Genomic DNA, 264,788 nt, shown 5'->3' with positions numbered 1-264,788 from the left:
TATTAAATGACTGGATGATGTCTTCATAATTAAGATTTTTCTGCTATATTTAGAGAGCTGTTCCTACAATCATACGTGTGTCATTTCTTGACACAATGTACCAGTGTTATAGTTTCCTGAGGCCATCATGAAGAGTTGTTGACACTCAGAATTCAAAAGGTAGTGTTGATTGGAAGATCAATGACATTTTCTTTCCGGAGAAATTAAAGCACTAAATATAATCACAACTATTCATTACCTGAACCTGGATAATGATACTTGTCAACATGAGAAGCATGGAGAAGCAGTAAAATACCGCTGATTGTAGAAATGTCACAGGTATAAATATATATGTAGTAATTTGAATTCCATTTCATCTAGAACAACATAATGAAAGCCTTTATGCTACTTTGTCCATTTAGATGGAAGCAATCTCATCTTCAAAATATGTTCATATTGAGATTTTTCTATTTATCTAACCATTGTTTAGCACTACAGTTGACTGTACTGCATTGGTCTTGATCATCAACTAATTAAAAAGATAAATATCTAGGGATCTAATTTACTGGGTATGGGGGGAAATTCTTTATAGTGTTGTTTGCATTTTGCAGACAGTCAAGGTCATTTGGACTTAGAATATGAAAATTAATTAAGGGATTAAACACCTTTCTTGATTTTATGGATTAATTCCATTAAGGTTTTGTAAAGTCACATATCCCATTTTACTCCTTTGTAGGTTACATCCTCTTATCAATCAACCGATGGTTTTTAATGTATTTAACTTTCTAAAGAGAACATTTTGTTCATCCCATATACATGTGTGTACTATCAGAGTTTCTTAGTCTAACTCATTGTCCCTCCAAATTTAATGAAGTCCTTTGTAATCTCATTTTATCTTCACTCACACATCTGTTTTAATTAGTTGACTGGGAATATCCACCTACGCCTCTGAAATTCAGGGCTAGCGTAATTTTTAGGGTTCTACAGGTGAGCTGTTCATGGATTGCTTCACTCCCACTGTCATCCTTGATCATTTTCTTAACTCCTTCCTTTTGCGCAAAACTTCACCAATGAGTGGAGAGAGAGAAAAAGAGTACAAGGCAAGTGAAATGTGTTGATTTTGTCCCCTCACAATTGCCAATGATTGCATTATTTGAAAGTGGCTTGATTGTTGATTGGAATACTATACAGACATACAATGCCAGTGCTACAAGAATGTCACTGGGTGCCAATACACTTCTTGGGGAGTTTCCCGCCTCCTCGGCAGGTGATCCTATTGATGCTCTGGTCTCTCTCTGGAATGGAGAGATGACTAGGGCAACAGACACGATCGCTCTGGAGCGTCCCCTCTTGAGTAACCGAGCTAAACCACCTCCTTGGTTCACTGAGGAGCTGGCAGCGATGAAGCGAAAGAAGAGAGAACTAGAGTGCGTGTGGCGATCAGAGTACACGACTATGTTCCTATCTTAGGACATATGCAGCTGCAATCAAAGCCGCAAGGAGAGTTTACCTTGCGGCCAACACTGTGTCCACAAAGAACCGTCCAGCAGCACTGTTCCAAGTTATCAGAGGGTTGTTAACTCCCATCACTCAAGGTGGGATACCTGATAACTCGCAGCCCACTGTGAAGCATTTGCTTGGTTCTTTGCGGACAAAGTCATTCTGATCCGCTCCGACTTTGATGCCATATTAACGGCAGTCTCTAAGGATGTAACAAGAGCGCCTGCTTGTCCAGTTTTGATGGATTCATTTCAATTGGTTGAGCTTGAGGATGTGGACAAGATTCTTGGAGAGGCGAGACCGACCACATGCATCTTGGACCCCTGCCCATCCTAGCTGGTGAGAGAAGCCAGAGGGGGATTGGCCTCTGAGTCCCCTATTGGGTGAGAAGGGCGGGATACAAGTACTGTAATAATAATAATAATTGTCCGAATTCAAGAGGCTTGTTGTGATGACACTTAAACAGCTTGGATCCTTGATACCTGGGGAAGTGGTATCTTCTGGGTCCCATCAGCAAGACCAACACGCTGTATGAAGATATGTGAAGGGGACTTCTTTCATACCACAAAAAGTAATAGTAAATAAAGTTGCAAATCCAACTTTAGAAGGGCTTGATTCTGAAATGATATGCACAGACCAGTGGTTCCCAACTTTTGGTGTTCCATGTTTTTAGGCCTTCGGCTCCCACAATTCCTAACACTTGGTTAGTTGGCTTGGATTTCTGGGAGTTGAAGTCCAAAAGCAACTGGAAGACCAAAGATTGAGAATCACTGGTATCATCACCAAAATCTCCCTTTCCCACAATATTTCTTAATTATTATTAGCATCATTATAATTACTATATTATTCTTAGTGCAGAGAGGATTCCATATAAGTCCTAGAGCTTCTCATTATTAAAAAACGTCAGCCAAGCATATATTGTACACTGGTAATTACCAGTATTGGAGCCCTCGGTGGTGCAGCGGATTAAACTGCTGAGCTGTTGAACTTGCTGACCGAAAGGTTGGCGGTTCGAATCCAAGGAGTGGAGTGAGCTCCCACTATTAGACCCATCTTCTGCCAACCTAGCAGTTCGAAAACATGCAAATGTGAGATCAATATGTACCGCTCCAGCAAGAAGGTAACGGTGCCCCACGCACTCATGCTGGCCACATGACCTTGGAGGTGTCTATGGACAACACCGGCTCCTCGGCTTAGAAATGGAGATGAGCACCAACCCCCAGAGTTGGACACGACTGGACTTAATGTCAGGGGAAACCTTTACCTTTACTAATTACCAGTATTAGTTAATGGAAGAAACCCAGTAAAGATGCATTTGTAAAATTTCCCTTATTTCTTTGTTGAACTACATTTCCCATGTGTTAAAATACATGCATACAAAAGTGTTAGAAAAAGACTAAAGCTCTGTGCTAATTGGTTCAAAGCAGATCATGGAAAATGTTCATTGGTTGAACTACACCTCCAATACAGGCATGCCTTGCTAACATAGTAAGCAGGTTATGTTCCAGACAATCATCATAAAGTGAATATCACCATAAAGAAAATCGCATCTGTAATCAAAGACCCTCAACCCCACCCATAATAAAAAATAGACATAGTTCAGTCCCCACAGGAATTATAGTTTACCAAGGTTGCAAGTCCACATGAATGGAAACGGCCACCGTCCCCACAGCCTCCCTTGAGCCTCCCAGGACCAGCAGCACTCCGACCTCATAGCCTCCAAACTCCCCACATGGCCCCTGGCTCAGCTATTCAGCCTGAGCCTGTCCACAGCAGCAAAACTCGGGAGCCTCTCTGGAGATTGCCTCATGGTATTTCTCCCTCGCTTTTCCTCCAGCCAAGTTACAGTCCAGGCAGCCACAATGTATCAAAAGCACTCCCATTTCCAAACCCCTCCTACATTGTATCTCTCTATATTTCTTTTATTTTTTTTTTCCTCCTATGCAAATATGCGCATGAGCAGAGGGGATAAATTACAAACAGATAAAGCAAATAGCCTTTCCCACATTACACAAGGGCAAGACTGCCTCTCTTCACCCCCCTTTCCCTCTACAAGTGGTTCTCAACTTGTGGGTCCCCAGATGTTTCAGCCTTCAACTCTCAGAAAACCTAACAGCTAATATACTGGCTAGGATTTCTGGGAGTTGTAGGGCAAAACAACTGGGGACCCACAGGTTGAGAACCACTGATCTATAAGCCTATACCAAGAACACCACATGAACTCTCTTTTCTATTTTTCCTAATTATTATTGAACTCTATTATTATTATTATTATTTTATTATATGACACAGCAAACAAGATAGATATGCTGGATTTCGTTTCACAAAATCACAAGTCGAACACTTCCCATTATTATTATTATTATATCTATTAGTAAACATGTCCTAAATGTTTGATTTATATATTTAAATTTCTAATGTTATTTTTGAGTTGTTCTATAAGTACACATGATTATGTTTATTTTATTGTTTATGATTTGATCTGTTTGTTATGTTTTCACATGTATGTTTGGCATTGAATTTTGCCATTATGTTGTAAACCACTTTGAGTCTCCCCAGGGGTGAGAAAAGTGGTATATAAATGCAGCAAATAAATCATGATCATAATCTATTGATTTTTATCCTGCTTTTCTCCCATTGGTGGAACTCAAAGTGGCAAATTTATGTGAACTCATGAAATACAGTAACCTCTCAAACAACCTCTTGAGCAATTCCAGATACCCATTCCATGCCCTGTGTGGGAACCGGAGATGGAACATAATCTATAGAACAAAGATCTTTCTAGATCTCAGGAGGAGTCCATTTCGCCCGCTGCCCAGAACTTCTCTTTTTGGGGATTTCAGTTATCCACAGGACAAAAGTCTAGAATAAAACTTTGATTGCAATCCCATCAGCAACAGACATCTCTGGGACTCTTTTTGTTTTCCTAGCATGTCTGAAAAAACAGCTCTTTTTGTCTCCTCCAACAGGACCCAGTACCTGTATAATCTTGTCAAATAATCTTTTGGACTTTTCTTTGTCTACAACATTCAATTTCTACATACCCAAGGGTTGGCATAACCCCCTGGAGACCTCTCCTCTCCTGAGACCGCCTCTGCCAGCCCACTGGAAGCCCCAGGGCCTCCCTGCCCAGCTGGGAAGAGATCCCCAGCTGCATCACGGCTGCCTCCTCCAATCAGGGCATGCACAAGCCAGGACCCGCCTCCTGACTAATCAGAGGCCTGGAAAATGCCAGCTGGCTTCTTGGTGCTGTCCAATCAGGGGAAAAGGAGGGAGTTTCAAAACATAGCAATGTTAATGCATGAGAACTCTTGTGTATAAAAATGTCTGTTTAGGATTATGCTTTTACACTTGTACCATTTGAGTATCTGTCGCTACGCAAGTGTCCCTTTTGCACAAATTGAATAAAGTCTATATCATTTGCCTTCAACCTGGTGAGATTTCTGATTCCTGAAGCGAAACATCCGCAGTTAGCGAAGCTTGCCAGGCCTCCTTTGGTATCCACGGGACTTAGAAAAACTTCACATTTCCAGCATCACATCTTCTTTTTTCATTTTACCAGTGCATATAAATACCTAAAAACATACTAAGTACACAAAAGTGCTAGGCTTTTTTAAAAAAACCTATTTGGAAGAAAAAAATAAGTTTTATTTGTTTGTTTTTAAACCAGAATTTGACATCAAGAGACAAATGATTAATGCACAAATGCCGAGTCCAGGTGACAAAATACTGCTGTAGTGCATAATTGAAAAGTGTCATCTTAGGAAAGCACTCTAATGCAAAGTATCATAAAACAAGGTACACCTGCTGTTAAATGTGTTTTTCCTGCTCAGTCCAGAGTCTGGAAAATTTACATTTCCAGCCAGCTGTTGTTGTTGTTGTTGTTGTTGCTAGACTGCATTTTTTAAAATGATACCTACTGAGCAACTCTGGCTGATATACCATGCTTAATGATGTCATTAGAGGCTTCAGGCCTTGACCCTGAAATTTCAGGTCCTGACATGTTCCTGACCTGGCAACACCAGTTTGCATAATTATTTTATTTCACAACTAGTTTCTGCAAGTGAAGCTCCTTTTTACAGCTGGCAGTTTTAGTATTGAGTTACAGCAGCCTGTTTGCAGTAAACCATTCAATAAAGCTTAATCTGGGGAAATGAGATTCTATTTTAAGTAATCCTGCTGTAGGTGTGAACGATTACGTACAATATGTAAGGTAAACAGCTACCTCCAAAATAACTTATGAGCAGGTATGAAGAACAAAATAGAAAGATGAAGGCGATTAGCCTTTCTCACAAGCTATCCAGGCATATTGATGAAAAATTCATGTGCAAGTTTTGCCATCAAAATAAAAATCATAACAAAGGTGGAGGCCCTTAAAAGAAAAAAAAATAGCAGAATGATTTTGGAAGTAACTTTCATGCCATCTCTAGAAGATGCCAAGACATAGAAAAAAAGAAAAGATTAACATTAAGAGAATCATGGGAGGAGGAATTAGGAACAAAGATAACAGAAAAAGAATGGGAGGAGATATGGAAAACAAGACAATTAAAAAACATGTCAATTAGAATAAAAGAAAATTATTATAAACTAATTTGGAAGTGGTATTTAACACCAAGAAGGTTAAATATTATGAATAATAATGAAAAATGCTGGTGAGGGTGCCAGGAAATTGGAACCTACATGCATATGTGGTGGGATTGTAAACATGTAAAAGGTTTTTGGGAATTGGTCATAAGGGAAATAGAAAATATTATGAATATAAAAATTATAAGGAATCCAGTGGAAATATTACTTTTAATTAAAAAAGAGGACGAGAAAGATAAGAGGGAAAAAATTTAATAGATATGCTATTAACAGCAGCTAGATTACTAAATGCAAAATATTGGAAAGGAGAAATGAAAATACAAATTAATGAATGGTATAAAGAAGTTTGGCGAATGGCACTGAATGACAAGCTAACATGAAATTTAAAAGTAAAGAAGGGATTATGGGGAAAAATGATTTTGAAAGTATTTGGAGAAAATTTCTAGAAAAATTATTGGAAAAAGAAGATGGGAATTTACCTCCAAATGAAGAATTGAACTTTTGGTGGGACTACAGAGGAAGAGATGGCTCTGGGGAAGGGGAGCACAGGGGTGAATGTAAATAAAAGAGGGGGAAATGTATAGAATATGTTTATATAATTGTAACTTTTTCTCAAATAATAATAACAATAAAAAAGAAAAAAAGAATTTTAAAAAAATAGATTCAAAATGTTTTTCTTGACTTATGTAAGTCTTATCTGACCTAGTTGTTTTATTTCACAAGTGCATTTCACAACACTAGTTTTGAATTGAAGTTTTGCTGAAACATGTTGAACTGTTCATCTTTTTTCTTATGATGTAGAAACCCACCCCTATTTCTTTCCATAATATTTCTACTTCTGGTACCAAAGTTTCTGTTAAAGAAACTCCAGAAGACAGGAGCAACATTCAAAACAATCTTAACAGACTAGAGAGATGGGCCGAAACTAACAGAATGAAGTTCAAAAGGGAGAAATACAAGATGCCCCACTTCAGCAGAAAAAATTGAATGCAAAGATACAGAATGGGGGATGCCTGGCTCGACAGCAGTACATGTGAAAAAGACTGTGGAGTCCTCGTGGACAACAAGTTAAACATGAGCCAACAAATGTGATGCGGCAGCTAAAAAAGCCAATGGGATTTTGGCCTATATCAATAGGAGTATAGTGTCTAGATCCAGGGAAGTCATGCTACCTCATATTCTGCCTTGGTCAGACCACACCTGGAATCACACTGTGTCCAATTCTGGGCACCGCAATTGAAGGGAGATGTTGACAAGCTGGAATGTGTCCAGAGAAGAGTGACTAAAATGATCAAGGGTCTGGAGAACAAGCCCTATGAGGAGCGGCTTAAAGAGCTGGGCATGTTTAGCTTGCAGAAGAGAAGGCTGAGAGGAGACATGATAGCCATGTGAGGGGAAGTCATAGGGAGGAGGGAACAAGCTTGTTTTCTGCTGCCCTGGAGACTAGGACCCGGAACAATGGCTTTAAACTACAGGAAAGGAGATTCCACCTGAACATTAGGAAGTTCCTCAATGTGAGAGCTGTTTGGCAGTGGAATTCTCTCTCCCTGACAGTGGTGAAGGGTCCTTCTTTGGAGGCTTTTAAGCAGAGACTGGATGGCCATCTGTCGGGGGTGCCTTGAATGCGATTTCCTGCTTCTTGGCAGGGGGTTGGTCTGGATGGACACAAGGTCTCTTCCAACTCTATGATTCTATGGAGGAAACCCAGGAACATATCTTCTTCATTAAAGTATACTTGTATTGTAGGGAACGAGGTACATAAAATAGCCCACAACATCAAGTGGCCGGCAAACTATTATATATTTATTAACTTACTTACTTAATGGGGAACATGAGAGAAGCCTCCTCACAAGGTAGTAACACATCCAGGCATCCCCTAGGTAACGTTTTATAGACGGCTGATTCTCTCACACCAGAAGCGACTTGCAGCATGCAACTAAACATTCTCAATTCTCTTCTGACACGATAAATAAATAAATACTTACTTACTTAATGTATAGCCTGCTTCTCTCCCCTTGAGGACTCAAGGCAGTAAATAATCTCAGACTTTGGTCACATTTTTTTAAGCGAATACAAAAATTAATAAATTAATAAATAATATAGAGTGGATTTAGGTTAAAATACAATTAAAATATAATAAATATACTTTGAAGACCAAAATATTTTTGGAACTTTTATTTTGAAAAGGCAGCCAATAAAACAATGAATAGTACCATCTTCCATGACATCAATGTTATCCAAAAAAGTCCATACTTGTTACTCCCAATGACACAATGAGATTTATGTTAGAATCGGTTTACCATTGGGCAGGTGGGCCTATTTTAGCTGGACCTAGTCACTGAATATCATGCTTAATCTTCAGGCGGTAATGCTACATACATGTACTGGAATATAATTCTAGTTAGCACAGTGTCACTTACTGGTGAGTATACATTCACAGGACTGCACTGGTAGCGGACATCCAGACATCTGCTTCACTGCTTGAAACTCACTCCCTGGGCCCTTCCAGATAGGCCCTATATCCCAGGATCTGATTCCAGGTTTTCTTTTTAACCCTGATTATCTGACAGTGGGAATCACATAATCCAGTGTAAAGTAGAAAACCTGGGACCAGATCCTGGGATATAGAGCCTCTCTGGAGGGGCCCCCTGATGTCAGGTGATCAGACAGAATCTATCTGATAAATGCTAAAGAGGATGGTGTTCCTATATCTTTAAAACATGTGCAAGAGCAGTATCTGACAGGTGAACAAATCATGTACTTCTTAAAATATGGTCCTCTACATATTACTGGACTGAAATTCTCAGCAGCTCCAGCCAACGTAGCCCATGGTGAGGAATATTGCGCCAAATTGCAATGTGTGTGTGTGTGTAAAGAAATCCTTGCAAAGTTGGTTTGCAAAAGATCTCTGCAAAAGAGCTCAGGCTTTTTGCAGAGGCAAAGCCATGCCTAAAACAATGTATCTGTTTGCTGGCAGATGGCTGAGATTGTCAGTTGGAAATCTGGGCTTCAAGAGAGAGCACAGAAAAAGACAGTCTCTCTCTAGCTACGGTCAAGTAGCATTTTGAATATGCTATGCTGTATATATTGAATACTGATTGATTGGTTATTGATCTTATGCAACTACATGGACATTGTATGATTGCAGAACTGTTTTATATTTCAACTCAACAAGCAAGAGTAAAGTTCCTTTGTTCTTTTAAATTCCTCTGCCTGGTCTGAGTCTTTTGCACATGGTGTTAACTGGACGTTGCTGGTTCTGCTATGCACTCACCTGGTAACAAGGAATGCTAGGAGCTCCAGTATAATAAAAATATCCAGTAAGCACTTTTTTTCTTGTAAAGTCAGGAGCCCACTCCTCATTGCATTAATCTCCTCACCCTTTTTGGACACCTATGAGGGGATTATTTTCTGTTATATAATGTCTCCTACCCAGTTCAGAATTAAGAACTTGACTGAAGTAGGTTTTCCCCTGATTCCCAGTAATTGCTGAAAAAACAAATAAAACAATGTTTTTAGATTCTTCTTTATAGCTTCTCAGCTATCAAATACAAGGACAACTAGTACTTTTTGGTAGGTCACATTAATCTAACCAATCATTGTTAATTGCTGTTAGTTTTAGGACTTTGGTAGAACAAAACATTTCTGCCTCAATTACTTTGATCTTTTATTATGTGTCTGCTCCAATAAAATTGTTCTTGTTTTTAATTTGCGGTGTCTGGTGGAAAAAATGAAAATAAGAGTAGCTATTTAATAAAGGAATGCTCAATTGCTCTGACTGTTTTAGAGAACAGGACATGCATCGGACTAGAATGGGAGCGTCACAATTATCTCATTAAAGAACAAAGAAGCTGACTATTACAACACAAAAATGGTATTGCATGATAAATATGTATGACTACCAGGACAGAGACTGAGACCACAGGGCCAAATTCAGTCCTCCTGAGGTCTCTGTTGGACCGTGAAATCTTCTCCAAATAGCCAGCTTCATTCCCCATTCTAAAATGTTGAAATGCCTTCACAATAGTTTAGTTACTGCAAGGAAGAACATTACGTTAAAAAGAAGCCTCCATCTTTGTACTAAAAGTAGGGACACCATGGCAAACTAACAAAGAGACAGTGGACTAGAAGATAATGCTTGTTGTTTATTTATTGACTTTTATAATTTTGAAAGGAGACCATTATGGTATGGTGAATATTTTTGTTCTTTAGGTCAAATTTACTCAATACATTGCTTTGTCCAAACTGTGACCCGTCCTGAGTCCCCTTGGGGAGATGGGGAGAAATATAAACAGTTGCTATTATTATTATTATTATTATTATTATTATTATTATTATTATTATTATTATTTTAAAATAGAAGTCCTATGAGCTAAAGCCCATTGCATTCAATGGATCTTATTATCAAATAACTGTACATAGAATTGCAACTTCAGTTAAAACATTTAAGGTTGGATGAATGTAATAGTTTTTAAAATGTAGATTGAGGAAATGTGGGCCTATCTAGCCTGTATATCTGCACTGTGAAACATTGCATAGTTTGGTGACTGCCAACCAGTGGCAGTTGATGCTCACTAAAGCTGGGAAGGAGAGAAGTAGAAGAGATCCAGGACCTCATCACATGGGCTTTCAGCCCCCTCCTAGGACGCTGACGAGACACAGCCAGGATGGAGCTTGCCAGAGCCCATCTCATGATGCAGGGCTACTTCCATGGGGCTCTGTCTTGGCTCTATGCATGCTGCATCTTGGCAACATGCTAAGAAGCTGCCATGAGAACATGGGTGACTACCTGTGTAAATCGGGAACAGTATGGGACCAAGCCAGACACAAACAGAAAACTATGAGTGATGGTAAGGGGTCGATGTGGGACACTGCCCCACAGATCCCCCTACTGTTCTCTGGCTTAAGGACCTCCATGTGATGAGGTCTCCAGTGTGCCAAATTGATGGCACCAGAGTTCGAAGGCATATCCCGAGAATTTTAGAGCCAATCCATTCCTGTTCTCTCCCACACAAAACCTTGCTTTGCAGACTCCATTCTCATACAGTTCTTTCTCAGTCACACAAGCTGTGCAGATCCCCTCCAGTCTACCTATTCACATCATTTTCTGACTCACTATTCATTCATTCTTTCATGTACACAAAATTATTTCTCATCTACCAGTCACACACTCCACACCATTCTTACATTCTCCATTCTCAATACCCTTTCTCTCCCCCCGCCCTCTCTCTCACACACATACACATGCCTAAGTGATGAGGATAATCTTCATCCCCACCATGCTTCATTGAGGATAAAGGCTTAGATTTCAGAGAGGTCGAATTTGTAACTGACTTGGGATGGTGACAGAACTAAATGAGAATAAAAAGCAAAATAATCTTCTCATCTTCGGTGAAGCCCCAGTATCTCCAGTGTTGACTATGCAACAGCTCTTCTGGGTTCAGTGACTGGCAGTAATAGAGGTTTCCCTGTTCACTTAAGTGGAGAACAGGCGTGATGAAATTCCCTGCCGTTGCATCTTCAGTGTGCCTAAGTATGTAGGGGGATCTTGTGTGTGGAAGCTGCTGTCACCTACACACTTCTCACCTAGCACCTTCTTGTGATGAAACAGGAAGACCTTAAGTTTCCTTGCCCAAAAGAGGACCTTACTCTTCATGTTGTAATTCACAGGCAGCTCATGGTCCTGGAAGTGGACCTCATTCCTCCATTTTGGAGCCAAGTTTCCCACCCCACTCATGAAATCCCTCTGCCATTATTGTTACATTTATTCCATGCCCTTTGGTGTAGGGCTCTGTCAAACATCCTTTGAAAAGCCTCGGTTCAACCCACAGAATTTTATTTCTGGTCACTACTATTTATCTGAGTTCCTCTCATGTAGGTAAGATAAAGCACCTGACATAGAAAATATAAAGTCTCAATGTTCTCCTTTCAAAGGGAGTTAAACAAATGACTCTCCATCTGGTAGGCTGCACTGACTAAATTATTCCAATCTCAATCTGACAATGTGCCAGGATCTGTTTTAATTCTAGAACAGATCTAGCAGTTCCTGATACAACTGGTGTATGATTATTTGTGATATATTCAGAAAAACAAACCAAGACAACAGTGGTGTGCAACAGGCTTGGAATTAAACCCAGACCTTCTCTGTTTCTAACAGTTTTAGTCACATTTTGAGTATTCTTAGGTCCTTTCTACACTGCCCTGTATCCCAGGATCAGATCCCAGATTATCTGCTTTAAACTGGATTATATGAGTCCTCACTACCAGATATTCTGGGATAAAAAGATAATCTGAGATCAGATACCGGACTATAGGGACAGTGTGGAATGGGTCTTAGATAATACGGTGCCCAAACCCAAAAGAGCCCAGGACCCCTCAGCCTTTAGTGCTTATCTTATGTGAAATCTCCTCTTTTGCACAAATGTTAAGTATAGGAATCCTGCAATTGTTTGCATCTGCCAACCTCGTTAAATAATATAGACACTAAAATAGGAAAACATGAAGTGGAATACTGGTATGTTTATTAGCTTCCTTGTGTGGAGTTTCATTTAAAAAGATTAAGTCCCACTAAACATAGCATCCAATTATTGTATGATCCCTATATTTATTGTATTTTATTTTATTTATTTCCAACATTTATATCCCACCCTTCTCACCCGAAGGAACTCAGGGCGGCGTACACAATTGGCAACAATTCGATGCCTACACATAATTAAAACATAGCAATGAAAATCCAATTAAAACAATTAAAAAACTATAAAAATATAAAACATATGATTAAAAATCCTTTCATCCAAAATCCCTGTGCTGTAGCTGTAAATCAGTCCGGGTCTTCTTTATCATTTAATCTTCAAAAGCCTGGGCACATAGCCATGTTTTCAGGGCTTTTCTAAAACTCAGAAGGGTTGGGGGCTTGTCGTATATCTCTGGGAAGGGTGTTCCACAACCGAGGAGCCACGACCGAAAAGGCCCTGTCCCTCGTCCCTGCCAGTCGTGCTTGTGAGGTAGGCGGGACCGAGAGCAGGGCCTCACCAGATGACCTTAGGGATCTTCCTGGCTCATAGGAGGAGATACGTTCGGACAAGTAGATTGGGCCAAAACCGTTTAGGGCTTTATAGATCAAAACCAGCACTTTGAATTGGGCTCGGTAGCATATCGGCAGCCAGTGGAGCTGGCTAAGTAGGGGGGTGGTACGCTCCCTGTAAGCAGAGCCAGCCCTAGGTATTTTTCAAGTGTAGGCAAACAGAATTTTGGCGCCCCCCCCCAAAAAAACCAATCACTGAAAAATAAAAGCGTTGGATAAGCAAAAATGTTGGATAATAAGGAGGGATTAAGGAAAAGCCTATTAAACATCAAATTACATTAAGATTTTACAAATTAAGCACCAAAACATCATGTTTTACAACAAATCAATAGAAAAAGCAGTCTCGACTGCGCCCCCATATGTTTTGCGCCCCAAGCGACCGCTTAATTCACCTCATTGTTGGACCGGCTCTGCCTGTAAGCCACCCCAGTTATTAATCTGGCCGTTGTACTAGTTGGAACTTCCGGGTCATCTTCAAAGGCAACCCCACGTAGAGAGCGTTGCAGTAGTCCAAAAAGGATGTAACCAGAGCGTGGACCACCATGGCCAAGTCAGATTTCCCAAGGAACGGGTGCAGCTGGCGCACAAGTCTGAGTTGTGCGAAGGCTCCCCTGGCCACCACCGAGACCTGGGGTTCCAGGCTCAGTGATGAGTCCAGGATCACACCCAGACTGCAAACCTGTGTCTTCAGGAGGAGTGCGACCCCATCCAACACAGACTGTAACCCTATTCCCTGTTTGACCCTACGACTGACCAGGAGGACCTCCATCTTGTCTGGATTCAATTTCAATTTGTTCGCCCTCATCCAGTCCGACACAGCGGCCAGACACCAGTTCAGGACCTGGGCAGCCTCCTTAGTGACAGGTGGGAAGGAGTGAAAGAGTTGAATATCATCTGCGTACAGATGACACTGCACCCCGAAACTCCAGATGATCTCTCCCACTGGCTTCATGTATATGTTGAACAACATGGGGGACAGTACTGAACCCTGTGGGACCCCACAAGACAATGGGGGCAGGTGTCCCCCAGTGACACCATCTGGGAACGACCCTCCAGAAAGGACCAGAGCTACTGCAAAACAGTACCCCTGAGCCCCATTCCGGGGGTACCGCAGTTTCATCTACCCGTGTCCAACAGAAATACTGTATCTCCTTTCTAGGAATTTTCTAGTGATTCCTCCAAGTCATTATATGGTATAGCTCTGCCAGAAGTTACCATAGAGGCACCTTATGTAACTGATTACTTTTCACATTTCAAAAGTAACTACATACAGTAGAGTCTCGCTTATCCAACTTTCACTCATCTTACGTTCTGTATTATCCAACGCAGTCTGCCTTTTATTAGTCAATGTTTTTGTAGTCCATGTTTGCAAGACATTGCGATGTTTTGGTGCTAAATTTGTAAGTACAGTAATTATTTATTGCAATGATTTAGTGGTTTATTGCAGCTGGCTACTAACCAACTGCGTCGGGCTGTGGCGTAGCTGGTTAGTAGCCAGGTGCAATAAATCACTACTGATCGAGAGGTCATGAGTTCGAAGCCCAGGTCGGATTAAGTGCCTGACCATTAAATAGCCCCAGCTTGTTGTTTACCTAAGCAACCTGAAAGACAGTTGCATCGGTCAAGTGGGAAATTTAGGGACCGCTTATGCAGGGAGGCTAACTTAATTAATTTACGTTACCATAAAAATGTCCAACAGCCGAGGTTACAAGTTGTAATACATTTGAAAACACACAAAAAACTTGGCATTATACTAAACATCCTTTGGCCAGCTGGGGGGCCTGTGTCTGGAGTAGGAAGATCCTGTTGAACACTGTTGCAAATTTCTCTATAAAGTTCTTCTTCCTTTAGCTTCTCATTGACTTCTGGTGTTGCTATAAGAAGGTTCTCCATTGTGCATGTGGCAGGGCTCCAATGGCATTGTAATAGGTGGTCTGTGGTTTGCTCTTCTCCACACTTGCATGCCGTGGACTTCACTTTGTGGCCCCATTTCTTAAGGTTGGCTCTGCATCTTGTGGTGCCAGAGCTCAATCTGTTCAGCACTTTCCAAGTTGCCCAGTCTTCTGTGTGCCCAGGAGGGAGTCTCTCATCCAGCGTCAACCACTAATTGACAACCTGGGTGTTAGCCTTCCACTTTTGGACTCTTGCTTGTTGAAGTGTTCCTGCGAGAATCTCTGTAGATCTGAGAAAACTATTTTTTGATTTAAGGCAGAGTGCTGGCTGATACCTGAACAGAGGGTGGGCTGGCGATGTCACTGCCTTGGACTTTTCATTACTGGCTGCTACTTCCCGGTGGATGTCAGGTGGAGCAATGCTGTCTAAACCATATAATTTCTCCAGTGGTATGGGGCATAGACATCCTGTGATAATGCAGCATGTCTCATTAAGAGCCACATCCACTGTTTTAATGTGATGAGATGTATTCCACACTGGGCATGCATATTCAGCAGCAGAGTAGCAAAGCGCAAGATCAGATCAAAATAAATAAAATAAAATTGCCCTTTAAAACCACATACTCTTTAACATCTGCATTTAAATGTTAAACAAGAGGGAATGTTTTAGCTTCAAATTGAAGCATATCGTTGTAGGAGTGATCTAATATTATATAACAGGTGTTATCCATTAAACCAAGATTATGACAACCAGACTGATTGATAAATGGCAAATAGAGGGAGAAAACGTGGAGACTGCAACCAGGAATTCAGAAGACATTTACTTCTTGGTAGGAGAGCAATGACCAATCCTGATAAAATAGTGAAGAACAGAGACATCACACTGAAAACAAAGGACCACATAGTTAAAGCAATGGTATTCCATAGTAACCTATGGATGCGGGAGCTAGACCGTAAGGTAGGCTGAGCAAAGGAAGATAGACGCTTTTGAACTGTGGTGCTGGAGGAAAATTCTGAGAATGCCTTGGACCGCAACAAGATCCAACCAGTCCATACTCCAGAAAATAATGCCTGGCTGCTCACTGGAGGGAATGATATTAGAGGCAAAGATTAAGTTCTTTGGCCACATAATGAAAAGACAGGAAAGTCTGGAGAAGATCATGATGCTGGGGAAAATGGAAGGAAAAAGGAAGAGGGGCCAACCAAGGGCAAGATGGATGGATGTTATCCTTGAAGTGACTGGCTTGACCTTGAAGGAGCTGGGAGGGGTGATGGCTGACAGGGAGCTCTGGCGTGGGCTGGTCCATGAGGTCACAAAGAGTCAGAAGCGACTGAATGAATAAACCACAATAACAACAATCTATTATTATATAGCAGAGGGAACATTTATATAGAGCTCACCTTGAAAGTCCGGAAGAGTATCTGAAACCCCACATTTTGTTATTGTCCAAATAAATGTTATTTTGAAGATCCACATAAAAGTTTTCTTCATTCTGAAGTATGGTGTGAAAATTAAAATATTGTGAAACAAATGCTGGGTGAATGTAAACCACCATGCCTACTTCTCATGGTGGTTTACATTCACCCAGCATTTTCTGAAATAAAATGTATGTCCATTTGGTTGTCTGTCGGTACTGTGTTGAAACCAGCTACAATGACTACTGCTAGTAAATATAGGACTTTTGTGAAAGCTGATTCCATTCCAATAAATAAATAAAACTGTGTTCTGCCATTCAGGTTTTCCTTTAACTGTAGTTTTATGAATGAGCCTTTTTAGAAGTAGAAGACTATGATAACAATTTATGCAGATTTGGTGCCCCCTGCTGTCCTTAAACCATCCAAGTGTTGACTGAAACAAAGTGAGCACTCAAGATTTTAAAACTGCATAGAACATGGGTTGGAAATATTTACAAAATTATAGGAATAAATTGTCGCCAACAATGTCACTTGCTGCTCTGTTTTCTCAACATCCTTTATTTAAAAATTGTCACAAAAGTTAAAAAATCTGTCTGTTTTTAATTAGAAGGGTTTCCGAATAAAGGCTTATAAAGTTGCCATTGTGTAGGTACTTTAACTTTTCCTCATCAATGAATTTTCTGACACACACAAAAACCAGGCGCTGAAAATGTTAAATTTTGGATGATCCAAGAATCCTTCAGCCAGACAACCGGAGGTCCCTTTCATTTCTGACATTCACTGAATATGATCCAGACCTGATCATACATCAAGAAGGCTCACTGAAATCACTGCCACATAAATCTATGGGGCTATCTGAAAACCCATACCAGTTTCAGATCAATAATTTGGAAAATATGCCTAGAGAGCTCTTCCAATCTGATCAGAAAGCCTTTGCACATACACTGAGTTATATTTCACCTCCTCAAATCTGTGTCCTTAATTTACATATTATGTAAATGAATTTTCACTCTAGTTATACAACTGCAGTACATTAATTGCTGCACTTATTTGTTTCACAATATTTTAATTTTCATACCATTTGCACATTACAACTGATTTGAAAGAAAATAATATTTTCTGTGCTGGGCTTAGAACAGACAGTCTCAATTTCAAATCTCCACCCAGGTCCCATCTACACTGATCATTTAATGAAGTTTGAAACTAGCTTCTAACTGAGGCAGCCAGACAACAAATTCCCACAAAAGCAGGCAAATAAATACCTTTAAGACATATCCGTAGTTTGTGTAATCACCATTTGGGCCTCAAACTGGTTCTATGTAATCATCTGCACAGTGAAACCACTTTCTTTATTATTGGTTTGAGACTGTATTAAGTGGTCACCATACATGTGCCCTAAGCCATGAAATGTGTTTTATATCATCACTACCTCTGTCAAACCTACCAAAAAGCCCTCTTGCTTCATATCCTCTGTTGCATGCACCACTCATTCTCCATTCATTTCTCCTCTCTTCCTTCTCCTGTTTCCTTGTGTGTGTGTGTGTGTGTCTCCTTTGCTTCTTGCATTCTACCGCTGACACCACTCATGCTTCCTTCCATCCTGTTCTTTCACTTGCCTCACTTTGTTCCTTGCAATAATACCCCTTTCTTACACTTCTTTTAAAAAGTTTGTAGCTAAAATAAACTATGGCCCTTGAGACCGCAGGTTTTATTTATTTATTTATTTACAGTATTTATATTCCGCCCTTCTCACCCCAAAGGGGACTCAGGGCGGATCACATTATAACACACATAGGGCAAACATTCAATGCCCATAAACACATCAAACAGAGACTGAGAGACACACGCAGAGGCAAGTTAACCTTCTTCTGAGGGGATGTTCGATTCTGGCCACAGGGGGGAGCAGCTGCTTCATCATCCACACTGACGGCACTTCCTCATACCAGGTCGTAAATTAGTTAATCTTGCCTCCCCACTTTATAAGTGGTACCTTATCTCCTACTTGATAGATGCAACTATCTTTCGGGTTGCTAGGTCAGCAACGAGCAGGGGCTATTTTTTTTTATTTTTAATTGACGGGTGCTCACCCCGCCACGGGCTGGCCTCGAACTCATGACCTCATGGTCAGAGTGATTTAAGGCAGCTGCTCAACAGCTGCGCCACAGCCCGGCCCCTCCCACATCTGGCAACTAAGCATGATGGACAGTACTCATTGGACAACATCTGGCGAGTCAGCAGTTCCCCACTCTTGGGCCAGGCTGAAGGTCTGAAAGAGCTTCCACAACATGTCCTGCTTCCTTTATATGAGTATGTATATGCAATATATGCAATATTGAAAAGTACACATCAACATCATCTGGCCTCACTTTTTGTATCCAGTACAAGAGAGGCCGAGAGACTTTCCACAAAGATGTACAAAATCCACATTGAACTGCATTATATGGCAGTGTGGACTCCGATAATCCAGTTCAAATCAGATATTGTGAATTATCTGCCTTGATATTCTGGGTTATATACCGTATTTTTCGCTTTATAAGACGCACCTGATGATAAGACGCACCTAGTTTTCAGAGGAGGAAAATGGGGAAAAATAATTTGAACTAAAAGATGACCTAGATCGCCATTCTCCCTTCCTGGACGCAGATCGCCAGGGCGATCTGTGTCCAGGAAGGGAGAATGGGGCGATCTGTGCTGTGCGCGTGCGCACAGCTCAGATCGCCCAATTCTCCCTTAGTTCTTTGACGCAGGCGCAGATCGCCCAGGCGATCTGCGCCTGCGTCCAGGAACTAAGGGCAAAATGGGACGATCTGTCCTGTGTGCGCACGCGCACAGCACAGATCGCCCCATTCTCCCTTCCTGGACACAGATCGCCCTGGCGATCTGCGGACGCATCCAGGAAGGGAGAATGGGGCGATCTGTGCCGTACGCGCGTGCGGACGGCAGAGATCGCCCCATTCTCCCTTCCTGGACACAGATTGCGTTTATAAGACTTTTACCCTCTATTTTGGGGGGGGGGGGAGTGCGTCTTATAAAGCGAAAAATACGGTAGTTGTGTGGAAGGGCCCTGAGTTCACACAAGGACTAATCCCAGCTCCATTGAGTTTTACCCTGCCTCGGTTTGACCTTATTAGTGTCACATTCATCCATTTTAATCCAAATCGGTCTAGAAAGTCACACCTTTCTGGCATGTTCATCTGTTCACTGTATCAAGTTATTTTGGGTCATACAATCATAATGGCTTCAGAGCTTTTTTAAAATTCCTGGAATAAATAAACCTATTAACCAATAGCCTTTCTTGTCTTCCTGCCATTCTTGCCACCCACCTTACACTTCCACTGGATGTTCAATCCCCTGCATGAGATCTTGAAATGTTATCATCTAAGCTGAATAAAATGGATGCCCTTTGGAACTCTTTCCACACTTAACTTTGCCCACTGTTACCTGCACATACAAGGAGACCTGCTAGCCTTCAATTATTCAAATATGCACTTAACTTTTTAAAAAGGTTAATTACTTACTTAGGCAATCCCTCATTGTCAGAGTATGAAGTGTAGCGTCTTGACGGTGGGTACGTAGGTGACTGCAGAGCCCCATTCTTGACGCACATGCTCTCTCACAGTGAGGACACTGGTTTTCAGGCGGAAGGAGATCCCAGTCAGAGTTGGCTTGACACACTTTCCTCTTGGCACGTTTCTCCCTTTTTCTTCCATTTGTGCCTCTTCAAATTCCACAGCACTGCTGGTCACAGCTGACCTCCAGCTAGAGCACTAAAGGGCCAGGGCTTCCCAGTTCTCGATATCTATGCCACAGTTTTTAGGGTTAGCTTTAAGCCCATCTCTAAATCTCTTTTCCTGTCCACCCACATTCCATTTCCTTTCTTGAGTTGGAAGTATAGTAACTGCTTTTGGAGACGGTGCTCAGGCTTTCGGACAACGTGGCCAGTCCAGCGGAGCTGATGGTGTAGGAGCATCCCTTCAATGCTAGTGGTTTTTGCTTCTTGTTGGATCTAAATAGCAACCCACTGAACTGTTCCACCCTCTAACCACCCCACCTCAGATTTCACCTGGAGTCTGATCAAGGGCAAAAACCCCTTTGTTTTTTCCTAGGAAATCCAGAGTTGAAAGGTGTTTTTTTTAATCACATTAAAAGTCTATAAGAAATGCTTTCACTCTGAAAATGGAAGATCATTGTATATTCTAACAACATAAGGACAAGGACAAATTATTTTGCAGGTGTGAATTCAAGTCAGAGTACTTCCAGGAATTTAGTTCTGCTTAGAGAGGGTGGTAACTTGAACAGGATTTCTAATGCAATGCACAGGAAATTCAATTATAACAATTGTTACAAATCACAATACCTTGACATAGTACTTACTGTAACAATACATTCATATTGGAGAAGGCTCAAAAGCGTGGAAGGCCTTTTTAGGCTGCATATTGTATTGTAAGCAAGCTGTAGATACAAAAGTCTCCACTTTACATTTCGCAGACAAAAGTATTATATACTTAAATCCCCCAAATCCATTGTTAAGCATATTTGCTGTTAACAGATATTAAATAGTTGTATCTTTCTATCCTCCAGGCTTCTGAATGTGCTCAAGTGCATTTGTCATTCCAGCATAATAGTCCCTTTTCATCAATACAAAGAAAGCACACAGATATACGAATAGAAAACTAAAACACATATCTTAAGCCATCTCTTACAGCTGGCTTGGAGAAATCTCATGCAGCCTTTCACACAAGAGAGACACGAGATGCATCCACACTGTAGAATTAATGCAACTTGACATCACTTTAACTGCCATGATTTAATATATGGAATTCAAGAATTTGTAGTTCAGTGCGGCACCAGTCCACATTGGCAGAGAGGGCTAAAGACTTTTTAAAACCACAATTCCCATGACCCCATAGTATTGGGTCATGGTAGTTACAGTAGTGTCAAATTATACTAATTCTACAGTGTTGATGTACTGGAGAGATTCTTCTTCTTTTTTGAAAGTCCCAGTGTTGTAGCCTGGTCAGATTCTGAGAGTTCAGATGAGGAGGAAGGGGATGCTGGGAGAGATTCAGAGGAACCAGAGAAGAATAGAAGTGGCCCAGAAAGAGTTGTTTTGAAATCTCCTCCTGGAAGTTCCCAAGACACTGGAGAAAGTGAAATCCATTCCCATGTGAACTTTGTCTTTGGATATCTCTGTGGAGACTTTCTTTGAATTGATTTTTGGATTCTCAGCTTTTATGGAAATAACTTTGATTTTGAATTTGGTTGCTTTTTATATACTCTGCTTTCAATAAACTTTTACTTATGGGATCACTTGGACAGTGTGTGGTTTGTGTTGAAAAGAGGCCTCAGGACCCTAGTGCAACATCCAGGTAAAACAAGACTGAGCCTCCCATTGCCCTTCCAGTGAATGACACAGAGTAGAAACAGAAAGCCTTTGGGCTGAATTTAGTCCATGGATGATAAGCTGTCCTTTAAAATTCTCCATAATATTCCTGACATAAATCAGATCACTGTGGGAACGCTACTATGTAAGCTGGTGTTCAGGAACTCACCAACAGAGGAAAGGGACCAATGCTCATTATTTCCAAACATACTCCGCAACCTGGGAGTAAACTTTTTGAGGGAGTTACTTCAGCATGATCAGGAGTACTGGTAGTCCCTGAGTTACAAACATCTGACTTACAAATGACTCATAGTTAAGAATGGGGGCGACACAACAGGAAGTCTGAGAAATCTACCCCTAGAAAGGAAATTCACTCCTGAAAGAGTTAACATGGGGGAAAGGTGTTGCCACTGAAACTTTAGCACCAATCCTTGTTTCCACAACAAGCCAATTTTTTCAAAATCCTATGATCACAGGGACAGAAAGTGCGGTGAAATCTTCTGAACAGGAGCACAGATAGCAAACACCACAGGGGTGTTAACGTTTTCCTGTGCTATCCAAAGCTTTGCTGGAGTCACACTTTTAAAATGTAGCAGTTCCAACTTACAAACAAATTCAACTTAAGAATAAACCTACAGAACCTATCATGTTCGTAACTTGGGGACTGCCCATAGGGAGATTAGGCAAGCACCTACCCTCTCAGTCTTTAGGAAAAGCCTTAAAACTTGGCTTTACCAGCAGGCCTTTAAAGAGTGAATGCCCATCCAGGTCAGGTTCCTGTTCCAATGTCCATTACCATTTTTGATGCACTTTATTTTATTCCCACAGTTAGAAATAATCTCAACGTCCACCTCATCCCAAGTCTCCTATTTATTGCAGCACTTTGGCTTCTGTTCCATTCTCTAGTTTACATCCTCCACTCCATGCACTTTGGCCCAGATCATTTTTATAACTTTCACCCAGGTTTTTAGATTATGTCCAGCTGATGGCTGTGTTTTTAATGTTTAATGTGTAAATTGTATTTTATATGATGTGTTTTTATTTTCTACTGAGTGTTATTGTCCGGGCTTGGCCCCTTGTAAACCGCCCCGAGTCTCCTTGGGGAGATGGAGGCGAGGTATAAAAATAAAGTTGTTGTTGTTGTTGTTGTTGTTGTTGTTGTTGTTATTGAGAAAAAACTGGCTTGCAATACTCTTACTCATTACAATCACACAAACTATATTTATTTCACATAAAACATGTTTTCAATTGTTGCTCATACATTTCTATAATTCAAATCTGTATTGAAATAGCACATTCAGTTCTGGAAATGAGTTAGACAATAATATTCGAAGTAGGTCCACAAGGTTTCATAATTTATGCATTATTAACACCTTATAGTGTACTCAGAGGTTGGAAAGTTAGCCTTGAACACTGTTGTTAAATGTTGGTAATTAGGTAGGAAAGAATTCAAAATTGATATTGCTAACATTAGTCAGGGGATACTTAGTCCATTTGCTATTAACTAGTCATCTATTCAGTTGGTAATGTTCTTTTTTTCAGATCATAGTATTTACAGAAAACGGTAGGTTTAGTTGTCACTGTTGTCCTCTAGTGGCACATTTTATTATCAGCTCCTTTGAAAAATCACATTTAGTTGTTTCCAATTTGTCTTCCTAAACTGTCAGGGGAAGCTAAACTACAACTCCGGTGATCCCATAATATTGAACAGTTGGCAGAGGGTCTTAATGCAGGCAAAGGCCATTCTCCTTCTTGGCTATGTAAGAACTGTTAAATCCTTCCAGACCAACTTAACAACATCAGAAAAATGTAGACCTCTGACTCCGGCATGGCCACTTTTATTTTCTTTGGTAAAATATTTAAACATATTTATTTTCTAGAGCTTCTGGAGTATATGAGTCCACACTGCCAAATAATCCAATTCAAAGCCGATAATCTGGATTTTATAGGGCAGTGTACATGGGGCTATGGTCCCAATTTTGACAGATCCATATTTCTCACTCTCTGACTCCAGTTTTCCTGCATACTAGTCCTTTTAAAATCCCATCAAACATTCAGGATGGATCTACACTGGATCTACAAAATCCAGATTATCTGTTTTGAATTTGATAATAGTGAAGACTCATATAATCCAATTCAAAGCAGATGTGGATTATCTGTTTAGACCAGGGGTCCTCAAACTTTTAAAGCAGAGGGCCGATCCACAATCCTTCAGACTGTGGAGAGGCCAAATTATCATTTGGAAAAAAACCCGAATAAATTCCTATGCACACTGCACATGTCTTATTTGTAGTGCAAAACAACAACAACAATGAAAGAACAATACAATATTTAAAAATGAAAACAATTGTAACCAAAATAAACCTATCAGGATTTCAATGGGAAGTGTGGGCCTGCTTCTGGCCAATGAGATAGTCAGGTTAATTAGGATTGTTGTTGTTGTGTGCCTTCAAGTCATTTCAGACTTTGGGCGAGCCTAAGTCTAAAATTATTTATTTATTCATTTACTACATTTATTTATTACATTTATATCCCACCCTTCTCACCCCGAAGGGGACTCAGAGCAGCTGTATGTACATACAATATATTATATTATTAGCATATATTACTATATTGAACTATACCACTATACTGTAATATTATATGTAATATATCATATAATTAATATTATTATATGGTATTATTAGTATTATATTGTATAACATTATAATATTATTATCAATATTATATGTATATAAAATATATTATATTATTTAAAATGATATAAAAATATTATATTATAAAACTGAGGGCAGGGGCCAGGTAAATGACCTTGGAGGGCCGCATCCAGCCTCCAGGCCTTAGTTTGGGGACCCCTGGTTTAGACAATCTGGATTATATGGCAGTGTAGATCCAGCCTCAGACAATCATCAGTCACTCCCAGTAATCCATACATTCACCACTCCCAACAGGTTATTATCTTATTAAGCATACAGCCATTTGTAACCATATTTTACCTTAATTTCTGTAGGAAACAGACTTTTTTTTACAAAAGTCCTTAACATCACAATGTAGATCATTTTTATTACTGGATAACAGCATTTTCTGACTCACATAAAATCTAGAACCATAGTATCCGAAGAGCAATGCTAGAGGTTGTTTTCTATGCCAAAGCCAGGGACCCCAAATTTAATCCCCACCACCCCCAGTACATTCTCACCATTTTCCTCCCCCCGACACTAGATAATTTTAATTATTTTCAAGCATTGGCTTCATCAGAAGTGCTTTTAGCTTCTCTTAAAGTACTAATTATGTGTATTCTGTAAATGACTGGCATGTCATCTGTGTGCCAGAGACTAACAATGTGATCTACTGAAAATGTCTATCTGAAAGAAAGATAGATGCTTTAAAAGTGGTTTGTTTTTACGCATTAAAAGTAATGGACTCTCAATGTACTTTACACTATAATAAAAATAGATCAAAAAATGCCCTCTGCCCTCTTTTGTACAATCTAAGAGACATGTTGCAAAATGGAAAAAGGGTGGGGTATGAAAAAGAATTTAAAAAGCTCGTACAGTTCTTGAAGCGAACACTCAGATTGAAACTCTTGGAAAAGTAGCAGTTGGAGTGGCCTTGCTCTCCTCTCTCTCTCTCTCTCTCTCTCTCTCTCTCTCTCTCTCTCTCTCTCTCTCTCTCTCTCTCTCTCTCTCTCTCTCCTCTAATGGAAATGCTATTGTTTAATGACAGCTGAGTGAAAGCAGGTTTAATAGAACAGTCCAGCTTCGCATACATTTAAAAAACTTGGATGTACTATGTTTTGGTCAACAAAGAATGTATTTTTATTCAAGCAATAAAATTGATAAAATCCAGATTATCAAAGCAGATAATCCACATTGAACTGGATTACATGAGTCTACACTGTCATATAATCCAATTCAAAGCAGGTAATCTGGAATTTATTGGGCCAGCTGCAGCACAGCTGGTTAATAGCCAGCAGTAATAAATCACTACTGTCAGTGAAATCATTGGTTTGAAGCCCAGGTTGGGATTAAGCTCACAACTGTTAATAGCCTAGCTTGCTGCCCACCTGAGCAGCTCAAAAACAGTTGCGGTTATGAGTAATCTAGGTCCTGCTTTATGCGGGGAGGCTAATTTAACTTAATTTACAATACCATAAAGCTGCCGGCATGTAAAGAACAATGTTCCTCATTGTTCTTTACATGCCGGCAGCTTTATGGTAGCACTATAAATGCCGGCAGCACTACCATAAAAAAGAACTCGGTGTCACAGTGGATGATGAAGCAGCAGCTCCCCCTGTGGCCAGAATCAAGCATACCCTTATGAAGCCGGAAGTTGGAAAATGTTAAATTGCCTCTATTGTCTGTCTGTACGTTCTATGTCTAATAATGGCATTGAATGTTTGCCATGTATATGTACATTGTAATCTGCCCCAAGTCCCCTTCGGGGTGAGAAGGGAGGAATATAAATGCTGTAAATAAATAAATAAATAAATAAATAAAATTTATATGTCAATGTAGAAGGGGGCTCCCAAGCCACTCACTATTTATTTGTTAATGTATATATTTGGTAACCTGTATTATGTATGTTGATTTGACTTTTCAGTGCGGGCAGAGTTATAGACATGTGATTATACAGAGCATGTGCAGACTCAAGACGATTTTGTATTCAGCATCTATTTAGATTTCAATGGGAGCAGATGTCTTGCATCAGACCTCAGAGGAGGTGAATGCATACTAGTTGCTGTTTGTACTCCAGTGGAGAAATCAGTTTAGAAACTTCAATATTTGCTCTCCATAATTCAGAAATTGGGTTTCTGAGTGCCTCTACTGTTTAGTTAGGTGTGCACAAAGTTATGTCATGTTACATCACATAAAATGTCATATAGGAGTTTGGTGCAGATATCCAAAATCTTCCTATTTTCTCTCTGTGTGTGTCCAACTGAAATTAAATGCTAAAGTGAGGCCCTGCTCTCGGTCCCACCACCGTCACAGGTAGGGTTGGCGGGGACGAGAGACAGGGCTTTTTTGGTGGTAGCTCTGCAGCTGTGGAACTCCTTGCCAAGGGAGATTAGGGAAGCCCCCTCACTCATGTCTTTTAGGAAGCAGCTGAAGACCTGGATTTGGGCCCAAGCTTTTGACCCATCCTAGGATATGGGTTATATGACCTGATGGATTTGTTGGATTAATGTGAGGTTGAACATGGACTGGCTCGGACTTTTAGCTCAATTCTACTGGCCCTGTTGTAACAGTCACACGGTGTTTTACTGATATTGGTTTTTAAGTGTGTTCTATAATTGTTGGCTTTAACTACATTTTATATTATACTAGCTGTGCCCAGCCACGCGTTGCTGTGGCAAAGTATGGTGGTATGGGAAATAAAGTATTGAGGAATTGGTGGTAGTTAAGATAAAGATGATGGGTTGTGTTGTCAAATTTCAAGGTTGGGGGGCCTGTATTTTTGTTGTTTTGTCGGTCGCCGTGATGCCATCACTCAATTATATATATAGATGTACCATTTAATTTTGCCTTTGTGTAAGACCGCTCTGGGTCCCCATTGGGGAGAAAAGTGGTATATAAATAAAATACATAAATAAATAAATAAATAAATAAACAAATAAAACAAAGAGTTGCTGGACAACTGCTACATACATACATAGCAACAACCCTTATAGCATTTATTCAGCTAAATAGTAATACAAAACTGCTACTTGCTCATCCCTAGATGCCATTTTTCTATTACATGAAAATCTGGCTGTTTTATGTATTTGCATATGGTCACACAGTCAAAACTTCTAACACCCTGAGGACAAAAACACGTCACTCAGAGAAGGAGATGTTTCTGTTCTTCATAAGAGTTAAAGTACAGTATGCTACTTACATTGATCCATTGATAAGTTGATCCAGGTTTTATGGCTTGCTTTTTGGATTAAAATGTATAGACTTATATGAGTATATGCAGTAATAACACAACAAACAGACAAGAAGTTGATGGTGCGTGGGTGCTTAAGTTTAGTTGGAGGTTTGTGCCATGATTCTTACCACTGTGTCATTTGATGACTCATTTTGAACTCCCCTGCACTTATTTACTTAGTTATACATTTATTTTTGAATTGCTTTTCTGCCCACCAGAGGCCACAAAATAACATGAAATAAAATCACAGTATTAAACAGAATTGGAAACAAAACATTTTAAAAGGTTAAATACAAATTTAAAAGTCAACAGGCTGACCAAATACCCACCCACACACACTCTTTTAATGATTGCTTAGCAGCAAAGTACTAAAGATGGACTTACTCTGGCTTTTCCTGGGAGGAAAATCCACAACTGAACAATCAAATTAATTTTTCTATTCTTCATTTCACCCACACCCCACTTCAGCATTATCCAGTTCTTAGCTTACATGAAAGTGTAGTAAAATCAGGGCAAGAATTATAATATTTAGAAGTACATAGTGCCAAAAATAATTTTAAGTATGTCAAAAATTTTAAAAAATTATTTGCCACCCCTTTTTCTTATTTTTAGATTATAAATGTTTTAAGGGCTTTCATACTAGCTTTGTGAAATATATGTAACTTACCAAAACCTGTTTATTGTTGTGTGCTTTTTAAGTCATTCTAACTTATAGTTTGTTTATTTCTTTATTGTGTCAGAAGCAAATTGAGAATACAGTTATAATGTATAAAAAAACATAAAAGTTAAAAACTTGACATTATGCTAAATTTCCTTTGGCCAGAAGCTGGCCACTTCAAGTGCCTCTGGTGACTTATAATGACCATAAGGAAAACATATCACAGGGTTTTCTTGGCAAGATTTGTTCATATTGCCCCTTCCACACAGCTGAATAAAATCCCACATTATCTGCTTTGAGCTGAGATATATGGCAGTGTGAACTCAGATAATTCAGTTTAAAGCAGATATTGTGGGATTTTCTGCCTTGATATTTTGGATTATATAACCATGTAGAACAGCCCTGAGACAAAAAAAGGTGAACAGTTCTACCTTTTGTCTGTCCCTTTTAAAGATGTTTCCATCTTCTCTACAGAGTGGCCCCATCATATCGTTGTGTGTTTTATTCTTCTACACTGCTATATTATCCATATTAATAAAGCAGATAATCCATATTAGCTGCTTTGAACTGGATTATATGAGTCTACACTGGCATATAATCCAAATCAAAGCAGATTATCTGGAGTTTATATGGCAGTATAGAAGAAGCCTAGCTTCCTCCCTACATGTGCTGCCTGTTTGAAATTGTGTCTTCAGTATCTCACTTTTGAGAAACCCCCATTCATCAGAAACTACCTTCCCTTTCAGACCACTGTTTTGCTTTATACAGAAATGGGCAACTGACAGCCATATGTGACCTCCAGACATCTTCAATGGGCCGCCTAATGTTTCCTGTCACTACAACAAGAGAAAGACTAGTCAACAGATATACCTCACCACTTTCAGCTGCTGAGCTCCACTGCTTCACTCGTAAAATTGAAAGAAAAAGACAAGCAGGGAGTGAAGCATTTGTTGTTGTTGTCTATCTAGCTAAAAGAAGAAAGGGAATAAATCTCTGAATGTATGAATACATAGGAAGAGAGCAGAATGATTGTTTGTGAGGAACAGTAAAAATGTATTACCAACAAGCCTGAAAGAGACAATAGTTAGACCAATCTTGAAAAAGCCCTCCCTAGACCACTCATTGATGAATAGCTAGTGTCAAACCTCCCCTTTCTGGGCAAGGTTCTGGAGCACATGGTGGCCTCACAACTCCAGGGGTTCCTGGATGAAATGGATTAAACCCATCTCAGTCTGAGTTCTGCCTTGGTAGATGATGTACGCAAAGAGCTAAATGGGGGAGTGTGTTCCTACTGGTTCTCTTAGACCTCTCAGCAGCTTTTGATACCAGTGGCCATGGTATCCTCTTGGACCGCCTCGGGGAAATAGGACTAGGAGGTACTGTTCTGCAGTGGCTCCGGTCCTTCCTAGAAGATCGGGTCCAGAAGGTGGTGCTGGGAGACTCCTGCTCAACTCCATGGCCTTTGTCCTGTGGGGACACGCAGGGTTCAGTACTGTCCCCCATGTTATTTAACATCTACATGAAACCGCTGGGAGAGATCATTCAGGGTTTTGGGGTTCGGTGCCATCTGTATACAGATGACACCCAACTCTACTATTCTTTTTCACCCTAATGCTAGGGATGCCATCCAGACCCTGAACTGGTGTCTGACAGCTGTGATGGTCTGGATGAGGATGAACAAATTGAAACCGAATCCTGACAAAACAGAGGTACTCCTGGTCAGTCATAGGGCCGATCAGGGTATAGGGTTGCAACCTGTGCTGGATGGGATCACACTCCCTCTGAAGTCACAGGTCCACAGTTTGGGGGCCCTCCTGGACTCAGTGTTGACCCTGTCGGTGGTGGCCAGGAGGACCTTTGCACAGCTAAAGCTCATTTCCCAGCTGCACCCGTACCTTGAAAAGCCGGATCTGGCCATGCTGGTACATGCCTTGGTTACTTCCAGATTAGATTACTGTAACACACTCTACATGGGGCTGCCCCAGAAAAGCATTTGGAAATTCCAATTAGTTCAAAGGTCAGCAGCCAGGTCGCTTACAGGAGCTGGAGATAGGGAACGCACCACCCCCGATAAAACAACTGCACTGGCTACCAGTCTGTTTCTGGGCACAATTCAAGATGTTATCTTTGACCTATAAAGCCCTAAATGGTTTGGGCCCAGCCTACTTAACAAACCACATCTTCTCTTATGAACCCACACGAGCCCTACTCGTCCCACCACTGTCCCAAGTGTGACTGGTGGAAACAAGAAAGAGGACCTTTTCAGTGATTGCCCCGCGGCTCTGGAACTCCCTTCCTAAAAAGGTTAGAATGGCTCCTTCCTGTTATCATTCAGGAACCAAATAAAACTTTCCTGTGGAAACAGGCCTTCCCTGAAGAAAAATGAATGCTAGACCTATTGTGTGCAATATTTGAATTAAACTGGAATTTCAGCAATGGATCTTACTACAGGCTAAGTGAATTAATAACTAGATGAGGTTTTTTAACCTATTGAAGGTTTTAACCATGTTTAATTGTGTTTTTGTTTAGATTTTAATTATATTTGATATGGGTTTTACAATTTGATTAGATGTAAATGTGTTTATGATGGGATTGTTGGAGCCCCCAGATGACGTAGGGGACTAAGTGACTTGAAGGTTGGGTTGCTGACCTGAAAGCTGCCAGGTTCGAATCCCACCTGGGGAGAGTGCGGATGAGCTCCCTCTATCAGCTCCAGCTCCATGCGGGGACATGAGAGAAGCCTCCCACAAGGATGGTAAAAACATTTAAAAAAAAAAAACATCCGGGCATCCCCTAGGCAACATCCTTGCAGACGGCCAATTCTCTCACTCCAGAAGTGACACAAGTTGCTCCTGACACTGAAAAAAAGGGGATTGTTTATTGTCATTGTATGTGATGTGCTTTTTATGTGTTGTTCTCCGCTTTGAGTCCCAATGCAGGAGAAAAGAGTAATATAAATAAATAATAGACTGTGCATTCCTAAGTGGGAGAAAGCAGTGGACAAGCTGGGCATTGCAAGCTCAACCATGTAGTCCCTGGACAACTAACCACAAGAGAATGTAACCTTGGAGATAAAACGTTTGCCCACAAAGTGTCTTAGGCTTGGCTATGCAGTTCTGGTTCAGATCCAAGCAGTCACATTTCTCCAGTTTGTTGCAAGATCTGCAAACTCAACATTATCATCCTGATCTAGTCACTTTGCAGCGATAACAGCATCAAGACAAGTGTTTGAAAGGTGTTCAGATACTGTTACTAAATTAAATCACATATAACTTTGTTCTTATGTGTGCATGTATAAAATTAGCATCAAACCTACATGGTTTTCTATCTCTTTTATTATCTACTGTACTGTTTATTTTGTGTCTGCTTTGATAATAAATGTGTCATCTCCTTGAATCTTAAAAGCAACTATAATTCAAAACCAAATGTAAATATAAGTAACCAGAGTATTAGGATTATTATAATGCCAGGGCAGGTCAATCCGGTTATGATTGGATCTAATTAATACCCTTATAAGTTGCAGCATGAATGAGTAATGCATGTATCATTGCAAAAGGGTGAGGCATACATCCGTATCTCTGCAAACATCTTTAAATACTGTGATTATTTTCTTTCTAAGCAACTTTTCTGCTTCAGTGTACACCATAAACAAATGGTAACTAAAACTATACAACATTTTACACAATGCTGTTGTGTGTTTACCAGGCTGTATGGCCATGTTCCAAAAGTATTCTCTCCTGACATTTTGCCCACATCTATGACAGGCATCCTCAGATGATGCCTGGCACAGATGTGAGTGAAACGTTAGGAGAGAATGCTTTTGGAACATGGCCATACTGCCCAGAAAACACACAACAACCCTGTGATTCCGGCCATGAAAACCTTCAACAACACATTTTACACAATACAGCTAAGAACTATATTCTACTTTAACTACCACGTCAACGTTCTAGGGAATCCTGGGATTTATAGTTGATGGAAATGGGTATTTAGACATCTTAGCCAGTGCCTTATAAAACACACCCCAGGATAACACAGGATGCAATCACGACAATTAAAGTCAGATCACAATGCTATAATTGTACAATGTGAAAGGATTTGTGGAGAAGTCATAGTTATTGTGTTTAATTTTTGTCTGTTGGAGTGTGTATTTGTGTTTTAGTTAACAGTAGCCATTTTGGAACATGAGTAAAGCAGCGGACATTTTGTTTCATTTCACAGTGGTTGGGTTGCCATGGAGATGAAGCTGGTTAGCTCATGAGAGAGAAGTGGGCGGAGCCAAGGAAAGGAGAGCAGTTTTTAAAAAAAGAAGAGAAGCCAGTTCAGTTGGGAGTTGAGAGTTGGGAGTTGAGAGTTGGGAGTTGAGAGAGAAGAGTGTGTGGGAGAGAAGGAGAGGGTGTGTGTGTGCATGGCTGTAGGCTTGTTCAGTCAGAAAGTACTGAAAAGATAGGCCTGGCACAGAAACCTTTAGTCAGGACAGACTAAAGGGAATCTAGTAAGATCTCTAGTGGGGAAAAATCTAGGGATCTGAGATTTGATCGGTATTGGATCAAATTATTAGTCTTATTGTAGTGGGGACATTGTCCACGAAGGAACTCGACTGTGGTTAGGGTTCGCTACAATTTGGTAACATCAGTAAGAAAGTGGAAGAAGATTTACACCAAAGTCTACGGTTATAGAGTTATTAAGCCACTTGTCTATTTAGAGTTATATAAGTTAATCAACCAAACCCGCAACTAAGCTTTGTACAAATAAATTTGTTGTTATTTGTTAACATCTGTCTCATCTCATTCCATTTGCGTCTGTGGAGGCAAGTTTCATCAGTATTAATTCAAAAAAAAAAAAACCTCACATTGGTGGCAGTTAATTGAATAAATCACACACACAGTATATAATTGGTGGCAGCGTATAGAGATTTAGTGTAACACTTAAGTTTAGTTTACATCATTTCAAATTGGTGATAGGGGTGGGATCTGAAAGGATTCCCCTCTGTCTGACACCCCTTTTTTTTTCACAGATTCCCATTCTTAAAGGAAAGTTTGACTCTGTTTCATTAACAAATACACAATACTGGGTGATTTAAAAAAAGATTGGGAGAAATATTCACTCTAAATTTTTATGTTTAAAAGGCAAAAAAAATCCTTAAACGGAATAGTTTAACTTATATTGTTTGGATGGCAGCAATTAGCATGGTTAGAGACTTAACAGATATTGTCATAAATACATAGTGACTTAAGCAAACATTCTGAATGTACTTTCATTTGTGGTAATGACATAAAATTTCAGTCACTTGAGTAAATATTGTTGTTTCCCAGAATATCTTCTTAGTTTGTTTTTTTAAAACTGGGAAGTGCTTTCTACAAAAAACCTAGACTCAAATTAGAACATAAGTAGAGTAAATAAATGGGCTTTTTAAACCACATCCTCCTTTCCACATCTAGTTAAGACATAGATTGTCATTTACAACAGTGGAACTCTTTGTCCTTTTTTTCATTCTGTCTCCAACAAATAGATCATCAGAGTTGTTTCAGGTGGTTGGGGAGCTCCTTCACACACCCCCCACCCCACCCCCCACCCCCCGGGAGTGGAGGGGATCCCCGAGGACTCAGCAACTCGGTGCAGCGAGTTCATGCACCCCACCCCACCCCCCACCCCCCGGGAGTGGAGGGGATCCCCGAGGACTCAGCAACTCGGTGCAGCGAGTTCATGCACCATTTTGAAGATAAATTCGCTTGGATATCCTCCGATTTGGACACCAGTTTAAGTACAATGCCAGGTGAGGTAACCAAGGCACCTGTCTGTCAGATTTTGTGGGATTCGTTCCAGCTTGTTCGTCCTGATGACGTGGACGGGATCCTTGGAGCTGTGAGGGCGACCGCCTGCGCTCTGGGCCCTTGCCCTAGTTAAACCAGGAAGTTGATTCCTGGGCTAGTTGATTGGTTTGTGACCATCATAAACACCTCACTGGTCCAAGGGAAATTTCCAACTTGCCTTATGTAGGCCATAGTAAAACCTACATTGAAAAAGACCTCCCTTGATTCTTCTGTCTTAAACATCTACAGACCAATCTCTAACCTTCCGGCTTTGGGCAAGGTGCTAGAGTGGGTGGTCGGCTCGCAGCTCTAGGGGTTGCTAGATGACACCAATTTTCTGGACCAGTCACAGTCTGGCTTCAGGCCTGGGCACAGTACCAAGACAGCTTTGGTAACCTTGGTGGATGACCTCCACAGGGAACTGGACAGGGGGAGTGTGACCCTACTGGTTCTCTTGGATATCTCAGTGGCTTTCGATCCCACCAACCATGGTATCCTTCTGGGATGGCTCTCTGGGATGGGCCTTGGGGGTACTGCTTTGCAGTGGCTCCAGTCCTTCCTGGAGAGTCATACCCAGATGGTGAAGCTGGGGGACACCTGCTCAGACCCCTGGCCATTGTCCTGTGGGGTCCCACAAGGTTCCATTCTCTCCACCCATGCTTTTCAATATCTACATGAAACCGCTGGGAGAGGTCATCCGGAGTTTTGGAGTTCGGTGCCATCTCTATGGAGATGACACTCAACTCTACTACCCCTTTCCACCTAACTCCAAGGAAGCCCCTCGGATTCTGACCAGTGCCTGGCCGCTGTGCTGGGCTGGATGAGGATGAACAAGCTGAAACTTAATCCTGACAAAGACAGTGGTACTCCAGGTCAGTCATTCGGCCGATCGGGGCATAGGGTAGCAACCAGTGCTCGACGGGGTTGCACTCCCCCTGAGGACACAGGTCTGCAGTTTGGGGTCCTTCTGGACTCAATGCTGACACTTGATGCTCAGGTGTGGGCAGTGGCCTGGAGGGCCTTTACACAATTAAAACTTGTGCGCCAACTGCGAACATACCTCATGAAGTCTGACTTGGCCATGGTGGTCCACGCATTAGTTACCTTCAGAATGGATTGTTGCAATGCACTCTACATGGGGCTGCCCTTGAAGACGGCCCAGAAATTACAACTAGTCCAACGATTGGCAGCCAGATTGCTAACTGGAGCAACTTACAGGGAGAGGTCCACCCCCTTGTTTAAGGAGATCCATTGGCTGCCGTTCACCTCCTGGTCCCAATTCAAGGTGCAAGTAATCACCTATAAAGCCCTACATGGTTTGGGACCCACCTACCTTCGTGTGATGACTCATGGGCCATGTAGTCCCGTTCCTAGCGCTGTTGTGACAGATGAAGAGGAAAACTTGGGTTTTCCACTGTTTCAGCCAGAATTGGAACTTTCCCAGCCTGATTTGGAGCCCTTGCACCTGCAAGAGGTTTGTCTTCCAGAAATCTGCCAAACAAGCCCTGAGTCAAAATCTCCCCCATTTTCTCGCCGTAATTATTATCAACAACAAAAAGGAGTTCAACAGGCTAATCGCAGAAGCCTGAGAATCGCAGCCAGGCATTCAGCTGATTAAGACTGCTTTCATGAGAAACTTTAGGGAGTCATGCATCTGGACACAGAGATTGACTTTCGGTTCTGGTTCCCCAGAGAAGTGTTCTTTGGTGGGAAAACGAGACCCTATTTAGGTTCTTTGCCCTGAAGGAATTTTGCGGAGTCAATTCGTCAGCTACTGGAGTAGGTTGTGTGTGGACAGCGCTACTCCCGTTTCCAAGCCTCGTTCCCGTTTCCAAGCCTTCGTTCACGTTTCCAGCCTTGTTTTGCTTCACGGACCTTGCCTTGCTTCCTAGGACTCAGCCTTGCCTTCCAGGACCTTGCCAAGTATTTACCACGGATCTTGTCCTTGTTCCTCGTTCCTTGTTGCCTTGTATCAAGCCTTGTGTTCCAAGAATCAAGTTTACTTCCTAGCATCACATCAAGTTCCTTGGATTAAGAACCTTGTCATCTCCCCTCACTTTGCTTGGCAAAGTGGGTGTTTCGGTTACTGGATTACAACTTTGGACCTTAATATTTTATATTGGACATTGTTTTCCTGGACTATAATTGACCTTTCCTGAAAGGTCTTCTTCTGAACTATATTCTACACTTATTTTTATTGCCTTTACTTATTTCCTTAATAAAGATATTAGATAGATTCTGGCCTCCGTGTATGGTTATTGGTGCTCTGCAGCCTGGGTCGTGACAGTTTGACTCCGCCACCCTAAGCACCAATTAACCTAGGCCAGAATGTCTACCGGAGCCGGACCGGGTGGCCAGCCACTCAGCTACACCATCGACAAGGACGAAGTGGACCGCATCCGAGATAAGCTCAATGCGCAGGAGGGGGAAATAAGGGGATTGAAGGAACGCGGAATCCGTCTCCCGGCCCTGGCGTTGCCAACCAAGTTTTCTGGAGAAGCTTCTAAGGTTCATGTTTTCCGTCGCCAATGCCAGGCTTATATAGAGGCCCGTAATGCCGAGTTTCCCCAAGAAGACATCAAGGTGGCGTGGATTTACAGTCTCCTAGACGGGCCAGCGGCCAACTGGGCGACGGCACTGTTCGACCAAGGCTCCCCACATCTGAGATCAGCGCAACACTTCTTGGATCACCTTAAGGCGACTTGGGGGATCGAGGACAATTTGGAGGCGGCCGGCCACAAACTCCGGCGCCTCTCCCAAGGGGACAGACCCTTGTCCCAGTACATAGCCGAGTTCCGAGTGCTGGCCCATAACACCGGCTGGAACGACATAGCCCTCAGAGGACAATTTCGGGAGGGTCTCAACATCGAGATGCTGGAGGAAATCTCCAAGGTGGATCCTCCACACTCTCTTGAAGGACTCATTGATCAATGTTTACGAGCTGAAGTCATGCTGGCCAACAGAAAACAATGGATCCGAGGCCAGAGCGGTAGGACTGGAGCGAAACCTCCCGCTCCCACTGGCATCCAGCTGCGTCCAGTGTGGAGACCCCCGCCACCAGCCCCATACCCCAGAGGAAGCGAGGAGGTGCCGATGCAGCTGGGTAATGTGCGTCCCAGGTTAGATACTGCCGAGAAGGCCCGCCGCCAACGCCTGAATCTCTGTTGGTACTGCAGAAACGGGGGCCACTTTGCCAGAGAGTGTCCAGCCAAAGGAAAGCCCGCCGCCCGTCTGGCGGCGGCGTCCTCCACGGAGACGAAGACGTCTGAGGCGGCTGGCGCGAAGCCGGCGGGGGAAGCCAGCGACCGGGCGTAGAAAGGCTCGCCAACCCGGTCAAAAACCCCACTCAAGAGCCGCCAACCGGGGTCCTATTTCTCCTAGTGGTCACCTTGTGGTCAGCGAAAAAAGGACCCGTCATGATCCATGCCATGATAGACTCAGGAGCCACAAACAATTTCATTGATAGAGAGTATGCCGACTCTCTGGGATTACAATATCACGACTTCAAGAATGCCCTGGTGGTGCAGGCCATAGATGGTCGTCCCCTCAAGACAGGTCCAGTAAGCCAATGGTCAGAACCCACCAGAATGTGGATACGGGAACACATGGAAGAGATTTCCTTCTTTTTTACCGAGGTTCCCCACTTCCCTGTGATTTTGGGAATTCCATGGCTGACACTCCACGACCCAAACATCTCCTGGTCCAATAGAGAACTGCAGTTTGCTTCAAAATATTGCCAAAACCATTGTCTTGTAGCCAAGGTCTGCCATGCCACAGACGCTGAACCCATCATCACCTTGCCCAAGAAATATTCAGACTTTTGGGATGTATTCAATGAAAAAGAAGCCGAGAAACTACCCCCGCATAGACCTTATGACTGTGCCATTGACTTGGTCGAGGGGGCCCCGATCCCGCGAGGGCACCTCTACTCCCTGACTGAACCGGAGCAAGAAGCTCTCAGGGAGTTCTTAGAGACAAACCTCCGCAAGGGGTTTATCAGACCCTCTTAATCCCCAGCCACTTCCCCAGTGATGTTTGTGAAAAAGAAGTCAGGGGACCTACGCTTGGTGGTGGACTATAGGGCATTGAACAATATCACTAAGCAAAACCGATATCCACTGCCTTTGATCTCGGACCTCTTAGACCGGCTTCGAGGGGCCAAGGTTTACACCAAATTGGATCTTCGAGGAGCTTATAATCTAGTTCGCATCAGGGAAGGGGACGAGTGGAAGACCGCTTTCCAGACTAAATTCGGTTTATTCGAGTCCCTGGTCATGAATTTCGGTTTATGTGGAGCTCCCGCAACGTTCCAGCATTTTGTCAATGATATCTTTCAGGATTATCTAGACCGGTTCTTGATTATCTACTTGGACGATTTTTTGGTGTTTTCTAGATCACAATCAGAACATGAGAACCACGTCAGAATGGTGTTACAACGATTGCGGGATCATGGACTTTATGCCAAGCTGGAAAAATGCGCTTTTGATCTACAAGAGGTAGATTTCCTGGGATACCGTGTCTCGCCACTAGGGCTCACCATGGACCCGGCAAAGGTTTCGGCAGTATTGGAATGGCGGGCGCCAACCAACAAGAAAGAGGTGCAACGCTTCTTGGGGTTCGTGAACTACTACCGCAAGTTCATTCCAGACTTTGCCCGCTGGTCTGATCCAATCACCAGCTGCATCCGTGGGAAACAGCCTTTCCGCTGGACAGAGCAAGCAGAGAAAGGATTCCAGCAACTAAAGAAATTATTCACGTCTCAGCCAATCCTCCAGCACCCAGATCCTGAAACCCCTTTTGTCGTGCAGGCGGACGCCTCCGATGTGGCAATTGGGGCTGTACTCTTACAACCAGTGGGAGATCATCTTCACCCTTGTGCCTTTTACTCCCGTCAACTGACCGCACCAGAGAGAAATTACACTATTTGGGAAAAGGAACTTTTGGCCATAAAGGCAGCCTTTGAAACTTGGAGACATTGGTTAGAAGGGGCCAAATTTCCCATTGAGGTCCATACTGATCATCGGAATCTGGAGCATCTAAGAACTGCCCGCAAGCTAAATCAGAGGCAACAACGCTGGGCTTTATTCTTTGAGCGTTTTAACTTCCAAATCCATTATGTAACCCCAGCCCAGACCAAGCAAGCAGATGCTTTGTCACGGAAACCGGAATATGCTGCAGGGCGCAAGGAGACCTTTGAGTCCCAACTACTGCAGCCCGAGAACTTTGCCACGCTCACAGTGGAAAACACCAAATCCACTCTAATTGAATCAACTCCCTCTACTCCAGGGCCCCTTTGTGCTCAGGAAATCAGGGCCAGTCAACAAGCAGATGCCTGGGCTCAGGACCAACTTCGCCAAGGACTACATTTCCCCTTCTCGCTTAAGGATGGGTTACTTTGCTATAGAAATCATGTCTACATCCCTCCAGGACCGGGCAGGGAAAAGGCACTTCGTCTGTGTCATGATTGCAAGCCAGCAGGGCATTTCGGACTATTTAAAACCATGCATTTGATCCTAAGAGATTTCTGGTGGCCCAAGATCCGCAAGGATGTGGAAAAATATGTCAATACCTGCCCAGTATGCCAGCGCTCCAAGACAAGAAGAGAGAAGCCCTCAGGGCTTCTGCATCCCCTTCCTACCCCATCTCGCCCATGGGAAATAATCTCTGCGGATTTTATCACTGATCTACCACCTTCCTGTGGATTTACCACGATCCTAGTGGTGGTGGACCTTTTTACCAAATTAGCCCATTTCATTCCCTGCGATGGCCTCCCCACGGCCAAAGAGACTGCAGATTTATTCCTTCAGCATGTTTTCAGATTGCATGGTTTGCCCAAGAGTTTGGTCACAGACCGTGGGTCCCAATTCACCTCTCGCTTCTGGAAAGCACTACAGGAACTATTGGGCATAGACTCTCGTTTATCTTCGGCTCATCATCCCCAAACGGATGGGCAGACAGAGCGCACCAATGCCACTCTGGAACAATACCTTCGCTGTTATGTAAACTACCAGCAGGACAATTGGGCTTCCCTGTTACCGCTGTCGGAGTTTGCCTATAACAATGGTGTCCAGGCTTCAACTAAAGAAACCTCGTTCTTTGCAAACTACGGCTTTCATCCACGCTTCTTTCCTTCTATTGTTGAAACCTCAGAAGTTCCCGCAGCAGAGGACTGGCTGCAGGAACTCACAGCGGCGCAACAACTTTTGCTCCAGCAACTAGACCAAGCCAAGGAGGACTATAAACGCCACGCTGACAAACATCGCCAGCCGGGCCCCGAAATCAAGGTAGGAGACCGGGTTCTTCTGTCCACTCGCTTTTTGCCCTCCCATCGCCCTTGCCGGAAGTTAGATGCCCGCTTCATTGGCCCCTATCCAGTGGTGGCGCAACTTAACCCCGTGACTTTCAAACTTCAACTCCCGCGCTCTATGCGCATTCATCCAGTGTTTCATCGCTATCTGCTCCTTCCGGCAGATGGTGTGCGCCCTGATGTAGACCGGCCGGCCCCCCACTCCTGTTTTGGTGGATGGGGAGGAGGAATTCGAGGTTCAGGACATTTTGGATTCTCGCTTTCACCGCCGCCGCCTTCAATATCTCATTGACTGGGTGGGTTTTGGCCCCGAAGAACGCTCTTGGGAAGACGCTTCCACAGTCCATGCCCCCGATTTAACCCGCCGCTTCCATCAGACCTACCCTGCCAAGCCGCGGCCTCGCGCCTCGGGGAGAGAGCCCTATTTTGGGAGGGGGCTTGAGGAGGGGGATAGTGTGATGACTCATGGGCCATGTAGTCCCGTTCCTAGCGCTGTTGTGACAGATGAAGAGGAAAACTTGGGTTTTCCACTGTTTCAGCCAGAATTGGAACTTTCCCAGCCTGATTTGGAGCCCTTGCACCTGCAAGAGGTTTGTCTTCCAGAAATCTGCCAAACAAGCCCTGTGTCACGACCCAGGCTGCAGAGCACCAATAACCATACACAGAGGCCAGAATCTATCTAATATCTTTATTGTAGGAATATATAAAGTTAATAAAAACAAGTGTAGGAAATAGTCCAGAATTAGACCTTTCAGGAAAGGTCAGAATTAGTCCAAAAAAGCAATGTCCAATAAGAAATATTAAGGTCCAAAGTTATAATCCAATAACCGAAACACTCACTTTGCCAAGCAAAGTGAGGGGAGATGACAAAGGTCCTTTAGTCCATGAAACTTGAGCGAGGCTAGGAAATAACTTGATACTTGAAACAAGGCTTGAACGTGGAACAAGGTAACTAAGAACAAGAACAAGGTCCGTGGAATAACTTGATAAAATCCGTGGAACAAGGCAAGGATTGATCCTGGGAAACAAGGCAAAGTCCGTAGATAAACAAAGGCTGGGAAGCAAGGCGAAGGCTGGATAGCAAGACAAGGCTTGAGCAGGAGCGAGGCTTGAATCGGAGCGCGCTGTCCAGACACAACCCGCTCCGTCGGCTGACGAATTGACTCCGCGAAGTTACTACGCGGGTAAAACACCTAAATAGAGTCTAACTTTCCCGCCGAAGCAGTTCTCTGGGAATCAGAACCGAAAGCTAAACTCTGAGACCAGATGTGAGACTCCCCAAAGATTCTCACGAGAAGCAGTCTTAATTGGCCACATTCTTAGCTGCAATCCTCGCACTCCTGCGCGAAGCTGATTCCAAACTTCTCTGTTGTTTACAAAACTCCCGGCGCAAGAACACGGGAGAAGTAGGCTCTGGGCTTGTTTGACATACTTCTGGGAGACAACTTTCTTGCAGGTGCAAGGTTCCCAGATCTGCCTGGGAAAGATCTGGCTGAGAGGAATCCAGTTCAGACTGGGAAGGTAAAAAACCCAAGTTTTCATCTTCATCAGGAATTACAATGTCCTGAGCAGGACTACAAGGCCCATGGGTCATCACACTATCCCCCTCCTCAAGGCCCCTCCCAAACTGGGGCCCTCTCCCCGAGGCGCGAGGTCGTGGTTTGGTGGGATAGGTCTGATGAAAGCGACGGGTTAGATCAGGAGCATGGACTGTGGAGGCGTCTTCCCAAGAGCGTTCCTCAGGGCCAAAACCCACCCAGTCAATGAGATATTGTAGGCGGCGGCGGTGAAAGCGAGAATCCAAAATGTCCTCAACCTCGAACTCCTCCTCCCCATTCATCAAAACAGGAGGGGGGGCCGGTTGGTCTGTATCAGGTCGCACACCATCCGCCGGAAGGAGCAGGGAACGGTGAAACACTGGGTGAATGCGCATTGAACGCGGAAGTTGGAGTTTGAAAGTCACGGGGTTTAATTGCGCCACCACTGGATAGGGACCAATGAAACGGGCATCTAACTTCCGGCAAGGGCGGTGGGAGGGCAGAAAGCGAGTGGACAGGAAAACCCGATCTCCTACCTTGATTTCGGGGCCCGACTGGCGATGTTTGTCAGCGTGGCGTTTATAGTCCTCCTTGGCTTGGTCCAGTTGCTGGAGCAAAAGTTGTTGCACCGCTGTGAGTTCCTGCAGCCAATCCTCTGCTGCGGGAACTTCTGAAGTTTCAATGACAGGGGGGAAGAAACGTGGATGGAAGCCGTAGTTTGCAAAGAACGGCGTTTCTTTTGTAGAAGCTTGAACTCCATTGTTGTAGGCAAACTCAGACAGTGGTAACAGAGAAGCCCAATTGTCCTGTTGATAGTTTACATAACAGCGAAGATACTGCTCCAAAGTGGCATTGGTGCGCTCCGTTTGCCCATCTGTTTGGGGATGATGAGCTGAAGATAAGCGAGAGTCTATGCCCAATAGTTTTTGTAGTGCCTTCCAAAAACGAGAGGTGAATTGAGATCCACGGTCTGTGACTAAACTCTTGGGCAATCCATGTAGTCTGAAAACATGTTGAAGAAATAGATCCGCAGTTTCCTTGGCCGTGGGGAGGCCTTCGCAGGGAATGAAATGGGCTAACTTGGTGAAAAGGTCCACCACCACTAAGATCGTGGTGTATCCACAGGAAGGTGGTAGGTCAGTGATGAAATCCGCGGAAATTATTTCCCATGGGCGAGATGGGGTAGGAAGGGGGTGTAAAAGCCCTGAGGGCTTCTCCCTTCGTATCTTGGAGCGCTGGCATACTGGGCAGGTGTTGACATATTTTTCCACATCCTTGCGGATCTTGGGCCACCAAAAATCCCTTAGGATCAAATGCATAGTTTTAAATAGTCCGAAGTGTCCTGCTGGTTTGCAGTCATGACACAGACGAAGCGCTTTTTCCCTGCCCGGTCCGGGTGGGATATAAACATGATTTCTATAGCAGAGCAGCCCATCTTTAAGCGAAAAGGGAAAATGCAGACCTTGGCGAAGTTGGTCCTGCGCCCAGGCATCTGCTTGCTGACTAGCCCTGATTTCTTGAGCACAGATGGGTCCTGGAGTAGGGGAAGTTGAACCAATGGGAATGGATTTGGTGTTCCCCACCGTGAGCGTGGCAAAGTTCTCAGGTTGTAGCAGTTGGGATTCAAAGGTCTCCTTGCGTCCTGCAGCGTATTCCGGTTTACGTGACAGGGCGTCTGCTTGCTTGGTTTGGGCTGGGGTCACATAATGGATCTGGAAGTTGAAACGTTCAAAGAATAAAGCCCAACGTTGCTGCCTCTGATTTAGTTTGCGGGCAGTTCTTAGATGTTCTAGATTACGATGATCAGTGTGGACTTCAATGGGAAATTTGGCCCCTTCTAGCCAATGTCTCCAAGTTTCAAAGGCTGCCTTTATGGCCAGTAGTTCTTTTTCCCAAATGGTGTAATTTCTCTCTGGTGTGGTTAGTTGACGAGAATAAAAGGCACAGGGGTGGAGGTGATCTCCCACCGGTTGTAAGAGTACAGCCCCAATTGCCACATCAGAGGCGTCCGCTTGCACCACAAAAGGGGTCCCAGGATTTGGGTGCTGTAGAATTGGCTGGGAGGTGAATAGTTTCTTTAGTTGCTGGAACCCTTTCTCTGCTTGATCAGTCCAGCGGAAAGGCTGCTTTCCACGGATGCAGCTAGTGATGGGGTCGGACCAGCGGGCAAAATCTGGAATGAACTTGCGGTAATAGTTCGCGAACCCCAAGAAACGCTGCACCTCTTTCTTGTTAGTTGGCGCCCGCCATTCCAATACTGCTGAAACTTTGGCTGGATCCATGGAAAGCCCTAGAGGCGAGATGCGGTAACCAAGGAAATCTACCTCTTGTAGATCAAAGGCGCATTTTTCCAGCTTGGCATAAAGTCCATGATCCCGCAATCGTTGTAACACCATTTTGACGTGGTTCTCATGTTCTGATTGTGATCTGGAAAACACCAAAAAATCGTCCAGGTAGATTATCAAGAACCTGTCTAGATAGTCCTGAAAAATGTCATTGACAAAATGCTGGAACGTTGCGGGGGCTCCGCATAAACCGAAATTCATAACTCGGGACTCAAATAATCCGAATTTGGTCTGGAAGGCGGTCTTCCACTCGTCCCCTTCCCTGATGCGAACTAAGTTGTAAGCCCCCCGAAGATCCAGCTTGGTGTAAACCTTGGCTCCTCGAAGCCGATCCAGTAGATCCGAGATTAAGGGCAGGGGATAGCTGTTCCGCTTGGTGATATTGTTCAATGCTCTGTAGTCCACCACCAAGCGTAGTTCCCCTGACTTCTTCTTCACAAACATCACTGGGGAGGCGGCTGGGGATTGAGAGGGTCTGATGAATCCCTTGCGAAGGTTTGTCTCTAGGAATTCCCTGAGAGCTTCTTGCTCTGGTTCAGTCAGGGAGTAGAGATGCCCTCGCGGGATCGGGGCCCCCTCCACCAAGTCAATGGCACAGTCATAAGGTCTATGTGGGGGTAATTTTTCGGCTTCTTTCTCATTGAATACATCCCAATACTCGGAGTACTTCTTTGGCAAGGTGATGATGGGCTCGGTGTCTGTGGCATGGCATACCTTGGCTACGAGGCAATGGTTTTGGCAGTACGGTGACGCAAACTGCAGTTCTCTGTTGGACCAGGAGATGTTAGGGTCGTGGAGAGTCAGCCATGGAATTCCCAAAATCACAGGGAAATGGGGGACCTCGGTAACAAAGAAGGAAATCTCTTCCATATGTTCCCTTATCCACATCCTGGTGGGTTCCGACCACTGACTTACGGGGCCCGTCTTGAGGGGACGGCCGTCTATGGCTTGCACCACACGGGCATTCTTGAAATCATGATATTGTAATCCCAGAGAGTCGGCATACTCTCTATCGATGAAATTGTTGGTAGCTCCAGAGTCTATCATGGCGTGGATCATGACGGGTCCCCTTTTTGCTGACCATAATGTGACCACGAGAAGGAACAGGACCCCGGTTGGCGGCTCTTGGATGGATTTTTTGACCGGGTTGGCGAGCCTCTCTACACCCGGTCGTTGGCTTCCCCCGTCGGCTGTGTGCCAGTCGGCTCAGACGCCTTCGTCTCCGTGGAGGACGCCGCCGCAAGACGGGCGGCAGGCTTCCCTTTGGCTGGGCACTCTCTGGCGAAGTGGCCCCCGTTCCCGCAGTACCAGCAGAGGTTTAAGCGTTGACGACGGGCCTTCTCGGCAGCATCTAGTCTGGGACGCACATTGCCCAACTGCATCGGCACCTCCTCGCCTCCTCTGGGGTATGGGGTTGGCGGTGGGGGTCTCCACACCGGACGTGGCTGAACGCTGGCGGGAGCGGGGGGTTTTGCCCCGGCTCTACTGCCCTGGCCTCGAACCCACTGTTTCCTGTTGGCAATCATGACTTCAGCCCGTAAACATTGATCAATGAGTGCCTCGAGGGTCTGGGGAGGATCCACCTTGGAGATTTCTTCCAGCATTTCAATGTTGAGACCCTCCCGGAATTGTCCCCTGAGGGCTACATCGTTCCAGCCGGTGTTGTGGGCCAGCACTCGGAACTCGGCTATATACTGAGACATAGGTCTGTCTCCTTGGAAAAGACGACGGAGTTTGTGACCGGCTGCCTCCAAATTGTCCTCGATTCCCCAAGTCTCCTTGAGGTGGTCCAAGAAGTGTTGCGCTGGTCTTAGGTGTGGAGAGGCTTGGTCGAACAGTGCCGTCGCCCAGCTGGCCGCTGGCCCGTCTAGAAGACTGTAAACCCATGCCACTTTGATGTCTTCTTGGGGAAACTCGGCAGCACGGGCCTCTAGATAAGCTTGACATTGGCGACGGAAGACATGAACCTTAGAAGCTTCTCCAGTAAACTTGGTTGGCAACGCCATGGCCGGAAGACGAACTCCGCGTTCCTTCAAACCCCTTATTTCTCCATCCTGTGCATTGAGCTTATCACGGATTCGGTCCACCTCTTCCTTGTCGATGGTGTAGGTAATCGGCTGGCCGCTCGGCCCAGGTACGACTCCGGTAGACATTCTGGCCGAGGTTAATTGGTGCTTAGGGTGGCGGAGTCAAACTGTCACGACCCAGGCTGCAGAGCACCAATAACCATACACAGAGGCCAGAATCTATCTAATATCTTTATTGTAGGAATATATAAAGTTAATAAAAACAAGTGTAGGAAATAGTCCAGAATTAGACCTTTCAGGAAAGGTCAGAATTAGTCCAAAAAAGCAATGTCCAATAAGAAATATTAAGGTCCAAAGTTATAATCCAATAACCGAAACACTCACTTTGCCAAGCAAAGTGAGGGGAGATGACAAAGGTCCTTTAGTCCATGAAACTTGAGCGAGGCTAGGAAATAACTTGATACTTGAAACAAGGCTTGAACGTGGAACAAGGTAACTAAGAACAAGAACAAGGTCCGTGGAATAACTTGATAAAATCCGTGGAACAAGGCAAGGATTGATCCTGGGAAACAAGGCAAAGTCCGTAGATAAACAAAGGCTGGGAAGCAAGGCGAAGGCTGGATAGCAAGACAAGGCTTGAGCAGGAGCGAGGCTTGAATCGGAGCGCGCTGTCCAGACACAACCCGCTCCGTCGGCTGACGAATTGACTCCGCGAAGTTACTACGCGGGTAAAACACCTAAATAGAGTCTAACTTTCCCGCCGAAGCAGTTCTCTGGGAATCAGAACCGAAAGCTAAACTCTGAGACCAGATGTGAGACTCCCCAAAGATTCTCACGAGAAGCAGTCTTAATTGGCCACATTCTTAGCTGCAATCCTCGCACTCCTGCGCGAAGCTGATTCCAAACTTCTCTGTTGTTTACAAAACTCCCGGCGCAAGAACACGGGAGAAGTAGGCTCTGGGCTTGTTTGACATACTTCTGGGAGACAACTTTCTTGCAGGTGCAAGGTTCCCAGATCTGCCTGGGAAAGATCTGGCTGAGAGGAATCCAGTTCAGACTGGGAAGGTAAAAAACCCAAGTTTTCATCTTCATCAGGAATTACAATGTCCTGAGCAGGACTACAAGGCCCATGGGTCATCACACCCTGAGTCAAAATCTCCCCCATTTTCTCGCCGTAATTATTATCAACAACAAAAAGGAGTTCAACAGGCTAATCGCAGAAGCCTGAGAATCGCAGCCAGGCATTCAGCTGATTAAGACTGCTTTCATGAGAAACTTTAGGGAGTCATGCATCTGGACACAGAGATTGACTTTCGGTTCTGGTTCCCCAGAGAAGTGTTCTTTGGTGGGAAAACGAGACCCTATTTAGGTTCTTTGCCCTGAAGGAATTTTGCGGAGTCAATTCGTCAGCTACTGGAGTAGGTTGTGTGTGGACAGCGCTACTCCCGTTTCCAAGCCTCGTTCCCGTTTCCAAGCCTTCGTTCACGTTTCCAGCCTTGTTTTGCTTCACGGACCTTGCCTTGCTTCCTAGGACTCAGCCTTGCCTTCCAGGACCTTGCCAAGTATTTACCACGGATCTTGTCCTTGTTCCTCGTTCCTTGTTGCCTTGTATCAAGCCTTGTGTTCCAAGAATCAAGTTTACTTCCTAGCATCACATCAAGTTCCTTGGATTAAGAACCTTGTCATCTCCCCTCACTTTGCTTGGCAAAGTGGGTGTTTCGGTTACTGGATTACAACTTTGGACCTTAATATTTTATATTGGACATTGTTTTCCTGGACTATAATTGACCTTTCCTGAAAGGTCTTCTTCTGAACTATATTCTACACTTATTTTTATTGCCTTTACTTATTTCCTTAATAAAGATATTAGATAGATTCTGGCCTCCGTGTATGGTTATTGGTGCTCTGCAGCCTGGGTCGTGACACTTCGTGACCGCCTTTCCCCCTATGAGCCCGCATGATCTCTTCGATCGGGAGGCTCTCCTCTCGTTCCCTCCATTATCACAGGTTCGGTTGGTGGGGATGAGGGAGAGAGCCTTCTCTGTTGTGGCCCCTCGGCTCTGGAACCCCTCCCCAGGGAGATTAAACTGGCCCCAACCCTGTCTGCTTTCATTAAACAACTTAAGACTTGGCTCTTTCAGCACGCTTTTGATTAAACAAAAACTATAGACCCTTTGACAACCATGCTGCCATCCTGCACTTTATCTCTGGACCCACCCCGTCCTACCCCTAACGTTATCTTGGAAATTTTTTTGAATACTCGGTCAGGTACTTTATAGAATAACCCAGTTACTACACACTTTACTTTGACTCCCTTTTATTCCTTTGTCTCTTGGTGGTGAAATTGATATGGTTTTAAAACTTATATGTATAATTGTGCTTGAATTCATTTTTGAATATTATTCTGCTTGTTATTTTATTGTTTGGCTTTATATTTTAACTTGTTTATACTTTGTCCTTTCTGGGCTTGGACCCATGTTAACTCCTTTGGGGAGATGGTGGTGAGATACAAAATAAAGTATTATTATTATTATTATTATTATTATTATTATTATTATTATTATTATTTAATTATCTGGTGAATGTAAGATTTTGTATACTCTCCTAAACAGAACAAACAATCCTCCTAAGAAAAAGTTTTACTCTTGATGAAGACTAGTTCTCAAATAGTAAGCAATACAGATGAAAACAGAAATTTCAGAAAACAGAGGAATTCCAGACATGAATCAATCAGGGCCAGCTGACACCTCCCAACAAAGGATTCCAGCAGGCAGTAAACAGCCAGACTGTGAAACTGAATAGGCTAATCAATGCTAATCAAGGTGATTAATTGCAACATTCATACTTGCCTCCAATAGACAAGAGTTCTTTCTCCCACCCTGGACCTTCTACAGATATATAAACCTCCCTTGCCTACTTTCCAATATACCTCACAACTTCTGAGGATGCCTGCCATAGATATGGGTGAAACGTTAGGAGAAAATGCTTATGGAACATGGCCATACAGCCCAGAAAACTCACAGCACCCAGTAATTCCGGCCATGAAAGTCTTTGACAACACATTAATAGAGATGAAATCAGTATATAAGCAAATGATTTGTGGAATATTGTGGTCAACCAGTGGCCATCTGCATTCAACCTAATCTGACCTGCAGCAGGGAGTTCCACAGATCCACCGGAACCATGCTGGAATTGATTAACGAATGGAATGTATGCTCCAGTGGCAGCTTAAGACCTATCTTTTCCTATCCACCTCTGACAATGTATCAAACTCCAAAATAAAAAGTATCACTTCTTTTAACTCAACTTTCTCATAGTGGTTAATTTGTTTCCTTTCCTTGGCTCTCTGCATGAAAACCTCTCTCCATTTCCCTTCTAATCACAACCACCATTTAAACTTCGGCTGGAAAAGCCTCCTGGGCTTCTCCAGCCATTGATTAACATGGCGGGCACACATTTTGAGGCATAACTCTCCCAAAACTGCATGAAGCATGCCTATCTTCTATTTTCTTAACTTTTCTGAGCCCCTGGTTCCAGGACAACCAACGGCGCCAAAATTGAATAAGTTTAAAACGCAAGAACAGCTGATTGTCAAACCGGGGATTTCCTCGCTGCGCTCTGTTTTTCTCAATGAAATCCAACCCGCTGAGGATCGGACTACATGCAGGCACGGAGAGGGTCATCCATGAGCCCTCTTGTGCCTCGAGCCATCTGCCCCCACCTCAGAGACCTTTCCCTGCTGACCTTTGACCATATGACCCCACTGTGGATATCCATTCAAAGCCTATATTTCTTTTAATTTCATATTTCTCTGCAAGGATAATGAACTGAACTTATGGCTGTGCAGTGGGCTGGTGATCTGATCCCATTAATTACCCTGTATATCCTGCATGTCTTTTTTCCCCTTCCTATTATAAAATATAAGTTATATTATGAATTATAGAGTGACCAAGGTTTTACCCTTGCTACGCGGACTGGATGAGCTGGGCATCCTGCCCTGAAGGGATTTTCAGATACTTATCTTGCATGGACAAATAAATCGGGTTATTTCTCTCTTGACTTCGGAGCAGGGCCATCAAGTGAGAGATTGCCCACCTTTGTTGACATTTCATTTACACATCGGACAGGAAGGCCCAGATTATTCAGACGGACAGCTCTCCTTTTGTCAATGGACTGGACTCATTCCAAAAGTAAAGTTTGCGCAACAGCTTTCCAGTGCCTGACATTCCTGTCAGACACATATGTAGATTGCGCCCATTCAGAAGCGCCTTGAGGGCTCAACCGGGCTCTCGATGTACACATTGACTCATTTACCCATACATAATCTGCTTAGCCATCTATTGTCTGCGGCTTAGCCTGTCCCCTCATCTCTGATTGGCTGAGATGCCGGACCATAGGAAGCCCTCTGATTGGACAAGGTTCCGCGCTGTCTGATCGAGAGCCAATCAGCGCAAGGCAGGGAGGAGGGAGGCGGGCAGGAAATTTAAATCTCTCCACCTGTCTTTTTGCTTATAAAAACTGCTGTATGGTACTGGGGGCTATGTCATTTCGGCGAATGATTGCGTTTTGACACCTGCGTCAGCTGACTCGAATAAATATCAACTCGGTCATCTCTCTTCACGGCTCTAGGGTGAGATTATTTGGGGGAACGGGGCAAATTGATCTGTAGCGCCTCCTGCTTGCCAGGATTTTCGAACCTGCAACCGGAAGGCATTGAGTCTCCCTAATTCAGAGGAGAACCCCTAAATTTTGGCTCGATAATAATATGATATATGGAATAAGGATTGATGAGATACATTCTTGGTTCTTGTTATGTGCGAGTGTTACCAAACAGGAACCACAATGCCACCTACTCCACATTTCACAAACAAGAGCCAAATGGACTGACCATTTGGCTCTCTGATTCTATGATTCTATGACCATTAACCGTTATTTCCACACTGACAATTGGATAATTTGGTTCACCATGCCTGAAGAAACCACCATTGGAGGGACAAGACAGGTTGTGTGGCATGCACTCTAAGAGAGGGAAATAGCCAGAGAGTTCAAGAGGAACAGCAAGGATGCTGCTATGGCCATGGACACTTCCACAGCCACTGCCACCACTTGTAATAACCAGCTTCTGCATATTTATGTTGCTGCTACCTTCCAGCTTGTTATGCAGTTATCTCTCCAACACGCCGCCACCAGAGAGTAGCTGCAGTTGAACATTTGCTGCCACCATTGAGTCTGTATCAGTAATCTAATCTCAGCACAACAATCTCCAAAAAGCATGGGTATATACACAAAATTTAACAGAAGATAATGAAAATATTCACAACTACCTTGTGTTCAAATATATGCAGTTGTTGTTATTAATTTATACTCTGCCTTTCCCACAAAACTGGGACCCAAGATAACTATAATATCAAGTTTTAGCTTAGTAGTTACAGTTACCTTAGTTAGAAAGTGTATCTCTCTTTATAAGCCAGCATGACCTCGAAGATCTTGAGAGAAATGTCTTCTCCCGAACTCTACTACCTTCACAGGCACATTTGGTCTGTACAAGGTAAAGGGCCTTCTTGATGGATGCTCATAGACACCTCTAGCAACAGACATGCCTGACTTGTGGACCTTAATTTTGCAAATGCACTTCTGGCCAGTGCAGAAGCCTGAATTTCCAGAATTAAGACTAAATCTAGGAGTACATCTGAAATTTCAGTGAAAGGGTAACCCATCCACTGCAGGGTCAATTCTCGTTCCCTAATCTACCTTACAGCTGACCAGAAGCATCTTTGTCTTGCTTGGGTTAAGTTTAAAATTACTTCCCTCTTTCATTCCATTACTGACAATAGCCACTTGGCTTGGAACAAAACAGCTACCCTGCATTGAAATAGAAAAACTATTAGACCTGGATGTCACCTGCATATTGATGGCATCAGACTCTGAAACCCTAGGCAACTTTCCCCAGCACTTCCATGGTTTTCTTCAATATCAAAGAGATCAGAATTTAACCCCATGAAACCACACAGGCCAAGAGGCAAACAACAGTCCTCCAGCATCAACATTGAATTCATCCTCCCAAAAAGGGACAGAGCTACTGTAAAACAGTGTTTTCAAGTCAGATCCCAGCAGGTATTGATACCATGGTGAATGGTCCTAAAAGCCACTGAGAGCACAGAACCAATCAACTAGATCAGCAGAAGCTGGTTTTAAAACAGATTGAGATTGATCTAGCCAACTCTTCTAATCCAGGAATATCTTAAAATGGGAATCCATCATGTGTTTCAGTATTTTGTATAAGATGATATTAGATATGAGCTGGTAATTGTAGATGGTAACACCAAACTAGAGTATGGTAGTAATAAATAGAAATCATAGCAGCATTCTTTTCCCATCATTCGTTTGGGTAGCTAGAAACCTACAACTTCAGTCTATCATAAACCCTTGCCAAGCAACCATCAATCGTCTCCTTTGGCTTCAATTTCTCATGACAACCAATGCTGGTTCTGAAGAAAACCCACAGGAACTAGAACTCTTATCAACACTTCCAGTTTGTAATATATTGCTATTTGGAGTGATTGAAAGGAACTTGAAAAACAAAGGTTGTTGTGTTAGTCAAAGCAAAATAAACCAATAAAAAGAAATGTATCTGCAACAACATTTCTGGACAATATACAGAATAATTGTCATTTTTAAGAACAATATAGAGATTATATACATGAATTAGGAAAAAACACACAAACATAACTTATCCTCTAGACAGGCCCTTAAGTTAATAGCAGATCATGTTTGCATTTCTATGTATTCTTATGTGGAAATAGATTTTATTAAACTCACTTACTTTTGAAAAAAAGATGTATAAGAACACTTTGTGCATTATTATCATTATAGCTAAAACATTAAGATAATAAATATGGGTAGACAGTATGAGGTCTTTAAAAAGTTTGGGAACAATTGCTTCTTTCACAAGATCATTTCAACAATTGATGAAGCTACCAAGATCTTTTTATGTTCTTTGGCTTTACTCAAATGGATTGGCAGCGAGAAGCTAATTTCATCAACCTGTCAAATTATGTTTAAAATGTGTCCCTCATGCTGAGCATGGAAGTTGCGAATACATTTTGGTGGCATTTTAGATTTATAACAGTACACTTAATCAGGGTATATCATAGAGTTAAACACCTAAGAATAACCACTTTGCAGCAGGTTGCGCCAACACAAAACAGATTCCCAAAGCAGGGCACCAACTAGAGATATAACAATCCTTCTTTCAGACTCTCTGTGTTATGTTTACTATGCACAGATGACAGTATGTATTGATCCAGTAAACCAGCAATGTGCCCAAAATAGCAACTAAAAAGGTATTCAGCATCTGCTTCTCTTCTATTTAGCAGAATTTGATAAACTTTATTTGGAATTAAGGGTAGCTGAAGGATCCCATTGTAATATACATATGAATATTACAGCGGAACCAGAGTGGGCACTAGATCACTTCCTTTGGGCCTCCAGATGTTTAAGACTACAGCTACCACAATAATTTACTATTGGCCATGCTGAGTAGGCTAAAGCACTTGCACAGTTCATATTCTTCCAACCTTGTTTTAGAGAAACTGTATTATCCCTTTTTGAAAAATATCTGGTTAGTTACTCAAAGTAGTTAACTGGGCTGGATGGCCCTTGTGGTCTCTTCTAGCTCTATGATGCTATAAATTCTAGATGCAACCATGTGCTGATGATGAGTATTGACATATCTCTATATATTCACAAAAAACAAAGGTCTCTCTCTTTCTATGTATTTAGGAAAAAACAATATTCATCTTAACATGATTGCCAGGAGCCTCCAATGGCCTAGGGGATAAAAGCCTTGTGACTTGAAGGTTGGGTTGCTGACCTGAAGGCTGCCAGGTTTGAATCCCACCCGGGAAGAGCGCGGATGAGCTCCCTCTATCAGCTCCAGCTCCATGCGGGGACATGAGAGAAGCCTCCCACAAAATATCAAAAACATCCGGGCGTCCCCTGGGCAACGTCCTTGCAGACGGCCAATTCTCTCACTCCAAAAGCAACTCCGGTTGCTCCTGACATGAAAAAAAAAAACATGATTGCCGCAATTTTATTTCACTTTTCATTCTATTACCTCAGCACTGTTCTATCCTCAAAACAATGGTAAGAAAACTCTAAGAGTGAACTCTATGTGGGACAACTAAATCTAGTCTGACCTATTGTGCACTAGATTCATACATCTTGAATGTGATATTGTTATGCAGGATAATCCCAAGAGTTGAAGAATAGCTATATCAAACTACACAAACTGCTTATGCAGATAAAGTCAGTCTGTAATTCATATCTTTTCACTATTTCACCAAGGACAATATATCACCTTATTATGTTAACTGAGCCATACAGAAATAATAAAAAGAAATTGGGTTTTTAACAGCATCTGACACATTGTTGATACTCAGAACTTGAAGATAACATGTTACTTGCAATAAGTGACTTTGGGAATGGATTATTGTGAGTACTTGGGAGCTGGGCATAGAGGAAGAGATGAGCAAGTCACTATCTTTGTGCACTCACCTATACTATCTGTGCATGGTATGCCCCTTTTGCAGGCGCGATATGGAGCAGGATTCAGAATTATGATCTGATGGTGGTGGAATTGGAGAATATTTCCCTGCATTTTTCAAAGCTGTAATAGTACCACTGATAGCAATGTGTTCATAATAAATATTCCATCGTGATATTTTCTGGATTACAGTAACAATATCAAGTGACTGCCTATTCGATGATGAGATTAAAGAGAACTATAACTTTTTCCAAAATGTTGAAAAAGTACTAAATTTTACCCAAGTAAGAAATGGCATCAGAGAGAGCAGCAGTCAACAGACAAATGAATACACTACAGCTCTTCATTATATATGTTGATGTGGATGTTTATTTGTGGCATCAGATGTTTGTGGGTTCAATAATTATCCCATTTTGATTGAGTGTATCACAATTATTTATTTATTTATTTATTTATTTATTTATAGTATTTATATTCCGTCCTTCTCACCCCGAAGGGGACTCAGGGCTGATCACAATATACATATACATGGCAAACATTCAATGCCATTAGGTATACGACACACAGACAAAGACAGAGACAAAAGACAAAGGCAATTTAACACTTCCAGCTTCCGACTTCATGAGGGTATGCTCGATTCTGGCCATAGGGGAAGCTGCTGCTTCATCATCCACTGTGACACCGAGTCCTTGATGGAGTACTTCCTCATTCTTCCGCACACTGCTGGACGATTTTATGGTGTCATAAATTAGTTAAATTAGTCTCCCCACATACCTAAATTTACTACTTGATAGATGCTACTATCTTTCAGGTTGCTTAGTTCAACAACGAGCTAAGCTATTTTAAAGGTCGAGCGCTCAATCCGACCCGGGCTGGCTTGAACTCATGACCTCAGTAGTGATTTATTGCAGCTGGCTACTAAAAAGCTGTGCCATAGCCCAGCCCATATTCATTTAGTATTAGAAAAAACTTGGTTATTTCTAGATGTAGGTGTTCTTTTAAATTAAATTCTTCTGATGTGAAATTTAGTGGTCAGCTTCATTTGATCCTGTGTGCTTTTACTGTTTAAAAAAGACTTATATTTCAAGGATGGAAAGGTAAACATTCACCATCCATTTTTCATGACTCTTGTTGCTCTATATATGACTGTACATTTTATAGTTGTCACTTGAACAAATTTACTTTTGGAAATATGGCCTATATTAATGTGTATACCTAGCTCTTGTTCATAGCCCACATATTTCCCCTTCAGCACTTTTGGGGTCTTTTTTTCCTCTGAATATTTTTGGTTTCTTCTTTTGCAATCATATTTTAAAATACATTAAAGGAAACTACTTCAGTAATTTTTCCAACAAAATATAATGTTATGACTGTTGAAAAAAGTGAGTTAAATATCTACCAATACATAGATTTGCTTTTAAAAGATATTTTTCATTACTTCTGTACACAGTGACAGAAGCAGTGAAAAAGAGCTGCTATCTCACATCCGCAGAGAACATCAACTATTGGGCAAAACAGGAATAAATATATACATAAATGTAGAGAGACTTGCTAGAGGCATTTTGAAGACACTCATGTCTCATCATGCAGGCAGCACGTGGATTATGTTTATTGCTACCTACTGACATAACACAACAATATAATCACAGGAAGTGAGAAAGCATATTGTTTTTTGTTGAAGGTGGTGGTATTACTTAGGTAGGTTGCCAGTATAATTACATTGTATAAAACTGCATTAGACAGCGCATAAGGGATAACACCTGTCTCTTGTAAAAAGTATTATGGGATCTTCATTGAAAAGAATTAGTTCAATTGAACGTGCCTTCAAAATGACTGTAGCTGAACAAAACTCACTCTACGTAATTAGCCTCATATCATGGAACTGTAGTCCCTGAGTTACAAACATCCAACTTAAAAATTACTCATAGTTAAGAACGGGAGTGAGACAACAGGAAGTCAGAGAAATTTACCTTTAGGACAGGAAATTAACTCCAGAAAGTGTTATCATGGGAAAAAGATATCTCATCTGAAGCTTTATCACCAATTCTTGTTTCTAAAACAAGCCAATTTTTTCAAAATCCAATTATCACAGGGATAAAAAGTGAGGTGAAATCTTCTGAACAGGGATACAGACAGCAAAACAAACATCACAGAGGTGTGTTGACTCTTACCTATGCTAGTTAAAGCTAATTATATATACAGTATGTGTGTGTACATGTATATATACGATGTGTGTGTGTGTGTGTGTGTGTATGTGTATGTATATATATATATATATATATATATATATATATATTTGTGTGTGACAAATGTCAGTGTGCTGGAAGAAGCGAAGACGATGTGGGAGAAGCGATGTGAATGTCATCAACTCCGCTGGACTGGCTACGTTTATTTATTTATTTCCATCATTTCTATCCCGCCCTTCTCACCCGAAGGGACTCAGGGCGGCTTACAAAACTGGCAGAATTCGATGCCAATATACAACAATACAAAAGAATAAAACATAAGCAATTAAAACAGGTTTAAAATAATACAAAATACTTGAGCCATTCATCCACAAAACCTTGTACAAAAATCTTAGTCCAGACCGAGTCGAAGCCAACAAAACTTATTATTTGAACGCTTGCTCGCATAGCCAGATCTTCACTTTCTTCCTAAAACTCAAAAGGGATGGAGCCTGCCGGATGTCACTAGGGAGGGAGTTCCACAGCCAAGGAGCCACCACTAAGAAAGCCCTGTCTCTCGTCCCCGCCAGCCGCACCTGTGAGGCTGGTGGGACCGAGAGCAGGGCCTCCCCTGAAGATCTTAAATTATGTGGTAGGTCATAGTGCGAGACATGTTCGGATAAGTAAGCTGGGCTGGAACCGTTTAGAGCTTTATAGGCTAAAGCCAGCACTTTGAATTGTGCTCGGTAGCTAATCGGCAGCCAGTGGAGCTGACGTAACAGAGGAGTAGTGCGCTCCCTGTACGCCGCTCCAGTTAACAACCTGGCTGCCTCCCGTTGGACTAATTGAAGCTTCCAAACAGTCTTCAAAAGCAGCCCCACGTAGAGTGCATTGCAGTAGTCTAATCGGGATGTAACAAGAGCACTGTCTCTGCCCGATTATCATCTCCAAAAGCAGTTGCTATACTCCCAATTCAAGAACATGTGGATCAAGGATAGGTCTCCCCAGCCACCTCCTTACCCACCTCCAAGACACTACACTTGGAGGGCCATCATACTCGGACAATGAGGGATCGCATACACACACACACACGGCTGAAGTTACCCTTAAAATGTACCTGTTCCGACTTAACATACAAAATCAACTTAAGAATCTTGCTGGGATAAAGTACCAGGCAGTAGGAATAATGATGGCCCTTCTACTATACAAAACTGCTGTGTCCGTTTGAATTTAGCTGTAATTTCCATACTAGCAGGATACGGGTAGGGACAACTTTAACCAGGAGCAATTTTTTTTGTGAATCATTCCTTTTGGAATGCAAAATAGTTGGGAGTGGCTAAAGGTTCATCTACACTGCCACATAATGCAGTGTAGAGTCGCATTAGCCCATGTGCATCCACACATTATATGTCCCTGTACAAGGGACACCTACAATTCAGGCCCAGTACTTAAAAAAAAACAAAACAAAAAAAAAAAAAACAATTCCAAGTAAAATTTAAAACAGCTGGATCTAGTTTGTTGATATAGTTCCACACAATCCTCTGGAGAGGAGGGTGGGTTTCAGAAGATCATGTGTGGCTGCACCTCAGCATTTACCATTACACAACTAGATATTTATACCATAGATATGCCATACCGTACACTCCAAGTTTATTTATTTCTCGTGTCAGAAGCAAACCGTGGGTACAAGTTGTAATGGATTTCCAAAAATAGAGATTTTTTTAAGAAAAAAGAAAGAAAACTTGGCATTAAGTTCTCCAAGTTCACAAGATAAGAATTACAAGGACACAAGAACAGAAAATATATTGCGGTTGCTGATGTACAAACATAATGTTATTAATTGCTAATTATAAAATTACCTCCCACAACCTGTTGTTCCCTCATTTGTGGCTACTCTGGGGATAATGAAGTTGTAGTCCAATAACCGGCTGAGCAACTTGATGGGGAAGGTTATGTAGGTCAAAGTTTGGTGAATTCAATAAAAAGGAGGGAATGAGACCCAGGAAGAATGGTAAAACAATATATAGTTGCTTCAGTTACATGTTCAGATTGGTATGCTAATCTTTTGCCCTTCTTCCTTTAAGGAAGAGAGATGGTTACAATGGCACCGATATAACCTGGACTCTGGGAAATTCCTGTATTTGACATAAGGGCCAAGATCCTGCATTGAGTTGCTAAGCATAAATGACCTCATGGAAAATTACGCATGAATTGTGCTATGCAACCCTTGGCTGAATGGTAAAATTGTGCCACTGAATCTAGACACAAAATGTGAAATGAGCTATAAAGCATCCATACGCAACGTGAATCCACAGCACATGCATTAATATACAATGTGCATATGATATGCTACTTCAGTTCTGAAAATCTAGTCTGCAAACAGCCATGCAACGTAGGAGAAAAATGTCCAACTTTTTCTGCAGAATTTACAAATGTGCAAGATACTAACAGGATTCAGTCAGGGCATTTGCAATATAGATATGAGCTGCCTGGTATCATTATTTCTTATAGGCTCAGGGTGCATCTATACTGTAGAATTAATGCAGTTTGACACCACTTTAACTATCATGACTAAATGCTATGATACATTGGGAGCTGAAGGTTTACAAGGTCTTTATCCTTCTCTGCGAAAGCGTTCTGGTGCCTCAACAAACTATAGCTCCCATGATTCGATAGTGTGGAGCCATGGCAGTTAAAGTAGTGTCAAACTGCATTAATTCTACTGTATAGATGCACCCAAAGTTGCTCTGTTTATGCTATCTTATGACAGTATTATTTTGCCTTAGAAATACATTTTATTTTTTTAATGCATGACAACCCTTTTTGCAATAACATTAGACAAATTCGTGGAACATGAGGTTGGCAATGGGTATGAGTCATGGCAGCTATATATTACCTCTAGTATCAAAAACAGTATCCTTTTCAGTACCAGTTGCTGGGGAAAATAAATTAGAGGGTGATATTTTGCTTAAGTATTGCTGGTGGATCTCCCAAATATCGCATCACAGTGTTCCCTCACTTATCACAGGGGTTAGGTTCCAGGACCACCCACAATAAGTGAAAATCCGAGAAGTAGGGACGCTAAATTTATTTTAATATTTATACATTATTTTAGTAGTTATACATTATCTTAAGTCTTTATCGACCAATCGTGTATTGATAAATCGCCTCCTTCTCCTCCCGTTGCCGCTTGGACTCCTTTTCTCTCCCTTTGGCTTCTCTTTCCTCTCTTCCTTAGACTGTAAATTGTAATTTTTTATGATTTATAATAGTCTTTTTTAAGTTTACTGAAAAACCGCGAAACAGCGAATCCGCGAAAAGTGAACCACTAAGTAGTGAGGAAACATTGTATAGGAAATGCCATTATAGGAAAATAAACCTTGACTAGATATCCCTTTGTTTGGATCCAGGACAACCAGAGCCACATTTTCATAGGGTGCACCTACACTGATGAATGCAGTCTGATACCACTTTAACTGCCATGGTTCAATGCTATGGAATCATGGAAGCTGTTGTTTGGGGAGGCAACACTCTTTGGCAAAGAAGGCTGGAGACCTTGTAAAACTACAACTCTCCGGATTCCAAATCATTGAGTCATGACAGTTAAAGTGGTGTCAAACTGCATTAATTCTATGGTGTAGCTGTACCCATAGGCCCTGGGCACTCTTGTATTCAACTCCCTTAATTTCCCTAATGTATCATGAAGAACAGATGGCTATAATTCCAAAAACTGTTCCATCGCATTGGACCATGGCAATTCAACTGGTGTCAAACTACATTCATTCTACAGTGTAGATACAAAGACCAGCACATTATGTTTTAGGAGGCTCTGTTGTTCAGAACAGGAAGAATTTGGCCCTTAAAAAGGGACACCATGTAGAACAAAACAGATGTTGGTGTTTCAAACAGGACACAGCTGGCCGACAAATGCCAACATTCCTGCTTGTTGAAATGATGTCCCATTGAGAAGGGGGAAAGACTATGACACAGAACAATGGATTCAAATTGCTGGGCAAGAGATTAGGAAGAACTTCCTGATGGTAAAAGCTGTTCGAACATGGAATATTCTGCCTCTGGATGTTTTTAAGCAGAGGCTGGATGGCCATCAAGGGTGCTTTGATTGTGTATTCCTGCATAGCATGCTGTTGGACTGAATGGCCCTGGTGATGTCTCCCAACTCTATGATTCTATGGTTATTTTTTACATGTGCCATCATTTTAAAAAACATTTAAAAGGCTCCCAGGTAGAGAAAGGGAGGCACTGATGTTGGCATATCCTTCCAGCTCTTCCCTACATGAGCATCTGAGATAAGCAAGGTGAGATAACAACCGGTCAGCCCAACAAACATATATACATACACAGCACATTAAAATAAAATAAAAAGGGTGCAATGAGGGTGTATCTACACTTTAGAATGAATGCAGTTTGATACCACTTTAACTGCCATGGCTCTGTGCTATTGACACTGCAGGCCTTCCTTTAACATCTTCAGTATGAGATCCTGGGAAATATAGTTTGGTGAGGCACGCACATTCATGGGAAGACCCTGAAAAAACTACAACTCCAGTGACCTCATAGAATGGCATTTAAAGTAGAGTCACACTGCATTAATTCCAGTGTAGAAGCACCCCAAGTAGAACCAAAACAATTTTTTTGGTGTTTCAAATCGGATATACCTGGCTGACAACTACAACATTCCTGGTTGTTGAAATCATGCCCCATTTGGGGGGGGGGGGGGAGGAAACTTGTTTTCTTTAAGTTCCTTTAGGTCTTCCTATTTAAAAAAAATTTAATTAAAAAAGGCTCCAGGGAATGAAGAGGAAGAGGATCCTGGTGGAACCTCCTTCTCTGGAGGTTTGTAAGCAGAGGCTGGATGGTCATCTGTCGGGGGTGCTTTGATTGTGCATTCTGGCATGGTAGGATGGGGTTGGACTGGATGGCCCTTGAAGTTTCTTTGAAATCTATTATCAAAAGGGGGAGCCTGGATCATTCAGATGTAACCTCCTTCTCTGAAGATTTGTAAGCAGAGGTGGATGGCCAACTGCTGAGGGTGCTTTGATTGTGCATTCTGGCATGGCAGAACGAGGTTGGACTGGATGGCCCTTGGGGTCTCTTCCAATTCTATAACCAAAACGGGGAGCCAGGATCACTCAGATGCAACCTCCTTCTCTGGAGGTTTGTAAGCAGAGACTGGATGGCCAACTGTCGGGGGTGCTTTGATTGTGCATTCCCGCATGGAAAATGGGGTTGGACCGGATGAACCTTGATGTTTTTTCCAATTCTATGCTCTAAGGGGGGAGCCAGGATGATACAGAGGAACTTCTTTCTCTGGAGGTTTGTAAGCAGAGGCTGAATGGCCATCTGTTGGGAGTGCTTTGCTTGTGCATTTCCGCATGGGAGTATGGAGTTGGACATTCTGACATGGTAGAATGGGGTTGGACTGGATGGCCCTTGGGGGTCTCTTCCAATTCTGTGATGCCAAGTGGGGAGCCAGAATCATACAGGTGGCACGTCTTTCTCTGGAGGTTTGTAAGCAGAGGCTGGATGGCCATCTGTTGGGAGTGCTTTGCTTGTGCATTTCTGCATAGGGAAATGGGGTTGGACATTCTGGCATGGCAGAATGGTGTTGGACTGGATGGCCCTTGGGGGTCTCTTCCAATTCTGTGATGCAAAGAGTGGAGCCAGAATCAAACAGGTGGCACCTCCTTCTCTGGTGGTTTGTAAGCAGGGGCTGGATGGCCATCTGCTGGGAGTGCTTTGATTGTGCAGAATGGGGATGGGCTGGATGGCCTTTCCGACTCTCCGAGGGCCCTAGGCCCGACCCCTCGGTCTCTCCCCTCCCCAGCTGAGGAGCCCCAGGCCGGGCCTGGCGCCGTCAGAGGCGGCCTTTGTGAGGCGGCGTGCGTGCCCGGCCGGCAGGAGGCGCTGCGGAGGCCCTCCCTCGCTCCCTCCCTGGACTGCCCCAAACGGAAGTGAGTGTAGGGGGCAGTATAGGAATTTCCTGTGACGTCCCGGGCCCGGACTCCATTAGGCTGCAGCTCGGCAGAGAAGCCACAACACTGAGCAGAAGCGAGCGGAGAGGGAGGCGGAGGAGGAGGCGGAGGAGTAGGCCAGGCGCGGCGCCTGTCTTCCGGCGCGGATCCCGGGGTGTCCACGAGGGAGGGCCCCCGCCAGCCTTCCCCTCGCCCCTCTCCCCCGCCCCGCTCCCCCCCTCGCCCGACCCCTCCCTCCTCCTCCCCCACCACCACGGCCGCTCTCGGCGAGGAAACTCTGGCCTCCGCGTCCTCCTCCTCCGACTCGGACACCGGCGGAGCCTCCCCGCCACCGCGGAAGAAAGCGCGGCCTTCCCCGGCGGAGGCGGCGGCGGAGGCGGCGGAGGCAGCAGGAGAGCCCGGGGCTTCCGCGGGGAGAGCAGGCCTCGCTTCTTCGTCCCCTCAGGCCGCGGCTGCCCGTCCCCTCAGAGCCCTCTCTGGCGGCACGACTAGCAGCATCAGCGCCGCGGCCATGCAGGCCAACGGGGCGGGAGCCGGGCAACAGCAGCAACAACAACAACAACAGCCACCGCCGTCGTCTTCGTCGCCTCCTCCGCCTCCTCCTCCGCCGCCTCCAGGCCCCGAACTGGGCTGCCTCAGCGCCCAAAACGGCGAGGCCTCCTCGGGCTCTGCGCCCGGGGAGCAGCAGCAGCAACTGGCCCACGCCAACGGGCTCCTCCCGGCGGCCAATAACAACAACAACGGAGGCGGCGGGCCTAGTGTCAACAACGGGGTCTCGGCTCCCGGGGGGTCTACGGCCGAAATGGGGGGAGGAGGAGGAGGAGGAGGCCTGAAGAAGAAGAAGAGGCTCTCGCAGTCCGACGAGGACGTGATCCGGCTCATCGGGCAGCACCTCCACGGCCTGGGCCTCAAGTAAGTGGGGCGAGGGGGACATGGGAAGGGGGCCTGTTTCGCCCCCACGACACATACTCCAACCATGGGGTCACCCACCTTGTTTTTCTGAAAATGCCCCCTCCCTTCTAAGGGCCTTTCCACAGTCATATAACCCAGGATATCAAGGCAAGAAAATCCCAGATCATCTGCTTTGAACTGAGATATTTTGAGCCCACACTGCCATAGTTCAAAGCAGATATTCTGGGATTTTCTGCCTTTTGATTCAGGGTTATATGGCTGTGTGGAAGAGCCCCCCCTCAATATAATCTGAGGGGGTCGACGCCCCTTGGTGAGATCGCCCACCTTTCCCCTGAAATTCCCCTTCCTTCTAGGCCAGGCATGGGCAAACTTGGGCCCTCCAGGTATTTTGGACTTCAACTCCTACAATTCCTAGGAATTGAGGGAGCTGAAGTCCAAAACACCTGGAGGGCCCAAGTTTGTTCATGCCTGTTCTAGGCCATAGAAATTTAAGGCAGGCCTGTTTTTGGGAAGCATTTTATTTGCTCGGATGAAAAATTGTTTACATCGGGGAAAGGCTAACAAATATTACATGCATCTGCTGTTTCGTGGCCTATTCTCACCTAATGTTTTCCCAGCTTTCCCTTTCTCTGCCCCCTCCGTTCTGAAATTTAGGGCAGGCCTCCATTTCTATAGGGAGCGGTGGGGGACATTTTCTTAGCCTGTTATTGCAAAAACACAACATTGACGTGCGGGGAAGAGGCGCAGGGAGGGCCCTCGGTTTTTGCCACTATGTGAAGAGAGAGGATATTTCCAGGCCTCTAGGGCCCCATCTACATCCACCATTTGATGTAGTTTCAAACTGGCCTAGAAAAGAAAGTGGTTTCTCTGTGTGGTATTGCAGCCCAAATGCACAGCGTTGACGTGGGGGGAAGAGGATCTTGGGGGGGGGGGGCTCGGTTTCTGCCACTAATGTGAAGGGAGAGGATATTTTCAGGCCTCTAGGGCCCCATCTACATCTACCATTTGATGTAGTTTCAAACCGGCCTTGAAAAAAAAAGTGGTTTCTCTGTATGGATGTTTACCTAGGAAATTCTGGAACCAGTTTGAGGCCCGGATGGTGATTACAGAAACCAGGGAGCACTGATGCGTATTAAGGGCTTGTTAACCTTTAGTTGTCTGCTCCCCTCCCCGCACAATTCAAACTGCATTAAATGGTCAGTGTAAACAGGGCCCAGGTTTCTGCTGTTGAGAATAATAGCCCAGGCTGACTTGTTTATTTTAGGACCTATTGAATGCCCAAAGGAGGGAAGCCAACAATTTTGAGTGTGATGTGGATGTTGATCCACATTTTGCTATGGGAGGAGCCATTCCTGTCAAGGATTATGCTGTCATAGCTTAATATCAGAGAGAGAGAGAGAGCGTGGCAGGCAGAGATAAATCCAGGAAAAAGGACGTGAAACCACAGGGCCAATTTTTTCAGGCCTAGTCTAGTCTTAACTTCCTACTGAGAAAACAGGTAGATCTTCAGTCATCCATGACAGTATGGAGGCCGAGCAGCATATTATTAAAGCTGAATTGATGGAACTGATAAAAATTGGCCTTTGAGCACAATAGTGTGTGGAAATCTTTGTCTAGTGAGCCCAAAACATCAGTACATTTGATGAAAGAAAATAATAATAAATCAACATATAGAGAGGCCTGTATTTATCTGGTTTGTAAAGTCTGTATTTGGGCAATCTGGATTGACAGTACAGTATGCTGAAATGTAGTCTGGTTATTTCTGAGAGCATACAAATATACTGTGTACTTAAAAAATTAATGTCAGATGCGTTGACTCCTTGGTAGCTTGCAGCACTGCAGTACTCTGAGCTGAGTAATCAGCACGCAGCTGGGGTGGGGGAGGAGAAAAGCAAATAAATACAGGACATCAGTAATTGGAGTTAGCAAAACAAACCTGACATAATGCAATGTAATGGTACCTGCATGAATACTGAGATTTTACGATGGGTCTCTGTACATATATAGTGTGTCCTTGGAAAACTAAGGCCCCTTGTGCTATAGTTGAGAGCTTGTGTCATGATGAGAATGGATTGGTTTTAATTAACTTAGGACACAAAATAAGCACACCAGTGACACAAGGCAAGTTTATAGCAGCAGCAGGCAACGGCTCGTGACTTTTCATAGAGCACACCATAGTAAATGTTCTATTTTTAGTTGTAAAAACTAGTGGGGGGTGTTGTAGGTTTTATAGATTGGCTTGCTTATTTTATTAAGTATTCAACCTAATAGGCTATTAACACGAAGGCAGGAGAATGTATTGGTAAGGAATAACCCAGCGATCAACACATCAGCTGATTAACTCCATAAATTCCAAAAATAGACCTATTTGTGAGCTACTGTTTTTTTTAAAAAAAAATGAGCAAAACACAAAACAGCTGCTAAAACAGTTGTTTTTATAGAACAAATATTTTCTTTGATTATCAAAATAATTGAGGAAATATATTGTCTTTGTAGAATTTATAGTCCATATGTAACTTGTGGATTTCAGGGCATGAATTTGGACATGTCTATATCCTGAGTTGCTGAGATTTATTATTAAATGTTAGATATTTAATTTTTTTCTTAAGATGAAACAACGTTTTTCACATATTTTAATCTGTGGCTACTATGGATGATGACTTCACCATAAGAATAAGATTGGTCAGTTATTTTTTTCATACTGTACCTCTCTCCTGCAGCCAGACTGTTGATCTTCTCATGCAAGAGTCAGGATGTCGTTTAGAACATCCTTCTGCCACCAAGTTCCGCAATCATGTCATGGAAGGAGAATGGGATAAGGTAATTGAAGAGATACAGGACTGCCTAATTATATCTAGGGTTATGGTCTTATGCACTATTGTTTGAGAATAAACCCATTGAATTCAGCAAGCCTTAATTCTGACTAAACTTACAGGTCTGAGGTACATTTTTGTAGATTATGTGGTCTATTTTGTGTGGTGTGTTTTGCAATCTTTAGCTTATCTTTTCCTCCCCTCTTTTTGTTTTTAAAAACTGCTGCTTATAGGCTGAGAACGACCTGAATGAACTTAAGCCTTTAGTACACTCTCCTCATGCAATTGTGGTAAGAAACTTTTCAACTAATTCAACTAAAATCACTATAGCAATGTGTGTGTTTGTGTCTTTGTTTATTTTAGTTTGGTTATGCATGTTATAGAAGTGGTTATGTTTGAAATAATGATAATGCATGTTGCTGTGAAATAATTGAACTAAAAAACCTAAAAATATCAATATAAGTGGAGTGTTATATGGTTTCTGGGCTGTATGGCCATGTTCTGGCAGCATTTTCTCCTGATGTAGCGCTTGCATCTATGGCGGGCATCTCCAGATGATCTGATGGTCTGATGATCCTCTGAAGATGACAGCCACCGATGTAAAGGAAACGTCAAGAGAAAATGCTTTTAGAACATGACTATACAACCACACAACACTCCAGTGATTCCGGCTGTGAAAGCCTTCGACAATACATCATTATAAGTGCTTCGCACTGGGAATACCTATGTCTGAACATCCTACTGTGACCAGTACAGGCTTTTATAGGACCAACGTCCTTATTGTAAATTGAGAACATATATGTATATGTGTTATACTGTTTAACATGCAGCCAAGACAAGTTTATTGTTTTTAGTTTAATTTATTCTTAAACAAAATCATTCTACCTTTGTTTGTGGGAGTGCAAACAATAATACTTCTATAGTTTCAGTACAGGTATATCAAACGTAGGTCCCTCTTAGTAATTTTCAATTTTAAGCAGATCTGTCTTGTGGCAAGTTGAGATCTTGTAATTCAGGGGTCCCCAAACTAAGGCCCGGGGGCCACATGCGGCCCATCGAAGCCATTTATCCAGCCCCTGCGACGGCAGCTCCCTCCTCTGCCAAGGAAGGTGCGTGCGGCTCAGGGTAGGAGGAAAAGGCGCGCACCTTTCCTGTCTCCTCCTTCGCCTGGTGTGTGCCTTCCAAAACTTTGCTCGTTTATAATGGTATTTTAATTATTATTTCATTAATATTAATTATTAAGGGTTGCACTGCTTTGCTAGTGCTTTTGGTGCACAAAGGCAGAAGGAGGTTGGACTAAATGGCCCAAGGGGTCTCTTCCAACCCTCTTTATTATTTTTATTATGATTATGATTAACATTGAGGCTGTATTTATGCCTGTTTTGTTTTGTTTTTGTTTTTTTACTTCAAAATAAGATACAGTAGAGTCTCACTTATCCAAGCTAAACGGGCCGGCAGAAGCTTGAATGAGCGAATATCTTGGATAATAAGGAGAGATTAAGGAAAAGCCTATTAAACATCAAATTAGGTTATGATTTTACAAATTAAGCACCAAAACATGTTTTACAACAAATTTGACAGAAAAAGCAGTTCAATACGCAGTAATGTTATGTAGTAATTACTGTATTTACGAATTTAGCACCAAAATATCATGATATATTGAAAACATTGACTACAAAAATGGCTTGGATAATCCAGAACCTTGGATAAGCGAAGCTTGGATAAGTGAGACTCTACTGTATGTGCAATGTGCACTGCATAGGAATTTGTTCATAGGTTGTTTTTTAAAAAAAACCCTATAAGTCTGGCCCTCCAATGGTCTGAGGGACCGTGAACTGGCCCCCTGTTTAAAAAGTTTGGGGACCCCTGTTGTATTTCATCTGTATTTGCATTTTAACTAATTTATTGGTTACATGCACATGTGTGCAAGCATGCAAATGTAGAAATAATGTGTATTAAAGTAAAGATAATAAGAAATACCTCCTTAGTACTTCTTTCCTCCATATTTTTTATACATTGTTCTGTATTGTCATTACAATGTTTCCCTCACTTATTCTAATGGAAAATATGGCACTGCTTTTGAAGTTACTATCAAAACAGTACAAACGGAGCTGGTGTCTACTTAGCTTTCTTCTGGATGACTTACTTGTTGTCAAAAGGTTATTTTTCTAGTTCTCTTTTCCAAACCTCTCCCCCACCAGACAAGAGATGAAGTGTAGAAAAGTGATGTTTTGTTAAACTTCAATTGCAGTCTGAAAGTGTTTTTTTGTTCTTTTACTCAGGTCAAAGTCTGACTTTGTCCAAACATTGATTTCTTCTCATGCTGGATACCTGATAATACAACAGTTAGCACATTTTAAAAGATCAATAACTAATAGTAGAAACCCCCAACTCAGTTTGTTTTGTATATAAAAACTTATCTATGAATCTTATTTGGAGCTCAGATCAGGAGATACCATTGAAACCAGTTCAAAATAAACTGTTCTCTAATGTAAAAAGTTTTTAGACATATCCTTGCTGTACTTCTGAAAATGAAAACAAAGGTGGTATTCTGTCAAATTAGAATTCTTCTTCGTATCCTTAAAATATGAGCAGTGGGGGATAGAGGTGTTCAAAATCATATCTGCTTGGGACATTAGCTGGCTATAATAACTTGAGCATTTAAAAAAATTCCAAAGCATTTTGCAGAAAATTTTGACAGATCTGGAAAAAACATTTCAGAGATGGTTGAAATATTTTTCTTGGTGGTAAACTTTGGCTCTTAGGGAGGAACTTTGAAAGTGACTCCTTTAATGGGAAAGGTTTTGAGAAATTTAGAAAAACCTGGTTTTAGAAATTATAGCACAAATCCAATGTTAATTCTAACCAGAGCAGACTCATTGAATCACCAGAAATTGAAGTATTGATTTACTAAATTCTCACCAATTCATTGTCCTTAGTACTAGGAATTCTTTAATGTCATCTCAAAGACATTTAGTGATAAAATTCCAGGTGCCCATAAATGATAATAGAATACATTAGGCTATTCATATCTTCTAGGATTTGGTTCCAGAACCAACACATCCTGTGGATTCCAAAATACATGGTTACTCATGGTGTAGTAAAAAAAGGTGTTCCCTATGTAAAATGGCAAAATCAAGGATTCTTTTTTGGAATTCTTTCTCTCTCCATGGATTTTGTATCCATGGATTCAATTAATCATCTCTTGAATAGCTGACGCAGCTATGAATCTGAGTGTTTTTTCTTGTGCCTTTCTTTAAACAGTCCAGTAACATAGTTCTTTTGGCCAAATAAGAATCAATGCTGGAATAAAGAGGCCTACACAATCAATTCTCCTTGTAAAGCTATATTTAGAAGTTGTATCCTTTTCTCTTACAGACATATCATCCAAACGACTAAGGGCACCTATATTAAACATATGTTCCACCTTTCCTTGCTTACTCAAAATTAATATGGGAAACCCGACTCAGATTTTCTTGTTTTTTAAAAGATCACAGCGTTTCTAATAGAGGTTTAGCTCTGTGTATATTAAAGTCTTAAAAAAGGAATTCTATAATAGGCTTGATCACAGAGAAGTCCAATTTTAAGATACTGATCAAAATATATCACTTAATAATTTATTTATAAATTATGTGGATTTGGGAAGATGTAGGCATTTTGGGGTTGTGTTTATTTAGAAATCCTGGTGAAACTTGATGGATCTTCTTCCAAGTAAGTATGAATGGGGTTACAGCTTGAAATATTTAAGTCAGTACTTCAGATTGTATCAGAAGTCAAAACTAGCATTCATTCCATATTCTGCTTTGTGAGTGTACACTCGTAAAAAAAATCCAGAAATGTTGAAACCATGAAGAATACAGCACCAGGAGCTATTATCTGATACTGAAGATTGTCGTATTCCTGTTGCATAATCTTTAAAAATAATTTTGCAGAGTTAATATATGAGTACTTTATCTTAAACAATTTATGTAATTGTTTGTTACTTATATTGGTTTTAACTGTCATACTTTTTTTGTTTTGGGCTTGGCCCCATATTAGCCGCCCCGAGTCCCTTCAGGGAGATGGTGGCGGGATAGAAAAATAAAGTATTATTATTATTATTCATCCTAGAAACAAAAATATCCATCTTTTTTCTCTCAAGAAAAACATCTTAAGAGAAAACAAGAAAAAACTTTTTTCCTTCAATTATTTTCCTGGCCATCACATATTTTGAACGGTTTTGAACAGTGATTTTGAATGGTTAAGAGAAGTCTTGAATAGAGCTCATCACAAGAAGAAAATGAAAGTGTTGTTACTTCCTCAATTAATAAAAGTTTGGGCATAGCAATTTTTGGGGCATAATGAACAATTAATCCTAAATAAAGAATTTTAGGACCAAATGAACAAATTAGTCTTAAATGAAGAAATAATCCTTGCAATCCTGCACAGTGATGGTATAAATTACTCCATGCAATACCCAAGTCACCAGTGCTCACCACTGCCTAGGCATCAGTAATGCCTTGTTTAGACTAGAGACTAGAGAAAGGTCTAAAAAAATCAATCACTGTTTTTTCACTGACCTCTGCGCAGAACTTCTCAGTGAAGGCCACAAACAGTCATTAAGGCTATGAGGCTCCTGCCTGCACTAGTTTGTTGAATGAATAGGAGCAGGCTGTGTGCTAGAGTTAGAGTAGTGCATGGATTTGTGATCTGGAATTAATCACCTGTTGGGAAGATTTCACTAGCTACTTGGACTTGTTTGAATATAGCAATATTTCATTTTTAAGTTATCACATTGCAATTGAAAATGTATACAGTATTTCCTCACTACTTCGCGGTTCACTTTTCGCAGATTTGCTGTTTTGCGGTTTTTCAGTAAACTCTAAAATAATATTATAAATCCTAAAAAATTACAATTTACAGCCTAAGGAAGGGAGGAAGGAGAAGCCAAAGGGAGAGAAAAGGCGCCCAAGTGGCAACAGGAGGAGAATGAGGCAATTTATCAACACATGATTGGTTGATAAAGACTTAAAATAGTACATAACTACTAAAATAATGTATAAATATTAAAATAAATATAGTGTCCCTACTTCGCAGATTTTCACTTATTGCGGATCGTCCTGGAACGTAACCCCTGTGATAAGTGAGGGAACACTGTAATACCATTTTAGAAAAGGAATTAGAACATTTTGTATTGCACACTTAGGAAATTAAGTATTGTACCACATGTAGGCCTGTGAAATTGTTCACTGTGGTATTTGTCTTTAACATGGCTGAACTGAGAGCTCATCTGAGGCCATGCCTGAATTTCATTTTCCAAGACAGTTAATTGAACTATAATAATAGGAGTTTTACTGTTGTCAACACATCTTCATAATTTCATCTTCTTAAATCCATCCGTGTTTTATATTTAATAAATCCAATAACTTTTGACAAATGGAAAAAATATTTTAAAATGAAAGCATTATACTTTGAGTTGGTATTTTACAGAAATATGTAAATTGCAATCCAGGTTAATGCAGAGTAACCCGTAAATCAAGTACAATAGGCTATAACAAGTCTGAAAGGCACAAGGGGACAATTGCCAAGGTAAACTTAGTTATTTGCCTAATCTCTCTCTAATTTTGCATCTTTGTTCATATATAACTGTACCAATAGCTTTTTGAGTTCTGTAGAAGTGGGTTACTTGGGAATGTTATTGGATAGATTCAAATTCTTTGTCACAATTGAGCTATCCCAGTTTTTGCTTATGAAGGCTTAGTTATGGGGGAGTTCTGCAGTTCTTCCCTATGCATTTTGGCACATTATGGGAGGCTTTGCATTTCCTCGGAGTATCTATTTATTTGTGTGACTGTGGCCCTTCTAGGTCTCCTGTGGTGGTCGTATTATGTGCTCCTAAACCCTGACGGTCATTTGCCGTATCAATGAAGCATACTGGAGAGAGGTGTAGGCTGAAATAATTTTACAGTCAGTTTTTGAAATGGAAATATTTTTAACATCTTTTCCCACCATTTTTAAAGTGAACAGTGAAAACATCAGTATGTTTATTTAATTACTCAAATGTTCATGGGGGCATGAGTTTATATTATGTTTGTAGGTGGATTTTTTGATGAGGGAAGCTTTCCTTTTACTTCAAAGGACAGTCTTTCTCTTTGGTGTGTGGGAGTGTATGAAGCCATCATTTCTGAACTCTATTTGTCAGTGTTAATACCTTAACTGAGCAGATGTGAGCTAAAGAATCCATGATTGTCTTACATTACCTTTCACCGTTTTCACCCTTTGTGTTGTATGATCCTGATAAAAAGATTTAAGTGATTTGAGAAGCTACACACAGTGATAAGTTAGAAGGCACAGAAAAGGCCGTTTATATTGAGACCTTAGAATAATAAAATCATGTAATAATAAGAGTTGGTAGAAACCACATGGGCCATCTAGTCCAACCCCTGCCATGCAGTAAAGCACAATCAAAGCAGTCTCGAGAGATGGCCATCCAGCCTCTGTTTAAAGGCTTTTAAGGAAGGAGCTTTCAGTATTTGAATGGCATGCGCCTTTTGTAATTTTCTGGTATTTTGAAAAGCAAATGACAAAACAAAATAGGTCCGTGAATATCCATAGGTGTCTACAGACCCTTAAAGGATATCCTTTAACACACAAAAGAGCATAGATAATGAAACCTTGAAAGTTTTGATACGGAATTTTGGATACCTCACAAAAGGGTGCAACACATTAGAGGTATACAATATACAGACTTCTCCTTTTCAGCGGATAGACTTTAATCAGAATTATTTTCTATGTTATATTTTACATCATAACTCAGCAGTACAGGGTGGGCAACTTTGGTGGGCCTGAAAGCCATAGTTTTCTGTACATCAGGCATGGGCAAACCAGCTGTTAGGAATTGTGAGAATCAAAGTTCAAAATGCCTGAAGGGCCAAAGTTTGCCTATGCCTGCTTTACACCATCATTGTGTAATGCTGTCACCATTCCCCTTTCTTTTGTGTGCAGTCATACCGAAATAATTTCTTCCTGTAGAGAGCAACTAAAAACTTCTAGAATTGCTCATTGCAGTCATGTCCAAAATTGCAGTTGGCATCTTCCTACTTAGTTCTTTTCTGGCAGTTGTGTGAGAAGCAGCTTCATAGTATAATTTGCAGCAGCACACATGCAGCCTCCTTTAACAGGCTTTGCTGTTTTCTTTACGTTTTAGTCAGAATATGGACTTTGTATCTCTGCAGTAAGAAGAGAAAGCTTGTATTACAGTTTTGACCACTTGCTTTTGAACCCATGTATATATGTATTCAGATGTTTTTTCACACCGTCTTACTCAGATTTTTGAATTTTAGTATGGTAGGCTTTACCATTATGATCTAAATTTAAATACCCCCCTACAATCAAGGACACAGGGAATGGAATACAAAAGACTGTTGCATCATGCTAGCTTGGTTCCTCAACTTATTGAAAGCAGGAGTCAGGTAAGTTCATGAATCGTGATGACATCAGCTGCTGTCTGTCAGGAATGTAGCCATGCAAGGTCCTCCCAAGTCCAGCACTACAATAGATTTCCTGTTTTCCAATACATATGTTATCCAAACAAATAAATACATAAATTAATTGTGTTAACAATTGAAATCACATCTAGTTAGAACTGACTAGAGCATTTTACAGGACCTAGAAGCGTAATGCAAAATCTCAGGTTATTCCTTGTCACTGCAGAACTCATGGCTATATAACGACAGGAAAGCAGTTTTCTCTGTAGCGCTCTGTATACATTCAGCTATTAAGCAAGAACATTTTCCTGTTGATATATAAGACACATCTACGAGATGACCGCTTACTGTGAAGGGCACCTGAATCAACTTCATGGTGGCAAGGATCTGATCTGGAGTAATGTGGGGCAAGGCCACCTTGACTTGGCTTTGACATGTGTCAAACAGTTGAAGGTACAGTAGAGTCCCAGTTATCCGAGATAAAGGGGCGGGCCCAATCTCGGATAACCGGAACTGCTCGGATTGCCAGGAGGCCCTATTATCCCTCCTGGCAATCCGGTGTAGGGAGCGCTACTGGCTATCAACACTCACAGGCACTTCCCAAGGGGCGAGGGCTCGCCAAGCGAGGTCTCCCCAGATCTCCTTCGGCCAGGCCCTTGCTGGAGGAAAGAGTTTCCTCCAGCAAGGGCCTGGCCGAGGAAAACCTGTTTCCTCGTTTCTCTGAGGGACAGGCCCGTCCTGGAGCAGGGGCCTGTCCCTCCGAGAAATGCTGAGCACGCCCCGGATCTCCCTTGGCCAGGCTCTTGCTAGAGGAAAGTTTCCTCCAGCAATGGCCTGGCCGAGGGAGATCTGGGGAGATGTCCCTAGGCGAGCCCTCGCCCCTTGGGAAGCACCCCACAAGCGCTGCTGCAGCAGTGATCCAGGGGCACTTCTGGGGAGCTTCCTCCTCCCTCTCCTCAAGCTCCCTTCACTCGAGAGAAGGAGAGGGAGGGGGAGGGGTGCCCCCGGCAGCCCCTCGGATAATACGACTCTTAGTGAACTGGAACTCAGTTAATTAGGACTCTACTGTAGCTCCGAATTCTGCCCAGTGTTGGCACAACCTGTGACTTTGACCCATGTAAACAGTTGGGCTGGTTTTGAAACAGAATCAGCTGCGAATGCTTACACAGCCTTCCTAGGCGTGGGCAGCCTGGGGAAATGAGATGAATGAATGAATAAATAAATAAATAAACTTTATTTTTAACTCGCCCTCTCTCCCCAAGGGGACTCAGGAAGGCAGAGATGGTGAGATGGCCCTTACCATCATCTCCTATTCTTGTTGCAGTAGTTTGATTATTAGTAATAATAATTCATTTTTATCCCCCATTTCTCCTGTGGCTGGGATTCAAAGTGGCATACAATTGTTAAAAAACAGAAATTACATAAAATACACATTCAACTAGACGTCACAAGTTTCTGGGTACAACATGAGTCCTGTGTTTACTTGTCACCTGCAGTGGTGCTGACCGAGTTGATTGGAGAGGAGGGCCTATTTCCCCTTCCCTCATTGCCCAGGCTGACATCACTGTAGGCTTTGCTCTTGCAGACCATATTGACAAGGGGAATGTGAGAAGAACGGAATGGCTGGTCATTTGGCAATGCCAAACAGATTTGAGACCCCCCTGTTGTATGCCATGCCAGGATAAGGAGTCAGTGCAGATCTACCTGAAGTGTCTGGTACTTTCTGGAATGAGCTGATTTTTTGATACATCAACATCTTTATGTGATAAAAAATAAAATGTCTAAGGTTAGAGTTTTAAAAATGGTGGATCAGTTAAATTTACATAAAATTGTATATCAGAAAGGGCAATACTTTGAAGCAAACATATTTGATGATGCATATATAAATTGTCATCAGTTCCTCATGTACATACATTAAAATGAGACACTGAAAATACTTTAGTTGTAGAATGATAAATACATGTTCTGTTCTGATCTAAATTATTTATTTATTTACAGTATTTATATTCTGCCCTTCTCACCCCGAAGGGGACTCAGGGTGGATCACAATGTGCACATATAATGGCAAACATTCAATGCCATTTAAACATAGAGACAGAGACGCAGAGGCAATTTAACATTCTCCAGATTCCAGCTTCCTGAGGGAATGCTCAATTCCAGCCACAGGGGGAGCAGCTGCTTCATCATCCACTGTGGCACCTTGATGGATACTTCCTCATTCCAAACGGGAGCTGGACGAGTTTTATGGCATCGTAAATTAGTTAAATTTGCCTCTCCGCAGAGCGGTACCTAAATTCCTACTTGATGAATGCAACTATCTTTTGGTTGCTTAGGTCAACAATGAGCAGGGGCTATTTTTTATTTTAATTGTGGGGTGCTCACTCCGGCAAGGGCTGGCCTCGAACTCACAACCTCTTGGTCAGAGTGATTTATTGCAGCTGGCTACTTAACCAGCTGCGCCACAGCCCGGCCCCAAATCCAATCTCTTTTCCAACTGGAATAGGTTCTTCTTCCACAAAAGGAAATGGTTTACGGTAATTTAATTTTAAATAAATATGAAAGTGTAGACACTTAAAATAATGAATTCAGTAGGGAAAAATGAGATTGCATTATCAGTGGGTTGGCTCAATATTAAAAGCCATAAACCCGAGTTGGCAGGAGATGAGCAGACTTGTAATAAAAAGGTTTCTTCAGGGGGTCTCATTTGTAGAGTTGTCATAAGTTGATGTGATGGCTTATGACATCAGCATTATCATGTCTGAATTACGATTCTTAAAAACTGAAATTTATCCAGCCTGTGTTTAGTTTAAATATTCTCACTTCCCCAATCCACTATATTTATGGACACTGGTCTTGCTGTGGTTTCAGTGATGAAAGGACAGTGCTGACTTCACATGTTGTTTTGTAACAATATGACTTTCTTATGAGTGTGATATGAAAAAAGTGAGTGTGAAGCCTGATGCTATGGTGCTATTCCCCCTCCCCCACCTGCCAGATTTAGAAGATGTGGTGCTTTATTCCAAAGTTGTGGAAGGTCCTGATTATTCAGTGGCAAGAAATAGTGTGCATGTCTTTCAAGGTCTAGCTGTGACGCTTAAAATATGAGGTATAGTCCTGGACTTGCTTCAGAGTAAGCTGTTTCTCTGATTTCTGGCTAGCTGTGTTTCAGAGGAAGAATTGGCTTGACGTTTTGAGGTTTTCATTCTTTAACTGTACACATTCAGAAGCAGTTGTCTCCTTGGTTTTGATATCTTGTTTTGTCTGACAAAACCCCAGGTCTATAGATTCAAAAACATATGCCATGCGCAATGCCTTCTAGTCCTGACATGGGAATAGAGAGAGGTCTGAAAATAGCTTTGAAATCATAGTCAGCTGCTATGGATATTAGGTTGTTCATATTGAATAGTTCGACTCACAAAAGGAGAAGACCCTCCCTCCCCAAACCTTAGATGTGATGAAGAGGTTTAGTGGAACTTTAGGAACAGTATGGTTGTTGGGAGTAATGGAAAATAAATTAGGAGAGATAGCCTCCCTGCCTCTTCCACAAGTAGCAATTCTGTTAGCTTGCTGGTCATTTCACAAACAGAAGACCTTTCTGTTCTTGGAACACACTGATTTTGGATAGTAACGTACCACAGTCCAGTTGGTCAGCATAATATGTTTAAAACTATAGCTAACAGAAATAGGTTGCTCTGTTCTGTTTTTTTTGTTTGTTTTTGTTTTTGCTTTGCTAGAGCAAAGTATGTAAGGCGATGCCTTTTTGTTTTTACTGAGTCAGTAACTGGGGGGAAAAACTGTTATATAAAGTTGATCAGTTTCATCACCAAGAGTCACAATGTAAACACTGTGGGAGTTGAAAGGCTGTTGGTTATAGTTTATGTGTCACCAGTACATAAATTGGAGAAGTTAGCTTTGATGAATTATGCAATTTTTTTAAAATCTGGAGGTATTGTAGGTTAGTAGATTTTGAGTAGAAATAGAGGATAGTATCTTATATTTAAAACTGAATTACTAGTGCGATGCAGCTGTTTGCTTTGAAAACTCAGAAAATTAGCAAATTGTGCTTTTTTGTTTCTAGTTCAATTCTGATTCTAGTTCAGCTGATTGTATTTTAATAACTGTGCTATTGAGATGTTTGGAAAACATTTATTGAAGTACTTGAGTGATAAATTCTGAAATACTAGAACAAACAAGGTGAAGAGGGAAATAATTATTTCCAACAATCAAAATGGGAATGCCATATTCAGATACAGTAGAGTCTCACTTATCCAACACTGACTTATTCAACATTCTGGATTATCCAACACATTTTTGTAGTCAATGTTTTCAAAACATTGTGATATTTTGGTGCTAAATTCGTAAATACTGTAATTACTACATAGCATTACTGCGTATTAAACTACTTTTTCTGTCAAATCTATATATATAAAAGGGTAATGAAATTTCGGCCTAGGACAAAACAACAAAAAACTACACATCCCAGAAACACTAAACTTTGCAGCACAACCCCTCATCCATGCCTCTACGTTCATACAACAAAAAGAAAAGAAAAATAAAGTCCTAATTTGAGGGAGAGGAATAATTGTTTTTATCCAATTGCTGCCAGTTAGAAGGCTAAGCTCCACCTACTTGGTCTCCTAGCAACCCACTCAGTCCAGGGGACAGGCAGAGTTAGGCCTCACTTAGGCCTCTTCCACACTGCCTATAAAATACAGATTATCAGATTAGAACTGGATTATATGGCAGTGTAGACTCAAGGCCCTTCCACACAGCTATATAACCCATTTATAATCTTATATTATCTGCTTTGCACTGGATTATCTTGACTTCACACTACCATATAATCCACTTCAGTGTGCATTTTATACAGCTGTGAAGAAGGGGCCTCATATAATCCAGTTCTAAGCAGATAATATAAGATTATAAATATACAGTAGAGTCTCACTTATCCAACATAAACAGGCCAGCAGAAGGTTGGATAAGTGAATATGTTGGATAATAAGAAGGGATTCAACTACCACCAATTCCTCAATACTTTATTTCCTATACCACCATACTTTGCCACAGCAACGCGTGGCCGGGCATAGCTAGTTTGTTGTATAAAATGATGTTTTGGTGCTTAATTTGTAAAATCATAACCTAATTTGATGTTTAATAGGCTTTTCCTTAATCCCTTCTTATTCTCCAACATATTCACTTATCCAACGTTCTGCCGGCCCGTTTATGTTGGATAAGTGAGACTCTACTGTATTAGGTTATTTTCACTGTATATGAGAATTAAATATATCATTATATTTATGTATACAGTGTATTCTCATGCCTCATATTTTCCTCATTCATCCCTCTCTCTTCTCATTAGATTTCCTTCCATGTAAACCTGAGGTGAACAATCTCTAAGTTATGGGTCTTTACAGATTGCCAAAAATAGCCCAAAATGAAACAAAATCTATTTCTGGTTTTGAAAAACTATGTCCTGTGTGCTCTTTGAAGGGATAATAGTTGTTCCTGAAGGCCTCTAAGAAAGAAAATTTGCACTTTAAAAAGGGGGCGGGGTCAAGGGGGTCATGGAGACATCAAAAACAGCCTTGGCAGCTGTATGTCATCATATTAGTATACATTAACCTCTAAATACATTTGGAAACTGGAATTTGTGTTTACCTGCTACTGGATAATGTGTCATATAGCTATAATGTTGTGTTGTTAATGTCACATTACTGCCCCTTGACTTTCAACAACCATTGCTGAATATTTTCTTTTTCTCCCTTATCTTACATTTGCAAACATGTTAGTATTTGGCCATAGCTATTAAGAACAGATATAATATACTAAATGTTTCAAGATCAATTCACCAGTCATCACCCATGTTGTTTTCCATGAACGTTGCTTGCTGCTAAGTGATTTCTAAATGTGAGAGCTAATAGACTTTGCGTTTCTTGGAAACCAGATGGGAAAGTGTATATTTAAAGTTAAGCATGTACCTGTATCATGTTTTGTGAAGTTCCAGTGTCTACTTTTATCGACCATACTGGATGACCTAGCTGTGTTCTGTGTAAACGTTGTTAATTTTTGTACTGATTATGCTAGGCTGTGTATTACCACTATCCCTAAAACATTTCTCTGAAGTGGTATATTTAATTGATAGATTCCTGTTCCTAATATAGTGATTGATTTTAGCACTTTAAGAACATAATGCTCCACAGATGATCTTTCAAGCATGTTTTTAAAGGGATATTTTATTATTATTATCTGCGCTATTATAAATTTGTTTTGAGTTGATTTTATTATATTTTAAGCTGCTTTGTGGAAGCTATTTGCCTTAAGCAGGGATATTGGGATATTTATTTATTTAAAGTTTTGTCTGGAGTTGTAAAAAATAATTTGCATTGTAACAATTCAATTTTTTTGTAATTATAAACAAAATACAATAAAATGAATTTATAAAATAATTTATAATTTGTAAAATTCATGCATATGTCATTAATATTACCAAGGATAACTGACAAGTTAGAAATTAGGAAAATCAAACAAGGCCAACAGGTTGGTCTTCAGTTAATATGATGAAATAAGCTATATTGTGAATCTACAAAATCTGAGACGATATTCAGTAGAGAAGGTATCTTCAACACTACAGCCAAGCATACTTTATTAATCTGTAGCATGATAAGTAAATGTCTCAATATGCTTGAGACCTGACGAAGTGGGCAAGCCATGACTTTCTGTACTAAAAATGCCTTTGAATAAAGACTGAAAAGGTGATTTCGAGGTTGTCATGACATATAGAAACTTGCATTTATATGGCTTCTAATGAGCATTGTGAATCAGCATTTTAGAACAGGAAAAGAAGTGTTCTCGGCATTCCTGTGTGTTATGAAAGCATACATATATCTATTTCAAAGAGGGCAAAGTTGAATGGTGTATACTCTCTTGTTTAGGCTCAAATGTTTTCTGAAATTTCAGTCAACCTTTTCTCCCCACCTGACCTGTTGCTTTCTGTCATGTTAGAGGATGAAATTCTTGCTGCTGCAGCAAAAGTATCTAGAGTATCTGGAGGATGGTAAGGTTCTAGAGGCCCTTCAGGTTCTGCGTTGTGAATTGACACCTTTGAAGTACAACACAGAGCGCATTCACATCCTCAGTGGGTAAGTGCTTTACATTGCAATCCTATACAGACATATTTAAAATTAAACTCAGAAACTTAATTTTGAACAGATAGGCCAGTAATTACACCTCTGGTCTGAGACCACTTGCAATTTCGTAGTCATAGTGTGGATCTCCAGATGTTGTTGACTTGCCTCTTCCAGCATTCATCACCAGTAGCTATGTTGGCTAGAACTGTTGGGAGTCACATCCAGTAATCTATGGAGGGCTACATTTCACTCTAGTGTTAGGGATCTGCTAAAAGACTTGATGCTGTCCTAACTACACTTTTTTAGTGACAGTCCCTATATAGCCAGAACAGTATAATCCCTAAATGATAGTGATCGTAAGAAGAAGCCTTTAGTGAACTGATTAAAAAACACGCCCAGAAAGGTGCTTGAGAGGAGGAGATCCTGGAGCAAGGATGAGATGGAGCTGAGAGGAAAGAATGGAATATCCTGGATGATAGGATGGTTGACTGCGACAACAGAGGCACTTCAGTTTAGAGATTTCTGTTGCTAGGTCTCCCTTGTCATTTGAAAAATGAAAATGAATGAGGTAAAAACTCTTGATTGTAGAAGCATGAGACACGCCTGAATCATTGGAGTACTCAATTTTTAATGTGTGGGAGTAATTTATTTTGTTTAATTGAACTTGCCATTTTATTTAAATAATGGTTATTTTGCTAATAAATCATTAATATTCTGAAACTATTGGGTACTGAAAGTTGTCAGTTAAATTCAAAAGAAAAGCTATGGTGCTATAGAATCTGGTGATCAGAATTACACTTTGTACCATGTGAATTTAATTTGCCAATTAATCTATACAGAATGTCAGATCCTTTTTAAAACCCTTGTAATGCCATGTTCCTGAATTGTTATGGTTTACTTTTTGAACTCCACATGGTTTACATTACTCATCAGCATCTTCAGGTAGTTAATTGGACATGGATGTTCCTGAAAAACAATTGCATGGGATTTTTATTAAACAGAATAAACAGGTGTTAACTGCCATAAAGACTTTAATATTCAGAATTCTATGCTAATAATTTCTCTCCTAAGCTCTTTCTTTTGCTAAAAAAGAATGTGTGAAAGATGTTTGTTTCAAATGTTGTTGGAAGGCTGGAGTTCTTGAGTGTTTAATGCATGTGTTTCTTTACAATGTGCACAGATATCTGATGTGTAGTCATGCAGAAGACCTGCGTGCAAAAGCAGAATGGGAAGGGAAAGGAACAACTTCCAGATCTAAACTTTTGGACAAGCTCCAAAGTAAGAAAAACCTTAGTTTTCCAGAGGATATACAATGTGCTCTCCATAGGTAAAGGTTTCCCCTGACGTTAAGTCCAGTCATGTCTGACTCTGGAGGTTGGTGCTCATCTCCATTTCTAAGCCCAAGAGCTGGTGTTGTCCGTAGACACCTCCAAGGTCATGTGGCCGGCATGACTGCATGGAGCGCCGTTACGTTCCCGCCGGAGCGGTACCTATTGATCTACTCACATTGGCATGTTTTCGAACTGCTAGGTTGGCAGAAGCTGGAGCTAACAGCGGATGCTCACTCTGCTCCTGAGATTTGAACCTAGGACCTTTTGGTCTGCAAGTTCAGCAGCTCAGTGCTTTTAACACACTTCCCCACCAGGGCTCCTCTGCTGTCCATACATCTCTCATATTTTGGCTTGAAGGACAAATCTTAAAAAATATAAGCATTGTTAGTAGTCAGAATGGCAGCATAGTCTTGGATAATTGTGATTTAAGTGCCTCACAAAGACAGGGCAAAATTTACTGTGTAATATCCAATTAATCCATTGAACCAGTGAAATGATTTTGTTGAACAAAAAGAGAGAACAAATGTTCTTCCCTACTGCAGCTCCTTCTCTCGGGGCTGTGGGAGTGGTAGAGTACCTTTGGAGAAGGTTGCAGGGTCACAGAGACTAAAGCAGTGGTTCTCAACCTGTGGGTCCCCAGATGTTTTAGCCTACAACTCCCTGAAATCCCAGTTTACCAGCTGGGAGTTGAAGGCAAAAATATCTGGGGACCCACAGGAGGAGAACCACTGGCCTAAAGCATGGAAGAACAGAAATCTCCAGGTGGGATTCCAGTTGCACAACACTGAGTTTCAAATACTGTTGTTAGCTGCACATTGCCACACTATCGTTCACACCTAACAAAGTGACCTGAGACCATCTTTGCTGATTAAAAGCCTTGGTCATAGTGTTGTAAAATGAAATATTTCTAAGTGTACTGTCCTTTTTTTGCATAGTAGTCAAAGAGAAATTAGGGATGTTTTTATGTGATTGATAATTTGTTGGCTCATATTGGAGGTGATCAAGTCCAATATAAAATCATTTGATTTCCAAAACTCTGTTACTTCATTAAACTGACCAAAGATTAGTCTTAAATAACTGTACTGAAAAACCTTTTTAATTTATTGAAGCTTACCTACCACCATCAGTGATGCTCCCTCCAAGGCGTCTGCAGAATCTACTTCGCCAGGCTGTAGAGCTACAACGGGACCGGTGCCTCTATCACAATACCAAACTAGATAATAATCTAGATTCTGTATCACTTCTCATAGACCATGTTTGCAGTAGGTAAGAGAACTTCATAATTTGAAAGAACAATAACAGTAATTACAAATGCGATAACATTCCCTTAAACAGTTACTATTTGTGTAGCGTTTTTTGAATTTGAGTAAATAGCAATTGGGAAAATCTATTTTCTCTGCTGATTGTATTTTAATAACTGTGCTATTGAGATGTTTGGAAAACATTTATTGAAGTACTTGAGTGATAAATTTAAAAATACTAGAACAAACAAGGTGAAGAGGGAAATAAGGTATTTATACAGTGGTTCATTCAAGCAAAATGCAAGCCACATATTGTCTCATAGATTCTCCACTTGCAGAAGCTATCGGTAACATTTTGGGAGAGAGGGGTGATATAAATTGTGAATTATTTATTACTAGCATTTTTAATTCTACTCATCCTAAAATTTTCTTTAGTGGCTTCCATATGGTTAATAAGAGATACCAAAAGAAAAAACCCTACTAGAATCCAGAGAGGCATAATTTCCTATGCCAAAAAAAGATTGAAAACATTAGAATATAGAAATGAGGAGCTTGATTGAGAATTCCTCCATTTCTTTTTTGTTGACTTGCCTCATGTGAATGGGACCATCATAGATATCTGTGCTGGTTCGAGTAGAATAATTATGATTTTATCATATTTCTGTGCTTGCATTTTTAGGAAACAGTTCCCATGTTATACACAACAGATACTTACAGAGCACTGCAATGAAGTGTGGTTCTGTAAATTTTCCAATGACGGCACTAAACTAGCAACAGGTTCCAAGGATACAACTGTTATTATATGGCAGGTTGATCCAGTAAGTGTGATTTATATATCTCTCTTTCACTTTAGGCACATCAGTCCTTAAGCTCTAAGCCCTATTTTTTATTTTACTCATGTTTTCATACATCCCATGGTGTATATCTCCTTGCATCCATTCAGACTTTGTTCTTTTATTCATTTGTTCAATCAATACTCTGACAATGTAAGGGATAATACTATTTTTAAAATCATGTTGGTTATATTTGGGGATAATCTTTGTTAGACATTTTGTAATTTTAAGTTGGGGATTGGGATAATGGGGAAGGGATTTCTCCTACATGAAAGAAGTTGCTCTTCATCTGTGGTATGGCTTTCTTTCATTATACTTTTCAGTGTTTTGTTGAATCATAGAATCATAGAATCGTAAAGTTGGAAGAGACCTCACGGGCCATCCAGTCCAACCCCCTGCAAGAAGTAGGAAAATATCATTCAAAGCACCCCTGACAGATGGCCATCCAGCCTCTGCTTAAAAGCCTCCAAAGAAGGAGCCTCCACCACAGTCTGGGGCAGAGAGTTCCACTGCCGAACAGCTCTCACAGTCAGGAATTTCTTTCTGATGTTCAGGTGGAATCTCCTTTCCTGTAGTTTGAAGCCATTGTTCCACATCCTAGTCTCCAGGGCAGCAGAAAACAAGCTTGCTCCCTCCTCCCTATGACTTCCCCTCACATATTTGTACATGGCTATCATGTTTCCTCTCAGCCTTCCCTTCTGCAGGCTAAACATACCCAGCTCTTTAAGCCGCTCCTCAAAGGGTTTGTTCTCCAGACCCTTGATCATTTTAATCGTCCTCCTCTGGACGCTTTCCAGCTTGTCAACATCTCCCTTCAATTGTGGTGCCCAGAATTGGACACAGTATTCCAGGTGTGGCCTGACCAAGGCAGAATAGAGGGGTAGCATGACTTCCCTGGATCTAGATGCTATACCCCTATTTATGCAGGCCAGAATCCCATTGGCTTTTTTCGCTGCCACATCACATTGTAGGCTCATGTTTAACTTGTTGTCCACAAGGACTCCAAGATCTTTTTCACAAGTACTACTGTCGAGCCAGGCATCGTCCCCCATTCTGTATCTTTGCATTTCATTTTTTTCTGCCGAAGTGAAGTATCTTGCATTTGTCCCTGCTGAACTTCATTTTGTTAGTTTCGGCCCATCTCTCTAATCTGTTAAGATCGTTTTGGATTCTGCTCCTGTCTTCTGGAGTGTTAGCTATCCCTCCCAGTTTGGTGTCGTCTGCAAACTTGATGATCATGCCTTCTAATCCTTCGTCTAAATCATTAATAAAGATGTTGAACAGAACCGGGCCCAGGACGGAACCCTGCAGCACTCCACTCGTGACTTCTTTCCAAGATAAAGAAGATGCATTTGTGAGCACCCTTTGGGTTCGTTTGCTTAACCAATTACAGATCCACCTAACCGTAGTTTTGCCTAGCCCACATTTGACTGACTTGTTTGCCAGAAGGTCATGGGAGACTTTGTCGAAGGCCTTACTGAAATCCAGGTACGCTACATCCACGACATTCCCTGTATCTACCCAGCTTGTAACTTTATCAAAAAAAGAGATCAGATTAGTCTGGCATGATTTGTTTTCTATCATTATATTTATGATAAAAAATAAGTGAGATTATATTCAACTACAGAGATACATAGCTGAAGTCAGACGTGGAAAGGACATTTAGAACAAATTCTGTAAAATGTTGTTAGGGGCTATTTGGCTTACTTGAGAGTAGCTTGTTAATTATTTATAGCTACTTACTTTGTCTGGAAGTGAACTAGGTAATTTTTTATTCTAAACTCTGGATTAAATCATTCACTGATTGAGGTCTCTTTTGTGTGCCTGTTGAACCTCCTGAAATATATCAGCATCACTTTGCCTAGACTTAACATTGTGTAGGATGAGTTCCTCAGTTGGTTAAAAGGTAATCCTCTTAGATAAATTTATAGTAAGATTGTCAAAGTTGTCCAATTCTTAACTGTTTAACTGCAGTACTAATGATATGAGTTTGTCTACCTAAATTCAGATGTCAAATTGAACAAAACTTGGGATAAATAGGAGCCAAACTTTGTGTGAAAGAAATGGTATCTTAGTTCAGTTCTTCAAATATTGAAAACAATTTCCTAGGCTCAGAATGTGCTTTGAAGCATTTTATTCTTTCATTCCAGGTGCTTTGCTTTTGTGCTTTTCTTTGGTTGGTGGACAGTTGAGTTCTAGTAAAGTAGATCTAACCAGCCTTGAAGTCTCTGAATAGATGCCTTCTTATTAGTTTTTATCACAATTCCTCTTTTCTTGACAGTTAATTCTATTTCAGAATAATTGCTATCTTGTAAGCATGATGTAGTGGCTTGAATGTTGGACCGTGACTCTGGAGACCAGGGTTCAATTCCCTGGTTGATCATGGAAACCCACCGGGTAACCTTGGACAAGTGACAGTTCTTCAAACTCAGAAGAATGCAATGGCGAACCAGTTCTGAAGAAATCTTGCTATGAAAAGTTCATAATAGGATCACCTTAGGGTCTCCATACATCAGAAAGAACACAACAACAAATTTTAAATACTGAAGTTTCATTCTTGATTAATGTGCTTTTGTTAATTTTTCCACCTCTTATTCTTTCTGGCATCCTTTAAATATTCATAAGCCAGTTTGCGTCCTCTTCCATAATACTTCTTCTGTATTCCATAACATAATTGGTGCTTTCTATTAATGACTAGCGTTCCTATGTACAGGTAATGATATATTATAAAAACCAAGAGACATTCTTTGAGGTACAAAAAAATTAACAAAATCCCATATGTTTCTGTAAATGTGTGATTTTCAGTATTAAATTTTGTATGGAAAAATTGGAATTGTTATAACAGAATATATGATAGCACGTCTGATTATTCATGCTTCAAATGCAGATTATGAAATAAACGTAATACATCAACCACCAGGATTAACTGCCATAAAGATGACATAGTTATGTTATTGGGCAGTTAAGGTGAGACCATCCATTAAACAGAACTGTATTATATTTTTGGAAATGTTTTCGCTTTCATAAATTTTTTCATCCAGCTCTTAATTTTTACTGGAATATTTATATTACTGCCTTGTTGTAGATAAGTGAAATCTTTCTTCTACCTTTGTAATTATGCTGCTCAAACAGATTGAATTCATTCTTTTGCACTATGGCAAAAGAGTTGGCTGCTTATATTTCCTGGTGCTTATTTTTCATTAAGCTGCTCTTTGCCACAGCCACTTTGAAAATCTACTAGCTCCTTCAGTTTCACAGAAGGTTGTTGGACTTGAATAGCAAGCCAGTTCCAATCTCTTTTTATGGCTTCGAGCTCAGCTCTTTCTTGGTTTTCCCTGATGTAGCCTTTCTCAGTCTACTTGTTTTGTCAGATAGCCATAAAGTGAAATTGTGTCTAATGTCAAGATAAGTAGAACTGAGAGCAAGTAGTTCCCAAATTCTAGTCCTTGACTTGTTTTTGGGAGAGATGACGGGTGGGATTCAGCTTCAAAAGAAATACCTTCAGCTGCATGGAGATGAGACAGATAACCAATTTTTTAATATTTTCTTTTTTGAAGGATACACACCAGCTAAAGCTGCTTAAGACACTGGAAGGCCATGCATATGGTGTTTCCTACATTGCTTGGAGTCCTGATGACAGCTACCTTGTTGCCTGTGGCCCAGATGACTGTTCTGAGCTTTGGCTGTGGAATGTACAAGTAAGAATTACTAGTATTAAAATCCAGTGTAGATCTGCCTTAGTACAGCAGTGTAGTCACAGCAGTCAGAACTGGGAATTTTGATTGGAAGTCTGTGACCCACATGTGGCGCCTAAGTCTATTCCTTAGGCTTCCAGTAGACCTCTACTGCCATTTTGGGAAGAAATATGGAAGTTCCCCGACCCCCGGGATGCCCTTTCTAAGGGTTAGCTATACCATGTTTTTGGACTTCTGGACTATTTTAGGCCTGGGGAAGTTTTACTGAACTAGACTTTTCAGTTTATAACTTTTAAAAGGTCTTCCGTTGCTTTCTCTTGGACTTAAAACAGCATGTTGTATGGAAGAAAGTACATGGAGGATAGAAGCCACATTTGTGTTTGTTTCAAAAATCAGTATCTTTTTTTCACCACCTATATCTCATTTTATTGTTCTGTTACATTTATCGGACTAGGCAGGGTAGATTTTGTCACGACAGAATAAATAAATACATAAATAAATCATATCATAAAACTAGTGCTGGTATGCTGTAGTGGTTTGTGTGGTGGGCTATTGCTCTTAGACCAAGGGTTTAAATCCCTGCTTAGCCATGGACACCAACAGGGCTATCTTGAGCGTCACATTCTTTTATATTGAGAGAAAAGCACACCATCTCTGAACAAATCTATCCAAGAAAACCTCATGATATAGTCACCATAAGTTGAAAATGACTTGAAAGCACACAGCAGCAACAATCATAGTTTTATATACATATTTTAAAATAATCTGTCAGAACAGAACAGTAGTTTGGGTTGTTGTTGATTTTTTTGTTAGACTGCATAGGTACAGGATATAAATTTATGTATAACATTGCTTTAAATGGAGAATCATTTCAAAAATTCTGTTTTCTGTTTGGTTAAAGTTCTTAAAAATTGATTATTTTAAAGCTATGTTTTATACATGATTGATGGAATTTAAACTAAATAAATGTTCTGTATTAATTTTCATCTGCAATAAAACTATCCATGATTTAAACAAAGATGGCAGTGACCAAGTAAAGGTCTTGCATGTGTTGTGAAAATGCTAGCAAATCTCTGTTTTGAGAAATGCATTTGTGTGATTATTAATCCTAGTATGTGAGATACACACTGGTTTTTTCCCCTCAGTTCCAGAATGATGGATCAGAGGGAAGATTAGTCTGAGTGGGGAGGAATATTTTGGAACTGAGTTCAGACAATGCAAAGTTGTTCATTCGTGGGAGGCTTGGTAAATCTGGAAGCTGATGCCTCCTGCAGAGAAAAATAGAAGTATACTTCCCTGTAGCGTAATGTGTATAGTTTAGAATTAGTGCAGGAGATGCAGGCCCAAAAGTACTTTTTACAACTGAAAATGGTCTCCTGTTTAAAGAAACTGCTTGAGATGGGTGACCTTGCCTATTGATATGAACCGTTGTAACCTCTCCTTGCTCACTTTGTAAGAAATGCCAATTAGCCCAAAATACCTAATTACCTAATTAGCTTCATCAATGAGCTAAAGAGAGCAAATCATCTTGGTTTTGAAGAACATCTGGCTTGCTTCTCAGCATAATTTCTTAGTGTACTGACTGTAATCTTAACCTTTGAAGGCCCAAGCAAACTAACGTTTATTTCCCAAATAAATAAAAGTTTCCCAAATCAACTGTTTTTCCTTACTTGTGCCTGGTATTCTAAGGTGTTTGGGACATCCTGTTATGAGTCAGTTCCTTATAGACAGGGAGAATGCTTCAACTTTATTTCATAAAAAGGAAAATCAGCCTGTTTAGCAAGCCTCATGAATACTGATTTATTATTAGTAAATGTTTGATTTATATAACTATTTTATATATCCATACGCTTGGGGTAGCATACAAAATTTTTCAGATAGAAAGTGATTGCAAGGGAAAAAGTTTTAAAAGCCCACTAAGCACCAGTGTTAGAGATTAAATGTCCACTCCTCATTTTCTTCAGTCTACTGTAAACATTGCACATTATTGCTGACAAATTCTTATAAATGTTAAAATATCCACCATGAGAGTATTCAGAGACCTTTTACTCTTGCCAGCTTTTTCATGACACCTATTTTTGCTTAAGGGACCCCAATTGAGGTCATGACCCAAAATTTAAGAAATTTGGCTTTAGAACTCCCAGAAACAGAAATGGAGAACGTATAAATGTTGTTGTACTAGGACTGCAAGATTTTGGTGAACTACAACTCATATCCAGCTTGATCATTATTTAACTCTGACTTGGTTTAATAGGAGTTGAAGTCCAGAACCTGGAAGGTCACATGTTCTCCATATCTTCCCATCAGGCAATATCCATGTTCACTCTTTGGAAAGCAGTTAAGATAGTTATTACATTGGAAAGCAATACGTCTTTGTTCTTTTTTTTAACTGACTGAGATATCATTTACTGATCACTGGCCAACACATATTTTGGTGCCTCAAATATGTTAGGCCTGTTTCTGGGTATATTTGACCTTCTGTTTCCGAAAATGACACCTGTTTTCACTATCAGCTCTAGTTTTTGAGATACAATACATATGGCATCTACCAGTTTCCATCTACCCACCCATAGAATACCATGATAGCCATATCTAAGAAACTAGAGCTGAAGCAGCCTATCCAATGCAATTTTCTTTATCGGCTCCCCAAATAACCATAGGAACAGGCCCTAAAAACCAAGACACCAAGGAAAACAATTGTTGAGCTATGTTATGTAATGGTGAAAGATTGTCTTGAAAAGGAATTTTTATCATTTTTTAAATGTTGCCTTATTCATTTTTAAGCTCCCTTGGGCATTTTTTTGGTTTTTGTGGCAAAAATTTTTTAAAATAAAATTAGAAAGGTTTTGTTCTTAAGAGGCGAACCTGAATACTGGCATTCTGCTGGTTGATGAGCAAGATCCAACAAAACCAAGAGAGGAATGATCCTCACTTCCACATTATTCCTAAAACCATCTCTGGAAGCTGGGAGCTTCTGGTTGGAATTGCCTTTTGCACAATGTGGAGGACTGAAGGGGAAAGGGGCTGAGGAGAATGTTCCCTAGCAGAAAGTTTTGCTTAGCTCAGGGATAACACACACATTGATTGTGTATTTAAAGATTATATGTAACTTCATTTACAGACAGGGGAGCTGAGAACAAAAATGAGTCAGTCTCATGAAGACAGTCTAACAAGTGTGGCTTGGAATCCAGATGGAAAACGTTTTGTAACAGGAGGTCAGCGTGGACAGTTCTACCAGTGTGTAAGTCCACTGTAGTGCTTTACAGTACATTTTATCAGTCTCTGGCACTTGAGACTGTCACTGTTGATAATGAGGTCTGTATGAAAAGCTGTAGATAATCTTCACTAGAATATTGTTTATAATTTTTCCTTTGAGAACTTGCCTAGAGATAACTAATGATAAAAGCTAATATTGGAGATAAAGGTTGTGAATGTCTCACTTATTAAAATGTCAGTCAGCAGATGCATACATTGTAGTTGGTGCATGTGTGAACACACACACACACACAATGTATAAGAAAGAAATGAAATTGATAAGAGCCAAAAGACCTTAAAGCATAAGGGAAATTGTAATGCTTTCAATCTTGCTAGTTGCTCTGATTAAGAATTGCTTTTCTCATTATTGAATTCATTTATTTCTTGTTTAGGATTTAGATGGTAATCTCCTTGACTCCTGGGAGGGAGTGAGAGTGCAATGCCTGTGGTGCTTGAGCGACGGGAAGACTGTTTTGGCGTCAGACACACACCAGCGGATTCGGGGCTATAACTTTGAGGACCTTACAGACAGAAACATGTAATTATTTCTTAATATTCCACTTACAAAAAAAACCCCTAATCTTATTGTAGAATTTTCCAAACATTCAAAGTTAGATGGTATAATACTGCACATGCCATATTATTCATGTGCCAGTTTTAAAATGTGTTTTTTCCCTCAAAATAGCCCTACAAAGACAGATTCTGTTGCAGACATGATTGAGAGCTTCTGTGTCTGAAAGCCATTATTATTAATGCTGAGACTACAGTTAAATTGTGTAGAAATGTTAATACTGATTTGTAGTTATAGCTCTAACATTGTTTTCATTTTCAGAGTACAAGAAGATCATCCAATTATGTCTTTTACTATTTCAAAAAATGGCCGGCTAGCTTTGTTAAATGTAGCAACTCAGGTAAGTGGGCAGGTTTTTATTTGCTTGTATATCCGTATTTTAATTAGGGGATACTGCTACTTTGAGAGAGATTGCAGAGTAATTTGTTTATATCAACAAATCTTTCTCAAGTGTCCAGTTTTTCTCTGGCCATGCTCCTTTTTACTTAGTTTACCTGGATAAAATAACTACCTAAACAGAGAGTTTACATACTCCTGTGTTTTCCAAATTCTGCAAACAAAGTTATGTATATTGACTGTGTTACTTACAGATTTTTTCAGTGAATAAAAGATCAGTAAAGGGAAGAATTCAAGCTTGCACTCTTTCTGTTGCACCACTGTGGGTGTTGTGTTCTGGCACATTTATTTCAGTGCCAACAGAAAAAAGCTATCTACCTATATAAAAACACCCACGATTCTGAAGCCCATCCAATTTTTAAAGATGTTTTATGGGGGGAACTATGTCTTAGAATAGAAGAAATACAGTACTTCTTTTCTCTATAAACCTGCAGTTATGGGTGAGCAAGCAAGCACACTGAGTGTTCTCCAGTGACGTAGTCCCTTGCCTGACAGGGGAAGAACTCTAAAATCAGGGAAGAAAATACCAGTTTTGAAACACAGGAAGTTGGAGATTCAGATCAGGATTGTATGACTTCCCCCAGATTTGTATTTATAAGGTTAAAACAAAATCAGCATAAACATAATATATCCACCTGTCTCAAGATGAAAACCTTTCTGTTTATTTAGACCTTAAAATAAATTGTATAGCTTGGGCCTGTTTGACAGAGTTTGATAGTATTGTTTTACTATAATGCTGTGGGGTTTTTTTCTTTTGAAAAAAATAAAACACACTAAAGCAACTAAGTAACATATTTTGCAGATGGAGTGGGGATTTCCTTTACCTTTAAAGATATTGCTGAAATCAGTGCAGGACATTGTACCCCTCTGCTTTCTTCTGCTTCAAAGTAGTGCAAATCAATGGGATGCAGAGCATCTTTCGTTCTTCATCACATTGCTTTGCAGCATCGTTGCTAGAGAGAATGAAGGCAAGGAGGAACAAAGTTTTGCATTGGATCAGAGTGGCACAGATCACATTTTTAGAATAAATGATTGAAAATAACACTTTTCCTTGAGACATTAGAAAGATGGTAGGTAAAAAGATGAATCTCCTACAGATAGACACCATTTCCTCCAGACCCAGTACTGTTACTGTAAACACAGAATATGTTACATTCTCCAAACCAAATTAATCATATAAGTTATGCAAAAATAAAATACAGTTTTGTTCTAAATTCTTTTATCAAATTGGCCCTTGAATACATATAGTAATTGGCATTAATTTTTTTATATATGTAGAAACTCCTTGGATCAAATTATTTTGAACCAGGTAGTTATGCCTTTCCTAATAATGGACCTAAATAGCAAATGTAGCAACTGGCTCTAATGGTGGAAGGGCATGGTAGAATAGAGATTATGGAAGTCACTCCCATTTTAGGAATGGTCAAATTGTAGAGCATATGTATTGCATGGAGAGGTTTTAAGGTTCAATTAATGATATTTCTAGTAATGGGTTGCTGATGACTCTGAGTCCATGTCCTTTTTGCTTTGTATCTCTTCGGTTCTGAAAGCATCGTGTGGGGTTTGGTGAATTCAATCACTATGTGATGTTTTAGGAAAGGCTTTTTGCCTTCAGTAGGAGGACCAAAATTGGGAAGGAAGAATTCTTGTAAGCTGCATCTGCCCAGTTTGTTCCAGTTCTTCCCTCAGCATTCCCAGTAGATGCCTTAGAAGTTTTGGGATTTCTGTCAGGGTGAAGTGGGTAGGACTTATTGGGTTAGTGGCCTTCTGTTCACATTACTTTGAACACAGGGCATTGTTTGTGTACAATAAATGAATTCATTTTTCCGTTTTCAATTACTGTTCAAAATATCTTATCCAGCATGATATTTCAGAAAACAAATTGTGGAAAAAAACTTTTAAAATATATTATATAATTATTTTCACTATGATCTTTGTCCTCAGGGAGTTCATTTATGGGATTTGCAAGACAGAGTTTTAGTGAGAAAGTACCAAGGTGTTACACAAGGTTTTTACACGATTCACTCATGTTTTGGAGGCCATAATGAAGACTTCATCGCTAGTGGCAGTGAAGGTAATACTGTTTTTCAGATATGTGTCACATTGTATGAATGTGTTTTTATATGTAATTCAAGTACATTCCTCATACATTAATGGATATTAGAGTCTTTTTGTCATTTATATTTTAATGAGAAAAGTGGACTGTTCTTACCGTAATTTCATGTAAATAATTAATTGCTGTCTGTGTTTCCTTCAAAGAATGGAAAAATGGGCAGTAGGATGTATGATGTTTCCGTTAATAACCTTATTGTAGTTTCAGTAAATGAATGTGATGTAATGCAATGCTTTTTCTCTAATATCTCTCTTGGTGGGATAACAAATTTGATTTTATCTAGGGTTGTTTGTCAAAGGTAGGTGTGGTCATGTTAGTCTAGATGAGTGCTGTCATCTTAAGTGTAACTAATTATGTTGAGAGGAACAAGAGATATATTGTGTAGCAGATCTAATATGTCCTGTAATGTTGACTTTGAGCAACCTGAAATAAAAATGCTTTATCTTGTAGATTTTTAAATTTAATTTCAAAACCATGTTGAATTGTTTGTCCAGTGGTGGGTTTGGGCATTTATTCTCAGTCTCTCTGGATTGGTAGTTGATTAATGCAAAGGGAGAGTAGTATATCTGTGGCTTACAAATTTCAGGAGAAGTTTCTTCAAACAGGAGAACAGTCAATGGTGTGCTTTCCAGATAAAGTATTTTGAAGCGATGTAGCTTCATAATTTCTAATGTTTGTGCGATTCACCAGAAAATTACATCTTTGTTGGACCTTGAACTGAGCTATTGTGATGCTAAATAGTTTTTATGCATGCATTTAACCTCTTCCCCTTTTCCAAACAATATCTAGTCCACAAATTTCTAGACAACTTCACTGACTAAGAATATTAGTTTTATCAGTACAACGCTCAGGACAGCATGGATTAGTCACTTAGTTTCATCCTATTGTGTTTTTGACATGAATGTGCAGATTAACTTATCCAGGTCAACTTAGAACAGCTTTTTATTTTTTTCATTTTCAGTGTCTAAAAACTACCCAGCTGTAGTTGAAGCTGATGGCACCTTATTTAGATTCGGACTGCCTGAGGCTGTTGCCTCTTTGCACTGAATTGTTGCAAATATGGCTGCTGTGAAAGTCTCTATGTACAAAAAAAGTAACAGATTTAAATGTCATAACCTCTTAAATGTAAAGGTATGTTCTCAGCTAGGTAGGCGTTTCACCTACCAGCCCCAAACAATGAAGTGTCCGCCCTGGGAGTAAAGTTCACATCAAACTGGGTCAACATAAAGTGGCATGCAAAGCTCTCCCGAGAATAAACTCTTGAGTATTGTTACCTTAAGATGAATACTGTGATGACCTTGAAGCTACGCAGAGTGCATGTAATAGTTGGTTTTCAACTGAGGGATTAATATTCAAACTACATGATGAAGTCTTTGATGCAATTTATATATTATGCTAGTTTTATTTTTTAAAATCCTCTATGGATTGATTTAGATAGAAAGCAGTTATATCAATTTATCTAGCAAGTAGGTCATAATGTGATTTGCAAGGATTGGGAACAGATTTAGTAACAATTCAGATCTTAAATCATTGTGAGAATTAAACATCAGCGATAATGCTAACATTTTAATGACTCCTATACATTCTAAAGTTCTTGTAAATGCTTCCATCTGATTGCACATTGAAGAGAAAGCCACAAGCTTATTATTACGATATTAGTATGTAGGAAAAATCTCACTGTATGCTAGTATCTGTGGTCTCTGGTTTTTTAGTAGTGCAGAATTGTGCATCTGACATGGAACCAGTCCTGTGTGATCTGCAGTTCAGAGAGGTGCATTCCCTACTGGCTTTGTTTTCAATGTCTGTGTAGTGACAGGAGCAGCGATGTCATAGAGTTGTCTGCATTGCATTGCTCTGCTCAGCTACATTCTTTTTTGTGTTGTACATTGTTATGTAATAGCACCAGTAGTTTATAAGTGTACACCTAAATGGTATTCAATCTGGCAGTGTAATTCAGCCCTTATCGTCTACAAATTGACTATTTTTTTTGCCTGAGCAATAAATACTATTGTGATAGGACATGACAGTTGCAGGTAACTGTGAGGCAGTTTATACTTTTTTACTTCTGGAAATATCAGGATATGGCCCTGGCTTTGCCTGCTTTTTACTATGTAGTGGTGAATCTCTCAGTCAAGACAACTCAGCATTAATTGAATTTTCTATAGACCCCCAGGTATTGAAACTACTCAAAAAGTATTTTAATGTCCAGTCTTGGGAATCCCATCCAATCTATTTACTTACTTACTTATTTATTTATTTATTTTATATGCCACTCTTCTCCCCCAGGAGGACTCAGAGCAGTCTTACACAATGGCAAAATTAAATGCCACATATAAATACAAAATGTAGTAAAAACCAACAATCGTAGAACACATTTAAAAACCAATATCATACCCAATTAAAACAGTAAAACACTGTGTGACCAATAACAGTATGATCTCTTTGAGAGTTCCCAGCACTATTCTTAGGGGATGCCAAAAAATCGACGAACTGTGGGAAAAGTACCATTCAAAGCTGCTTTTGTTTGGATTGTGTAAAGCCGGTTTTAAAATATAAGATACTCCAGTTACATGTAAATATCGCCTTGTTATAGAGAAGATTGGTACTTGCTGCTAGTTTAAGTAAATAGCTAGTGAGGTAAAAAGGACTTCCTGAAGCTGTTGTTCAGTAGACTTCAGTTTTTGGAGATGCATGGATTTTGATGCGGAAATGGTCAAGACATGGATCACTTTCATATTTTCTGCAGGTCATGTTTTAAATTTTAGGATGACTTATGTTTCTTCAAACCTATCTGTCTTAGATCATAAAGTATATATTTGGCACAAACGTAGTGAGCTGCCAATTGCGGAGCTGACGGGGCACACACGTACAGTCAATTGTGTGAGCTGGAACCCACAAATCCCATCAATGATGGCCAGCGCCTCCGATGATGGCACCGTTAGAATATGGGGACCAGCACCTTTTGTAGACAACCAGGATATTGAAGGTAAATAAAGTCTAATTTTTATGAAAGAGGAATAACAATGAGATCAGTTATCCATTTATGTATTTGGTTCCTAATATCCCGTGATGATATACCGTATATAAATTCTCAGTCTGGTGTGAAGTATCTAACAATGATTAATTCCTCCTATGGAAAGGCAAGCTTCATATAATCCAAGTTTTTTCACTTGGCTGTGTGTGCAAGCTGCTAGTGTCTGCCTCTTCCAGCACAAGATATCGAGTTTTTTCCTAAGTTTCTTCTGATAATTTTTATCTTTTCTTTCCACTCAGTACTCACATCCTGAAGGCAGGCTGATATTTATTTATTTTTGCGTGTGTGTGCGTGTGTGTATACACACATATATATATACACACACACACACACACACACCAGTTGGTGAAAAGGCTCCCAAATCTTGTAATGGCTAGGACAAGCATGGGCAAACTTCAGCCCGCCAGGCATTTTGGACTTCAACTCCCATAATTCCTAACAGATGGTAGCCTTCGACAACACAGATGGTAGGCTGTTAGGAATTGTGGGAGTCCAGCACAGGAAGTTCGTCCTTGCCTGGACTAGGTAGATCAGGTCAAGTGTAGTCCTACATCACAACTGTTTTTATCAGACTATGACCCTATCCTCCACCTTTTCCATCTGTAACCTCACAGATAAATGCTGGGACATTAGGTTCTCCGGATCAAATACATTCATTAATCACTGCACATTTGTTATTGTTTCCTTCACAGAGACAACTTTTGGGAAAGGCTGCTATGACATATCCTTCCTCAATGCATTAGTTACTCTTAATCCCGTTGTACACATTAGATTAGTTTGTAAAGATTTCATTATTGAATACCTCCTGAGAAATGGAGACTTCTCATGAAGGTTGCCCTTGGTTTGTTTGATGACCGAATCAAACCATACTGTAGATCAGTTGATTTTCTGATACGTACCGTATTTCACCTGTTGTAAAGCATACATTATTTCCTGTTTTAAGGGCTCTGAAAACAAACTGTGCTTTACAATCTATAGTGCCATAGTTTCGTCTTACCTTCAAGCGAGGAGGAAAGACCCAACTCCAAATGGCTTCAGTTGTGGGTTGTTGTTTTTTACATTTGTCTTACCTCCAAGAGAGGCGGGGGGGATGCTCCAGACCTGGCAGCTCTGCCAGCTCCCATTCTTTTTTTTAAACATTAAAGCTTCAAAAGGGGGATGCCTCTTACATTTGATGGTGGATTAGTTTAGGTGAAATATTGGTCTGGTTGTAGTCTTGCTTTTGTCTTTCATCTTGTCCTCCAACTAAGCTCAGTGGAAGCAAGAAACATTCTTGTCTATCAAATAGACTCCTTGGGTTACATATCCTAGCACTTGGGACTGCTCATATATATTTCCACAGTCAGGGATTTCCTGCCTCGTGGCAGCTTTCTGTCTTAACGCTCATGGACCAGAATGTTTTAATCTGAATGAATATATGTTATAATATCTCATCCTCCGTAAAATGCTGTTGACATAATTGATGTTCTGTTACCTGTGTTAGCAGTTGTTTATTATTTCTAAGTCCAGGGAGTACCTGGACTTGCATGCTCTTTTTGTTGATAATGACGCCATTGAAAATTTTAGAAGCTTAAAAGATGATAGTAATTAAGAGAACTAATACAATGACATAGCTCAGTTTCTGCAGAGGGATTTCTTTCTGTATGCCTTGCATTATAATGAATGCCCAGATGTGTGCTCGTATTTTCTGAATTTCTAAAGATTCTTTTTTTTTCCTTTTTTTACAATACACCCTCTCCCCTTTAGAGGAATGCAGTAGCATGGATAGTTGATGGTGAATTTGGAGCAGACGACTTCTGTTTAACTTAAATCTAGTCGTATTTTAAATGGCTTGGGATTTGGTGCAAACAAACATGATCAGTAGCTGGACAGACATGCTCGTCATGAAAAAAGAACCATTTCTGAAGCCCAACTGGGGCCAAACATTTTACCACCTTGCTTCATAGTAAACAGTTGAGATGAAGCACGTCGTTAGAACGTTGTTGGACACCATGTTGAAGTAAACCCCTCATCGGTTGTGAAGAACTGTGCTCCATTCAGGCTAACCATTGAACTCCGTATATACATTTTCCCCTTCTGCCATTTTGTCAGGCAGACTACTGTTCTTGTTGCTCTTCTGTGTAATGAAGTTTAAATGCTTGTTTGGAAAACCTTTTATTTAACAGTTTAGAAGGCTTGATAGAAAGAGTGCTTAGTCTGAAGAGTACATGTTGGATAGGAAAGTACTTCCTTCTCTTGTTTCTCTGAGTCTCTCCGCCTTATTTAGCTTGAGATCTTTGCAGCTTGGTTCATGGATTCTAGCCTTGCCCGTTGCGCAGTATATCTAAACCCAGATGTTAAACCAGTGAATGACATGAAAGCACTCTCAGTATCACACTTGACAAAAAGTTTTGTACTTTTCACATCGCTTGTTACCCTATAAAGGGGCTAACAGCACAATTTTTTAAAATAATAAATTATTTATAGCATTAAAATGACTTCATTTGTATACGTTCGGAATTTAAACCAGCTTAAAAAGTGTCATCTATAAGTTAATGCAGTATATAACTGGTGCTCCTCTGGAGTGTTGTGTAAGACCATTTGGCTGACAACAGTTTTACACAAACTATATAAAGTATTATTTTCAAAAACAAACTTTATTTACCAACGAAAGAATTTGAGAGCTTTCAAAATTGCCAGCTAAACAATTATAATGTAATTTCTTAAGTTAATAAATGAGAATTCCTAATTGGCCATAACTTGTGCAATGATTCTTATTTGAAATGTAAGGTCAAAAATGAGGGCAGTGTTTGTATTATCTTCAAAAAAAAAGTGAGTTAACCATCTCTTGTGAATTAAATATGTATTAGTCCACTTTTCTCCAGGACCCTTCTCTGAGTAAGTGCGGTTAATTGCGTGACATTAGGAATTGGGTTCCTTAATTTTCTGTTTGCATAAGAGAGATAATAGAACTCAGAAAATTAATCTGGTTGTCTGCCCTACTTAGCTACTGATTTTCAGAACACCCCCCCCCCCCCCCCCGGGTTAAAGTGTGAAAATGCATGTAGGGCCATTCTTAAAAAGAACTGAACAGAAAGCGACTCATAAGTAAATAGAATAGTAAAAGATCCTTGTGGCATTAGCTGAAAAAGAACAAAAATGGAAAGAGGACTTTACAGGAAGAGGAAGACCTAAGAAATAATTTTTTATTCTTGTTTTGTTTTTAAATGTAAAGATTCTGTGATGAGGAATCAAAGTTAGCACTGCACCTGTATATATCCCTTGCTTACTACAATTTTCCTTTTGATGCTCCAAATTGAATGGTTTCAAAATGTCACCCAAAAGTGGTATTCCATTAACTTCACACAGCAATTATGTTATCTTTGTGAACATAAACATAACTCTGGCTTCATAATCCAAAGAGCTCAAAATGCACAGATGAAGAAATATTTAAATAACAGAATGTCTTCTTGCCAGGTCCTCTAATGGATTCTGCAGCAGTAAAGAAATTTTCATCCATACTTTGGCTCATATAGGCTGTTCTCTTTCTGCTTAAAATTTTATCAACATTACATTTGTTACAGTTGCCCATTCACACACAATCTGTTTATTTGATGTCAAGCTTCTTTACTGAAAGGCTTTTTATAAACCCTTTTAAAGCCTATATAATATTTTACTTTTGCAGATACTCCCATTCTATACCTTGATAGATTTTACAGCTGTTAGTGACATGGTGCTCTTACTGAACTTAAAATACCTTAGGAGATTGCAGTGATCAAAGCATGCTGCAATTTATTTTGAGCAGTTGGTCGAAATCACGTAATGTAATCAAGATTTTCTTGGCATAGATCCCAAATCAGTGAATAAATTTGGAGATGCTTTGCTTTTCTTAAAATATGGGAAACTAAATTAAGGATACCACAGTGGACATACCTCTTCCACTTTCTCCTTTATCAAATCAATCCTAGATCATTGCTGTTGTTATTTAAATGTGTCTTCATCTAAAACTGCATGAGAAAGGTGTCTTGAAAGTCACACTTCTAAATTTAATGGCACAATGCAGGCTGCACTATTTAAAGTAGAAGGGTTTCAGATAAGGTAGTTTAGGTCTCCTGTCTGCATGCAACCTTTTACTATGGATGACATTGAACCAAAGGCAATATATGCCTAGCCGTAAAGTTAGTTGACTTCATTAACACTGCTACCAGGCTAAACAGGTAAACAGCCTATTTCTTTTCTGATATGTGGATTAAAAAGCACCAAAGGAGGCTGTTGATGTTTGTAGGGGAGAATACATGGAATAAGTGTATCTGCAACATAGTTGCACCTGCAACATTCATTTTCATATATTGAAAGGCATCACTACTGTTGGCAATTTAATACTGAAGCAACTCTTAATTGTTGTCCATATTTTACCCAGAACAGAGATGATGTATGGGGAAAGGGATTCTTTAGACTATATTTTGCCTTAGGTTTCCATACCAGATCAATTTCAAAATATGCACACCAGCTAAAAATCACAACATTTCACCACAGTGCTTCTGAGCTCATCAGGTAAGTCATTTTAAAAATAGGAGCACAAATGGGGAAATACAAATTAAATTCTATATAGCCCTTGAAGTCATTTTGTAAATATGTGGCTTACTTCCCTCACTTTTAAGTTTAGGTTCCCAAATGAGGGAAGCTAAATACAAATTTTAATAAAAAGTCACAGGTGGAAAGCTACCCAGCGTTTGCCAATAATCTCATTCTGGCTTCCAAGCAGGTATTGTTGAATGTAATGTAATACTGAGAATTTAGTGCCATCTTAACTGTTAAAAAAATCTCCCACCTCGAAGGAAAAAATGGCTTTATGTTAAGCTATTTCCTAATACCAGCCTTATTCTGGCAATAGATAAATTGGGGGGTGGAGATAGCTTTTTTTTTTTAGTTATCAGCAAAAGAATGTCTAACTTTTAATTTTGGGGTAGGAACAGAAGGGAAAAAGAAGCAATTTTCAATAAGATTTGGTGCCCTTAGTTAATACCCCAAGCACACATGTTGCCTCAGTTCGAAGAATTTGAAATGAACTGTTAAACTGGAGTTATCAATCATATATGGTTAAAATGTATATTGCAGTGGCTTGAGTCCATTTTCAGCTGCCATAGAACTGTTCATTTGACAGACAATTGGTTGAATTTTGGAAACACTTTGACACTTTTTGAACAGGGTGGACTTAATTGATTTGTGCAGTGTTGTCTGCATTAGCTGCTCTAGTTGCTGGAACACAAACTAGAAACCCATTTCCTATTTGCTGCTTTCAGATTATCTGAATTCAGCAGTGTGTGTGTGTGTGTGTGTGTGTGTGTGTGATATGAATGTATGTGCGTGAAACACAAAACAGTCATGGAACCAACTGTTCTAGGTACATGTCATGTTTTACTGCATACTTTAAGTCAAGTTGTGTGTATGTGAAGTGTCCTGACTTAAGATTTTGGTTGATACCAATATATTTTTATAAATTTGAAATTCAGTGTGCCCCATCTTTTAAGTGTTTCATTGTTAGGATAAATGTACTAGATTTAATTCTTAACACTTCTCAGCACAGATGGAAAAAGTTATCGGCTCCTTGAAAACGTATGAGGAAGAAACAGATCCTCAAAGCATGTGTGTACTTACAAACCAAGCTGTAGAGATCGAGAAAAGAACTTTTATTGTTCTTAAATTTCTAAATTGTCAAGATTTATATGGAGTTGTGGTGGAACTAGTTAACATTTAGAGCTTTTGGTATGTAATGACTATTTGCTATGGACTGATATTAAATGTTTCAAAGGATTGTGTTCTTAAACTTTCTGGATTTTTGTTACTCTCCTCTTCGATTATATTAAGTAGTTTAAATTTCTTTATTACATTAAAACATAAGAACGTTGGGTCTCCATATTTATTTTCACTTGTTTTACTAATTATTTACAGAACACCTTAACTTTTTGTTTTATAAATATGTAGTATATTAAAACATATCTCTTAATGTTCAGCTCAAACTACATTGATTCCCGGTTTTTGTTTTTATTGGGGTTTTTAAAAGAAATTACACTTTTCCATGTTGGTGCACAGCACTTAACAAATATTTGTATCCCTTTCTTTCCAATTAAATAAACAGAATGAATTACTGGACTTGGATAGTCTTTAGCCTCAACTTCAGTGCTATGGTTGCCCTTTCAGATTTCGTTTTCATAAGGAATGCAAAATATTAGGGTTTTGGTTTTTTGCTGTTTCTAAAAAAATATTCTATCTCAAAAATAGAGCCTGCTGACTTATGCTACAGCCAGCAGGAGCTTGTGGCACATCGAGAAGAGGGGGAAGGCTATGGCCTTGGATCCAGGTCTGCAGTTCTGTGCAATTGTTTATGCAGCTTGATACATATTCAGCACAAAGCAGGCTATCAACCAAGTACTGTGAAGAGTTGCTTCAAAGCCACATATGCTTTTACAGTCCCAGATACCTACAATGTAATTTTACGGAGTCAACAGCTATGATAGTTGCGTTCAGCTTAGTGAATCACAAAGTTCTGCTCAATTTGCTTGGAATCAAAACCTAATGTTACTATTAGATGGATCCGTAATTGGTTAAGCAACCAAACCCAAAGAGTGCTCACCAATGGTTCCTCTTCATCCTGGAAAGAAGTGACTTGTGGAGTGCCACAGAGTTTGGTCCTGGACCCAATACTGTTCAACATCTTTATTAACTTGGATGAAGGAGGGCATGCTTATCGAGTTTGCAGATGACACCAAATTAGGAGGGATATCTAATATTCCAGAGAACTGGATCACAGTTTAAAATGGCCTTAACAGATTAGAGAGCTAAGCCAAAACTAACAAAATGAATTTTGACAGGGACATATGCAAGATACTACACTTAGGCAGAAAAAAATGAAATGCAAAGATACAGAATGGGTGATGCCTAGCTCGACGACAGTCCATGTGAAAAATGTTGGGAGTCTTCATGGACAACAAGTTGAACATGAGCCAGCAGTGTGATGCAGCAGCTAAAAAGCCAATGGGGTTTTCGGCTACATCAAAAGGAGACTAGTGTCTAGATTGAGGGAAGTCATTGTGCCTTTGTTAGACCACACCTGGAATGCTGTGTCCAATTCTGGGCACCACAGTTCAAAAGAGATATTGATAAGCTGGAAGGTGTCCAGAGGACAGCGACTAAAATGATCAAAGGTCTGGAGACTAGGCCCTATAAGCATTGTCTTAAAAGAATTGGGCATGTTTAGCCTGCAGAAGCAAAGGCTGAGAGGAGACATGATAGCTATGTATAAATATGTAAAAGGGTGTCATAAGGAAGAGGGAGCAGACTTGTTTTCTGCTGCCCTGGAAACTAGGACTCTAAACAAGGGATTCAAATTACAGGAAAGGAGATTCAGCCTGAACATTAGGAAGAACTTCCTGACCGTATGAGCTGTTCAACAGTGGAATTCTTTGCCTGGGAGTGTCGTGGAAGCTCCTTTCTTGAAAACTTTCCCCCCCATCTGTCAGGGGATACCTTGATAGTGCTTTTCCTGCAGGGCAGAGGACTGGACTAGATGGCCTATGTGATCTCTTCCAACTCAATGATTCTATGATTAACAAAAAATTTCAAATTTTGTAATATATTGTAATTTGTCTCTGAACACTAGTATTTGGAAAGAGCAACATATACCTAGCCATACAACAGCAAGTGTGGTGCAAGTTTGTAACATAATGAGATGTGAATGAATTGCGTGTGAACCAAAAAAGGAGCTAATGTGGTAAGTATCCTCTTTACTCTGCATTTGAACTCCAGACACTTAACGGACAAACACCCAACATTATGTCAGAGAACAATGCAATGAGCCCCAAGTAAATCACTTGATTCCAAGATTTCATGAGCAAAAAGGAACTCCAAAATGTGGTTTATGATCTGAAACCATCTTAATAGAAAATGAGGACTTGGGCAATATAAATGATTAAAATGCAAGCCAGGCTTTTGCAGGTCTTTGAACATACATGTTCAATTACAGACATCAGGTGGCTCTAAAAATGTCAAGGATGTTTCCAGATATTTTAAAATACTCTGATGAGAAGCAGGAATGTCTGATTCTGCAGATATGGTCCATAATGAGTTTTTAATTCCTTTCAAAATCTTAAAAATGGAGCACGAGTAAATTACATTGGTCTTGTCAATGAGAAGATTTCATTGTTCTGTTGACAGCTTTGGTAGGAAGGTGATGACCGATTGGGATCCTAGCATTTGGGGAAATTTATATCTTAAATCATACACAGGACCCATGACATATAGGCAACTGTACTCTCCAGCAATACTGAACACCATTCTAATTTTAACCCTTAAACTAGTCTGTCACCATAAATTACTACTTTTAGCATATCTTTTTCCCACCTACACTAACCTGAAAGTATCCTCTTGTTGCCAGTGGATTGTTAGAATTAGCCCTGGGTTCCAAAGGAGGCTTCATAGAAATTTTTATATAGATTATATCCACACTTATAAGAGATTTCCTTTTTATACATGGAAAGCACTAATGCTCTTGGTGAGATTAGAACTTGAGTCTGGTGAAGGTTCCTTTGGGGTCCTACATGGCGCCAATGGGCTTTTCAAAGGGAAGCAAAACATGTATGCCCAAGTGTATTAGTGTCACATATCTACTTTAATTTTGTAGTGGTACCATAGTTACTCAATATACTATACACCTATTTTTTTCTCATGAAGATGCCAGTATAGCCATATCAGTTAGATTTCTTGTATACAAGGGTATGGCTTCTTTTTCCAAAAACAAGTCCTTGTGATCTTTTCAAAAGGTTTTATGAAACATTTCTTGTCAAAATCAGAACTGTGCTACTGTAGGTCTTATGACTGGCAGATAAATTATGTGTACTGGTAAGAGGACAATACAAGGCAGTCAAAGTAAACAGAATTTTCTCCCCTCCTTACTAGAACTTATAACAACTGTTCAAGGACAGATAAAAACTCGGCCCATTTCGGGGAATGGGGAAATAAGTAGCTGTTGGTCCTTATAGTACTCCTGAAACAACTTTTTTCACTGTCCAGTGTCAATGTACACCAATCGTAGAATCTTCTGCAGCCTTACAGAATGCTACCACCTGGGATGTTTGCCCTCTTTGCTTTTAGAAACGATCATACCTTCCATTATCATAATATACTGAAGTATTAAGGTACAGTATTTTACTATTATTTATTTCTTCTAAATTACCTCTCATGTCCTTAATGCAATAGCCAATACTGCTGCTTATATTTAGAGTCATAGATCTCTTACTGAAACGCAGTGCTTTAAACATTGTGTAATATATGAACATGGGACATGTCTGAGCCAGATCACTGCCCATGTCATCTTACTGCTGTTTACTCTGGTTGTTAGGATACATAAAAGCCTAAAATCCTGCTTCCGAGGACTACATGCAGAAGTTTATGCTAGCAAAACATATGCTGTACTACTAGCTGTGATAATAATGAAGCGTGATTTGTCAAAGCCAATCTCTGGCATTAATGTAAGCAGAAGAAACTAGTCGTGCTTAGAGGAGGGCTACCACTGCACTGAAGCCTCAACATTAGGTCAATTAATGTACCCAATGCCTAAGGGCTAGTTCATGATCATTGTGGCTGTGACCTTTGAGTCAGACAAATAAATGGATTTTGTTTATAATAGCTGCCTTTCTGTGAAATACAGATTATGCTTAAGAAAAACCATTATTTATAGCTATTGCTTCATCCAATGTCCCTGTTTCACTTGATTGCTGACATTCTAAAAACGTTCTTACATAAATCTGAACATTATACAATAGAAGATAGGAACTAATCAATATTTCCAAAAACTCAATATCATGGTTTTTAAATATTTTATGTCAAAAAATACAGCAAAAATAGTTTTTGTTCGAAAAGGAAAAATATACTGCATGACGACACTGGTGTAGGTTTACTTGAATGTTGCTCCTGGTTTCACAACATTTTCAATGGAGTGGTATTTCAGAATTTGGCAACTATAAACAGCTCCAGTTTGACTTCAGTCATTTATCAATGCCAGGATCATACTGCAGAAAAAGTGAAAACAGAGCACTGGTTTATGCACAAGTACAATTTCAAGCAGACATCCATCCTTAAGTAACCTTATTTATTTTTCTAGCAAGATTAATGGTTTCAGTTTCTATTTTTTCTTATAATAAAAACTCTTTAGAGGAGAACTGGAAATTGTGGCTCCAGGTGATTTTTTTTTCTGTCAGGAGCAACGTGAGAAACTGCAAATCGCTTCTGATGAGAGAGAATTGGCCGTCTGCAAGGATGTTGCCCAGGAGACACCCAGATGTTTGATGTTTTTACCATCCTTTTAGGAAGCTTCTCTCATGTCCCCGCATGAAGCTGGAGCTGATAAGAGGGAACTCATCCACGCTCTCCCCGGGTTGGATTCGAACTGGCAATCTTCAGGTCAGCAACCCAACCTTCAAGTCATCAGTCCTGCTGGCACAAGGGTTTAACCCACTGCGCCACTGGAGACTCCTGCTCCAGGTGATACAATGTTTTATTGTACAAGCCCATCTCTATCATATTAGAGAATTTATTTTGGTCAGGTACGGTCAAAATTTAGAATCCCCTTATATCAAGGCTGCATAACACATGCTAAGGGCTTGATAAACCGTAAAGGTGCCACATCTCATTTGATCTTGGAAGCTCTAGGATGAAATGGTCCCCAAATGAAAGCATTGCTTGGGTGGTGGGCCATAGTGTTTGGGGAGGACATTGGCAGGGGTTGGGTTGCATGTTCATGGCGCTCGCTGTAACCGCAAAGTCAGTGGAAAAGAGTGACTTGCTGGCTTGTCAGCACTCGGAACTGGAGCCTGTTTGTGAAGGCCGGATGCTGTCTGTGTGAGCGGACACCCGTGCCACATACACACATACAGGTTTTCACTTTTATTATGGATTTAGATTGATTAGATTAGATGTATCTGTAATCCCTTTCCTAGGTACTCTTGAGTATGGCATCCTAAAGGCCCACATTATGAGCCAGCCAAACCTTACATTCTGTTATGAACCCAACAGTCAAGTTTACCATTTTCTCTTAACAAATGCGAACATACAAGTGAACCCGAAAAGCAACTAGATTTAGAAATAAGTATTTTGGAGAGGAGAGAAGCAGCATTTGTCTAATGTTGCAGAGACCCAGCTATGATCTTTATAAAGATCCTCTGATTTTATAGCCAAAGATTTCTTAGCAGAAATAACTGTACTGGTTTTAAGTTGCAAAGACAAGAACTTACCTATAAAGGTACATGAAAAAACAAAGAAGGTGAAAACCAAGTTTAATCATGGCTTCCTTCATGTGTGATTTTAGCTGCCCTCGATTATGGATCTCTGTGGGATCAAATACTCCCATGTTTCCACTGGGAACCATAATGAACCTGGAAAGGATTCGAGGAGAAATGTCTCAACACATATACTCTAATGCCAAGGTGACACAATTCATGTTCAGTAAGATAATCTCTTGAGTGACCAGATGACAAAAGATGTGGCATCGTGACAGAAGTGGAAAAGAACACAGGTGAACAGGATAGAAGGGAATGGGCACAACAAAGCTTAGCAAATATCTGAAAAATGGCTGTGGGAAACCTAGTTCCTTTTCAGGAGAGTGATGTACAACAAGAGGCAGACAAACAGATCAAAATGGAGAAAGGAAAGGAACAGAGAACAGCTGAGGCTGAGTAGGCAGGCCTCCAATATAAGCAGCAGTGAGACTGGGCTAGACAATTTTCTCACCACTTATTGGACATTTTCCTCACTATTTAATTGTTTTTGCAGCGTAAGAAACCAGGGTTGTATCCAATATCACATAAGTATCCACCTGTGTAAATGGACTGCCCCGTTCTCCCCTCTAAACTCCCTGTGAGCTCCTCAAATATGCTCCACCAAACTCCAGAAGTACATTTAGAAACCAAAAAGGGATGTAGGGCTGAGGAGAAATCTGTTCCAGAAATGGCATCCAGTCACCTTGTGACATAATCTTCAATTACTAAAACCTAACAATGTCATAATATAGCAATAATGAATTGATACGATACACATCAATTGGTCACTTCTAGAAGTGTCATTAACATTTTTTCAAGTGATTCCTTAAAAAATCAAGCATGCCTGCCCCAAATCATTACTGTATTTCTAGCAGGGCTCAGTGGTAGTGATTCCTTGTGCTCCATGGCCCTAGGGCTGCTGCAGCCATAAATCGCCTCCCTTCTTCCAGGGGTATTCATCTGGTGATTGTGGTAGCATTATTTTATAGAAGCCTAAGCATCAGCTTTATTCTGGCTGATCCAAAACAGCTGCCATGGTAATTGAAATTATGCCTTTGCAGAGGTGATTGAGGAAAATATGTGTACATAGATTCAATGACAACTTTTCTAAGTAAAACCATGCAAACAGAACTTCTGGACTACAGCCAGTGAATGAGGTGGCCAGAGGTTTTAAATGCTTTCTCTCATACAGATGAGCTCACAAACAGGAAAAGCACATACGCCAATGTAATACAAGCGAATTCTGTGTAGGACTGCAACTTCAAAAATGACAAGGCACCGTTTCTTGAAATACATCACATATTGGAGGAAGTTTATGCAGCTGATAATTCTTCATAGTACCTTAATACACATTTCTCTAGTCACATATACAAGTTGTACTTATGACTAGTTCTATCAAGGTATGGATAGGGATGCAGGTCTCCCATTGAAAGTATCAGCACTACGAGAGATAATATCAGCACTGGCTTGGATGTTTATCTGCTTTATGACTATGGTTGCTGCTTTCAGACATGGATCTCCTTATCCAGATGAGGGACAAGCAGCCTTCATAGCACATATAGTGAGCAATGTTTTGAAAAACCCTCAGCAAGAATACCATCAAATATATACATTAAAAACCCTCGATAATATACTTCAACAATAAATGATTCCAATCAAAAACTAGCTGAGATCATAAATGATAAAACAAGACAAACACTTTAGAAAGTGTGCCTGGTATTTCACTGAGCAGAAGAGTATGAACAGTATCGTCCACAACATTCCATTTATTTTCTGAAACAGTAGCATTTTTAGAAATACAGCTTCCCTTACCTATAGATATTCCAGGTTGCAACAGGTAAATTGAGGAGGAAGATGAACCAGTGCAGTGAAATAAGCATTAATACTGTAACAATGGTATGTCCAATCAATTCAGGGATCACCCACTGAAAAAGAGAAGTTTTTAAAGAAGTCACAAATTGCGCACAACAGTTGGACACAACTTCCTGGACTCCAAGGACCCACAGACTGGATAATCTAGATCGAAGCACAAAGCCTTCTCCATGAATGGGAACTTCCCCATTTCAATTTCATTCCTGTTTTATTTCAATAGGTTTTGCATTACTGACAGGTTTCCTGGGAGCTAATGCAGCCCCCTAAACTCCCAGGGTTGCCCCATCAGTATGTATGTCTCTCTGCACTCAATCAAGACCCCCCCCCCCCCCCCCCGTGATAAACATAGCAGTCTGAGATTTACTGTTATTCACAGGGCAACATGGAATTGCCTAAACAACATAGCAAGTTTATAGTTTTGTTACAATTTAGATTTTTTTTTATGTCAGGAGCAACCGGATTTGCTTCTGGAGTGAGAGAATTGGCCGTCTGCAGGGACGTTGCCCAGGGGACACCCAGATGTTTTTTGATATTTTACCATCCTTGTGGGAGGCTTCTCTCATGTCCCCGCATGGAGCTGGAGCTGATAGAGGGAGCTCATCCACGCTCTCCCTGGGTGGGATTCGAACCTGGCAGCCTTCAGGTCAGCAACCCAACCTTCAAGTCACAAGGCTTTTATCCCCTAGGCCACCAGAGGCTCCTTACAATTTAGATGATAATAATGATAATAATAATAATAGATCTGATTCAAATGTCTCATTCAGATTACTCCACTGCTTAAAAAATAGCAAATGCTATCTTAACACTGTAATGTAAAAAAGAATATGCAGTTGGCTCTCGGTATCCATGGACGATTGACTCTGAGCAGTGGGCCGACAAACCAGGCAGAAGCTGGATCATGCATCAGTGAATCAGGAATGGACCCCCTGCTAATCACTACAATAAACAAAGGCACTGCATAGAGGCAAGGACTCCCCAGTGATACAGCCCCTTTGATTTCCAGCATGGAAGAGCAAGAGCAGCTTATGAATATTCTGCCTCCACCTCCTTACTCTCAACATCACAGTGTCAAGCCATTACTTTTTCAACTCTGATCTCCTCATTGACTTCAGTGAAGTAGGTTCCTCTCATGCAGCATTGTATTAATTTTTGAATGTTATCAATCTATGATATATCTCTCATATATATTGAGGGCTAGCTGTATTATGCTGATATTTCACAGCAATAAAGAATAGGACACAAATACATCCAAATCTTATGTAAAACAGAATATCTTCCTTTTTAACAGAGAATCAAAACTTACTTTATTTAGTTTTGAGCAGCAAGATCTAGCATTAATGTAGTCACATTCCAAATCTGAAAGAGTGATTATCTGAAGATTAAGATAAGGAATTATTGTACTTTATTTATCTCCACAACTTTATCCAGTGATTCTTTTAAAGGAGACAGAAATGCCTTGTTACACATGAGCAGTACACAATTGGTGAAATATTTATATAAATATCAGAGAGCAAAACAGTCTACTGTTGTGAAGAAGGGCCACAGGACACAAACTTCAAACAGTAAGTCATTTCATAATATCAATTTGTTAGTAGTAGCAGAATTCATATCTCCTCAAGCAACGGTCATATGAATTCAGTATCAATGCAGGTAGCAAACAGCCAAAATCCAAAATATCTAGTATCCATACAACCAGTACCATTTGTCACAACAGTAATTAAAGGTTATGTCACAAGCAGCAACTTCAAGGGACTCATTAGCAGTGCCTGCACTGGGAGAAGCTACAGATCACATTTCTCTTCCTTACTGTTTAACTGTACAAATGTACTTAATACACCGAACACTACTGGTAAAATAGCTTCTGTAGTACAAGTATACAACACCATACCCCTCTACTTTTGATACAGTCAAAAAGTAACTCACATCCCATTATATAAAAGTCTGCAATACGCCTCCTCACTCCCTTCCTATCCTCTTTCATGCAACCAAATGAGGAAATTAACTTTTGTTCTTCAACTAAACATGACATCTGAATTTTCATTGAAATACTAGTGTTATCCATGACACAACTAGCTCCCTGGCTCAGCTGGCTGAGGTGATGAGGACCTAGAACATTACTGTCTTGTGAGGCTTTGATATTCATGCAGAAATCACCCTGTTGGATCTAGCTTAGGACCCAATGGCTGCCATGAAAATTGTGGGACTGCCTTACTACACCATTAACCCAACACATGTTGATGGAAATACTCTTGATCTGCCATTTGCTGTAGGGTGGAATGAAATTAAGGTGGAGAAAAGTTACAAGTGACTCTTTTGTAATGGCCATATCAATTCCTGGTGGAATTTAGACTGGCTGGGGAAAATGGAAGGAAAAAGGAAGAGAGGCCGACCAAGGACAAGATGGATGGACAGTATCCTTGAAGTGACTGGCTTGACCTTGAAGGCAGGGCCGGCCCCACTATTGAGGCACCTGACGCCGCTGCCTCGGGCGCAGGCCCGGGGGGGCGCCGTCAGGCTGGGCGGGAGGCGGGGCACCGCCCTGACGGTGCCCCGCCTCCCGCCCTGGCCCGTCTGGCCTTTTCTAGCAGGCTAGACTGCAGCGGAGGTCCCTGCAGGCCGCAATTGCGGCCTGCAGGGACCTCCGCTGCAGTCTGGCCAGCTAGAAAAGGCCAGACAGGCGAGCGGGAGTAGCGTGGGAGGCGGAGCCAGCTCTGACGCCACCCCCCCCCCCCCGCCCAGCGTGCCTTGGCCCTGCCTCCCACGCAGCGTGGGAGGCGGGGCCAAGGCACGCTGGGCGGGAGGGCCAGAGTTGGCCCCGCCTCCCACGCTACTCCCGCTCGCCCGTCTGGCTTTTTCTAGCTGGCCAGACTGCAGCGGAGGTCCCTTCAGGCCGCAATCGCAGCCTGGAGGGACCTCCGCTGCAGTCTGGCCTGCTAGAAAAGGCCAGACGGGCAAGCGGGAGTAGCGTGGGAGGCGGGGCCAGCTCTGGCCCCGCCCCCCCACCCAGCGTGCCCTGGCCCCGCCTCCCATGCTGCGTGGGAGGCGGGGCCAGGGCACGCTGGGCGGGGGCCAACTCTGGCCCCGCCCCCCTCACTATTCGCCCTGGCCCCGCCTCCCACGCTGCCAGGGCACGCTGGGCGGGGCCAGGTTGCGGGAGGCGGGGCCGGTGGCGGGGGCGCTTTTCAGCACCCCCGCTTCACATTAAAAAATATCTCCGGCCGGCCCTGCTTGAAGGAACTGGGGGCGGTGACGGCCGACAGGGAGCTCTGGCGTGGACTGGTCCATGAGGTCACAAAGATTCGACTGAGCAGCAGTGACTAATCTCCGTAATGCTGAAGGACAGGTTAAAATAATATTTCTCTAAAGCAGTGGATCTCAACCTGTGGGTCACCAGATGTTTTAATACAATACAGAGTAGGGATTTCCTGAAATGCAAAGGCAAGAGGCCACTATAACTAGAAATGTAATCCAATAATATAAATTATAAGACATTAATTTCTATATATGCTATTGTCATAGAACATTCAATATACAGCCAAGGATGATAGAGATTCAAAATATACTAAATGCTTCAAAAAACCGAAATATAATCAATGTGTGACCAACACGCATACATTCACAGAAAGCAGAACTCTATATTAAGAGTTTGTGAGTCCAATGACAACCAGAGTTCATGTTCCACATGGAGGACTGTATAAATCACTAATTTTTAGTCCAAATCTAAACGTCCAAGTTAGTGAATCCTTTTTAAAAAATCCAATGTTTTAAACAAATCCAAGGTTTGTGACCATCCATGACCCGTTTCGACTGTGTAGTCTTCCTCAGGTGGTGGTTATGAAGGTATGGAAAACCTAGAGTAGTCAATTTTCCAATGTAACACGTTCTTCGAGTAAATAAATTTAATGTGTCAGTATCAACGACGGAGTGGACCTATAGGGAATACATACGAGTTCCTAGAAACACTTGTACCGGATAAAAATTGCAAAGTATAGTAAAAGCATTAAAGACAGGAGCATGTATACTCACACAAACTCTCCTACTGTGATGACTCATGGGCCATGTAGTCCCGTTCCTAGTGCTGTTGTGACAGATGAAGAGGAAAACTTGGGTTTTCCACCATTTCAGCCAGAAAGGGAACTTTCCCAGCCTGAATTAGAGCCCTTGCACCTGCAGGAGGTTTGTATTCCAGAAATCTGCCAAACAAGCCCTGAGTCAAAATCTCCCCCATTTTCTCGCCGTAATTATTATCTACAACAAAAAGGAGTTCAGCAGGCTAATCGCCGAAGCCTGAGAATCGCAGCAAAGCATTCTGATGATTAAGCCTGCTTCCATGAGAAATTTTAGGGAGTCATACATCTGGACACAGAGATTGACTTTCGTTTCTGGTTTCCCCAGAGAAGTGTTCTCTGGTGGGAAACGAGGCCCTATTTAGGTTCCTTGCCCCTTTTGGAATCTTGCGGAGTCAATTTGTCAGCTACTGGAGTAGCGTGTGTGGACAGCTACTCCGTTTCCAAGCCTCGTTCCTGTTTCCAAGCCTCGTTCCTGTTTCCAAGCCTTCGTTCCCAGCCTTGTTTACTTTCACGGATCTAGCCTTGCTTTCCGGACCTTGCCAAGTAAATTCCACGGATCTTGGTTTTGCTCCTCGTTTCTTGTTGCCTTGTTCAAGCCTTGTGTTCCAAGTATCAAGTTATTTCCTAGCCTTGCTCAAGTTTCATGGACTAAAGGACCTTGTCATCTCCCCTCACTTCGCTTGGCGAAGTGAGTGTTTCGGTTATTGGATTACAACTTTGGACCTTAATATTTCATATTGGACATTGTTTCTTTGGACTAATTTTGACCTTCCCTGAAAGGTCTACTCCTGAACTATTTCCTACACTTGCTTTTATTAACCTATATATTTCCTTAAATAAAGATATTAGTTAGATTCTGGCCTCTGTGTATGGTTATTGGTGCTCTGCAGCCTGGGTCGTGACACCTACAAAGGTGCTCTTACTACTGGTTTGATTCCTTAGGCAAGCACAGGAGAAGCGGGCAGAACTCACTGTAACTCCCAGAAATCTTAACAGCTAATAAACTGGCTGGAATTTCTGGGAGTTGTCGGCCAAAACACCTGGGGACCCACAGGTTGAGAACCACTACTCTAGAGGTTTATGAAATCTGAAGGGTTCCTGAATGCACTTTTTTCAGTGTGGAATGATAAAAATGAATAAGGACATCAACATGATTGCTCCAAAATGCCTTATCTGGTTCCACAGAAATAGGATAATTCTTTGGGTTTTGAGGGAATTGAGAAACAAAACTTATTTTAATGTAGGAATGTATACCTTCAACTTGCAGAGGTTAACCACGAAAAGTAACTAATCTCAAACTGATACTAGTTTTAATAAAGGAAGTGTAATCCAAACAGTCTAAAGTCAAACAAAGCAAGTATTGCTGAGCCTAATCTGGAACAGAAGGGAGCTGCTGGAGTGATTAGTCCAGAGTCAAACCAAAGGTCAGAGATACCCAAAGCTGCGGGTATCGAACAGGTTCATCAGAAGGTTATGGAGTATGGCTTTAAATGAGTTGTTAATAAGTTAGCCTTGCTGGCCTCACTAAATTGGGATAGTTTTCTTAAAGAAAAGATGATACTCTGGCATTGATTCCAGAGCGGCGTGAGCGGCCGCTGTTAGCTCCAGCTTCTGCCAACCTAGCAGTTCGAAAACATGCCAATGTGAGTAGATCAATAGGCGGGAAGGTAATGGCGCTCCATGCAGTCATGCCGGTCACATGACCTTGGAGGTGTCTACGGACAACGCTGGCTCTTCGGTTTAGAAATGGAGATGAGCACCAACCCCCAGAGTCAGACATGACTGGACTTAACGTCAGGGGAAACCTTTACCTTTAAACCCTAGAATATGACTCCCATACAAATAGCACCCTGGTAGTATAACTCATCCCACACTTAAACTGATCGTGTTACAATCTCAAAAGATCTGAATTACTTTTCATGTAGTCACAGTTTCTACCATAAAACTATGACAATCAAGACTGAATCAAGGTTTTACCAAATGGGGAAGTTTTCTAAACAACATTGTTACACAGAACAACAAACGAAATGTGGAATAGTATAGCATGTAAAACTCAAAACCTTCAATGTGCAGTCCCATCACACATTTAATTTAAAATTTCAATAAAAATTACTGCATGAAGTCATTTTATAAAGCAGTGCTGAATGGTATGTTGCACTGAACTATGAACAAAATCTTGTATTAGAATAGTATAGCAGCTCTGAACACACTAAACCACACAGTGAACTTTTCTGAACAATATATTGGACAAACAGAATGCATTACAGTTCTCAGGAATTAGTGTGATTGGGCAATTGCCAAAGTCCACCAACTCAACCAAACCTTGCCCTGATTGCCACAGAGGAGTGAAAACTGCATGCAAGCAATGCATACAATTCCAAGCAAGAGAGTAAATGGGCTACCAGAAGTAGATTGAGTGCTCTCTCCCACCTTGGTGCCCAACAGAGAAACCAAGAAGGCTGCCAAAGAAAGCCTCTTCTCCACCAAACATGGGCAAAGACTTCCCTGTACCGTCTTATCTAAAACATGCTCAAATGCTACTCATAGAGCATTCTTTCATATCATTCGTTTATCTCTCCCTTGGCAATGGGTCCTGCCAGGTTAGAGGCAACAATCTTGTGTTCAACCCATAAGAGAAGTTCAATTATCTCTACTGCTGATAAAGGGGCTCTCACTGAGTTAACTCAGCCCATTCCTACACACTCCTTTATTCCTACCCATTTTCAACATATGAGTAGTTTATTTACCACTAGCTTGTTTATTTACCACAAATGTACCCCACCCTTCTTACCCCAAAGGGGACGCAAGAGTGGCCTTACAGAGGCAACTATTTGATGCTACACATATACATATCAATAAACAACGCATTAAAATGCAAAACAATAAAATCATCAACATTAAAACACCAATTAAAATCACACAATCCAAGTTGTATTCCAGGGCTGTTCCATTCGTCATTGTGTTATTTCGTAACCTCTTATTGGACTGGTCAAATCTGGTAACCAAAGACATGTTTTTAGTTTTTTCCTGAAGGTCAGGAGGGAAGGGGATGATGTAATCTCACCGGGGAGGGAGTGGGGAGGGCATGGCCTTTCTGCCACCAATACAACCACCTCAGTTTCCTTTTTAAAGGCACAGAGTGTATCTACACTCTAGAATGAAAGCTGTTTAACCACTCCCATGATTCTCAATCATGGGAGTTGCAGTTGTATTAGGTCTTTAGCTTTCTCAGCCAAAGAGTATGGGTGCCTCATCAAACTACAAATCCCACAATGCCATAATATTGAGCCATGATACTTCATGTCCTCTCTTTCCTCTCTGCTTCTCTTTCATACCATGGACACTGAGATGCTGAAGTAGATGCAGAAGCAGCAAAGAATGATGCTTAGTGCATTACTTCCAGGCCCCATCTAATGATAATAACTTTATTTATAGACCACCCTATTTCCCCAAAAGGACTCAGGGTGGTTTCCAACATATGGTAACCATTCAAGGCCCAAAGCAAACCATACAGTTTACATCAAGACAAAGCCCATTAAACAATATAAACAATCTAACTGTAACTTAATAAAACAAAATGACAATTACAATAAAAACTAAAAAATGGGGAAAAAATAAAACATCGTAAAATAAAGATACAAAAAACCTGACAAAACACATTAAAGATAAGAAAAAGGAGGCTCCTTCTTTTGAGGCTTTTAAGCAGAGGCTGGATGGCCAGCTGTCCGGAGTGCTCTGAATGCGATTTCCTACTTCTTGGCAGGGGGTTGGACTGGATGGCCCATGGAGGTCTCTCCCAACTCTATGATTCTATATATAAAACCGAGTACATCGAAAATACATCAGGCAAGGTTCAGGAGTCCAATGGTTAGGAGTACTAAAAAGGATCTAATGAGCTATAAAATGACTGGGCGAGGGTTAGTGCAAACAGCGTATCTACATGTTTAATACAGTTCCAAATTTATTTATTTATTTACAACATTTATATCCCGCCCTTCTCACCCGAGGGGACTCAGGGCGGCTTACAAAAATTGGCAAAATTTAATGCCCAAAATACAATCATAAAAACAAAACAATAACAGATCTATTAATAACATTGTTAAAACACATTATAAAACCTTAAAAACATATATATAATTAATTCCATTCGTCCGAGATCCTCATTCTACATCCTTAAATCAGTCCATGTCAACTTTGCCATTTACTCATCAAAAGCTTGGGCGCATAACCATGTCTTCACGGCCCTTCTGAATCCCAGCAGGGTAGGAGCCTGTCGGATATCTCCAGGGAGGGCGTTCCACAGCCAGGGAGCCACCGTCGAGAAGGCCCTGTCCCTCGTTCCCACCAGCCGCACCTGTGAGACAGGTGGGACCGAGAGCAGGGCCTCTCCAGATGATCTTAGTGATCTTACTGGTTCATAGGAGGAGATACGTTCGGACAAGTAGATTGGGCCAGAACCGTTTAGGGCTTTATAGGTCAAGACCAGCACTTTGAATTGGGCTCGGTAGCATATCGGCAGCCAGTGGAGCTGGCTTAGCAGGGGGGTTGTGCGCTCCCTGAAAGCTGCCCCAGTTATTAAACCAGAATCAAAGGAACTGGTTTCATTGTGCCCCCAATTACATAGGAAATCCTGGAAGTGGCTTCAGGCCCGGATGGTGGGGACACAAACCTCAAAGCACTGATGCGCATTACAGGCTTTCTTTCTTATTTCCGCCTGCTTTTGTTTGGGGGAGTTTGCTGCCTGGCTCCCAGAGATTGAACTGCAATAAATGCCCTGTGAGGATGGGACTGTAGCCAACCTTTGCCACAGGACACTGACCACCAAAGACTAAGCTTAATTGAAACATCAGAACCACCTTGAGTAATACAACAAAAAGTTATAGAATGTATTAATTCAACAATGTTGAGCAGGCATGGGACGAGGGCTGTTAGGAATGGTGGGAGCTGGAATCCGAAACACCTGGCGGGCTGAGGTTTGGCGTAGAGCAGGCGTGGGAAAACTTGGGCCCTCCTTCCAGGTGTGTTGGACTTCAACTCCCGCCATTCCTTACAGCCTCAGGCCCTTTCCTCAGGCCGGCTGAGGAGGAAAAGGAAGGAGCCTAAGGCTGTTAGGAATGGTGGGAGTTGAAGTCCAACACACCTGGAAGGAGGGCCCAAGTTTGCCCATGCCTGGTGTAGAGACACGCTAACTGGACCCAACCTTGGCGTGGTCCCTTCGCCTTTCCTTGACAGGCCTCAAGGCAATTATCCCGCCGCCTTCGACGTCTCCGCCGTACGAAGCCCCTTCACAGCCCCGCCACCCTGTCAAGGCACTCCCTCCCCACCCAGTCGACTTCCCCTAGCCGCCGGCTCTGAAGGATACGAAATAAACCGACAGGAAAATCAGGGCGCAGCAATCAATGAGGGAGAAAATGAACACCACCGACTCCATCCCGCCGCCGTCGCGCGACAAGGCTCTCACCGGCCACCGTAGACAACCACGCCCCGCTCTTTTATCCTTCTGCGGCCACCGTAGACAACACTCGCCCCTTTTTTGTTGCTTTCGGTTGCTGAGATTTTTTTCCCACCCCCTTCCCCCACGTGATTCACATCAAGCATGTGTCCTGCACTGCACTCTGGGAATTGTAGTCTTTCTCGCTTCAGTCCGGCAATTAGGCGAGGAGCGGAGAAAACTGCCGACGGAGAACTGAAGGACCTCAAAGAAGGGGGCGGAACAATGGGACCTAAAAGGTTTTCACAGGTGTCTAAATATATGCCTTCACGAAAATAGGGAAATGTCCCTCCCCCCCCCCCCCTTTTGCTGGAATGAAAATCTAGAGTTTGTCTATTAGTTTTTGAAGTTTGGGGAGGCAGCCTTCAGCAGCAATGGCGGCTTTCGGGGGTTCAGGCGCTTACACAGGCCCCCGAGGGCCCATGGAAGGCCTGGCTCCGCCTTCGGCGTGAAAGTAGAGCTGGGCGCCGTGGGGTCGCCATGCGGAATCGTGCGGGAAGTCGCTTCGCTTTTGGAGACCGCGGGCTCAAGCAGCGGGTGAAGCAGGTATCCCCTCATGCTTTTCCCCCCTTCTTGCTGGGCTTCCCTTTCTGTGCTCGCCCACATTTGGGCCTGGTCTGGAACTGAGGCGAAGGTTAAACTCTGACGCTTCTTTTTTAAACCCACACCTTAAGCAGGCATGGGCCAACTTGGGCATAACAGGCTGTTAGGAATTGTGAGAGTTGCAGTCCAAAACACCTGGAGGAAGGGCCCAAGTCGGCCCATGCCTGTACTGTACGCTTGTTCAATAACAAATAATAACAATGCCATAGAATCATAGAGTTGGAAGACTAGTCCAACCCGCTGCCATGTAGGAAAAGCACTATCAAAGTATCCCCTGACAGATGAGGATAAAAGTTTCCAAGGAAGGAGCTTCCACCACGCTCCTAGGCAAAGAATCCCACTGTTGAACAGCTCGCAGGGTCAGGAAGTTCTTCCTAATGTTCAGGTGGAATCTCCTTTCCTGTAATTTGAATCCATTGTTCCGAGTCCTAGTTTCCAGGACAGTAGAAAACAAGTCTGCTCCCTCTTTATGACACCCTTTCACATATTTATACATGGCTATGATGTATCCTCTCAACCTTCTCTTCTGCAGACCAAACATACCCAAAGTTCTTTAAGATGCTCATATAAGGCATAGTTTCCTGAACTTTGATCATTTTAGTCGCTGTCCTCTGGACACCTTCCAGCTTGTCAATATCTCTTTTGAACTGTGATGCCCAGAATTGAACACAGTATTCCAGGTGAAGTCTAACCAAAGCAGAATAGAGAGACACCATGACTTCCTTCGATGTAGACCAGTGATTCTCAACCTAGGATCCTCAGATGTTTTTGACCTACAACTCCCAGAAATCCCAGCCAGTTTACCATCTGTTAGGATTTCTGGGAGTTGAAGGCCAAAAACAGCTGGGGACTTCAGGTTGAGAATGTGAAGAGAAATCATTGGGTTAGGTTGTTTAACCAATTCCAGATCCACCTAATAGTAGTATGGCGTAGCCCACATTTGACTAGTTTGCTTGAAAGAAGGTCATGGGGGACTTTGTCAGAAGCCTTACCGAAGTCAAGATATGCTATATCCACATCATTCCCTGTATCTATCAAGCTTGTAACTATTGAAAAAAGAGATTAGTCTGGCATGCCTTGTTTTTGAGAAATCCGTGTTTCCCAGGGAGAAGGTTTTTCTTTCATTTTATTTCTGTTGGGTTGAAAAAACTTTAAATAGAATTTGAGGGTAATGTTAGGAGTAAGAGATTTCCCTTCATTATCCATTAGGTCCTGATTTAAGAGGAATTTTTAAGTTGACTCATTAAATTAGATTATGTTCATCTTGTTAGTTAGTTAAAGAAGCAAACTGAACAATCTATTCACAAACAATTCTGTTTGTAAGGAAATTCTCCAGTCTTCCTTTTAATTTACTATCTGTTTCATCAGTTTGTAAATTAATTTCCCCTGTTGATAATTCAAGTTTCAGCTGGGTGCACCAACCAGTGTTTGAATATGCTTACAAGGAAGCATCCAAAGGTGAAGTGTCTTCATCCTTGTTGAAAGGCCTTCTTCCCTTGTTCTCAAGGAAAAGCACAACCCATTCATCCCAGACAATGAGCTAAAACCATTTTCCACATAACACTTACTGGTTCAAAACCTTAGTGTGCCATTTTTAGTCATTCCATTTCTGCTCTTCTTAAATCCATGTGCATAAAAAAAAAGTCCGGGAATCTTCTGTGACCAGATTTGCTTTGATTTCCTGTAAGTTATAAGTTTTGGGGAAAAAATTAACAGATAGCCCTTGCTTGCAGATCAATGTGCTTAATCTAAACTATTTTGTTTATGCATTTGTTAAAATTGCAGTACCTGACTAGTAATAAATGTGGCCAGTATGTTGACATTGGAATTTTAGCTGCAGATCTACAGAAAACATACAGGTAAGACATTTAATTATTTTACTTCCTTCTGAGAGAGAAAAGTAACATACAGTGGTCTGGTGTGCATGGTATGTCAGGCTGTACTCTATGGAATGATCCTTGACTTACCAAAATCCATAATTTTGGCCCCAAAACCTGCCCTCAAGTATACAAATATACAATCAGTCCTCCCCATTCTCTGGGTTGGTGAGAAAAACGTAAATAAGAAATCAATTTTAACCTGAGAGAACACCTCTCTCCTCACTATGAATCTTTAGGTCTCCAGCATGATTCTGTGGTCATCTTCCACACTGGAGAAAGTTAGAAAAAGTTGTTTTCTCAAGGAATCTCTAGGTTGTCCAGCATGACTGTGGTCAACTTCTGGGGGTAATTGGCCATATAATAGTACTAGAGAATTTAAAGATTCCCAGAAATAACATTTTAATCAAATCTGTGAATAATAAAAATCTGTGAAAGTCAAACCTGTAAGTGTTGAGGGCTGACTGTATATGGCAGTCTATCTTTAACTTTAATAAGATTTTTAAAATAAAGCTTACATTCTAGATGTTGTATGTGCAAAACACATTCTTAAGATTAATGCTAATTTTTAAAATTATTTTTCAGTGCTGATTATGGGCGAAGAAAAAGAAATGCCTTTAGAATACAGGTTGAGAAGAGTAAGTCTGTTACTATTATACTTGAAAGAAAGTCATTATATCACAGGTTACCCGTGGTTCAGTCAAATTATATTTATATATTTGTGCCTACCTAACGGAGTCCTGCTAGTTTTAGCCCTTAATTGCAGTATTTTTCAGAGCAATGTGTTTGAATTTGATTTTTGACCCAAATAAACATGAATAAATTTGTGCTCTGCAGAGCATTTCTAGCATTTGAAGTACTCTGGTGGTTGAGAAGGGAGTTGCATTCCAACTCTAGGCAGTCTTGATCCATTTCAAACCAGCCTCAGAGCAGAATACGGAGTTGAGACTGCTATGGTCGCCTTAGTGGATGATCTCTGTCTTTACACTGACAAGAGATGTGTGTCCCTATTGGTGCTTCTAGATCTCTCATCAGACCATGGTATCATTCTGGAACACCTGGGGGTTTGTGAATTGGAGGCATTATGCTGCAGTACCGTATCTCCCAGGCAGGTTCCAGATGGTGATGCTTGGAGATAGCTGCTGCTCAAAAAAGGAGCTGTTATAATCCCACAGGGCGTAATTCTATCCTCAATGCTTTTTAACATTTACATGAAACCGCAGGAGCATTCATCCAGAGGCATGGAGCAGGATGCTATTTTATTATTTATTTATTTACAGCATTTATATTCCGCCCTTCTCACCCCGAGGGGGACTCAGGGCGGATCACATTGCACACATAAAGACAAACATTCAATGCCATAACATAGAACAGAGACAGAGACAAGACGCAGGCACAGGTTGGCCTCGAACTCATGACCTCTTGGTTAGAGTGATTTGTTGCAGCTGGCTTGCTATCCAGCCTGCGCCACAGCCCGGCCTATCAGTACACTAATGACACCCAACTTTATTCCTCCTTGCCTTTAAAAACAGCCCAGAATGGTGTTAATTCTCTGAATGAATGCTCATAGGAAGTAATGGGCTGGATGAAGAAAAACAAATTTAAGCTGAATCCAGACAGTACTGAAAAGGATTACACTCCCCCTGAAATACTGTATTTTCAGTTTGAGAGTGCTCTTGAATCAATCTCTCCAAATGTCCACTCAGGTAGATATGACAGTCAGGAGTGCTAATCACCAGCTTTGGCTGAATTGCCAGCTCCTCCCCTTTTTAGAATTAGAAGGCTTAAAGATGGTAACTTCAAGGTTGGACTTCTGCAATGCAATTTACATTGGGCTGCCTCTGTATAGAGTTCAGAAACTCCAGTTAGTGCAAAATATGGCAGCCAGTTTGGTTACAGGTAAATCTAGAGCAGTGGCTCTCAATCTGTGGGTCCCCAGGTGTTTTGGCCTACAACTCCCAGAAATCCCAGCCAGTTTACCCACTGTTAGGATTTCTGGGAGTTGAAGGCCAAAACATCTGGGGACCCATAGGTTGAGAACCACTGATCTAGAGTGAGCATATCACCTCTATATTTAAATCCACTTGATTACCAGCTTGTTCCAGGCAAAGTAAAGATGCTGATTTTGACTTTTAAGACCCTACATGGTTTAGGTCCAGATTACCTACAGCAGTGTGGTCCAACCTTTAGTTACCCAAGGGCTAATCAAACTTTAGTATAGGAATGTGAAGGCCAGAAACATTCCAGAAAAAAAATGTTTCTTAAAAATTTAAAGCAGTAAGATTTTTTTCCAAATGTTAAATTAAAACGTTTTTCCAGTAAGAAGGGCAAGGGCCAACAAAAATGAATTGGTTGGCTGCATGTGGCCTGCAGGCTGCAGGTTGGACCACACTGACCTACAGGATCACGGTCTCTAGGCTAAACCGCCCCAGACACTTACGCCCCAGACCTACTTCAGCCTTTCAAAACCCGACTGGCAACTGTTGCCTAGAGGACCTTTTCATCATTTGCCCCAAGACTCTGGAATTATCCGCTGGAAGAGATCTGACAGCTAAACACAATTAAAGACCTATCCCTTCCAGCAAACCTACCTAATCAATTTTAAAATAAGAATTTTAATTTAAATTTTATTAGTATTGGTGTCTTAATCTTTGTTCTGTTTTTATACATGGCTTTTATGGTCCTTTTTTATTTATGTATTTTTACTATGTTGTACCCTTGCCTGAAGGCAGCTAACAAATTTTACACTGTCCTTGTTGTTCTTCTTTTTATTTGGTTGCACTAGTTGCAGAATGGAATTGTATATGTGTGTGTTGGGGAATTCTTAACATTTTAGACTAGGGAAACGTCTTGGACCTCCAGATATTTTAAACTACAACTCTTACAACCCTTTGCTATTTACCATATTTGCCTGTTGGAAATCTATAACTCTGAAGTCACAGGTTGACTCTGTGCTTTTAACCTGAATCCTGTTGGTAATCCCAAAAGGACTTTACCTATTATATCCATAGGATTTACATAAGTGTGGATTTACCATTGATCAATTGATTTAGTAGGTCTGCTCTAGTTGAAACTACCAACAGGTTTCAGATCTTTATCTGTATATTTTTTATCCTTAGTTTTTGGGATCATCAATGATGAGTTGAAGTCTGAGGATTTTGCAGCACTGGAGGATGAACATTTGGCCAAGAAAGCAAGACACACAGGAGAGGAAGAGTATGTTTGAATAACTTACCAAGAATCATTGCTTTACACACACAAAATAGAGAATACCTGTGTCATAACTGGTTAACTGTACCTGCCAAGAGAACAAGGTCTGTTAGTAAAAGAGGGAAGATGGTATTTCCTGTTTCCAGCAGCTGCTCACCCATGTGCCCACAAAATCTGCTTGAGGAGAGTTTTGAAGCCTTGGAGATTTGGGGAGTTGAAGAGGAAAAAGTGCTCTTGCAGGAGCAGTTGTCAGTAACAGTGAGACAATATTTAGATGTTTACCTCCTTTCTTAATCAGCTATTAACTCCTTTCCCCCTGTTTCAGACATAATAATGGCATATTCCACTAGCTATAATTAGTCTGTGTTTACAAATTGGAATGATTAACATTTTATAGGACGGGCATCCACCCAATAGTAATTTCAATAGGCATGCAATCAGTTTTTTTCAGGTCTAATTTCTGTATTGTATGTACTGAGTTCAACTTTATTGGCAGGGGGAAAGAATATGTAAGGGCAGATTGGTTCAGTTTTAAATGACATACTTTAATATGGTGCATTTTATCATTCATAGTCTCATGACTTGCTTCAAAGAAATATACATAACAAGTTAAATGAATTGTTGTTTCCTTATTTATTATTTTATTTATTTATTTACATCACTTCTATCCCGTCTTTCTCACCCGAGGGGACTCAAGATGGCTTACAAATCTGGCAAAATTGAATGCCAATAAACAACAGTACAGTATGATAAAACATAAAGCAATTAAAAACAATTAAGCAATAAGAATAAAACAATATACAAATATAGAACACATAAAGTGTTATGTTCAGGTAAACTTCTCTCTTTTTTCTAAAGTGATTCAGAAAGCTGCTTGGATACCTCTGACACTGAGACAGACCTAACTGTAAGTATGCTGCTTGTGGCAATTCTTATAAAAGTCACCTACTATTGTTTGTTCAGAAATTTTTTATAGGTCTAAAATAAAGTATATATAGATGTGTGTACATTTAAATCTGTACTGACCAACCATCTTTTTGCGGTTAGCGCCCCCGGTGGCATGGCAGGTAAAGTGCTGAGATGCTGAAGTTGCTGACTGAAAGGTTGGTGGTTTGAATCCAGGGTGAGCTCCCACTGTTAGCTCCAGCTTCTGCCAATCTAGCAGTTTGAAAACATGCAAATCTGAGTAGATCAGTAGGTATCGCTCTGGCGGGAAGGCAGTGGCATTCCATGCAGTCGTGCCAGCCACATGACATTGGAGGCATCTGCAAATAATGCTAGCTCTTCGGCTTACAAATGGAGATGAGCACCAACCCCCAGAGTCGGACACGACTAGGCTTAATGTCGGGAAAACCTTTACCTTTTAGCTAAGGCACAGTGCAATTGTAGATTGAATATGTCACAATGTATATGTATATGGAACTCTTGCCATCAAATGCTTTGATAGTTTCATCTCTAAACCAGAGTTTAGGAATCGGAGCCTTCCAGAGGTTGTTAGTGTCTGAGCGCCCCAGCCTGGTATGCTGTGAGCTGTAGTCCAACAAAATTTAATCTCACAAGTTCTCCATTTCAAGTTCTCAAAAGAAGCACCTGTGCTAACGAGTCAGACATAATAATAGATGTGATTCCGCCATAATCCAGCCACTGGCCTTCTAATCATTTCAAGAGCAGGCCATAAAGTCCAGCTGCTTATGCATCAAATGGCAGTCCTTTTTGTTGGCCATGTGTGCTATATATGTACACATCATCTGTTACGTGTTATGGTCGGTTGTCTTACCTATATAGTTACCAAGCATTTCTGAACAAGCTGGAACATGTCCAGAAAAGAATGACCAAAATGGTAAAAACGTCAGGAAGCCAGGCCCTAGGAAGAATGGATTAGGAAGCTAGGAATGTTTAGCTTGGGGATAAGAAGGTTGAGAAGACACACAAAACCCACATTCAGAGATTTGAAAGAATGTCATTGAGGAGGGAACAAGCTATTTCTGCTGCTCAGAGAAATTTGGTGCCCCAGCACATAAAAAGGCAGATGGCTATTATGGCGGTGGGGGGTTGGGGGGAGACAGATGAATCCCCAGTTTCTACAGATCTATTTCAGACCCACACGTCTCTCCCCTTGAGTTCTTTCTGGCTCACTTCCTCCCTTGGGCTCGAGACACTTGGGCCCCTTCTTCTTTACCCCTGAGTGGTTTATCACATCTTTTCCTGTGCCCAATGTAGGTAGAAAGGCAGCCAGCAAGCATACAAGGGAGAAATAAATTGATCTATGGTTCTTTCTGTTTTTTTCTCTGTGTGTGGTTGCTGGCTGCTTTTGGCATGCCCAGGGTGGAAGGCAGCCAGCAACCGGGCAGGAAAAGTAAGAAAGGGGGCACATTCTTCCTTTGCTCAGTGGAAATAGACAAGACACAGCAACAGGAAAAGAAAAGGTAGGGAGAATGAGAGAGTAGATGGAGAAAAAAAGCAGGGGAGGGGAGAGAGAAGGCCTTGGAGTCACAGCTGGTAACCACTACGACCCCTCCCCCCCCCCCGACCAGAGTGGCAGCATCCCATTTCCCCCCAAGATATTTGCAGTTTTTCATAAACCTTACTCGAGTGATTAATAAAATAGTTGCAGTTTTAAAACAATTTTTCATTGACTTTTCTATAAATATTACATCCTTCAGCCCTCAAATCACATGAACACATCTCTATTGGATTTGTATCGGAAAGGAAATTCAGACTCTGCTACGAATGGGCTGACAAAGTCCAGCACACCTTCACAAACAGTGATGCCCGGATCAAATGCAGTTCTTCCACAAGTATCATCTGAGACTAGGATTTCAGAAGGTGGATGGTTTATCGATAAGAACCCAAGCAAAAAAGAGAAAGACTTTTTTATCGATCTTTGTGCAGAAGAAGAGAGTGATGGTGTCAAACAGATGACGGAGGTAACCTTTTTAATATTAGTGTGGCAGTCCTAATCTTTCCTGTTTTATTGCTAAAGCAATAAAATATATAAAAGAATAATTCTAAAAAGTACTATTTTTTAAGAAACTGCGTGGTTAGACAAACTAAATTTTAAGGCTTTTACTAGCTGATCTTCATCAAAAGCCACTCAAATAAGCAACAGTTCTCCCCACCAATTAACCCATCACAAATTAACAAATTATTTTACTATTTATCAATACAGAGAGCAATGATTTAGCATCCAGAGAGCTGTGCAGCATTCCCAAGATTCTGTAAACGAGGTGGGGAAAACACAACTTTTGGGCCACATTCATCTCTTTAGGTCTTATTTTACAGAAATCTTTCTCCCATTTAATTCCTTTTTGGCTGAAAAATCACAAAAAGGCCCAAACTCTTATTGCATCCCATTGTTTTCCTGTATCCCCATCCTTTCCTCACAAATTAGGAAAATCTACCACATTTCAGCCAATTCCCAGAGCTGGAGGTGATTCATCATCATGCTTCCTGCCAGGAGGGATTGTACAGCCTCCCCCAACCACTCTGCAGTTGTTCATCTGCTTTAAACTATATAAAGGTTCCAGCCAATCCACCATGCTTCCCCAGTAATAAGATTGAAGTTTATTATTCTGAGGAATTATTGTTCAAACATGGGTTTAAGATCAAATACATTGCATCGTTGTGCATTATTTTTCTTTCTGAATATGTCGCTACATAAATTGTGTCAGTAAAGCCCATTTTTCTCGATTATACAATTTGTGTTGTAGAATGCCAAAGATGTGTCTTTCCTGGAGACTCCATCAACGAAACAAAGAAACAAGCGAAATAAAAGGAGAAAAGGAGAATTTCAGGATGTAGAAGAAGAAATACAGTCTGCTTTGAGGAAACAGAAAGGTTAGAGTACTGGTCTATACTTTGATGAAAAATTAGCTCTTACATTTTAAGAGTATTACTGATACTGCAGTAATTTTTGAAGTCGCAACAGCTTTTTCTGCCCAGTCTTTTCTGAAACCGTTGTTGGGTGTTTCTCTATGGTGTTTGGGAACAGCAGAACAACTTTCTTCTTATAGTAACTTTAACTTTTATTGCAGTTAAATCAAAAGGTTTGGAACTGCGGACCTCTTCAGTGAAATTTGAGGACATAGGAGGCAATGATGAGACTTTGAAGGTTAGATTTAACTCACTTATTTGACTTGATAAATTAAAATCGTAAACGGTGTATGAGCTCAGTGAAAGCTGCAGATATCTATATGTTAGCAGGTAATTGTAATTGCATTTTTGTGTGTGGAACTCTATCTGTTCCTCTCAGTCAAAATAGTGAGAGATTGAAGTAGCAAAATTTTTGTGAGTGTCAATTTTTCATGGTCCCATTCATTCAGTAGTTCAACTTTAATCATAATTAACAAATTTCTAATAATGTTGTTTGTACCTTCTGCTAAATGACATTATTTATTCTGTCCTTGTTCAGCAGTAAGAAAAATTAAACTCTGCAAATCTGCTTAATAGCATAATTCTGATTTTGCCAGTTGTATATGTGAGCATTAAAGGCGTGGTCTCTCCAAAATGTAGTCTAATATTCTTTCTGGTTGTACAGTTTGCAGTGCACATTGTTAGTGAACTTTCAAGCACATCTTAAAAAGATATGATTAAGGACTAGAAATGTTGGTTCTAAAACCAGCTCTTTCATTTCAGTGAAAATGTATTCTCATCTCAATCTGTGCTGTATCTACCCTTATACTTAAGGCACAGAGCAACACTAATAGCATTGACTAATTTTCTCAAGTCAACATTATTTCTGTTTACTGTACTAAGTCTTACAAATCCTTTATTTAACTAGCCCAACTCCCCCTTTTTCATTCTAGGAAGTATGCAAGATGCTGGTGCACATCCGTCATCCTGAAGTGTACAACCACTTAGGAGCTGTCCCACCCCGAGGATTTCTCTTACATGGGCCCCCAGGCTGTGGAAAAACATTACTAGCACAGGCAATCGCTGGGGTGAGGCTATTTGGCATGTGCTCTTTTTTTCTCTCCCTGAAACCCAAATATGGTTTAGACTCTGAAAGGGTGCAGCAGATGACTGATCATCTGAATAAGGCAAGAATCTAGTCTGTAGAGACTCCTGGGTCATCCTTGCTCTCTGTAGACTGCAGAGAGGAATTTCCTCAGTTATTTTCAATTAGTCTGGGAACTTAGCAGGAGCTTCCGTGTAGGGCAGTGGTTCTCAACCTGTGGGTCCTCAGATGTTTTGGCCTTCAACTCCCAGAAACCCTAACAGCTGGTTAACTGGCTGGGATTTCTGGGAGTTGTAGACCAAAACACCTTGGGACCCACAGGTTGAGAATCACTGGTGAAGTACAAGAAGAAGGAGAATTGAAACCAGGTATTGAAAAAAAAAAACCAAATGAGGAAGCCATGGTGTGGAGAAATGGGTCCATACCCTTTGTCATAAACTATGACAGATACTAGTAGTGAAGCAAGCTCAACGTTATCAAGAGAAGGGAGTTGCAGAAGTCAGTTTGACTAGTGGTCTGTGGACTAGGGCTCGTTCCAGAGGCATATGCTTCTGGTCCATTGAGAACTTCCATGAACAAAAGGAACAATAGTAGTCAATAAGTATAAATATGTTATTGGCTCTTGTCACATGGGGAAAATGCCAATCTTCCACATAAGGTATACTGCCTATGAGTATACACTGAGGCAAAAGAATCCATAATCTGAAGGCTAGTTGCATATTCCTCAACCAAAACCCTATATGGAGTTTGTTTCCAAAAGGTACCAAATCCATCTGAACAAATTTTACAGGAATAAAAAAAAACATGCTGAGGCTATGCATCCTTTTGCCGTAAAGTGCCATTTGATACATTTTGATAGTTTTGATCTGTACATAATAATCTACTCTCTAGCCAATAACATACTGCCATCTAAAATAATTTTTGTCTAGTTCTTTTTAGAAACAAACTCTCTCTTTCTCTCTCTTTTGGTTTCAAAATTACTTTTGCTCCCAATAGATCTGGAATTGAACATATTGAAGATTCCATTGTAAAACCATAAAATTAAGTGCAAAAACAACAAAACAAACCCCTACAATTCATTTTGTAATATTCAGAGTACCTGGTTTTGCATGAGCATAGAGGAAAACATTTTGTAATGCTTCACGTTTTGACATATTTTTTGTTCGAATATCCACTTCTTGTCTGCTCAAGCTTCCGAAAAATAGGACCTTGTTACCAAGTTTTGTGTCTCTCTTCTTCTTATAGTGCAAACATTTCTAGAAGCCACAGTGGTACAATCCAGGGCTCCTTATTGGGTCCCTGTATGCTGAATAAAGCACAGCAAGGTCTTGTGTAACCTTCAGCAAATGACTTAAAGTAATTGCTATTCTCCACCCACCCTCCAGCAATTCAGCCCTGTGTTATAGAGACCTCTTTCATCATTCTGAAACTAGATGAGTATTTTTCTGTGGTTCTGTTTTTGTTCTAGGAACTTGAATTGCCGATACTTAAAGTAGCTGCTACTGAGATTGTGTCAGGAGTATCTGGTGAATCAGAACAAAAGCTACGGGAGCTCTTTGACCAAGCTGTGGTGAGAATGCAAACTGAACTGTAAAGTCTTCGTATGCTTTTCATTTTGTTTCTCTTTGTTTCAAATAGCATTTCTCTTTGCCTGTATAGGAAAATCTGTTGTTTCTCCAGGGTTGGCAGACAAGTAGCTGTCGTTCAAGGATAGCAATACACATTTCAGCCAGGTAGTAAGATGAAGTGATCTGTAGGGTTGTGCAATTTGACTGGACCATGATCAATTTTCGGTATCCAAATTTCGGTGGATATCCGAATCCACTTTCAGGAGCCTCCCAAAATCGGCTAATGGAAAAAAAGCCATTTTCGACTCGGCAACTGAAAAATCTGTGAAGATCTGGCCTATTGGTGACAATGAGGGACTTACGAGGCACCCCTTTCCGGCATCAGACTTAAGAAAACACCCTTTCCAAGATCCTTTACCCTTCTGCCTTTCAAGGAGACCTGGGTTTAAGACAAGGGCTTAAGAAAACACCTTTTCTGGGATCCTTTCCCTTCTAGTAGCTGTCTCCCTTCCCATATTCCACATGTAGTCAAAAGAAACCGAAAGCAGTGATTTTTCAGCAGTCACTGTTCTGTTGCAGCTGAAAAAAATTGGCGGTAGAACCCATGCTGTTATGGGTGTTGGAACCAGCTGAAAACTGATTTTGAAAACGGATCCATGCACAACCCTAGTAATCTGCTTTTGATGGCACAAGGTGGGATGGTTTTAAGACGTGATAGATAAAAGGAGGAAATCATATCTTAACCACATTCCTCCATTGTAAATAGATTATCTCTTTTAAAAAATCTCTGAATCTGAAGTGGGCTTGGAATGTATTGTTTTTTTAAAATAAAATAAACAAAACATAAATTCCATAGAAAATCAATCAAATTAAGTAATAAATTATTGCTATTATGTCTAGAACAGCTGTTCGTTATCTAGATTAATTTTAGTTTTATATGAACAACGTCTAGTTGATCATAGCATTCAACTTCCTATGTTAACCTCAGATAAGAGATTCTTGTAAAGATAATATCTGAGGAGAAAGGACTGCATTCAAACTTTTCAACAAGAAGCTTCAGCCTTGGTTCCTAGCATCTCCTCGTGGGGCTAGCAATACCACTTATCCCAAAGGGGAAAATCTCTCTTTTTGCTTCTCTTGTTTCTTTGTTGCTGGTGACGAGTGGAGAGACCTGATGCTGGAATCTCTTTATATCTTTTCAGTATTATATCTCTAATCTCATTCCATTCCTCTCATTTTTCCTTCTATTTGCTAGTCTAGCTACAGTCTGACCATGTGATATTGATTCATGATTGTTCTGCCACTCAAGAGTTGATGTTGGCAAAAGATTTGGGGAGCTGTGATCTAAACGAGTGCTTCCGTGCTTTCTCCCATATCCTACTCCCAAATCCGTTCTTGGTGGTTGTGGATACCTGTGTGGGGAAATCCCTCTTAGAAGATAGAGTTTTCTGTGGCTAGATTGCTCATAAAACATTTATCTGGATTAAAACTACTGTTTGGAGTTCAAGCCACTGGTACTATACAGAATTTCCAGCTACTATTTAATTTGAAATTTTAAAAAAACATAATAAACTGAGAGTTTCTATCAAGTTTCTGTGACAGCCCTGATGTATTTTCCCCTTTACTTCTTAGACCAGTGCCCCATGCCTTCTGTTCTTAGATGAAATTGACGCGATCACTCCCAAAAGGGAAGTTGCTTCAAAGGACATGGAACGAAGAATTGTGGCCCAGCTTCTGACTTGCATGGATGGTTAGTCCTGTCCTGTTCCTTTTCTCTGTTGTCCCCACTTTCCATACTATGAGTAAATTGCTTCATTAAATCTTTAGAGAAAAGTCCAATGTTGGTATTTGTTTGCATTTAAAGAAAATTTTTAGTTTTGTGTCTTGCCAGCCATAGCTTTTTCCTGATCTCTTTTTATAATTTCAAATTCCAAGAAGGAATTATTCCAGAGAGAAAGAGCAGAATACACATAAATGAACGATCCAATGGCACCTAAAAATGTAACTTATTTTTCAAGCAAATGTGTTCATGAAACAGATGCATGTTTCATCACAGGTTGCAGATATACAGATTGACAGGGTACTGCCAGAAGAAAATAAAATGTGTTGCAAAAGGTCAAACAGTGCCGAGGAAAGCTGTTACTGTGACAAAGTGTTATGCATAATCACAGCATTCAGTCAAATAAATACAGTTTTCAGTCAATATGATTTTGATGTGCCTTTTATACTAGCAGTTGCGTGCAATGATGAGACATCATAAGATTAAATGTTTTCTACATCCGTTTGTGAAAACACACTGTTCTTCTTGACTACTCCCACTAGCAGACGAATGATGGGATTCCTGTCAAGTGGTAAAGTGTGGGAAGGTTCAGATAAGCCAGGAGTCTTCAGGGACCTTGGCTTATCAGCTTTGAGTAATGTGGTTGTGCATTGTGCTCAAATGATCCTTCTTGCAGCAGGAGTGGCTGAAATAATGGGTTTTGGGTTTGGTTTTGTTGTTGTTGTTGTTATTGTGTTGCCTAAATAAGTGCACAACTCTTGCTCTGACTTAATTGCTTCCCCTGTTTTCATGAGTCAGGCAAGCAACCCAAAAAGCTAAGACTGCCACAAGCTGTGACCAGACATTAATTCTTTCACCTGAGTTCTAAGTAGCCCCATCTTTACTTGTTTGCCCAGCTTTGAGATGCACTTTACATTTCTCTGGCCTCTTTAGAGGTACACTAGAGTCTCACTTATCCAACATAAACGGGCCGGGAGAATGTTGGATAAGCAAATATGTTGGATAATAAGGAGGGATTAAGGAAGAGCCTATTAAACATCAAATCAGGTTATGATTTTACAAATTAAGCACCAAAACATGTTATACAACAAATTTGACAGAAAAAGTAGTTCAATACGCAGTATTGCTATGTATTAATTACTGTATTTACAAATTTAGCACCAAAATATCATGACGTATTAAAAACATTGACTACAAAAATGCGTTGGATAATCCAGAACGTTGGATAAGTGAGTGTTGGATAAGTGAGACTCTACTGTACCTGAAAGCTTGTGTAGGATTTTTTATGTGTGTCTTTGCATAATTGGGATTTCGTTTGGGATTTCATATTGTATGGTGGTTAAAAGCTGAACATTTGGAAGTCCCTGATTAAAGTTATACTTCTTTTTGAACCCACTAGGGGGCTCTAGACAACCAGCTGTCTTTTCTAGTCTGTTCTTAATCTGCAAGTATTATTTATTTATTTATTTATTTACAGCATTTATATTCCGCCCTTCTCACCCCGAAGGGGACTCAGGGCGGATCACATTACACATACAGGCAAACATTCAATGCCTTTTAACAGAACAAAGACAAGACAAACATGGCTCCGAGCGGGCCTCGAACTCATGACCTCCCGGTCAGAGTGATTCACTGCAGGATTCATTGCAGCTGCTCACCAGCCTGCGCCAAGTACAGACTAGTCATTTGTCCGGGCTGCTTTGATTGTGCTTTTCCTGCATGGCAGAGGGTTAGGCTACATGACCCATGTGGTCTCTTCCAAATTTATTATTCTATGATTCCATAAAATGGATTATACCAGCTGATGTTAAATATAGCTGAAGATGTAACAGAAATTATAAAGAGCTTTGAAGGCTTAACTATTTTAACTGTTTTATTCTTATTTTATTGTATTATGATGTACTGGTAGTGATCCTACCAGTTGTGTAAGCCGCCTTGAGTCCCCTCGGGGAGAAAGGCGGAGTAGAAATATTGGAAATAAATAAATAAATAAACAGTGCCATGCTGAGTAGTATTAGCCTGGCAGCAATCCCTCTTTCAGTATTGTATTTAGATTGTAGTGAACTGTTTATTTATTATTTTATTCATTTACATCCCACATTTTTCCCAATAATGAGACACAAGGCAACTTGTGTCTCATTATTATACCTCACAACCTCTGAGGATGCCTGCCATAGATGTGGGCGAAACGTCGGGAGAGAATGCTTCTGGAACATGGCCATACAGCCCGGAAAACACACAACAACTCAACAAGGCAACTTTTTAAGAACAATACAGGTTAAACCTGTACAAACACAGCAACAAAATATAAGTGATATATCAAGTAGTATAATATAAAGTAATGTAATAAAAGTAATATAGTACAAAATATAAATGTACTATATAAATATAAAGTACTAGCTGTGCCTGGCCACGCGTTGCTGTGGCTTTTTGGATTTGTTTGTTGGCCAGGTGGATTAGTAGTGAATAGTCTTGCAGCCGCAAAGTGTGGCCGTTTTCTTCCTATTGTAATCCTAGTTTGGTGAGCTGGAATACACTGAATAGTTTCAGTGTGGCAGGTATGCATGCTGTTATTAGTCACCTTGATTAGCATGTAATGGCCTTGCAGCTTCAAAGCCTGGCTGCCTTCTCCCTGGGGGGATCCTTTGTTTGGAAGTGCTAGGTGGCCCTGATTGAACCCCTTCCCTTCCTGTCCAGAGAGTTGAAGAAGGACCAGCAGAAGACAGGGCTCAGTGGAAGGCGCCTCCCCCAGGCTGCTGTAATCAATAGCAATGATATTTAGTAATAATATGAAGGATGTGGGTAGACTACAATTTCTAAACAATCTTGGGTCAGTTCCCCCAAAACTTCCCCAATATTCACAGTTGGCCATGTTGGGTCTGTGTGCCAAGTTTGGTCGAGATCAATCACTTGCTGGGTTCAGTGTTCTCTGAATACAAGTGAGGTACAATTTCCAGACCCCAAAATTGTGGCAGTATTCACAGTTGGGCATGTTCAGTCTGTGTGCCAAGTTTGGTCCAGATCTGACGTTGGCTATCTTCAGTGCTCTCTGGATACAGGTGAAGTACAACTCCTGGATAGCAAATTCAACCACCTCCAAACCCCGCTACTATAGCAAGTTGGCCGTGTTGGGTCTTGGACTGCATTTGATTGGGTTGTGTTATATGGGTCTACACTGCCTTATTATTATTATTATTATTATTATTATTATTATTATTATTATATAATGCGGTTTGAACGGCCTTGGACTGCTTTACATGGGTCTATGCTGACCATATAATTCAGTTTGAACTGCATTGGTCTTATATTTGTTTTCAGTGGCTGCATTTCAATATTAATGTCTAGACCATACAGGGTTATGTGATGGCATACTATGGGGCATAGCATTAATACAAACTCTCAAGCAACCAGAGACGACTCTCAGTTATCCAGCATTGACCACTCCCCATGGATGCCAGTTAAATGAGAGTCAACTGTCATAGCATTAATACAAACTCTCAAGCAACCAGAGATGACTCTTGGTTATCCGACATTGACCGCTCCCCACGGGTGCTGTGTCAGAGTGTGCAGAAGCTTTGAAGTTTTGGAGCACAGAAGAACTGACACTTTGAGACTTCAGTAAAAGCAAACATATAGCTTTACTGAGTAGAGCAAATATACAGCACACACTAGCATTGACATCCAATAAGACAAAGGACACTGAAGTAAGAGGAATGAACGAAATCTTATCTCTGAATCCTCCCTATGTGTTCCAGGCACACTCAGGGTCACATCTTCACAGTTCATTAGAGGCTTGACTGATTAACCCTTTCAGTGTCAATACACTCTCTGCTGATGCCATCAGATTACATTCACAAGCATTGCACAAAATTACATTTAAACAGTCACATTACATTAATCTTACATTAACATGCTGGTTAAATGAGAGTCGACTGTCATAGTATTAATACAAACTCTCAAGCAACCAGAGACGACTCAGTTATCCGGCATCAACCACTCCTCACGGGTGCCAGTTAAATGAGAGTCGACTGTCATAGCATTAATACAAACTCTCAAGCAACCAGAGATAACTCTGTAATGTTCTAACCATTTATAATTTAAACTAAACAGCGAAACTGAGGCCCTGGGCTGAGTGGGTTGCTAGGAGACCAAGTGGGCGGAGCATAGCCTTCTTTCAGCATACCAAGTGGGCGGAGCTTAGCCTTCTAACTGGCAGCTATTGGATAAAAACAATTATTCCTCTCCCTCTAATTAGGACTTTATTTTTCTTTCCTTTTTGTTGTCTTGTCCTTGAGGCGTGGATGAGGGGTTGTGCTGTCAATTTTCGAGGTTGTGGGGTGTTTAGTTTTGTTGTTTTATCCGGTGCCATGATTTCATCACTCTTTTATATATATATATATATATATATATATATATATATATATATATAAATTTAAAAGATACTTTTAAAAACCAAATAATCTGGAAAGTAAAAAACCTTTTAAAGTAATTCAAAGACCATATAAAATCAACCTAACAGTACAAGAAACCATTAAACATTAATCACAATTACTTTCTCAAAGGTTGACAAAATGTTTTTACTAGCTAGGGGAAAAAGAACGGGAGCCATCCTATTTCTGAAGGCTAGGAGCAGTTACTAAGAAGACCCTCTCTCTTGCTTCAGATAAACAAGACTAAGAAGGTAGTGGGATAGAGAGAGGTGTACCTCTCGGAAATCTTAGAGCAGAAGTGGATGCAGGTGAAATAGCATAGATGGATATGGCATTTCATATAGCATGAATTCAAGCCATGCAGGGCTTTTCACCAGTACTGGAGCCTTCAGTTTTCCAGATCTTTTGGCCTCCTGCTCCCTGGATCCTGTTTCTGCATAGCCAGTGGTAAAGGTGTTGTCAGTACACATTTCAGTCTAAAATATCTAAAAGACCAAAGGTTATCCATCCTTGGTTTAAGGAGAAGGTAAAACTTCATATGTATTTTGACGTAATTCCACATTATTCATATTGTTTATTGTGTGACTTTACGAAAGCTATGGCAATCATGCTGTTCTGCATCAGTGCTCGTATAATTAACAAGCCTTACTTCAATGGCTGTGTAGCATAAACAGCAATGTTCTGATACAAAGCACAACCTGTCTCATTGGTTGTATATATGTGTGTTGTTTCTTTCCTTTGTCTCTCAGATCTGAATAATCTGGCTGGCACTGCTCAGGTGCTGGTAATTGGAGCAACCAACAGGCCTGACTCATTGGAGCCAGCCTTGAGACGTGCAGGAAGATTTGACCGAGAAATTTGTTTGGGGATTCCAGATGAAGCAGCCAGAGAAAAGTTTGTCAGCTTTTTAATATATATTTTTCTTTTGTGGGTGGATTCAGATTTTGACTTCCGAGATCCTGAACTCAAACACATCCCTTACAGCAGACGTTTTGGCCTTGCATCTCCCAGAAATCTTAACAGCTGGTAAACTGGCTGGGATTTCTGGGAGTTGTAGGCCAAAACACTTGGGGACTCACAGATTGAGAACCACTGCCTTACAGCATTTGTGGTTCTGCCACAGCCACCTAGGAAAAACTACATGATGGACCATGAATTATAGAGTTTCTTCTGAAAAAGTATATAGTTAATCAACCTGGTTCTCATGCCATATCCTTACGCTGCATAATCATGTTTTCTCTTTCTCTAAGGCAGATTTTGGTCACAGTGTTTTAGCCTTTTGTCCAAGTGTCTGGACTATTAAGTAGTGCCCAAACCTTTTTTCTTTCCTTACTTCCTTATAACTTTTTGAACCTTTGAGTGAAGCACATTCCATGCTTGACATGATTGGTGTGAATTTGTTGCCAGAGCTTAGGCTGGCCTAGCGAAAGTGAAGACTATTGATATGTAATCTCTAGCTATAGGATAGAAGTGAATGATGCCCTATAGTCCAGCCAACCTTTTTTGTCTTGCGTACCATTTGGCTTTGAAGAGATAACCTTATTGGAACAAGTGGGTGGCTCCAATAGGATGTTTCATTGCCCATTGAAGAATCGAGGGCTTTGTGAAGTGAGTGTTAACCCCATTCACATCAGCTATAATCATACATATGCCAAAATTGCATAGCCACAAGTGGCCATTAGCCATTTTTAGAAGTCTTCTGTTTCCTCAAATGGACAGCTTTTTTACAGACTAAATTTTGTGATAGCCCAAAGGAGGTGGAAGTATCAGATGTTTGGCGGTATGGAGGTTGGGAAGTCTTTAATTTGAACTTAAATGTTGTTGACAGCCACATAACGAATTGGTTGATAACATTTTTAATATGTTGTAATGCATTTAGGTGTTTCAGTGATCATTTCAATATTTAATCATAAATCATCCACTACGTCATGAGCCCCCTCACCATCTATCTAGTACATACATACTATAAATCAGGAAAGTATGAAACCTTTTCTCAGTTGGCAGTCATGTGTCTTTGTAGCACTCAGACAGGTTAATTTTATCTGCAATCCTGGGAATGTTTTGCAAGGCATTTCATGTGATTGAGTGCCCTGAAAAATCAGGATTTCTGTTTGCATGGAGGGCTATTTGTGTAGAGACGCTTTTATACTCCAGTTTTTTAAAGAGAGAAAACAAAAAATACTTGACCCCCCTCTCATTCATTCCAATTTTCCTGAATACTAGAGTAGTTACTGCTACTATTGCTTTTGCTTCTTTGTTTAACTAAGTAGTCTTGTCTCATTCTCTCTTCTTTAGTAGATCCTCAGAATGTATGTTAAAGAACTGGTATGTTTCTTTTAATGAGGACTGAAATATTTATGTAGACCTTTATTTTATCCTCAGAATCCTGAAGACACTCTGTCGAAAACTTAGACTCCGAGAATCGTTTGACTTTGGACACTTGGCTCATTTGACTCCTGGCTACGTTGGTGCTGATCTCATGGCGCTTTGCCGTGAAGCAGCAATGTGTGCAGTCAATAGAGTTCTTGTTAAACCGGATGTTGAGAAACAAGAAGTTATGAGAAAGGGAGAAAGAACATCTGGAGAAGACATGAAGAGGAATATAGAAGAGTTTGTAAGAAACAATACTGAAAAGGCAGATCTACCCACTAAAGTATATACTTGTTGACTGGAATCTACTTTAACTCACTAATATTTCTCTCTTTGGTGGTATAAAACAGACTCCCTTTCCTAGGACCAAAAAAGGATTTTGTAATAAATAAATACAGTAGAGTCTCACTTATCCAACATAAACAGGCCGGCAAAACGATGGATAATCAAAAATGTTGAATAATAATAAGAGATTAATGAGAAGCCTATTAAACATCAAATTACGTTATGATTTTACAAAACATCATATTTTACAACAAATTGATGGAAAAAGCAGGTCAATATATGGTAACGTTATGTAGTAATTACTGTATTTACAAATTTAGAACCAAAACATCACAATGTATTGAAAACATTGACTACAAAAACATTGACTACTAAAAGGCAGACTGCATTGGATAATACAGAATGTTGGATAAGCGAAGGTTGGATAAGCGAGACTCTACTGTAAGTCAAAAACTGTCAATATAATTAGATTGCTTGGGTCCATTTAAAATGTCACAAAGTGGTGAGCAAGCTTTAGAGTTCTGTAGAACTCATCTTTGGATTCGGTTTGGGCAGGGAATCTTGTATGCTGCCCTGAACTGCTTGGAGGAAAATAATGTAATGCTAGTAGCAATGGGTAAGAATGGGTAGTCTAACATTCTAAAGTGGAAACAGGGCAAAGTTATGTGTTTGACTTAAAGAAGTAATGTTGAATTTCCTGACCTGCATGCTACTGACATGTTGTAATCTAGATGACAAGTGGCAGTCTGGGAGAAGTTGTTGGACTGCGTTTCCCAGTGTTCCTCATCATTGACTATACAGGCAGCCCCCAAACTATGAACAAGATAGGTTCTGTAGGTTTGCTCTTAAGTTGAATTTGTTTGTAAATTGAAACAGGTACATTTAAAAAGTATATATGTGTGTAAGCTTTGGGTAGCATAGGGAAGGGTTAACAGCTCTGATGTTTGTTTTGCTGTCTGTGCCCCTGTTCAGAAGATTTCACCTCATTATCTGTCCCTGTGATAATTGGATTTTGGAAAATGTGGCTTGTTGTGGAAACAAGAATTGACGATAAAGCTTCAGTAGAGACACCTCTTTCCCATGATAACTCTTCCAGGAGTGAATTTCCCTTTTGAAGGGTGAATTTGTCTCACTTCCTGTTTTCTCACCCCCGTTCTTAAATATGAGTCATTTGTAGGTCAGATGTTTGTAACTGGGGACTGCCTGTACTGGCTAGGGTTCTGGAAATTGTAGTCAGACTGCATTTAGAGGACTGTGCAAGTTGCTTTTTGCATATAAACTGTATTTATCATTTTTGTACTGCAGTTATTGGGATAAGGGGTGCTTTATCAAATGTTTTGCTGAAATCAAGTTAAATTGTGTCCCCAATGTATTGACAGCCCAGTAAGCTAGTAACCCAGTTCTTTAAAAAATTAATAGATAAATATTAAGTGAGTCAGTGTGATGTAATGTTTTGAGTGTTGGACTAGGACTCTGGGAGACTATTTAGCTTTAGAAACCCATTGGGCAAGTCTGAAGAAATATTGAGGGGAAAAACATGATAGGTTCACCATGGGGTTGCCATAAGTCACCAACAACTAGATGGCACACAACAGCAAATTCCAAACAAAGACATCATGGCACCTGTTAAACATATTCCAAGTTTCTTGTGACCAAATGCCTTTCATTTCACCCCACCTAATCATATCCATTTCATAATCTTGTTTTCATCTTCATTAGGATGAATTGCAAAGGCTGCTCCAGTTGCTAAAGGAACCAGATCCTCTGGGAGAGGATAAGTTGCAAAAGCTGTCCATTGAGTTGAATGACTTCATTGTCGCACTGTCTTCAATGCAACCCTCTGCCAAGAGAGAAGGCTTTGTCACAGTCCCCGATGTGACGTGGGCAGACATTGGAGCCCTAGAGGACATTCGGGAGGAGCTCACCATGGCAATACTGGTAGGAGTGGGCATATTTGCAAAATCGTTTGAATACATACATGCAGGGTTGCAATCTGTTGCAGAGATTAGGTAGTATTATAGTGTTGCCAGTAGTTCTGAACTAGAGCCTTTTTTTACTTGTTGCTTAGAAATGTAAGAGGCAGAACTTTCCTTAATTTCATCTAAAAAGTAGTGAGCAAAGTTCAGATTTGTTTTATTTTAAAATCAAAGCTAAGTGACTTGACTTGTAGCAATGAAATTATTCAGAAAAGCAGAGCATAACTTGAGACACCAAAACAACAAATATTGTTGGGAATATACTGCTCAATCTATGAGCAAGGAACGCTCTAAGTCTCTCAGTAATCCGGAGGTACAGTACCTGATTAGAACAGCACATAGGCAAACAGCTGAGTTTTCATTCCAAATCAGGAAAGCTTTTATCTTGAAGTTTCAGTAGCAAAAATTACCACAGCTCTGTACAAATATCACAGTCTTGCCTTGTTGCCAACAACACCAACACAACATATTGGTTGTTCCACATTTATACAAAACTCAGCCAATCACTTACTGTGTTTCATCATCCCTGGTGCTTAAACATTACCATATTCTTTTGCATAGTGAATTCAAACGCAGTATTATCCTGACCTAGCAATTAGCTGGATAGGGCGTCACATTTGGCTTCTTGCCAAAATCTTGACAAATATAACCAGAATACATATTTAGATACATTTTTCAATTAGACAGCTTAGTTATCCTAATATAATATGCAAATATTGAGTTTTCCAAATTCTTCATCAGGCATGCTCAGATCAGACTATATACTACGTATATCAGCCCAGTTTGGTTTCTGTTTTCTTTATTTATGTGATACACTATCAAAAGCTATCAATGCCTTTGTTAACACCAAGTCAGTCCTTGAGTATCCTCTTCCTTTTGAACTGTGGGAGTTATTTATCACCTATCCTGATTAAGAGGTCCTAACATGAAACTAAGAATACTAATATAAAAATATCTTCTGTTGTCATATATGTTTAATGTATACCCCATCTTTCTCAGTATACCTTAGGAAAAAAATAAATCTCTGGCACAGATGTTAGAATGGATCCCACAGTTTGCAGATTAGAAGCTAACCTCAGGAGCACCACACCACAGTAGAAGCCAGCCACTGCTGAGAGCTTCAAAGCCATCTATCCTAAAATCTGTCCATCAAAATATAAAGCTTCATTTCCCTCTTTTAAAAACAGAATGATTGCTGTGATGTATCAAAATGTCTTCCTCTTTCAATGCATTCTGTCTACTCTCTGTTTTTGAGTGTTTGAATCTTGTGTCAGTCGCTTGGGAAAAAACAAGCCTGCTCCCTCTTCCTTATGACATCCTTTCACATGTTTATACATAGCTATCATGTCTCTTCTCAACCTCTTCTTCAGGCTAAACATACCTAGTTCTTTAAGACACTCCTCATAGTGCTTGTTCTCCCTTGGTCATTTTAGTCGCCTTCCTCTGGACACCTTCCAGCTTGTCAATACCTCTGTTAAACTGTGATGCCCAGAATTGGACATAGATTCCAGGTGCAGTCTAACCGGAGGAGAATAGAGAGACACCATGACTTCCCTTGATCTAGACATTATACACCTTTTGATGCAGCCCAAAATCCAATTGGCTTTTTTAGCTGCTGCATCACTTTGTTTGCTCATGTTCAACTTGTTGTCCACAAAGATTTCAAGATGTCCTCACATGGGCTGTTGTCGAGCCAGACATCAAACATCCTGTATCTTTGCATTTCATTTTTTTCATCCTAAGTGTAGTATCTTACATTTGTCCTTGTTGAAATTCATTTTGTTATTTTTGGGCCAGCTCTCTAATCTGTTAAGGTTGTTTTGAATTCTGTTCATGTCCTCTGGAGTATTAGCTTTCCCTCCTAATTTAGTGCCATCTGTAAACTTGATAAGCACACCCTCTAAACCTTCATCCAAGTCATTAATAAAGATGTTGAACAGTATTGGGCCCAGGACCGAACCCTGTGGCAGTCCACTAGTCACTTCTTTCCTGGATGAAGAGGAACAATTGGTGAGCACCCTTTAAGTTCAGTTGCTTAACCAATTACAAATCCACCTCACAGAAGCATTGCCTAGCCAAATTTGGCTAGTTTGTTTGCAAGAAAGTGATGGGAGACTTTGTTGAAGGCCTTACAGAAATTAAGATGTGCTACAGCCACAGCATTCCCTGCATCTACCAAGCTTGTAACTCTATCAAAAAAAGAGATAAGATTAGTTAGTATGACTTGTTTTTGAGAAATCCGTGTTAACTTTTAGCAATCACAGCCTTCCTTTCTAAGTGATTGCAGACTGCCTCCTTAATTATCTGAATAAGAATCTTTCCTGGTATTGATATCAGGCTGACTGGACAGTAATTGTTTGGGTGGACGTTAATTGTGTGGGTGACAAAGTGCTAATATCAAGGTTTTTTTTACTTATTTTGGCATCTTCTTGGCAGTTTATTTTTGGATTTGTTTTAATTTAGGAAATGCTCTCATGCCACTTTCAAAATCCTTCATCTATAGCAAAAATGTGTTAACAATTGCCAAAAATGAGGTTTTTTTCTAGTTTCACCCATGAGGCACCTGTTCTATTTCAGGCACCAGTAAGGAATCCTGAACAGTTCCAAGCCCTTGGCCTCACAGCTCCAGCTGGAATACTCCTTGCTGGCCCTCCAGGTTGTGGCAAAACACTGCTTGCTAAGGTAACTTTGCCAGCCTTGCTCTATTTTGCTAACTTGCTTTTAAGATAGATTTTCAGGTTATTGCTGCCAACTAGCTAAGGATTCTAAATATAATTTGTGCAAGTTCTCACTTTATATTTCTTAACCTTATGATTTGATGTTTATTGTATTTTATTATAAAACTCACATTTGTTTTGTCGTCTCTATGTGCCACAAATAATGTGAAGTTGTGTGATAACTATTAATTTAGATGACTCTAGAAGGTGCTTGGTAAATGTAATAGTGGGAAGGCTTATCATTACCTATTCTCATGGTGTGTATATGGAATTTGTAGAACTAAAAAAAGTGTTTTCTCTTGACTTAATATACTGGAGTACAATTATGAAAATGAATGGTAAGAGATTCTGGGCAAACAGAAAGATGTATCCCTCACAGCACTGAGTGGACAAAAATTAAAGCTACAACGTTTTATGATTAATCTTGGCTTTAAAAGGAAAAAATAGTATATTTTATTGGCAGCAATTATTTGTGATAGGAGCCCTGGTGTGTTAAAGCACTGAACTGCTGAACTTGCAGACCGAAAGGTCCCAGCTTCAAATCCCGGGAGCGGAGTGAGCGCCCGCTGTTGCTCCAGCTTCTGCCAACCTAGCAGTTCGAAAACATGCCAATGTGAGTAGATCAATAGGTACCGCTCCGGCGGGAAGGTAACAGTGCTCCATGCAGTCATGCCGGCCACATGACCTTGGAGGTGTCTACGGACAACGCCGGCTCTTCGGCTTAGAAATGGAGATGAGCACCAACCCCCAGAGTCAGACATGACTGAACTTAACGTCAGGGGAAACCTTTACCTTTACCTTATTATTTGTGATGTTCAGAACACTTGGGGACTACAGTTCCTAGGATCTTCTGACAATTACTAATAGCTACACTTGCAGAAATGTTCCGGGATTCATTGTGTAGAAAAGGTAACACCTCTGAGCCATTATGGTACTCTTGTATGCACTAGTTGTAGCTGTATGATCACCTAATGCAGGGGAGCCATGGCAAGAGATAGCTGTGTTCTTTTTGTCCTGTCTGTGGTCTTCCTAAAGGCCTAATTGGCCACTGTGGGTAACAAGATACTGGACCTCATGTTAAAAATTGTTGGTGATTAAATAAGAGTGAAATTCATGAATCTAGTAGTGGTATGCATTCGGGACTTACTTTGTCCCATTTCGTGTCACGGCTTTCGGTGAGGCCCTGTTCCATTTTTGTCTGACCTCCCGTAATCGGGAGGTCAGACATTTGTTCTGTTTTGTCTTCCAGGCCAGAAGATCTGTTTTCTTTTGGCCCAAAGCACCTGGGTCTATGGGTGAAGGCTTTGGGCCTACACACCTGGGCCCCGCAGGACCTGCAGTCGGGTGCCGATTCAACACTCGACTGCAGGCCCTGTGAGGCCTGTGTGCATAGGCCCAAAGCCTTCCCTGCTAGGCCTGGGTGCCCAGGCCTACAGGTGCAGGCTGTGGGCCTATGCACCTGGGCCTCACAGGGCCTGCAGTCGAGTGCCGAGTAAGGAGCGCTCCTTACTCGGCAATCAGGTGCAGGCCCTGTGAGGCCCAGGTGCGTAGGCCCAAAGCCTGTACCCATAGCCTGGGAGCTTTGGGCCTACGGGAGCTTTGGGCCTACGAGTGTAGGCTTTGGGCCTGTACACCTGGGCCTCACAGGGCTTGCAGCCAATCGATCTGAAAAGCAGGCTTGGAACCGATATCGGCTCCCGTCTGCCTTTTGTTTCCAGTTTGTTCAAGGGGGGACCTTTCAATTTCATGCCATCCGAATGGATGGTACAAAATGAAAATACAAATGAAACAAAAGCAACAAATACCATGCACATCTCTAGAATCTAGGGTCAGTTATAAAGCTGCATTGACCCTAAAGCAATGTAGGCAATTTTGTTATTCCACATCCATGGTACAGACTGGTAACACTTGTAGTTTCTTGACGGAATGCAATTTCCTGCAGTATATTCCACACTAAATCCAATATTTAATCCCAACTTCAAAAAAAAATTGAACTGTTCAGTCACTACTCATGTAGGGATTGTTGTAGTAAAGCCTGTGAATAACGTTACAGACAGTAGTATGGGTGCCAGAAGGGGGAAAAGGGTTACTCGGGAGCAGGAATCGGATGATGAGCAGCAGAGAAAGAGGATCCGGGACATACTTACAGAGCCTACAGATGAGGAGTCATTTGAAGGATTCTCTGGGGATGATAATGTTGCAGACAGTAGTATCGGTGCCAGAAGGGGGAAAAGGGTTACTCGGGAGCAGGAATCTGATGATGAACAGCAGAGAAAGAGGATCCAGGACATACTTACGGCACCTACAGATGAGGAGTCGTTTGAGGGATTCTCTGGGGACGATGGGAGACACCATGGATTGGACTAAGATAAGAGAAGTGCAAGCTATTTGTGAGGCGCCAACAACTAGTGATACCTTTATGGGGTTCTCTGGGGGTGAAGAGTGGTTAGTTGTAGTCAAGAGATATTTAGGGGAAATTTGCAATTCTGTAGGAGAACACATGATTTGTGTACAAAAAGTTCCAGCTCAGCCCTCTCTATAGGGTTAGGAAAGACAGCTATTAGAAATCCCGGAAAGTCAGTATCCATCAGTGTCTGTAATACAGAAGCTAGGCAGACCAGTAGTCAAAGTACTTTCTTGAATTCCTTTCTTTGATTTGTTTGTGTGTTTCTATAATTTATTGTTTGCTATGGGACATGAGAGAAGCCTCCCACACGGATGGTAAAACATCTAACATCCAGGCGACCCCTGGGCAACGTCCTTGCAGACAGCCAATTCTCTCACACCAAAAGCAACTTGCAATTTCTCAAGTTGCTCCTGACATGGAAAAAATTGTTTGTTATTGAGAGGAGCTTTGTGGCTGAAAATACACTTTAAACTATTATTATTAAATCAACTATATCTTCTTGTTTTCTTGGTAGGCTGTAGCAAATGAATCTGGACTGAACTTCATTTCTGTGAAAGGCCCTGAACTATTGAATATGGTGAGTTCTGTTTTTATTGCTCAGTTATCTGATTATGTTAGAATGTATTCAAAAATTCAAAAGCAGTGCTTTGGACAAACATGTCCAATCATCCAGTATTGTTTTGTTAATCTGTAAGCCCAGAGATTCTACACAAAGTTATGTTGTGTAAAATTCCTATTTCAGTACGTTGGGGAAAGTGAACGAGCTGTACGTCAGGTTTTCCAGCGTGCAAGGAATTCAGCACCGTGTGTCATATTCTTCGATGAAGTTGATGCTTTGTGTCCTCGGAGATCCGACCATGAGGTGAGGCTACAACCATTTCCCTCAGTCACTTAGCTGAGATAGGAGGAATATTAATGAATGTGTTATATCAGTTGTATTTACTTTTAAAATTGGAAGGGTTTAAATTCAGTGGAAACTTCCTTTTCTCTCTTTCTGAGGCCAGGGCCATGGCAGTTGGGATCAAGGGAGGGCCTTTCATCTGCTTCTGGGCCTAGGCACCATAATCTCCCAAGGACAGTTGGGACAGCATTTCCTGCCCCACACACCTCTTTATGACCCCAGCAAATTGGGTTTAGGGGCCCACTTCCTCTCTAAACTTGAAGGCTTTTTTATTTATCTCAAGATGGGCCAGTTAAGGTTGGCATCTTTATGTGCACTCAGGTGTTACAAAAGCAGCTAATTCTTGGATTCATTTCCATTAATCGCCAAAGGAAAGGGAAATAATAATAACCCTGAAATCAGATAAAATATTGTTTATATCTGTTTTTGCTTTATATTTTTGTTCCTCCTTAAAAGTTATGATGGTCTTGATATTCTTAGAGTTGATCTTTTTTGTGTGGAATTGATAGTTCAAAAGTAGTTTAACTAGTGCTGCAAATGAGCCAAGAAATAATATTGCATCATCCAGAGAGAAGATCGACAAAGGCTATGAAGAACGTCAACCTTCTCCCTCCAGATTGTTGACAAAATAGTCAGTTTATGTTGTCTTTACAGTTTCACTGTATTCTCATTATTTCAGTCAGGTGCCAGCGTCCGGGTAGTGAACCAGTTGCTAACAGAAATGGATGGCCTAGAATTTCGTCGTCAAGTTTTTATTATGGCAGCTACAAACAGGCCAGGTAACAACAATTAAGAAACTAGAGCTAGTCTTAGAAGCACCACATAGCTATTGCTCTGTTGTATGCTCATATGTTTGTCCACAATAAAGGATGGGACTTAGCCACTAGTGAGATGTCAGTACAGAAATACTGTAGAGATAAACTTATTATTGGAAATGTGAAAGGCATGATGTTGGGTTTCTCAAATCACATCAAAGCTGCCTCCAGACTTGGAGATCTTCCACCTTTTTGGTTCGCCTATCATAATAAATTGCAGAATTGAAAAATGTACTTCAATTTCATATCCCTTAATGTTCTGCTGCCACCATCAGATTTCTAAAACATTATCCTCTTTGCCCATGATCGGTAGTGGTGCTCTAGGCATGAGATAAAGAGAAGGTTTATTTAAACACGTTTTATTTGTATACCTAAATTTCAATTTTGTTATTTTTCAATGTTTTATAAGTACACCTCGATGTTCATTTTATTGTTTATGATTTCATCTGTTTTGTTATGTTTGTCAACATTAAATGTTTGCCAATGTTTTGTTGTTAACTGCCCTGAGTCCCTTCTGGAGATAGGGTGGGATAAAAACAAAGTTGTTAATAATAATAATAATCATCATCATCATCATCATGCTATGAGTTCTAAGATGTTCAGTTATACAGAAAAGAGTGTGATGTGGCCAGTGATTTTCCTTATTGTAACCCATGGCACTCTCTTTGGCCAACCATCTCCCAGCACAGATCTTATCTCCATTGTGGAATACTAGATGCAGAGTTTAAATTTGTAAAATCTTCCTTCTATTGCACAGCCTAATAATCGGGTCCCAGGAAATAATTTATCAATTAATAGATTCCAAATCTTGTTTTCTTAGACCACCTACCTTCCATTATCACTCTCGCCAAAAACATTTCTGGAGATCCTTCTCTGAAGTATTCTTTGTTTTGCTGGTTCTTGCAAAATTATCTCTAATATTAACTCCTTTTGTCATACTCTTTTCCTTCCTTGGGTTTCTTCCTGCCAATCTGCTTAGACTTAGACGTACCTGTTTTTATTCCGCCTGGAGCCTTATCGCCCTCAAAATTGTCCAGTCAGGCTCCGAAGAAGCCACCAAATTTTAGGCCTCTTACCCTGAACGTGTTGAGACGAAAGTGAGGGAGGACATTTTCTAAACAAGAACAAACTAGAAATAGCTTTTTAAAAACAAAAATGTCTCTCTGAGCCTAAGAAATGGGAAATGGATTGAGTTGGAAATGGATTGAGTGCCAGATTTCTTCCCTGATAGTGCTTGATAACTGTGTTCTCAACCTACCGTGTTTCCCCGAAAATAAGACAGTGTCTTATATTAATTTTTGCTCCCAAAGATGCTCTAGGTCTTATTTTCAGGGGATGTCTTATTTTACCATGAAGAATTCACATTAATTGTTGGACAAAAAAATGAACATTTATTATATACTGTACATTAGTTGTCATCACAAACCAGCATAACCAGACAAACTGTGAATCCTATCATGAATTTCTTGTTACTACCATTAATTCCATGTCCAACACTCTATGTTACGTATATTTATCGATCCTGCATGCTCTGGTGTTCTGTTCAGTGAGCATGCTTCCAAACAAAAAATTTGCTAGGTCTTACTTTTGGGGGAGGCCTTATATTTAGCATTTCAGCAAAACCTCTACTAGGTCTTATTTTCTGGGGATGTCTTATTTTAGGGGAAACAGGGTAGTTGTCACAGATAGTTTTGAGATTAAATCCAAGGTGTAGTAGTTTCACTCTAGCTTGGCTGCCTATATAAAAATCTTAATAATTTACACAGATTTTGCTGCTGCTCAATCACATAGTCGTTTCCGACTCTTCGTGACCTCATGGACCAGTCCACGCCAGAGCTCCCTGTCGGCCGTCGCCGCCCCCAGTTCCTTCAAGGTCAAGCCAGTCACTTCTAGGATACCGCCCATCCATCTCGCCCTTGGTCGGCCTCTTCCTTTTTCATTCCATTTTCCCCAGCATCGTGAGGAAGAGCTGAGGAGCCTTATCACCAAGGTGAAAGAAGAAAGTTTGAGCATTCTTTAGCGTTTCCCTTTTTTGTATGGGGATATAAATTGATTTTTTCCAATCTGATGGCCAATCTTGGGTTTTCCATATTTGCTGGCATATGGCATGCATCACCTTGACAGCATCACCTTCCAAGATTTTAAACAACTCAGCTGGGATCCCGTTGTCTCCTGCTGCCTTGTTATTAGCAATGCTTCTTAAGGCCCATTCAACCTCATCCCTCAGGATGTCTGGTTCTAATTCACTTACCACGCCATCAAAGCTATCCTCTATATTATTATCCTTCCTATACAGATCTTCTGTATATTCTCTCCACCTTTTCTTGATCTCTTCAGCTTCTGTTAGGTCCCTGCCATCTTTGTTTTTGATCATGCCCATTTTTGCCTGAAATTTGCCTCCGATGTTTCTTATTTTCTGGAAGAGGTCTCTTGTTCTTCCTATTCTGTTGTCTTCTTCCACTTCCATGCATTGCTTGTTTAAAAATAGTTCTTTGTCTCTTCTGGCTAGCCTCTGGAATTGTGCATATCTCCCCCTATCGCTGTTTCCTTTTGCCTTCCTTCTTTCTTGGGCTACTTCCAGTGTCTCAGCAGACAACCATCTTGCCTTCTTGGTTTTCTTTGTCTTTGGGACATACTTTGTTGCTGCCTCCTGAACAATGTTGTGGACTTCTGTCCATAGTTCTTCTGGGACTCTATTTATTAAATCTAGTCCCTGAAATCTATTCTTCACCTCCACTGCATATTCACTAGGAATATTTGTGAGATCATATCTAATTGGTCTGTGTATTTTCCCCATTCTCTTTAGTCTGATTCTAAATTTTGCAATAAGAAGTTCGTGATCTGAAGTACAGTCAGCTCCAGGTCTTGTTTTCACTGACTGGATGGATGTCCGCCACCTTTGGCTGCAAAGGATGTAGTCAGTCTGATTTCAGTGTTGACCATCTGGTGAAGTCCATGTGTAAAGCCGTATTTTAGGTTGTTGGAAAAGGGGTTTTGTTATGCACAGAGAGTTTTCCTGGCAAAATTCTTTCAGCCTACGTCCTGCTTTGTTTGGTTGTCCCAGACCATGTTTGCCTGTGATCCCGGTTATCATTTGACTACCCACCTTAGCATTCCAATCTCCTGTAATGAGAATAATGTCTCTTTTTGGTGTGTTATCCAGTAGGTGCTGCAGATACTCATAGAACTGATCTAATTCTGCTTCTTCAGCAGCTGTGGTTGGGACGTATATTTGGATCACCGTGATGTTAAACGGCTTGCCTTGAACTCAAATTGAGATCATTCTATCATTTTTTGGGTTGTATCCAATCACTGCTTTCACAACTTTATTATTAACTATGAAGGCTACTCCATTTCTTCTGTGTTCCTCTTGTCCGCAGTGACAAATCAGATTTTAGATTTGTTTAAATTTTTGTTGTGTTTTAATTTTAGATATACAATAGTTGATCAGTTATGTTATTACTTAATTTTTGTTAATCTGTTATAATTTTAATTTGTTATAGTTGTGAATTTTCTTTTGGGATCTGGGGAGGTTGTTTAGTTCTCTTTGTTAGTATAATCTGGCATTGAATGCTTACCGTCCTGAGTCCTTTAGGGAGACAGGATGGTATAAAGGTTATTATTATTATTATTATTATTATTATTATTGTGACGTACATATATGCTTAGCTTACAAACTGATTGTGGTATTTCATTGTGTCTAAATGTATTCCTCACAGAGCCACTTGCAGTGAGGGTTGTATTAGATTTGCCTGCATAAAGAAGCCCCTGTATTTCAACATCCTGTTATCTGATTATATGCTGTTTTGACAATTAAGAATAAATTCCATTGATTCAATGAGGAATCATTTTTTAAAATCAATGTTGAATTACCCTAATGCGTACTGTTGGGGGAATTACCAGTCAGACAAGTGCAGAGTGACCTGCTATTTAATACTCAGACATGCAAGATTTCACTCTCTGATGATTCTAAGAAAGGAGCATAATGGCATATTGGGAAAATAAAAAGAGTTCAAAGAGCAAATAATCTTTATTTCATGGGGAAAAGTGGGGGAGGAAGAAAGAAAAGTGAGTTTGGCAAGCAGAGATCTGAGTTAAGGGAGCAAGGAAGTGGTTTACAGGCAGGGAGTGGAGCTAATATACGTGGGAAGTGATAATGTTACCTTTCTCTTCAAAATTGTTGCAACACAGAGAATTGCATTGTCAAAGGCTTTCACAGCCAGAATCACTAGTGTGTTGTGTGGCTGCTAAACATGGCTATACACCTTGGACACTACACAACAATCCACAGAGAGAATTGCAGGGATAATACAACTGGACCAGCTGGAACACTTATTTCTGACATTTGGAAGCCTGGGGGAGTTGGCGAGGGATTGTTTACCAACTCAAGAGGCAATCGAAATAACAACAGCATCAAAAATAGTAATGGTTATCATGACTCAGAAAGAGCTTCAACATAAAAAAATTAGAAGAAAAACAAATCGCCAAAGGAAAGGGAAATAATAATAATAATTAATCTTTTAAACTAGGTGTTTAATGCCCAATTTGTCATGTGGGTGTCTTGACTGATGTCAATCATCAGGAAACAAGGGGGAAGGCTTTGCTTTTCTTTTTCCTACATCCTCATGGTGTGCTTGTGAGTGTTGTGTGTGTGGATTTGAGAAGTAGGGGAAAATGTTTCAGAAACAGCAGTTATTTCCCTGTCAGGACAATTTTCCTTGTTGTTCACATTGAGGTGCACACTTCAGCTAACAGCTTAGTATTTGTTAGAATACAGACACCCCTCATGAATTCCACTTTTTGACAGTGCTGTGGTCCCTTAGGGTATGTTGGGGGAGTCCACTGCCTCAGTTTTCATAATCTGGTTTTCTCTACTATCCTGACATGTAGCTGCTTTAAGACGTTTAGCTTGAGCTTTGGTGCTTCTGCCTCTGTCTTCAAGACTTTCAGTTTTATTTTCAGCTCAGTTCTGCTTGCTGCAACCATGGCTTCTGCATCCATGGTTGCCTCTTTTTGCCATAAGAGACATATATTTATGCAGCAGCTTCTTCAGCCCATGCATTAGAAGCAGTTAAGATGGCTGAGTTCAAGTCAAAATCAGCCACTTGAGTGCCTAGAAACAGAAGTATTGTGGACTTGTTTCTTGAAGTTATTCAGTTTTCTTCTTCTTTCTTTGCATTTGGGGTCAGGGGAGTTTTCATAGTTTTTCATCTAAATGTATAACCTCAGAAAGGTTAATCATTCTGCAAGGGACAACCTTTCAAACATACTACAAAGATTTGGGTCAAACCTATTGCTAACAAATTGTACAAAAGAAGGGTCATAGTTATAATTTACAAACTTGGGAGAACAAAATATATAATACCCCGAGGCATTAGAACATATTTTATAATAAGAGTGAGCTTTATACACTTTTGCTAAAGTAGACCGATCCCATCAACACCTCCAGGAGTGAACAAAGTGTTAAATTTGAGGGATTCTGCTCCCACTGAGCCTTGAAACTTCCTGGGTGATCTTGGAACAGACATTATAGCTCAGAAGTTGGTTGTGAAGATAAAATGCAGGTGGGAAGAGAGTCATATATGTAACCTTGGAGGAGAGGCAGAATATACATATAGCAAGCTTTATTATATATAGGTACATACCGTAGCTGTCAGATTATTGTACTCCAACTGAACATATTTTGAATAAAAATATTAAATATTATCTCTCCACATTAGAATATTAAACTGTCTAATATAATACTTCCATAATTAATATTATATAAATAACAGGTCTTCTCTTTTACAAAGTGCACATTTTCTTTGTTCTTGTTCTTCATTGTTAAATCATCTTGAAAGGCATTGACTGTTCACTTTTAAGATTAAGAATGATTCATGAAAGATTTATAATTCTTGGAATTGGTTTCTAAAAGCATTCTTGTTCAGGTCTGCTCTGTGCTCAGAGGAAGTCAAGCATGTCACTGAAGGTTGCTAGATGTTCTTTTGGACAAGAGAGAAGCAGGACATTCTGAAATACACTCTTATCAGCTGAAAGCGAAGATTTGAGACAGATTGATAGAAGACAGAGGCAAGGGACAAACTGTGTATGCTGTAAGGTCCCAAGTTTAATCCTCATTATATTGCAAAAGGATTCAGGATAGGAGAAAATGTCTCGGGATTGGTGACATTATTCACTGTTAAGCATGTCTATATGTTTGTGCATATTTAGCCTACTTCTTCCCTTATTGTGGCATTGATGAAAGGATGTGGGAGCACTAGCAAGGCAGAAACTAAATATAATGTAGAGGATGTGTGTTGAGGTTACCTCAATCTGACCCAATGAAGAGGCAAATCTAACCACCAGTCCACTGTTTAGACTGTTTACACTGCAGGTCATTCCCCTAATATTGTGTGCATATGTCTAAAATTTAGCAGTGAAGGAGAAATCTACTTAGATAATGTTTTAAAACTTTGTTTATTTCCCAACCTATCTCCCCATGGGGACTTATTCTTGATGTGTAAGATCCATACAGATTTGGTATTCCTGTTGCTAAAGGTGCTATGCTTTACTTTCAAAAGTTAGTTGTTTGTTTGTAAACCTCCCTGTAGAGTGTCTTCTGAATATATTTTGTTTTGTGATTTCAGATTTGTATTCAAAGTCTTAATAATACAATTTTCCATTAGATATTATTGATCCAGCTATTTTGCGCCCAGGAAGATTGGATAAAACACTCTATGTGGGTTTGCCACCACCTATGGATCGTGTTGCCATTTTAAAGACGATCACTAAAGTAAGTTTTTTTTGTTTGGGTAGGGTAAGACATCATATACTCAGTTTGCCCTTAAATGTTTTGCATCTAGTAATTGCTTTTCCATTTTCTTTGGGAGTATTTTGGCTAAGCTGTATGATCAGATAAGAATTAATTACAAAGTGATATTTTTCTTCTGATTTTGGGTTTCAGACATGTATAGGTAAAGGTAAAGGTTTTCCCCTGACATTAAGTCCAGCCGTGTCCGACTCTGGGGGTTGGTGCGCATCTCAATTTCTAAGCTGAAGAGCTGGCATTGTCCATAGACACCTCCAAGGTCATGTGGCCGGCATGACTGCATGGAGCGCCGTTACCTTCCTGCCGGAGCGGTACCTATTGATCTACTCACATTTGCATGTTTTCGAACTGCTAGGCTTACAGAAGCTGGGGCTAACAGCGAGCTCTCACTCCGCTCCCTGGATTCGAACCTGCGACCTTTTGGTCCACAAGTTCAGCAGCTCAAAGCTTTAACACATTGCGCCACTGTATAGCTCAGGTATAAATGCATTTTCATTTTGAAGAAGAAATATAAAATAATAGTTCTTTGTCTCATTAAAAAGTAATGTAAAATACACACAAGGATGATAGAGTACAAAAAAGTATTCACTTAACCATCTTCTCACAAGTCCCAATTGGCCAGAAAACTGGATTTTATCACCTCCTTTGAATACTGTTCTCAGTTGTTCATCTGTAACCAGTCTGGACATGAATATCTTAGGTGCATCTCTCCTTTAAATAAGGTTAAGGGAATTGTGCAGCACTCTGCCTTGTGGAATTGTAACTCCCACTGTCTCTGGAGCTAAATTTGTTGTCATTTTGTGCCTTCAATCCAGCTTATGGAGTCATAGTTGACCACTCAAACCATTAAACCTGGCACTCATGTTGAAACCTGCGTACCCAAAAAATAAGTGCCACAGTGATCAGTAGACCTTTGATAATTGAATTGGGAGGAGAACGGGCCTTGTATAATGTTTTTGTTTCATTTTTGTTCATTCCTTTTAATGGGTTGTGACTTTTAATTGAGATTTTAATGCTTTCTAACTTTTTTATATTGTGAATTCTTATCTATGTTTGCTTTGAATTGCTGTAAACTTCTTTCACTCTCAAAATAGCAAAAATATGATGATAAGGAATCTTCCAGCCATATAGTAGAAAGGGTAAAAAGTGGTTAATGCAAAGTTGAAGCCTTGCTGAGACTTGATCTTACATGTAAATGATGATGATGATGATTTAGATGCCACTTTTCTCTCTTAATAGAGACCCAAAGCTGCAAATAGTGCTAAAAACAATACAATATAAAACCTAAAGACTATAAACATAAAATTAGGCATGTTATCTGTGAAGCTTTTAATTTCATTGTCTATAACATGTTTTGTTCTTATTTGAATCCATTTTACACACAATCATACATTTTAATTACATGTTTTCCCTGTGGACAATGTGTGATTAAAGAACAAATATGGCATTTCTCAAAACCTGGATTTCCAATGCAATCAGTTACAAGAAAAACATCTAATACTCATATCAGTAAATTCAAGAATCAGGCATTGAAAGCTATCTAACTTTTAGTGGTATAGGCTAGCTATTAGCAATACTCATAAACTTACAGAATTGTTTTGTAATAAATAACAGAACTAAATTTATGATGAACATGCAGTTTGGACACAAGTATGCTGTGAAAAAGGAGATTGGTGTTCAACCTGAGCAATATGGAGCAGATGAGGTAATAGGGGAAATGCAATTTCAGAACCACTGCCCATAATATCTGAGAATTCTTGGCGAACTGGAGAAGTCCCAGCAGACTGGAGGAGGACAAATGTTGTCCCTGTCTTCAAGAAGGGGAAAAAAGAGCACCCAAACTATTAGCATCCAGTCAGCCTGGCATCGGTACCAGGAAAGATCCTGGAGCAGATCATTGAGGAAGAAGTCTGCAATCCTGACTATAAGAGCTGTTCAGCAGTGGAACTCTGTCAGAGTGTGCTGGAAGCTCCATCCTTGGAAGCTTTTAAACCAGCTGAATGGCCATCTGTCAGGGGTACTTTGATTGTGCTTTTCCTGCATGGCAGGGGGTTGGACTGGATGGCTCATGTGGTCAACTCGATTATTCTCTGTTTATATGAAAATTATCTTTAAAATGCTAGATGGAAAATAGCATACGATACCATGTTTCTCTAAATTTTTGACTTTTAGTTATCCAAATGTTTTTGATTTCAACTCCCCAGCTAGTTTAACATTGATCAAGGACTTGGAACTGAAATCCAAAATCTTTGAAGGACCCAAGATGAACCACTGATTTAAACGGCTTCTCTGTTGTCACTTTCTATAGGATGGAACGCGACCTCCACTTGACATTGATGTGGATCTTGAAGAAATTGCTTGTAATCCTTGTTGTGATTGTTATACGTGAGTCAAACCCCCTCTCTAATATATTTCATTGTTTTCATAGGAGCTATTTATTTTTAATCTATATTCTTCTGTGGTTTTGTTTTTTTCAGGACATAAACTTGAAATATGTTGCTTTGCATACTTGGCTATTTGCATCTTTTCCACATTAATAATGTCTTCTGAATAAATGAACTCTCTTTGTATGAGGAAGTGTAAGAAAAACTAATTTAACCCATAGGATTCAACTGAATTTATTTTCCTTTCACAAGGACAAAGGATTATCTTATCCCACATAGAAATTCTTTAATTTTGAAGTTACATTGCCACATGGAATGCTTCCTCCACACTTAGGTCGTTGTTGTTGTTGTTGTTGTTGTTGTTGTTGTTGTTGTCGTCATCATCATCATCATCATCATTTATGTATTTAGCATCATTGCTTTATAAATAAAAGAACAACAAACCAGTTCCCTGCTCTCAGGTTTATAATCCAGTTGAGGCATGACACAAAAGCAAAAGTGAATAGCAGTATGGTAGGGGATTAAGTTCTGCAGATACTGTCTCTTCTTCTCTCCCTCCAAAGCCAGGACAGTGGCAGTTGAGATGCCTTAGGCAGAATGGAGCATCACTGCTTTTTCCATACTGAATGAGAGGAGTATGTCTTTCCATTTGTCTTTCGTGGATATGAGAGAGACATTCCCATGAAATATGAAGATGGCAGTTAGGAATAAAGTACACTCATATTCTGTATCAATTCACAAAAACACATTTCAGAATACACTTTATTTGCCACCTGCCTTCCCAATAATAGATGGAAACAAGTTTGTTGCATAACTTATACAAAGTAATATAATATTATTACTTAAGGTTCTGAGTGATTTATATTGTTGTCATATGCAGCACAGTAACTTGTTACTGCTTATTTTGGAAGCAATTTGTATTAATTTCATAATTAAAAACCTTGCATTTTATTGTTGCCCAGGCTGATACAGTGCTCAGCAGACTGTTTCCCAAAAGCTCAAGTTTAAATTATACAAACTTTCCAAAGTGTTTGGTAAAAAAAAAACTTAGCATACTAATCTTTGTTTCCCAAAAGCTCAAGTCTAAATTATACAAACTCTCCAAAGCATTTGATTAAAAATACTCAGAAGGCTCAAATACTAATTCAGATATTTCCAATTCACCCCACAAAAAATAAGAAAAACAGCAACAAAATGATGGCAGTGCATCCTTGGGCAGGATTGGGACATGAAAATAGTCCTCTATTTGTACCTATGCCCAGCGTACTTTTTATTTTGTTATAAGCCTTTTTTATTGCAAAGGAGAAGGGCTAGAGTTCAGTGATCCCAGCATTAGTCTCTACTCTCTAGCTCAGTGGCTCTCAACCTGTGGGTCCCCAGGTGTTTTGGCCTTCAACTCCCAGAAATCCTAACAGCTGGTAAACTGGCTGGATTTCTGGGAGATGTAGGCCAAAACACCTGGGGACCCATAGGTTGAGAACCACTTCTAGCCTGTCTGAGTATATCTAGAGTAACTCTTGCCAACTAGGAGTGATCATACTGAGCTTGGTAGACCAATTGTGTATTTCTACATAAGGCACCTTTTGTATTTTGTTCCCAAAATATGTAAATCATGCTATCTTCAGACTACTCTCTCAAGTCCATGCAAGAATTCAGAACGCTTGAAATCCTGCTATTGAAGAATTTATCTGGCAGTTTACTGATAAAATTGATTAGATTGATTTTGATTGAGATGTTATAGTAGATATAGGTTCAGTCGGTGCAACTTTGGCCTCTCTTTGCCCAATGTTAATGGATAACTTTCAGTTTGTGCAGGCCATGGATGTGGTTGGAATCCTTGCCGATATGAGAGGCCATGACACATATTCTAGACCAGGGGTACTCAAACTTTTTCAGTTGCAAAGCTCTTTTTGAAGCATAGGCTTCTCATAGAGCCCCAATAAATGTTTAGAATGTTATATATTATTTTTATCTATCTATCAGGCATGGGCAAACTTTCTGACCAACATAAATTTAACAGTATTTCAGTGAAAGATTCCCGGGGCCATCCAGTCCTACTCCCTTCTGCCATGCAGGAAAAGCACAATTAAAAAAGATGGCCATCCAGCCTTTGTAATAATAATAATAATAATAATAACAACAACAACAACAATAACAACAACAATAGCAGAAACCCCAGGTGGCATCCAGTCCAACCCCCTTATGCCACGCAGGAAAAGCCCAATCAAAGGACCCACAACAGATGGGCATACAACAACAACAACAACAACAAAAGCAGAAATCCAAGGGGCCATTGCAGAGTCTCTCAGTATGCTTTGCAGAGCCCCAAGGGCTCCCCAGAGCACACTTTGAGAATAACTGTTCTAGACCACTGGCACTGCTAGCACATTAAAGAGGCTGGGCAACTGGCTGTGTAAGTAACAGGAATGATCAGTCAGTGCCTCCCTACAGTGTAGACATGGTTTCAGTAGGCCCGAAGAAAGCCATTGTAAGGCTCCTGCTGAAAGAAGTGAAGTATGGCTTAGTTCCATCCCCTTTAGGTTATGCCACATACTCTGTGTGGAGCTGACTTTGAAAGATGTGTGGCAACTAATTAACCTAAAGAGGTGTGACCAGATCGTTAACTAGAACTGGTTACAGAAACGTATCACTTGCGTGTTGCAACAGATCCACTGACTGGCGATTCTTTTCCTGACACAATTCAAAATGCTGGTTATGACTTATAGAGCCCTATACAGCTCAGGTCCATGCTATCAACCTTTTGTCCACTATGACTCTGTTCTCTTAAGATTTCTGAGGGAGGGCCTTCTCACAGTCAAACCATTTTCAGAGGCACATGAGATGGAAACACAGGGAAGAATCTTCTCTGTGACTATTCACAAATTTTGAAACTTCGTTCCCAGGAAGGCTAGGATAGTTTCCACTTTACTATCCATCCATCAGAAAGTGGAAAATGTTTTGTTACAACATCATAATAGGACTTAATTGTAAGGACGCTTAATAATGTGCTTTATTTGTTGGCTGTATTTTTGTCTTTAAATCGATATACTTTGAATGGTTTTAATTGCCAAGAGAGCATAATTAAATTTTAATAATAACTTCATGTATGTTTTTATTTGTGTTTTGTATCTGCTTTTATCAGTGTTTGGTCAGGATCCTGCACAACAAAATGTATTCTAACTTAGCCAAGTCTCCATAGCTATATATCCCATCACCCCAAAAACAAAACAGCTTGTAAACAGAAAAGCCCACACCCAACACACATCAACACAACCACTTTTGTGTTGTCAGGGATCCAAAGGTGGAGAGGTTCAGCTATTTCACTGCAGCTGGATGTGCTGTGACCAGCCTCTAAAGAGCCTTCTGAAGGCGCTTGCAAGCTCTGTGCAGATGATGTCCTATGAACTGATTCAGCTTCAAGAAAATAGCTGGACATGTCTCTTTCATTTCATTGTGGGGGTGTCTATGCTTGTTATAAGCTGAATTGGGGCAGGAGTTCATTACTTATAGTCAAAACAAAATGCCAGTCTTTACAAGTACTGTAAAAATAGACTTTTACTGAGGAAGTAGATTTAAGTCTACTAAGCGTATGCTTCCAAGTTCTTTTAGTCCCCAAAGCACTACAGAAATTATTTGAAAAACTAGAAATGAGTTGCAATGATGCAAGTTTAGCTTAAGCCATCAGAAAATACAAACAGGATGTCAGCTTTTGTTTCAGCTTTTGCAAACTGCCTTGTGTCTCATGTCGGGTTGGACAAGTGAGATAAGAATGAATAATAATCATTGTCTGCAGTTGCCCATCCTAAGGAACAGGTTTTTTAAATCTGTAGATGGATTTTAAACATTTGTAGGATGACATTTTGATGCTGCTCCTCTCTTTATATCAGCCAGCAGGTATTTTGCATTTGTCATGTTAGAATTGTATCCCAAAATGACTGTCTTTCTGTTCTGCATTTTTGTAGGGGGGCAGATCTTTCAGCTTTAGTGCGGGAAGCTTCTCTTTGTGCCCTGAAAGAGGAAATGGCAGCGTTCAGTACCACAAACAGGAAAGGTAAAGAGAAGGAAATTGAACACAGTCTGCTGCTAGAGATAGATCAGAGCCAATCAGGGGAACAGGAAAGGGTTTCTGTTGCTTCGTTTTTTGTTGGGGGGGGGGTTGTTATGATGGGGTGGGCCTTTAATATTCATGTCTCTGCATAAAACTCCAGTTTAGAGAGTTAAGATTTGTATCTTTTCATAGCCTCTCTTCTCATTCCCACTATTTCTAATAGTTCATGATGCTTCTTCCTTACATATCAAGTGGACACAAGTTTCTCAGAACACCTACATTATTCAAGAAATACATTTAAGTCTGAGGTATAGGATAACCTAAGTTGATAGTCTGAAATTTAGTCAAGGATTAGCAGGAAGGCAAGCAACAGATCATAGCCAAGAAAGTGGTCTGTAAAGTAAGGAGACAAATAGTTTGCAAGTTGGGAAATGAGTTCCATAAATAACAATGCCTTATTAGTTCATTGCATTGGTGAATCTTGAGTGCAGTGGCCTATATTCACATTTCAGCAGTGGCATAAAATTAGGTGCTTGACTCTCACTGCTGATGTCCTCTCCTTATGACATTTTGTGCTCTGTAGTAGGTAGCGTTTGTAAATAAATTCATAGCAGAGGATTCCACCCCAAAATTATCTTAAATGTTAATGTAGTATTTGCACAATACCTGGCTGCACAAATGAATTAAAATATATTCTAATATGTGAGGTTATCAGCTCTATTAATTTTGTATATATATTTTTATTTTGAAAACGTAAGCAGCAGTAACTTCATTAGAAGATTCTTTAAAAGTACATCAGTGCTTTTCCAATTCTATTCAAAAGAAGCAGCAATAAAGTATTGGATTTATATTCAAAACACTTAAAAGGAAAAATTCAGAGTCTTTATGCCCGTTGTCTCTAAAGAACCTATAATCTCACAAAAAAATGTGGTAAACAGCGTTATCAGTAAACGTCATTCATTGCTTATTCACTGACTGAAGAGCATACAAAAATGCAACTGGGTGTTTGGAAAAGAGGCTTCCAAAATAGCAAAGTAACTACTTGAAAATCAATAATGTGACTCAAAGCAGGCACATCACAATCAGCTAATTTCTGAATGCACATGGAAATATCATAAAATCAGCCTGTTTGCATTTCAGCAATACAAATGCCTCCTTTTGTTTCAGTGGATTTTGGAAATACAGTAGAATTATTCTCACTTAGATGTTTGTTGTTGAATGTCTAATATGCACTATTTTCCTCTCAAAGTAGCAGCTTTATAAATAATTCAAGAAGCAGTACAGGTTAATATTTTTCTTATTAGCATATTTAATTAGCATCTACTTAAATCCACTGAATGAATACATAAGGTGCTAATTTTTCTCCTTTACATTTTAGAGTTGAGAAATAAAATAAAATAAAATAAATAAAAACTTCACATTTAGCCTCTCGTATTCTGATTTCACCTTTTGGTCTGGCAGGCATGAATGGACATCTAATACAAATAAACTATACACCTAGTTGTTGACATTTTCTTGGTTATGTTCATTTGATGTATCTTTTCAGATGGCAAGCTGTAGAAGAAACTGACACTTTAGCTAGGAATGTCGTAGTTAGATCGGATCAGTAGACTTAAAAATAAACATTAGTCATTGTTCTGACTCCTGGAGCCTTTAGCCTCTTGGGAGTATGTAGCATTCCTGTGAAAGACGCTAAGAGATTAATGCAATGAGTAATTCCAGACTTGGAAGATTTTGGTCTTGGGAGATTCCTTCCACCTCTTTAAAAAATGGAATAGGTTAACACTTGAAGCCTGAAAAACCGAGCACACTTCAGTGGATATACATCAGACATATAAGCCCTGTTTCTTACATTTTAGCTGGAGTTGTGCTGGAATAATGTAGTACTAGTTAGTGCAAGCTCCACCACACACAAAGCATAGGCTTCTGCATCAGACCTGTAAGTAGCAAGCATTCAAATAGAGGGCAAAATGGAAGTACTATTTGTTGTGGAGGGACTCATTCTGCTCAGGCACTTAGAATCACCAGTGGCTGAATGGGAATTATTGTTAACCACATAAGACCTGCAAATATCTGAAAATAGATATTCAGATCAGATATTTTTTCTCATGATTCATGTAATTTGATTCTATGCACATAATGGATAACATAAATGAAGTTCTTCAAGTTTTCTTCTCCAAACAGAACAGAACTAGTAAACAACTTGCCAACTTGTGTGAATTTTCCCAGAACACTGGTTCTAATCTTCCTCATTATGACGTACCATTAAAATACACGTGTTATCTTCTACTAAGTGGTATGATATAATCATATATTATTAACAGCGAACTTCTAGGTCAGATTTTCAAAATGGCCCTTATTCTGGTGACGTAACTATGGAGAAAGATGAAAATTATTTGAAATCAGCTTTACCTGTTATACTGTTATACTTTACCTGTTATACATGTTATTCTTCACAGGAGAAATTAAGATTACCAAAAAACACTTTGAAGAAGCTTTTAAAAAAGTGAAATCATCTGTATCAAGAAAGGTATGTTTTCAGTGGTTAAAACAAATGTAATAGTAGAGTGGAAAGGAGTTTCCACCTGAACATTATGAAGGACTTCCTTGTCAAAGGTCAGACGCCAACTGAGAGCCAAAATATAGTTTATTAAAGTAATAGTCCAAAAATAGTTCAGTAAATTAACAGAGACTTGAAACACTTAATCTTTAGTATTATTAGGCAGTCAAAGCAGGAAAAACACCAAAAGCATTAATTGGCATATAATCCGGATTAACCAGAGATATAATCCGGATTTAACATAGAATACTTGAACTCAGCCCAAAAGCTCAAAACGGGCTTAAAATGGCAAAACAAACAAAGGCAAACAGTTATTAAGCCCCAAAAACTTTCCCAAAACCCAGAAGTACAACAGCGATTCCAAACTGAAACAAGAACCCAAACCGGGCTAAAAAGCTCTTTGCTGTGAGCGGCAAAAACAAGCGAAACTGGAAGACGCTGAAGAGTTAGCGGCAAACCGCTGCAGAGACAAACACCGAGCCAGGAATTAAAGGAGCAGAACGCTGTAACGTAGTCAAGCCAGTCCGAAGTCAGGATAAGGAGAATGCGTCAGGGTCGGAAACAAAGCCAGTAGTCAGCAACAGTAGACAGCTACAAAGACAGAAACAATGCCAAGCCGAGTTTGGGAGCGAAGAGATAAGCCGAGTTGAGTTCCAGTCCAAGGTCCAAGAGGTGAAGTCGTCACAAGAAGGTCCACGTCATGAAATGGCACAAAGAGCCAAGACAACGGAGGCGAACAGCAGCTAATGCAAAATAGTAATAACAGTGCAGTCCAGGGAAACCCACACAATTCCAGCCCTCCGTTGCAGAATAACCCGGATCAAACTTACATCTGTTGCAAAGTCCCAAGCCAGTCTTCAGAATCACGTACAGGAAACCCAATGGCGCCCAGCAACACCTTGCCACACGCAAAGCATAGTGACCCAACATCCCCAATTTATTTAGGTTTCCTTGGGCGTCAAATCTCTAATGCCCTTGGATCAGGTGTCCCAAACTCCGCATCAGAATCTGAGCTCCAAACAGCCAACGTCCTTGGATCAGGCGTCCCAAACTCCTCATCAGAGTCAAGATCATCCTGTCCACACCCAACTCTATCCGCACCTGTGGAACTACCCTCATTCCTCCAGGCAGACCATGTGGGATCTGCTTCTGAAGATACCCAAGTCTCTCCAGCATTTACAGCATCCATGGACCCAGATTCCTCCCCAAGATCCTCCAGAGCCCGTGCCCAATCTATGCCAACTTCCTTCATCACCACTGGTTCCTCAGCATCCATTTCCAGCTCAAGATCCCCTCCCAAGTCCCCACATGAATCTTCTTCAGAAGACTCATCTATCTCCCTGATTCTCTTCCTGTATAAATCTTTCAGCGAGCCCTCCTCGCGAGGGTTCTTCCTTCCTCTCCTGATCCCTCGATTATCACTCACAGACTCAGAAGACTCATTCACAACATCCTAACTGTGAAAGCTGTTCGGCAGTGGAACTCTCTGCCCCAGAGTGTGGTGGAGGCTCTGTTTTGGACTGGCTAATTGGGAAGTGATCATGGGAACTGAAATCTGAAACACTGAGAGGGCATCTGGTTTGGGAAGGCTTCTATAAGTGAAGCCTCTCGTCTGATATTTATGGTAGTTTGAATATCAAGGCCTGTCTCACTTCTACCACTTGAAAAGTAAGCATACATAGAATTGTGCTGAATATTTCAATAACCTATCTGGAGCAAATCTAGCATAAAGACATTTGTTTCTTCCTTCGTGGTGTCTGTGGAATGCACACACATGGTAGTTACCTGCACCTGTGCAGCATTTCGGAACTATCACAGCTGTTTAAAATTGGCCATCACCCCGCCCTTCCTCCCCTGAGGATATATAGCACAGAGGCGGGGTTATGGCCTTGTTCCTTTTTCTTCCGCCGCAGCTTGGAACTTAGCTGTTAGGGAACTCTCTAGGTTTGTTTCTTTATTTTTTGAATAGTTATTTGGTTTTTTGTTTGTTAGGACCATGGCTTTGGGCTTTAAAAAGTGTACCGGCTGTGCCGGGAACCTGCCCAACACAGATAGCCATGACAATTGCCTCTTCTGTTTGGGGGAGGCACATTCAGTTAAAACTCGTCAGGCCTGCAGGGCTTTCACCCCGCAGGCCCGAAGAAACAGGGAGAAGCACCTTAAAGCGCTCCTTTATGAGCGCGCGCTTTTACCTCCCTCGGAGCTGGCCTCAACCTCCCTCCTGCCGGAAGGGCCTCCAGCTTTGCCGCTCCTTACCTCTCCAGCCAAGCGGCCACGCTCCGCTTCTCCGGCTCCTGCGTCCTCCTCCCGGCCGGTTGAGGAGAGCCACAGCCGGAAACAAAAGAAAAAGAAGCGTGCAGAGGCATCTGCCTCAGCAGGAGCCGCGTCCATCCAGCTCCTTGCTAGCTCCGCCCACGCCGACTCAGAAGTCTCGCGAGACCGGGTACCTCATGCCGAGGACGCCGGGGCGAGATGCGGAAGTGGCAGTCCTCCCCGAAGCGGAGGCAGGCCCCCGCAAGAGCACTGGGAGTGCCTGATTTTCTGCCGAGGGCGGCAGCAGCGGAGCTGGCCTCCAGGCCCCAGCGGCTGCCAGAGGCCTCAACATCAAAAGTCATAAGCGGTGGTGAGCTTTCCCCCTCGGGCCCGTTCCTGCCCTTCAACGCGGCTGCCTTTTCAAATGACTTATTTGACTCTCCATTACTGAGCCGGTCCCGTAGTCCATCTTATTATGGCTCTTCTCAATTTGTGTCGCCCCCTAGACGCAGGAGCGTCCCCAGCAGCCTTGTGACTTGGCAGGGTGGGCCTCAGGCCTATACCCCAGCCCAGGAGGACTTTGTGCATCGCTCCCCAGGAGGGAGAGCCTATGTGTTTGGCCCTGTATTGGTACCAGAGCGCACTCACTCTCAGCCCCCTATTCTCTCCCTTCAAGGGAAAGACCACGCCACAGCAGGCCAGCTTGAGGCCTTGGATGTGGAGGCTTTGGAGTCTCTCTCAGCCTCACCAGATTCTCAATCCCAACAAGAGCCATGCCCTCAGGACCAGCCTGAACCGGTTGGATCTGTTGACACTGCAGCCTTTTCAGCTTTATTGTCTCGCCTTACTAAGGCGCTGAAGGTGCCGGTTGCGCCTCCTCAAAAACCAGTAGAGGATTTTCTTTTTCCTTCGGACCAACAACAGCAGGCCCCTCTGCCTGCAGCGGTCCTACCAGCGATTCCATACCTCCTTCAGTTAACTAAAACTCCTGATATGGCTCCTCCTGTGGTGGCTCCTGTATCCAGGAGGGCAGATCTCTTGTATAAAATAGACCTTTCCACGGCCCTATGGGTCGCTAAGCCTCCAGCCCCAAACACCATTGTCGCTGACATGGCTACGGGGAGAAGGGCCACAACTCAAACAACGCCATCCGATAAGGAAGGCAAAAAGTTGGATGGCCTAGGGAAAAAAGTCCATGCAGGGGCGGCCTTTGTGACTCGCTTAGCCCACTATGGGGCTTATTTGTCTTCTTATCAAGAGTATCTCTCTAAGAAGATGGGGGCATATATTGCCAGTCTGCCACGAGATCACCGTGCCTACGCTTCTGCAATTCATCAAGAGGCTTTGATGGTGGCGAGAGCCCAAAAGGACATGGCCAAACACATGGCCGATGCAGCAGGCCGCATGTTTGCCACTTCTACTACCATTCGCCGCCATGCATGGCTGAGGGCGTCTACGCTTTCAGAAGCAGGCAGGGCCTTAGCTGAAACTTTGCCTGCCCATGACTCCGGCCTATTCAACCCCGACACCGACGACAAGCTTAAGCATAAGCAAGACGTGCGCCAAGCCGCTCATAAATATGGCTATACGACACAGAATACTTCCTATGGCAGGGGTAGGTGGACACCATCCTCTTCCTCCTCCTATACTCGCAGACCCTATACGGGAGGATCGAGATCCTTCCCGCAGACCACCTCGGCCCAATCCTCACATCAAACGCAGCCTCCTCGCTCGCGGCAGCAGAGCAGAGGACGGTACCAGTCGAGGTCCAGACGGCGTTTTTAGCGCCGTCACTTCTTCTCCTCTTACGTCTTCTCCTCATGTGGTGTCGGGATCTACTCTTCAACGTGGTGACGCCAGTCCTCTCCCTGACGACTTTTCGCGTCTAGAAGAGCAGCAGCTCTTGCCTGGGGTGCACTTTGAGTTTGGTTCTCGGTTAGCCTCCTTTTTCCCTAAGTGGCAGGCCATTACTACGGACCAGTGGGTCCTGAATGTAGTCCAGTTTGGCTACGACATTGATTTTTGTGCCCAGCCAAGGACTGGCTGTGTGAAGGTAACACAGCCATCGGAGGTCCTGAACCAGGAGGTTAGCACTCTGCTGAGTAAAGGGGCAATTGTCCCCTTGCACCCTGCTTTGTTTCTTCTGCCTTTTTTTCGCGATACTTTTTGGTTTCTAAAAAGGGCGGAGGCCAGCGTCCAATTTTGGACCTCAGTGCCTTGAATCAACACATTTGGTCGCCCACATTTCAGATGGTGACTTTGCCAACCATCCTCCCGCTCCTGCCGGAAGGAGCGTGGTTTGCGACTGTTGATTTGCGCGACGCATATTTTCACGTCGCGATCTCTCCGCGACATCACAGATTTCTTGCGTTCGCCATTGGTCGCGAAGCATATTGTTTTTAGGGTTCTCCCCTTTGGGATTTCTACGGCACCCAGAGTCTTCACTAAGGTGATGGCGGCAGTGGCGGCCTATCTCCGCACTCATTCTGTCACGGTGTTCCCGTATATCGATGATTGGTTGTTGGTGGCACAATCTCGTTCTTTACTCCTTCATCACATTCAGTTTACACTCTCACTCCTTCAGGACCTCGGCTTGGTAGTCAACTACACCAAGTCCAACCTACGGCCCTCTCAGAACATCACCTTCATCGGGGCTGTCTTGGACTCTGCCACTCGCAGGGCAAACCTACCGGACGACCGGTTTGCAGTACTTCGCAAGGCGGCTCTCCGAGCAAGACACCAGCCCTGCGTCCCAGCCAGCCATGTAAGATCTCTTCTGGGATATATGGCGTCGACTACGGCAGTGACGCCGTTAAGGATGAGGGCCCTGCAATCATGGTTCCTGCAGGTCTTTCACCCTCTACGAGACAACCCCTCCATGCGTCTGTACCTGCCATCGTCCGTCCGGCTCTCGCTCCATTGGTGGCTCGGACTCCCGAGCCATCCGCATGCTGACTACAGATGCCTCACTGGATGGCTGGGGAGCTCACACCGGCCGTCTCTCGGTACGCGGCCTTTGGTCGCCATCCGAACAAACTTGTCACATCAATCTCTTAGAGATGCTGGCTCTGTACAAGGCAGTGCAAGTGTTCCGCGACATTCTCCATGGCCACACTGTGCAAATTTGCACAGACAACACCACGGTGGCGTGGTACGTAAACAAACAGGGCGGGACGCGATCACGGTTGCTGCTCGCCCTCACGCTGACCCTGTGGAATTGGTGTCTGCGCAACAACATCTGCCTGATACCGGTACACGTTCCGGGCCATCTGAACACGCTGGGCAACCAGCTCAGTCGATCTCACAGCACCAGCCACAAGTGGTCCCTTCATCCAGCCGAAGCCCTCTTCCATCAGTGGGGTCACCCGACTGTGGACCTTTTTGCGACGAGCCTCAATTCCAAATGCCGGCACTTTTGCGCTTGGGGGCAAGGCCGTCCAGGACAGGCTGCCTAGGGGATGCGTTTCTCTTCCGCTGGACAGGTCCCTTCCTTTACACCTTCCCTCCAGTGCCATTACTGTCCAGGGTGGTAGCCAAGATCTACCACGACGGCGCGGATGTCATTCTGGTGGCACCATGGTGACCCCGCCAGCCATGGTTCCCTCTCCTGGCATCGATGGCAGTGGGCCAGTATTGCGACCTTCCTCGTCGGCCAGACCTGTTGACCAGTGAGCACGGGACCCTTCGGCATCCGGATCTCGCCTGGCTACACCTCGTTGTGTGGAGGATCCGGCCCAGCCGCTCTCCACAGCAGTTTTAAACATCCTGGCGGCGGCCCACAGGCCATCAACCAGGCGGTCCTATGATCGCAAGTGGGCCAAGTTCACCGAGTTCGCAAGGGACCGGGGCGCCGACCCTCTGGTGGCTCCTACGCCGCTACTCCTTGACTTCCTGGTGTCGTTAGGACGTAGAGGGTTAGCCCTTTCTTCATGGAAGTGCTATTTGTCAGCAATCTCGGCGTATTCCAAGCGCCAGGGACTTTCCTCTTGCTTCCAGGATCCATTGGTCCAAGTGTTCCTCCAGGGTTTCAAGAATACTTATCCACCACGAGCTCCGCCGCCACCCGCATGGCGACTCCAGCTGGTGCTTTCCGCATTGACGAAACCTCCCTTTGAGCCACTTGCCTCGATTGACCTTTCCTTTCTATCATGGAAGACAGCGTTCCTTGTCGCTGTCACCACCGCTCGTCGAGCCAGCGAGCTCTGTGCTCTCCAGGCAGATGAGCCGTATATACGGTTCCATAAGGACAAGGTTGTCATGCAAACAGACGTAGCCTTTTTACCCAAAGTTGCCACACTGTTCCACGTCTCCCAGGACATCGTGCTCCCGGGATTTTTCCAGAATCCGTCCACACAGCTCGAACAGTCTCTCCACATGGTTGACGTTCGGAGGGCACTGGCATATTATGTCAACCGTACCAAAGACATTAGGAAGTCTCCTCATCTCTTCCTGCAATACCGAGCTGACACCAGAGGGATGCCGGTGTCTTCACAAAGGTTCTCTGCCTGGGTCGTGGCAGCGATCCGGCTAGCATACCAGCTGGCTGGTGAGGAGCTCCCGGCTGGACTCAAAGGCCACTCCACACGGGCCGTGGCCGCCTCCACTGCTTTTTGCCGTGGGATTCCCTTGGACGACATCCGTCGTGCGGCAACCTGGGCCACACCATTGACGTTCGTGACCCACAACAAGGTGGACCTCGTGTCCAGGCATCAGACAGCCTTCGGGAGAGCCGTACTATCTTCAACGTTGGCATGACGCCCGCCATCCATGGTGTGTAGCTTGCTAGTCTACCATGTGTGTGCATTCCACAGACACCACGAAGGAAGAAAGTATGGTTGCTTACCTGTAACCGTGTTTCTTCGAGTGGTGATCTGTGGAATCCACACAACCCCGCCCTTCCTCCCCGCTGTCATCATGCTTTTTTCTTCAGCCGCTGCGTCGGCAAGGAACAAGGCCATAACCCCGCCTCTGTGCTATATATCCTCAGGGGAGGAAGGGCGGGGTGATGGCCAATTTTAAACAGCTGTGATAGTTCCGAAATGCTGCACAGGTGCAGGTAACTACCATGTGTGTGGATTCCACAGATCACCACTCGAAGAAACACGGTTACAGGTAAGCAACCATACTGTCTCATTGATTTCAATAGGATTTAAGAAAGCAATGTTGTTCAAAGTTTTTGATCTCGCAGCACACTGACAAGGTACTAAAATTGTCAAGTCATGCCATCAGATTTTTAAGGACTACTTTTTAAAAATAGGATTAGGTATGTTTAACATTCAGTAAGTACAATTTTCTGAAGCATTATTAAAACCAAGAAACAGGAAATGGGAGGCTGATAACACTATGTAACATGATTTTTGTTCCAGGGTTATAAATGTCATTTCCTAATTGGTTCTATCATAAAAACATGAAAAAGGTATATTAAACTGTTTTTTACGGGACATCCTGCATCACATTTTGCTATAGATTTTCAATAAATATATCGAGTCTCAACCAATTCAACGTAGTTTGTGGCAGCCAAAAATTACGATCTGTAATTTCTTCAGTTTAAAACAGTATTCATGTATTTGTAGTTACTTTGAAACAGTAATAATAATGAGGTGGGTTACAGCATTATGAACAGTACATCCTCTATTCATTACTTGGGCAAGTATGGCGTATGTCTGATCTGATAGAACTGCTGTGCCTGCAAGCACACCTACCTTCATGTTGGGGGTTAGAATGGAAGTTTGGTTGCCTTCTTACATAGAAAAATGGAACCTCTTGATGTGTCTGGTTAATTTAGTATCTGGAGTTTTAGGGAATTACCTACCTTGACTCTCCATAGACCTATAATGAACAAGTGGCAATGGTCTAGTCCAGGGGTCCTCAAACTTTTAAAGCAGAGGGCCGGTCCACAATCCTTCAGACTGTGGAGGGGCCGAATTATCATTTGGAGAAAAAAAAACCGAACAAATTCCTATGCACACTGCACATGTCTTATTTGTAGTGCAAAACAACAACAACAATGAAAGAACAATACAATACAATATTTAAAAATGAAAACAATTGTAACCAACATAAACCTATCAGGATTTCAATGGGAAGTGTGGGCCTGCTTCTGGCCAATGAGATAGTCAAGTTAATTAGGATTGTTGTTGTTGTTGTTGTGTGCCTTCAAGTCATTTCAGACTTTGGGCGAGCCTGTCTAAAATTACTTATTTATTCATTTACTACATTTATTTATTACATTTATATCCCGCCCTTCTCACCCCGAAGGGGACTCAGAGCAGCTGTATGTACATACAATATATTATATTATTAGCATAGCAAAATATTAGCATTATATATTACTATATTGAACTATACTACTATACTGTAATATTATATGTAATATACATCATATAATTAATATTATTATATGGTATTATTAGTATTATATCATATAACATTATAATATTATTATCAATATTATATGTATATACAATATATTACATTATTTAAAATGATATAAAATATTATATTATAAAACTGAGGGTGGGGGCCAGGTAAATGACCTTGGAGGGCCGCATCCGGCCCCCGGGCCTTAGTTTGGGGACCCCTGGTCTAGTCGAACCAGACTGTTGCCACTCTATTATTATTTTTGTCTAAAACTAAGTACAAATATTGCTGCCTAATGGAATGAATTTGGTTGTTCTCTTCTCTTCTTTCACATCATTAGGACCAAGTAATGTATGAAGAACTGCGCCAGTCACTGAGCAGGTGATAGTGGATGAGAAAAGGGAAAGAGACAGAATTTCCTATAAAGAGTTCTCCTGACAGTCTATTTTCCACCCAGCTGATTGTGAAGCAGGATGAATTTTCTTCACCGCTGATCTTTCATTGCTGGACTCTATTCCAAAAAAGGAATGCGTTTTTTAACAACAGCCATTTGACAGTTGAGCTTAATAAGATGTGCTGGAAGCATACACTTCTTCAGTTTAAATATTAAAATCCTTCAATTGTAATTCTGTTTCCAGTTTGTAAGTAAACCAGGATATTTAATATACAAAAAGTGGCATCAAATACGCTTTTCAGAACCTTAATACCATGAATAAGAAGGCAGTCAGGCAATAGGAGTGATGGTTACTATGGAAGCAGCAACCTACCACTGAAGTGGCGAACTCAACTAATGTAGATAAAGAAGTCAGGTCCATACAGCGGAATATGCATTATAAGTGTCTGTTTAAAATTATGTGCCCAATTCAGCTACAATTTGAATGTATTAAACATGTGCTTCCATCTTTCTCATTGATTTTAATGGAATATGGAAATGATTCAAAGCATGCAGCTATCTTCTCAGCTTCATTAGCCACCAAGCCATTATCCAAGATTAATTCAGATAGTTTGAGTCCATTCGCAGAAACAATTTTTCGTTGGTTTGTAACAACCAGCATGCGGAGTCATTTTGTGAAAAATGCTTTCCATTAAGAAACTTCTCTGTAAAATTATATACATTTTTCATCCACAAAACCAGCATGAAGCATATGGCTTATCTATATTTCTTTCTTCAGAATTGTAACTTTGACTTGAATCCTCACAACACCTAGACACGTTTTTCTGGAATCGGGAGGTAGAGAACCAATGAGTTGGGACCACATCTTTTGCCTCTAGTTTGTCAACGATGTCATTCATGTTACCAGGGTTTTCACTTTATTGCATTTTTTTCACTTGACATGGGAAGTCCTTGCCCACAAAATGCCAATCTTTGGAAAGTCTTCCATCTTGGAAAAAGCAAGAAATAATGCAAATTGCACAAATGCATTTTGTTATAGTCTTCATGGCACACAGAACAGAAAGCCAATAGTTGCTACAGAAAATTTGCCTAGTTGATGAAGTACAGCTCTCAACAGGCGGACACCCAGCCTCTGCTTGAAAACCTCCAGAGAAGAGGTCTCCACCACTCTTGAGACAGGGTATTCCACTGCTGAACAGAGCTTACTGTCAGGAACTTCTTCCTAATGTTTAAGTGAAATCTAAACCTTTGGTTGCCCTTTTCTGGTCTGTCAATACCCTTCTTGAATTGTGGTGCCTAGAACTGGACACAGATCCAGGTAAGGTCTGAGCGAAATAGAAAAGAGTAGGACTGACTTCCCTCAGTCTAGACACCATACAGTTTTCCCTCACTACTTTGTGGTTCGCTTTTCACAGACTCGCCGTTTCACGGTTTTTTAATAAACACCAAAATAATATAATTAAAAAATTATTTACAGTGGCAGTGGTGTCAGTCGGGTGCAGGTGGCGGGACAGAGGAGCCCAAATGGCAGCAGGAGAAGGAGGCAGCGCCATGTTCCCCTGCCTCTCTTCCCTTCCTTCCTCCCTCCAGATTTTCACTTATCACGGGTGGTCCTGGAAAGTAACCCCCGCAATAAGTGAGAGAACACTGTATTATTGATGCAGCCTAGAATCATGTTGGAATTTTTTAGCTGCCACATCACACTGCTGACTCATGTTCAACTTCTGGTCTACTAAAACCCCCAAACCACTTTCATACATGCTTTCAAGCCTGTTTGAATTACTTTCACATATTAAGATGCCTTGCCTGTTTAAATACTGAGGTCTAAATTTTGAAGATGTATTTGGTTAGCAGGTCTCTGCACAGTTGTCATAATTGGGCAGAATGCAGGTTCTCTCACACTGCATTACCCAGGAGAACATGGGAGCAAGCATAACTAATTTTATTGATGCATTGGTTCAGCTAAAATGTGTGGGAGTTATGGAGAATAGTAGCCTTAAGGTTATCTCCAAGAAATGAAAGTTAACTTGAAATTGGCCTCAACTGACTTGTGCACAGTGCTCTTTTGATAGTGCCAGAAAATACTATCTGTTGATAGTTTTAAACTATAGGGATGTATTCTGAAACAAACATACATGGTGTGTACAACATATTAAGTACAAAAGTGCAATAAAACTAAATGTGCAAATTTAACATGCAACTTACTTATTTCACCATGTTTCTGGGAGACAAATAATGTAAACTCTGAACAAGAATAAAATATTAAAGTTCATGTAACAGCCTGTAAGCCATGTTTAAATTGTTTCAAATTATATAATGGAGAATTACACAAAGTACTTGTCTCTCCTTTCACCTGCATACTGTTAGTCCTAGCATTTTGATTTTGACCACCCACCCTAGGAATAATGATAGTCCAAGCACATGTCAAAGGCATTAGATTGGGAAAGACCACAAGGATACAATGGGAAGGGAATAGTTGATTAGGTAACTTGAACATATAAGTTTTAATTTACAGTGTATGTAATGGTCAAGTAATGTAATGCTGTGGTTCACAGTTCAATGGAAGAAAATGAGTATTAAATGCAGAAAGCTGTAGCTTTATGTCCTAGCAGCATTGGGTAATCAGTATAATCTGCAGGACTATATATACAGCAAAAAAAGGAGACCGAAAGGATTTTCTAGGAAGGAGACAATACTATGACTACTGTATTAAATCCATTATAACCTGTCAATTAAAAATGTGATGAACAGTGCAAGGGAAGATGCTGATATTAAAATATTATTTCTCCCAAGACAGCTCAAAACATATACAAGAAAGCAAACCTTGAAATAATGATTAAACATGAAGTAAACTAGTTAAACATCACTAATTTTAAAAGTACAATTTATACATTCATAGCATTGGAACAGACTACATGGACTACCCTGCAGGAATACACAGCTAATTACTGTTTAAAGACGTCTAACGAAGAAGCATCCACTGCCTTTCAAGACAGGCTATTCCAATGTCTGGAAGTTCCTCCTACTCCCTAGGTGGAATATTTTATTGCAATACAAAATGACCTGGTTTGTTTCTGTCTCTGAAGCAGGAATAAACAGGTTTGCTTCATCCTCTACATGACTGTATATCTGTTGTACACCACATACAATTGAAAGGCCCTTTTGCACAACTAGCCGATCTCCAGGATTCTACTTCCTCAGCAGAAGGGGGGGGGGGGAGTACAGCTTCCTGTGACGAAAACAGTACAAGACAGCAGCCACTATGTGGCTTTTCATGCCAGATTGGCCAGTGACAGTGCAGGAACCAAGGGAAGATCTTCTCGTGAAGGGCTCAGAACCCAGGAAAGCTCATATAAGCACAAGCCTCTTTATCAAACATGTGAATGGCCAGGCCTCATTTTTAAATGATCTCAGATTCATGTTACCATGAAGTTGCTGAATGTCCTAGAATATTTTGTTCTTTAATAAAGAGTAGAGCTGGAAAGGAGATTGAAATGGAGCCTACAAAAAAAAAGTGTATCACACAGCCAGCAAAACAGTCATTTTATTTCTTTCAAAACACTGAAAGAATTGTACAACTCAGAAGCACTCTTCAGACACATCTATTCAGACAGATATATCAACTAAGTATATGTACCTGGTGATGCTTCTGCATGGGACCAAAATGGGAGATTAAAGGGGGCGGGGAGGCTAACCAAAATACTAAACATTTTTAAAACAAAAAAAAATTCACTCATAAGGCAGTTTGGCAATATGTTGAGAAAGCTCTTGGGGACATTAACTTTGAAATAGCGTATCTGCCATCTATGAACATTTATTTCCACAATGATAAAAATTACTTATGCAGTATACAGGATTTTTTCTTAATATGCAGAATTTTTAAAAATATTTTAATAAAGGTGTTAAATCCATACCAAAGGCACATAATTAATTATACTACTAACTTTTGATCCTCTTATGAGCTGCTGCATTTTCTTCTAAAGAATTAACCGTGGATTTTTTTTTAATTTTGTATAGTGCTACAGCTAGTTTATTTATATTAAGGCTCTGGAATGATGGTCAGAGGTTAAAACTAGACTTTCTTGACAATTTAAGTTGCCTTAGTTTAAATTAATTTACCTGTGCCCCTATGTTTAGATCTGTTAAACTGTTGCTGTAGTATTTACTACCATATTAAGACATTCTATTTTCCCTTATTTTCTAAGTTGGGATAGAACTCACAAGAGTCCATGGCAACTACTGAGGACAGGAATGTTATTTGAATTAAGCCAAAATTAAAAGGCAGATAAGGTTATGTTAAATATTTAACTTTTGGTATCACAGCATGCTTATCTTTCTTTTATTTGAACACTTTTTGCTTTCAAGATCACATGTAATAGAAAACTTTTAAGGGCTAGTATTTGAGGCTACTCCCATTCCACATGCAAAGAGAAACTGAAAAAAGGTCTTAAGAGTAAATCAAGACCAGTTTTTAAAAGCAGACAAGTGAAAAGGCTATTAGGTGTGCTGTGACACAAAAGTCCACTCCTGTATTTTACCCGTGATTTTAAGAATATGGTATGCTACATTTATATTAGTGCAGTTAATTCAAAATATGATTTTCTTCAAGTGCCAGAGAGTTTTGGTACAACAGCTTACTTATGCTCCCCTTTAGGATATAGGTATTTTATAAATTCATGGATGATCTTGTACACATTTACTAACTTGCTACTCCCTGTCAAGAACTAACACTCCAACACTCCTCCCACCTAAGAAAACACCATCTGTACTGAATCTAGCTTAGATGAAGTGTCTACTTGACATTACTCTTCAATGTTCTAGTAAACAGACTCAGAAAAGATACCAGAAAATTATTTCCCAGAAGTTTTTTCCCAGGCTTGCAATTTTAATTTAGTATAGAGATTGTGCACTTGAAAGCTGGGGTTTCATGTCCAATAAGTTATGGAGAGTATGCTTCAAGGATTTGGTATGTATTTTCCAGCTGAAAATGAGTACTATAAGCACTGAAATACACCAACGTATACCTCAGGTTTGAAGATGTTGCAGCCAAAAATGTTGATAAACTACTTTAAACTGAAAACATTTTGTTATTTTAACTAGGTATTATTTTAGAAAGTAATACTTTGCTAGAAGGACAACTATGACAGCATGTTTAAACACAATTTTTGTCCTTTTCATATACTGTACTTAAAAATTTAAAGAAACCAGTTTTTGAGTGAACAGCTACTAAACACATTCTGTAACATTAATACTAGCATAAGCACAGAAAAATTAAACAGTAAACCATAATGCAAAACAGGAATATTACATTTCTGGCAATATTTTAATTCTTCAGAGATCTTGTTCTAGAATGTACCAATATACATATTTCAGCCTAGGTCAAGATATTGAGCCAATACATATTTGTCAAGTAATACTTTGTACCAGCTACTACAAAATCAAATGTGTTTGGAAAGATAAAATTTTTACTGATAAGTTTATTCCTGTTTCACTTCTCCTTTCAGGTGCCTTTTCATGCGTGAGTAGGGGCTGATAGTATCATCCATCACAAAGTCATACAGCACTTTTGCCCAGGAGTTATACTGTGGCAGGTGGTCATAGTATTCGGGGGCCATTTTCTTCAGCTACAAGAAAAGGAAAAAATCAATCCAGTACACTATTTAATATCAACTTAAAAAGAAGTGTTACATGGATTCAACACACATGTACAATATTTTATTTTAATTTATAAAGCATCTTTAAAAAATGTAGTCATGCACAAGAATCTAGACAACCAAAAAATTTAAAACAATTAATGAAATCATGCCAAATTCCTGTCAGGTCATAAATGGCTCCAGATTTCATTTTGGCCACCATCAAAGAAATCAAGTTAAGGTTATGGGTATAAGATATTCAAAATTAAAAAACCAGCTAAGATTATGGGTAAAAACTACGGTATTCAAGATCAGGATCCTAATCTAGAGTAAAAAAAGGTTTTTCTACCTGAAGATGTGACTACAGTAGACTCTCACTTATCCAAGCTAAACGGGCCAGCAGAAGCTTGGATAAGCAAATATCTTGGATAATAAGAAGGGATTAAGGAAAAGCCTATTAAACATCAAATTAGGTTATGATTTTACAAATTAAGCACCAAAACATCATGTTATACAACAAATTTGACAGAAAAAGTAGTTCAATACACAGTAATGTTATGTTGTAATTACTGTATTTACGAATTTAGCACCAAAATATCACGATATATTGAAAACATTGACTACAAAAATGGTTTGGATAATCCAGAAACTTATCCAAGTATTGAGGCTTGGATAAGTGAGACCCTACTGTACTTCCAGAAGCAATAATCTCTAAAACTAGATACATGTTTTACTTACTACATCACCCATTAACAATCTCTTTCTTTAGCCTGTTTTTTTATTATTTATTTATTACAATATTTATATCCCGCCCTTCTTACCCAACAGGGGACTCAGGGCGGCTTACAAAAAAACAGACTGGGTCTGTCGATTGAGTTCAGCGTACATGATAATATTTAACGCTGCCAATTATTATTCAAAAGCCTGGCCCCATAACCAAGTTTTAACCTTCCTACGGAAGGATAGGAGGGAGGGAGCCTGCCTGACTTCACTGGGGAGGACGTTCCATAGGCGGGGAGCCACTACTGAAAAAGCCCTGTCTCTCGTCCCCGCCAGCCACACCTGTGAGGCTGATGGGACCGTAAGCAGGGCCTCATCTGATGACCTTAAGCTTCGAGGTGGGTCGTACAGATACACGTTCGGACAGATAAGCTGGGCCGGAACCGTTTAGAGCTTTATAGGCTAAAGCCAGCACCTTGAATTGTGCTCGGTAGCAAATCGGCAGCCAGTGGAGCTGGCGTAACAGAGGAGTAGTACGCTCCCTGAATGCCGCTCCAGTTATTAACCCGGCAGCCTCCCGTTGGACTAATTGAAGCTTCCGAACAGTCTTCAAAGGCAGCCCCACGTAGAGTGCGTTGCAGTAGTCTAAACTGGATGTAACGAGGGCGTGTTTTTTAATTTCTTAATCTGTGTTTTGCCAAAGATAGCAACAGCCAGATAACACCTGAATTTTACATTTTGCTAAATGGGAAGAGGGAATCAAACTTGGTATATATATTTTATCCCAGCAGTTCTGTAGTAACCCAAAACATGCAGTGCTTTTTTTCCGTGTCAGCAGCAACTTGAGAAACTGCAAGTCACTTCTGGTGTGAGAGAATTGGCCATCTGCAAGGACATTGCCCAGGGGACACCCAGATGTTTTGATGTTTTTACCATCCTTGTGGGAGGCTTCTCTTGTATCCCCAAATGGAGGTGGAGCTGATAGAGGGAACTCATCTGCGCTCTTCCCAGGTTAGATTTGAACCGGCAACCTTCAGGTCAGGAACCCAACCTTCAAGTCATCAGTCCTGCCGGCACAAGGGTTTCACCCACTGCGCCACCAGGGGCTCCATATGCAATGCTGATTAGAAATTAATCTAATTAGTCTATCACCTCCCATATTCCATTTTAATACCAATTGAATAGCAACCTCCTCCTTCATGACAGAAATTTGAACAATTTGGTTACTATAGTGAACACAATAAATATATGGTCCTATTAAGAAATTGAAAAAAATAATGTGAAGTTTGTCATAAAGCTGAACATTTCCTAAATTCAAACAGACAAGCCTAGCACATTGATTATGAGCACGAGTTCAAGCTCAAGACTGACTCTAGCATTGGATTGTTAAGATCTGATTTCTATTCTATCTTTCTTATGATCAAGTCTGGTTCCAACTTAATATTTACTTTACTGAATGGTAAAAGCCTCTGTCACATCTGTAACAATACCAGCTGACTTCATGTCAGGGATAGAGAAGTGACAACTGCAAGCTACGTGCAACCCTCATGATCCCTGAGAACTACCAAATGTTTTTTTTAATGGAGGTGTATAACACTTTTGAATGACAAATTATCCCTTCTGAAACAGAACATCCAACCCACAATACAACAAATAAGACAAAAATCCTGGAAGAAAATGGAAGCAAGCTTCCCAGTCGTCCCAGGCTGGATTTTGGTTATCTTTTTGGCACAAAATCTGAGCACTAGGATGTGACTGGAGACCAAGGTTTGAATCCCCGTTTAATAAACGTTTAGCCTCAGAAGGCCCTGCAACAGAGTTACCTCATGATAATATAAGTTGGAAATCACATGAAGGCACACAACAAGCAAGTCTTACCTAAGAGAGGTCACATGAAAAAGTTGACTACTTAGAAAAAGTGCGATCATCAATAGATCATCATACTTTTAAATTGTGGACAGGAGCAACTTTTCAAATTAGTCTGAAGAGTTTTACCAAATGCATTGTTTTGAGCTTTAAGAGAATGTATCCAATGGCACCCTCTCCCTTGTATCCTCTGCAGTTAGAAAACTACACTGATTTCGGACTTCTCCAGGCCTCCAAGCTCAACACTAGGCTTATTCCTGATCCTGATCATCATCACCACCAGAGCTGATTTCAATTAAGAATTGCAGGTTTTTTTTCCTTTGTAAGGATCCTGGAAAGAGAGAAAATGCCGCTTCATCCTCTCTTTGATCATGCCTACAGGGATCTAAGATATCTTTACAGCGGTGGTTCTCAACCTGTGGGTCCCCAGATGTTTTGGCCTTTAACTCTAAAAATACTAATAGCTGGTAAACTGGTTGGGATTTCTGGGAGTGGTAGGCTAAAAAGCACTGGGGACTCACAAGTTGAGAACCACTGCTTTAGAGGTTCTGAATGTCTAGCATTAGCACTCTGCAGTCCAACACAGGTTTGCTTTGCATGAAGTTGATCTGAAGTATTGTGCCATTCAATTTGACACAAAAGATTTAAATTTGATGTACTGTTGCAATTTTAAACAGACAGACAAGGAATTGGCTAGTTAAAAGTTGAAAAGTTGAATATTATGTACTTACCAGTGGAAGGCTTGATCCAGGAACATTAGGAAAGTCATGATGTTCATTGTGGTAGCCAACATTGAATGTAAGTTTATTAAGTGGCCCATAGTATGAATATGTTTCATATCCCTTTAAAAACATATAATGTTCAGCTATGAAATGTCCTGAAATAGGGTGCAAGCCTAATCCTAGTACTGCACCTGCTAGTAAATAGAAAAGTGATTTTATTCCCAGGAAATAGTATACCAAAGCATCAAAGCCAAACTGAATTGCAAAATTGATGATTTCAAGTCGGGAAATTGGTTTTGGATTAATATTGAGAGGTCTAATGGCATAAAATAAGGGCTGAAGTATAATCCACAGGAGCTTTCGAAATCGGGTGCAGAAAAACCATCCCTCAAAGTCAGTAGGAATGTCCACATCTATCCCATCGCCACCAAGATAACGATGATGATCCATGTGGTATCTCTTGAAAGATATGGAGTATGGAAAACCAAGTGGGAGATTGGCAAACATTCCAAACCATCGATTCCATGAGGATTTACAGTTGCCAAAGGCGCTGTTGTGAGCAATCTCATGAATAGCCAGAGTCATGGAATGATCAAGACAACTGCCAAACACGTAGGACCAAAATACAACCCACTTCCAGTCCAAATCTTTAACCAGGTAAAGAGCAACCACCTGAGCAAACACCATCAGTACAGTTAACCAGATCACATTATAATCTGGTTTCATCAAGGTCTTTATTTCCGGATGTTTACCTGTTGGGAAATAAAAGACAATAATTTTAGGTAAGAATCAACTGATTTTCTTCAAAATCTTTGTCAAAACTTCCCCCATAATTGGATTTTGCTTTGTTTAAAAGATCACAGACATGCTGGATTCTTTAACATAATCCTACAGAGTAACACAAATCACAGAGTAAGTACACTGTCACAACGCAGTGGCATTTATCTTATTTATACTAGATGTTCATTCTTGGGTAAAATAAGCATGGGCAAGCATTTCCCCAATAATGGCACCAATTACCCCTCAAAATATTATTTCCCTTTTCTTTGAATAATAACAAGCTCTTGATCAGTCCAAGAACATTAATGACTAAAAAACAAATATTGCTATCTGGTATGTCAACTCCAACAGAGTAACTTTTGCTGTAAGTTGCTATGATTGGCTGCAGCAAACCTAAGGTAAAAGGTAAAGGTTTCCCCTGATGTTAAGTCCAGTCGTGACCGACTCTGGCGGTTGGTGCTCATCTCCATTTCTAAGCCGAAGAGCCGGAGTTGTCCATAGACATTTCCAGGTCATGTGGACGGCATGACTGCATGGCACGCCGTTACCTTCCCGCCGGAGCGGTACCTATTGATCTACTCACATTTGCATGTTTTTGAACTGCTAGGTTGGCAGGAGCTGGGGCTAACAGCGGGCGCTCATTCCACTCCCGGGATTTGAACCTGGGACCTTTTGGTCCGCAAGTTCAGCAGCTCAGCACTTTTAACACACTGTGCCACCAGGGGCCCCAAGCAAACCAAGACAACACAAAACAAGTATCAACCTGAAGGTGAATGGCTAAGGATTGTAATTTAACTGTATGACATTTAGTATTTCCTATTCTTGGTAGCTAAAATAAGAACAGATTCCAGACACAAGCAACCTAGAACCAGTCTTATCATTCTACACTTCAATAAACCCAGTGTTTAAATTCAAAAGAATCAAATCCATATGCTAGAATAAAATGTGTGTCTCACAACCTCTGAGGATGCCTGCCATAGATGTGGGTGAAACGTTAGGAGAGAATGCTTCTGGAATATGGCCATACAGCCCGGAAAATGCACAACAACCCAAATATGCCTGTTAGGTTTTTTTAACTGCAGATGTTCTATTTGCTTAGAGAAATACTAAAGAGATTAACACAACTAATACTACTTCTAACTACACACAACAAACTTACAACCCCTGTTGGCTTCATAGTTGTGCCAAGAACTATATGCATGCTGTTCTAAGAACATTTTTTTCGCTAACAGTTTCAAACATCTTGGTGTAGCGGAAATCTCTATATAATAATAATAATACTTTATTTATACCCAGCCACCATCTCCCCACGGGGACTCGGGGCGGCTCACATGGGGCAAGGCCCGACTAGCACAATTTACAAAAACAGCATAAATACATTGAACAATATACAATAAAAATAAAAATAAAACACAGTAAGACAATAAAACAAGAGTTAATACAACAGTAATAATATCAATCAACCACCAAGTGCAATTCAGTCGATTTCATTGGTGGGGGGGGACTGCAGCAGCAATATAAAATAACATCATCAGTTAAAATACCGGAATAAAAGGGACCTAATAAAATTCAGGATAGAGTTATAATGTCAACTGAGGCTGGTCATCCAGTGACTGTCTCACCAAAGGCCAACCTAAACATCCAGATCTACAGTTGTTTCTTGAAGGAGGATAGAGAGGGCGCCAACCTAATCTCCCTGGGGAGGGAGTTCCAGAGCCGGGGGGCCACGGCCGAGAAGGCCCTCTCTCTCGTCCCCACCAGTCGTAACTGTGAGGAAGTTGGAAGCGAGAGGAGGGGCCCCCCCACAGAGGATCTTAGAGATCGTGTAGGTTCATAGGGGACGACGCGGTCACGAAGATAGGCAGGTCCCGAACCGTATATACCAGGCATGGGCAAATCTTTTTGCCTTGGGGCCATATGGAAGGTCGGGCTGGGAGGGAGTGGGGCAATTCGCATGCTGGACAGGGTGAGCCCACAAGGGATAGAGCCTGAGAGAGGACAGGTCCAGGAGGGGGCAGGATAGGGCCTGGGTCATCCTCAGTTTGTCCTCACAGCATAAGGATGGGGCTGCTTGCCCCATCCTTATGTCGAGAGGAAGGCGGGACATGTAGTGACTGCCCCGATCCTCCTCCCCAATCCTCGGGCTGTCCTCTTGGAATTATGTCAGGAGGAAGGCAAGACAGGCAGCGTCTTGAGAGTGTTCCGGAGCCACCACGTGCATTCCTTGAGCAGTCCTCCCAGCATAAGGAGGGGACTGCTCACACCGTCCTTATGCCGGGAGGAGGGCGAGACACGCAGTGGCTGAGAGCGCTCCATATGACTCTAAGCTGCTGCAGGCCACCATGTCCTTATGCCAAGAGCACAAGGTAAATGAGGGCTCAAGGTAAGCGCCTCAAGGCTGCATCCGGCCCCCAGGCCTTAGTTTGCCCATGCCTGCTATATACTGTATGTGTCTCTGGTATCTCCTCCTATTTAGTAGGCAGAATACTTGCTTCTCATATAATTTGAAAGTGTCATTTCTACTTCCTGAGGAGTCCCCCATTTGCCAGAAGTGGAAAACAGCATGATTTCAAACACCAAAGCATGATTCCCAGCAAAATCCTCCTTTATTCACACAAGGTGGCCAGGAAAGGTGTCCTTTTGAACCTGCAATCTCCAAATTAATGATGCATCTACACACTGTAGAATTAATGCAGTTTGACACCACTTGAACAGCCATGGTTTTTGGGAGTTTTCGCTTTACAAGGACTTCTCTGCCAAAGAATGAATCTTCACAGAACTCCAGGACCCAGGATCCCATAGTGTTCGGCCTAGACAATTCAAGTGGCATCTTGCCTCACCAAACCACATGATTCCACAGCATTGAGCCCATGGCAATTCAAGCTGTGTCAAGCTGTGTTCATTCCATAGTGTTGATGCATCCCAGGTCCCTGTGTTCTTGCCTAACAGCCTCCCCTGACTTTCCACAGACAAGCCTAGTTTGGGTGTTCTAGACTCTTATTATTTCACAGAATGAACAAACACATATTGCACCTATCTACTTAGAAGTTGACCCCACTGCAGGGCTAGTTAAAAGATGTGATTTATCATGTACCATTGAATCCCAGAAGCTCCCGGTAGTGCAGTACATTAAACTGCTGAGCTGCTGAACTTGCTGACCAAAAGATCAGCAGTTCGAATCCGGGGAGTGGGGTGAGCTCCTGATGTTAGCCCCAGCTTCTGCCAACCTAGCAGTTCAAAAACATGCAAATTTGAGTAGATCAATAGATATCACTCCAGCTGGAAGGTAATGGTGCTCCATGCAGTCAGGCTGGCCATATGACCTTGGCGGCGTCTACAGCTCTTTGGCTTAGAAATGGAGATGAGCACACACACCCCCAAGAGTTGAACACAACTAGACTTAATGTTTGTGAAAAACCTTTACATAGAAGTAAGACACACTGCAGGGCTGGATTAAGACTGCGATCTATCATGTACCTTTGAATCCCTACCGTTTGTGTCAAACTCAAGGCCTGCGGGTCAAATCTGACCTGCCACGTCATTTCATGCGGTCTTCCAGATGACGGACTACAACTCCTACATTCCCCATCATAACACATCACTAGAACTGACGGGTGTTGTGAGACAGTGACATCTGGAAGGCTGTAGTTTGTTTTGTGGGGTTTGGGTTTAGATCAGAGGCCCTCCAGTTGTTTTGGACTTCAATTTACCAGCTGTTAGGAATGGTGGGAGCTGCTGGCAGGCCAAGGTTTGGTGTAGAGCAGGCATGGGCAAGCTTGGGCCTTCCCTCCAGGTGTTTTGGACTTCAGTTCCTACCATTCCCAACAGCCTCAGGCCCCTTCCTTTTCCCTCTCTGCCGCTTAAGCGGCTGAGGGGGAAAAGGAAAGGGCCTGAGGCTATGAGGAATGGTAGGAGTTGAAGTCCAAACTACCTGGAGGGAGGGCCCAAGTTTGCCCATGCCTGCTCTATACCCATGGATCCTTCATAAGGCCGGATTCTTCATAAGCCAACTGAGGCGTGGCCCACGGAGGGAGATGGGCCAAGGAGGCAGGAAGGAGGAGGAGGAGAGCGTGTGATAACGGATCTTCAGGCGAGCCCTTCTCCTCCTTCTCCTCCGCCTCGGACTGACTCATTGGGTCTCCTGATGCTCCTTCAGGCGCGCCTCCCGCCTCCACAGAACAGGGCCTCCTTGAGGAGCGAAAATAAGCCCTCGGGAGGGCTCTCAGAAGGAACAGTTACGCGCCTGAGGGGCGGAAGGAGAAAGGGAAGGAAGGAACGAGGCCACGCCTGAGGGGCCGTTGGAAATAGAACGCCGCAGCGCGCGCGCGCAATCACTCACTCAGGATCTCCTTGCGCCGGTCGGCGTGCGGCTGGTCCGTATAAACCCATTCGAAGTCCTCTCGAGCCACAGTGTTGCCCATGGCGGAGGGAGACAAGGAGGCGCGCAATGCGGCCCGCGCGAGGCGCAGAGTCCCGGCCTTCTCTCCTCTGCCGGCCTTCTTTCCTTCCTTCCTCCGCGCCCGCGCCGCTACCTTTCCTCCGCCAAATGCAGCCTTGGCCACTACCTCTCCGAGAGCGCCCCTTCTTTGGAGCAGAAAGGGGGCGTGGCTTTGTGCCGTCACGCCCCCTTCCCATTCACTGGTTGGCTGAGACCGGCGGTGTCGTCACGGAAAGCCATCATAAGCAGCAGTCCTTTTGGAGAAAGAGAGAGGAATGAGCCTTGAATAAAGAGGGCTTCTATTCAGTTCCTTCCTGAGGAAACTTGGGGTGGGGCAGCCGTCTGTTGCAATAATTCGCCCCACATGAAGCCAATTGAGATGTCATGTTACATAAAGGGTATAATATTATACCAAAACGTACACGCTATATATTCACGAATAAAGAAAGACGTATTATGTAATGTAGGGACACGAATCCTGAGGGAGGAGGTGTGGCAAAATGATGGCGGTTTCGCCTCCTTGGAGATGGGAAAGATAATGTTCCCTCAGCTTCGCTCAACCAGCCTGTTTTACTCCCGCCTCCGCCTTGGGATGCCGCCTCCTCCTCGTTTCGCACGTCCTTGGGAGCATCTACACGAGAATGGAGGCAGCTTGACGCCACTTTGAACTGCCATGGCCTTCTCAGGCTAGAATGCACCCGGGGTTCCTTCGCGTGGGGCCCTAGCAGTTCAAGTGACACCCTGCTGCGTTCATTCTGCAGTGTAGATGCCTCAGGGCCCTTCCAGACATGCCCTATATCTCAGGATCCCATCCCATATTTTCTGTTTATCCTGGATTATCTGGCAGTGTGGACTCAGATAACCCAGTTCAAAGCAGATATTGTGGGATTTTCTGCCTTGATATTCTTGGATATAGGGCTGTGTGGAAGGGCCCTCAGTCATGTTTTGGCTTCAGCTGAGGCGTCTCTTCATCCTCCTCCCCTGGGGAATGTGCCCTCAAGGGGGAAAAGGCTGCCTCCTGCCTTCTGAGGGCCCTATGTCCCAGGATCTGATCCCAAGTTTTCTGCTTTAAACTTATATGAGTCCGCACCGCCAGATAATCTGGGATAAACAAAAACCTGGGATCAGATCCTGGGATATAGGGCCTCTCTGGAAGGGCCCTGAGGCAACAGAAGTAGCGCCTGGGCCTGCTGCTGCCTTCTTTGCCCCTCCGGCTGCGGCCTGTTTGCCTGAGCAAAAGGAAGCCTTGCTGTGTGTCCTTCTTAAGAGCTGTCAAAATGACTTTTGGAACATCCCTACCGTGTACACCAAGCATAGGCAAACTTGGGCCCTCCCTCCAGGTGTTTCGGACTTCACCTCCCACAATTCCTAACAGCCTCAGGCTCCTTCCTTTCCCCCCTCAGCCACTTATTTGCCCTTGCCCAATTTAGGTGGAATCTCTATTCCTACAATTTGAATCCATCACTTCTATGTGTCCTAGTGCCCTTCCCCACAGACATATAACCCAGAATAATGAGGCAGAAAATCCCACAAAATCTACTTTGAACTGGGTTTTGCTGAGTCCACACTGCCATATATTCCAGCTCAAAGCAGATAATGTGGGATTTTATTCAGCTAGAGTGAGTCTTCCTTGTCTATCTAAGATGCAGTCTTCCTCTTTTCCTACTTACTTACTTAGGCGATCCCTCGTCGTTCGAGGACGATAGTCTTCCAACCTTGGTATCTTGGGTGTGTGTTCTTAGGTGGCTGAAGAGACCGATTCTTGACCTGCATATTCTCCCGCAGTGAGGACATCGGTTTCCAGGTGGAAGGCGGTCCCGGTCGGGGTTAGCTTGACACTCCTTCCTCTTGGCACGTTTCTCCCTTAAGCCCTCCGTTCGTGCCTCTTCGAACTCCGCAGCACTGCTGGTCACAGCTGACCTCCAATTGGAGCGCTCAATGGCCAGGGCTTCCCAGTTCTCAGTGTCTATGCCACAGTTTTTAAGGTTGGCTTTGAGCCCATCTTTAAATCTCTTTTCCTGCCCACCAACATTCCGTTTCCCATTCTTGAGTTCGGAGTAGAGGAGCTGCTTTGGGAGACGGTGATCGGGCATTCGGACAACGTGGCCAGTCCAGCGGAGTTGATGGCGTAGGAGCATCGCTTCAATGCTGGTGGTCTTTGCTTCCTCAAGCACGCTGACATTTGTCCGCCTGTCTTCCCAAGAGATTTGCAGGATTTTCCTGAGGCAACGCTGATGGAAACGCTCCAGGAGTTTGGTGTGACGTCTGTAGACAGTCCACGTTTCGCAGGCGTAGAGCAGGGTTGGGAGGACAATGGCTTTATAAACAAGCACCTTGGTATCTCTACGGATGTCCCGGTCATCAAACACTCTCTGCTTCATACGGAAAAATGCTGCACTCGCAGAGCTCAGGCGGTGTTGTATTTCAGTGTCGATGTTGACTTTTGTGGAGAGATGGCTGCCAAGGTAGCGGAAATGGTCAACATTTTCTAATGTTACACCGTTAAGCTGTATTCCTGGCTTTGCAGAGGGATTAGCTGGTGCCTGTTGGAAGAGCACTTTGGTTTTCTCGATGTTCAGTGAGAGGCCGAGCTTCTCGTATGCTTCTGCGAAGGTGTTTAGAGTGGCTTGTAGGTCTTCTTCTGAATGCGCACAGACTACGTTGTCATCAGCATATTGGAGTTCTATAACAGATGTTGTGGTGACCTTGGTTTTGGCTCTCAGTCTGCTGAGGTTAAATAGCTTGCCATCTGTCCGATAGATGATTTCCACTCCGGTGGGAAGCTTCCCATCAACAAGGTGAAGTATCATAGCGATGAAGATGGAAAATAAGGTGGGGGCAATAACACATCCCTGCTTGTCACCTGATTCCACCTTAAATGGGTCACTTTGGGAGCCGTTGCTGTCCAAGACTGTTGCCATCATGTCATCATGGAGGAGCCGCAGGATGTTCACAAATTTGTCAGGGCACCCGATTTTTTGGAGGATGGTCCAGAGAGCGCTGCGATTCACTGTGTCAAATGCCTTTGCAAGGTCAATGAATGCCATGTACAGAGGTTCGTTTTGTTCCCTGCATTTTTCTTGGAGCTGTCGAGCAGTGAAGATCATGTCCACTGTTCCTCTGGAGGGGCGGAAGCCATTCTGGGATTCTGGGAGGGTGTCTTCTGAGACAGGGAGAAGGCGGTTTGCAAGGATTCTTGCAAGGATTTTCCCAGCGGAGGTTAGAAGGGAGATACCACGATAGTTCCCGCAGTCTGTTCTGTACCCTTTCTTGAAAAGGGTGATGATGGTGGCATCCTTGAAGTCTGCTGGGATTTTCTTGGTCATCCACACCTTTTCAATGAGCTCGTGGAGTTGTTGTATCAGCTCAGGTCCACCCTCTTTGAAGATTTCAGCAGGAATCCCATCAGGTCCGCTGGCTTTGTTGTTTTTTTGTTGGCTGATGGCATTGCTGACTTCTTCCAAACTAGGCAGTGTTGCAAGCTCATCCCTGGTTTGTTGTTGCGGGATTTGTGAAAGGGTCTCTTCGGCCACATTGGAGCTGCGATTCAGCAGGTTCTGGTAGTGCTCTTTCCAACGTAGTGCAATTGATGTTTTGTCCTTCAGAATTTTGGTTCCATCTGATGAGCGTTGGGGCTGTATGCCATGGTTTCTTGGTCCATAAATGATCTTTGTGGCTTTGAAAAATCCCTGAGCGTCATGGGTATCTCCAAGGTGTTGGATTTCTTCAGCCTTCTTCGTCCACCAGATGTTCTTGAGTTCTCTGGTCCTTCTTTGGACCTCAGCTTTTGCACTGGCATAGATCTTTTTCTTGGCAGCACAGTTGGTGTCTCTCTGCCATGTTTGGAAGGCTTTCCTTTTGTTATCAATCAGCTGTTGGATCTCTTTGTCGTTATCATCAAACCAGTCTTGATGTTTCTTAGTTAGGTATCCAATGCTTTCTTCGCAGGCTGTGATGATGGAGGTCTTCAGTTTGTTCCAATGTTCCTCAACATTTTCGGGGTGTTCTGTGGTTAGATGATCTTTGAGTATTGTTTGGAGAAGGGCTCGTTTGGAGGACTCCTGAAGGGCTTGGGTGTTCATTTTGCGCCTTGTTTTTCTTCCTTGGAGTCTGCGTTTGGGGACGATCTTGATAGCCATCGTGGATCGGATTAACCTGTTGTCTGTCCAGCAGTCATCAGTACCTGTCATGGCTCTTGTGAGAAGCACATCGCGGCGGTCTCTGGCACATGTGATAACATAGTCCAAGAGGTGCTTTGACCGAGGGTGCTTCCATGATGTCTTGAGCTTGTTTTTCTGGCGGAAGAGCGTGTTGGTGATGACAAGGTTGTGCTCTCCGCATTTGGTGAGAAGCAAGATGCCATTCGAGTTGCTGTTTCCGACCCCGTCTTTTCCTATGATCCCTGGCCACAGGTCAGAGTCCCTTCCGACTCTTGCATTAAAGTCCCCCAGGAGGATGATTTTGTCCTCCTTAGGTATCTCCGATAGGATGGTGTCCAGCTGACAGTAAAAATTTTCCTTGATGTCTTCGTCAGCATCTAGAGTTGGTGCATAGGCGCATATGATGGTTGCCTGTTGGTTTTTGGCAAGGTTAATTCGGAGGGTTGAAAGTCATTCATTGATGCTAGTGGGTGCTTCAGTCAGGTGCTTCACCAGGTCGTTTCTGATCGCAAAACCAACTCTGTGTATTCTTCGCTCTTCTTCAGGCAGTCCCTTCCAGAAGAAGGTGTAGCCTCCCTTTTCTTCCTTCAGCTGCCCCTCTCCTGCTCTCCGGGTCTCCTGAAGGGCTGCTATGTTGATCTTAAAGCGTCCCAGCTCCCTTGCAATGATAGCAGTCCTGCGTTCGGGGCAGGTCCTGTCAGTGTCCTCTTTTCCTACTGCATTACCAAATGTTATTATCCTTTGTTAGTGTTGGAGATAGCAACCTTCTCAAGCCTCCTCAATCTAATCTTTTGCAGTTTTCTTAGATCTCTGTACTTAAAGCAGTGCGAGGGGCTGCAGACCATGTGACTGGTTCAGTGACTGTTTAGAATGTTAAAAAGGATGACAGAAGTCAGTTGAGGCTTGAGTCTGTTTGAGCGCAGAAGCCAGTGTTAGAAGTCAGTTGTGGCTTAAGTTTCTTTGTTGTAGATGAAAGGAGAGATAACACAAAGAGAGATCCTTTTGAGAGGCCAAAAAGTCCGGTTTATTATTTCAGCTGAGTCCCTGGAAGTGGAATCTCTTCCAAAAGCTTTCCAGAGCGAGAGATCAAGGCGTTGACTTGCCTTTTATACATTTTCAGACAAAGAACATGCTTCTACATACATCTTGTCATTAGTACGTCACTTCACATGCTTACATACATGGACATAAATATGCACAATCAGCATTTTCCTATCTAAGCACTCTAAAAGCTTGTAGTAAGTCACAGACACCACGGCTCAGCTTTTGTAGATTAATCATGGCCCCTTGTCAAAAGGGAGGCGGGAGAGGTCAGCTCTCCTTCCATTAAGCTGTGCTAGGAACCAATTCACACTGGAATGTATAGATAACTGGGGCCCCCTTCTCCCCCCTGTCCTGTCAGCTTGTGCATCCCTAAAATCTAACACAGAGAGAGTCTGATTTTTCTACATTTCACTGCTTCTAATGTGCATACAATATATGTCTAAAAATCCATATTTTTCCGTCCTCATCACCTTGAAAGTAGAATGTTATAAAAGAGCTGTACAGAACAATATAGTTTTGAAGAGTTTAATTAAATATTATAAGTTAAAGATATAAACTGAAATGTTTTAAAGCTTAACCTGACAAGAAATGTACCTGTATATTTAAATGCATGAAGTTATGAGTAAAACAAACATGTTATTTTAAACAAGTCTACTTGAATCTTTGTCTGCTGAGAGCACTGAATAGAAACAAGATATTTATGTGCCCAGTGATCTTCTGTTACCCACTAAACTAAAGGAACACTCCTAAAACTGCTACCCAATAGTTTGTGATCCTAACAGATCATAATCCAATAGTCCAACAATAATAATTCATGGGTTTTTAATTTAGGCATCTTAGCATCTAGGGACTGTGGCTTCCTTGATGGAGTCTTGTTCATCTTTCTCTTTTCTTGCTGCCCTCTACCTTGTCAGGCTTTATTGCTTTGTCTGATGAGTCATGTCTTCCCATGGTATGGCCAAAGTCCAGTAGCTTTAGTTTCATCATCTTGGCTCCTGGGAATTGCTCATGGTTTATTCTCTCTTTCTATCGGCATTCTGTTATTAATAACTTTTCAATAACTTTAAAGCATAAGTTCATTTTATTGCACTTTCAGTGTGAGCGGGTATATGAGAACTTTTACACAAACAACATTAGACATACAAACATACAGATTCTATGCAACTACATTGGATTTACAAACAACCTACAGTTACATTGGCTAACAAACAAACAAAGGGGGTTACATTTTCACTCAGCATTCACACACATGTACATGCTTTCATCTTCATCCATCCATCCATATATTATCTTTTCCCCCTCCTTGGATAAGCACCTGCTCTGGCCAGGCCCTGCTTTCCCTGCAGCCTGCCAACACATAGTTCAAAAACACCAAAACTTCAAAACTGCAAAATTTATCTTTTTTCCCTAAGAACAATGCCAAGGATCAGATCCCTGTTTCCATACAGCAGAACTGACTCCTTGCAACACATAAAATTACTTCAAAATGCACTCCTTCCTCTTCCCTTGAGAAAGAAGCCCAAAGTGACCAGACGGCTTCCACTGCATATCTGCCACTTTCCCATATACCAGCATCGCTGTCTGTCACACTTTCTGGATTATCATAAGGTCACTTATATAGCAATATTTTGCTGATGTCCCAAAGTTGTAGATGAACGATAGACATATTCCATCCTGGCTCCATCTCAGTTTCCTGGATGTTGATTCTTCTTGATTAGTGTTGGCCTTGGGTTGACTTCCTTCGTAACATCCTTAACTTAAAAGAGCCATTGTCTCTGCCAAAAAAGTTCATCAAGTCAGCAAATGTTGACAGATATAAACAGATGTAAACATTTATCTTATCACTGTCACAGTTCTTATCACAGTTTACCAGGCAAGTCAACTATTTCAGCTGGTTTTAATTACAATTCAGCAAGCAGATAGTTAGTAATTGCAAGCCTTAATATTTTTTAATGGTGTCTTCAAAATTATTAGGTTTCATTCATTCCTTCCTTCCATTCAATTCATTCATACCCACACATATTAAATCCGCATTTATCAAATCTGCACATTATATTTTTGTGGCATTCTTCACTGCCCAGTTTTCACAACCACATATAGAAACTGGAAACATGACGGCATAGACTGTTTTAACTTTACTCCTCAATTATATATCTTTATCCTTGAGGATTTTGTCTTGTTCCTTCATAACTGCTTTTCCAAGTCCTGGTCATCTTCTGATTTCTTGACAGTCTCACAGTTTAGTCATCTTGGCTTTTATGTAGACTTGAGGGTTTATTTGCTCCAAGATCAACTTGTTTGGGGGGGGGGGGTGGCACAGTGTCCATATAACTCTCCTCCAACCCCACAACTCAATTGATTTGATATTTTCAAGACTCCTTTAGGTATAAAAGCCTTCATCAGATGCAACACTTACTTTATTTACTCATGTTTAGAAATTTTGATCAAAAATCAACCCAAAAAACCTGGGTCAATTTATCATTGTCAGTGCTGTATCCCAATTCTTATCAAAAAGTAGTAATTCCCTTTTTCCAAAAGCAAGAGTTAATCCATCCCAGAGTGGAGCTAAAAGAAAAACTGAGCCTCTCTACTCTCCCTGCCATAGTGCCAGTTCTGGCGTTTTTGAATGCCTTGTTGGGGAAATGTCAGTTAGCATTGATGCTTTCCCCTCTTCACAGAATGACCCATACCCACAGATCATGTTAAAATCCATAATCTTGTCCCCCAAAATCTTCCCTCAACTTGTATGTGATGTTGATATATAGTACATGAGTAGTCTAGAAAAGTACTGTAGTACTCTGAATAAACTGATTTTTGTCCAGCTTCCTCTGCATTGTTGCCTCCATCTTTTCCCTAAAGGCGTGGCAACTTAGTATTACAAAATCGTATTACTTTTAATCCTCTCTTTTCTGCAGCTGTGGTAGCTTCCAAACATTAAAACAGGTTATACCAGGTTAGGAATAACATGCAACAAAATATCAGAGGTGAAGCAAAGGCCATGGAAGATGTGTATTAGCTAATGGACTTCTGATGACATTTAGGGCAGAAGGATTAATATGTTCCTTTTTATTCTGATGGAAATTTCTCTTTAAAAAGTCATTTTCTCTACCCAGTTCAGTTGCCAGGAAAGAGAGCTGCAGTTTAAGCAGATAAAGAAAAAGCGGCATGTGAAACGTGTCCTTTCTTCAAGTAATCACAAGATTCCAACAATGGAGAAGAGGGGGAAGAGAGTTACTTGTTCTGGGGGTGGAATTTATTCTGTGTTTTTGTTCAAAGTAAGCTATTTTGAAAATACTGTGGGTAAAGTCAAAATGCTTCTAGCTGAAAACATTCATTGCTGGGTGGGGGGGGGGGGGAACCCACAAACAGCAACATTGAGTTAAGTTTGTTAACAGAACAATAGAACAAAGCAACATTTTTATAGACGATGGGGAGATTAAGGAGAACATGGAGGACAAATGTGGGGGCAAACAATAGATTACAGATAACTCTCACCCACAGACATTTGAGGAGAACTTTTCTACTAGATATATTGACAAGGGTTTATAGACGTTGCAGTCCAGCAATATTTGTTAATAGCAACAAGGTGAAAGAGAGTATAAGAGGTTTCTTATTTTTGGTGACTAGCTTGTGAGAATTTATAACTAACATTAATTGGCTCCTTACTGGGAGCAGCACTCAGGAGTTCTTTAGCTATCAAAAGAATGAATGATCAGATATGGTTTTGCCGGTTCCTTCCTCTGAAATATATCCCACAACAACTAGACTTCACCACTTGCCAGGAAAGAGACCTGTGACCTTTCTAGAATATGAAGGTAGAATTAATACCTATTTTCTAAGAATTATATCAACTAAACAAAAAGGGAAACATGCCATAATAGACTTTACAAAATAGACATGTCAACTTGCTAGGTCAACTGACTTACGGCAATTGTTTTGATTATGCAAGCAAACCAAACATTGCCTTGGGATCAAAATATTTTAAGAGTCATTTGAAGGAGGAACACACAGTCTAAAGGCCTCTCCAGGAGTCCTTGAAAAGACCTCAGAAATCACTGGAATGCAATTGTCAGGTTTTGTGTTGGTGTAATTTATTTGAGGCATCACATTTCTTTTAGTAACTAAGACACAAAACAGTACACAATTAGGTAAAATTCAGAAAATGCTTTTCTAATCCTTGTATGATAATTTGAATCTGCCAGAATGATCTACACTTCTATTAATGGTGCAGGATCCCTGTCTTTGGACTTCATCAGATGGGTGAGAGAAATCAGGGAAAAGCACATGGAACTGTCTTATCCCGTTCCCTACCATCTTACCCTGTCATCTAGGATGGCCAGACATCCCATATTCTTTCCCCATCTGTTACCCACTTTCCCCTGCTTTCTCAGGTTTGGAGCCGGGTAACACCTGAAGAGAAATTTATGGTTCCATTTCCATGCGCTACAGAAACAGAGCCCCATGGAGTCCCACCAGAAGTGCCCTTATGTCATGTAATAACACTTATAGTGCTCCATTTTCAAAGTGCACGGAAACAGAGCTAGAAGTTCATCTGATGAAGTCCTTGACCTCCTTGATAGTCTTCTTGATTCTAGGAGTTGTTCTCCAATTACATTATGTAACAAATTTTCAAAAATGTTCTGTTCCTGGTTTTAAGGTGTTATTAATGTTTAATTGTGTGGTACTTTGTTTTTGTAATTGTTTTTGTGGCTGCCAGAAATTATGTTGAATTGGTTGAGACTCAATAAGATATTCATTGAAAAATTATAGCAAAATGTGCTGCAGGATGTCCTCCAAAAGCAAATGTTTTGCAGTTTAATCAACCTTTTCCATGTTTTTATGATAGAACCAATTAGGAAATGACATTTATAACGCAGGAATAAAAATAATGTTACATAGTGTTATTGGCATTTTTCTCCAGCTACTGCTAGACTGGAATTTTTCGTTCCTACTCTGGTATCTATCAGATATCTTTAAAGGCCTGAGGACTTGCAGCTCATGAGGTATATGCACCCCTATTCCCAGCAAATAAGGTGGGTTGGCTATACTACATTTTTTAGCTCACTGAGAACTAACTTCTAGTGTATTCTTAGTTAAATAAAGCTTTTTCCTGAGCCCTCCATTGTGAAATTTTGCCGTATGGGTTACAAAGGCCTCTTTTTGGTTAAAATCATTTTTAGAAAAAGGGGGACTATAATCAAGGGCATTTTTTAAAAAAAAGATAGGGGGCTGCAAGTACAGTAGAGTCTCACTTATCCAACACTCACTTATCCAACGTTCTGGATTATCCAACGCATTTTTGTAGTCAATGTTTTCAATACATCGTGATATTTTGGTACTAAATTCGTAAATACAGTAATTACTACATAGCATTACTGCGTATTGAACTACCTTTTCTGTCGAATTTGTTGTATAACATGATGTTTTGGTGCTTAATTTGTAAAATCATAACCTAATTTAATGTTTAATAGGCTATTCCTTAATCCCTCCTTATTATCCAACATATTCGCTTATCCAACATTCTCCCGGCCCGTTTATGTTGGATAAGTGAGACTCTACTGTAGTAGTTGCCTACATCTGTTAAAAAGCATGGAAGTTACTTAGAATAAGACCCTTAAATAATCAACAGCCACTTTATCTTCCCTTATACCTACCCTATTTTAATTTATGATGCAAAGTCCACATTACAATAATTATCATATGACACACATGACATGCATAGCATGCATAGTGCATTTTAAACGTATCAAATGTTTGCTCTCGAAATGTATTTTAACATTTTAAGATTAGATTTGTTTTCTTTGGCTATTTTGGAAATGTTTTTTCGAGCCACTTTTTCCAAATCTTCCTCTCTTTTGTTTTTTTTTCTAAGACATAATGGGGAATTCCTATTTCTGACTCAAATAAATACAGACAGTAGTAATTAAGGGAACTTTTCTGCTAACGAGTTAAAAAAAAATCTCCAGATAAGAACTTCATATTACAGTCTTTTTAATAGAAAAGTGACATACAGTTTTGATGTCAGATTAAACATTATTATATCATAAACCAACAAGAAAAATAGCCAAAGATTGAAGAATGTAACTATTGTGCTAAGGTTAAACACAAATAATAAAGGATTAATTTAAGTTTTAGATTTATAATCAATGAAAGACAAGCACAGTTAAAGCATACAGAGAAAGGAAAGAATGCAGACTTAGGGGGATATTATCAGAAAGCTTAGAAAGATTACTTTTGGTATGATCTCCCTTTTTAAACAGTTGGACCTTCTTTTTTGTTGGTTCTTTATGAGTTACTTAACTATCTAATTGAGTTTTTCCTGACCTGACCCATCCCTCAAACTCAAAATAAATATATTTTATCGAATGCTGCAATTACCATCAGCGGAATGGATCTCCTTCTATTCATTGGAGGTTGGGGTGGGTGATCAGAACATGGTTGAATTATATTGGTTTCAGGTTTGGGAAGCTCAGGCCAGGAGACTCCATATTTACCTATGTAACTCCAATACATAGCATTGGACCTATGTAATTGATACAGAATTCTGACCATTATTCATAATGTCTAAATATGTGATCATTAATATCTATGTCTATATATCTTCTATATCTATATCATCTATATCTATATCCATAATAAAAGTGAAAACCCGTATGTGTGTATGTGGCACGGGTGTCCGCTCACACAGATAGCCTCCGGCTTCCACAAACAGGCTATAGTTCCCAGTGCTGAGGAGCCACCGAGTCACTCTTTTCCACTGACATTGCATAACAAACAGAGCAGAACTGAGCAGCAACTACATTTACTGGAGGAGTTTGGGGATTGACTCCACATGGTGGAAGTTGTCGTTCACCCTGCATCAAGTCAGAGCACTGTGACTCCCACTGGGGAATGTAGAGGGGTTGTAGTTCACCTACACCCAGAACACTATGAACCCAAATAATGATGGCTCTAGACCAAACTTGCCATGCATACCCGATATGCCCAGATTTGAATACTGGTGGGTTTTGAGGGGAATTGGCCTGAACATTTGGGAGTAGTCGGTACTGGGATTTATAGTTTGCCTGCAATGAATGAGCGCTTTGAACCCCACCGATGATGGACCAGGACCAATCTTGGCACACAGAGCCCCCGTAACCAATAGAACATATTGGACATGTTTGGGGGAAAGGGAGTTATAGTTCACCTGCATCCAGAGAAACTGGCCCACACTGACAATGGACCGGGACGAAACTTCGCACAGAGAAGCCTCATGACCAACTGAACATACTGCAGGGGTTTGTGGGAATGGGTCTTGATTTTGGGAGCTGTACTTCACCTGCATCCAAAGAGCACGGATCTGGATCAAACTTGGCACACAGACTCAACATAGTCTGCTGTGGATACTGACCGATGTTTTGGGACAATTGACCCTGGAATCTGGGAGTTGTAGCAGTTCACCCCCATCCAGAGAGCACTGCAGCCAGGCGATGACCAGCCAACGACAGATCTGGACCACACTTGGTACACAGACCCAAAATGGCCAACTTTGAATACTGGCAGGGTTTGGGGAGGATTGACCCACAATTCTGGGAACTGTAGTTCACCCACTCCAAACTGAGAATACCTAACATTCAAAGACAAATAATGCCTTTTTCAAATAACCCGGGCATCACCGGGTCCCCCAAGCTAGTCCATAATAAAAGTGAAAACCCGTATATGTGTATGTGGCACGGGTGTCTGCTCACACAGACAGCCTCCACAAACAGGCTATAGTTCCCAGTGCTGAGGAGCCATGAAGTCACCCTTTTCCACTGACATTGCGGTTACAGCGAGCTCCATGAACATGTAGCCCAAACCCTGCCAATGTCCTTCCCAAACACTACGAACCACCACCCAAGGAATGCTTTCATTTGGGGACCATTTCATCCTAGATGTACTATAACTCCCTGTAACCCATCGTAGCCAGTTGTGAGAGATACTGGAAGTTGTGGTTTAATGCCATTTGGAAATCTGCATAAATCCTAAACACACTTAGGACTTGGAGCATTACTTTGGAAACTGACAATTCCAAGAGACACTTGGCAGTTGTATTTTTTAAAAAACACTTCCTCAAGCTCTGCTTTTTTGTTTTTACCACTACCTCCTCCCCTGCAGAGGAAATTATTGAATGTGCAAGTTTTTATATTCACTATTTTGAGCAGCACAGGCAGCAAGTACTACTGTTGCTATATTTATATCTCACCTTTTCCCCAGATTTTAGACATGCAAAGCTAAAACAAGTACAGATTACATTCCACATAATGAAAGTATCAAAAAGGTAATTAAACCTGGAACAGAATTAAAAGCCGTTTTAAAATATAGCCATTAAAACAGTAGCAACAGTAAACAGACAGTACCACACTTTATTAAAAGCCCTTTCCTCATCAGCAGTTAGTTCTCAAATTAACACCACGAAAGATGCCAGTTTATACTCTCTAAAGAAGTTCTTAAGCAGTCAGCAAGAAAGGCCATCTATTTTGTTACTAGCAAATTATCTGTGGACAGTAAGTAGAAAAAAAGCATAGGCAGTTTAATATTCAAGAATATAATCCTTCAGATAATCTAGATGGAGGCTTTATAAGTCATACCCACACTTTGAACCATGCTAGGAATTGTACAAGTTCTTCTTTTCAACTGCTATTTAAACATTGAGAAAATCAGTAAATATAAAATAGAATAAAAACATGTTAAAACTCTTACTTGGCAACATTCAAGAGCCACTGCTACTTCTGATCTGCAAATCAAATATTGGGAGTAAAATTGTTTAACTCTTTTGTAAGTGCAGGAAATGCTCTGCTGCCTGAACTTTGTCTACTACGAACAAAGAAGGAACTAAACTTTACATGCCCTCTGAAGGGAGAGTAGACAGAAGAAAGAACACAAATGATAAATTATTATGCAGATGCCTTCATTTGAAACCATAATTACTTCCAGTAAATCAGTAGCTGTTGAGTACACAGTGCACTAGAAATAGTGAACCGGGAAAAGATTAATAGATGGAAAAGAATAAGCTCTTTCTTTGCTACTAAGCAACTGTGACAAGAAAAGGAGAAAGAATGCACACTGTGAAGAACTTTGCTGTATTTGGAATCATAATATTTCAGTGAAGAAGCACAGTACTTCAGTAGTGCAGCACAGAAATCACCTGCAGAAGGTTTTAGTCTCTACAATTTTCAAGTGGGATGTTGGGGAACATTTCTCACTAAAATCTCTGAGTGCTTCTGCCAGTCAAGGGTTTTCCAGGTAATATTTAGCCAGAATGACCAACCAATTGAGTTAGTTCCAATTAATAACCACTTGGCAATTACTTTACAACAAACAGGAATTACTAAAAAAAAGAGAGAGAGAGAGAGAGAGAAAGAGAGAGAGAGAGAGAGCAAGAAATCTCAAGGGGTAATTGTTTCATACTATTAATTTCACCTTATCCACATGCTAATTAAATCTGAGGCTCTGACTTCAGTTCAGGGTCAAGGACATTCGATAGCTGCAAGGTTTCATGTCATACCAAATCCCATCCCCAAAATCAAATACCATAGTTGGGATAGTGCTTTAAAGTTTGGACTGATACTAAGAGTAGATTTGCCATCCCAGAGAAATGAAATCCAATAGCTGTCACTGCTCTACCACAGTGTCTTACATTGGCCATTATAGTTGGGACTTCAGTTCAAGTCCAAAACTTGAGGGCAAATAAATACAGCGAATGAAAGAGAGAGTACTACTTTAGAGCAATCTACACCAAATTCTTCCCTGATAACTGAAATCTTAAGCAACTTGAGAGAGGCATTTTTATTAGAAAATAGCAAAAATAATCAAACTCAATCTCCTTACATTATACTGTTCTAATGTTTTTAGAGTTCCCCCTTAATTATAATTTATATGCAGCTTAACTGCTGTTCATACTATGAATCTTTATGTACAGTTTGATCACATGCAGAAAAACAAGGGGCATGTGATAAAATATATTGTATTGCTTTAGACTTCAAATGGGTTAACAATTCTTCAAGTTGCTTGCTTTAGTGTTAAAAACAGAATAGAAAGCAAAAGTATAAAATGCTGGTAAATAAATGACTGGAGCTTAAAAACCAGGGCTGAACTCTTCTTGTTACTTGAAGGAGGGGCTGTGTCACCCTTTTCTCCACTGTAGATCTGAAGCTTCAGGTTTAAAAAAAGCAGCTGCGTCATGCTGGTAATAAAATCCAATATACAAAAGATAAAAAGATGCTTCATAATATCAAGATGATATGGTAACCTCAAAAGTGTACTTTTTCTTCTTCTGAGGCTCCTGTGCACTCTTAAAAGGAGAAGATTACAAACCCACAGAGGAAGTCTGACAGGAAAAAAGGTAACAAGCTTAATTTTTTACCATCATCTGCAAGATATCTATATGCACACCCATGTTTCCAACCAGTTAGAAATTTAAGGGACAGCATGTTTTGAAACACCTACTACAGTTTTTTAAATTGCTTGTGTTTACACAGATTGGCCATAGAGAGAGCTAAAGTCCATTGCTCCTACATCAGATCTCCTAAACCAGTGTTATATCTTTTGCGTGAAAAGCTATGCTGCCCGCTTCAAGCTAGAGTCTGGTTTTTGATATTTTTTTATTCCTTTCACAGACAATTAGAATACAAAATATCAAGCAAGAGGAAGTATCTTCCTTTCAAATATTTCATAACCATTGTTAATCAGAGAACAACCAGCCAATCTGTTTAGTCTTAGTGGCAAGAAATCGTTTCTAGTTTGTTTGTTTTTTAAACTTTCAAGTCCAGTGCAAACCCCAGATCCCTGGAAGACAACCAGTCTGGCCCCTGGCAAACTTACTTCATTGCTATGCTCACTGGTAAAAAGGTGCAATAAATTAAATGTGCTACAAGGCCTTAGTAGCTTCATAAACCAATATGTGTCATTACTGTTTAGGGTGGTGAGGTTGCGTTTTCCTGTGAGGAAAGAGTGTATGCTGCTGGTAGGGTCTTCCAAATCAGAAAGGCTTTTGCTTAAGAGTCAAATTAAATGTATCATCAAAGGCTTTAATGGCCGGAATCACTGGGTTTCTCTGAGCTTTTTGGGCTTTATGGCCATGTTCTAGCAGCATTCTCTCCTAATGTTTTGCCTACATCTGTGGCTGGCATCTTCAGAGGTTCTGTTGGCAGTGAGGCAAGTGGAGTGTATACATATCTGTGGAAAGGGAACCACTGACCTCATAGGGAAGCTGATGAAGAAACAGAAGCTACAATCTACAGACCCACTGAAAATTCAACAAACGCTACACTCAGCAAAGGATAAGATGAATCCTCTGACCACTGTAGTCTACCGTATACTATGCAACGGTGGACAAGGCTACATAGGGACCACCAAACGCAATGCCCAAACACGAATCAAAGCACACGAAAGGCACTGCAGACTAATTCAACCAGAGAAGTCAGCTATGGCAGAGCACATGATAAACTAACCTGGACACATAATATTATTTGAGAGCACAGACATTCTGGACCACTCACAACGATTATGTCAGACTACACAGAGAAGCCATTGAAATCAACAAGCACGTGGGCAATTTCAACAGAACAAAGGAAACCATGAAAATGAATAAAATCTGGTTATCAGTACAGTAGAGTTCCGGTTATTCGACATAAACGGCCGGGCCGAATGTCGAATAACTGGATCTGATGGATAATAGGGAGGCCCTATTATCCAGCAAGCCGGTCGAAGGAAGTGCCCCGTGCACGTTGCTAGGTAGATAGCAAGCTACCTAGCAATGCACAGGGGCGCTTCTGCCCCGCCTCTTGGGAGGTGCCCGTGCACGTTGCTAGGTAGATAACAAGCTACCTAACAACGCTCAGGGGTGCTTCCTAAGCCGAGTGCTCACCGCGCCGCCCCTTAGGAAGCGTCCATGCGTGTTGCTAGGTAGCTTGATATCTACCTAGCAACGCGCACAGGCGCCTCCCAAGGGGCAGAGCAGCAAGCACTCGGCTTAGTGAAGCGCCCGTGCGCGTTGCTAGGTAGCTTGCTATCTAACTAGCAATGCACACGGGAACTTCTCTGCTCGCCGCCCTGCCTCTTGCGAGGTGCCTGTGCGCGTTGCTAGGTAGATAGCAAGCTACCTAGCAATGTGTATGAGCGCCTCCCAAGGGGCCTGGGACGTCGGATAATACGGAGTGTCGGTTAACCGGAAGTCAGTTAACTGGAACTCTACTGTATTAACACCAGAATCAAGACAGTAAATAATGAACACCACTCAGAAACAGGAGAACTCCAGACAACAAGCAATCAAGGACCAGTTAACACCTCCCAAACAGAGGATGCCTCCAGGCAACAAATGTCAGGCTACCTCTATGCAGATACCCTCACTGTTTGACTTTGCAAATTTCATGAATACTCAAATACTAATTCAAGCTTGCTAAATGCAACATTAACACTTGCTTCAAACAGACAAGGGTGTTTTATCCCACTCTGGACATTCCATGGGTATATATACACTCCACTTGCCTCACTGCCACAGAACCTCTGAAGATGCCAGCCACAAATGCAGGTGAAATGTTAGGAGGGAATGCTACTGGAACATGGCCATACAGCCTAAAAAAACTCATGGCAACAAAGGTGACAAACATCTACTGGCAGTAGCAATGGGGAACAGGATATCAGTGAAGAATCTATCAGAATCAATGGCAAGTAACTCCTAAGTGGCTTTTACTTCAAAAACCATAGGATAATGAGACAATATAAAATTAAGCAAGAGATAGTTCCAGAACAAGATTAGATTCCCAGATTCAAAGACATCAGTCAGCTACCAGGAAGAGCACTAATGACATAAATGCACTCAAACTGAAAAGACATCCAGCTGTTGACATGCTCAGATGTGAAAGTCATGACCAAAGCAGCACAACAGATATTGTAAATTTCAAACTAAAAAGAAATGGGATCGCATTAAGAGCGAAGTAAAGTGTATGAAAAGCAATGAAAGGATATAATGCAAAGTCTCAATTATGTACCAATCTACCAATATAACCATAATCCACATTTACGCTCCAGATACTGAAGGAGAAGGGGGGAAATTTGTGGTATATCCCTGGGGAAATTGCTTATATACCCAAACAAGACATATTTGAGAGATTTTGGCCTAGCATCAAGGAATGAAGCAGTAGAGCAACTTGTCAAATTCTCTGATACCAACTATTAATTGCAAAAACTTAGTCCAGGTAACTCAAGCAACAGTGGACATGGACATTACTGGATGACCAATTCAGGAGAAAAAGCAAATCAGCATAGAATTCAACAGAGGAAGACAAAGAAGCTCTATTTTCTCTACTAAAACAGAATCAGGAGTAGAATGTGGAACATGCTGTCAACTGCTAACATTCAAAATTAGACTAAAACTAAATAAGTCAATTAGACCAATCACAGTGGCAAAATAAAATCTTAAGGACATCGCTGTGGAATTTAAAGAGTCTGAAAGAACAGCTTTGCACTGCTAAGCCTAATTGACCGAAACTAGACACACGAGTCTAGTCTGAAACCAGGGACTTATCAAGGAAGAATGCAAAACCAAACAATCAGCTACTATTTCACCAAAGAAAAAGAAAAACTTCATTATATGATAGATTAAATTCTTCAAACACTTAAGGACAGGTGAGATTCAAAAGCTAAAGTGGTAGAAATAAGTTCAGAATCCTGAATGCAACATTTTTAGGAACTTGTGCTGTTCTCATCTGCTTCACATTTATTCTAACTCAATTATTCTTATCTTTTTCTTTGGTATCCATCACAGAAGCACTCAGTTCCATCATTTCAGAAAGCCAGTGTCAGGATGGACAAGGCCTTAGTATTTCAGAAATAGATGACCCACCGTATGCTGTTAAACCATAATTCACATGATTCCTTACTATTATCTGTGTTGCTTAAGATCAGAGAGAGCTTTTCAATAGGAAAATGTGTTTATGAACACCCAGATTATAATTTCTGATTATTTTTCTAAAGAGTCTTTTAAATTCCAGCAATTCATTTATGGGAGTGTACTGTAGTTGGAGACTAACAGTTGCATTACACCAGAAATTACATGATATAAAATGTAACATATTTTAAAAGCTAAAGCTACAGTCCTTGGCACACTAATGAGTGGGGCCAGCTTGAACTCAGTGGACTTATTTCTGAGTAAATGTTGTACCATATTTACTGTAAGAAAACAATTGATTACCCATTAAAGAACTGATTAGTCATTACAGCAGGAGGATATGACTGTGTTGGAAAAAAATGAACTTATTGCTCCTTACACTTTGGACCAGACAGTATTAATGGAAAGCTTCTTGATTTCTATGTTTAATTAAGAGATAATTGTAATTCATTAAAATTTGCATGTTGGTGGGTTTTTTTTTAAAGGTGGAACTGGTTGTACAATTGGCACAGTGAGGCATCCGAGAGCAGCCAGGTTTTGAAGGCTGGAATTGTCTTACCACTACCAGTGTTCAATTTCCAGCCTGGTCAGCCTTTGAACATGGATCTAGGAGTGGATACAGTCTTATACTTCTCAAGCAGGAAAAATGAGCCTGCTCTTTACTTGGAAACTTGGAAACATTAGGGTTTTGTTATTTGTTTTGGGTTTTTGTTTTGATTACAACTGCAAGAGTTCCACGTGCTATGCTGGCTGGAGGAATCTTTGAGTAGCAATCCAAAAACAACGTTTCCAAGATCTTGATTTTATTACATTGATTATTTAACCATCTTATTGTTCTTATGAATGGGATTCTTGAGTTGTAGAAGCATGGAAATTTCCCCAGTTTTCCATGCATGCTCGAAGGCAAGGAGAGGATTAAATTCTTTGTTAGTAACACAGTAAGAAAAAATGTTTTACTTGAATGCCAAGTAATTTCTTGCAGCAGCCAATGGATTTTCTGACCTCATTTCACCCTGTCTTTGCACAAATAATCCTCATGCTTTTATCAGAAAATGCTTTTAAAACAATTTCTAGAGAAATTTCTCCTGCAGCTTTGATGGGTGGAGGCTATTTAGCAGTAAAGATCAAATTTCCTTTGAAATTTTTAGACCCTTTGATCCTAGGCAGATTCTTCCAGAATAAACTGGCATAACTGCTCCAGTATCGATTCAAAGTGATCCAGTACATCTTAGCCACAGCAATTCCTTCTCCCACTTATAATGAAAGTATACAACATTACAAATATAATGTATATGTGTGCCTTCAAATTGTCTATCAATTAATTTACTTTACTTTACTTTACTTACACCCCACTCTTCTCACCCTAAAGGGGACTCAGAGTGGCTCACAATTTGGCCACTTCAGTGCCACATAGTAATAAAGGTATAAAATATCATATTAAAACAATATACAAATAAACATATAAATACAACAAAACTATTAAAACTATTAAAACATAATCCTAGACTCATCTTTTATATAGCTCTCATTTGCGTCTGTTCCATATTGCACTATCGCCCTATTCTCTGAACGCCTGGTTCCAGAGCCAGGACTTAACTTTTTTCTAAAGACCAGGATGGAGGGGGCCAACCTGGTATCATTGGGGAGGGAGTTCCATAGCTGAGGGTCCACCATTGAGAAGGCGCTGTCTCTCATCCCCACCAGTGACTCTTGAGAAGGGGGTGAGACAGAGAGCAGAGCCTCTCCAGTGGATCTTAGCTCTCTGGCTGGTTCATAGGGAGAGATTTGAACAGGTAAGTTGGGCCGTAGCCATTTAGAGCTGTATAGGTGTAGCCCAGCCTGAGATTGGGCCCGTTCAGCCAGTAATTGTCCCTGCACCTGCCTTGCCAGAGGACTCTGGGTTTGGGCCTGAGATGCAACCAGAGCCTGAGATTCAGCCAGAGTTTGTCCCAGTGGATTCTGGGACCAGAGACAGAATGGTTGCAAGCAGGCATTGTGAACCACATTCCTCCCAGCAGCATTCCTCCCAGCTGTCAAGGTCAGATCTCCAGGTGCCAGATGGACATTCTAGTTTAGAGGAGGATAATGAATTTATTTATTTTATTTACAGCATTTATATTCCGCCCTTCTCACCCCGAAGGGGACTCAGGGCGGATCACATTACACATATAGGCAAACATTCAATGCCTTTTAACATAGAACAAAGACAAGACAAACATAGGCTCCTCGCGGGCCTCGAACTCATGACCTCCTGGTCAGAGTGATTCATTGCAGCTGGTTGCAGCTGGCTTGCTCTCCAGCCTGCGCCACAGCCCGGACAGGAAGGCAGTGATAACTCATCAGAGGAGGGAACGAGAAAGTTTGCAGAGAAGCAAACGGTTGCTTTTGAAGCAGTTTAATGAGTAATTTTTTTTCATGAGAGAAAGACCTTGGATTTTCCTCAAAATGGCTTGCTTTCTCTGCCACAGCCAGAGGTGGTAACATTGCTTATTCAAGAAAGAAGGATCTTTGCTCTGTGTTCCTGTGTATTCCTGCAGCCGTATATCCTGCTTCAAGTTCCAGCCTTGCCTTGGCCTGTGTATCCAGTTGGATATTCCAGTGCCTTTGCCGTTTGGTTTTTATTCCAATGAAAACTCTTGCCTTATGTTTCGGCATTGACTTTATACCTTGGACTACCTTGGAGTTAATCCTGCACTCTAGTCTTGTTTTCCTGTGGTTATCCTTGATTCATGCCTTGGAAATAATCCTGTTTGGACTATTCTTGATATCTCTTGGGACTTACTTTGATATCCAGTTCTGGACTATGCTCTTTGAGTGGTTTTTATACTCTTGCTTAATGAACTTCAAGTACCTTGCTCTTGTGGACTTAAACCTATTTTACTGACTCTGAACTTTATTTTACTTTTGCTTGCTTATAACCTTCAATAAACAACTTGCTTGCTTATATTCTGGGGATCCAGTGTGGTTTTGAGGTGCCTACGTAGCTTAGGGGTGCAACAGCTCTTTGAATTGTGCTAGATAGCAAACTGTCAGCCAGTGGAGCTGGCGTAACAGGGGGTTTGTATACTCCCTGTATGTTGCTCTGGTGAGTAGCCTGGCTGCCTTCCGTTGGATTACTTGGAGCTTCCAAACAGTCTTCAAAGGCAGCCCCATGTAGAACATGTTGCAGTAGTCTATTCGAGATGTAACAAGACTGTGGGCCACTGTGGCCAAGTCTGGCCTCTCAAGGTGCAGGCGCAGCTGGCACACAAGCTTTAATTGTGCAAAAGCATCCCTGGCCACCGCCGAAACCTGGGTGGCAATGAATTTAATAGAGTTTTCTTAGTCAATGAATCTTAAGAAGTGGTTTTGCTAGTTCCTTATTTTGAAATATAGCCTACAGAACTTGTTAAGCATTATACAGTTGTGAAAGTATAAATACATTTTATAACCTAAGGCTTTAATTTCTCTTTGTCCTGCATCTGAAGGGAATTAATATCCACAAAAGTTCATGCCAATACAAAAACCAGTAAGTCTTAAAGGTACTGCCACATGACCTCTTGTTCATTTTCCAGTCCTTGCCTACTTTTTATAGTCTTTGAAAGCTGTTGCAAATAACAGCAACTCTAAAATTTGAATACTCCCACAATGTTGGAAGCAACTAGGCATGAATAATAATAATAATAATAATAATAATAATAATAATAATAATAATAATAATAATAATATCTTGTTTGCTGTGTCATACAATATCATCATAATAATAATTTTTATTTCTTACCCTCCTCTCCTTGAGACTCAAGGCAGGTTCCAGCATAATTAAAACACATAAATATAAAAATCCCACAAATACACATATTAGAACATATTTCTATAAAATACATATTACAATACACATAAAATAGATTAAACACAAGACATGAGTTTAAAATGCATGTAGGCCTGCCGGAAGAGATAAGTTTTTAGATGGTTTTAAAATTCTGACAGCTGATCTAGCTGTTGGAGCTCTTCTGGCAGGTCATTTCATTATTGGGGTAGCTAATGAAAAGGTCCTCTGGGTGACAGTCACCAGTTGGGTTCAGATTGTATGGGAGAAGGCGATTCTGAAAGTAATCTGGACCCAAACCATGTAGAGCTTTAAAGGTCAAAATCAACACTTTATACTTTGCTAATTGGTAGCCACTGCAGTGACTTTAGGATAGGTGTAATATGTTCACTCCTAGATGTTCCCATAACCAATCTGGTTGCCATATTTTGAACCAGCTGGAGTTTCTGAACTTGGTACAAAAGTAGCCCAATGTAAAGTTCATTGCAGAAGTCCATCCTTGAGGTTACCACCAGTGTGCGCACTACCATCTTCATGTCCTCCAAATCTAGGAAGGGGCACAGTTAGCGTATGAGCCAAAGCTGGTAGTAAGCATTCCTGATTGTCGCATCTGCCTGGGCTAACATTTGGAGAGATGGATCCAAGCTGTGAACAGTCTTTCAGAGGGAGTGTAACCCTATCCAGAACCGGTTAACATACCTACATTCCCAGATTAGAACCCTTGATGGCAAGCACCTCTGTTTTGTTTGGATTCAGTTTCAGTTTATTTTTTTCTCATCCAGCCCATTACCTCCTCTAGGCATTCATTCAGAGGAGACACGCTATCCTTAGATGAGGATGTTTTTTGTATTACAAAACAGAGAACTTCACCAACAGCTAGATATGCATCTAGGCATATCTACTACTGGGACAGGTGACTTTGATTGACTTCACTCCTTACTCTGAGAAATGCCCAAAATAATTCTCGCTCTAGCCTGCCAAACAATGAGCCCTGTGTATTTCTTCCAACCTTATTTCTAAACCTCCTGAAGCAGCAGGCTTCCCTGTTTTTTTAGAATCTGACAGAGGGAGAGGCTTCTGCCATAATGAATTCTAACAACTCAAACTGCTAAAGCACGTTTGAATTCTTAATTTCAGTTTTGATTGGGTAAAGCTAGTGAGTCAGCTGAAATTGCTTGAAAATCAACATTAAGGTATAATTAAATAGTTCCAAGCTTTGAGCTCTACGATACTATTTGCTGTCACTCAATGCAATTATTGTTTTGATTTTTGTTTTGATTATTGTCTGTTGAATAAATTTTGCCCTTAGGAAAACTCTCTATAAATATAGGTTACTGGCTGCATTCTGTTTAAGAAGCTTTTCTACCAGTCTCAAAATCCACCTTATAAGCATGTGTATACTCAGAACATGTGTGAGTTTATAGTGGTGCTCTGAGGTCATGTCTTGTTAACAGAATTTTTTTTATCCACTGATCTGATACAGAGCTATTCAGTTTCAGCAAGGGCAATGCATCATGTACTCATCTCAGAACATGCCCTGACTATGTCTCAAGATCATGCATGCAAAAATAGAGGCCAAGAAAATGTCAAAAGATAGTGGCGCAATAATAAGAAAATGTTGCGGGCTGTCATTACACATATCAAAATCTCCTCTTGGAAGACACAACTCCCACTCAATGAGTTAGGTCCCAGAAGTCTCATTGCACAAGTGCCAAATAGGCCACTAGTCTCACAAAACTCAAACAACTTGAGTCAATAAAATCCTGGGCACAGTGTTCATTGGTATTAGTTGCCATTGTACCTTCCACAAATAAACCACACTGTGTTCTACTTGGTGTTGACCAAGAAGGCTTACAAATAGGGGATAGGGAAAAGGCAGAACTGCTTAATGCCTTCTTTGCCTCGGTCTTCTCACAAAAAGAAAGCCATCTTCAACCTCAGCAACATGGAATGGACGAAGGATTGGGGGAAATCCAACCCCAAATAGGGAAACAAGTTGTCCAGGAACACCTGGCCACTCTAAACGAATTCAAGTCCCCAGGGCCAGATCAGCTACATCCAAGAGTATTGAAGGAACTAGTGGAAGTTATTTCAGAACCACTGGCAATCATCTTCGAGAGTTCTTGGAGAACAGGAGAAGTCCCAGCAGATTGGAGGAGGGCGAATGTGGTCCCTATCTTCAAGAAGGGAAAAAAGAACGACCCAAACAATTACCGTCCGGTCAGCCTCACATCAATACCAGGCAAGATTCTGGAAAAGATCATTAAGGAAGTGGTCTGCAAACACTTAGAAACAAATGCGGTCATTGCTAATAGTCAACACGGATTTACCAAAAACAAGTCATGCCAGACTAATCTGATCTCTTTTTTCGATAGAGTTACGAGTTGGGTCGATACAGGGAATGCCGTGGATGTAGCATATCTAGATTTCAGTAAGGCCTTCGACAAAGTCCCCCACGACCTCCTGGCAAACAAACTAGTAAAATGTGGGCTAGACAAAACTACGGTTAGGTGGATCTGTAATTGGCTAAGCGAACGAACCCAAAGGGTGCTCACCAATGCGTCGTCTTCATCATGGAAAGAAGTGACAAGTGGAGTGCCGCAGGGCTCCGTCCTGGGCCCGGTTCTGTTCAACATCTTTATTAACGACTTAGACGAAGGGTTAGAAGGCACGATCATCAAGTTTGCAGACGACACCAAACTGGGAGGGATAGCTAACACTCCAGAAGACAGGAGCAGAATTCAAAACGATCTTGACAGACTAGAGAGATGGGCCGAAACTAACAAAATGAAGTTCAACAGGGACAAATGCAAGATACTTCACTTCGGCAGAAAAAATGGAAATCAAAGATACAGAATGGGGGACGCCTGGCTTGACAGCAGTGTGTGCGAAAAAGATCTTGGAGTCCTCGTGGACAACAAGTTAAACATGAGCCTACAATGTGATGCGGCAGCTAAAAAAGCCAATGGGATTTTGGCCTGCATCAATAGGGGAATAACGTCTAGATCCAGGGAAGTCATGCTCCCCCTCTATTCTGCCTTGGTCAGACCACACCTGGAATACTGTGTCCAGTTTTGGGCACCGCAGATGAAGGGAGATGCTGACAAGCTGGAAAGCGTCCAGAGGAGGGCAACTAAAATGATTAAGGGTCTGGAGAACAAGCCCTATGAGGAGAGGCTTAAAGAGCTGGGCATGTTTAGCCTGCAGAAGAGAAGGCTGAGAGGAGACATGATAGCCATGTACAAATATGTGAGGGGAAGTCATAGGGAGGAGGGAGCAAGCTTATTTTCTGCTGCCCTGCAGACTAGGACACGGAACAATGGCTTCAAACTACAGGAAAGGAGATTCCACCTGAACATCAGGAAGAACTTCCTCACTGTGAGGGCTGTTCGGCAGTGGAACTCTCTCCCCCGGGCCGTGGTGGAGGCTCCTTCTTTGGAGGCTTTTAAGCAGAGGCTGGATGGCCATCTGTCGGGGGTGCTTTGAATGCGATTTCCTGCTTCTTAGCGGGGTGTTGGACTAGATGGCCCTTGAGGTCTCTTCCAACTCTACTATTCTATGATTCTATGATTCTATGAAATGACGACTTCTTCCTTCTAAATTCCTCAGCATGTCTTCCAAACATGTTCTAGAAAAGCTTGCATAACTTCCAGGTGTTTGTGACTCCAACTTCTAGAAACTCTAGCCAGCTTGTCCAATGGTCAGGAATTCTGAGAGCTGAAGTCTAAAAACCTGAAGGGCAGAAAGATGTACAGGCCTGCTCTAGAAGGTTCCTCATCTCTCTTAGTCACACATATATATGGCACCATTGTGTGTTATAATGTAAGCCATCCTGAATCCCTATGGGAGGTGGGGTATAAATAAAATATTATTTTAAAATATTATTTTGATACAATATTATAATAAATTATTATTATTGACACAACAACATAGTATGACATGGCAAACAAGATAGATATGCTGGATTTCATATTATAAAATCACAAGTCAAAGACTTCCCAAGCATTTAGGACTGTGTGATGTATTTTCGGATGATACATGCAGATCCCAGTAAGGTGACCTTTTGCATTAGACAGATCAAATGTTTATTGTTTCTAAATGCCAGCTGAGATCTTTTGGCAGGGCACCTTGACAGCATAATAAATTGTTGTTGTTGTTGGTGTTGTTGTTGTTGTTGTTTTATGACACAGCAAACAAGATAGAGATGCTGGATTTCGTATCACAAAATCACAAGTCGAACACTTCCCAAGTGTCTAGGACTGTGTGATGTATTTTCGGATAATGCGTGCAGATCCCAGTAGGGTGGCCTTTTGCAGTTGGCAGATCGTAATTTTGTCAATGTCTATTGTTTCCACATGCCGACTGAGATCTTTTGACACAGCACCCAATGTGCCGATCACCGCCGGGACCACCTGCACTGGTTTCTGCCAGAGTCTTTGAAGTTCAATCTTGAAGTCCTGATAGCGGCTGAGTTTTTCCTGTTGTTTTTCGTTGATGCAACTGTCACCTGGGATGGCAACATCAATGATCCAAACCTTTTTCTTTTCCACAACTGTGATGTCTGGTGTGTTGTGTTCCAGAACTTTGTCAGTCTGGATTCGGAAATCCCACAGTATTTTTGCGTGCTCATTTTCCAGTACTTTTGCAGGTTTGTGATCCCACCAGTTCTTTGCTGCTGGGAAGTGGTACTTGAGGCATTATTATTATTATTATTATTATTATTATTATTATTATTATTATTATTATTATTATTAGGTTGTGCATGCATGGGGCTGGATAGTATAATTCACGTCAGGTCTATTTTCCTAAAGACACTGTTGGACACATCCCCTTGCTTGCTTTGCCTTGGTGTTGCACCCGCATTGTCTTATCTGAGACTTGTCTGCTTGACCCACATGGTAGCTTTGGGAATGGAAGAATGTGAAGGATGTTATAGTATACACCAACATTCTTCTTGGTGCAGTTATGTATATTGATCCATTGATAGACACAACATGATCTAAAGCTACCAGACTTCTTTTACTAAGCTACCAGTATGCTGATGACACTCAGCTTATGTTGAAGATGGAAGGCCGACCGGACTCTGTACCCGATAACTTTCATCAATGCCTCGAGGCTGTTACTGGATGGCTGCGTGCCAGCAGGTTGAGGGTGAATCCAGCAAAGACAGAGATCCTATGGCTGGGTCGACCGGGCAGTGAGGATATCCAGTTGCCTACCCTGGATGGCAAGGCGCTATGCCCATCATCATTGGTAAAGAGTCTGGGAGTCCTTTTGGACCCTCTGCTGATGATGGAAGCCCAGGTCTCCGCCATTAGTAGAACTGCCTTCTTTACCTGTGGCAGGCTAGACAGCTGGCTCCCTAGCTGTCAAGGGACGGCCTAGCTACGGTGATCCAGGCCATGGTCATCTCAAGGCTGGACTACTGTAATGCCCTCTACATTGGCCTTCCTTTGTTGGTAATCCGGAAGCTCAAGTTGGTACAAAATGCAGCTGCTCGACTTCTTGCGGGAGTCCCGATGAGATGTCATATAACACCAATCTTACTGCAGCTGCACTGGTTACCAATTGAGCACCGGATCACTTTCAAAGTGATGGTGCTTACCTTTAAGGCCTTACATGGTCTAGGGCCAATGTATCTGAGAGACCGCCTCACCCCCTACCAACCCCAGAGATCCCTCCATTCTGAGGACCAAGATCTGTTGGAAGTTCCCAGTTTTAAGATCTTGCGTCTAACAGCAACTAGACGTAGAGCTTTTACATCAGTGGCACCATCACTCTGGAACACTCTGCCACCCGAAGTTCGTGCCTTGCGGGACTTACCAGTCTTCCGCAGGGCATGTAAGACACACCTGTTTTGGCAGGCTTTTGATCTCCGTTATTGCTGTTTTTAAATTGCTTAGATTTTAGCTTGTTCTTATAAGCCGCTCCAAGCCCTGGGGGAGTGTTTTTAAGATGTTTTTAAAGATGTTTTCAAATTGTTAGATTTTAGCCTGTTCTTGTAAGCCGCCCCGAGCCCTAGGGGATTGGCGGCATATAAGTTTGAATAATAAATAAATAAATAAATAAATAATGAAACCAAAGGTGCCCTACCTGGTCACAGTATGGAAATTTCCTACTGCATTATTGATATATTATACTGTAGTTTCTGAAGGGTTTTTACCTATTTCTGAGTGAAAATATATGGAGTATGGCTAGTGAATTAAATATTATTTTATTGGAACTACTGTTAAAATTTTGGAGCTGCTTTCAAACAAATAGCTTCTTAATGGATTCTTTACCCATGCTTTAAATTTTCTCTTTAGTTATCTCTCAGTGCTTTTTTAATGTGAAGGTTTCTTGTCATATTTTTCTGCCTCCCTTCAAGAATACAGCATTGCACAGTTCATGCATACTAATTAACTAAGGGAGTTTTCCTCTTACAATATGCAAACTCTTGGGAACTCTAGATGGCAGACCACACAGCCAGTGCATTAGTCAGATATTCCACAAATATTTACCGTATATTAGCAAGCTACAGTGTTGGCAGGAGATAAGATCAAATTCCTTGTCTTGAGACTCAAGGGATATGGCTTGTAGTGGAGTGCTCTATAATCTGTATATAGTATGTCCCTGCCTGACTCATGGACAGAAAACATAATATAGGATCGTGGTAGGGCATGACACCAAAAGAGTCTATAAAGATCAGCAACTGCACTAGGAGTTGCGGTAGCACAATGGGTTAAACCCTTGTGCCAGCTGAACTGCTGTCCTGAAGGTTGGGTTGCTGACCTGAAGGTCGCCAGTTCGAATCTGTAAGACGGGGTGAGCTCCCGTCTGTCAGCTCTAGCTTGTGGGGACATGAGAAGGCCTCCCAGCTAACACAACCAGGCGTCCCCTGAGCAACGTCTCTGTCTCTGTAGATGGCCAATTCTCTCACACCAGAAGCGACTTGCAGTGTGTTCTCAAATTGCTTCTGACATGATTAACAAAAAGTAAATGCACTGAGTGATGGTGGCAAGATATTTTAAGATATTCAGTTATTAATAATTACATTAACATGTGTATGTGCATCTTCAAGGTGCCTTGTATACTTCATGAATTTCATAGGGTTTTCTTAGGCAGTAAATATCCAGTGGTGGTTTTGACCAGTTCCTTTCCCTAAAATTCAACCTACACCACCTTATATTTATTGATGTTCTCTCATCCAGAGGTGATCCTTCTTAGCTTCCAAGATCAAATGGAATGCAATGCCTTTAGGGAGACTCCGTATGATGTAGTGGCTGTTGTGTTGGTCTATGGCTCAGGAGGGGGCCCCCAGTGGCGCAGCATGTTAAAGCGCTGAGCTGCTGAACTTGTGGACCAAAAGGTCGCAGGTCTGAATCTGGGGAGTGAAGGGAGCGCCCGCTGTTAGCCCCAGCTTCTGCCAACCTAGCAGTTCAAAAACATGCAAATGTGAGCAGATCAATAAGTACCGCTCCGGCGGGAAGGTAACGACACTCCATGCAGTCATGCTGGTCACATGAGCTTGGAGATGAGCACTGACCCCCAGAGTCAGACACGACTAAACTTAATGTCAGGGTAAAACCTTTACCTTTTACCTATGGCTCAGGAGACCAGGGCTGGAGACCTTGGTTAAGTAACATTCTCTTAAAGATAGGCAAGAAGATCCCTCTGAAAAATATTGCCAAGAAGTTCCCCTGATAGGGTTACTTTAGGTGAAACATTACCTTCTTGGTGAAACATTACCTATGTTTTGAAAGTTTCTCCCAATAGCTTTTTCCCAATTATTATATTTTAGAGTGATGTTCTCATCCCATATTTTTTTGCCTCCCTTCCAAAAGACAGCATTGCAAAGCTAATTTATACTGGCTTGTAATAGGCACCGTCCACATTTTATTACCTTGTTTTACAACTTTAAAAATTTATTAGACATTTATTTGGTTTGGAGAAACATTTGCAGCTTTGAGGAGCAACATGATGCCAGTATTGTTGGGACATGCCATTGCTTACATTGCTGTCCTTCCACTAATTAAAGATGGGAGTTTTCCTGCTACAGTATGCAAAATATTGCGAACTTCAGGTGACAGATCATACAGTCAGCGCATTAGTCAAATATCCCACAAAGGCATACTTAAACATACAAGGTGGGGTATTATCAGGGTCTTACCCCTAGGTCTTATTTTCAGGGGATGTCTTATTTTTCCATGAAGAAGAATTCACATTTATTGTTGAACAAAAAATTGAACATTTATTATATACTGTACAGTAGATATCATACAAACCAGCATAACCAGACAAACTATGAATCCTATCAAGAATTTCTTGTTACTACCATTATTTCCATGTACAACAATTCTATGGTACATATATTTGCCAATCATGCATGCTCTGGTGTTCTGTTTGTTGGACATGCTTCCAAACAAAAACTTTGCTAGGTCTTACTTTCGGGGGAGGCCTTATATTTAGCAATTCAGCAAAACCACTACTAGGTCTTATTTTCTGGGGATGTCTTATTTTTGGGGAAACAGGGTATGTTAGGATCTTAGTGGGGATTGCACTATGTGTGATGGTGTCTCCTGACCTACTTTTGGTTGTGTTTTTGAATCCATAAGGATTAATTAAACTAGTGATTTATCTTTCTCTAGATGGATATTTATTAGTATTTCTAATTTGCATAGTACTGTGTTTTTCTGGGAACCTTTTATAATTATGTTTAAAGTCTTCTTGTATTTAAATCTGATAAAAAGTTGATATAGATATGAAGCAAACAATATTGACAAGAAAAAGATGTTTCCAGCATCTAGGTTTTTCGAACACACACAGTATATTAAAGCAAGATTATTCATGTTTCAACAGCATCCTAGGTATTGGTTTGCCTTAGTTTGGTATATAAGTTCCAGCAGTAAATAAAATATGCAAAGGAAGCAACAGGAGTTTATTACAACACCTTCATCTGCATTGCATTTTCTAATAGCAATAATTACTACATCTAGATAATTTCAATTCCAGTTGCTGGTTTTTTAAACTTGGAGAATGTTTTCTGAAGTAATTGTTATGTATGATATGACATGACATGATATGATATTATATTAATATTTCACCTTTTCCTGGTAAAAGTCATCAAATGGTTTGGAATATAAGTTAAAACAAAAAAATTCAAAGCTAAAAATTGAATGATATTATAATTTTATAAAAAATTATTTTGTAAAAAAAAATCCTAAAAAATAAAAATTCAAAAGGCAATTATTTTAAAAATTAATATAAAACCATCTAAAACACATTTATGCACTTTAAAAGATGAAAGTATGACCCGCCCCAATTAAAATATCTTTCTGCCATAACCAAAAATGTTTGTCTGAATAGGCATTTGTAAGCTATTGAAGTATACTTTTTTTGGTTTAACTAAATTAAATTACAATTATATATTAAAATCTAAAAATAAATATGAATGTGTTAAATCCCAAAATAATTACAATTTAAATCAGGATCAGCTCTAGAATAAACAGCTCCCTGGGTTGGGTCTCTTGTAAAGCAATGCCAGTTTTTAGTTTTTTAATATGTGGCTAATATAGGAAATTTAAGAGCAATATCCTATTTTTTAAAGCCATATCCTATTTTTTCATTTAAAACAAGTAACATCAGATACATAGTAGATTCAAAATGAAAAAAAAATATTTTGAAGACAAGTGATGGAAGTATAATTGTTTGTTCTTGCTCTTGTGTGCCTTCCAGTTATTTCTGCCAGGATGATCCTATCACAGGGTCTTCTTGGCAAATTGGTTCAGAGGGGTTTGCTTTTCCCTTGCCTTTGACACTGAGAAAGTGTGACTTGCCCAAGGTCAAGTGGGCATTGGGACCCTAGTCTCCAGAGTCATAGTCCAACACACAAACCATTACTCACCATTAGATTCCATCTGATCTTGGAAGGTAAATAAGGCTAGGCCTGGTTAGCATTTGAATGGGAGACTGCCAAGAAATAATCAAACAAACTCAATGTATATCCAAAAATCAATGTCTATCCAAAAAACAGGACTGTCCCAATCGCATATAAGTAGAAATCAGCAGTTCTTCTCTTGAAGTATAACGACAAGTTTTTCATGTGAGTAAATGTCCTGGATAGACATTGATTTTTGGATATACATTGAGTTTGATTATTTTCATATTACCACAAGCAGTGGATTTTGGTCTTCATAGTTTAGGGGAACCCATTGTCCTTTTAGACTGCCAAGAAATACCAGATGCTGTTGGCTGTTATTTCAGAGGACGGAACTGACAAAATCACCTCTGGATATTTCTTGTCTAAGAAAACACCATGGAATTAACTACATGGACAAAAGTGACTTGAAGACATACATGCTCGCACACATACATGTCAGCATTATGAATGTTTCCAAATATCTTGATTTAGAACTATTGGACTATAGGAATTATTTTTTTCCTGGTTTTGGTTCTACAAGGGTAAGTTATGTCCCACCAATGTTTGTGCTCTGGATCTTCTTTTAAGATCTTGGTTTTTTCCTGTTTTTATGCATTGTTATATGTATTTTTTTAATTTAATCCTTGATTTCTTTTAGTTTGGTATTTATTGAGATTCTCTATAGGTTTTATTAATATATGCGAGATACTCTTTATGTTCGTTTGTTTAGTTGAATATTTTCTGGTATGAAAAGTATATCTTCATATAGTGGTTCTCAAATTCTGGCTTTCCAGATGTTTCAGTCTTCAATTCCCAGAATCTGTGACCATTGACCATGCCGGCTGGGGTTCTGGGAGCTAAAGTCCAAAATATTTGAGAAGAGCAAAGCTGGGGATCATTGTATCATGGTATTTTTCCATAGTTTGCCCAAACTGAAATTGTGCTTGTGCTTACTTTTTAAAACACCGGAGCAATAAATAACTCTGAACTTTTCTTTCCACATTCATATTACGTCATTTTTTGTTGTTTAGAAAAGTATTTTTCCTCTTTGTTTTGAGCTTTGTTTTTTTCTGTGGCAACTTTATCAGACAATTCTGGATATTCTGGCAAGTTTAGGTTTGGTCTGCCAAAAAATGCAAAACAATGAGTGGAGTGCCTGGAAACCAGCTTTTGGTTTTGAAATGTGGTTTGTTTCACAGCAAATGTGTTTGAGCCTACAGCCTATTTAAGAATTGGATTACCACTGGAGACTTCAAGATGAGTAAATTCTTTCTTTTCATTGTTAACAAGGCATTCTGGTAGAATCTCTAGAGCTTGATTTGGAGCAGCAAAATAAAATTTAAAAAAAACCTGAGGTGCTGCATGCCACACTTTGCCTACCCTTGACCTAGTTACTCTCGTGAATAGACTATTTGTCATCTTATACTGGGACTTGTGTCTCAAGAACAAAATTAAGTATTGACTCCATTAGCACGTGTGCCTGTCACCTGACAGCATGAGACTTTCTGCAAGGAACTGCTGAACTCTGCTAATGTTGGGACATTTGGCTTCACATGGAGCAAAAACAGACTGAATCTGTAAAGCAAGGGATTGTATGGCTGCAATGGAGAACTGAAATGCAACTGCTTTCTTTGGCTGCCTTTGTTCCTGTTGTTTATCTGCCTGTCTTTTGGTGGAGGAGGAGCACTTGTTTTAAGCAGTATCTCAATATAAGAAGAGTGTGTGCAAATGTATTGTTAGGGAACTCAGCCAATTTCCTCTCACTGAACCTGTTAATAATCCAGGTTTTCCTATAGACTGTATTCAGGAACCACAAATCTGTAATCAGCCAGGCATTCTTATCCAAATGATCACAATCTGGTTCATCAGTGATCAGAATAACATCTGGGGAAATACAGTAAAGTCTTGCTTATCCAACCTTCATTTATCCAGCGTTCTGTATTATCCAACACAGTTTGCCTTTTAGTAGTCAATGTTTTTGTAGTCAATGTTTTCAATACATTACAATGTTTTGGTGCTAAAATTGTAAATAGAGTTATTACTACATAACGTTACCGTGTATTAAACTGCTTTTTCTGTCCATTTGTTGTAAAACTTGATGTTTTGGTCCTTAATTTGTAAAATCATAATGTAATTTGATGTTTAATAGGCTTTTCCTTAATCCTTCCTTATTATCCAACATTTTGGCTTATCCAATGTTCTGCCAGCCCGTTTATGTTGGATAAATGAGACTGTACTGTAGTGAATTTTTAGATTTAGACCTGGCATCCTAGCACCCCATCACATCAGTGTGGAAGATGGTATCTGACATCATCCATCCAATTTGGAAGGTCAGTTTTCTGTAATCTGCAATTGGCACCTGGCATAAAACTATTTTCAGAGTTGTTAAAGACAGCAAAAGTTAAAATGCTCTAATACTTAAATATGTATGTTTTGTTACTACAATATGTAGTGCTTGTTCACTTGCTTTTTTGTACATTCTGCAGTAACTAAGCTTGAAATGTGGTATTACTGCCTCAATACTGAAATGATCTTGTTTGTCAACTCATCTCCCTGGAAAGGTGCTTTACCTATCTTTTTGGAAAAGCTAAATAGTTTTAAATCGTTTTCTTTATTGCACTTTCTCCCACAGAAAAACACAAAGCAATTAAAACTTCCACATTCATAGCAGTAAAATTTATTGATACACCTGACATTATGCTGGGCAGGATAGGCAGCTGAAAGTTAGCCTGTGACTGTAGTATATCTTTCTTTCCCAGGTGAAACACAAAATAACAGGATATTAATTTGTGTTTTAAATCACTTTATAAAACTCAATGTGGGAGACACATCCAGACTTGTCAGATTTTAAAAGTTTAACTGGGGCAAAGGTGGTGGCTTGTTGAAATGGCACCACCAAGAATACCAGGGCCTTCCAAGTTCGACCCGCAAAGAACCTTGCCTGAAACCCTGGACATCAGTTACCAGGCAGTTCTGGATTTTTGACTAGATGAATAAATGGTCCAGGTCAGTAAGACAACATCCTATGTTTCTGGAGATGAGTCTTTTCATCTTTAAAACAGCTGACCCCCCCTTCTTTGACGAGCATCAGGAAGATTGCAAGCTGATGAATATTTCCCTGTACTGATGGCAGAATTAAATGATCACATTCAAAGACGCCATATGCCCGACACATCCTCAAGGCATCCAATCCCATTTGAACTTCAAAGCTAAGCAGGACCAACCATGGTTACTAGTACTTGGATGGCAGACTGCCAACGAATACCAGAGCAGTAGGCTACATTTCAGAAGAAGGAACCGGCAAAACCACTGCTGAGTATTCCTTGCTTTAGAAAACTGAGAAAATCATGGGGTTGCTATAAGTCAACAAGTGACTTGAATGCATGTATATATACACCTGCACAAACATGTATATCAATGATGTCAATATTGTGTTTATACGTACATAACTGTTGCCCAGGAATATATGTGTGTTTTTTTAAGGAGTATGCCACACAACCTGAATATCCTTTTTTTGCCTTGCTATCTGTTAAGGCTTGATTTCAGGACCTCTCATGGATACCAAAATCCAAGGATACTGAAATAGCACTGTATACAATGGTGTAGTAAAAATAGTCAGCAAAAAAAGATGGGGTTCGTGTTCTGAATTATTTTTCTTTTGGTTGAATGATGAACTTTCTCACTGAAGAAATTAGGATATCAATTATGTTATATTAATATAAGCAACACATCTTGAAAAAGTAAAACCATTGCCATTCCCTTAGTACCAGAATTTAGGTTCTTTCCTGCCCCTTTCGATGTTCAAAAAAGCAAGTGTATGGTTGCCCCTCTGTATCTAGATTCAAACATCCAAGGCTTGAATTTTTTTAAAACCACTGCTCTAACACTACTGCTTAAAACTACCCTTCTAGGTCATTTTCATGGGCAATAATCAAGATCACTAAATTACCAAGATCCTTCTTTAAAGGTAGTGATATAGATGCAAATGGAACAATAGAGGCGGGAAGACTTTGGTCCACCAGTTATTTTGTCCTTCTACACCCGACCCACTGTGAAGGATTATGGGAACTGCACCCACTTCTGATTGCTCACCAGTTAGTTCTTTTTCGGCAAATGCCTTGAGGGTTTTTTCTCTGATGAAATTATCAACTTTTCCAGTTATTGATGAAGTACACCAGCCCTACCTCATATAACCGGTAGGGCTGGGCTGTGGCGCAGGCTGGTGAGCAACCTGCTGCAATAAATCACTCTGACCATGAGGTCATGAGTTTGAGGCCAGCCGTGGCGTGGTGAGCACCTGTCAACTAAAAAATAAAAAATAGCCCCTTTGCTACCTAGCAACCCAAAAGATAGTTGCATCTATCAAGTAGGAAATAAGGTACCACTTATAAAGTGGGGAGGCAAATTTAATTTACGATGTTGGAATGAGGAAGTGCCATCACAGTGGATGATGAAGCAGCTGCTCCCCCGTGGCCAGAATCGAACATACCCTCAGGAGAAGGTTAAATTGACTCTGCGTCTGTCTTGGTTCTATGTGTATATAGGCATTGAATATTTGTTCTATATGTATATAAATGTGATCCACTCTGAGTCCCCTTCAGGGTGAGAAGGGCGAATATAAATACTGTAAATAAATAAATAAATAACCCAGAGCCAGGGATTGTGAGTGTTGCAATTCAATAATATCTGGAGGCCATTTCTGTTTTATGACATCATCCAAATATATTCTGCCAAATACTGTCTGGCTGTTTCAGAGGGAAGGGTGGACGGAATCCTGTATATCTTTCTTCATAGCCATCACCAAGTTGACAGAACAATGGAACAAATGAAAACCAGACATAAGTTTTGACATACTCTAGTTCTTCCATTCTAAGTCACATTTTTCCCTATATAAATGTCTGTAAAATGGGGTATGTCTCAGAATCGCAGGTACTTTTCTATATATGAAATTAGTGTGTCTAAACAATCAATGACATCTTAGAATCAAAGAAATAGCCGCAGTAACTGCAGAGGATTTTTGGTAGATCTGGAATACATCGGTAGAATAATCTCTCTTGAATTATAGTGATGCTGATTGGTGCAACTGAGCTGCTTAAAATAACAAAAATGTTCAAATGAATGTTTCAAAACTGTTATTATTATCCTTGAGACAATTCAGTGTATATCTACTGCTAAGATACAATAGCCTGCTCCCATTTTAAACAAAATCTTAAAAACACACAAAGTAAAAAGGCCTTAAGATAGCAAAACAAGAATTGTTTTAAAAATAAAGCACTCCAAACTTTTGACATCAACTTGTAATGTTTTGTTTTACAGAAAACTTATTCCAAATTATGAGTTAATAGGCTTTTAACATCTAAAAAAAAGAACATTCTTTTGGAAAACTTTTCCTTGACAAATAAAAATGAGTATTAAGCTCTCGCTTTCAACCAAGGTATTTCAGCAAAATGTGTGCCAAGAGTGATTTTTTGAGCTACCACTCAAATTTATTTTTCAATTCCCTATTCAGTTGGACCAAAATCCAAATTAACAACAGCAGATTAAGAGCAAAATGTAACAGGGACAAAGGTACATTGTTTAGTTTTAACACTAATTTAAACCATGGATAGTGCTATTTGTTGGTAATTTAAAAATAATACGACTGGGGAAAAATCACTGTACATTACAACTTGAGGCTGTTAAAGTGACAAATCCAGAGACTGTACAGTGCAAGACATGCTTTCCAGTTACAACTTCAAAACAAAGGGAGTGCAAAGAAATTAAAGCTTTTTTTGTCGAAAGTCAATTTACTTTTTAGGATAAAGAAAGCTAGCATACAGTACTACAGAGAGTTCTTCCACAGAACAGTAAGATCTTTGTCAACAGAGACTTTTAAAACTTGAACCGTGTCTTAACAAACCTGCGTGTTTGTCTAATGCTTAACAGTCTTTCTCAACCTCTGACAGGCCTCAGTAGTGTATCCTGGGACACCCACAGGCAAAAAGGAAGACCTGCTCTAGAGGAGCACCTCTACTATCTACAGGCAAGCAGAAGCTGGAGAACAGACAGGTTTATATATTCTCCTTCAGAAGTGAGACAAAATGGCTGCACAGAAAAAGAAACAGCTGCCCTGAAAGAATATGCAGAGCCATGGCTAAGGAACCAAGAAATGCTTTTATAGAACAATGGGGGAGGCCAACAATTTAACAGCAACTCCAGGCAAATGCTTTACCAAGCCGACTAAGCAATGCATGCATTTCTCCATGCAGGATAAAAATATGGCTCCAGATGCTCAGAAGTGGGGTAGGCCTTTGTGAAAATTAGACTTGTACCCCTTATTTGTTAAATTTACAAAATTATATATAACCAATACTGTAAGCTTAAGAAGTCATTTTTACTTGTTATGCAGACTCTCACATATATAAACTACATCCCAGACATTCTAAACAAGGTCACTTGCAACAAAAAGTCAACTTCCCTCCTCAAAACATTTTTTAAAGTGGATCTGTTCAAGTGACTAACACACCTGCTGTTTATCCATTCACAATTTTCTAATCAATTAATTTTGGATGTATTTCAGGGGAACAGATGCATAAACATAGGTTTCACTTTAATCTGCACAGAAAAATGAAAATTAACTTCTCAGAACATGATAGAGCAGGTCTGGTTAGTAAAAATCTATGGCAATTTATAGTGATCCTGTGCAGCAGACCCACTCAAACAGAAGCAGGGCAGGGTTGGGAAGTAATGTCTCAGCAATGAGAGGAAGTCACTGTTCAAGTCTATGGTGTTCTGAAGAACCAGCAGCTTGAAATGACACCATGCTGTGAATTGCAGGATCTAGACCGGACAACCTGCTTGGGCCACTAAAGCAGTGCATTTTCCGGGAGGTGTCAGTTCCCCCACGGTTATTTATTATTCCGAAGCCGTTTTGACTTTCTAAGGGAACCTATGGATTCAACTGCCTTCTTCCGTTTCCGAGGAGCCTCCTCGCTTGGTGCTGACCGTGAGGACTCTCCCACTGCGCTCTCCATAACCTCTCGTAGTTTGCGCTCAAGTTCAGCCAGCCGGGCATTCTGCTCACCTATGATCTGGGTTTGTTCAAGTAGTTTCTGATCTTGGTCTTGGAGCTGCTTCTGCTGCTCTTGCACTTTGGTGCGGAGCTCTGAAATCTCACGCCTCAGCACAGTCACGCCTGCACCATTGGTTTTAATTTGTTGCTGGAGTTTGGTAACTTCCTGCCTTGATGGGTTTTGTTTGGAGAAAAGCTGCATTGTAGTTAAGGCTGCAGAAGGACCTGGAACTGCAGAAAAAAGAAATTTAAGATTCTCCCCTGCTTTATGTCAGATTTTAACTCTGTATCTCAAAAAAGGGATATGAAAGTTTTTTAAGTAAATACGAACAAGCAAAATTACTATTCTACAAGGTAAAAAACAAATGCTTCAGTAGGTGATGGGGTGTTATGTGAATATTGTAACATTCCTGTTTATCAGGTAAGGAGTAAAACGCTGTTTAGAGGAGCTCTGCATTGCAGCCAGTAGAACAGGTTGCCCTTCAAGCCAACATATCCCTTTTAACAGTGTGTTTTTTCAATGTCACATTGCAAACTCTGTATAGTACTGAGTAAACCTTTCTCCCAGATGTACCAAAAGTGCTTCTCTGTAAAGGACTCCTGTGTCACTAGAGCAGCATACAAATAACTAAACCATGTTAGCAGAGGCTAATTGTATAGTTCTCTCACACAAACCAGAACTTCATTCCTCCCACCATAATACTTCCAAGGTGATGTGTTGATTCCATATTCAGTATTATCATGAGTTTCCCCCATATAATTGTGCCATTTAAATGCTACTACAACCATGCAGGAGCCATTCACAGAAACACATTCAGTAACATGTTAAAGGACTCAAATGAACTGGACACATTCTGCCATAGTAGTGTGGACAACAGCACTGGAAACTGAAATTATCCAGCCTGGGATGAGAAAAAATGTGAGATTTCCATCTTTTCAATTACAGTTCCTTTCACGTAGCAGGCTTCCATGTCCTTGTTACCCTTACCACTTTCTGACCTTGTCTGTGTTCTTACTTCTCTCTTCCTCCATAACTTTACTTTCGCTTCCTCTTTAAATCTGTCAATCTTTGCAAATATATTAAATTTTTATTGAATTGGAGGAAATGTGTCACATGGCTGAGCTGTCAGGCAGTCTAATCTGTTTAATTTAAGATATCAGAATTGGGGAGGAAAAAGCAGAGAACCTTCTGGAGCCAAAGTCAGGGTAAAATAGATGGATTTGTGCAAAAGCAGAGCAAATTTTGAAAATCATAAAAAAGAAGAAAGTGTCTTAAAATAGAAAGGGATGATTTGTTTGCTTACAACTAGGGGAACATTTTAAGAATGTCAGGCCTGAAAGGAAAGCATTTGCCTCCTAAGGGCTTGTATAAAGGGAAATGTCTGAAGATTTGTTGAGGGGGTTGGGGATGGAATGTGACTCTTTTCAGTAACTCCCCTCATTATATTCTGGACTGATCTCTACTGTATGTTGCTTAATGTACAATATACACACTATATTTCATCACATAATGGGCACCCTCCCATTTTGGGGGGAAAGTGGAGGGATTATTATGCAATGGTGACTATTACACAGCAAAAATGGCCTGCCATTTGAGAGGCTTCTTTCATTGTGCAATAGTCCCTGTGAGAGCACACCCATGAGGATGAGAGATGATTCACCCACCCATGTACGTGTACCCTCAAAGGAAGCACTTATGCAGGCAAGTGATGCTTCACACTGGCGAGCAGAGTGCCCCCCTCCCACGGCTACCCCTTTGAAGGAGCTGCTGCATGGGTATGCCCGCAAAGGGGACAGCCTCATGAGTGGGTGTTCGTTCATTCACTCCCCACCCCACCTGTCCTCTTTCCCAGGAGCTGTGGGGCTTGACTTGGCTCCCAATTGAGTAAAGCTTCACAATACCAAAAGGGCAGTAACATCCAGGCGAGTGAACTAAGGGCGCAACTATTATGTGGGGAAAAGTAAAAGTTAAATTATGAATTCTCCTTCTTAACTCAATGACTGAGCTTTGTAGCTATCCACTTCTTGTTGTGCATCCTTATTAATATTTAATAAGCAAGACATTTGGAGAGTCAGTGACATTTATGTGTTGTTGGGAGATTAAAAGAATACAGAGATGCAGCTGAGTCAGAGACCTCATATAGTGTAATTGCGGCTCAGTCATTTAGTCGTCTCTGACTCTTCGTGACCGCATGGACCAGTCCATGCCAGAGCTCCCTGTCGGCCGTCACCGCCCCCAGTTCCTTCAAGGTCAACCCAGTCACTTCAAGGATACCGTCCATCCATCTCGCCCTTGGTCGGCCTCTCTTCCTTTTTCCTTCCATTTTCCCCAGCATCGTGATCTTTTCCAAGTTTCCTGTCTCCTCATGATGTGGCCAAAATACTTCAACTTTGCCTCTAATATCCTTCCCTCCAGTGAGCAGCCAGGCATTATTTCCTGGAGGATGGACTGGTTGGATTTTCTTGCGGTCCAAGGTGCTCTCAGGATTTTCCTCCAGCACCAGAGTTCAAAAGCATCTATCTTCCTTCGCTCAGCCTTCCTTATGGTCCAGCTCTCGCATCCATAGGTTACTATGGGGATTACCATTGCTTTGACTATGCGGACCTTTGTTGCCAGTGTGATGTCTCTGCTCTTCACTATTTTGTCAAGATTGGCCATTGCTCTCCTCCCAAGAAGTAAACGTCTTCTGATTTCCTGGCTGCAGTCTGCATCTGCAGTGATCTTCGCACCTAGAAATATAAAGTCTGTCACTGCCTCCACGTTTTCTCCCTCTATTTGACAGTTATCAATAGGTGTAGTTGCCATGATCTTGGTTTTCTTGACGTTTAACTGCAACCCAGCTTTTGCACTTTCTTCTTTCACCTTGGTGATAAGGCTCCTCAGCTCCTCCTCACTTTCAGCCATCAGAGTGGTATCATCTGCATACCTAAGGTTGTTAATGTTTCTTCCAGCAATTTTAACTCCGGCCTTGGGATTTCTCAAGCCCCGCATGTTGCATGATGTGTTCTGCGTACAAGTTGAATAGGGAGGGTGAAAGTATGCAGCCCTGCCGTACTCCTTTCCCAATCTTGAACCAGTCTGTTGTTCCATGATCTGTTCTTACTGTGGCTACTTGGTCTTTATACAGATTTCTCAGGAGACAGACAAGGTAATTACAGATTTGTAATGTTATGTCTTACCCAATCTGTCGTTCCTATACATGCTGCTCTCGCACTATTCCTAGGCAACAAGCATATTATGACCTTTGTAATCCACGTAGGGAGAAATTCCAGGCTGGAGGAAAGCCATTTTTTTAAAGGAACAAAAAGTCCTTATAAAGGAATCAGTAAAAGAAGTGTCGACCCTTAAGGTCAAAGTCCATGTTATTCTCTGTAAATTTCAGTCTGGCTCAACACTAATATCTTTACTGATGAGTCAATTAATAATAACTTAATGAAATACACTAAAATTGCTAATTATTAGTATTTCTGGAATTGAAATAATTTTACAATTACTAATGTTTAACATTATCAAATTTATTTTCAAAACTAATTTAGCCAAACACTGCCTGTAATTCGTTTTAAAGATGAATTGTCTTTTCTGTAAGCCTCCAGAATAGATAATTCACTTTTTTATTTAGTCAGTTAAAGGAATAAAAAGAGACCTTTTCTACAGCTGAGAAATCAAAGGAAAATTTAAATCGATAGCGGGAATGCTATATGACCAGCAGAGGACCACATTAACCGACCAAGTATAAATAAGAAGATAATGGAAACAGTACACTGAAGAACTATATAAAAGAGATGAAAATGTCATTCATTCAAGGAAGAACTACTCAAAGATGAACATTCAGTTTTCAAGAGAGTGGTAGCTACATTCAAAATGCTTGGGAGAAATAAATTCTTAGGAATAGATAGTATGCCAATAGAGCTGCCTCAATCTACAAGAAAAGAATCTATTCTTGTTCTGACTAAAAGCTGTCAACAAAGATCAAAAACAAATTGGAAATGCTCTAAAGATCTTCCAATCCCCAAGAAAGGGGACAGCAGGGATTGCCATAAACATAGGATAAAAGTATTAATGTCCTATGCAGTCAAAGTGATACTCAAAATTCAACAACAAAGACTTTTACAATATATGGAGCGAGAAATGCCAGATATTCAAGATGGTTTCAAGAAAGGAAGAGGCATTAGGGATACACTGGATACTGGCACATACAATGGATAATGGAGTGCACCAAAGAATTTAAGAAGAAAATTAGCCTGGGCTTTATAGATTATAGCATTTGTGTAATCTCCAAAAATATAGATTCTTCTTAAAGAACTGAGTACAACATTATGCTGATATATAAATTATTTTTTAACTTCTATATTTATATTTTAAAATGTTTGCGCTGTTTTAGTTGTATTGTGTCATGTTTGCTGTTAGGTGCCTTGAGTCCTATATCAGAAGAAAGGTGGAAGAAAAATTAAGCAAATAAATCAATAAACAAATAAATCCCTGTATTCAGGACAGCAAGAAGCTGCAGTCAGGGCAGAATAGAGAGAAATTGAATTGTTTCCAATTGACAAAAGGATTAAGGAAGACTGTGTTTTATTGCCCTAACTGTTTAGCTTTTAAACTGAGTTGACCACAGAGTTACACTGGAGGAACTAGAGATTCAAATATGTGAAGAATCAAATTCACTAAAGTGAAATCTGTAAATGTGAAGTCAGTGATGATGAAATAGTTCAATATTTTCCATACCTTGGCTCAGCCATTGATTAGAATGGAAACAGAAATGAATCAAAAGACTAGTAAAATGAAGAACAGCTATGAAGGAAATAAATAAGATCCTAATATGTAAAGCTATATAATTGAATATTACAATTAGGGTATTCCATGCTATTGTATTTCCAGTTTCTAGTATGGTTCTGAAAGCTGGAAATTAAAAAACGGACAGGAAGAAAAATCAATGAATTTGAGATATGTTGCTTGTGGAAGAGTTCTACAGATGCTGAAAAAAAGCCAATAAATGGGTCCTAGAATAAATCACCTCTGAAGTCAAGATGACTAAATTAAGAAAAGACAATAATGCTTGGAAGATAGAAGGCAATAGGAAATGAGAAACACAACATGTTAGATGGTGACCCTCCATCAAGGAAGACACAGCCCTAAGTATGTGATAACTGAGCAGGGTTTTTGATAATAGGGTGACTTGAGGTTCTCATTCATGAGATCATCATAGGTTGAAGCTGACTTGACAGCAGTTCACAACAAACAATAACCAATAAATAAGCAAGCAAGCACAAGAACAGAAAACACCTTGTGTAAGAGCAGGACTCCCATCACAGAATTTCTGTATGCATTCAAAAGTTTCCATTTAAAACCTGACTGTTTTTTACTGAAGGTCTTAAATAAGACACTAAGACACACCAGGGGAAACAACGAAAGCACAAGAAAGTTTCCACTAGTTGCATAATATAAGATGCCTCAATTCAATTGAAAGAGATACCTGGAGCTGCTGCTATAAGTCGTCCTGATACATCTGATCCTGGCAACTTTCTTTTTAGAATTGGAACTATCTTCTCATCAAAATATTCCATTGCCATTGATGAAATGTCCCTTAGCTCCTGAAGAACTTCATGGGCTCTCTGTGGAGCTTTAGTAGAATTTACATACCTTAACACACGATATATTTCATCAATTACCTAAAACAAATAGAAAACGTTAACACACTGGTACTAGCAAGATCAAACAGAAGCACAGCTTTCACTAGGAATTTGGATTTTCTATGGTTTATTTATTAAAACTAAGTGAAAGTTTCTTCAAATGATCTAGACGCATTTATAGTTTTTGATTTACATCCAAGAACTAGAAAACAAGCCAATTTTGACCAGCATTTTGTAAATGTTCTCAGCAATTAATTTTGCATACCACACAATCAAAGCCTTAGCAACCAGTTAAAATAAATCTGGGTTGTTGTATGTCTTTCGGGCTGTGTGGCCATGTTCCAGAAGCATTCTCTCCTGACGTTTCGCCCACATCTATGGCAGGCATCCTCAGAGGTTGTGAGGTATGGATAAACTAAGTAAGGAAAGGAAAGAATATATATCTGTGTCCAAGGTGTGGCAAGAGTCCTTTGTCACTGGGAGCCAGCATTAATGTTTCTGTTAATCACCCTAATTAGCATTGGAGATGTTTTGTCCCTTGCCTGGGGGCATCCTTTGTTCAGTCAAGCCTTCATTGTGTTGGTTCCCATCTACTGTTTTGATTTTGGAGTTTTGTAATACTGGTAGCCAGATTTTGTTCATTTTCATGGTTTCTTCCTTTCTGTTAAAGTTGTCCACATGCTTGTGGATTTCAATGGCTTCTCTGTGTAGTCTGACATGATAGTTGTTGGAATGGTCCAGCATTTTTGTGTTCTCAAATAGTATCCTGTGTCCAGGCTGGTTCATCAAATGCTCTGCTATGGCTGATTTCTCTGGTTGAATTAGTCTGCAGTGCCTTTCATGTTCTTTGACTCTTGTTTGGGAGCGCCCAAACAAGAGTCAAAGAACATGAAAGGCACTGCAGACTAATTCAACCAGAGAAATCAGCCATAGCAGAGCATTTGATGAACCAGCCTGGACACAGGATACTATTTGAGAACACAAAAATGCTGGACCATTCCAACAACTATCATGTCAGACTACACAGAGAAGCCATTGAAATCCACAAGCATGTGGACAACTTTAACAGAAAGGAAAAAACCATGAAAATGAACAAAATCTGGCTACCAGTATTACAAAACTCCAAAATCAAAACAGTAGATGGGAACCAACACAATGAAGGCTTGACTGAACAAAGGATGCCCCCAGGCAAGGGACAAAACATCTCCAATGCTAATTAGGGTGATTAACAGAAACATTAATGCTGGCTCCCAGTGACAAAGGACTCTTGCCACACCTTGGACACAGATATATATTCTTTCCTTTCCTTACTTAGTTTATCCATACCTCACAACCTCTGAGGATGCCTGCCATAGATGTGGGCGAAACGTCAGGAGAGAATGCTTCTGGAACATGGCCACACAGCCCGAAAGACATACAACAACCCTGTGATCCCGGCCATGAAAGCCTTCGACAACACATTAAAATAAATCTGCTATAACAAATGAACAGCAGTCTCAGAGACAACCTTTTCTTAAAAGAATAAACAGGTCAGAGAAGTCACAAATGCCTTCAAGTTCCATCAAGGTATTCTTAAAACAGTATTTAGTCCAAGCAATTTAGCATATCTTTTATTCCATAACACTTTAACGCAGCATGCTTACCTTCCCAGGTATAAAGCAGCAGAGGTTTGAATCCACATATTTCATAAACGTCATATTTAACAGGGACAGTCTTGTTTCTACAGCAGCAAGAATATCTGCATGGCGAGCTAATGAGTGATTTCTCCTTTCCGATTCCCGTCTAAAAAACAAATAGACACCAAGACAGCCATTTCAGACACTTCTGAGATCAGAAAATATAAAAAAAATATAACGTGGAAGCATGAAGTTTTAACCATTAGAAAAACAATTAAAATCCTGGCAGATGAAGAATCTGATACAAGAATGGATGTGTGTGAACCAGATCAGAAGCAGAATAACAGATTCAAGTTATTTCACTGCAATACAGGCAGTCCTCGAGTTACATACACCCAACTTACAAACGACTCTTGGTTAAGAACAGGGGTGAGACAACAGAAAGTGCAAGAAATCTACCTCTCAGAAGGGAAATTCACTCCTGAAAGAGGTATCATGGGGAAAAGGTGTCTCCACTAAAGTTTTCTCACCAATCCTTTTTTCCAAATCAAATTATCACAGGGACAGAAAGTAAAGTGAAATCTTCTGAACAGGGTCAGAGAGAGCAAAGCAAACACCACAGGGGTGTTAAAGCTTAGCTGTGCTAGCCAAAGTAGCTGGAGTTCCACTTTAAAAAGTACCTGTTCTGACTTACATACAAAGTTAACTTTAAAACAAACCTACAGATCCTATCTTGTTCATAACTTGAGGACTGCCTGTAAAAAACAAAACTTCAATACTGCACGCAAGTAATGAGAAAATAGTAATTATGATATTATTATTCAAATAATTTGCAGACATGGATAAAACATCTGGTGTCAGTTTGAACGTCCACATCCTTTTACTGTGGATTGCAAGTGAAAAACCCAGTATGGGTATAGGAATATGTTGCAGGCATACAAGAACTCTAGGTTTTTTTTCTTCTCCTGCCTTCCCCAAAAGCTCTCCATATGTGTCATTACATATTTTTTGAGGAAAATGTCCTTTCTTATTTAACATTTTCCCTGTTTTCCTGTTTCTCAACTTCTGATGTGTTATTCATCCATTACATGTTAGTGTTAAGTCACAGTACATTCTGATTACTTCTAGAAACAGACAAAACAGAAGCACTTCATGCATTAGTTTCAGAGAAAATAGCTGAAGTTGCTCTACCCGTCCTCAATATACAGTAGGTTGTTACAGGTGTGCACATAACCAATTAAACATTGTCACAGAGGAGTACTATCGGCAGTATTTTCATTAAGAACCCAGCTATCAATGACAATGACCAGTTTTGCTATCCCGGGTTAAGTAAAGTGGGGACACAAAAGTGAAATATTAAGAGTTCTAGCACCTCTGCTTCAGTTCCTTTTCTTATGCTTAAAATTGTTTCTCACCCCTTAGGTTAAAACATAAGATGCAAAGTGCTGGTGCTGGAAGGGACAGCTGGTGACCACACAAAAATACCTAAATGTATGACCTTTAACTTGATATAAACATTTGTGAAAGAAATGATGCACAAGTCCTTAGCAAATCTGAAATTGTAGAGAGCTGGAAGATATTTGCTGCTACAACAACTCTTATGTTTTCTAAAATGTATAAGTTGTCTGATTTATTTATTGCCAAAAGCATTGCAAAATAAGTAAGTTTAAAAGTGATAAAAAAAAGGAATTATAGGCAGCTAAATAGTTTTAGACCAAAAGCGGGCAACAGCGACCGCATTCTCCGTAGCTGTAAACAACTCCTCCTCCAAACATGAGACAGGACATTGTGGGCAAGCATACATATGCGGAGTTGTTTGTTCTGCTCCGCAGTCACACAAGGTGAAGGATTCCTCCAGGTAGTGCCATCTTGCCAGGCGGTCTTTTGATCTGCCCACTCCGCTTCTGAGTCCGTTCAGGGACTTCCAAGTTGCCCATTCTTGGTTTGCCCCGGAGGAAGACCCTCATGGGGGCCCATCCAGTTGGAATTGTCTGGTTTAGCTGCCCATGGGGATACTATGGCTGCTTCTGGAGGAACATTAAGAGGAGTGATGGTTCTCATGAAGCTTTCCTTGATTTGAGTCTACTAGGAGGAGGCTGATAGTCATGCAGTGGATGGCTTTCAGTGTTTGACCTTATTTCTCTCACAGTTAGCATCAACTTCCCGTCGCACATCAGGAAGGCAATGCCAGCTAACTTGTAGAGTTTATCAACAGGTGTAGGTTTAAGGCATCCTGTGATTATTCTGCATGTTTCAGTGCTATGTTCACCTGCTTCGCATGGACAGACTTGTGCGAGACAGGGCAGACATATTCAGCAGTTGAGTAAAGACAAGGCCAGGGCTGATGTTCTTATTAATTTTGGGTGTGTACCCCATGCACTGCCAGTAAGTTTTCGCAGGATGTTATTGCATGCAGCAATTTTCTGCTTGGTATTCACGCAGTGTTTCCTATATGTTAGTGTTCAATCTGACACCAAGATATTTAGGATGGAAACAGTGTTCGAGCTCTTGGCCTTCCCAAGTAACTTTCTTTCCAGTTGGCTTCACAGTTATGTAGGTGGAAAGCATACACTTGTCTTGGCAGGGTTAGGCTTCAGGTGGTTATCTTTGCAGTAGTTGGAGAGATTTTTCATGGCATTAGTGAGTTGGTTTTCAACTCAAAAGCATTGCTTTTAAACATTTTAGTTGTCAGATAATGGCCAATAGGCACATATAACAAACATTGCTGCCCTATTATGAGGTTACATACCATTGCCTATACATGTTTGTTCTCACATACATAAATGGTCAGATCCAGATTTGCTCACTGTGATACATGATCTTTGTTTTATCTTTGCTGGTCTGAGGGGGATGTTTCTTAATGTTTTTGCTGTAAATTTTAATGTACAGAATGACTGCAGGACCAGTATCCATGATTTTATCTATCAATGTCTGACAAAATGTATTCTATCTAAGCATTTTCTATATCTTCCAGAGCAATTCCAGATATTATTGGGTTGGAAATCCTTCATTTCAATAGGGTTTGCTACTATCTACGATTCTGTGTATCCACATTTAGCCTGGGGACATATTCTCCCATAGATACTGGACTTCCTAGGTATGATAAAGTGTTTTTAAAAACCAAGAAATGCATACTTAAGTATAATCAAAGAAGAGAAAGAGAAAAAGAAGAACTTTGAGTAACCATTAGAAGTGCTAACTGGAGCATCCAGCACCACTACTTAAGAAATTGGAAAGCTGAAGGAACTGGAGGAGGAAGGGGTGAGGTGAGGCTGATGAAAGAAAAAGAAAACAAGGTGCTGGGATTTTCCAGAACTAATCTAGTTAGGTAGGAGTTATGACTAGAGGCTGAAAGCAACAGTAGAATTTGAAGGCAGACTGATAATAGTTTGCACAGCATGGAACAGAAAAACTGATGAGCAAGGCACCTTGACTTGTATAATTTCTGTACATGCAGAATTTTTAAAAAGGATTATTTCTGGTCTTCAACTGTGGTGAGTGCATACCTTGGAAGCTGTGCTTTAACCTGTTTCTGGCACAAATTGTGGTATCTTTCCACTTTCAGAAATCCCTGATTCAACATCCTCTGGCAGACCAAGTCCATTCGCTTACAAACCTACATAGAAAACACAAAAACACAATTTAAGAGTAGTAAAGCAGACATGAGCACTCTTCGTCATTAACATATACGGAGTTTGTTGCCAAAAGCTACCAAATCCAAAAAGATTGAAAAATTAGTTCCTTAAAAGCTTATCATTTTTCAGACCCCCTGCCTGAAAATAATTACTTTCAGAACTCTATTGCCAAATGTCACATGAACACACATTTAAGCTCTAATGACTCTTTTTCTTGAGAGGGAAAAGATTAACAGTAGAAATATAGGAGGATTAGTGATGTATGAGAAAAGCAGGACATCAATGCATAATCACTTGGACTCTCTCATTTCCTGTATGTCAAGGTTCTCTTTTCCCTTTTTATAAATCCCTATTGAGTGCCTTCTAGGGGATGTAAAACAGTTGATTTGGAGTTAGAAATTATGTTGTATAGAAATCCCCTCCATTTATTTATTTACTTGCATTTTGCTGATAATTTACTTTTCACATTTGTTGGCTGATTATTGTGAAGATGCCTTCAGAAAGACTGAAAACTAAACACACACAAAATTAATCAAGGAGTTAACAAGCAGACAACTAATTCCTCAAACACAGGCCACAGGAATTTTTCACCTCATATTTTTCAAATTAATCCCCAACCAAGCAAAACCTTTATTAAAACTGACCATCTCTGTGTTATTTTTAACACTCTACCAACCCTTTCCAACCCATGCACGAAGTAGCTTCAGGGACTCTGCTTTGGAAGGCCATTTAACCACAATTGGGAACCTTACTGCCATTGACCCTGAAAAGGGTTAACAGTTCAATGTTTTACTTAAAAAATGTGTGAAAGCTCAAACTAGTTTCAGTTGGTACCAGCATTCCTTTTCTGGATTAAAGAGACAAGGAGAACAAAGAGGAAGTAACCTTACACCAACTAAATGCTTCTAGCCACAAACAATATTGACTTCATATCAGAAACATCCTTAGTGAACAGGCAAGACAGACAGGGGGTAATAATAGCAATGCATTCCCAAGAATGATTTAAGTGCAATAATTTCATGATGAATAAAAAGTAAAGGTTTCCCCTTGATAGTAAGTCTAGTCGGGGTGGTGGTGTTCATCTCCATTTCTAAGTCGAAGAGGTGGCGTTGTCTGTAGATACCTCCAAGGTCATGTGGCCGGCATGACTGAGACTGAACGAATGAACAACAAGCCATTTCCATGCCTTTAGACACATACGTGATTGAATGATTTCCTTAAACTGAAGGTTTTAAAAAAACGAATTACCATGTACTTTCTATATCCATCTATTAAATATGTCTTTAAAGAAAAAAGTTCAAAATCTAGCAGATGCTTGTCTCACTTTTACATAGTAAAAATTAAAGACATACAATAGGAAGGAAGACCAGAGGAGAGTGTCTAGATCGAGGGAAGTACTGGTGCCTTTGTATTCTGCTTTGGTTAAACCTCACCTGGAGTACAGTATCCAATTCTAGGCACCACAGTTCAAAAGAGATATTGACAAGCTGGAAGGTGTCCAGAGAAGGGCGACTAAAATGATCAATGTCCTATGAGGAACATCATAAAGAACTAAGGATGTTTAGCCTACAGAAAAGAAGGATGAGAGGAGACATGATAGCCATGTATAAATATGTGAAAGGGTATCATAAGGAAGAGGGGCTGGGCTTTGGAACAGCAGGTTAAGCCACCAGCTGGTCAATCCAAGGCTGACAATTTGAAGCCCGGGTCAGGGTGAGATCCTGGCCTTTAGCCCAGCTTCCGCCAACCTAACAGTTCCAAAGCAAAAAAATGTGAGTAGATATTAGGTACCGCTTAAAAGAAGGGGAGGCATTTTAAGGCACCCATAAAGGAAAATGCCAGAAAATGCTGGTGATTTACAAACAAAAAACTCTTTGGCAGGGAGATGAAGCGACAGCACCCCCCTGTGGCCGGAACCAAGCACAAGTCTCCGAGATGTCGAAGATGGGAAAAAGCTCCCCCCTCTCTCTATATAGATACACATACACACACACACACACACACAAGCCTCCTATGTACAAATGGTCTGTCTTGTCTGTGTATAAAAACGGCACTGAATGTTTGCCATATATGTCTGTTCTGTGATCTGCCCTGAGTCCCCTTTGGGGTGAGAAGGGTGGAATAGAAATACTGTAAATAAAGAAATGATAAGAAGGAGCAGACTTGTTTTCTGCTGCCCTTGAAACTAGGACTTGGGAGCAATGGATTCAAATGGCAGGAAAGAAGATTCCACCTGAACATTAGGAAGAACTTCCTGACCATACAAACTGTTCAATGGTGGAACTCTCTTCCTTGGAGTGTGGTGGAAGCTCTTTCCTTGGAAACTTTTAAACAGAGGCTGGATGGTCATCTGTCAGGTATACTTTAATTGTGCTTTTCCTGTATGGCAGGGGGTTGGAGTAGATGGCCCATGTAGTCTCTTCCAGTTCTAATATTCTATGATTCTATGTGAGAGATCAATGACACTGCTAAAACAATATAGTATTTAGCCAGAACAGTCTGACCTTCCTGCACTGGCACTTTTGTTTAAACTGAGGTCAAACAACTGCATTATGTGCCAAAGCCTTCTGTCTGGTGGGTAACAGGTTCCTTCTCTCGCTTTTGGCAGCATCAGGACAACTGGAAGTCAGAACAGTATTCTTTATGGCAGAAAAGTAGAGAAACAAGTTCATGCCACTACCTCTCTGGCCAACGGCCTGGTCTTTCTTTTGCTCAGTATTCTTCCTTGGAGAAGACTGGCGTCACCTTTCCAGTAACTCTTGTCCTCTGCTATAAGTCAGAGGAACAAAGTATGCTTCCCCTGTTTGCAAAACAGAAACCGGCTCTAATGTTATTGTACAAGAATGTTAAAAGTGCAGACTTCTTATTAGTCATACAAAGGTCCTGAACAACACACTGTCTGGGAATGAAGTGCGAATTGGGTAGTGTAGTTAGACCACTAGTTTTGGTCAGATTATTTTTTAAAGAATTTAGAGAACAGATAACACAAGAAAGCAGAAATAATCAAAAGCTTATAATGGTATATGCATGAGGCAAGGCTAAAGAAACTGCTTCTGTTCATTCCTTTTTTAAAAAAAACTGCAAAGAATACAGTATGATCTCTACATCCACATGACATTACCATGGAAATATGAAACTGCAATAGCAAGCCCTACTGATATGAACAACTTCCAAAGAATCATACTGGGCAAGCTAGAAAATGTCTAGACAGAGCACTGGTCTAGAATTTCTAGGTTCTCCAGCATGATTCTATGGTCACTGTTTAGTAGAAGTACGCCAGAAAATCACACTAGAGGACCTAGAAAATGTCTAGAGAACATCTCTCTTGCATTTCCAGCATAATTCTATTGTAACTTCCCCCAGAAACATGCCAGAGAATTGTGCTGGAAGACCTAGAATACGCCTAGAAATAACATTTTTCCCAGATGAAAGCTTGAAAAAGATTAAAGAAAGCATATGGAAAGTGAAAATGAAAAGAAAATGGAACAAAATCCCTTGTTCCTCTGTCTCTGTCATCTGTGAGTAAGCAGATGGAATATATACTAGCTGCACTAAGTGATCTCTAGGCATATGCTAACAGGGGTTCTGGTTCCTAAACAATATTCCCCTTCACAACCTAAATTACACTGCTAGAATTAACAAAGATTATGATGATCAGAAGTAGGTTTGTATGCATAAGAACTGCGAGTTCCATTTAGTTGTGATGCATAAAACAAGGCTATGGATGGCAGATCTGAGAGTTCCAGGGAAAAACAAAGCAAATCTGACCTTGGCCTAGACCTAATCTACAACTAAGGAAAATCAGGTCATCAAAAGGCTGCTGCAGAGTAAAAAGGCTTTCTACAAGTATAGCAAATAAGAAGATAATATTTGTAAAGGTTAGCAGTGCAAAAATACAATGAAGACCCCAAACAAGTTCTCAGCTATGTAATAAAACCAGTTGTTGCAGAAAATTGTGGAATTTTGATCATCTGCCTTTTCAAAACACAACACAGCTATGAATACAATCTTTCAAACACTATGTTTTGGAGCACCACCTATATAACCAAATGCAGCAGGTTTCCAAACTACCTACTCATGATGCACAGCAGAAGGTGGGTTTAAAAAAAATCTCTACCCTGATGGACAAGATATTTTTGATCTACAACAAGAGAAAGCACATTTCAAAACATAAAAACAAGACTAATACATCATTTGAGATAAATATGGTTTATATTTGATTTATATCTCATTTTTCTTCCAAGTGGGAAAGAGCACAGAATTACAATATGGATACTGGAAATATTTCCAGATACAAAGTTTAGATGTTAATGTTTCTGTACTGAATAAGAGTAGTCAGCTCCCCAGATTTAGAACAAAATTTGTACCCTGAGATCGTGGGGATGGGTTATACAGACTGCCACAAATGTGAAGAAAAAGGAGGAGGAGGGCGGAGTCGGGATGGGAGAGATGACTAGATGTCCAAATATGGCTTTGAAAATCCGATGTTCTTTGAAACATTATTCAAGGAAGCAGGCCTTATAACTTACTGAAAAGATACATCACCACTACTTGAAAATCCTAGAAAAAGCAATTCACCCTTCTGAGACTGAACAAGGGCAGTCAGAGCTGTCCTTTTGATTTCAGTAATAAAAACTTTGACATGAAAGAAGAAACACTGTTAAATACAGAGCTAATAAACTGCAAGTCTGTGGGGAACAGTCATGAGAATAATTGCCCCTTTCCCCTTATAAACCACATTAGGTAGATATGGATCTTCTGTTCGATCTGGGATGACAAGACATCATTATTTAATGCTAAGTTAATCCATTCACTACATTTCAGTAGCTCTTTAGTGGACAGACTATGCAGTAGTCACTAAGGAAAGACTGGCATCTAGTGGGAAAGGTGAGTACTGCAGTTACTTCTAAGAATACGTACTGTACTTATATTCTGCTCTTTGTAAATGGGCTTTCAGCAATGGTTCTCAACTTGTGGGTCCCCAGATATATTTGGCCTTCAACTCCCAGAAATCCTAACGGCCGGTAAACTGGCTGGGATTTCTGGGAGTTGTAGGCCAAAACACCTGAGGACCTACAGGTTGAGAACCACTGACTTTCAAGATAGCATGCAGATGTAATAAGCAAAAACTATTACACCTTAAAACAGTTTAAACAGGATAAAACATATTAAACATGACAAGTAAAAATAGCTTAAAGGGCTATAACCATTAAGACCACAGATACACTGAAAAGTAAGCTAAACATTGTAATTATTGTCAAAATCCTGCCAGATGACCGAAAGGAAACAAGCCAGGACCTCAATGACCAATCCATTTTATTCACTAAATGAACAATAATTGCTTTTTAAAATTCCATTACAATTCTAAGTCAGTGGATTAATGAGGCAGACGAGTTTAGAACCATAGGGTTGGAAGTTATCTCAAAGACCATCCAGTCCAACCCCCTGCTCTTAATATCAGGAAGTTCTTCCTAACATTTAGGTGGAATCTCTTTTTATGTTGTTTGAACCCATTGCTTGTAGTCTTTAGAGCAGTAGAAAGCAAGCTTGCTCCATCTTCAATATGACATCATTTCAAATACTGAAGCACAGTTATCATTGTCACCACTTTTTTTCTCCAGCCTGAACATACTCATATCCCTAAAGCTGCTTCCCACAGAACAGTTTCCAAGCCTTTTGCCCTCTTGGTTGCCCTTCTCGGTATACATTCCAGCTTGCCAATATCCTTCTTGTCCAGAATTGAACACATTGTTCCAAGTCAGATCTGGCCAAAGCAGAATTGAATATTATCACTTCCCTCAGTCTAGACACTATACTCCTTTTGATGTAGTCTAGAATCGCACTGGCTTTTTAGGTACTGTATCACACAGTTGACTCATGTTCCGTTTGTAGTTACCAAGACTTCTAGAACTCTTTCACATATACGATGTCACCCATCCTGTAATTATGCATTTCATTTATTCTGCCTATGTGTAAGTCTTTATATTTTCCCCTGTTGAAATTCATTTTGTTAGCTTTGGCTCAGCTCTCCAATCTGTTACAGTTATTTTGAATACTGATGCTGTCCTTTGCAGTATTCGCTGTCCCTCTCAATTTGGTGTCATCCGCAAATTTGACGAGCATGCTCTCTATTCTGTCATCTATGGGTGCATCTACATTGCTGAATTAACGCAGTATGACACCAGTTTAACTTCCATGACTCAATGCTATGGAATCCTGGGATTTGTAACTTAGTGAAGCACCAGCAGCTCTCTTTGGAAGAAAAGTCTAAACACTTTGTAAAGCTTTGAGCCATAGCAGTTAAGGTGGAGTCAAACTGTATTGATTCCACATTGTGGACGCACACTATCATTTTAAAATATTGAATAGCACTGGACTAGGACTATAGCTTGTAGCACCCCACCATCATTTCTCTCCAGGATGACAAAAAGCCTTTGGGTTCAGCTAGTCAATCAATTACAAATCTACCTAGCAGTAGCATTGTCAAGCATTTATTAGCTTGTATGGATGAATATCAATGTGGAACCTTGTTAAAGGCCTTGCTGAAATCAAGATATGTTGTATTCATGGCATTCTCTTCATTTACCAAGCTTGTAACTCTACAAAAATATAGGTGAGATTAGCTGTCATATACCTCACAACCTTTGAGGATGCCTGCCATAGATGTGGGCGAAACGTCAGGAAAGAACATCGCCATACAGCCTGGAAAATGCACAACAACCCTGGGCATGATTTGTTTCTGCGAAACCAATGTTGACTTTTAATGATCACAGCATTCCTTTCAAAGTGCTTAGGAACTGTGTGTTTAACAATATGCACTAGCAGTTCTCCTAGTGTTGGTATTAGGCTGACCTATATTCCTTTTGCATCCTTTTTTGAAGATGCGGACAACATTTGTACATTTACACCAGTTTTTCAGGAAGGTAAATCTTCATTAAATAGAGAACAAACAGGCTGATTCTCAATTGAAATTGCAAAACAGTAACTAACAGCAGATATATTTTCCATAAATATGAGATAAATTAGAAAGGAAGCCAGCCGCCTTACACAAAATCATTCACTTGCCTCCATCCAGCTCAACATGGACTGGCAACAGCTCTCTTAAAGAGTCTTTCCAGCCCTGTATGGGGAAGCCAGGGACTAAACCTGGCATTTTCTGCTGGTCAAGTAGGTATTTTAAAAATGAGTTCATAGATACTTCCTCAGCTCATGTACTTGCAAACAAGGAAAACAAGTTGCATCACTTTGAGGCATTGGATGTAGGACACAATATTTATTCTAAGTTTTGAAATCAGGACTATATAACTGTGTCCTCTAGATCAGAGGTCCCCAAACTTTTTAAACAGGGGGCCAGTTCACGATCCTTCAGATCGTTGGAGGGCCGGACTATAGGTGGCCACCGAGCAATAATCATTAATAATAACAATAACAATAATAATAAAAAGAGGGTTGGAAGAGACCCTTTGGGTCATTGAGTCCAACCTCCTTCTGCCTTTGTGCACCAAAAGCACAAGCAAAGCACCCCTGACAGATGGCCACCCAGCCTCAATGTTAATACTAATACTACTACTACTACTACTACTAATAATAATAATAATAATAATAATAATAATAATAATAAGGGTTGTAAGAGAAGAAGAGACCCCTTGGGTCATTTATCCCAACCCCCTTGTGCCCTTGTGCTGTGGGGGCCGGATAAATGGCTTCGATGGGCCGCATCCGGCCCCCGGGCCTTAGTTTGGGGACCCCTGCTCTAGATGTTTGGAACTCCAGTTCCCAGAAGACATAGACAGCTTGTCCAATGGTAAGGAAATTATGGGATCTGAAGTCCAAAAAACCCCTGGACAGCCAGAGGTTGTGAAGGTCTATTCTAAATCATTCAGGAGCAATAACAACACTCTTAAAATAATACTGTCATTTTAGTAATTTTTGCTTAAATACAATAGGCCCTTGGTATCCATTTAGGTTTAGTTCTAGGATATCCTCTGCAATAAGGACCAAATTCCATGGATGTTCCATTGTATACAGGGGCATGATAAAATGGAATCCCTTATATAAAATAGGAAAATAAGTTTTGCTACAGGGTGTTTGAAAAAGAACTCCCTAGTTTTATAGTGCTTTAACTTAAAACTAGGGAGTTCTTTTTCAAACACCCTGTATATAAAGACCATGGATACTGGAGTACATGAATGCATAATTTGTAGATATAGAGGGCCAACTGTCAATAAAAAAGAATAATATATTCACAAGTGCTAGTCATGGTTACTCTTTTAAAATGTCTATTTCCTGAAGAATCACAGGTGGCCTGAAACTGAAGGATACTGAAAAAGTGCCCTATCTAAAGCCATTCAGAAAAGAGCTTTGAACTAGCACAGTCTTCCTTAGCCTTAGGAGTATAGTGTCTAGAGCCAGGGAAGTCATGCTACCCCTCTAGTCTGCCTTTGTCAGACCACACCTGAAATATTGTGTCCAGTTCTGGGCACCACAATTGAAGGGAGATGTTGACAAGCTGGAATGTGTCCAGAGGAGGGTGACTAAAATGATCAAGAGTCTGGAGAACAAGCCCTATGAGGAGTGACTTAAGGAGCTGTGCATGTTTAACCTGCAGAAGAGAAGGCTGAGAGGAAACATGATAGCCATGTATAAATATGTGAGGGGAAGTCTTAGGGAGGAGGGGGCAGGCTTGTTTTTTGCTGCCCTGGGGAATAGGACATGGAGCAATGGCTTCAAACTACTGGAAAGGAGATTCCACCTGAACATTAGGAAGAACTTCCTAACTGTGAGAGCTGCTCAGCAGTGGAATTCTCTGCCCCATACTGTGGTGGAAGCTCCTTTTTTGGAGGCTTTTAAGCAGGGGCTGAATGGCCATCTGTTGGGGGTGCTTTGAATGCGATTTTCCTGCTTCTTGGCAGGGGGTTGGACTGGATGGCCCATGAGGTCTCTTCCAACTCTATGATTCTATGACTTCTGTGTTTTAATATCATAACTTCCATCATTCCCTCTCACACTGGAGGGTAATCCCAAAGGGTGCCAAATTGGGAATAATTTTCATACTGGTAGTAGCATATTCACTGAAGGCACTAGTATTTTATATTGCAACTTGGGGAAAACTACAGTGTTCTAGGAGTCATTAGAGCAATAGTCACATCTTTACAGAAATGTGTGCAAAAACATCAGTTTCCATGACAAAAACAGATGTTATCGCAGCACTAAAAAAGACATGTAGAGTGTTTCCAGACAAGTTTTTTAATAGGGCAATAACTGTCCATTTCTGCAATTCTGAAAAGAGAGCGGGCACAGAGCACTGTTTCATCTGTAAATATGGGGGGAGGAAGTTATAAATTGATTTCTTTGACTATAAATTGATTTCTTTGATCATGTAATTTATGGCATGGGTCCTACCAGGAACATGAATGGGGAAAGGGTTGGCAAAATACTAGAGGCCATCAGATAAAACAGTCACCAGCAGATGCAGTTTAGCAAGAACAAAGAAAATATAATTCTACCTCCAGTTCCCTATACATTAACAGTTTTTGAAGAAATGTCAATCATTCTATCTGGCCCCAACATATAGGAACTGTTTCACATTTTTAAACATTTCCCTGGCAATTAACCTAAGCAAGCAACAAAACCTGCAAAAAAAGGAGATAATTTTCTTACTTCCAATATCACCTGAACAAAACACTTCTTCTAGACAGTTTTAACTTGGCCAAACCTGTTTGGGATATTATTTTATTCTTGTTGGAACAATACAACCACTCTGTTAGGTAGAAACAATTTTCTCCAAAGTTCTAGCCTGAAGCTACTTTCAGTGACCTGGCTGGGGCGGAGAAGCTGTGCTTTTAGCATTAACGGCTGAAAAGGGGGGGGGGGGGGACGGGACAATAAAGCTATGATTTGGAAACTGATAATGTTTCATTCTTTTCTGGCACACAGAAGGTGAGTAATGTACAAAGCAATTCCAACCAAGAAACATCAGCCAGCAGTTTTCAGCCAAAAACCCAATGATATTGGGGGAGAGGCACCACAGAAATGTCAAGGTGAGCCCCAGTTCTCATGTTCACAACGGCCCAATCACAGTTCACTGTTCCTGCTGCATTGAAATGTAGGCCACACATTCAAACTCAAAAACTTGTACAGATAATTATTAAACTTCGAAGAGGGTTGAGATTCTAGAAAGAAGTTTTTAGCAGCACCGGTATTATGAAGATGGCGAAGAAAAGCATGTCAAACTACTCTTTCTTGTCGTGTAGGAACCTTTCTCTATTCCTTTCACATTTTTCTGCCTCTGTAATCAAATTTTATGTCAAGGAAAGTATCTACTTCATTAACTGTATATGTCAGTGGTACTTTGTGCCTTTCCTGCATGGCAGGAAGTTGAATTGGATAGTCTCTTCCAATGCTATGATTCTATATCTATAGTTTGTTCTCGTATCCGTGCTAACATTCTGAACCCTTTAAATGAAGTTGCTTTGACTTATAACACGCTTAGTCATCTCATGTTGGGAGGAAGGGTCAAGTACAAACACACCAGACTAAGCTGCCATATTGCTGCACCTCCACTAGACCTTAATACCAGAGAATAAGAAACATGTTGTGTTTATCGTGACAATACTAATTCCAGGCCTGTGTACCACAATAAGCAGCATTTTTTTGGAGTGCTGAATATACCACTTCAGTAAGTTACTCCTCAGGTACTCCTTTCCCTATCTGTCTCAAGGTACCTAGAATTGCTACTCATTCCAGTCAGAGAGCTGCATTTAACTACATTTCACTGATCAAATGTTTGACCAAGAAATTGTGCATTAAACTAACTCATGTTTTGTTACACATTGATCCTCTTTCTTAGTATAACATTTGTTGTTGATATTTATTTTGGTCATCTTTGGATAGTTTCCTTAGCTAGTGATGTCTTTGCTTTCTGATAGCACACAAACTTTGTTTTATGCACAAAATTGCCCAAAACACTTCTGGTCCCAAGCATTTTGGGCTCAATTTCAGATCTTCACTGGAAACCATACTTGTAGGATCCTGACATAAATATTTATATTTCAGTTCTAAGAAAATGGGTCATTTCCAATATCTTGACATGACAGAATCAGTGTTGTTACTCTTAAGTTTGGGGTATGAAGAGTTTATCTTCTGTGCTGAGACACTCTAACCCACAACTTGTATAAATTATTCAGGTTTGATTGATCTTTTATGATTTGCAGATATATTCTGCTCCTACTTGCACAGGAAGAAATCAATCTGAAGTTCCATGTTTTCAGGCTGATTTAAAAAAAAGAGCTTTATGTTCGGTGCTTCCACGTCCCGCTTCAGCCAGTGAAGCTGAAAGGTTGTTGGAGTCTGGAATTCCCCTCACATCATTTTTTTTTCTAGAACCGTTCTGAGGTCCCTGTAAAACTATGCAGTGTTACAAAGTTCTCCCACTGCCTAAGAGAAAACTTTACCAGGTAGTTTATTTTTATTATATGTTTATGTATCCTGCCTTTTCTCAGGACTGCTTAACAGTTTGCCATGTGACCATTTTTGCCATTTGCTAATCCTGACAGTTACTAGCTTTCCCCAGTTTTTTAAAAGGAGTAAGAAATCATGCATAACTTCAAACCCAAGAATGTATGGTATGTTAGTCTATTTATACACTGCAGTGTCCAGTCACTGAGACCATCATCTCAAACAGGAGAGGCGTACACCTGCCAGGATCTACTTAATGCTTAATTGGGACTGTTATTCAATCAAATAAATAAAAGCATTGAGTTCCATAAGGTTGTTTTAGACAGGTAATTTCGCTAGTTCCTTCCACTGAAATATAGCCTATGATAGCACTCAGTATTCATTGGCAGCCTCCCATCCAAACCAGGAATGACTCTGTTTAGGATCTAATGTATTTAGGCATCATTGTTAGGTACATGACAATAGTTTTATTATTCTGTAGCAAATAACTATCAGATGAGAAACAAGAGGCTGCAGTGAAGTCAAACACATACAAGAATACTATGACCGTTTCCCAAAATCACATAGGGAGATGTGTTTGGAATTAGAAGGTTTAAGTTATTTGTATTCATCTGTTATATCACTGTTATACATATTGTTGTGCATATTAATACAAATATCAGGAAGAGAAGAGCAAGACCCCTGCTGCTGTTCTATGATTCATATGCCTGATGAGAAGCTGTCTGAAATTGGCAATATAACACAGTTTGTCCATAACTGTGTATTAACTTGTTTGCTTATTTCTTCCTGCAGTTCCTCAAAATTGCAAATTTTGGAAATACTAGACAAATAATTGTCACATCCAATGATAATATCACCTCCTAAGGTTTGATAAAACCTTGGACTCAAGTCTTTGTAACTAAGAGCATAATCTACAAACTGAATAAATGACAAGTACTAGCATTTTGATGCATAAACATGGGGCACCTAGAATGATATTTATTTATTTTATATACCGCTCTTTTCAATGGCAAAATTAAATATATTGCCTTAAACAGGGGCAACTGATACTGAGGCAAATGGAAAAATGGCAAATATAGGCATGTTTCTAGGAATATGTCACAGAATCAATTCTCTTTTGCATGCTCAAAACTGCTTAAACATAAAATGACCATGTGCAACCATGCCCATGGACAATTGCTCCAAACTGGTGACATGGCAGGAGAGAACTGAATAAGTCACATGTGTCATGAGATCAACAAGAAAGAGCTGGGAAGAGCTGGGAAAGGAAACAAACTGAGTAACATTTGAACCATTTAGCCAGTTAGAACAAATTTGAGATTTTAATAGAGACAATGAATGTGGTGACAGTCCACAATTAATCCACTTTCTAGAGATACTAATGCTAGTAGGACCTACTTATTAGAACTCTACCCATCAGCTGCTAGACACAGTGAAAATACGTATGATTCTTCAGCTGTATCAATTTGATATCTGAGATACATAAACACGTAAGTAGAATAAAAAATGAGGGGTTGGCATAGATGAATGTGACTTTGTAATAATGTTTTAATAGTTTAGCCAGCTAATTTTAAATATTATTGTAGTTAGGAAGACATTACCACAGTCTTTTTTAACACTCTAGTTGTACTTATAAATTCACTTGTCTGGGATGAAGGCCCAGTGAACTGAGTGAAACTTTCTTCCAATTAGAAATACAAGTGGCTGTATATTTTGTGCATATTCCTACCACACCATCTAAGATTAATGTATGACAAAACCAGTGATGCATATTTTGCTACTCCATAACCTAGCATTTTGGATATTAATGGTGTTCACTAGGTTAAAATATAGCTGTGTCTGTTTTTTTCAGAGAGATCCAATATTATTTATGCAGAGGCAACAGATAATAAATACTGATAGGTGGAGGCATTCTATGATCATCCCAGCCTTAAAAGATTTTTACTTACCTAGAACACAGATTACATAATATCAAAAAGGAAGAGGAAAACTAAATTAAACCGTGTATCTAATAAAATATAGTGTTATAAAATGCCCCCCCCCCCCAAAAAAAAACCCGCAGGAAGCATCAAATAAAAGAAAATCGCAACAAGCAAGAACATGGCTCTCCACGTCACGTCCCAATGCAATTCTATAATATCCTCTCAAAAAAACAAAATAAGACTTATTCTAAAAGATCCAATTATAGGCTTGAAAATTTGAACAATTAAACCTGGAATAAACTGTATTGGAGAGGCTGAAACTATTTCTGAACAATTATACATGGGATTACAGCATTGATTTATGTTGCTATGGTAAAAATCTCCATATGTTCTCCATAATAATATTAAAGAAGTTAAACTTTACACATATAAAAGTAGGGGAACCTCTAACATAGGTATATGCGGTTGTTAGCTGCCTTGAGAAAGGCAAGGTATGAATAAAGTAAATAAAAAATATAAATAAATACAATCTGTGGTCCTCCAGATGATGACAAACTGCAAATCTCAGCATATCCCCCCACTGCCTAAACTGGCCAAGACAGATGGAAGATGTAGATAAAAGAATGTACAGAGAGCCCTACTTTACCCGCCTTTGTATTAAAAGGTAACACTGGGCACCATGATAGGTTAAAGAAGGACACAGCTCTCGGCTTATGTTCAAATAAAATATACAGCAGCAGCATGCTTCTATAAAATTATTTTCTTAGTCATTTTAAAAGCAGTTTGATATAATGTAATACTGTCAATACTCCTTGCCTTTATTCATCTGCTTGCTTTACAGTGTGCCCAGACCAAAAAAACCCTACAACAAAACACATACTAGCCTAGGGAGAATTATATAACCTTTAGAAAATTATGTGTACTTCATTATTTTGAAACTGTGAAACTGTGACTGCATCTAGACATGGTGTTCCTTTATCTGAACGCCAGATAAATGTATGTGCTAACTAAAGCAACCTTTCTCAATATAGACCCAACATTTTACATGACAGAATCTTTAATCTGAAATGGAATGCTGGCAATTGTATGAAGGATTTGAATGCCTCCATAATCGGAAGGATTGGAGAAGACTGCAGTAAAGAGAAGCAGCTCCCTTTATACCACATATTTCTTCACCTACATGCTCTTGCATGAATGCACTGTACCTGGATGAAAATGAGATAAACGCAGAATATGGTTCCTATTTTATATATTTTATACCAATTGTTTGAAGTATGAAAGGTTAAAAATTAAACCATACTTCAAAAAAAGTACATCAAACCCTTGTAAAAGGCCTCACTAAGATTATAGCCCCAAGTAGTATTTTAGCTGCTAGGGAAAATTAAGTTTACAAGAGAAGCCTGACCAATGCAGAGATATTATGCTATAAAAATCTATCATATGAAATAGAAGAACGTCAATGGAAATCAAAATTCAGATGAGGAACATACTGGAGCAGTGAATGTTGAAAATGAAAAAAGCCCGGGTTTTTGATATCATGATGAACTTGCAAGTACAGAGACATCATTCTCCACTATAGTTTTCAAATATACATTTCTAAATACTGTACCCATTGTTTTAATATACATTGATCTAATATGTTGGCTGATGTTTTAGCTGATCTATTGGTTGTATGTTTTTTTAAACAGATGGTTCATGCTTGATTTTAATACAGGTAGGTTGTAGTTTCCTGCTTTGATCCTTGCACAGAGGCAGCTAAGATCGTATGTGCTGTCTGTAGTCTGGTTTAGGTGTTGTATGCTTTTAACAGATGGTTCATGTTGTATTTTCATACAGGTATGTTGTTGTTCCCCACAACAACAACTGCCAGGTACAATTGTTATAAGATGGCAGAACAGCAGCAAAAGACCTTCATAACATTTTCCCAGACCCCTTTTACACTGTCCTATATATCCCAGGATCTGATCTCAGGTTATCTGCTTTGAACTGGATTATATGAGGTCCCTTCTACACTGCCAGATAATCCAGGTTATCAAAGCAGAACATCCACATTATCTTATTGCAGTTGAATTATTTCAGTCTCCACTGCAATATATTCCAGTTCAAAACAGATGTGGATGTTCTGCTTTGATAACCTGGATTATTTGCCAGTGTAGAAGGGACCTCATACAGCTGTGTGGAAGGGGGCTGAGGGCTCTTCCACACTATCCCTTTATCCCAGGATCTGATCCCATTTTATCTGCTTATCCCAGAATTCCAGTTTAAAGCAGATAATCTGGAAACAGATCCTGAGATATAGGGCAGTGTGTAAGGGATCTGGCGCACCTTCTACACAGCTGTATAAAATCCCACATTATCTGCTTTGAACTAGAATATCTGAGTTCACACTGCCATATACCCTAGTTCAAAGCAGGTAATGTGGGATTTTATACATATGTGTGGAAAGGGTGTGAATCTCCACTGCCAAATAACCTGGGATAAGTAGATAATCTCGGATCAGATACCTGGGATATATGGCCAGTGTAGAAGAGGCCTTAGGGCCCTTCCACCCAGCCAAATAACCCAGAGTATCAAGACAGAAGATCCCACAACATCTGCTTTGAACTGGGATATATGGCAGTGTGGACGCAGATCTTCCAGTTCCAAGCAGATATTGTGGGTTATTCTGCCTTGACATTCTGGGTTATATGGCTCTGTAGAAGGGGCCTTAGTCATTTTAAAAATGGTTTCATATATGGAAATATTCCTAGCTTTAAAGGTGCATCTACAGGAAAGATAATGCAGTTTGACACCATGGCTCAATGTTATGGAATCATGGGATCTCCAGTTTGATGAGGTCTGTAGCCTTCTCTGCAAAATAGTGCCAGTATCTCACCAAACTACAACTCCCAGGATTACATGGCATTGAATAACAACAATTATAATAATAGTAACATAAAAAGATACAAGCTGCAACATATGCTCCTAAAGTCCCTTCCACACAGCTGAATAAAATCCCACAATTTCTGCTTTGAACCGGAATATATCGCAGTGTGAACTCAGGATGCCTCCACACAACCATGTAACCCAGAATATCAAGGCAGAAAATTCCACAATATCAGCTTTGAATTGGGTTATCTGAGTCCACACTGTCATATATTCCAGATCAAATCAGATATTGGGATTTTATTTATCTGTGTAGAAGGGGCCTCAGATAAACCAGTTCAAAGCAGATATTGTGGGATTTTCTGCCTTGGTATTCTGGGTTATATGGCTGTGTGAAAGGGCCCCTAATGAGGGAAGTTAGGAATGGTTTGGACGCGTCGGAATGCGGGTTGGCTTCGGGCAGAGAAGGGGACACAATCTGAGGAAGGGGGAAAGGGAGGCCTCTGCGTGCCCCCTCCCACCTCACCAGGCGCAGCTGGCTGGTCTCGTCGTAGGAGAGGAAGCCCAGGATGCCCTCGATGGCCACGATGGGGAGGCCCACCAGCGTGTTGCTCTGAGGCAGCTGCTGCTGTTGCTGCTCCAGGGCTTGTGCCTCCCCGCGGGGCTGCGGCGCCGGAGAAGAAGGAGGGGAGAGCCGCCCCGAGTGCTGCTCCAGGGCCACGGACACGCCGCCTCCGTCCGCCGCCTCCGAGGAGAGAAGCCGCTCGGCCGCTGCCACCACCGCCGCCGCCATCTTGGGCCTCCCCTCTTCCTCGGCGCTTCCTGTGGCGCCGTTCCCGCCTCCTCCTTCTCCGGCAGGGCTCTTTCTTAAAGGGGCAGCGCCCTCCCGGGTGAGGCAAGGAAAGGAAGAAAGCAGAGGATTGGGCGACAGCTGCACTGCAGAAGGAACGAACGCGGCCCCGCCCCTCTCCAGCTGCCTTGGCTCAAGGCTTAAGGAAGAGTCCTGGGAGTTGTAGTTTCACAAGGTCTTTGGGGCCTCACCAAACTACAGCTTCCATGATGCCGTGGCAGTTTGAAGTAGCGCCAAACTGCATTCGTTCTACAACAGGCATGGGCAAACTTGGGCCTTCCAGGTGTTTTGGACTTCCAACTCTCACAATTCCTAACAGCCACAGTCCAAAACACCTGGAGGGCCCAAGTTTGCCCATGCCTGTTCTACAATGTAGATAACTGGTTCCTAACCTTTTTTTGGGGGGGGGGGGGGTAGGGAGGGCATGCCCCGCTAAGCATTTCTAAAATCCTGGTTTCTCTCTTGCCCCTCCCACATATGATCCTTATTATTCAAAAAGTGAACACCTCTTAATAATAATATTAATTATAACTTTATTTTTATACCCTGCCTCTATCTCCCCAAAGGGGACTCAGGGCGGCTTACATGGGGCCAAGCCCGAATAAAAACAATAGCAATATAAAACATAACAATAGACAAGAGACATGCACAATTATAAAAATGTAAATGTTACCCAATAAAAACAAATGACAAAAACTAATACAAACATGGATTAAAACGGAGAGGTTGTAAAAGTAGACTGGGTAAGGTGCACCATATAAATATTGTAAACACGAGGTGACTGATAAAAGTGCTGCAAATTCTTGGAAGTGCAAATTGGGATGGGAGTAGACCCTGTGTCTATATTAAGTTGACAAAGGTAAAAAGTGCAAACCAGTACAAAATGGTCACAGATACAGGATTGTTATGGGGATGAGCAATCTTTATCAAAAGGCCTGAGTGAAGAGCCAGGTTTTCAAGCTCTTTCTGAATGCTACCAGGGTGGAGGCTTTCCTGATTTCTCCAGGGAGCGAGTTCCAGAGCCGGGGGGCCACCGCGGAGAACGCCCTCTCTCTCGTCTAGTCTCTTGGCCTGCAGGAAGCCTACAAAGCCATTAACCTGGGCCCCTTCCATACAGCTGAATAAAATCTCATATTATCTGTTTTGAACTGGAATATATGGCAGTGTGGACTTGAAATAGAGCAATTTAAATGGCTGTGGATAGTGAGATCCAGGCGGAACCTGAGCCGCGGATACCGAGCCTATTTGCTGGCTATCGGCACTGGCACCCAGCTGGTGTTAGTCTGTGTGCTTGGCGAGCAAAGAAGCCAAAGTTTTGAAATAAATCTCACCAAGTTTAAGATGAAGCCACCACAGTGGTTTATTCAATCAGCTGAAAATGATGTCAGCAAAGTGGTAATCTGTAAAGGAAATGTCAAAAGGAAGGTAGCTTTTCATAAATAAATAAATATGTAAATGTGGGCAAGAATTAAAACTGTATTACACTAATAAAATGCCAACTTGACTGTTTTATGAGAGGTTGATGGGATGAGCATAGCTTTTGAACATTTCATGGGATATTAGATAAAGACATTTGCATATCTTCATAAAACGTTTTGAAACTTCCGCGTTTTATTCCACACAGACTGCAGAGGTTTCTTGTTAAGCTCATGCAGCACATAGCTACACACTGCAACTAACACACTAACACAGTGGTTAAACCAACTCCTTATAAGAGATAGTCACATACATAAATGGTAATAATTAAAGATATGGGGACACAAGATATCTCATCAAAATATTTCATTTAGAGTTTAGTTATTTATTTATTTACAGTATTTATATTCCGCCCTTCTCACCCCGAAGGGGACTCAGGGCGGATCACATTATACACACATAGGGCAAACATTCAATGCCCATAAACACATCAAACAGAGACCGGATTTATTGTGTCTTTCACATAGACTGAGAGGTTTCTCATTATGCTTGTGCAACACACCTACACCTGTAGCTGACACACTATTGTGTCGCAACACAGAGTATGGAAAGATCTGATCTACAGTGCCATGTATAAACAAAGTTCTTACAGAAATCAAAGACTCATAAGAGCTGGAAGAGAGCACAAGGGCCATCCAGTCCAACCTCTGCCATGCAGGAAAATGCAATCAAAGCACCTTCAACAGACAGCTACCCAGCCTCTGCTTAAAAACCTCCAGAGTAGGTGACTCCGCCACGCTCCAAGGCAGCATAAATGTCAGTTATAATTGCTTTCCATTCATACCCATGGCAGCCAGTTAATCCAGATAAACTGTGTTTGATTTGGCTGATTTATGTTTTCCAGCTGAATTGGTTTGTAGGCTGAGTATGTGGTTCTTCAAGTCCTGAGATTGGTACCTCACCATTCCATCTCTTCTAGGATTGAAAGGTATATGATAGTATTTAGGTATCTTATGTCTAAATATTAGATATTGCAGTATTACACAGTTTAGACCAGAGGTTCCCAGAAATCCCTGCCAGCTTATCAACTGTTAGGAACTGAGGGAGCTGAAGTCCAAAACACATGGAGGCCCAAAGGTTGGGAACCACTGGTTTTGACCATACACTCCAACATTCCCCAGATGAAAACTGGCAATATCAGAATGAGTTCAAAATAACAAAAGAAAGCAGACAGAAGTTAGGAAAGCTGAAACCACTTTCCTTTTGCCTGAATTGACTTAGAAGGACATAGTGTTGCCAGTTTTCAAAATAGCAATAAGAGACAGTCAAAATTAACTGGTATTAGAGAAGCAATTATTAGCAAGTTTGTGTTCTACATAAATACCAAATAAAAGTATTGATTTCAGTTAATTTAGCTATGTATTTCTCCATCAAATTAACCTCTTATCCACATTCATACATTATATGAAACATAAATTTTCTTTATGAAAGGATTACACCCCAACATATAGGGCTTTCTATTGTGGTAATGTTCAAAATAGCCAAGGTAGTCTCTTGCAGCATAAAAAAGTGGGAGGGAGGAATAGCGGGGAAAATAAACGTGGCAGCAACTTTAAGGCACTGGATTTTAATTTTGGCATGAACTTTCATAGACATAGATCAATTTCTTTGTTTGCAGTACCAAATAATTCCAAGATGTGGCTTGTATCCATGAAAGCTCATGCAAAAATAAAAACCATCTAATCCTAAAAGTGTTGCCACATTTCCTTTTCTCTTTTTATACACCAAAATACAAAAAAAATGTGCATTTGGTTCTATATATAAAAAAATAAAGGCTTTCTAACCCCCATAATAAGGAACACCTACCAGTTCTATAAAGCAAAGCTTCTTAAACTGTGGGTAACAACCCCATTTAAGGCCTCCGGTGGCTCAGTGTGTTAAAGTGCTGAACTGCTGAACTTGCAGACCAAAAGGTCCCAGGTTCAAATCTGGAGAGCAGAGTGAGCGCCCACTGTTAGCTCCAGCTTTGTGATGAGTCATGGGCCATGTAGTCCCGTTCATGGCACTGTAGTCCCAGATGAAGAGGAGAACTTGGGTTTTTCACCGTCTCAGTCAGAATTGGAACCTTCCCAGCCAGATTTGGGAACCTTGCACCTGCAAGAGATTTGTCTTCCAGAAGTCTGTCAAACAAGCCCTGAGCCTAAATCTCCTGTGTTTTCTCGCCACGAGTTTTGTAAACAACAGAGAGGAGTTCAAGCGGCCTCTCGCAGGAGCGCTAGGATAGCTGCTAAGAATTCAGCTGATTAAGCCTGCTTTCCATGGGAAACTTTAAGGAGTCATGCATCTGGACTCAGAGATTAGCTTTCGTTTCTGGTTCCCCAGAGAACTGCTCTTTGGTGGGAAAACTAGACCCTATTTAGGTGTTTTACCCACAAAGGGATCTTGCGGAGTCAATTCGTCAGCTACTGGAGTAAGTTGTGTGTGGACAGCGCGCTCCGTTTCCAAGCCTCGTTCCTGTTTCAAGCCTTGTTCCTGATTCCAAGCCTTCGCTCCTATTTCCAAGCCTTCGTTCCCGTTTCCAGCCTTGTTTACCTCCACGGACCTTGCCTTGTTTCCAGGACTCAGCCTTGCTTTGTTTTCCGGATTTTGCCAAGTAATTCCACGGATCTTGTTCTCGCTCCTCGTTCCTTGTTGCCTTGTATCAAGCCTTGTTTCAAGTTATTTCCTAGCCTTGCTCAAGTTCATGGACTAAAGGACCTTGTCATCTCCCCTCACTTTGCCTGGCAAAGTGAGTGTTTCGGTTATTGGATTACAACTTTGGACCTTAATATTTCATATTGGACATTGTTTTCTTGGACTAATTTTGACCTTTCCTGAAAGGTCTACTTCTGGACTATTTCATACACTTGCTTTTATTAACTTTATATATTTCCTTAATAAAGATATTAGATAGATTCTGGCCTCTGTGTATGGTTATTGGTGCTCTGCAGCCTGGGTCGTGACAAGCTTCTACCAACCTAGCAGTTCGAAAACATGCCAATATGAGTAGATCAATAGGTGCCGCTCCAGCGGGAAGGTAATGGCGCTCCATGCAGTCATGCCGGCCACATGACCTATGGACAATGCCGGCTCTTCGGCTTAGAAATGGAGATGAGCATCAACCCCCAGAGTCCGACAGGACTGGACTTAACGTCAGGGGAAACCTTTACCTTTAACTTTAATAGTGAATCACAAAAATTTGTCTAGTCTGCCATCTAGTGGCCATTTTAAACATTCACAAGAATCTGTAAGCAAGGACATGCAACACATGCTTCAACAGTACTTCATAAAAAAGCAAAACCAGCACATCTAGTTTAGCAAGGCATGCAAATGCTAATTTTACCTGATTCTCATGTTTCTGTTTCAGAAACACTTCTCTTCAAATTTTGATTCTAAAAAACTAAGTTGGTTTAATACACCATACTCAACTGAAATTTAAAAAATCAACCATCTACTATTAAAAGTTCAAGAAGAATTTTCCTGCAATCTGTGCAGGGAAATGAAGGTTAAGGCTATGTTTTTTTTTTCGGGGGGGGGGGGGGGGAGGGGGAAGGAAAACATATGGATTGTGTACTTCGGTCAATGATGGGAACAAGGGAGAGATAGTGTTGGGTCTATTTCAGGCACATGGCCCACTCTGCAACTTAGGACCTTTTCAGTTAGAGGTATGGACCCCCAGAACATCCCAATTCAGGAGAAAAAGCGCTGACAAAGTAGATTCTGTCACCTGAGTCTGCAAACCACATATGTCAGTATGGAATGAAAATGTTAACAATGCTTTGCATCCCGCAGTATATCAAATATTCAGCCAAGATTAAAATCTTTATGTAAAAATAAACAAGCACATCCATTTCATTAGTATGCCAATTAGTTTTCATCTTTAATAAATGGTAACCTTATACCAAATAATTGTTTCAAAACAAATTCCTTTATGATTTATCATAAATAAAAAATTGAATTGTATACTATAACAGGCAAGGCCAAAATATAGCAGGTGAGGCTATTTGCTGCCAGCAATTATATTTTATGTTTCTTTGCTGCCACCAATTATATTGTATGTAGTTTTGCTGCCACCATTTATAGCATATATGTCACTACTCACCGTAGCCAGCACACAGAGAGACCCAAAAATGGAGGGAAGTTCTGTCTTATAGAGAGATGGTTAATAAGCAGACAGGCCACCTCTTTATTATGATAAACGAAAAGATACACTGGATACTTGAGGTGAAGTAAAAAAAAAAACAACAGAAACTGTGGTGTTTATTTGCACTTGAATAAAAAGGTTGCATATTGGTTACAATAAAATAACAGGCTGGTTACTTAAACCGAAAATGGTTCTTTATCTTGACTTCTTCAGAAAACTGTTCCCTCACAAAGGAACAAAACAGGATTTTAAAAAAACAACACAGTCCTCCCTTTCCAGAAGCACTAAACTTAAGCACTCTATTCCCTAGAGCAGGGGTCCCCAAACTAAGGCCCGGGGGCCGGATGCGGCCCATCGAAGCCATCTATCCGGCCCCCACGATACAAGGGCAGAAGGGGGTTGGGCTAAATGACCCAAGGGATCTCTTCCAACCCTCTTTATTATTATTATTATTATTATTGACATTGAGGCTGGGTGGCCATCTGTCAGGGGTGCTTTGCTTGTGCTTTTGGTGCCCAAAGGCAGAAGGGGGTTGGACTCAATGGCCCAAGGGATCTCTACCAACCCTCTTTTTTTATTATTATTATTATTATTATTATTATTATTATTATTATTATTATTATTGACATTGAGGCTGGGTGGCCATCTGTCAGGGGTGCTTTGCTTGTGCTTTCGGTGCACAAAGACAGAAGGGGAATGGACTCAATGGCCCAAAGGGTCTCTTTTAACTCTTTTTTATTGTTGTTGTTGTTATTATTATTATTGCTCAGTGGCCAACTATAGTCCGGCCCTCCAACGGTCCGAAGGATCGTGAACTGGCCCCCAGTTTAAAAAGTTTGGAGACCCCTGCCCTAGAGGCTCTCTTCAATATCTAGCACTTCTCTCCGAAGGCTAATTTAACTTTTTCCCTCAAAGAGGTTTCTCATTAACAGTTCCCAAAACTCTTCCTTTCTCTTCAAACTTGGCACCCTAACTGAATTGTCTGTCTATATAGCTCTGTCTCTTTGGCGCCGCCTACCTCCTATTGCTTGGCAACTCCTTCCAATTTCATCAACCAATCAGACTCCACTTCCATATATGGACCTGCCTGCTCTCTCCTCCCCTTGCCTGGTTTTGTCTTTCTTACCAAGGCCTAGAACTGGCTTTACACACCAACCTTGCAAGGTAGGCCAATCAGTTACATATACCTATTATATACAATTATATAAAGTTACAAAAAAATTCTCAGGCAAAAAGGGGTCACATGTGGGAAAGGTTTAAGAAGCCCTGCTATAAAGGATCAGGTTTCTGACCCTCAGATATGAAACATAGTATATAGTAAGAGACATCAGGCAACCCTAGAAGGACAAGCCTTTATCCTCTCCTGCCTTTCCCCCTAATTGATGTAAACTATGATTGCACTTTGAATTCATTTTGCAGCACTTAAAATAAGCCAAGGGCAACAGAAAAATTTAAAAGCAATTGAAAAAGTGTGATGGGAGAATTAATCAGGATTGTAGGGATTGTTGGAGAGCATGCTCAACATGTCCAGAGTGTTAAAGTAAAAAAACAAACATGCAAGTCCATCACAATAGTTATAAGACAGAAGGTCTTCCCTACTGAATGCTATTCATTAATTTTAAGAAGCCTACAGAGTTTTGTCTTTATTACATACCTTCTTGTAGACAAAGACAAGTCCCAGGACCAGTTCTTGGTAGATCTCATAGTACTGGAAGCCACACTAGCTGCTGTAAACCATCTCAATTGCATAAATGTTAGCAAATATGATTTGTCTTTTCACTGGAAGTTGTGCATTTCATTAAAGGCAGTCATTGATATGCCCATGTATCTGTCT

The 264,788-nt window shown here is 40.9% G+C and overlaps 5 protein-coding genes across 8 annotated transcripts; 2 read left to right on the top strand and 3 right to left on the bottom strand.

The window, feature by feature from the left end:
* The first annotated feature begins 51,908 nt into the window (after nucleotides 1–51,908).
* On the top strand, nucleotides 51,909–104,058 carry wdr26 (WD repeat domain 26). Its single transcript, XM_062968292.1, has 15 exons — nucleotides 51,909–51,984; nucleotides 63,211–64,051; nucleotides 66,772–66,871; nucleotides 67,098–67,154; nucleotides 81,333–81,469; nucleotides 82,638–82,735; nucleotides 83,898–84,054; nucleotides 84,709–84,847; nucleotides 88,420–88,560; nucleotides 91,679–91,798; nucleotides 92,205–92,350; nucleotides 92,645–92,723; nucleotides 94,724–94,853; nucleotides 97,693–97,878; nucleotides 99,673–104,058. The coding sequence occupies exons 1-15, from the start codon at nucleotides 51,909–51,911 to the stop codon at nucleotides 99,696–99,698; spliced, it is 2,433 nt and encodes an 810-aa protein (XP_062824362.1). The 3' UTR covers nucleotides 99,699–104,058.
* A 3,705-nt stretch (nucleotides 104,059–107,763) lies between these two features.
* On the bottom strand, nucleotides 107,764–120,744 carry cnih4 (cornichon family AMPA receptor auxiliary protein 4). Of its 2 annotated transcripts, XM_003216072.4 has the most exons (5): nucleotides 120,522–120,744; nucleotides 112,393–112,461; nucleotides 111,030–111,142; nucleotides 109,194–109,334; nucleotides 107,764–107,972 (listed from the first exon to the last, which is right to left on the bottom strand). In XM_003216072.4, the coding sequence occupies exons 1-5, from the start codon at nucleotides 120,588–120,590 to the stop codon at nucleotides 107,945–107,947; spliced, it is 420 nt and encodes a 139-aa protein (XP_003216120.1). In that variant the 5' UTR covers nucleotides 120,591–120,744; the 3' UTR covers nucleotides 107,764–107,944. The 2 variants fall into 2 exon arrangements, with proteins under 2 accessions (XP_003216120.1, XP_008124151.1); XM_008125944.2 differs by lacking the exon at nucleotides 112,393–112,461 and having other exon boundaries at nucleotides 120,621–120,741.
* Nucleotides 120,745–120,835: 91 nt separating this feature from the next.
* Nucleotides 120,836–175,863, top strand: nvl (nuclear VCP like). 3 transcript variants are annotated; one of them, XM_003216096.4, is made up of 23 exons: nucleotides 120,836–121,196; nucleotides 123,039–123,112; nucleotides 123,716–123,768; nucleotides 126,250–126,346; nucleotides 127,199–127,247; nucleotides 129,004–129,267; nucleotides 130,051–130,177; nucleotides 130,375–130,451; nucleotides 131,146–131,280; nucleotides 132,766–132,867; nucleotides 134,498–134,615; nucleotides 139,825–139,969; nucleotides 141,458–141,689; nucleotides 143,450–143,668; nucleotides 146,284–146,388; nucleotides 149,345–149,407; nucleotides 149,573–149,692; nucleotides 150,411–150,510; nucleotides 157,212–157,318; nucleotides 159,663–159,739; nucleotides 163,701–163,789; nucleotides 166,246–166,316; nucleotides 175,300–175,863. In XM_003216096.4, the coding sequence occupies exons 1-23, from the start codon at nucleotides 121,131–121,133 to the stop codon at nucleotides 175,342–175,344; spliced, it is 2,535 nt and encodes an 844-aa protein (XP_003216144.1). In that variant the 5' UTR covers nucleotides 120,836–121,130; the 3' UTR covers nucleotides 175,345–175,863. The 3 variants fall into 3 exon arrangements, with proteins under 3 accessions (XP_003216144.1, XP_008124152.1, XP_062828607.1); XM_008125945.3 differs by having other exon boundaries at nucleotides 141,458–141,728; XM_062972537.1 differs by lacking the exons at nucleotides 159,663–159,739; nucleotides 163,701–163,789; nucleotides 166,246–166,316; nucleotides 175,300–175,863 and having other exon boundaries at nucleotides 141,458–141,728; nucleotides 157,173–157,293.
* A 3,016-nt stretch (nucleotides 175,864–178,879) lies between these two features.
* degs1 (delta 4-desaturase, sphingolipid 1) lies at nucleotides 178,880–189,636 on the bottom strand. The gene is made up of 3 exons (XM_003216073.4): nucleotides 189,414–189,636; nucleotides 184,304–185,046; nucleotides 178,880–180,977 (listed from the first exon to the last, which is right to left on the bottom strand). The coding sequence occupies exons 1-3, from the start codon at nucleotides 189,493–189,495 to the stop codon at nucleotides 180,831–180,833; spliced, it is 972 nt and encodes a 323-aa protein (XP_003216121.1). The 5' UTR covers nucleotides 189,496–189,636; the 3' UTR covers nucleotides 178,880–180,830.
* A 37,809-nt stretch (nucleotides 189,637–227,445) lies between these two features.
* Nucleotides 227,446–257,371, bottom strand: fbxo28 (F-box protein 28). The gene is made up of 5 exons (XM_062972528.1): nucleotides 257,032–257,371; nucleotides 240,133–240,242; nucleotides 236,654–236,792; nucleotides 234,854–235,049; nucleotides 227,446–229,610 (listed from the first exon to the last, which is right to left on the bottom strand). The coding sequence occupies exons 1-5, from the start codon at nucleotides 257,296–257,298 to the stop codon at nucleotides 229,216–229,218; spliced, it is 1,107 nt and encodes a 368-aa protein (XP_062828598.1). The 5' UTR covers nucleotides 257,299–257,371; the 3' UTR covers nucleotides 227,446–229,215.
* Between the last annotated feature and the right edge of the window lie 7,417 nt (nucleotides 257,372–264,788).

Source organism: Anolis carolinensis, chromosome 1, assembly GCF_035594765.1.
Source record: "Anolis carolinensis isolate JA03-04 chromosome 1, rAnoCar3.1.pri, whole genome shotgun sequence".
Lineage (NCBI taxonomy): Eukaryota > Metazoa > Chordata > Lepidosauria > Squamata > Dactyloidae > Anolis > Anolis carolinensis.
Note: the sequence above shows the minus strand (reverse complement) of the source record. Positions and strands in the feature narration are given on the sequence as shown.

Bases quoted from the DNA above. Each gene is read 5' to 3' on its own strand.
- wdr26 (XM_062968292.1), top strand. From the start codon at position 51,909: ATGACCTCGAAGATCTTGAGAGAAATGTCTTCTCCCGAACTCTACTAC. The intron at 66,872-67,097 runs GTAATTGAAGAG...TGCTGCTTATAG, and splicing joins TGGAAGGAGAATGGGATAAG to GCTGAGAACGACCTGAATGA. The intron at 84,848-88,419 runs GTAAGTGTGATT...TCTTTTTTGAAG, and splicing joins TTATATGGCAGGTTGATCCA to GATACACACCAGCTAAAGCT.
- fbxo28 (XM_062972528.1), bottom strand. From the start codon at position 257,298: ATGGCGGCGGCGGTGGTGGCAGCGGCCGAGCGGCTTCTCTCCTCGGAG. The intron at 236,793-240,132 runs GTATGCACTCAC...TTTGTTTTTTAG, and splicing joins GTTAAAGCACAGCTTCCAAG to ACGGGAATCGGAAAGGAGAA. The intron at 229,611-234,853 runs GTATCTCTTTCA...TTTTTTCTGCAG, and splicing joins ACTTATAGCAGCAGCTCCAG to TTCCAGGTCCTTCTGCAGCC.
- cnih4 (XM_003216072.4), bottom strand. From the start codon at position 120,590: ATGGAGTCGGTGGTGTTCATTTTCTCCCTCATTGATTGCTGCGCCCTG. The intron at 112,462-120,521 runs GTATCCTTCAGA...CTTAATCTTCAG, and splicing joins TTTTCCTGTCGGTTTATTTC to ATAATCACTCTTTCAGATTT. The intron at 109,335-111,029 runs GTAAGGGAAGCT...AATCCTTTCCAG, and splicing joins GCAACCTGGAATATCTATAG to GTTCATTATGGTTCCCAGTG.
- nvl (XM_008125945.3), top strand. From the start codon at position 121,131: ATGCGGAATCGTGCGGGAAGTCGCTTCGCTTTTGGAGACCGCGGGCTC. The intron at 127,248-129,003 runs GTAAGTATGCTG...TACATCCTTCAG, and splicing joins ACACTGAGACAGACCTAACT to CCCTCAAATCACATGAACAC. The intron at 146,389-149,344 runs GTAACTTTGCCA...TTTTCTTGGTAG, and splicing joins GCAAAACACTGCTTGCTAAG to GCTGTAGCAAATGAATCTGG.
- degs1 (XM_003216073.4), bottom strand. From the start codon at position 189,495: ATGGGCAACACTGTGGCTCGAGAGGACTTCGAATGGGTTTATACGGAC. The intron at 185,047-189,413 runs GTGAGTGATTGC...ATTTCCCAACAG, and splicing joins CCGGCGCAAGGAGATCCTGA to GTAAACATCCGGAAATAAAG. The intron at 180,978-184,303 runs GTAAGTACATAA...CTTTTCTTGTAG, and splicing joins CTGGATCAAGCCTTCCACTG to CTGAAGAAAATGGCCCCCGA.